The 288,358-nt window shown below is 44.8% G+C and overlaps 1 protein-coding gene across 6 annotated transcripts; it reads right to left on the minus strand.

Annotated features, from left to right (window-relative positions):
• Window positions 1-19,395: 19,395 nt before the first annotated feature.
• NCKAP5L (NCK associated protein 5 like) lies at window positions 19,396-138,130 on the minus strand. Of its 6 annotated transcripts, XM_077297444.1 has the most exons (14): window positions 138,022-138,089; window positions 129,227-129,291; window positions 59,457-59,518; window positions 57,297-57,398; window positions 49,504-49,572; window positions 46,075-46,113; window positions 44,014-44,133; window positions 40,443-40,538; window positions 37,496-39,972; window positions 27,768-27,933; window positions 27,605-27,671; window positions 26,615-26,917; window positions 26,044-26,159; window positions 19,397-21,154 (listed from the first exon to the last, which is right to left on the minus strand). In XM_077297444.1, the coding sequence occupies exons 4-14, from the start codon at window positions 57,393-57,395 to the stop codon at window positions 20,924-20,926; spliced, it is 3,783 nt and encodes a 1,260-aa protein (XP_077153559.1). In that variant the 5' UTR covers window positions 57,396-57,398; window positions 59,457-59,518; window positions 129,227-129,291; window positions 138,022-138,089; the 3' UTR covers window positions 19,397-20,923. The 6 variants fall into 6 exon arrangements, with proteins under 6 accessions (XP_077153556.1, XP_077153559.1, XP_077153557.1 ...); XM_077297441.1 differs by lacking the exons at window positions 129,227-129,291; window positions 138,022-138,089 and adding an exon at window positions 116,052-116,624 and having other exon boundaries at window positions 19,396-21,154; XM_077297442.1 differs by lacking the exon at window positions 129,227-129,291 and having other exon boundaries at window positions 138,022-138,130.
• Between the last annotated feature and the right edge of the window lie 150,228 nt (window positions 138,131-288,358).

Genomic DNA, 288,358 nt, shown 5'->3' on the forward strand with positions numbered 1-288,358 from the left:
GATTGGTTGACCGCGGCGCAACCAATCACAAGCCGGGACGTCACGGGAGGCTGGACACGCGCCCATTTTAAAAAGCGCGCGTGTCCAGCCTCCCGTGACGTCACGGCTTGTGATTGGTTAATGGCGGCCATGTTGCCGGGACGCGGACCAATCACAGCAAGCCGTGACGTAATTTCGTCACGGCTTGCTGTGATTGGTCCGCGTCCCGGCAACATGGCGCCGTGACCAATCATAAGCCGGGACGTCACTGGAGGCTGGACACGCGCGCTTTTTAAAAAGCGCGCGTGTCCAGCATCCCGTGACGTCACGTGTTGTGAATTTGGATTCTGGGCTCCCCCGGTGGCTACTGGTGGAATTGAACTTGTGACATCATCTTCCCTGTTCACCTGTTCTGATTAGATCTGGGTGTCGCTATATAACCTGGCTTCTCTGTTAGATGCTTGCCGGTCAACAATGTTATCAGAAGCCTCTCTGTGCTTGTTCCTGCTCCCAGACATCTACTAGATAAGTTGGACATTCGTCCATGTTTTGTTTTTGTATTTTGGTTCCAGTTCACAGCTGCAGTTTCGTTACTGTGTCTGGAAAGCTCTTGTTGATCAGGAATTGCCACTCTGGTATTATGAGTTAATGCCAGAGTCCTAAAGTAATTTCTGGATGTGTTTTGTTAGGGTTTTCTACTGACCATGAAAGTATGCTTTCTGTCTTCTGCTATCTAGAAAGCGGACCTCAAATTTGCTAAAACTATTTTCCTGCTGCGTTTGTTGTTTCATCTCATATCACCGCCAATATATGTGGGGGGCTTCTGTCTCCTTTTTGGGCATTTCTCTAGAGGTGAGTCAGGTCTTATATTTCCCTCTGCTAGCATTATTTAGTTCTCCGGCCGGCGCTGGGCATATAGGGATAAAAAGTAGGACATGCTACCTGGCTACTTCTAGATGATGCGGTAGGTTTAGTTCATGGTCAGTACAGTTACATCTTCCAAGAGCTTGTTCCTATTGAGGCTTATGCTAGTTCTCTGGCCATGGAGATCATGACAGTTTGACCGGCCCACTAAAGGGTTAAAATCCTTGGCTGAGAAAGGAGAGAAATAAGAAGTCTGCTGAAAATTTTTTTTTTTTTTTTTTTTTCTCTAGTAGTTAGTGTGCTCTTAATTGGATCACTTGCCAGTCTGTCTATGCTGCAGTCTTTCTTTTTTTTCTCTCTCCTTCTAATCTTTGAATGGCTCTATGTTCACCTGTCTATAATGGATCTACAGAGTGTAACTGCAGGTTTGAATAATCTCGCCACGAAAGTACAAAGTTTGCAAGATTTTGTGGTTCATGCTCCGGTATCAGAGCCGAGAATTCCTTTGCCGGAATTCTTCTCAGGGAATAGATCTAGCTTTCAGAATTTTAGAAATAATTGTAAGTTATTTTTGTCCCTGAAATCTCGTTCTGCTGGAGACCCTGCACAGCAGGTTGGGATTGTGATTTCCTTGCTCCGCGGCGACCCTCAAGATTGGGCTTTTGCATTGGCACCAGGGGATCCTGCGTTGCGCAATGTGGATGCGTTTTTTCTGGCCTTGGGCTTGCTTTATGAGGAACCTCATTTGGAACTTCAGGCAGAAAAAACTTTGATGTCCCTATCGCAGGGGCAAGATGAAGCTGAAATTTACTGCCAAAGATTCCGTAAATGGTCTGTGCTTACTCAGTGGAATGAGTGTGCCTTGGCGGCTACTTTCAGAGAGGGTCTTTCTGATGCCATTAAGGATGTTATGGTGGGGTTCCCTGTGCCTGCAAGTCTGAATGAGTCCATGACAATGGCCATTCAGATCGATAGGCGTCTGCGGGAGCGCAAACCAGTGCACCATCTGGCGGTGTCCACTGAGAAGACGCCAGAAAACATGCAGTGTGATAGAATTCTGTCCAGAAGCGAGCGGCAGAGTTTTAGACGGAAAAATGGGTTGTGTTTCTATTGTGGGGATTCTACTCATGTTATATCAGCATGCTCTAAGCGTACTAAAAAGCTTGATAAATCCGTTCCCATTGGCACTTTACAGTCTAAATTTATTTTGTCTGTGACCCTGATTTGCTCTTTGTCATCTATTACTACGGACGCCTATATCGACTCTGGCGCCGCTTTGAGTCTTATGGATTGGTCCTTTGCCAATCGTTGTGGGTATGATTTAGAGCCTTTGGAGACTCTTATTCCTCTGAAGGGGATTGACTCCACCCCATTGGCTAATAATAAACCACAATTCTGGACACAAGTGACTATGTGTATTAATCCGGATCACCAGGAGACTATTCGTTTTCTGGTGCTGTATAATCTACATGATGATTTGGTGCTAGGATTGCCATGGCTGCAGTCTCACAACCCAGTCCTTGACTGGAGAGCTATGTCTGTGTTGAGCTGGGGATGTAAGGGGACTCATGGGGACGTACCTTTGGTGTCCATTTCATCATCTATTCCCTCTGAAATCCCTGAGTTCCTGTCTGATTATCGTGACGTCTTTGAAGAACCCAAGCTGGGTTCGCTACCTCCGCACCGTGAGTGCGATTGTGCTATAGATTTAATTCCGGGTAGTAAATACCCAAAGGGTCGTTTATTTAATCTGTCTGTGCCTGAACATACTGCTATGCGAGAATATATAAAGGAGTCCTTGGAAAAGGGACATATTCGTCCATCGTCATCTCCCTTAGGAGCCGGTTTTTTCTTTGTGTCAAAAAAAGACGGCTCTTTGAGACCATGTATTGATTATCGGCTTTTGAATAAAATCACGGTTAAATATCAATACCCATTGCCGTTGCTGACTGATTTGTTTGCTCGCATAAAGGGGGCCAAGTGGTTCTCTAAGATTGATCTCCGTGGGGCGTATAATTTGGTGCGGATCAGGCAGGGGGATGAGTGGAAAACCGCATTTAATACGCCCGAGGGCCACTTTGAGTATTTGGTGATGCCTTTTGGTCTTTCTAATGCCCCTTCAGTCTTCCAGTCCTTTATGCATGATATTTTCCGCGATTTTTTGGATAAATTTATGATAGTGTATCTGGATGATATTCTGATTTTTTCGGATGATTGGGACTCTCATGTCCGGCAAGTTAAGAGGGTTTTTCAGGTTTTGCGGTCTAATTCTCTGTGTGTCAAGGGTTCTAAGTGCGTTTTTGGGGTTCAGAGAATTTCCTTTTTGGGATATATTTTTTCTCCCTCTTCCATTGAGATGGATCCTGTCAAGGTTCAAGCTATTTGTGATTGGACGCAGCCCTCTTCTCTTAAAAGTCTTCAGAAATTTTTGGGCTTTGCCAACTTTTATCGTCGATTTATTTCTGGTTTTTCGGATGTCGTTAAGCCATTGACCGATTTGACTAGACAGGGTGCTGATGTTGCTAATTGGTCCCCTGATGCTGTGGAGGCCTTTCAGGAGCTTAAGCGCCGTTTTTCTTCTGCCCCTGTGTTGCGTCAGCCTGATGTGACTCTTCCTTTTCAGGTTGAGGTCGACGCTTCTGAGATCGGGGCTGGGGCAGTGTTGTCGCAGAAAAGTTCTGACTGCGCCGTGATGAGGCCTTGTGCCTTCTTTTCCCGTAAATTTTCGCCCGCTGAGCGGAATTATGATGTTGGGAATCGGGAGCTTTTGGCCATGAAGTGGGCGTTTGAGGAGTGGCGCCATTGGCTCGAGGGGGCCAGACATCAGGTGGTGGTATTGACTGACCACAAAAATTTGATCTATCTTGAGACCGCCAGGCGCCTGAATCCTAGACAGGCGCGCTGGTCATTATTTTTCTCTCGGTTTAATTTTGTGGTATCGTACCTACCGGGTTCTAAGAATGTTAAGGCGGATGCCCTTTCTAGGAGTTTTGAGCCTGATTCACCCGGCAACTCTGACCCCACAGGTATTCTTAAGGAGGGAGTTATCTTGTCAGCCGTTTCTCCAGACCTGCGGCGGGCCTTGCAGGAGTTTCAGGCGGATAGACCGGATCGTTGTCCGCCTGATAGGTTGTTTGTTCCTGATGATTGGACCAGTAGAGTCATCTCTGAGGTACATTCTTCTGTATTGGCAGGTCATCCTGGAATTTTTGGTACCAGGGATTTGGTGGCAAGATCCTTCTGGTGGCCTTCCCTGTCACGAGATGTGCGAGGCTTTGTGCAGTCTTGTGACGTTTGTGCTCGGGCCAAGCCTTGTTGTTCTCGGGCTAGTGGATTATTGTTGCCCTTGCCTATTCCTAAGAGGCCTTGGACACACATCTCGATGGATTTTATTTCAGATCTGCCTGTTTCTCAGAAGATGTCTGTCATCTGGGTGGTGTGTGACCGTTTTTCTAAGATGGTCCATTTGGTTCCCCTGCCCAAATTGCCTTCTTCTTCCGAGTTGGTGCCCCTGTTTTTTCAAAATGTTGTTCGTTTGCATGGTATTCCTGAGAATATCGTTTCTGACAGAGGAACCCAATTTGTGTCTAGATTTTGGCGGGCATTCTGTGCTAGGATGGGCATAGATTTGTCTTTTTCGTCTGCTTTTCACCCTCAGACTAATGGCCAGACCGAGCGGACTAATCAGACCCTGGAGACATATCTGAGGTGTTTTGTGTCTGCTGACCAGGATGATTGGGTTGCTTTTTTGCCATTGGCGGAGTTCGCCCTCAATAATCGGGCCAGCTCTGCCACTTTGGTGTCCCCGTTTTTCTGTAATTCGGGGTTCCACCCTCGATTTTCCTCCGGTCAGATGGAATCCTCGGATTGTCCTGGAGTGGATGCGGTGGTGGAGAGATTGCATCATATCTGGGGGCAGGTGATGGACAATTTAAAGTTGTCCCAGGAGAAGACTCAGCTTTTTGCCAACCGTCACCGTCGTGTTGGTCCTCGGCTTTGTGTTGGAGATTTGGTGTGGTTGTCTTCTCGTTTTGTCCCTATGAGGGTCTCATCTCCTAAGTTTAAGCCTCGGTTCATCGGTCCGTATAAAATATTGGAGATTCTTAACCCTGTTTCCTTCCGTTTGGACCTCCCTGCATCCTTTTCTATTCATAACGTTTTTCATCGGTCGTTATTGCGCAGGTATGAGGCACCGGTTGTACCTTCCGTTGAGCCTCCTGCTCCGGTGTTGGTTGAGGGTGAGTTGGAGTACGTTGTGGAAAAAATCCTAGACTCCCGTGTTTCCAGACGGAGACTCCAGTATCTGGTCAAGTGGAAGGGATACGGCCAGGAGGATAATTCTTGGGTCACTGCATCTGATGTTCATGCCTCTGATCTGGTTCGTGCCTTTCATAGGGCCCATCCTGATCGCCCTGGTGGTTCTGGTGAGGGTTCGGTGCCCCCTCCTTGAGGGGGGGGTACTGTTGTGAATTTGGATTCTGGGCTCCCCCGGTGGCTACTGGTGGAATTGAACTTGTGACATCATCTTCCCTGTTCACCTGTTCTGATTAGATCTGGGTGTCGCTATATAACCTGGCTTCTCTGTTAGATGCTTGCCGGTCAACAATGTTATCAGAAGCCTCTCTGTGCTTGTTCCTGCTCCCAGACATCTACTAGATAAGTTGGACATTCGTCCATGTTTTGTTTTTGTATTTTGGTTCCAGTTCACAGCTGCAGTTTCGTTACTGTGTCTGGAAAGCTCTTGTTGATCAGGAATTGCCACTCTGGTATTATGAGTTAATGCCAGAGTCCTAAAGTAATTTCTGGATGTGTTTTGTTAGGGTTTTCTACTGACCATGAAAGTATGCTTTCTGTCTTCTGCTATCTAGAAAGCGGACCTCAAATTTGCTAAAACTATTTTCCTGCTGCGTTTGTTGTTTCATCTCATATCACCGCCAATATATGTGGGGGGCTTCTGTCTCCTTTTTGGGCATTTCTCTAGAGGTGAGTCAGGTCTTATATTTCCCTCTGCTAGCATTATTTAGTTCTCCGGCCGGCGCTGGGCATATAGGGATAAAAAGTAGGACATGCTACCTGGCTACTTCTAGATGATGCGGTAGGTTTAGTTCATGGTCAGTACAGTTACATCTTCCAAGAGCTTGTTCCTATTGAGGCTTATGCTAGTTCTCTGGCCATGGAGATCATGACAGTCACGGCTTGTGATTGGTTAATGGCGGCCATGTTGCCGGGACGCGGACCAATCACAGCAAGCCGTGACGTAATTTCGTCACGGCTTGCTGTGATTGGTCCGCGTCCCGGCAACATGGCCGCCCTGACCAATCACAAGCCGGGACTTCACGTAACCAAGTAAAAGCGCGAATTTTAAACAAACAACGCTGCCGGTTCCCTCGCTGAGGTCCAGGCTGCGTCGGACAGGTGAGTATAGCGATATTTTTTATTTTAATTCTTTCTTTTACACATTTATATGGATCCCAGGGCCTGAAGGAGAGTTTCCTCTCCTTCAGACCCTGGGAACCATCAGGAATACCGTCCGATACTTGAGTCCCATTGACTTGTATTGGTATCGGGTATCGGTATCGGATTGGATCCGATACTTTGCCGGTATCGGCCGATACTTTCCGATACCGATACTTTCAAGTATCGGACGGTATCGCTCAACACTAATTGTAATGCTTCAGTGCAGAATTAGTACATGAGAGGGAGGAGATAGGGGCCAATGATGACTGCAAGTTCTTCTTAAGTTTCTGAGTGTTAATGGCCCGTATGTTTCTGTAGGTGTGGAAAGTGGGGGTGACCTAAGCGGGATGGCAGTTCTTGATAGAGAATGAAAGAAGGTTGTGGTCAGAGAGCGGGAGAAGGGAGTTTGTGAAATCATCCACTGAGCAAAGCCGAGAGGAGACCAAGTTGAGGGAATTTCCATTTTCATGTGTTGTAGAGTTAGTATGCTGCAAGAGGCTGAAAGAGGAGGTTAGAAATAAAAGGTGAGAAGCAGATGGGGAGGGGAAAAGCAATGGGGACGTTGAAATCACTCATGATGAGGATGGGGATGTCACAGGAGAGACAATGTGGAAGCCAGGTGGCAAAGTGATACAGGAATTGATGGGAGGGGCCCGGAGGACGATACACCACCGCCACTCGCATGGAGAAGGGGATGTAGAGTCTGACAGCATGGACCTCAAAAGAAGAAAAGACAAGTGAGGATACTTGGTTGATAGGAGCAGACCAATGCCTCCACCTGCTCTGTTGTCCGATCTTGGGGTATGAGAAAAGTGTAGTTCACCATATGAAAAAGCAGCACCAGGGGTGGTGGTGTCTGACTGCTGGATCCAGGTTTCAGTAAGAGCTAGAAGGTTAAGAGAATTAGAAAGGAAGAAGTCATGGATGAAGGGGAGTTTATTACACACTGAGGGAGAATTCAAAAGGGCACAATTGAAAAACAGAAGGCATGCAGGGAATATTAATAAGGTTAGAGGGGCTTCTGAGTGTAGCAGTTGGGAGGTTCGACTTGCTATAACATGGGGGGGCCGGGGTTGGGAGAGATGTCTCCTGCGACTAGGAGAAGAAGGGTAGAAAGAGTGAGCAGATGGTTAAGTGATTTGTGAAAGCGTCTCTTGTGTTGGATGGTGGGTCTGAATGGATCTGCATGGTTTAGCAATGTGAACAGAGTGTGAGTGCTATACATAGGAGAAGAAAGGACAGAGGGGCCAATATGGTTGGAGTGTAAGGAGTTAATGCAATGGCAGTGAATGTGAGCCAATGCAGCAGCCAGGATATAGATTATACAAATGCATATTGTGAATATTTGTTGTGTTCCAAATGTACAGGGAATGGAATTATTTAATTGTCTTACCTGTCTCCTGCCCTGTCTAGTTGCCATGTTATCTGCCAGTACTTTGATAAAATGTACTTTGATTAAATGTGCACAAATGCCCCCTGCACAAATGCCTCCCCAGGCAGTGTCTTAACCCCTTCATGACCGTGGGATTTTTCATTTTTCCGTGTTCGTTTTTCACTCCCCTCCTTCCCAGAGCCATAACTTTTTAATTTTTCTGTCAATTTGGCCATGTGAGGGCTTATTTTTTGCGAGATGAGTTGTACTTTTGAACAACATCATTGGTTTTACCATGTCATGTACTAGAAAACGGAAAAAAAATTCCAAGTGCGGTGAAATTGCCAAAAAAGTGCAATCCCACACTTGTTTTTTGCTTGGCTTTTTTTCTAGGTTCACTAAATGCTAAAACTGACCTGCCATTATGATTCTCCAGGTCATTACGAGTTCATAGGCACCTAACATGACTAAGTTATTTTTTACCTAAGTGGTGAAAAAAAATTCCAAACTTTGCTAAAAAAATAAAAAATTTGCGCCATTTTCCGATACTCGTAGCGTCTCCATTTTTCATGATCTGGGGTCGGTTGAGGGCTTATTTTTTGTGTGCCGATCTGTCGTTTTTAATGATTCCAATTTGGTGCAGATATGTTCTTTTGATCGCCTGTTATTGCATTTTAATGCAATGTCACGGCGACCAAAACAACATAATTCTGGCGTTTCGATTTTTTTTTCTCGTTACGCCGTTTAGCGATCAGGTTAATGCTTTTTTTTTATTGATAGATCGGGCGATTCTGAACGTGGCTATACCAAATATGTGTAGATTTGATTTTTTTTAATGGATTTATTTTGATTGGGGCAAAAGGGGGGTGATTTAAACTTTTATATTTTTTTTATTTTTTTCACATTTTTTTTAACTTTTTTTTTTTTTTTACTTTTGCCATGCTTCAATAGCCTCCATGGGAGGCTAGAAGCAGGCACAGCACGATCGCCTCTGCTACATAGCAGCGATCATCTGTTCGCTGCTATGTAGTAGAAAATCAGGTGTGCTGTGAGCGCCGTCCACTGGGTGGCGCTCACAGCTACCGGCGATCAGTAACCATAGAGGTCTCAAGGACCTCTATGGTTACAATGGAGAAGCATCGCCGACCTCCGATCATGTGACGGGGGTCGGCGATGCCGTCTTTTCCGGCCGCCCGGCCGAATGCGGTAGTTAAATGCCGCTGTCTGCGTTTGACAGCGGCATTTAACTAGTTAATAGCGGCGGGTGAATCGCGATTTCACCCGCAGCTATTGCGGGCACATGTCAGCTGTTCAAAACAGCTGACATGTCCCGGCTTTGACGCGGGCTCACCGCGGAGCCCTGCATCAAAGCAGGGGAGCTGACATCGGACGTACTATCCCGTCCGATGTCAGTAAGGGGTTAATATATAGGAGGCTAGCTCTTAGATCTTACTTCTTTTTTTATCTGGTTAGCAATCAATCAAACTAAATTGAGACAGCAGGACACAATAAATATAGTGAAAAGATTAACAAGTGTCCAGGCCTACATGGATCATATACCATTTTGAAAGGTTACTTAAACTCATAGCATAAGAGGACAAGCAGATTAAGTTGAAATTACTAAATACCATTATATATGCAGCTAAGATGAATAACATTTGCAGGACTCAAGCAGGATATCAGTGCAGTAGCTTGAATTAGTTAAATACCTGTATGAAGAGAATAGAGATGCGTGTTAGATTCATCCATGTTATAACTGCCAGTAGTTTGATAAAATGTACTTCGATTAAATGTGCACAAATGCCCCCTGCATGAACCTAATGATCCACCTGTACCCTAAGGGTATTGACTGATAATCCCAATTCTCGACCCTTCGGCAAGAACTCCATAATCGCCTGAATTGGAACCTGATCCAACAGGGGAGCTGAGTAGAACCTTAAAAACCTTTCCCAGGTTTTACAATAAATCTTTGTACTGACTTCCTTCCTACTCTTTAGCAAAGTAGCAATTAAGGGCTCTGAGAACCCAACACGCCTCAGCAGCTCCCTCTCAATTTCCACACCGTCAAGTTGAGACCCTCCATCTGATGATGACAGAATGGGCCCTGAGAGAGAACCTCCGGGCCAGCACCCACAGGTCAGTCACGGACATCGCCCTTAGCCAGGATAACCATGGCCTCCTGAGCCAGAAGAGGGCAATCAGTATTACCCTCGCCCCCTCCTCCCTGATCTTCCTGAGGAGCAACGGAATCAAACATCGGGGGAAACGCATATGCCAGAGTATAATCCCACCGGACCAGAAGGGAGTCTATAATCTCTGGCTGGTCCGATGCCCGTAGCGACACGAACCTCCTGACCTGCCTATTTCTTGTCGCAAAAAGGTCTATAAGCGGAAGACCCCATAGATGTACTATCTGCTTGAAAACCTGCTGATTCAGGGACCACTCCCCTTGGCACAGGGAGTGTCGGCTGAGATAATCCACCTGAAAATTGTGCTCCCCCCTTATGTGGAGTGCCGATTGGGAGAGAAGGTGATTTCTGGCTAAGGTGAGAATGTTACCTGCAGTGGACATCAGTGATTGTGACCTTGTCCCCCCTTGATGGTTTAAACAGGCCACTACGGTCTTGTTGTCAGTGTGTATCCGCACATGGGAACCCCGCAGAGATGGTAAAAACTGGAGAAGTGCATATTTTACCGCCATAAGCTACTTTAGATTTGAAGAACACTGAGCTTCCATGGTAGTCCACTTCCCCTGGGCTAGCCCGTCTCCCCTGTGAGCTCCCCATCCCAAGGAGCTGGCGTTGGTCATAACAATACTGTCCGGCTTTATCCCCCACAGTATCCCTCTGGATAAATGTAGCGGGTCTAGCCACCGAACTAGACTGTTGACCGTGGCGACCGACAACCGCAATTTTCCTCTCAGATGGCCCTGTAGGCTCCTTTCTGCTTCGAGCACCTCGTTCTGAAGTGTCCTGGTGTGGAACTGAGCCCACCGTACAGCTGGCATGCAAGATGTCATGGAACCCAGCAGGGACATTGCGTCTCAATGTCAGATCCGGATTGTCTCTTACTCCCCTGACCTTGCGGATGATGGCCAACTTTTTGTCCTCTGGTAGAAAACAATGTTGATCTACTGAGTCCAGATGAATGCCAAGGAATTTCTGACGGGTTGAGGGAACTAGCCGCAACTTCTCCAGATTGACTAGCCACACGAGACCAGGAAGGGATGATATTATATGGTTTAGCCGGGTACTGCACTGGACGTCCGACCCCCCTACTATTAGGAAATCGTCCACATATGTTAAGACCAGGGTATCCTGTTGTCTCAAATAGGCCATGACTTCCGCAATTACTTTAGTAAATACACGTGGTGCCATGGACAGACCGAATGGCATAGCGGTGAATTGAAAATGTGTAACCTAGTCACCTAGCTGTACCACCACTCAGATATTGCTGGTGATGCTGGTAAGTAGGCAGATGGTAGTAGGCATCCTTTAAATCCAGGACTGTCATGAAACATCTGGGAAACAGAAGTTTAGTTGCAGACTTGATGGATTCCATTTTAAAAGTATGACACTGCAGGAACCTATTTAGCTTCCACAAATTTATAATGGTTCTAAAAGAACCATCAGGTTTGGAAATTAGGAATAAGAAAAAATAAAACCCTTTGCATTCCTGGCCCCTAGGGACTTCCACCAGGACCCTCTTTTTCCTCAACTGTAAAATTTCCATTTCCAGGGCCCGCTGCCGATCGGGGGAATTTTTGAAAGTTGTTAACAGGAAGGAGTCCGGAGGAATACTCCGAAACCCCAATTTTAGCCCGGATGATATAATACCAAGGATCCAGGCGCTGGATGTTATATGGACTCACTGATTGTAAAAATATTTTAATCTACTGCAAATCAGGATATAAGGGCTAGCGATAGTTGCGCCTACGCTTGGATGATGAAGCCCCACCGAAGTAAGCACCTCTCCGCTTTGGTTCCACCTGCTCCCAGTCTCGGTCTGCATATTTCCTTTGGAAGTATGACTGCTTCTTAAAGGTGTTTCTGAAAGCAGGGGTAGACAATTTAGGGAACCCTTTCTCTCTGTCACTTGCTTTCGTGAGGATTTCATCCAGCACGGGGCCAAATATGTACTCACCCCGGCATGGAATGGCACATAATTTTGCATGCGCGTCCCCCTTCCAGCTATTCAGCCAGATCACTCAGCAGGCAGCGTTCGACAGGCCAGCAGATCTAGCACCCAACCGTAGAGAATCCACTGAAGCATCTGTAAGGTAAGCCACCCCCTCCACAGATTTGTGAGAGGAAGTCTAGCAACTTGTCTCTAGGGATCTTAGAACGTAACTGATTCTCCAGCTGGTCCAGCCAGACTATCATGGATCCGGCGGTGCAGGTACTTGCAATTGCCGGCTTAAAAGCCCCAGCTGATGACTCCGACACCCACTTCAGGAGCATGTCTGCTTTTCTGTCAGGCGAATCCTTCAGAAGACCTCCGTCTTCCAGCGATAGTGCAGATCTCTTTGATGAGGAGGCCACGGCCGCATCCACCTTAGGAATCTTAACCCATTCTGCCAGTACATCATTCTCAAATGGGTATCTCCGTTTTGTGGCAGATGGCAGGAATCTCTTATCCTGCTTATCCCATTCCCTCTTAATGAGGCTTTTAACTGCGTCAATTACCAGGAAGGACTTGCGAGTCTTCTGACACAAGCATGCAAACATGAGGTCCTGAGCCGATTTGGGCTCTCTACTGTCCTTGACCCCAATGGTGGCTCACACCGACCTCACCAATGAGTTCATATTTTCTATGGGGAAGCAAGGCCTCCCCTCCTCGTCCGAAGATGATGAAGATGAAGGGGATTCTGAGGATTCAAACTGCTGCCCCTCCATTCACGGACTAGATCCTGAGCTCACCCCAACGCTAGCTCTTTTATGGGCCTTTCCCTTAAGGGATCTTCTAATTTCTTCCCTGATGACAGCCCTTAGATCTGAAGTACGAACAGAAGCCTCCTCCTCCAGGGTCTGGCATATGCAGAACTGACAAAGCCTTTTAGCATAGCAGTCAGGCAGGGGTACTGTGCACAAAGCACATTGCTTGTGCTTAGTCTTTGCTGACTTCTTAACCTGGGAATAGAGCACAGAAGGGGGAAATTCAGCTTACCAGGTGATCATACACACACTCACCACCCGAAGCTGTGTCTCAGTGGAGTACCGGTTCCGGAGGAGGGGATCCAGTGCACTACGTACGGGTCCCAGAAGGCTGCTGGCCCCATTCACCATTCTTGCTAGCGGTCTTGCTCACCCTGGAACAACCGCTGCCCCTGCTCCTTTTGCGCTGCTCGAACACCTCAGCAGGCTGTGCCTCCATATCCCCCAGAGAGGACATTCTTGCTGCACACTGCTGCAGCCCCGGCGTCCCCCTAAGAAGGCCCGGCCATGCCTCCTCTCCTCCACTTCTGGGTCACAGGCACTTTACTGCTGCTGCCGGAAGACGATGCCGGACAGCTTTCTGTATGAACGCAAGGAGCCCCACTCCACCTGTGTTGCACCCGCGTGACCCAGGGTGGCCTCCCCCCGGACCCTGGGATCGCGACATCCATCTGCCAGATGAGGAGGGGGTCTGCGTGAAGAGCACCCCGACGCTGCTTCTGGCGTCCCAGGCTCTGCCGTTCCCTCAGATACCGCGCAGAAGCTGCTGGGACCCAGGTATGCTTGTCTTCCCGCAGGTTCCCACTTCAAGACAGGAACCCAACTGAGGAGACGAGGGGGACCGTGCCCATTTTTTACCTGTAGGTTCCCGTCCTGATGGTGGGCGGATCCCCTCTCTCGTTGGGTGCTGTCGAGGCGATTTGAAAAAAAATGTTGTGCACCCTTATGAAAAACTACAACACAAAAGGATAGTAAATTTAGGGCAAATGTGATGAGTTTCCAGCCTTATGATATTGATAACTTATCGGTAGGAACAGCAGCTCAACTCCTGTTCTACTGAATAAGACAACCCCTTTAAACTAATACAAACCATGCGATTACTACAAGACTAGGAATTAAAACAACAAAAAAAAGGACCTAAGTCAATTTTACATGAACAAATTTGCTACTTTATAAATCGCTCTCTACTGAACGTTCGTCAGGTAGATCACAACCAGTGCACATTTTCTATTTCCTTGGTTTTGTATGGAAAAGTACAAACTTGTTTACACTTTGGATAAACTAACATTTTTTTTTTTTTCTTGTAATGTATAAATTTGTGGAGATTTTCTTACCCCTATATTTGCCAGCCAAAGTTAATAAACATGCCCCATCTTAGGGACAATTTTTTATCTTCCTAGAAATTCCTTTAACTGCAAAAAGTATTTAATAAACGCAGCACAGTGCACTCGGACATTACCTGTTTCCTTCCCATGACGCATTGGTTTCACATAATCACAATGAACTGTGATTAATGAGCATTTGGATAGAACTGAAAAAGTTGGCCCCGCTTTTGTTATAACAATTGCACAGCAGCTGTTCAGATCTGCACATGCCAGGAGCTGGCAAAACAGAGGGTTTCCCCACAATGAGGATTTAATCTGCGTATGAAACAGTTATCACCGAGACCTACGCGGCAGAAAGAGAATCCGGGCAGAAGGTGCATAGAACCACTAAGGCTCTGTTCACATGTCCCGTAGTGATCAGACAGAATGGATCCAGCAGCAAAATAGTTGTGCAGACTACTTTTTAGTCCGTTTTCAAATAACTGATCAGTTATTTAAAACTTATAACTATAACAGTTGTTTAAAAACGGACTAAAGTTGTGTGTGCAACTTTTTTGCCAATGGATTGCTGCTGGATCCATTTTATCTGATCACTACTCGATTTGTGAATATAGCCTTACACCCAACACATAATTAAACCTCTACACACAGTAAATATTAATCAACATGTTCATGACATTGGTATTGTCGACCACCGTGAATAAGTGTTTCCCCAAGGGTCTCCGACCCCTTACCTTCCCAGCCTCCGAATAATGACATGAGTCTCAAGTTGGATATAAATGGCCACAGCGGCCTTTATTATAAACAAACACAACATTTAACCGTAACCTGATCTGGGGAGGGGGTCCTTGAAGCTAAAAATCTGGTGTTAACTATATTATAAGCAATTGGACAAAAGACCAACCGTAGATTACTCTCAGCCGTTACCCCACAGGCTCGAGAGCACCAAAATACCCCGAAGGGTTCCCGTTGTCCACTTGCAACTTAGGAATCTGGCCCACCGTTACCAAGATTCCCCCAAATCACCAGCCCCGCAACCAAAAGTTATACCAACTGGAGAATCCGTATCCCAACAGACCCCCCAGGCCAATTTAGCACCAACTCCAAGGACCCCTCCCCCCACCACCACGAGGATACTTGACCCCCTCAAGTACCCGACACCCCACCAACCTTAACCGCTATGGCCCTCTCAATGCCAGACTGCAGCCCAAGGGCCCACAAGTCAATACCCACCACGTTCAGATGAACGCCATCACCCAAAAGAAATTGGTCACCACCCCGCTCCAACTCAAAATGACGCACGGCAAAACCCCCATTCCGTGCGACAAAACCAGACATGGCCCGATTCATCTTGATGCGGGCCTTATTGATTTTATCCACCGAGCTAGCATGCCGCCAGGACCTCCTTGGAACGATCTCCGACCACACTAAAGACATGTCCTGAAAAGAAACCAATAAACATAGCAGGTCATGCTTAATGTCCCGGATTGACTCGCGACAAGGGCGAACTCCCAAGTCATTTCCTCCAACATGTAAAACCAGAATGTCGGGAGGCCTATCCAACCGAACCCCATTGTGTACTTCCTCCAGGACTCTGTTCCAACCTAAACCCCGAAACCCCAACCACCTGATGACGGCCACATCCCTGGAAAAACCGAGCTGTCTTCCATCCTGTTGGACGTCTGCACGCCTCGCACCCCAGTACACGTAAGAGTGGCTGACAATCCACACCAACAGCGAGGATGAACCTGAAAAACATAAACAACTTAAGCACACACCAACCATGAGTAGAGACCGACAGTCACCCGCCTCTCAGGGCCTCACGTAACTCTGATAACGACCAGACTCCCACCGCCCTATCCTCTGTACCACTGCAGGAGCCAAACCACTCTGCGCCGCCTCCGTAGCGGCCCCGATCCGAAAAGAGTGCGAGGCGAACCTGGAAGAATCCACGCTAATTGCCTCCAAAGACTGCCGGAAAACCGCTACGAACTGGTATCTTGACAGAAAAGACCCATCCTCATGACGTAACAAAGGCCCATCACCCTGCGGGTGAAGCCTATCAAAATCCTGCCAGCAATGAACAGGACACATCACGGACCCGGGAACGGCACCCAAAATCACCCTTTTACCCCGTCCCGTCTGATCCGTCTTAGACTTCCGAATCCAAAAGTGCAACGACCCCTCGGAAACAAAAAAGTCCCCCACCCGAAGGCCCCCTTGACGAACTGTAGTGGGAGACACCAACTCCCCCACCCTCAAGGCTCCGTAAAAAGCTAACGAGAAAGCTAGGCGAAATAGCACAGCCTCAAAACCGGAAACACAAATATCACCCAGATGTGCCCCCAACCGCTCCAACATCTCAAAAGACACCGGGCGCCTGCAATCACCACGGCTACCTGTCCTTCTCAACCCCTTCGCAGCTTGCTTTACCAAAAAAGACTTCGTCAAATCCTGCAGGCCCTGGAGCCTGAAACCAAAAGCCAACGCCGCTATCTTCCTATCGACTTTTGCTGCCGACCAACCCTGGTCCGCACCGTACCTCATCCACAACAACGCCCCAACTTGGTCATGACCAGTACCCGCCACACGACGCCAACCAGCTCTCCCACGCACTCCATACCGTCTGATAACATGACCACGTACTCGGAGCCAAGGACGCTTGAATTAAAGGTTCTGCAGCCCGGACACCACGCTCCAAAGCTCCGCCGGACATTCCAGTCCTGTCTCCTCGGCGTCCGGAGCCAGCGACCGAAAACGCTCCCACTGGAAACGAGACAAAGAATTGGCAATGCCGTTATTAACACCGGGCACATTGTTGTGAATTCTGCTCTTGGGCTCCCTCCGGTGGTTGTTGGTGGTAGTGCAGTTGTCTTGGGGTTGTAATCCAGGGCAGGTGTTTCTGCTGATTGCAGCTCTATTAGGTATTTAGGTGTGCAGGATTCATGAGTCCGTGCCAGTTGTCCATTGTACTTGGAGGGATTGCATCTCTCTCTGGCTCCTCATGCCCTGCTGCAAATAAGATAAGTGTCTGGTTATTGTCTCTGTGCACACATGCAGTGTGCTTGCAATTCAGTGCAATTTATTGTGTTTTTGTCCAGCTTAGACTTTGTTTGGATTTTTCAGTCATGCTGGATTCTCAGGAGATGCAGATATACTTTCTATGTCTTTAGTTAGATGTGGAATATTTGTATTATCTGCTCTGGATGTTTTTAGGATTTTAATACTGACCGCTTAGAATTCTGTCCTATCCTTTTCTATTTAGCTAGAAGTGCCTCTTTTGCTAAATCCTGTTTTTCTGCCTGCGTGTGTCTTTCCTCTTATACTCACAGTCAATATTTGTGGGGGGCTGCCTATCCTTTGGGGTTCTGCTCTGAGGCAAGATAGAATTCCCATTTCCATCTATAGGGGTATTTAGTCCTCTGGCTGTGTCGAGGTGTCTAGGACGTGTTAGGTACATCCCACGGCTACTTCTAGTTGCGGTGTTAGGTTAGAGTTTGCGGTCAGTACAGGTACCACCTACTCCTGAGAAAGTCTCTCATGCGGCTCCAAGGTCACCGGATCATAGCACATGAGATGCCGTGAAATAAGCATTCAAGGATAAACAAGCCAAAACCAACTGCCGAAGAACTCTGATCACAGGAGGAGACGATGTCGTCAGACTGTTAATGGCACACACGACCGCCATATTATCAGTTGAAGCGCACCCGCTTATTTCGAAAATCATCGCCCCAAAGCTGCACAGCCACCAAAATCGGAAAAATCTCCAACAAAGTAATATTTCGTACCAATCCGTTTTCGAACCAAGCTTCTGGCCATCATGAAGCACACCAACGGCCCCTGAAAAAGGCCCCAAATACAAAACCGCCCGACGCGTCGGTAAACAATTCCAAATCCGCATTACCCACTGCTTCATCCATCAACAATGAACGCCCGTTGTAACCGGACAAAAAACGGTCCCAGACCTCCAAGTCGGCCTTGTGTTCGGACAACAAACGAACAAAATGATGTGGGGCGGAAATCCCGTCCGTAGCGCTAGCCAATCTTCGTGAAAAAATCCTCCCCATTGGGATAATTCGGCATGCAAAATTCAGTTTCCCCAAAAGTGACTGCACCTCCCGCAGAGGCAATTTCTTCAAACGTCTAGCACGGGCCACCTCTTCTCTCAAACCCAACACCTTGTCAACCGGTAACCTAAACTCCCATTTCACGGAGTCAATAACGATACCCAAAAAGGACAGACTCGTGCACGGACCCTCCGTCTTACCCGGTGCCAGCGGGACCCCAAAACGCTCAGCAACCCAAACGACCGTCCTCAGCAGGACCTCACAACATTGCGACCGATCAGGACCTATGCATGAGAAGTCGTCCAGATAAGGCTGGAGGCTGAGACGCTGCCGCCGCCCGCAGCTGTGACAGGACTCCTTCTATGGACGCCATGGTGAGTTGCTGGTGCGTGGTGCTTCCTGCTCCCAGGTCCTCAGAGCGGGAAGTGACCGGCTCCTCCCCCCACTCACCCCATACCCTCCCCAGGCCAGCATTAACCCTCCCCTCAGAGCAAACTCCCCACCCCCTTTTTCCCTGCTCCAAACCCCCTGTCATGTCGGCTTCCACGTAAGCCGCCCGGGGGAGGGGTGGGGCGGCTCGCTCCAGCCTGGTCTTTCTTAATTACATCCAGGAAATGAATCGCATAGCTTAAGGAAGTTTCTATGAAAATTAATGCTTTCATGTTTTAATTATGTGGAAATAAGTTAATTATTTTTGGATTATTATATTTTGCATTGTTTTTATACCCATTTACCCCTTCTTAGGTATGTATGTCAGATTACAAACAATCCATTCCTGCCGATTGAAGCAAATACTCCCATTAGCATTCATAGGCACAAGGGAAAGGTTTTGTACCAAATGTCTTATAGGTACATAAAATTGCCCATTTAGTCCTACCATTACTTACCTTCCAGCTTAATTATTTAATGAAAGGTGACTGCAATATGCTGTTATGCTCTGCATATTTATCCGTCATTGATTCCTAAAGACCTTTTGCATTATACATTTCTTTGCTTTTTCAAATATTCACACCACTGTACACCTATTAAGTGTACATAACGATGGTTTGAAGGGATTGTCCAGCTTTAGGCTACAAAGTCACTGACTGCAGATTTGTGACTCCTCACATCACGTGCACTGTGTGCCGTGAGGATTTTAAGGACGAACAACCCCGTTAAATACACATAATATGAAGATTGACTTGAAAATATGAGAACTGATTGTCATTGCCCTCAGACTGGTGGGTGACGATGGGATAGATGGGATAGACAGAATTTTTTAATATAACCCCACCCTTGGCATATTGGCAATAACTTAAGTAGGGAAAAACCTGAGAAAAAAATTGAGCACAACTTGTAATCCCTTTACTTTTTTAATGAAGGATATAAAAGTGATACACAACTTTTTTTTTAGGTCTTTTTTATAGGGGCACTCTTGGTTGGTTGGTAACCACCTAAACCATAATCACTTTATTGTACTCTTTATACAAGAAGTTTTAGTATAAGGATTTTCCATAAACTACAAGAAAAATTATATTGTTTGTGTAAATGGAGTTCTAGTCATTTGCGCTGTATGCAAATAAGCTGCTACAAGTCATCTGGGTGCTGCCATTCTGAGTAATCATCATGTATTCAGAGAATACACTTTCACTAAACATGGCTGGAGACATGGCTTCAGTCTGCATTACCCCGGAACAGCAGCACCCAGATGACTTATGGCATTTTTATCTTTCTTACATAATGAAATTTCATACAGGTTAATAAAAAAACACAAAAGCCTTTAAAAAGCTAAAAATAATATGACTGTGTTATTTATGTGTACAAAGCTGCATTTCTGAATTCAGTCTAAGAAAAAAAAATACAATTAAAAATAAAATCAGGAGGTCTGCATAAATACATTAAATTCTATATACTAAAGAAATTCAGACTTTGTATTTTAGCTTTTTTTATTTTTAGCTTAAAAGAAAGTGAGGCAGAAAAAACAAACAGTCACAATAACTTATATAAATAAAAGAAAAACAAGAGACTGGTATAAAAGAATAAAAAAGGGGGAATGGGAGTAAGAGGAGAAACCTGCCGAAAGGATATTTTCCTGGTTAGCACCATCTTAAGAGAAACAGCAAAAAAAACACAAAAAAAATAACAAAACAACGCATTGGAAAATAAAATAAAAAACTAAACAATTTACAGAAATAAAAATATATATTTTATATAAAACAGCACAAATATAAACAAAGAAAAAAAAATAAAATAAAAAAGGGGCCACGGATGAAAAAGGTCACATCAAAGTCAAACTAGTCAATGCTCCCTAATAATCACAGAGACTTCCAGATATGCAGCTAAAATAAATGGACTGTGTCCACACTTACTCCCTGATATAAAAGCTAAAGATAGTAATGTTGGTATTCTGCTTCTGGATCAGTGCATTAATGCATTGCTGGAATATTGATCAGAGAGACACAGATGTGAGGTATGCTATTAACCCGTTGTTCCCCTTCACCTTCCTGCAGTGAATGACATAGCCGCTGGTGGTATAGATGCATAGTAAAGGGGTAGCCCATATAAGACAAAAAAAACACAAAAAAAAACACAAGAACAATGGTAATCTACAAAGAGGGGGAGGGTAGTAACTCAAGAGGAAGAGCAAGTTCGAAACCCTCCACAGTCTTGGAAAGAACGAGGCAGAAAATGAGGCAACAGTTCAGCGGTATTTCATGACCTTTACCTGTAAGGCCAGAGGCAGCAAGACATTTCTAATACTTGGGATTTTTGAGGCTCATGTGGGGAGCACAAGGTCATTCTAGAGGAGCAACCAACAAGGTCATGGAAAGGACAGACTCCACATGGAATAGCACCCACATATCAGCCGACAATGTCAATCTACTTTTGGAGAGCTTGTAAAGATGTCAGGCAGCATGACAATTCATGGGTTGAAGGAATGTTCTATCAGCCTTGGCTACCACAGGAAGACAGGCTGTCATATAATGAATCACTCAGAGATTCAGAGTTCTCCAGCCCAGTCTGACCCTGTTCGTTATCTCGGGATTTGGCTTCACTTGTACCCTCATCTCCAACTTCAGAAGTGCTAGGTGTACGACTGCTCACACTGCCCGGAAAACAAAGGGAGGAATGTGGGTAACCAGACATATCACAGTCTCTGTCACCCTCGGACGGGATCTGTAAAAGATTAAAAGTGGAAAATTATTAAAAATATATTCAAAGTAAGCACAGTAATTTCTTCTAATTATTTTCATAGATCCACTTATGAGATGTATAGTCCACTTCCCTACTATTCGCTTTAGAGTCCCTCCGAAAACTTGACATACAAATTAGACAAAAGTCGGGTTTCAGATATTGCAGAATGAGTAAACAATCCAATGTAAATAGGGTCAGATTGTTGGTCCTCTCGAAGGGCATAAAAATGAGGCAGGTTGGATTTAAAGACAATTTGTCATCATTTAAAAGTGACTAGTATTTGTTCTTATTTTATTCTTGCTGCTTGTCGAAGTAATCTTTTTGCAATTTATTTTTTAAATCCGAAGCTGAAGCGGACTGCAAGCTATTCGTGGCTGTGTGTGGCATCACAGAGGGGTCACCACTAGTGTGTGGCGTCACAGAGGGGACACCACTAGTGTGTGGCGTCACAGAGGGGACACCACTAGTGTGTGGCGTCACAGAGGGGACACCACTAGTGTGTGGCGTCACAGAGGGGACACCACTAGTGTGTGGCGTCACAGAGGGGACACCACTAGTGTGTGGCGTCACAAAAAGGAGGGTACTATTAATGGGCGGGCCAAACAACTACAATCAGAAACAACCAACTGTGAGTCACTGGATTTTTCAGTACAGTGCACCTATAGGTCTATATGGTCGTCTGCACAGCATTTGTGTGGAACTGGTATCTATCACTATTTGGTCACTGTATAGTGGTAATATAAGTCTTAGTACAGTGGTTTCTTTTTATTAATGATCAGCATGGTATTAGTATTATTTGCTCACTATTTCACTATGTGGTAGCAATATATGGTCATAGTTTGGCGGTCCGGTGTATAGAAGTACTATTCTTAACATTGATGTCTGTATACTAGATTTAGCTCAGTAGCAGCAAGTTTTGTAACTTGTATAGTAGTATTATTATCTTATGGCTACGACATTATCTTGTAGCTACATTGTCTTTGACATACACATATACAGGTCCTTCTCAAAAAATTAGCATATAGTGTTAAATTTCATTATTTACCATAATGTAATGATTACAATTAAACTTTCATATATTATAGATTCATTATCCACCAACTGAAATTTGTCAGGTCTTTTATTGTTTTAATACTGATGATTTTGGCATACAACTCCTGATAACCCAAAAAACCTGTCTCAATAAATTAGCATATCAAGAAAAGGTTCTCTAAATGACCTATTACCCTAATCTTCTGAATCAACTAATTAACTCTAAACACGTGCAAAAGATACCTGAGGCTTTTAAAAACTCCCTGCCTGGTTCATTACTCAAAACCCCCATCATGGGTAAGACTAGCGACCTGACAGATGTCAAGAAGGCCATCACTGACACCCTCAAGCAAGAGGGTAAGACCCAGAAAGAAATTTCTCAACAAATAGGCTGTTCCCAGAGTGCTGTATCAAGGCACCTCAATGGTAAGTCTGTTGGAAGGAAACAATGTGGCAGAAAACGCTGTACAACGAGAAGAGGTGACCGGACCCTGAGGAAGATTGTGGAGAAGGACCGATTCCAGACCTTGGGGAACCTGAGGAAGCAGTGGACTGAGTCTGGTGTGGAAACATCCAGAGCCACCGTGCACAGGCGTGTGCAGGAAATGGGCTACAGAGAAGCAGCACTGGACTGTTGCTAAGTGGTCCCAAGTACTTTTTTCTGATGAAAGCAAATTTTGCATGTCATTCGGAAATCAAGGTGCCAGAGTCTGGAGGAAGACTGGGGAGAAGGAAATGCCAAAATGCCTGAAGTCCAGTGTCAAGTACCCACAGTCAGTGATGGTGTGGGGTGCCATGTCAGCTGCTGGTGTTGGTCCACTGTGTTTCATCAAGGGCAGGGTCAATGCAGCTAGCTATCAGGAGATTTTGGAGCACTTCATGCTTCCATCGGCTGAAATGCTTTATGGAGATGAAGATTTCATTTTTCAGCACGACCTGGCACCTGCTCACAGTGCCAAAACCACTGGTAAATGGTTTACTGACCATGGTATTACTGTGCTCAATTGGCCTGCCAACTCTCCTGACCTGAACCCCATAGAGAATCTGTGGGATATTGTGAAGAGAAAGTTGAGAGACGCAAGACCCAACACTCTGGATGAGCTTAAGGCCGCTATTGAAGCATCCTGGGCCTCCATAACATCTCAGCAGTGTCACAGGCTGATTGCCTCCATGCCACGCCGCATTGAAGCAGTCATTTCTGCCAAAGGATTCCCGACCAAGTATTGAGTGCATAACTGAACATTATTATTTGATGGTTTTTTTGTTTGGTATTAAAAAACACTTTTATTTGATTGGTCGGGTGAAATATGCTAATTTATTGAGACAGGTTTTTTGGGTTATCAGGAGTTGTATGCCAAAATCATCAGTATTAAAACAATAAAAGACCTGACAAATTTCAGTTGGTGGATAATGAATCTATAATATATGAAAGTTTAATTGTAATCATTACATTATGGTAAATAATGAAATTTAACACTATATGCTAATTTTTTGAGAAGGACCTGTACACTGTATAACTAGAAGGATAGAGGTCTTCATAGATCCATAGCAATGCTCATTGTGCGTAAGCATTTACACAACATGCGGGTGCTGGGGCCTAGACCTAAATGTTGGCAGGGGGTCCCACACTCTGGTAACTCCCGTGAAGTTCATTCTAAACTCACCCACTCAGTCCTGATCTTTACCCCGTGCTCTGCACTAGTTATGCCATGCCTCAATTACTCCTTGTAGCAGGACACACCGGCATGGCCTATTAAATAAGTAGAAAGGAGGCCATCTTCTTTGGAATTGCAATTTGAGTACAGTAAATATTGATTTCCCTAAATATCGGGCAGGATCATTCTGCATTTGAGACACCCTCTCTCCACTTCTTGTTAAATATTGGGGGCAGCATGGGCCGCTATACCTTCTAATATTATAGATAAGGTCAGTGCCTGGCCCGCATTGGTGACCGTTTTACCGCAGTACAGCTGTGGCGATACTTTTGCCAGTGATTCTTGCCCTACACATTTAAAAATACTTGTCAACACAATTAAAACTTAATATCCCAAATTGACAGAATACGGATGTAGAAGAGATGTAAATGATCAGCCCACGGAATTTCAGTTTCCCAGAAAATGCTATATTAACAATTTATGGGTTGATCAGCAATCTGTGACTCATTTATGGTACTTCTATAATTCCTTTTCAGTTTATATACCCTCTGTAAAGTGAACTCTATGTGGTCTGGATAATTACATGCAAAATGGAGGGACTATGTAAAAAATGTCTAACTCCTAAATAGTTAATACAATATTTTTATAGAGCTCCTTGAATTACAGAGGAAAGTCCATATTCAATCGCATCTTGATTGCGGTGTTTCATATCTATTGTGTCAGTGGTATAGAGACTCCATTATGAAAATGCAGTCGCAATCTGATTACTTCTGGACCTGACTCCATGAGTGTCCGATTTCCTCAATGTTAATGCTGGGCGGCAGTGAAATACATAGGAAAGCCCTTTTAGTCTCAGAAATATCCTGAGCCGGCAACAGAAAATAAGAGCTAATTACTTTTCAATTAAGTGGTTCTCCCCACACACCACCGACAAGGGGCCCTGGGTTCTCCTCTCTGGTGACACTTCACTCCCTTATTTCCTGGAGGTAAAATATAGATGTGATTATCCCTGTCTGCGCTCTGACACAATCTTGCTCATTTGCTGCTTCTGCCATGATTGACTTGTGTAGATGGCGATAAAGTGGTTTGTTAAAAGACCTCTAATTAGTCACTAGAACACCGTGAGAATATCATTTCTGCCACCAAATGTTGCACAAATATAATACTGCACTGAAAAAACAATTGCACATAATGGCATGTGATATTCCTTCCCTTTAACTATATATATTTGCATGGCTTCTTCATATTTTAGACTCATGCACATAATTATATCACAACTCCATACAAGGGTCCAAGGGAGACGTAACAGCATCAGTATTGGGGGAAAAAATATCCCTACTGTACCACCGATATTATATGGCAGCATGTGGAGATTTCATTCATTCATTTAAAGGGCATATTCAGGATTAGGAAAAAAGGCTGTCCTCCGTCCCCTCCACCCGTTTACAGGGGTGCCCATTGCTCATGGTATTACATCTCCGCTCCAGTGACCTGCATAAGACTGCAATACCAAAGACCATGGACAATTGGGGCACAATTTTCACGATTATATCGGCTCTTGATCAGCATTTTGTTATTATGCACAGAATTGGTGTGGTTTAAGCTGCAGGATCCTATTCAAAGCAACATATTAAAGGGATTATCCAGGACTAATTTATTTTTTTTCACTAGGAGCCCAAGAACTAAGTGGCAGGTAGTTGCCAGCTACCTACTTATTGTGCCTGGCACCAAGTCAGAGCTGTCACAGACTGCCCCATCTGGCTATTCTGCTGCTTCACACCAACAGCGCAGCTCTTCCTCTTCTGGGCTCGATGGGGCATGAATGCTGACATTACAGCCGGCCTCCCGCAGTTAAGACTATGGGAAGCCAGCTGTCAATCAGAATGACATCAGCAGTGGCACCCCATTAACAGGGCAGATCGGGAGAGAAGAAGCAGCTTTGTTGATGTGATGTCAGCAGAATCGCCGGTAGGACCGGTCTGTGACCACTCTGAGCTGGCAGAGATCGGCGGTGGGCGGAACAGTCAGTTAGGTAGCAACTACCTGCGTGTTAGTTGTTAGGCCCATAAAAAAAATATATAGCCGGGATAAACCTTTTTAAGGCAGCCTTGATTTTAAAAAGGAAAAAAAAAGGCTTCAGTCAGACAATAAGCCAGATTTGGAGATTTGGTACTGTACCCTTACCTCCTCCAGCTCATGTACTCTAGTTCTAAAGTTCTCTGTAGAGCCTGCGTTGACCTTTGCATTGGGAAATGTCCAGTTCTTGCCTTGTTGTGGCAGACTACGATCTCTATTGGAATCTGTAAGATAAGAAAATAGAAATGCAGTGAACAAAGGCCATACACAATAAATAGCGGTCCCATCCCCAATACACATGCGCACTCATTTTGGACAAGCCTGCTCATATGTAAAATTAATAAGTTTCTGCTCAATCACGCCCTATCCTTTACTCAAAAATTATCTATCAGGGGAGGGCTGGGAGGATCCCATACACAAGATAATTTGTCTACACCAGCCTATTTTACTAATGTGTTTTTGGAGTGACCCCAACATTGACATGAATGGCTGATGCTTATGCTGTACATATTCACATCAGTAAGTATATTACTACTAGAAGAATTTTGCTTTATCCCTAAATATACACAAATGGTGAACTATGTAATCCTCAATGACATTCATCTCTAATTTACCTAATGGAAAGTACACTGCTACTACCACCGTTAACACATTGGTTTGAATGGTAGAAAACACAAACCTTCTCCGTACATCCTATGACTTATGGCCGGTTCTGGTTCTGTCAAAAGTGCATGGAACGCTGGGACACTCTGGTGTTGTCCACTTGGGAACATCTCCTCCACACCTCGCATGTCCCTTTCCAAGGTCCTAGCTCTTCGGGGTACCTTGGGGAAGGCAGAAAACCTTCCCACTGGAAGGACAGAAGGAGAGTCTAGCCTAGATTTTAACTTTGGGGTATTTTTGTTAGGAGTCCCTCCACAGTAATCCGGAGGAGGAAATGTCCCAATACCACTGTCCAGAGTCCGAGTGAGTGAATCACAAGCTATGGAGTGGGGGGAAATGAAAATTAGTTAAAACAATAGTAATGTTAGGAGTCAAAAAATAGATTTGAAAAGAAATGTGGTATGAAATGGAAATAATGAAGCAAAAAGGTAGGAGTATGGAAGGAATATTCATATACATATGGAAGGAGTGACCATTTTATACTTATAATAGTTGTAACCATTAAAATATCCCAAAAAGCTTAAACTAGTGCATACATCCTCAGAGGCATAAAATGTTGTGCGTGATGCGGTTCAAGCAGCCACCCGCAGTGCTAAAGTCAGTATGAAGGGCTGGTCGCGGAGGCTGCGGCACCTCACTGCCAGTCACATGACCTGTACAACACATCATTTCACTGTGGATGTAATGGAGACACTGACAGTCCTAACTATATGGATTTTAATACCGCTCCTTTCTCATTTTTTGTGGGGGCACGAAGCTTGCATGAGGTATGACAATTATTTCTGCATTAACGAGTTAATCTATTAATAAAACGCTTTACTTAAAAGATATGTTGCGTTACAAATAACTTATTTTTATGCCCAAAACCAAAGATTTAATTTAAAAAATAGTAAATGGAAATACTGGACAAGCAAGATATGGCTTAAAGGTTAGAGAGAGCAATAGGCCAATTCTTCAATTAAAAAAAGAAAAAGCAATGTGAAGGAAACCAATCAGAAAATTCTACCTGCAAAGTGCTGTGAAGTAATAGACTCTGAAATCCGCTCATCTGGAGGCAGAACCACCTCTCGGTTCTGTTAGAAACAAGAAATAAATAATAATTAGTAACATTTTCTGTTTTTACATCTGTCTTCTCCCCCAAAAAATGAACTTTAATTCCAGGCCTTTACCTGATCCATACTCTTCGGCTCACAACGCTGCACATGTGCCACCATCCCATTCCTTGGTGAACGGAATGGACGCACTTCCTTATTCTCTGGTGATAATCTAGGAAAGTCGCGAAGTGGTGTCTTCCCTTCCAGACGTCCTTCTGCAGGAACCTCTTTTCCATCCACCCTAAGTAGTAATTAATATTTTCTTGTTGAAGGTCATTTTATTTCTTTTTTTCTACGGACTGATGCACATTATTTATGGTATTAAGTTTCTCAAAGTATAATCTCAAGTGCAAGGTTTTTTTTAAGCGCTTTTATTTTTATGGTATATATATGTCGTAAGAATTTGTCTTTATATGTTCCATGTCATTACCGTATATTAACCCACTCCATATTGCCCATAGACTATAAACGTCCAGGAGGTCCACATGCTCTGAAGTGACATTCTAAAATGTCACTGCATAATTCCGATCAAAAACTTGCAGATTCGGGAACTGGCTGACTCCCCATAAAGAAGGCGGAGATAGTTTGTTATGGTCTCGAGTTTCCCGATCCCTATACACAATGCACTGAACAAGCGCTTCCTCCTCCAGACCCCGTGATCATGTGATTGCTGGTTGTAGGAAGGAGGTAGGAGATGATGTGTCATGGGAGACCTAATAAGCTCTATTACCTAGGAGGCTGAATTTAAAAACTAACTGGCTAATATACCAGCCCCAGTTACAGGGGAAATCGGATAAATAAAGCCACATAGAGGACCTGAAAATGAGCCTAGTCAGAAACAGTGGTAAATGGCCTTGCCTTGATCTGGTTAATGGAAATCTGTCACCACGTTTTTGGTATGTAATCTGAGAGCAGCATGATGCAGGGGCTGAGATTCTGAATCCAACAATGTGTTACAAGCCCCCCTTCAGACCTCCAACAGATTTTCCCCGTTATCCTTGGATGGAGCGGACTAAAGGCCCCGTCTCACATATCGAGATCGCTAGCGAGATCGCTGCTGAGTCACAACTTTTGTGACGCAACAGCGACCTCAGTAGCGATCTCGCTATGTGTGACACGTACCAGCGACCAGGCCCCTGCTGTGAGATCGCTGGTCGTGTCGGAATGGCCTGGGCCGTTTTTTGGTCGTTGAGGTCCCGCTGACATCGCTGAATCGGTGTGTGTGACACCGATCCAGCGATGTCTTCACTGGTAACCAGGGTAAACATCGGGTTACTAAGCGCAGGGCCGCGCTTAGTAACCCGATGTTTACCCTGGTTACCAGCGTAAATGTAAAAAAAACCAAACAGTACATACTCACCATCTGATGTCCGTCAGGTCCCTTGCCGTCTGCTTCCCACACTGACTGAGCGCCGCAAAGTGAAAGTGAAAGTACAGCACAGCGGTGACGTCACCCCTGCGCTCTGCTCTCACTGTACGGCGGCACTCAGTCAGAGCGGGAAGCAGACGGCAAGGGACCTGACGGACATCAGATGGTGAGAATGTACTGTTTGTTTTTTTTGGTAACCAGGGTAAACATCGGGTTACTAAGCGCGGCCCTGCACTTAGTAACCCGATGTTTACCCTGGTTACCCGGGTGCTGCAGGGGGACTTCGGCATCGTTGAAGACAGTTTCAACGATGCCGAAGTCGTTCCCCTGATCGTTGGTCGCTGGAGAGAGCTGTCTGTGTGACAGCTCCCCAGCGACCACACAGCGACTTACCAACGATCATGGCCAGGTCGTATCGCTGGTCGTGATCGTTGGTAAATCGCTATGTGTGACGGGGCCTTTAGATTCCGCTAATACGCGAGTTGATAAGTATCAACACACCACCAACAGATTTCACAACGGGTCACATCTACACAGCTAAGACCCATGGATAAAAATCCAGGGGGCCCACATACAGTATCTAGTGGCAGCAGTACCGGCAATCCATCTTCGGGACCTGGTAGGACCACCCTTAATAATGGACATAGAACCACCGTATTGAATAGAAACAAGGGTGCCAGTACGTCATCTAAGCACATAGCCAAATCCAAGGCCCGTTTACCGGTGAGCCAGGATATTTTCCGGGTAAGATCTACAAAACTAAAAGGGGTAGGAGGGGGGAGGAAACTCTCCAAAACTAAAACAAGTTCACTAGTTCAGAATCCACAAAAAATATTTAATTTAAGCTCGCGTGAGCTAACAAGTAGTGAAATCTCCCTTCTCCAAAAAGGGTTGAAGTATGCACCCACTTCCAGGGGCAAACCATTTAACCTTTATATAAGTATGAAGAAATACCTGAGAAATTTATCTTTAAAGAAATTCTTCCTTAAAAAGGTCCAAACATCTACAGGAGAGACTAATCCCAACCCTGATACTTATATTCACACTACACTAGCTAATCCCTCCACTTTTAATCCTATACATGAACAGTCGGAGGCATTCACAACCTTTGACCGACTGGTTACAAATGACATCAGGAAATTAAAAAGGACGAAGCCCAGGTTTACACCCTGTAATCTAAATAATCTAGAGAAAAAAGCAATTAAAGATATACAGAACAACAATAAAATCATTATTCGTCCAGCGGACAAGGGAGGGGGCATTGTTGTTCTTGACCAAGCTATGTATCAAAGAATCTGTTCGTCTGCTTAGTGATACCATTACATACAGAAAACTGAAAGGTGACCCTACACCCCAATTTTCTAAAAAAATTGAAAATTTTATGTCTCAAAGGCCAATCACTGGGTATATTGAATAAAAAAGAGTTTCAATTTGCATTTAATAGAGATCTGAGTCTAGCCATCTTTTACCATATCCCCAAGATACATAAAAGCACGACTTGTCCTCCGGGCAGGCCTATCATTTCGGGGATTAATAGCCTTACAGCAAATCTGTCACGGTATGTGGACATGCACCTACAGAAGTGCATGCAACTCATACCGGCCTACCTTAAGGACACGGGTCACATCCTACAAGTCCTAGAGAGGGTCAAATGAGAACCAAATTATTTTTTAGGCACCCTAGACACAAAATCACTGTATACGGTGATTGACCAAAAAATGGGGTGCCAAACTTTGGGGATATACCTGAACACACAGGTCACATTCATTGAAGAGTGCATACAATTCATTTTGCAACATAACTATTTTTGGTATGAAGGAGACTTCTTCTTAACAAACCTGTGGCACTGCTATGGGCACACGTTTTGCCCCCAGCTATGCTAACTTGTTTGTGGCCAAATGGGAGGAGTCCTGTATTTTCTCCTCAGGCAATCTACGCACAGGTTTGGTCCTGTGGCACCGCTTCATTGACGACGTGCTGTTTGTCTGGAATGGCTCCAAAAATGATTTGGATTCATTTATATCAAATTTAAATAATAACAGCTTTGGACTTGAATTTACACCCACAATCAGCATGACTAGGATCAATATCCTGGACCTTAGTATATACATAGAGGACAGACGGCTACTAACCAAGTGCTTTAGGAAAGAGGTGGATTCCAACAGTTTTTTTGGCATTTCTAGTTGTCATCTACCGGTCTGGCTGACAAACATCCCTAAGGGCCAGTACACAAGAATCAGATGGAATTGTACCACCTTGGAGGACTACAATAAGGATTCGGCCATTTTGACTCAACAGTTCCTGGACAAAGGTTACCCCAGTTCACTGTTGGAACAAGCAAAGAAGGATGTAATGGAAATACCCAGAGATTCTCTGATACATAGAGTGAAACCCACTAATCAGCCAAATACCATCCACGACCAAATCCGTCAGTTACCGTTTGTTACCCAATTTCATGTAGGGCACACCAAATTCAGGTCCATCATCCAGAAACACTGGTCTGTGCTCCAAAGTGACAAAACTATAGGGGAGCTTTTGCTGGACATACTCAGATTTGTGTTCAGGAAGGCCCAATCTCTGGGTAGCATCATAGCTCCCTCTACCAAACATGCCTCTAGTCGCAAGCACCTGGCTGGTGCCCCTGGTACTAGTAGGGCAGGTTTCACACCCTGTGGGTTTTGTTTTGGGTGTCGGCACACATCTTTTGAGAAAGGATGCCGTACTGTTATGGACCTGGTGGTTAGGAGCACCCGAAATGACCTGATGGTTAAAACAGAAAACCTGGGACAAGCTCTGAGGAGGTGGTAACTCTACTGACCGCAATCCCTAATCCTATCACACACACTAGAAATAGCCGTGGAGCGTGCCTAACTCTCCCTAGATGCCTCTTCACAGCCTAAGAGCTAACTACCCCTAAAGATAGAAATAGCAGTCTACCTTGCCTCAGAGAAATTTCCCAAAGTAAAGGTAGCCCCCCACAAATATTGACTGTGATTTAAGAGGGAAGTAACAAACACAGGAATGAAACAGATTTTAGCAAAGGAGGCCGAATCTTCTCTAGATAGACAGAGGATAGGAAAGGGAACTGTGTGGTCAGTATTAAAAACTACAAAAAACCACGCAGAGTGTGCAAAAAGACCTCCACACCGACTCACGGTGTGGAGGTGCAGCTCTGCACCCCCAGAGCTTCCAGCTAGCAAGGAAATATCATAATAGCAAGCTGGACTAGAAACATAGCATGTACTGAGAAATATATTCAAAAACCAATGAACAGCAAATGGACTAGCGAGGACTTAGCTTCTGCTGAAGTAGACAGGTCATCTGAGAAATCCAAGAGAGATCTGAACCAGTACTGAGACATTGACAGCTGGCATGAACTAACGACCTGGGCAGAGTTAAATAGGGAAGCCAGCAGAAGCAATAGGCGAGGGCAGCTGAGAAAGCCAACCTCAAAGATCAGCAGTTCCACTCAAAGCCACCAGAGGGTGTCCAAGGACAGAACTCACCAAAGTACCATTCACGACCACAGGAGGGAGCCTGAGAACGAAATTCACAACACCGCTCCACTTTTACCGACTCTGATGCCATGAATGAATTTAGCATCAGAGATACTATTACTTGTTCCACCACTAAAGTCATCTACCTAATCGAGTGTCCATGTAAGAAATTATATGTAGGCCGTACTAAGAGGCCCCTCATGGACGGGTTAAGGAACATTTCGCGAACATTCAGAAAGGTTTCATGGGTCACCCACTTTCGCGCCATTTTTGTGAAAGGCATAATAAATCCACTAAGGGTGTTATTTTTTGGGGAATCCAAAGGATCAGACAGAGCTTCAGAGGGGGCAATCTAATACAAGCTATGTCCAGGTCTGAATCCCAGTGGATTTTTACCCTGGATAGCCTTGCCCCCAAAGGCCTTAACCACGGGCTAGAAATATACGCTTTTTAACCGACATTTTCACTACTTCCATCAACGGTCTCTACCTATTATCTGGTCCATTTTAGCTAGAGACAGCATGGGGAGTATAGGTCATATAGGTTTAGGCACAGTTTTATATAAGCATGCAATGACTGGGGTAGCGCCCCCCCCCCCCCCCCCCTCTCTTTTTCGGTACTTTTTTAACATTTATTTTTCATTTTTTCCCTTTAGGCAGTATTTGTTACAGCTCACACTTGTCTTTCCCTTGCCCATTTTGCCTTTTTACCCACCTAATTTTTCTCTCTTTTCTCTGTCTATGTGCAAAGTAGTAGCATCTGGTCTCTGCAGAAATCATTCCTCAATTCCTGACCCAGCTGCTCCATCCCTACCCCCTGCCATTGACTTTTGCTGTGACTGATGAGTCATACGCAAGAATGGTGGAACTGATGGAGAGAAGCTAGCCCGACAGATGACCCGAGGCAAAGTGAGGCATTATGAGCGTGGGCAAGGCTTTGGCTTCATCATGACCATGAAGGCGGGGATCGGACACAGTGTGCTTAAATTCCTTTTCCCTTTGGAAGGTAACTAGCCTACTATGTAGACATAAGGGAGAGACCTGTTAATCGCCTGCAGTGGCGCTGGGAAGAGCCAGTCATGAGCAGCGAAGGACTTGACTATTCTAACCATATTCCATCTAACATGCCAAAAGCGTTTCAGAGAAGAATATACCGCGCTGCAATCATGCAGTCAGACTGATACCGACTGTTCATGGTTAGGGCAGCATAAATCAGATGACAGGTTTCCTTTATACATTTATTGGCAATAATGTAAACATTTAGAATAAAAGATTTGGAAACTAGAATCCTAAAGGGGCTGAGCTTACAGGGGTTCTTCGGGCATATACCGGTATCTATATATGAATAAGTAAATTTCAAATACTTTCAATTAGCAAATCACAATAGTTTGGTCTATATGAGTAATCACTATGGAATTAAAATGGCTGCAGTCTTAATACACTGACATAAACCATCCTAGGATGTTAATAGGACAGGTGCCAGTGTGTGTATGTCTAGTAGAAGTTCCCCCTCCCATCACATGTAGTAGAAACATGTGATCCAATAGTGGAGATACCAGGGGTGCTGAGATAAGAAGAGGCTGCTCACACTGCTGTCCACCCTGTCTATCTGATCTAATACTGGAGATACCAGGGGTGCTGAGGTAAGAAGACACTGCTCACACTGCTGTCCACACTGTCTATCTGATCTAATACTGGATATACCAGGGGTGCTGAGGCAAGAAGACACTGCTCACACTGCTGTCCACACTGTCTTTCTGATCTAATACTGGAAATACCAGGAGTGGTGAGGTAGAAGAGGCTGCTCACACGGTTGTTCCCAATATTTGATCTTACGTCAGCATTCCTGGTATCTACAGGAATAGAAGACACTGCTCATATTGCTGTTCTTCTTCGAGCTAATCCTGGAGATAATAAAGGGCGCTGAGGTAAGAAAAGGCTGTTCACACTGTGGTCCACACTCTTTCTGATCTAATACTGGAAATACCAGGAGTGGCGAGGTAGAAGAGGCTGCTCACATTCCTGCCCACTTAGTCATTCTCAGTGACTATACATGAAATATGCATCTCCAGGTCATTGCAGTGAAGCTTCCCACAGTGAGAACAACAATTATGTGGGCACCACCACAGTAATAAAGGATGTACACCGCATAGTCAAAAAGCATATACAATATTGGAAGAAAAAAAGACAAAACTATGCAAAAAGATACATCTCTATTAAAAATAGAAAAAAAAATTATAGAAAAATGAAAAAAAGTGTACATAAATAACAGAAAAAAACAAAACAAAACACAGACACAAATAAAAGTGCCACAATAACACAACAGTCCAAGCCTAAAAATAAAGATGGACCAACAGGGTAATATAATTGCTTACAAAAACCCAAGATCCCTGGCAAATACAAAGCTATATAACCTCTCAACAATATACTTGATTTGATTCCACAGACTATATAAGGTGCTGATCCTAAAGATCGAAATTATAGTGTACAATGAGGGTTGTAAAAAGATCAGAGGAACTGTATACGAAATTAGCAATGATTAGGTAAAACAGTACGGCAGCACCAAGTAAATACTGAATCCAAATTATAAGATAAAAGGAAACTGAGGGAAGAGATGGCCCCACATGTTTCACAAGAAACAAGCTCCCTCAGGGGGCATAAAGAGGCTGCGCACACTGCTGCCCACTCAGTCAATCTGAATGACTATACATGGCATTTGCGTCTCCAGGTTATGGCAGTAGAGCTTTCCACTGCATATGTTCACAGGCACATGTCGTAACATTCTTGGACAGGTTTCTGTCAGTGTAACAGGATGGAAGCCATTTGAATTCTATAGTGATTGCCTTGGGTATGAATACAGATAGAACTTCATACATGCATGAGGAGGGGGAAGTGTTTCATTTATATTATATTCTACCAGTTAACATCTAAAGTGTTTTTCATATTAAATGTATCTGTATACAGTCATATATGCTGCTCATATATTGAATATAAGCTAATCTGAAATACAGCATGTACAATTCCCCTCTTTCATGCACGAAAGCAGAATATTTATGAAGCCCGAAACTGCTTTAGACGTTTTTCATGTGAGAATGCGTCGTGTTGGCATAGCGAACCACTGTAGCCATTGATAGGTGTATGGTTATGTATTAGCATGCAATCTGTAAATGGAATAGATCATATAATGCTCTCATTTTTCATTTCAATTTCTGTCACCGCTAAATAATTATGTATGCTTTATCTTTCCTCAGTACACAACATTGTGGATTACAGTTATTTTAGTGATAAAATGTATAATTGGTGGAGAAAGGTTGAACTTAATGGACTTGGCTCATTTTCAACCTATGTAACAACATAATATCTTGTTTGCTGAGTAAGCTTTACTTTTTTCTAAAAAAGCACTGGAAACTGGAGTAGACTGTGATAGGCAAGTATATTAGCATACTCAAACTAGAGTGCATACAGATTTAGATAAGAATAAAACAATTCTTGGGAATGCTTCCTTAAAAGGAATCGATCAGGAAGATTTTGACCCTCAAACTAATTATATGCACACATAGCCCTTTCAAACACAAGTCTGGCAATACCTTTCCACGGCCAGTCCATTACTCCGTTAATGAGAAATCAGTGTTTGAATTGGTATGCAAGTGAGGCTGTGGATCTGAAGCCTCTGTCACTCCAGCTCTATTCCCCACCCAGCGCCATCTCCTCCTACTTGACTGACCGTTCCTTTGCATGAAATCACGCAGCATACAGTGTCAGTCAAGCAGGAGGAAGCGGTGATGGGTGGGGTACAGAGCTGTTAGATCTACAAATCGCTATTCAGAATCATTTGCACTTCAATATAAACACCGATTTCTCAGTATCGAAGGAAAGGAATGGAAATTTAAAGGTATTGCTAGACTTGTTTTTGAAAGAGCTACATGCTGACAGATTCCATTTAATGATAGCATATATCACAAGTAAGGCAGTGAACATGAGTATAACACATATAATGTGAATTTTGCCATGTGAACTGTACCTAGGATTTTAAAGCTGTTGAAATAAAGATTAAAATTATTTAATCACAATTGGCCCAAATCAGTACTTTTGGCCCAAATTTTGGGGGAAAATGGTGGTGCATCTTATAATGCGGATATACCCTACCAGCTGCGGTGGAGCAAGGTCCCAGGGTCGCTGCTGGAGAAGGCAGGAGTGGAGCGATGCTGCAGGCCGAGATGAGGGGGTGTTCGCGCCGCTGCGGGTGTTGGGTGCTGCGGGGGCTCTGCCGACACTTTTGGAAAGCCCAGAGCCCCCGCACTTGGTTTACTGTGCAGTGGACTCCAGGAAAATGGCTGCCGGGGGCAGCGCATGCACAGATGGAGATCTCAGGAGATGAGATCTCAGTGCTGAGATCTCATCTCCCGAGATCTTGGTGCCAAGTACTCCATCTGTGCATGCGCCGCCCCCGGCAGCCATTTTCCTGGAGTCCACCGCACAGTAAACCAAGTGTGGGGGCTCTGGGCTTTCCCAAAATGCCAGCAGAGTCCCCCGCAGCACCGAACACCCACCAACGGCGCGCCGCACATCCGAATACCCCCTCATCTCAACCTGCAGCATCGCCCCACTCCTGCCTACTCCAGCAGTGACCCTGAGACCCCGCTTCACCGCAGCCACCACCTCCGGTAAGCAATAAGACGCATGGATTATAAGAAGCACCACCATTTTATTAAAAACAAGGTTTTTTTTCCTATTTTTCCTCCTCAAAATTTGGGGTGCGTCTTATAATCCGCAAAATACGGTACACCCGCTTTGTAGATACTCTGGTCTCAATAAAGTTCATATCTTTGATATTATAAGCAAAACAATAATAATGTCATTAGGTTCCTTTGAACCATTTTTAGGATGCATTTAACATTTTTAAAGTCATATTATCAATTCTAAAGAGACCCCACTCACCGATTCAAGAGCTGTTGCATAAAGTTGTCAGCAGTCAAGGGTCTTGAAGTTTCCCGTGTCTGATCTACAGACACAGCTGTGCGATTCTTGTCAAGAGAGAGACCGTTGATGTAGGCTCTCTCCTCCTGAAGAGCTTTTCGGAGATCCTCAGCTTTCTCCATCAACATGGAAATATTCAGGCTCTCACCCTTTGCATCCCTAGTCCGAGGAGAGCCACTCGCAGATCTCTCCCTTTTCTCCTCCTTGACACGCGCTGTCTCAGGCCTACGACTTAGTGCAGGTAGTTTGCTTTTCTTTAAGCCAAACCAGCTTGCAATACCACTGGAATTACGTTGCTTAGGATCAGGGGCAGGTGCACGGTGCTGTTCCTGCAATCTCAACATGTTTTCTTTAATGCCCTTCATCACCTTTTCTTCAATGGCAGAATGCAAAGCACTCAATGGAAGATTTTCTGTGCCCTGTGATCCTGGACTACGTGGAGATGCATAATCTGGGCAAGTGCTACTTTTCTTGCCTGCACTAGTGGACTGCATCCTTTGTTTCTCATCACTTGGTAGAGTTGGTTGCCTGGGACTCGGTCTTAGCTCTTCACTTAGCGGTCGAGATACAAGAGGCTTTGCTGTTGCCTTACTTGGCGACTTGGCAGGTAGCTTTGTTGGACTTCCATGGGGACTACGTGGAGATTTGCTAGGTACAGGTGGCGCACGGGATGGATTACGTGGACCATGAGGTGAGCCGGGTGGGCAATTAGAAGTTGTCTGTCGAGTCCGTGCAGAATCAGATTTTTGTCCATGGTACCTTGGTGGGTAACTCTCAGTAGATCCAGGTTCAGGAGTCCTTAAACTGCTTACACCTACAGATCTTTTCATAGATGGACGATGATCAGGGCCATCCGGTAAAACCCTGCTTTCATCTGGTAATGCTACAGCAAGCTCTGTCTGTCTTAGCTTTCCAATTCTTTCTTTAAATAAGACAGGTGCAGCAGACTCAGTAGGTTTTCTGGAAGTTACATGCTTTTTCATAAATGGTGTGTTTATCTGACCATGTTCATTAGAAGAATTTACTTGGGAATGTACAAAAGGACCAGGGGAAAAATTTGAGGAGCATACTTCAACTAGTTTGGGAGACAATTCCAAATCCTCAGTTTGGCTTGCAGTGGGAAGCACAGAATTTTTAGCAGGAACGTTTTCATAGTCATGGGACTTTTTGGTGTAGCACTGTATACCAGGCCTATTTATTAAATTATTTGACCTTTCTGTTTGTCCTTGCCTACTAGTGTCAGGATTAATAAATTCAGATGGAGAAGGTGGATCAGTTTCTGAACCAGCTGATTCTTCTGTTGCCTTCCTACTAAGTCGTGGTGAAGGAAATACCTCATAATTATTGCTCCTACAAGGGATTTTAGAGGTTTGAGTAAGTTGAGGGCTAAGCCTCAAAGAGTTTGGACTTTGTAATTTATCCCCTGAGCCTGGCAGTTTTAAAAACTTGAGAAACTTAGCTGGAGAAGGAATATGAGGAGTCCGCGGCTCAGAGGAAGGAATAAGTGCATCCTGTGCATCAGGACAGGGAGGATTAGGAACTACCATCAATGACGGAGGACAATCATCTTGTTGCTCCTGGGCTCCATTTTTATGAGGAAAAATAGATGCGTCCCTTGGCAAACTGACAGATGCTCCAGGAGAAGGAGGACAAGATGAGGAAGGCCCATCAGAAGTATTCTCAGAACCAGATTGCTTTCCTGGTGAAGACGACAGGGAGTCACCCCTTTCTGTAACTACTGGTGGTGTCACTGGCACATGTTGATTTTCTACCATATCACGAAGGCCTCTGCTGTAACAGGTTAATGAATGAAGATGCCCAGTGTGACCCCTAGCAAAGCCAGTTCCATCTAAATGGCCCTCAATAGGGCCCCTTTTATCTACTGCTCCACGGGAGCACATACATGGGGCTAAACCTTTAGTCAAGTCTGTTAATGGCAACCGTTGCCTAATTTCACTTGGAGGAGGAGGATCTCCAATATCATCATCTGAAGAGGATGAGCTTCCCTCTGCTTGCCGTGAAGACTGTTGCCCATCGTCTCCTGAGGCCAAGCCAAGGTGTTCCCCTCCTCCTTCTCCAGGGCTACCTGCTGGTGGCTCCCTTTGTATGGGCTTCCACTTAAACAGCTCCTCCCAACCACTTTGAGCTAGAAGCAGACAAGAGGTCCAAGGCTCATCTCCACCATGTTCTGAAGGAGGTAAGCCTTCACCATTCATGTATTCCAAGCCTTGGTCGGGTCTTACACGTAACCCATTCCCACTAGCTGATGATATTCCCCCAAGATACATTGGAGGTGTAGTGCATGGTGATCCACTCTGAGATCCTGTGGCTTCTAGCCTTCGTAGGACTTCTAAGATCTGAGCCTTTTTCCTGAGGAATGGTGACATGGCATCTAGAGAGCGACATGATGATTGGGCCCGACCAGAACGCTGTTTTTCCTATTTGAGAAAAAAAAAATACTTCTAATTGTCGGAAAGAATTTAGCAGCTGTAATATGAAAAATTGTGCAATGTGCACCCATGACATTCACATAAACATAAAAACCCTCACTTTTCTCAAAAGTAAGAGAAACATTAACTTGACAAATGTTTTCTTAAAGGGTGTAGACTGAATACTCTTTAAAAATTAAAATTACTGAATTGGTTCTTTCTGCATATGGATTTAAACACAACATTTTGACAGCATAATTACATTTATAGGAAATATTTTTGTTTTACATTGCACTGGCAGCAGTCTTGTGCATAAGATGTTCCAGAACTATTTATATTAAAATGATTTCCAAGATTGCTAGCCAATGCCGCAGAAATTGATGGGTTCAACCCATTTTCATCCAAGAGTGTAGTCAAGTTTATATGATCTTCCGAATTCCCTTGAGTCAATTAAAAATTGTACATGACTGTTTATTTACCTCTCTCGGCATTCCACATTGTCCCAATGGAAGGGAGACTGATATCCTGTCAAGGTCCCCTCCTTGGGAGTCAGACAGGGCCTGCAACGGGTGCAACTATATTAGAAAACAAATACATATATCAGTAATGTCATCTATTAAAGGGCAAAGATGGAATACATTGAAAATTATGCAACAGGAAGAAAAACAAGATTAATTTTAAAATTTTAATAATCAACTTTACAGTTTACTTAAATTCCGTTTCAGGTGCACTGTGATAAGGGTATTTAAGGGTCCTTCTACATGTGAAGATAATTTTGTATTGATGTACAGATTGACAGGAGTGTAGTGAGTTGACATTTAATAGGCATTCATTTGTTTTTTTTATAATAAATAATAATAATAATAATAATAATTTTATTTATATAGCGCCAACATATTCCGCAGCGCTTTACAAATTATAGAGGGGACTTGTACAGACAATAGACATTACAGCATAACAGAAATCACAGTTCAAAATAGATACCAGGAGGAGTGAGGGCCCTGCTCGCAAGCTTACAATCTATGAGGAAAAGGGGAGACACGAGAGGTGGATGGTAACAATTGCTTTCGTTGTTTGGACCAGCCATAGTGTAAGGCTCGGGTGTTCATGTAAAGCTGCATGAACCAGTTAACTGCCTAAGTATGTAGCAGTACAGACACAGAGGGCTATTAACGGCATAAAGTGTATGAGAACATGATACGAGGAACCTGATTATGGTTTTTTTTTTATGATAGGCCACACAGGGATCGTTAGGTTAATGCGTTGAGGCGGTAGGCCAATCTGAACACATGATTTTTTAGGGCACGCTTAAAACTGTGGGGATTAATCGTATTAACCTAGGTAGTTCATTCCAAAGAATCGGCGCAGCACGTGTAAAGTCTTGGAGACGGGAATGGGAGGTTCTGATTATTGAGGATGCTAACCTGAGGTCATTAGCGGAGCGGAGGGCACGGGTAGGGTGGTAGACTGAGACCAGAGAGGAGATGTAGGGTGGTGCTGAGCCATGGAGTGCTTTGTGGATGAGGGTAGTAGTTTTGTACTGGATTCTGGAGTGGATGGGTAGCCAGTGTAATGACTGGCACAAGGTAGAGGCATCGGTGTAACGGTTGGTGAGGAATATGATCCTGGCTGCAGCATTTGGGACAGATTGGAGCGGGGAGAGTTTGGTAAGAGGGAGGCCGATTAGTAGAGAGTTACAATAGTCCAGACGAGAATGAATGAGTAAAACAGTGAGGCCGACGTCACACTGGCGTTTTAAACAGCCGAGTGCAATGCGATAAAAAAAAAAATCGCATTGCACTCGGACCAATGTTAACATATAGGGCAGCTCCCAGCAGCTGACTTTTTGTCGGCCGTTTTCTTCGGTCCGAGACAATCGCAGCATGCTGCGATTGTCTCGGACCGAGGAAAACTCTCGGCTCACTCGCACCCATATAAGCCTATGGGTGCGAGTGAGACAGAGCACACCACTCAGATATCATCCGAGTGATGTGTGTTATAAACGGACTCCGGCAATGGAGGAGATGGAGAAATTCATTTCTCCGCCTCCTCCGCAGCTGTGCTCCGATCCTCCCTGTGCGAGAGAATCGGAGCACAGACCATGACACTCGGCTCCTGCTCTGCTGCGAGCAAGAGCCGAGTGTCATTAGCATATCGCATCCGATGCTCTGGCATCGGATGCAATACGCCAGTGTGACGCCGGCCTGAGAGTTTTTGCAGAGTAGAAAGTAAGAAAAGGGCGAATTCTAGAAATGTTTTTGAGATGCAGATAAGAAGAGCGAGCCAGTGATCGGATGTGGGGGGTGAATGAAAGCTCGGAATCAAGGATGACCCCAAGGCAGTGGGCATGTTGCTTTGGAGTAATGGTGGAACCACACACGAAGATGGCAATGTCAGGCAAAGGTAGGTTAGTAGAGGGAGAAAACACGAGGAGTTCAGTTTTTGACAGGTTCAGTTTCAGATAGAGGGAGGTCATGATGTTAGAGACAGCGGTAAGACAATCACTGGTGTTTTCTAAAAAGGTCGGCGTGATAACAGGAGAAGAAGTGTATAATTGGGTGTCGTCAGCATAGAGATGGTACTAGAAACCAAATCTACTGATTGTTTGTCCAATAGGGGCAGTATACAAAGAGAAGAGGAGGGGGCCTAGGACTGATCCTTGAGGAACCCCAACAGTAAGGGGAAGGTGAGAGGAGGAGGAGCCAGCAAAACATACAGTGAAGGATCGGGTCAGAGATAGGAGGAGAACCAGGAGAGAACAGTGTCCTTGAGGCCGATGGAGCGGAGCATATTGAGGTGGAGCTGATGATCCACAGTATCGAATGCTGCAGAGAGATCCAAGAGAATTAGCATGGAGTAGTGACCATTAGATTTAGCTGTTAGTAGGTCATTAGAGACTTTAGTGAGGGCAGTTTCAGTATAATAATTTTAATGCTTATAAAATGGCCTCTATTCCCTTCTATTCCCACTGCCAATTACTGATTATAATAGGAAGTTTGATACCTACGAATGATCTTTTTCGGCCATCATAAAAGATTTCACCAATGACAAAAGCAATATCTCTCTTATGTCAGTCACTTTCAAGTTTACAATGTACAGTGATTGGGAAGGTTTGTTCAATCCAGTAATTTTATGAAAAAAAAAAAAAAAATCAAATCACCCCATGTAAAAGGCCATTTTTATTTTTTTTAGTGTTCCAGTAATTTTAATAAAAAAAGATGCAATTTGCTCACAATTTTATTTATAATTTAGTGATTAGAACTCATATGTGTTTTTATGTCTGCAGACTAAAATCCTGTATAGAGAGTTCTTACAAGGAGAAAATAGGTCTTTCATGGAAGTTTACTTACGACACATTGGCTCAATAAATATATTAACTGCAATAGTAGACACACTCCCTAACTTTAATAAAACTAGCCCCATTGTACATGAAAAATAAACAAAGCAGGTACTCACCCTCCCTGGAGCCAGGGTCGGATCTCAGCCGTCGCTATGGTGTTGTTTTTTGGGCTGCAGCGGTCACGTCACAACTACAGCTATCATCAAGACTGCAGTCAGTCACTGAGCTCAGCGGTATGTGCCATCTACATCAGAGCCACTGAGCTCAATGATTGGATGAAGCGGTGATGCGCGTTGTAGCGGTTATATCACCACCACAGCCAAGACAGAGGTGGGAAAAGTGGCTGTGGTTATTATTTTACATGCATAAGTGTTTGGGGTCCTTTTTTCATGCAAGGCGAAAACCCCTTTAAGAATGCATTTGTTGGCCATAATATAGCTTGCAGAGTAAAACATAACTAAACTAATGCATAATGTCCTACTCTGGAAAACATAAAAGCTCATGAATTCTTATGAAAGTGTATGGTCAACTAATCAGTGTATTTTCCAAAACCAAAATATATTCTGAAGAGATATGATAATATTTCAGTGCAACAGAACCAGACACTATAAATAAATGAAGGTGCTGCCGTAGCTGACACATATGTCGAATTAAATCAACTCAACCGTGTGCTTTGCACGCAACCTGTTATCCATGGTAACAGCTCTTACCTCCGGGGATGATCCCGAGGAGCGCTGTAACTTCTGGTGAAAGAGGTCACTCAGCGCTCTGTTCTGCCGCTCAAGGTCAAACACCCTTTTCTTCAGTTTAATACATTCTTCCCGAAGATCCTGAAGAGAGAGAGAAAAACAATTTTTACAATGTAGCAAAATAATGCAAAACTAACAATACAGAGGACAAATCAAGAAATTAAACTAAAGGATCTGGATGAAAAGTCTACAAGGTCGGTTTCACACGTCCTGATATTTCCAGTATCGGAAAAACCAGTACCGGAGATGTCCGTTTGACACATCCGTGTGTACCATCCGTGTGCTGTCCATGTGTCTGTGTATTGAAACAATTACATTTTAACCCTATGACTAGTGTTGAGCGATACGTTCCGATACTTGAAAGTATCGGTATCGGATAGTATCGGCCGATACCCGAAAAATATCGGATATCGCCGATACCCGATACCAATACAAGTCAATGGGACACAAGTATCGGAAGCTATCCTGGATGGTTCCCAGGGTCTGAAGGAGAGGAGACTCTCCTTCAGGCCCTGGGATCCATATTCATGTAAAAAATAAAGAATTAAAATAAAAAATATGGATATACTCACCGTCCGGCGGCCCCTGGACCTTACCGATTGTAACCGGCAGCCTCCGTTCCTAAGAATGAGGAGTTTAGGACCCTCGATGACGTCGTGGCTTGTGATTGGTCGCGTGAGCGGTCACAAGCCGCGACATCATCGAGGGTCCTAAACTCCTCATTCTTAGGAACGGAGGCTGCCGGTTACAATCGGTAAGGTCCAGGGGCCGCCGGACGGGTGAGTATATCCATATTTTTTATTTTAATTCTTTATTTTTTACATGAATATGGATCCCAGGGCCTGAAGGAGTCTCCTCTCCTCCAGACCCTGGGAACCATACACTGGGAACTTCCGATTCCGATTTCTGATACCACAAAAATATCGGAACTCGGTATCGGAATTCCGATACCGCAAGTATCGGCCAATACCAGATACTTGCGGTATCGGAATGCTCAACACTACCTATGACTTTAAAAAAGCAGACGGACGGCATCCATGTGCGGTACGTGTTTAGACGGACCCATTGACTTGTATGGGTCCCTGTGATCCATGCAGCTGGACAAAAACGGACATATCTGTGTGTTTTGCACACGGACACACAGTCCGTCAAAACACGCTGACCTGTGCACAGACCCATTCATTTGAATGGGTCTAAGTGTGTCAGTGTCCTCGGTACGTGAGAAAACAGTCACTACACGTACCAGAGGCACTGACGTGTGAAACTGGCCTAAAACAAATTTAATGAATGTTTATGCAATTTTAAAACAAAAACTTATGACAACGTACACCACATTTTATACAAGTCGGAAATCCTTTTCGGGGACCATTAAATCAGTTTGTTTTGCTTACCTTTTTAACAGCAAATAGCTTTACAAATATCCTCCAGGAACTTTTAAACGATATACATCTATACTATATCCATTATATTTATATTACATCGTAGGAAGAAAATGGTATGAGACTGTAAATCCTTAAAGGGGTATCTCCAAGATCCTATACCAATGTGTAGTAGGTGTAATAATAATAATAATATTAGCAAATACCTCCCGTTAGAAGTGTAGCATAGTGCTTCTGATTCGCCATGTCGCTTACCATGTGCAGGGCGTAACTATGATTACCTAAGCTACTTCAATGCCATATACATGGAGTTATGGAGGTATGAGTGACATTGTGAATCAGAAGAACTATGCTACATTTCCAATTGGAGGTGTTTGCTAAAATTATTATTGCATCTATTACATATTGGGATAGGATCTTTGAGATGGGAATACCCCTTTAAATCAAAAGGAGCTTACAAATTGAAAAAGGTTAAAAAAAAACCTTTGCCCTATCCATGTTTTATACATCTACCCCTGACTATTCCAAAATACAAAGAGAACCAGACAATGTATAATACAATTTGCAAAATAAGTCTTTAAGCACTACAAAGCCAAACATAGACAAAACTCATAAATAACACACAGAACACGGAATTACTTACCTTTTGATTTAAAAGTGCCTGAACAACATGGTTTGCAACCTATAATAAGAAACATTTAAATAATAATTGAAATTAAAGAAAAAAATTGCCAAAGTGTAGATATAACAGTAGTCTCAAAATTAAAGGGAACCTATCACCCCGTTTTTTTAAAGATTAGATAAAAATAGTGTGAAATAGGGGCAGAGCTGGGCTTTACATTAGTGCCTTATTGTTGCCTTTATTCCCCCGTTAGGCTGCCGAAATACCTTTGTGAAATGTCCGTTTTGTCCTGTCACTCAAGTTGGTCAGGTCGGATGGGCGTGGTTAAATAGCGGTTCCTCCCCCCTGCTTCTCGGCGTGTCTTTCGTAAACGCGATCTGTGAATGGCACAGATCGCGCTTTTTCTTAGCAGTTGCGCAGTGAATAGCATATTTTATATCATTGCGCATGCGCGGGTCGTAACTTTAGCCTTGGTGCCCCGGAAGTGATCATATGGGCATAGTGTTTATCTGGATGCCGGTAAAAAACGATAGATAGAACGATAGGCAGGCGAGCGATTTTGGCACCAAACTTACGCTCGCAGTTCGGGCTGAGAAAAAATTACCGGCATCCAGATAAACACTATGCCCATATGATCACTTCCGGGGCACCAAGGCTAAAGTTACGACCCGCGCATGCGCAATGATATAAAATATGCTATTCACTGCGCAACTGCTAAGAAAAAGCGCGATCTGTGCCATTCACAGATCGCGTTTACGAAAGACACGCCGAGAAGCAGGGGGGAGGAACCGCTATTTAACCACGCCCATCCGACCTGACCAACTTGAGTGACAGGACAAAACGGACACTTCACAAAGGTATTTCGGCAGCCTAACGGGGGAATAAAGGCAACAAAAAGGCACTAATGTAAAGCCCAGCTCTGCCCCTATTTCACACTATTTTTATCTAATCTTTAAAAAACGGGGTGATAGGTTCCCTTTAAATGGTTTAGAGTAACAGTTGTTTGTGTTCTTAGTCCACTATCCTGTTCAATACAGACTTTTCAGCAGTCTCACTAATCACTGACGGGACAGGCAACACCTCTTTACAGAATATATTACACAGGATCCACCATTCGTTATACGCGATGGCACAGCTCACCTCGTAACCCTCCATACACAACGAGATTTGTCCAAATTAGAGCACACTCAAAAAATGCTTCTATATAAACAGAGTCTGACTTAAGTCAATTGCTGCTAATGTCATGTGGCTGCTGAAAGGAAAAGTACGCAGGAGTCTAATATTGGGCCAGTATAGGCTATTGAGAAAATGTCAAGATTTTAGTTTATGTAGAGTTTATTAAAAAAAAAAAAATAAAAAAAAATCCAAACTTTAACAAAATACATTTAAAAATAGAAACTTCATTTAAACAATAGGTTGTTTCTCATGGCATATTTCGTTTATAAGTGTCTATTAGGAATTCTAGCCAAAATGATCATCAAATATTTACATTTTATAGTTACAACCTCTCCTGGTTCCTCTCCTGGTTCAAGGGCCTAACTTCCTTCTACTTTGGCCAGGATCTTGTTTTTGAAAATCCACACCAGTTTACTGTAACCCAGCAAATACTTCTAACCCAGCAAATACTTCTAGTCTGCTCACACAAGGCCTTTTAAGGCCAGCTCAGGCAGCCATGTGCTGTCTGAGTATTCAGGAAGCATAGTTTTCAGCTATCACTGTTTAAAAGCTCTTTGCCTAATCCTCTACTTCACTCAGCTATCTAATCCTCTCTCCAGAAAACTTCTGCCTGCTATTACTGCAAATACTTTTAAGCTCAGTCCTGTGAATCCTGGTGGTACTGAACTCAAACTATACTTCTAGAGGTACCCATGACTGTACTAGTCATCTAATATTGCTTCTGTTCACACCAATATCTTTGTAATTATTATTAATATCTACTATTCCTGTGTGTAATCTCATCACTGCAAAGAAGTAACCAGTATGGTTAACCATTTGCCTGCTCCAACTTCCTGATTGCACCGATCTCAGCCATCATTTATCAGCTGCAGGTCCCGGATTGTCTAGGCATCTACTTTTCCTCCGTATATCCACACATCTGGCTTTATGTGGTGTATCCTGCTCTGCTTGTCTGTCTGCCCTCCTGCTGTCCTTGTCAAGCCACTTGCGGACCCTCAAATCTTACTCCACTGCACCATCACCTTTAGTCTGTGCTGCTCATCCTGACCTACAGCTTACATCATCCACCTCACCGTGTAAGTCCATAACAGGTAATTTGGTTAAACAAATGTATCAATTATCTACTGGAAGACTGATAAATGCTTGGTTACTTCCTTCATTTACACAAAGTTTAAATGGGGCTTGCCTTGTGGATGCTTGAACATGGGTTCTACAAACTGGTTATAAAGCTGCAAAGTACCAATTGGTAAGTGTTAGATCAATAGTGTCCAACTGTATGGACCTCCATCAATATAACCCTATCAAGTGGAGAAGCGGTAAGTGCGTGGCCGGTGTACCACTCAAAGTGCGTACAGTGCAAGTGAGGCTCACACTTCTACAATAACATCACTGCACATCAGCTCATGACAATACTTTTCGGTGACTTATTTAATTGGTTAATTTTTTTTTTCTTTGTGCATTGTGTAATAAAAAAACCCATTTCAAATATACAACTACATAATGGATTCAATTATAATTATAGGCGGGGGTTGTGCATTGTCCAACGTTTACTATCCTAGTAGAGTGCTATGATTCATACAAAATTAGGATACTCTGAATAGAATTCAAAAGAAATAAAACTAAAAAACACAATTGTGTCTACAGCTTCAGTTGGCTTAGTACTAATTCTGTGAACGTTTCTGTCTAAACTGCCAGCTTTATGCCTCTTACACAATAGATTTACACCATTGCCATCAGTTTCGACGTTGAAAATTGTTTGGTTTCACCTGTTCTTTAGAATTCGGTCATCAGACAACTAAGAGATTGTAGAGTTGTGCTCGTGGTTATATATATTAACTCTTATCTCAAGGATTTGAATGCCGGACAAGATTTCTGACATTCCACATGGGTGACACAATAATTGAAGCCAGCCGTGGGCTGTAAAATATTTGCATTCCCGCAGCTGTTTGCAACATACAGCTATCTAAGTATCTAACCATGACATGGAAAAGCAGCCCCTCACGTTTCATAAGCACTGAATTGTACGCCTTGTCCTCTGGCTGCACTCACTGCTCAACTTCACTTTTATACAATGTCTTTACATTATAGATGGATACATGACATAAACCAAATCGACAGAACTCATCAGATCTGTTCAGGTGTGCAAGATACGATTATAGCACATGGATGGCTGCCACATTACAGGGCTTTTTATTGAATTAAGCATTGATTTCGGTTTTCTGTTGACCCAGTAATAAGAAATTATTGTGCTATACTTGAATGAACAGAACTCACCTCATCGAGGCAACGTTCATAAGTTTCCCGTTGGGTTTCATTGGCTTGCGCGAGAGCGGAGTTTTCAGCCTGCAACAGACAATAAGAGAATTTACACACCAGGTAAAAAGAAACAGACGAGTTCATCACCAGCCCATATGGCCCTTATTTAATCAGTGCACATTTCCGCAAGTGCGACCAAAAGGCATAAACCTGAAGTCATATTAGAGCCAAGCAATAAAACCCTGCTAGCATCTGTCAAGTGAAACCTGGAAAAGTTGAGACGTGAGATACAAGAGCTCTGTTTCTTTTCACTTCTCATGCAATGGTCGTACAGAAGCAGCTTCGGGGGTGGGGGGGCGGCGGGTGCAGACGGGACAGTTTACAGAGAAGCAGTCGGCACCCACCCCCAAGTTATTGGCAATAGCACACGGATGTATCTGTGTGCTGTCCATTACGTCACAGACCATTTGTCACATTCATTGACATGCTTACAATTGATCAACAACTGGTAAACTCTGTTAGAAAAAATAAATCAGGGGAGTGGGCCATTTTCTCGCTTATATAGAGTCATCATATTCCGCAGCGCTTTACAGGCATCACTGTCCCCATTGGGGCTCACAATCTAGACTCCATATCAGGATGTCCTTGGAGTTTGTGAGGGTTTTCTCCCATACATGTGGAGAACACGCAAACTCGTTGCAGATGATGTCATTGGTGGGATTCGAACCCAGGACCCCAGCACTGCAAAGCAACAGTGCTAACCACTGAGTCACTACACTGCCAATCAGATATATTAGGTATGTATTCTATACGCAGAAAACAAATTAAAGATGTACACAAAACTAGGATGTTTGATTGGTAGGAGAAATCATTATATCTGTAGGGCCACATGGACCCTAATGCTTTAAATGGATTGGTTAATATTCAAGTTTCAGGAGTACACCTTCTCTGCCTCCCGAATTCCTGCTTGCCATAGGCCAGTGATTTTCAACCAGTGTTCCGCGGCACACTAGTGTGCCGCGACACATGGTCGGGTGTGCCGCGGGGAAAGTTCCCCAAACTATGGTGCCCCCTTTGTTTTGTTCCCCGGCAATGCGCAGCGATGTGCAGTCACGGAATAACACATGCGCGAGCTTTGAACGCTCGCGCGACTTAATGACGTCACCGAGGCCGGCGCGTCATCCTGAGAGCGGAGAGACTCTCGCATTTGCCCGCCGCCAAGGTAATGCCCGCCAATAATGCTGTGTATAATCATTAAGTCAGCAACAGCTCATTAACAGTTAATCAGCTGTTGCTGACTATATGAGCTTTTGCCTGAGTATATGAACTGTTGGCAGAATACTCAGCATATGAGCTGGTACTTTTAGTACCTGGCAGAGGTCCTTTAAGTGTGGCAGATGTCCTTTAAGTGTAGCAGATAATGTAATACTCTTCTATTTTAGTGTGTGGCTGCGCACACTATCTCAGCAGTGATGGAGAAGTATTTGAGAATGGAAAAGGCAAATGCCAAACAGGACCCTGGACACAATTCTAACCCAGATGAATGCCCTAGTATGAGAGGTCAACAAAAGAAAAAAGACAAGACGGTGAGCTCAAGGCAATACAGTGAAAGCTATCTTTCATTTGGATTTACTTTCACTGTGGATGCGACAGCACCAACACCACTGTGCTTGGTGTGTGGTGAGAAGCTATCCAATAGCGCCATGGTGCCAAGCAAGCTTAAACGCCATCTCCAAACGAAACACCCTTCCGTTCAAAAGAAACCGATGGAGTATTTTGTACGCTTACATACAAACAATGAGAAAGGGGCAACTTTTTTGAGAAAAAGCACAAAGGTAAATGAGAGAGCCCTCAAAGCTAGCTATATTGTTGCTGAACTCATAGCGAAATCAAAAAAGTCACACACTGTGGCAGAAACATTAATGCTGCCAGCTTGTAAAGCTATTGTAAATGAGATGCTTGGCCCTGACGCAGCCAAAGAGATAGCTAAAGTGCCTCTCTCTGATAACACAATTGCCAGACGGATTGATGACATGTCTGCGGACATTGAAACAGTTGTTTTGGAAAAGGTGCGGATCAGTAAGAAATTTGCCTTGCAACTTGATGAGTCGACGGATATCAGTGGACATTGTCAGCTGTTGGCCAATGTGCGTTTTGTGGATGGAGAAGCCATTAGAGAAAACTTCCTATTTTGCAAGGCACTGCCAGAAAAATCAACAGGAGAGGTAATATTCCAGGTCACATCGGAATATCTTGATAAAAGTGGGCTTACATGGGAAAACTGCACAGGTGTCTGCACTGATGGAGCCGCAGCCATGGTCGGGCGCATCAAAGGCTTTGTAAGTAGGGTTAAAGAAAGAAACCCAGATGTTCTTGTTACCCACTATTTCTTGCACCGTGAGGCCCTCGTTGCAAAGACCTTACCAGCAGATCTAGCTCCCGTGTTGGGTGATGTTGTGCGCATAGTGAACTTTGTGAAGACGCGACCTTTGAGATGTCGCTTATTTGCGTCTTTGTGTACAGAAATGGGAGCGGAACATAAAATCTTATTGCTCCACACGGAGGTCAGGTGGCTGTCACGCGGCAAAGTGCTGGCCCGTGTGTATGAGTTGCGAGAGGAACTTAAAATATTTCTGACAAACAAGAGGTCCGATTATTCAAAGCTGCTTGCAAGTGATGAGTGGTGTGCAAAGCTGGCATACCTGGCTGATATATTTCAATATCTGAATGAACTAAACACACGGATGCAAGGCCGAAATGAAAACCTGCTTACAAGCACTGATAAAATGAACGGATTCCGTTTAAAGTTGCAGCTCTGGCAGCAACATGTGCAGGGTGGCAACCTTCAGATGTTCCCGCTCACCGAGAAACTGCATGATGACAACACTGCTGCAATGTGCGAGGTGATTGGCAGACATTTGAAAACTCTTGAGGAGAAGTTATCGTTTTATTTCTCTTCAACCTTCACAGAATGCCTTGACTGGGTTAGGGACCCATACAGCTCATTATCCGTTGCTGGAAAGGACATGACTTTAAAGGAGCAAGAGGAACTCATTGAACTGAAGCAAGATCGCGGTTTAAAGCTAAAGTTTGCTGATCTTCCTTTGGACAGTTTTTGGTTATCTGTTGCCAAGGAGTTCCCCATTCTGGCCAACAAAGCTATTTTGACATTGCTCCCATTTTCGACCACATATCTATGTGAGCTGGGCTTCTCAAGCTTGACTGCGATAAAAACTAAAAACAGGGAGAGACTGAGAACTGTTGAGAAAGAGCTTCGTGTGTGTCTTTCCACCATTCCTGCCAGGATATCCCTTTTGTGTTTATCGAAACAGGCCCAGGTTTCACACTGAGTGAGTATAAATACATTTAGAATCTATATTATTAACTATATGTAGAATATGTACTGTTTTAGTGTCATTTTGTGCCATTTTGGTTGGTGGTGTGCCCCGGGATTTTTTAAGTATAAAAAGTGTGCCGCGGCTCAAAAAAGGTTGAAAATCACTGCCATAGGCAGTGCAATCCCAATGAGTGAGAGTTCAGACCAGCAGCAGAATTGTGCAGATCTCCCAAACTGTGCAGTTTTTGAAGATGCTAGAAGGGGCAGCTTTACCTCTGCAGCATCGTAAGAATGCACAGGCATTGAAGTTGGCCAGATCCAACCATCTGGTTATCTTCACGGCATCGCATTCATGCTTGTAATCTCAATGCACCTTGCTTAGGAGACCGGCCACCTCTGACAGGCCACATTGGTGGCCTGTAACTTCGACGACATGCAGTAAATATAATTAAAAATCCATTCTTAAGGATGGAGCGGATATTTAATAAGGGGTAATAAGCTAGGCCAGGCTCTGATTCATGCTGTTATTTGTTCCCTTTAAGAAGGTGAGACAATCCCTTTAAAAAGGTATTGTATATAATAAATGGAGAAGGTTTATTGAGCGCAAATGCTCTCAGGATGAGATTAAGCGAATAATGACTCCGTTCTTGCAGGTAGACTGATACCTGATGGACGATCTACAGGGTTCTTTAGGGAAACTGAAGGTCCAAACTTCGTGATTGTTATGACCATACGTCGAGCAGGGGGGTGCTATTCGGTTCAGTGGTTCAGGATTGAGTTGAATGGGGTGGGAATGAGGGATGTTTCGAAGATTGTTATTCTGTATGGGGATACAACTGTGTTATCCTTTTGCGCAAATGTTTTGAGTTCTGGAAACTAGGAAATTCAATAAAAAAAGATTTGTAAAAAAAAAAAAAAAAAAAAAAAGGTATTGTGTCAGGTTTGTTATGCTGTCCTGTCTGATTTAAGTGATCTGTCACATTCAATGGGGAAAAAAATAAGTATTTGATACACTGCTGATTTTGCAAGTTTTCCCACCTACAAAGAATTGAGAGGTCTGTAATTTTTATCGTAGGCACACTTCACCTGTGAGAGAATCTAAAAATACAATCCAGAAAATCACATTGTATGATTTTTACATAATTTGCATTTTATTGTGTGAAATAAAGGTTTGCTACAATAGAAAAACAGAACTTAATATTTGGTACAAAAACCTTTGTTTGTAATTACAGAGGTCAGACGTTTCCTGTAGTTCCTGATCAAGTTTGCACACACTGCAGCAGGGGTTTTGGCCCACTCCTCCATACAGATCTTCTCCAGATCTTTCAGGTTTTGGTGCTGTCGCTGGACAACATTGAGCTTCAGCTCCCTCCAAAGATTTTCTATTGGGTTCAGGACTGGAGACCACTCCAGGACCTTGAAATGATTCTCACAAAGCCACTCCTTAGTTGCCCTGGCTGTGTGTTTTAGGTCATTGTCATTATGGAAGACCCAGCCACGACCCATCTTCCATGCTCTTACCGAGGGAAGAAGGATGTTGGCCAAAATCTCACGATACATGACCATCCTGTCCCCTTTGCAGAAAAACACACCCAAAGTATAATGTTTCCCCAACCATGCTTCACGGTTAGGACGATGTTCTTGGGGTTTCACTCCTCCTTCTTCCTCCAAACACTGAGTGGATATAAAAAAGTTCTCCTTTGACCACATGATCTACTCCCATGCTTCCTTTGACTCATCCAGATGGTCATTGGTGAACTTCAAACGGGCCTTGACATGTGCTGGCGTGAGCAGGGGGACCTCGTTTGAGACTGTGTTCCCAGCTCTTTTCAGGTCATTGACCAGGTCCTCCCTTGTAGATCTGGGCTAATTCCTGACCTTTCTGAGAATCATCCTTACCCCATGAGGCGAGATCTTGCATGGAGCCCCACAGCAAGGAAGATTGAAAGTCATCTTGTGTTTTTTCCATTTTCTAATAATTGTACCAACACTTGTTGCCTTCTCACCAAGCTGCTTTCCTACTGTCCTGTAGCCCATCCCAGTCTTGTGCAGGTCTATAATTTTGTCCCTGGTGTCCTTAGACAGCTCTTTGGTTTTGGCCATGGTGGAGGGGTTGGAGTGTGATTGATTGAGTGTGTGGACAGGTGTGTTTTATACATGAGTTCAAACATGCGCAATTAATACAGGTAATGAGTGCAGAGTAGGATGGCTTCTTAAAGAAAAACTAACTGGTGTGTGAGAACCAGAATTCTTGCTGGTTGATCCAATACTTATTTCACGCAATAACATGCAATTTAATTGTGTAAAAATCATGAAATGTGATTTTCTGGGCTTTATTTTTAGATTCTATCTCTCACTGTTGAAGTGTACCTACGATAAAAATTACAGACCACTCTATTGTTTGTAAGTGGGAAAACTTGCAAAATCGTCAGTGTATCAAATACTTATTTTCCCCACTGTATGTGTTAAGGTGAATCAGTTTTTGAGAACTTGCATAATAATCTGTGCAGTGCAAACAATCTGGAGTCTGATTTATATCACGATATACAGGCTCTTCCCATGCTCCAGCCAATGATTGACAGATTTCTCCTTATTACAGGGCGCAGGAAGAATTCTGTCAATCTATATATAAAGCACGGATAATTGAGCCTAGATATCCTCGATGTACAACAGACTCCTTGTTGCCAGCAGCTGCTGCCCACTGCAAAGATTGCACAGCAAGTTCTCAAAAACTGATTCATATTCACACAAGAGGCCGAGCACTGAAATCTGTGTGTATTATTACCTTATACTGCCTTGGGAGAAGATGGCATAACAGTCCTGACATGTTCACTACCAATCTTTCTTTTTTCTCTTCTCCCAGAAGTTATTTTTCCATCAATATGGTTCACTCCAGCTTCAATAATGCAATATTATGTAATGTTTGTGCATTATTTCAAGCCATTCATTATGGTTAGATAGACTTGCTTTCTGCTCTCTTTTGTGCCCTTAGCTAACATTTTTATTCATTCAATTTTGGGTAGATATAAAGTTTTGATTACCCTTTATTGCATTTTATTGTTTACCAATCGGATTAATTTATCTTATGTTTTGATAGATCTGATATTTGGGAAAGTAGCGATAACAAATGTGTATTTTGTATTTAAGGCCAGGGTCATACTTGTTAGTGTGATGCATCAGTACCCGACACTGCCGACACTCGGGACTGGAGAATTCAGCTGCATAAAAATACATGCAGCCGCACACTCCGGTCCCGAGTGCCAGCGGCAATGCCAGGTATTGATACGATCACTTGTGCTACACATAACAGGGCTTCAGCAAATCATGATCTCTGTCAAGCATTCACAAGAGATTTACGGCTGTTATTACAACCCATCGGCTCCCCGTGATCACATCTCAGGGGCACCGATGGGCGAGTCTTGTGACGCGCTTCTGCCTAGCGCATGTTAAATGCTGCTGTCGGAGATGTGCAGGGAAAAATGTGGACTCCGCAACGGAGCACACATCAAATGGAGGGACACGACCTCGGAAGTACCAATACGTCCAAGGTTGAGAAGGGGTTAAAGCCCCAATACATAGTGATGACAAAACCTATTGATCATGTTGAGTTCGCACCTATAAGCTTACATTATATAAAGTCTTTGCCATTTGTTCAGCCCAAGTGTACTGTACTAAAAAGTAAGTTTACCAAAATTTTTGCAATATATATATATATATATATATATATATATATATATATATATATATATATATATATATATATATATATATATATATATATATATATATATATATATATATATACACTCACCGGCCACTTTATTAGGTACACCATGCTAGTAACGGGTTGGACCCCCTTTTGCCTTCAGAACTGCCTCAATTCTTCGTGGCATAGATTCAACAAGGTGCTGGAAGCATTGTGCGTGAAAATCCCAGTAGATCAGCAGTTTCTGAAATACTCAGACCAGCCCTTCTGGCACCAACAACCATGCCACGTTCAAAGGCACTCAAATCACCTTTCTTCCCCATACTGATGCTCGGTTTGAACTGCAGGAGATTGTCTTGCCCATGTCTACATGCCTAAATGCACTGAGTTGCCGCCATGTGATTGGCTGATTAGAAATTAAGTGTTAACAAGAAGTTGGACAGGTGTACCTAATAAAGTGGCCAGTGAGTATGTACGGTATATATATATATATATATATATATATATATATATATATATATATATATATATATATATATATACACATATACATACACACATATATACATACATACTGCAGCTAGCATAGAGGGAATGTCACTGGCAATTGCTACCTGAAGCAGAAAATAAAATCTACGATTAAGCTAAACAAAATGAACACAAACCCTATAGTAAGTAATTACATAGGGAGTGCACGTAAATAACATGGAGGTACTTCGTTTGCACTATTTTGATTAAAAAAACAAGCATTCCCAGAACACCCCTCACCTCAAGTTCCCGCAATCTCTCCAGAAGCTCCTGAATGACCAGTGGTTCAGACACCCCTCCACCAAGGAGCCGGATCTCTTCCTCCACCTCAGACGTCATTCTCTGAAAACAGAGGATACACCCAAGTTAAGTAGTGATTGACATTGGGTGTGTAGGCAAAACAATACCCAACAATAGACATTCAAAACAATGGGAACAGAAAACATGTCATTTGATACAGTCAGGAATAGAAATCCTGGGTAACATATCCATTAAGACAGAGACTTGGATCTGAAAATACCAAATGTCACATGTAAACCCGAGATATATGTGTTAAAGAATTTCCTGCCATCTGTAACCTTTAGCATAGCTAAACAAAGGAAAATACATTCAGAGAAACTATACAACTGTGTTCTTTTCTGGCTAATAGTAAGTGGCAAGTCTAGTCACCCACGTGGCCCACTGTGGGCGAAATTACCCAGTTTGCAGTGTTACACCCACTTTTCTTGTACTGATGCCATTCTGGGTGACAAGGATCATGTGGACGAAGTCAACGGTCATACTGGCTTTTACTCATCCTTCTCAAAAACAGATTTAACTTAGAATGGAATTTTTTTTTTCAAACTTGACAGAAGAAAACAAGGACTTCTGTTTACTGATCATCCTTCAATTTTAGGTGGAAACTAACAAATTCTATCTTTCATTCCCTATGCCAGAGTACATGGCAGTTTTGCAGGGTCCCTTTAATTTTACTGCCAAAACCTAAAGAGCATACCTCTGGTTAGCATTTAACAGTAATAAGAACGACAAAGTAAAGCTTTAATCCAGTGCACACCATTACCACAAGTTAAATTTGGCAGGAGGGGGGTGCTAAGAGTTAGGACAGGTGCTCAATTTTGGCCAGATCTCTGTATATGTGTAAAAGACATCCTACCGATGAAGTGAGAAGAGCCGGATTATTCCTTTAAGTGCTCTTGGCTCAGCTCTCTATATGAAGGAATTCACCATCCATTCCCTGAGCGCAAGAGATCATTAAGGGTATGTTCCCGTGGCCAGGAAATGCTGCGGGTTGGACGCTGCATACATTCGCAGTGGCCAGATATTACAGCATAGTGGATGGCATTTCAAGAAATCTCATCTCCAGTATGCGTGCAGGGACACCTCCGGCTTCTCTGCGGAGACAGACATGCAGGGCGTCTTTCGAGACGCTCAGTCTCCTCAAGATAAATTTCCCGTCCAATGTATAGGACACGGTGATTCCACATGGTTCAGTGAACACATGTGGAATCACCTGGGTTCAAAATTCGGCAGCGCTTTGGATGGAGCAGACATGTGCTGCATCCAAAGCGCTGCCGGTTCCTGACTGTGGGAACATACCCTAGATCAAGCTCCTGGTCGTAGATCTGGGCATGACAACCACAAGTCATCCTCCAACGCACTTATGGTACTTGCCTTTCTCATTTTTTGCTGCTATGAAACCATACATAAAGGCATATTGTGACATTTCTCGTCCTCTTATCTAGAGTGGTTCGAAGTCAGGGTCAAAACTGCTGAAAAACTCCCCTTAAAATGCAAAGAATTTATAGAAATAACGTAAAACATAAATACAATGTATAACATGATATAATGTATAACGTGTCCTTTATAATTAACAGCTGCCAATGAATTCTACACAAATCTTCAAGGAAAAATAGAAGTTGCGTGCCATTGCCTGCTAGAGTTTCAGATTTATAATGTTCCAAGTCATATGATCTCATCCAATATTCCTGTAAGAATTATCTATGTTCTGCCTCCAGTGCTGAGAAGGCCATGTGAATCTTGTTAGAGAAGCAGATGTATAGGACAGTCTGAATATAAATTCTGTACGGAAAGAAAGACATGGACGAGAAGGCCTCTATATATTCCCTTTCACATCATAAATGATTGCTTAGTCTCTACCCCGGATAAATCAATGAGTTAACAGCCCTGCAAAATATGGTCCTGACAAGAAGAGGTTACCTGACAAATAAGTGACTAGACATTGCCCATCTGGTTGGGAGGATTAGAGAGATTAGGTCCTTCCCGGCCGCCGGTACAGCATGGACATGTGGGGCGGCTTTATCTGGGGCCTCAGATCATCCGCTGGGTTATCATTGTACCGACATCTGGGGATACACAGGCAAAACACAATGTTGTTCTCACCTCATATGTGAAGTCATACCCGGAAACTGGACGAGCGTGGGGTCTGCCGCATGTCACCACACCTGCACAGAAAACAGACTAGCGTTACTTTTAAGCATCTATTATGCACACTCTTGGTGCAAGGTAAATATCAATTACTTATCAGCCAGAGTGAACATACTGGGAGCCATACCATACTGCAGGAGCCAGGGGTCTAACCCTAGATCATTACTCCCTGGGGACCTTAATCACATCTGTTTGTGACCTCTTTAATGATGTGTGTCCTTGAAGCCATCTGCACGGTACAATGCACAGCATTACTGCTCCGGCCTTCTGGGCCATGCTGTAATTAAGTGCTTGCCTCTGTATAATGTAGAAGAACCTGATGAGCACAGCCATAACACCAGTTACCTTACATTACCCTTGTGCTTAGAAAGGACGCTGCAGCGATCGACTGGCGCAAACGAAGCGGCACTGAGAAAATATAGCACAGGAGGGATACAGGCTGCTGCTGTGTGCACCAATATTATATATGCAATCATCTACAGAATTGTTCTATTTTGGGTCCAAAAGAGTTTGGGTCTGTGCACATATCCTAAGCAAGTGAATGCAATATAGATACAACTGTGCGTGCTATATACATGCAGCACTCACTACACAGGCAATCCCTTATGTTGGCGATATAGATCCCTAGATCATCAGCCAATGATCACTTCATTTTGCCTCGTACTAAATAGAACTACCGTATATAGCTCCCATTAGTGGATTTATCTGTCAGCAAGAACCTAAGCAAACACTGTATTTATTATTCTGGATCACACTTTTATATTGGAATTTATGAGAGTCACTCAATAGTTAAATATAAAAGAGGCCAGAAGCATTTTATTAACAAAGGTGATGAAAAAATATGTTAATTTTAAAGGGGCTGATCAACTGAAAAAATAAATCCTTTAATATAGTTAATTTTTATTTCTATAGCACCAACATATTCAACAGCAGTTTACATTACAGAGGGGACTTGTACAGACAATGAACACAACAGAGTAAATACATAACTCATCTGCTACCAAGTGGAGTGAGGGCCCTGCTCACAATCTACAATCTATGGGAAAATGGGGGAGACATGACAGGTGAATGGTAAAAAGTGCTTGTGTTGCAAGATCCATCCATCAACATAATAAATCAGGTATTCACATAGCACTGAATGTACCAGTCATCAGCCAGTATCTGAATAAGTACAAAAGTGCTGCTAAGTGATTGGAGGGTGTCTAAACAGATGATATGAAGGATCAGATTTGGAAAATTTTGGAAGGGCAGAACTGAAATAGTTACATAAGTGAGGTGAGCCAATAGGCCAGTCTAAAGAAGTGCATTTTTAGGGCACGCGTAAAACTGTGGAAACTGGGAATTAATTGAGTTGAATTGTCCTGGGTAATGCATTCCAGAGAAGTGGCGCAGCTCGAGAGAAGTCTTGAAGACAAGAGTGGGAGGTTCGGATTATTGAGAATGTTAGGCTGGAGTCACATTAACATATTACATCTGATGCAAGAGGATTGGATGCAATATATTTATGACACTCGGCTCCTTCTTGCATGAGAGGATGGCAGCACAGCTGATAAACTAATAAACTGATAAATTAATTTCTATATGGCCTCAACTGTCGGCATTCGAGGGAAATCACACTGCCGGGTGACAGAGTGCAGTGTAATGTTTCACACGCATCCATAGACTTATATGGGTGCGTGCGATCCGATTGACTGATGCAATCGCAGAATGCTGAAATTATTTTCTCATGCCGAATTGATTCCAATCGAAGTGACGTGAAGCGGAGGGAATGGTTAGGGTGATAGACAGAAATGAGGGAGGATATGTAGGGTGGGGCAGAACCGTGGAGAGCTTTGTGGGCGAGAGAAGTTTATATTGGACTCCGTAGTGGATGGGCAACCAGTGCAACCACTGGCACAGGGTAGAGGTATCGGTGTAGTGGTTGGACAGGAAAATCATTCTGACTGCTGCATTCAGGACAGATTACAGATGGGAAAGTTTAGTAAAGGAGACAGATTAGTAACTAGTTGCACTAGTCCAGATGATAATGAATAAGAGCAACAATAATAGTTTTTGCAGAGTCAAGAAAAGGTCAAAGACTAGAGACATTTTTGAGGTGTGAAGTGAAGTAAACGAGCGAGTGATTGGATATGGGGAGTGAAGGAAAGATCAGAGTTAAATATAAACCCAAAACAGCGAGTGTGCTGACGGGAGTAATGGTAGGATAGTTAATATATGTACATTACTAAGTTGAAATTTTAAAGAAATTTTACATTTTGAATTGAGTAACTCGGGAGAGTTTTGGGTATCGGCACGTGACAAGTATTGTGAGAGAAGGGGACTAGTTGACTTATTCACATAGCTAACTAGTTAAAGAGAACCCATCAGCTGCTCAAATGGTGGCCAGCACAATTTCAGCCAGGTATATTACGCTCCAGCATTTCAGAGAAAATATACTATCAAGATCCTGCTGGGGTCTAAACTCCGGTTTTGCCTCTGGCCAACTCTTCCTAGAGATGCTAAAAGTGATTGACAGGTCTCTCCCTTGTGTGTACAGTGGACAGAGCCAGACTAGTCTCCTCTTTAGCTATGGACATATGGTCACTGACCAGATTTTCAAAGTATTTGCTCTATGAAACTCCAAAATGTTTCAAAGAAAAACATATCTGGCTGCAATTGTACCGCCAGGCTACGATTCATGCTGACTGTGGTTTCATTCGCACAAATCACCTGACACGTTCTCTAAAAGCAAGCCCCCTTTTCTGTCTATGCATGAAAGGGGCTGTCTAGCTAATTAACTGAGGCAAACATACAGCCTCTGACACATCACACTGGAGCACAGAACACATGCTGTGCTGAACACAAGCAGAAAGTGGAGCTGCCAGGATCAGCACAAATATCCAGAGATGGGGAGACATTTATTATAGGGTTATTTGGTTAGTCCCATCTTCATAGATGGATATCGTTGGATAGTGCTTGAACTTTTGCAATCTACTATTTATAAAAAAAAAATTCAGCTGTTCTTGGCATATTAACACTTTTCTTTTGCCTACAGGTTTTCAACCACCTCTGCTGCCTAGCTTGTAAATGCTGCACAGATGGGATTAGGTGGTAATATGTGCTCCAGCAATCCCAGTAGTTACAAGCTCAATAGAAAAGAGCTTGAAAGCACCGTGCATGTTCGGCCATAGCTGCTAGACAGGAATAGTGGTCAGTTATATAGACAACAAGCTACAAAAGAAAAAAAAAGGATTAAAATTATTAGTTGTTCTTGAGATATTAACAAACAGTAAATTGCAAACAAGCACAACCCAACAATACCCATCTATGGAGATGGAGATAACCTAGGGATTAAGTCAAGCCTGCAAAGGCAATGTCATGACCCAAGCAATGTTCTGCAGAAAATCCTTGGGTCCTGACATTCTTGCGGGTGGAACCAGATACTTAAACATTGTTGCAGATAAAGTGCTACAGCTCTTCATACACTATTCACTAATCTGCAGCCTTCTTCAGCAGATAATGTGTCCTGCTGCTGTGTAAACATTTTTCAGCAATGGCTTTGCCGAACTCAACAATGTAGCTGTGGACTTGGCCTCCAAGTTTCCCAGAGAACAATTCAATGGAGCATCTGTATATATGGTATGATGGAAGAACGTCTGTCCTTGGAGGATCTACTTCACAAAACTACAGGTCTTGGTGCATGGAGCCTATACTTCGACACATCAAAGCGGTTTTAAATGTATTACAAAGCAGTGTATATCATGCATTGCGATTATTCTTGACATTCATGGTTTATTATTTGGTAATAGATCAGGGGACCGAACAATAATGGGCAACGCATGACAGAATCTGGAAATTAAGAGCTATACACGTATGTAAAATGGATAAAATAATCCAAAGCTAAAAAATTAAAGTTTTAATTTAAAGGTTGAAATAAAATATTGATCAGAAAATAAGGGAAGCAACGAGCCTTCTGGCAGCTCCGAGCAGGGCTGTCACTTGATGACCATGATCACGTATTCAGCCCCTGTCCTTCCTTCAGTTTGGTGCTGTTAGGAATGCCAGTGAAGTGATATCTCGGAACGCTGCATTGCAGACACCCCTAGCACATCCAGCACCACTCCTCCACCCCATGTAAGTACACATCAGAGGCCAGCTCCAGGGAGTTTTTGCCCTGTATACTGGAGTAATGCAGCGTGCCGGTGACATGAGGACATTCTAAAAAGAATGTGAGAGCTTTCTATCTGACCTGAAAACTGCACGCAGGAAGGGACAGGATCACAGCCCAATCCGAGCAGCGAAGATATGTGCCAATGGATAGGAGAATAGCACAGAACTCTGTGGCAACACCATTACATTACGGTCATTAATGTGATTGACAAAGTACTTCAATAAAAACCATAATATGCAACATCTACAGCAAATTGCTATCCAATGGGTTCTTAAGCTGCTGGTACCCGGTTATGCATTAATGCAGTGTCACTGGAAGACTCTACAAAAAACTATAACGGGATAAATCAAAATTTACTTTCCTAGTTATGCACAAAACTAAAAGACCAAGTAATTCACCTGCAGCATTCTAGGTAGAGTATCAAATGCTCGACTGTGAAAAAACGAACAAAGTCAATAAATGGTATGTCAAACAACTACTCAAAGAGCGTGTTAGTATTTTTTCCTCATATCTAACTACTGAAAAGTGATCACCATGACTGCAACCATCAAAGTTGAAGCAGTGGCATCACTTATTTCTGCAAAGCAGATTACATACACTAAGTTCAACTGAGAGATAGAGAAAGGAAAGGAAAGGGGTAAGCTTAAGAAATGTGTCCCCCTTATTGTTGATTTAGAGGAAGGCAAAAGAAAGAAAAACAAATCTGTCCAATATGGAAATTGTCATGTTCTCAACCTCAATGTATATTATATGTTCAACTGTAGGTCATCTTTTGCTCGATACTACACAAAACTATGGAGAACCTGAAGTCCACCAACCTTTACGTATCCTGCAACATCCAAAATGATGATGAGGGACGAGTCTGCGCAGGGAATGTATAGACAGAAAAAAAAATCCTTACAGGATGGGAAGGTAGTTTGTTAATTAAATGTAAATGACAACATTCATGCAATAATGCAATAATGCTATAAAGGGGAGAACAACATCAATCAAGGGAATTACCAGACCGGGTCCATGGAAAAAATATTTGTGAGATTGTGAGTTGGGGGCATTATGAAAAGTGATGACTTTGCTTACTGCAGTGTCCTCAGGGGACCGACTAAACTTCTCAGACACCGCAAGACATCACACTCGCATACCACAAGTTCCAACCTGTCAGAAAGACACTAAACCAAGTGTCCTTTAGCTACAAAATATAATGAGCCCATACTGTGTGCAATGCACTAAGCCTTATATATACACCTTTCAAGCATTACCATTAAAAAAGCCTTTTCTGCAATGTTAGCCATTAACAGCACTGTGTCTATTAAGCACTGCACAGAGCCGAAGCTCCAGACCATTACAGTTACGTTTAATGTGAAAAAAGGAATGCTATGGATGTGACCCTATGTATCTGCAAGGCAGGAGACAGAATTAATGGCTGGAAGTCTTCGGAATTAGAGTGACACCATTATTGCTAGTATAATCATAATCACTGTATTGCTTAGGCACGTAAACATTAAATCAGTGCCACAGAATTGCAAAGCACTGCAACAGATGTGCCACTCATCCACAACATGTCTGACCTTAACCCACTGCAGCCCGGCATAACTAGTGAGGGCCAACTTTACACGTTCAGAACCGCAGGGCAGAGATTGGCAAAAAAGGGGTAGAAGGACAAGCAATTTTGTTCTAAATTCTGCAGATATGAAGGGCACTGGCTTAAGGGTTAAAAAAATAATCCAATTTATATGGAAGACTCTGCAGTGCAAAAGGCAGAGTGCCAATAAACCAGGAATGTGTTCTTCACACAGAAACTGGTGGCACCGGGAGGGGGGACGACAAATGTAAGGTAGAGGAATAAGTGACCTTGTGAGCCGCAGTTATCCTGAAGGCTAAAAGAAAAATGTATTTTATTAATACAGAAAAGTTGATACTGTGTATGCTGCCTGAATAGTATACAGGAAGCCTGAAAGATACATATATGTATGTACACACACACACACACGACATAACAGGTCACATGGGGGAAAGTCTGAAAAGAGGTAGAGATCAAAGATTAGAGGGGCATTAGCACCACCGTGCTCACATCTAGGAACCCTAAAATTGTAATTGCACATGGTTTATTACACATCAAACAGGATAACCAACCCCAAACGTGGCATAGTCACTGCGGTGTAGGAACACATGGTTATGACAATTAGAAACAGACAGGCAGTATTTTTCCCCCTTTCCTTATCCTGTCAGGATAATTGGGAAAAGATCTAAAGATAAAAGGAAAGGGTCACAAACATGTATGTCTTCATTGTCAGGCTAAAAAGGTACTGTGGGAAGACGCACAACCTACGGGGGTCTTCAGGCTTGTCCGCCACACAACCTGCCTCGTCCGCCACACAACCTGCCTCGTCCGCCACACAACCTGCCTCGTCCGCCACACAACCTGCCTCGTCCGCCACACAACCTGCCTCGTCCGCCACACAACCTGCCTCGTCCGCCACACAACCTGCCTCGTCCGCCACACAACCTGCCTCGTCCGCCACACAACCTGCCTCGTCCGCCACACAACCTGCCTCGTCCGCCACACAACCTGCCTCGTCCACCACACAACCTGCCTCGTCCACCACACAACCTGCCTCGTCCACCACACAACCTGCCTCGTCCACCACACAACCTGCCTCGTCCACCACACAACCTGCCTCGTCCACCACACAACCTGCCTCGTCCACCACACAACCTGCCTCGTCCACCACACAACCTGCCTCGTCCACCACACAACCTGCCTCGTCCACCACACAACCTGCCTCGTCCACCACACAACCTGCCTCGTCCGCCACACAACATACCTCGTCCACCACACAACCTGCCTCGTCCGCCACACAACATACCTCGTCCACTGCATGCTTACATCCCATTGTATATCCAGAGGGCCATGACAATACCCTGCAGAAAGTTTATTACGCATTATAGAGCCTCATTGGTGAAATATTCCGATACCAATCTGTAGGCCATTGTTCGCATCCAAGGAAAAATGCATAGAAGTTGACAGTGCCACCATCTGTATACAAGCAGACTTTGAGGGGGTCTATAATGCTGGGGGGCCTGCAGGGACGAAACAGTGATGGTCATCTAAATCCAAAAACATAAGTAATTCGGGAAGGGAATGAGTGGAAATACCAGTGCCAACTCACCCCTGCTTGGATGCCTTCTTTGCTCTTACTTCATGGAAGCTCTTCGAGAGCCGGCCGCCTTGGTTATTGTGCTGCATTGTTAGCTAGCACAGGCGCAGCAGGGAAGATGGGAGGGGGATGAGGATGTGGTGACGGGAGGGGGGCAATGCTGATTCCCTGCCAGTATCAGCGTGTGCTCATCCCGGCCTGTAGCTCCTGTCCCTCGCTCTCCTCATCTATGATGTAAAGAGGCCCACGTCACATACCCACAGCACTGCGGCCTGAACTCCCCCTGAGGGAAAATCCTTATCCTACCCTCATAATAGCAAGTGCTTTCTCTTCAGCCACACAACAAAGGATTGGGGGGGTCTTGACCACATTAGTAACAGTTTCTCTGGTCAAGGTCAAACGTTTAACATGGTTCTCCAACATAATCCTCCAAATCTCTAATACTATCTGCTATATTATTATAGGAATGGTTGTGCATAATCACCGCTTATCAGGCAATGGGAGCAAATGCCCCCCAGCACCATTACTCTAGGCCTACTAGCAGAAATTAACCATTTCACTATTAATAGTGCTGGATGGAGATTAGGCGCTTATTTTCACATATTATTCAATAAACACACAAAGGGACAATATCCAAACTCCTATGTAAATATCTGTAAGGCCGAGGTCATTAGCGTATAGCACCCAGTGCGACAGAATCAGATGCAATGTGCTAATGACACTCTGCTCAAATTCTGCTGCGAGCGTCAGCTAAGTGTCAGGCGACTGATCAGCTCAAATGCGAGAATCAAGTCACAAGTGAGGAAGAGAAGCAGAGATTAATCTCTTCATCTTCTCCACTGCCTGTCTCGGCGTATATTGGACTGCACTCTAATGACATCCAAGTGCAGTCCAATGGTTTGCACACACGCATTGACTTGAATGGATGCACACCATACGAGGGACGCTGCCAATCGCAGTAAGCTTTTGTTTTTTTCTTCATGCTAATTTTTACAGATCTGCTCTGCCTCACAGAATAACACTGGTCTGAGTGCAATGCAAGACGTCCAGTGTGAGCGAGCCCTAGAGGTTCTTCAACCTGGAGATGTGCAATGTAAAGCAATTTTCCATACTTGTCAATTTGATTTCTAAAGAGAACTAAGGTGCTGTTTTTATGATTTATGGAGTTTTTGAAGACTAAACTAAGGAGGCCTTTATTTTCCCTATACAATTTTTGTCCTTTCATTACCAACTCCTTCCTTTGGCTTCAGAAACTGCATCTATACAGCACACTGTGAACTTTAGGCCAAGTTCACACGTTTTGCTGTTTTTTTTTTTCCTTCAGGCAAAACCTGATCGAAACGGCAAAAAAAAAAAAAAAAAACAACAACCAGGTTTTGTTGAATTTTTTTGCTGCATTTTTGTTGTCACTTGTGCATCCCGATAAAGTATAATGCCCCAAAAAGAATGATTATGCGATTTCCTTCATGTTTTTGCACCAACACAGCAAACCTGATATCTGCGTTTTACAGTTACTTTCTGCAGCAGAGCAGGGAGAATCAATCTCCCTGCTCTGCCGCTATGGGGCCCCAGAGCAGGCGGGGGGGGGGGGGGGGGGGGGGGGGGGGGCAGTGCCAGCAGTGGGCTCCCCCGCCCTCATCGGAAGATGAGCTATACCGGCATTTAGCCGATACAGCTGACCGCAATGATGAGGGGTGCCTTAGAATTTAGAGGGCACAGAGAATCACACAGCAGGTGCAGTAATAGGGACACATACGGCAGCAGCGGCTCAGTATTGGGGTATCAGGTGCAGTTATAGGGACACATACGGCAGCAGCGGCTCAGTATTGGGGTATCAGGTGCAGTAATAGGGACACGTACTGCAGCAGCGGCTCAGTATTGGGGTATCAGGTGCAGTTATAGGGACACATACCGCAGCAGCGGCTCAGTATTGGGGTATCAGGGGCAGTAATAGGGACACATACGGCAGCAGCGGCTCAGTATTGGGGTATCAGGGGCAGTAATAGGGACACATACGGCAGCAGCGGCTCAGTATTGGGGTATCAGGGGCAGTAATAGGGACACATACGGCAGCAGCGGCTCAGTATTGGGATATCAGGTGCAGTTATAGGGACACATACAGCAGCAGCGGCTCAGTATTGGGGTATCAGGTGCAGTAATAGGGACACGTACTGCAGCAGCGGCTCAGTATTGGGGTATCAGGTGCAGTAATAGGGACACATACGGCAGCAGCGGCTCAGTATTGGGATATCAGGTGCAGTTATAGGGACACATACGGCAGCAGCGGCTCAGTATTGGGGTATCAGGTGCAGTAATAGGGACACATACGGCAGCAGCGGCTCAGTATTGGGATATCAGGTGCAGTTATAGGGACACATACGGCAGCAGCGGCTCAGTATTGGGGTATCAGCAGGATGAGGAGTTTGTGCAGGTTGGGAATAGATGGTGATGGGGCTGGAATGTGAGAAGTGAAACGTGTCTTTGCTGTATTCTCTGCAGATGAGTCGTTGCTGGAAGAAGTTGTCATGTCGGTCTGGGCCAGATGGAAAAGACGGGAAAAGTGACGACTCCATCATAAAGAACATCAGCGGTAAGTCATTATCTGTAACTGTACTGTGATCTATGTTCTGTAGGGCTGGTATCTACCACTGACCATATGGCGGTAATATCCATATTGGTCTTTATATAGAGATTATCTTCAGTAATAGCGCGGTCATCTGCTGAGGTTCTCCTCCACTATTAGGACGCATCACCCAGTTGTAATCAAGGTTACCTCGTTAGGGGCCCACTCAGAAGCTTTGTCCCCCTGACCCAAAACCCTAGCTACGCCTCTGATCAGTGCTCTATACCAAGGCATCCAAACCAATATGACCAAGAACACAGACAGAGGATGCGCAATAACTCACATTTTCTTTATGGTACTTTGTGTACCTGCTCTTAATTTAGCATAGTCTGCGTCTATTCAGTACTGTGAAATTGACATTTTATATAGAATACATTGTGCCTATGCCGTCACACATGCTCTGTCCTTCTTTGAAATTGGGTATTGTGGAATAAGTAATTGTCTGCATTTGCAGCGCATGTACTAAAGAAAAAAAAGTGTAGGTCAGCTTAGAAAACCCCCTTAGTATATTTTGAGGTGAGAGCAGTTCTCTGTTTTGGACCCACATTTATTAGCCAAAAAGCGGAATGATTACGAAGTGTCTCAGTCTGCGGAGGACCTGTCCTGTCGTGCATTATTTCATAGACAGATCACTGATTTGAATGGGCATTGTGTAATACTTCATTTTGCCTCTGGAGGTGCTGCAGAGAAACTGAACACTAAAGGCCCCGTCTCACTCGCGGCCCTGCGCTTAGTAACCCGATGTTTACCCTGGTTACCAGTGAAGACATCGCTGGATCGGTGTCACACACACCGATTCAGCGATGTCAGCGGGACCTCAACGACCAAAAAAAGGTCCAGGCCATTCCGACACGACCAGCGATCTCACAGCAGGGGCCTGATCGCTGGTACGTGTCACACATAGCGAGATCGCTATGGAGGTCGCTGTTGCGTCACAAAACTTGTGACTCAGCAGCGATCTCGCTAGCGATCTCGCTATGTGAGACGGGGCCTTTACTGCCAGGATTCCCCAGAGATTAGCTCTTTTGGTGTCCTTAAAGGGAACCTCGGGCAGCATGAATCACAGCCTGGCTGCATAATCGCTCTGGCGCTGCTCTCGAATGTATCTTAAAGGTACCTTCACACGAAGCGACGCTGCAGCGATAGCGACAACGATGTCGATCGCTGCAGCGTCGCTGTTTGGTCGCTGGAGAGCTGTCACACAGACCGCTCTCCAGCGATCAACTATGCCGAGGTCCCCTGGTAACCAGGGTAAACATCGGGTAACTAAGCGCAGGGCCGCGCTTAGTAACCCGATGTTTACCCTGGTTACCAGCGTAAAATCTAAAAAAAACAAACAGCACATACTTACATTCACGTCCCCCTGCGTCCACTTCCTGACTGACTGAGCGCCGTACAGTGAGAGCAGAGCGGTGACGTCACCGCTGTGCTGCTTTCACTTTCACTTTGCGGCGCTGAGTCAGAGGAGGAAGCAGACTGCAGGGGACGCAATGTGAGTATGTGCTGTTTGTTTTTTTTACATTTTACGCTAGTAACCAGGGTAAACATCGGGTAACTAAGCGCGGCCCTGCGCTTAGTAACCCGATGTTTACCCTGGTTACCAGTGTAAAATATCGCTGGTATCGTTGCTTTTGCTTTCAAACACAACGATACACAGCGATCGGACGACCAAATAAAGTTCTGGACTTTATTCAGCGACCAGCGACATCACAGCAGGATCCTGATCGCTGCTGCGTGTCAAACGAAACGATATCGCTAGCGAGGACGCTGCAACGTCACGGATTGCTAGCGATATCGTTATAATGTCGTTTCGTGTGAAGGTACCTTTACAGTAAATTCTCTTTGAAAGACTGGAGCGATCGTGCCGCCAGGCTCGGATTCATGCTGCCCGAGGTTCTCTTTAAGGAGGCCTATAGAAGTGAGAAGGTAATAATTTTCAACCAAATATTTTTCTTTTGCTTTCAGACAAAAAAAAAGTGATACGTTTCTGTAGAAATATATTGAAATCATATTAAAATATTGATCTTTTTAGTTCGCAACTGAACAAAATATAGAAATTTACAGTGAGGTCGTGTAAGTGCAACAGGTGCTTTTTTTGAGTATCGGTTGAAACCAGAAAAGACAATATGCAGATCGATTTTCTTTTCTTTGCTGACAGCAAGTAATTAATACGGACAGATGTAATGAAGTCCAGAAAGGGGTTTGTTCCATCTCTCATTATATGCTAGGAGATCCCAGATCTAGGACGGGACTCCAGTTACAGCCCAGGGACATCACCGCCCCATGGCCATGGAGCACAATAATACACGCACTCCCTTATTACATACAACCCAACGCTTGTCAGGAATAAGTACAGAGATAAAAGGTACAGTCAGGCAGGATAACCTATAACGCAATGATGGGGTTAACTGTAGAAAACAGCTGGCTGTCATGTTTAATAAGATGTCAGTAGGCATCCAGGCACCCTAGCAAAAATGCTGCCCTCTCTGAAGGTAACAAACCTGTACCTGTCAGAACCAAGTAGCCTTTGCCAACACAAGAGGTCAAAACAATGTCCATCTCACACTTAAAGTGAAGGGCAGAGCCTTCACCCCACGCATTTCACCCGCGGCCAGGCTCGTACGGGTGACTGTACTCTTGGCAGCAGCTGTGCATGGGTGATGTACGGCAGTATACCCCTCCTCTACCTCCAACAGAGCCTAAAGGCTTCATTATTACATACAGACATGTGGGGTCTCAGCTGTACATCTGGAGACTACCAATCCCACTGCACCTTGCCTCGGTGTCCATGTGCTTCACAGTTAGACCTCATATTAGGCAGATACACGTGAACAGTCACACAGGCGTCATTATTTCTGCTCACATGGAGATGAAAAATATTTGCACATAATATAGATCACCTTATGTCTAAGAACAAGATAAACAAGATGTTGGCGTCCTTGGTTGTACGACTGCAATCTTCATAATCCAGTTTTCTGTCCGTGTGCTGCATCTTATGCCACTGACCACCATGTTAGAACATTGCTCTGTCTATTCATTCCAACAGGGAAAGCTTCATCAGGGTTTTATTGCCCAAACCATGAGCAACATGAATCAAAGACTGCACAAATGAAGCCAGACATCTCTGAAATGCTGTGGCATTTAAGAGAAAACTAATTTTTATGAAATGCCATCTGGGGATTATAGGTTAATACCCTACTAATATGGCCCCATCCCTGGCTGCTCCCCGCCATGCTCCTGTTGATGGGGAGATACCGGTCAATCAGTTGAAGAGGCATGGAGAAGCTGGTTGGGGACCTCAGCAGACTAGTCAGGTCTCGGCCTACAGTGCCTGGCTGGCTTCTCCAACTATGCTTTTTCTGAAACGACACGGCATTTCAAAGCAAAACAAACCTGGATGAAGTCTCAAAACCACACTCCAATTAATGCTGCATGTGGCTCACTGAAGAACTGAAATAATTTTACTTTTTGATGATATTCTAATTTTGTGAGAAGCACCTGTATATAGACAGACACAGACAGATATAGACAGACAGAGACATATATAGACAGACATATACACAGAGATATAGAGAGCCAGACAGACATATACAGACAGAGATACAGTATATAGACAGACAGATATATAGAGATACAGACAGATATATAGACAGACAAATGTAGAGAGACAGACAGATATAGAGACAGACAGACATATACAGACAGATATAGAGAGAGACAGGCATATACAGAGATATATAGACAGACAGATATATATATATATATATATATATATATATATATAAATAAATAAATAAATGAGAGAGAGAGACATACTGACAGATATATAGGCTGACAGATGTAGAGAGGCAGACAGAGACAGACATATACATAGAAAGACAGATATATTGAGGCAGACAGATATATAGCGAGAGATAGACAGATATATAGAGACAGACATATACAGAAAGAGATATATAGACAGACAGATATAGAGACAGACAGATACCGGTATATAGACAGAGATATATAGACAGACGTAGAGAGACAGATAGACAGACAGATGTAGAGAGACAGATATATAGACAGACAGATGTATAGAGACACAGATATATAGAGACAGAGACATACATAGACAGAGCGATATATAGACAGACAGACCGAGATATAGAGAGACAGACATATACAGACAGATATATAGAGCGACAGATATATAGAGAGACAGACAGAGATATATAGAGACACACAGACCTATACAAACAGACAGATATAGAGAGACAGACATATTCAGACAGACAAAGATATATAGAGAGACAGACAGATATAGAGACAGAGTTTAGTATCTAGTTTTAATTGCCACAAAACTTTATATAGGTGACTTTTTTTTGGGAAGCAGTGATAATGACAATCTTTAACAATAAGATAGAAAGACTCCAATCACTAGATTTGGGTTAATAGAAACAGAAAATTGATTTCACTGGTCATAAAAAAACAACATTGTGAAATATATCGATATTAACGCTGTACATTAGTGATGAGCGAGTGTATTAGTTGCTGGGGTTTTCCCCAGCACGCTCGGGTGACCTCTGAGTATTTTTAACTGCTCGGAGATGTAGTTTTCATCGCTGCAGCTGAATGATTAAGGCTATGTGCACACGTTCAGGATTTTTAGCGTTTTTTTTTTTTCACGTTTTTCGGCCGTTTTCTTCGGAAAACCGCTAAAAAAAAAGCACGCATAAGCATCCCATCATTTTTTTAATGTATTCCGCAATTTTTGTGCACATGCTGCGTTTTTTTTCCCGCGAAAAAAATGCATCGCGGGAAAAAAACGCAGCATGCTCATTAATTTTGAGGATTTTTTGCGTTTTTGCCGCTATTTATTGCATTGGGAAGCTACGGGAAAAAAACAACCGGCATGCGGATTTCCTGCAGAAATAGTCCGGTTTTGTTCAGGAAAATTCTGCACACTTTCCTGAACGTGTGCACATAGCCTTACAGCTACTACCCAGGCTGAGTACATGTGGGGGTTGCCTGGTTGCTAGGGAAGCCCCACATGTACTCAGCCTGGCTATTAGCTGTAAATCATTCAGCTGCAGTGATGAAAACTAAATCTCCGAACACTAACAAATACTCGGAGGACACCCGAGCGTGCTCAGGAATACCCGAGCAATGAGTATATTCGCTCATCACTGCTGTACATGGCAAATTTAGGGAAGTAGAGCTGTAACTTGCATCTTTTCCTCTTACACATTGACACTACTGTCAGTTTTACAGAGGTCAACAGCCAACATGTCCAATTCAATAGATTTAAACGTTTTGATTTTTTTTATTGCATTGCAACACAAGGAATTGGCGGCACTCACCGAGTGTGATAAGACGCCTTTATACTCAAATAATAAAAGTAGCACAACAGGCAAAGGAAGACAGGTTACAGGCAATTGCCCTTTCGGGTGTATTGATGCTTCTACGGGCCAGATTCAGGATTTGTGAAAGGTTTTCACAAATGTCAGTTTATTTTGGCTCTGAGGGATGCATCATCTCCAGATTCCAAAACCTACTGAGCGGATTTCAACTGGATCGTTTGTTTTTTTTTGTTTTGTTTTTAACATTGAAGTCTAAGGAAAACTGATCCACTGGTAATTAGCCATGCGTTTTTCTTTCGTTTGAAAAGAATCCGTTTTTGCTAACGGAATCCATTTCAAATGTAAGAAAACAGATGGCTAATTAATGGATCCGTTTTTCATAGACTTGAGGGTTAAAAAAACAACAACAAAAAACAAACAAAAACAGAAACCAGACCCAGGTTAAATCAATTTTTTTTCAGCAGGGCAAAAAAGTGGCGTCTTCACAACTTTTTTGTCAATGGATTGCTGCTTGATCAGTTCTAAGGTTGATTACTGGACATATGAACATATCCTTGTAAGCAGAGATTCAGGTCATAACTACTGTAAAAAATGTCCATTTTTTTAAGGGACAAGATAACACATTCAACTATTCAAAATGACGCAATTATTTTGTAACACAAAAGCAAGACTCTATAATAAGAATGGAAGCATGTGATGCCAATCATGAACACCCAGAATGTAAAGTGCAGGATGCAAGTATGGGGTTCTTTATTTTTACTTTGAACGGAAGTTAAAAGCAAAATAGGGATATCATTGTCTGCCGACATCCGCTCCATGAAGAAGACATTCTTTGTGTTACACTGTAGCAGCAGTGATGGCTGCAGAAGAAAAAGTGACATTTTATTTTACAACTTCCATTCAAGCATTACCAGACTTGAAACTTTGATTATTATTATTTATTATTATAGCGCCATTTATTCCATAGCGCTTTACATGTGAGGAGGGGTATACATAATAAAAACAGGTACAGTAATCTTACACAATACAAGTCACGCCTGGTACAGGAGCGGAGAGGACCAATTATCACGCATATTGCGGATTGTCTCCCAAATACAAATCGGATTACAAAAATATTTCAGAATTATATGTGATGCAACAGCACTAAATAGTCTAAGCTTGGTAAGTGAAGAGAGAAAAGTATAGGCACTAAATAAATGTATTGGATCAAATAACTTAAAATGGGTATGTGCACATATATTCACCCCTTTTACTATGAAGCCCCTAAAAATTTCTGGTGCAATTAATTTTCTTCATAAAAGTCACATGCTTACTGACATGAAGCCCAACTGTGTGCAATCTAAGTGTCACATGGTCTGTCAATATATATACACTTTTTCTGAAAGGCCACAGAGGCTGGAACACCATTAGGCAAGATGCACCACTAACCAAACACCATGAAAACCAAGGAGATCTCCAAACAAGTCAAAGACAAAGTTGTTGAGAAGTACAAGTCAGGGTTGGTTTATACAAAAAAATCCCAATCTGTGATGATCCCCGAAGCACCATCAAATCCATTACCAATTGGAAAGAAAATGTTACCATAAACTCTCAGCCAGGGCAAGGAGGGCATTAATCAGAGAGGAAGTTTAGACCAAAGGAAACTTTGCATTAGCTGCAGAGATCCTGAGCAGAGACTGGAGTATCTGCGCATACGATCACAATAAGCTGTACACTCCATAGAGGTGGCCTTTATGAAAGGGTGGGCAGAAAAAGCCTTTACTTACACACAAAATCGTAAAGCTCATTTTGAGTTTGCCAAAATACATGTGGGAGACTCCCCAAATGTATGGAGGAAGATGCTGCGGTCAGAAAACCAATAATTGACATTATTGGCAATCAAGGTAAATGCAATGTCTGGCAACAAACCAACACAGCTCATCACCCCAAAAACACCATCCCCACAGTGAAACATGGTGGTGGCAGTATCATGCTGTAGGGATGTTTTTTTGCAGCAGTGACAGGGAAAATGGTCCTAGTCAAGGGGAAGATGGATGGTGCAAAATACAGGCATATTCTTGAGCAAAACCAGTTTCAGTCTCTCAGTGATTTGAGACTGGGACAGAGGTTTACCTTCCAACAAGACAATTACCCAAAGCATACTGCTAAAGCAACACTTGAGATGTTTCAGGGGAAATATGTAAATATTTTGGAATGGCCTAGTCAAAGCCCAGACCTTAATCCAATTGAGAATCTGTGGTCAGACTTGAAGTTTGCTGTTCCCCGAGGAAACCATCTAACCTGAAGGTGCTGGAGCAGTTTTGCCTTGAGGAATGGGGAAAAATCCCAGTGTCAAAATGTGGAAAGCTCATAGAGCGTTTATCCAAAGTGACTTGCAGCTGTAATTGCCACAAAAGGAGGTTCTACAAGGTACTGACTTTAGGGGGGTGAATAGTGATGCACTCTGATGTTTTCAATTATTTTGTACCAACTATTGTTTGCTTCACAATAAAAAGAAAACCAAATGTTCACAGTTGTAGGCATGTTCTTTACATGAACTGATGAAAGCCGTAAACAAAAAAAAAAAAACAAAAAGTGAAATTCCAGATTGTAAGGTAGTAAAACACCAAAAATGCAAGGGGGAGGGGTGAATACTTTTGCAAGCCACTGTATGTGGGGGGGGGGGGGGGAGCACAAGTACGGGATTCTTTTACCCATTAGGGTACGTGTCCACGGTCAGGAAACGCTGCGTGTTTGACGCTGCGTGGGGCCGCAGCGTCAAACACGCAGCGTCCAGATGTTCCAGCATAGTGGAGGGAATTTTTTGAAATCCCAAGTCCACTATGCGTGGAAACCCGCACGCGGCGGCCCTGCGACTCCGGACATGCTGCGCGTCTTTTCAGATCGCAGCATGTCCGTGTTCCTTGGAATAACACAGGGCCCTATGCGAGGGGTGCGATGATCCCGGATGTGTACAATGAACACATCCGGCATCATCGCGTCCCAGAAGGGGGCGGGGCTTAGCGCCGAGCGGCTTTGCCGCTCCGACGATACCGCCGGCCATCCTGATCGTGGACACGTACCCTTAGAATGTAGAAAAGAAACAGCACTTTCATAACACTCAGATAGCACCCTTGAGATATATTCACACCTTGCGTTTTTGCTGTATTTTTTTTCCACAGGCAAAACCTGCTCTCTTGGCAGTAAAGAAGCAGCCTAAAAAAAAAACAGGTTTTGCAGATTTTTTACTGCATTTGTGTTGTCTTGTGCATGTTGATAAAGTTTAGTGGCCCCCCCCCAAAAAAAAAGCATGATTTAACTTCATCAATATCTGCGTTTTTTGATGCATTTTTGCAACTACCTATTGTTTCCTATTGGTGAAAAAACGCTGCAATTATGCAGAAAAAATGCTGAAAGAAGAGACATGCTGCAGTTTTCAAAAATGCCGCAGTTTTCCCAAATCAGTCAAGAAAATAAAACCAATGAGTGTGCATGAGATTTCTGAAGTCTCAGACTTGCAGCAAAAAAAAAAAAAAAAAAAAAGGAGCAAAAATGCAACGTGTGAACATACCCTTGCATTGTTTATCCCCCTCCAAGAATGCTGTGCTAATGGTGCGGAAAAATCTGCATGGAAAACACAGCAGATTCAAAAGAGGACCATGTCACTTCTTTTTGCAGATCTGCTGCGTTTCTGCACCCATTCCATAATAGAAATCTGCAGGGGTAAAAAAAGGAAGAAATCCAAACCAAAATCTGCAACGTGTGCACATACCAAAAATAGGTGCAGATTCTGACCTGCGTTTTCTGCCAAGAAATGCAGAATCTGCACAGAAAATTCCACAGTCCAATCTGCAACGTGTGCACACAGCCCTATATTGGGACTATATATGTAGATGGATACGTTTTTTGGAGACAAAAACAGTCATTGGATTGAGTTCCTTTAGTGTCTACTACGCCTTGAAAAAAAAAAAAAAATGTGAGCTAGAATCTTGGCAGCTTTCCCCCCCCTTTCCTATTTACATTAGTGTTGATCGAAAATATTTGCAGGAGCTTGGTCGAGTGGACACCTACTACCTAATAAAAATTAACAACATATATACATATATATATATATATATATATATATATACATATATATATATATATATATATATATATATATATTTATTTCTGTAGCGCCAACATATCCTGCAGCACTCTACAATTCAGAGCAGCGTCATTGCATCACGGTAGACTACAAATCAGGAGTGACGTGAGGTCACAGGTGGTAGGAGGTTACAGGGCTCTAGTTTTGCATGGGGCTTGGGTCCCATTCTCACAAAATAACGTTTTCATCTGACTGCTAAAACTATATAAAATAAGAAAAGAAAAACAAAAAAACAAAACACTTCATAATGGTTCCTCACCTTTCCAGATATCATTGTCACACACGCCAGGATTATTTTACATAAAGTAATTACCTTGCAATCATTAGCTAAACACTACAGGTATAACAAGTACTTGATAAGATGTATCTAGAGCCCTGTGTAAAATTAATTTGCAGTAGAAATATGCCGGCTTGCTGATCGTTCACGAATACCAATTATGCAGATTACAATGTTTTTCGCTAATCACAGGGGATGAATTAAGTTTAAAATCACCGTCCCTGCGGAGCTGGCACCTCTGTAATAAGCAGCGATGGAAACATTTAGACAAGGATATTCCTACTGATAGATCGGATTGCGGTCTTTATCTCGGAGGAAGTTTACCCACAGCCTCTCAAGACAAGGCCAAATCCACAACAATCCATAACAATAAGTACTAACCATCCTTGGCTCCAGTGCCTGCTCTCAATCGATGCTTCTTTCTCTGCGTTTTGGCGTCACTTCAACAGAGCACATCACCACTGCAGCCAATCACTAAACTTAGCAGTTTGTGTTGTCCGCATCAGCATGTCTGCTTCCTGCACGTTCACGACCACGCCCCCAGTGCACATCTAGCCTGATTTGCATCTGCCTTCTATGCTAAATTTGCCATGACTGGCACATTGTAGCTCTGTAGAAAAGGTATCACTTTTAGGCCGGTTTCACACGTCAGTGATTCCGGTACGTGAGGTGACAGTTTCCTCACGTACCGGAGACACTGACACACGTAGACCCATAAAAATCAATGCATCTGTGCAGATGTCATTGATTTTTTGCGGACCGTGTCTCCGTGTGCCAAACACGGAGACATGTCAGTGTTCGTGGGAGCGCACGTTTTACACGGACCCAATAGAGTCAATGGGTCCGCGTAAAACACGGACCTCACACGGACATTCTTCGTCTGGGGTCCGTGTGCGTGCAGGAGACAGCGCTACAGTAAGCGCTGTCCCCCCCCACATGGTGCTGAAGCCGGTATTCATATCTTCCCTGTAGCAGCGTTTGCTATAGAGAAAATATGAAGAATAGTGTTAAAAATAAAGATTTAGGTGTCCGCCGCCCCCCCACCCCCTGTGCGCCCCCCCGCTGGTCAGAAAATACTTACCCGCTCCCTCGCTCCTTCCTGGTCTGGCCGCGCCTCCTACTGTATGCGGTCACGTGGGGCCGATCATTTACAATCATGAATAGTCGGCTCCGCCCCTATGGGAGGTGGAGCCACATATTCATGACTGTAAATGATCGGCCCCACGTGACCGCATGCAGGAGAAGCCGCGGCCAGACCAGGAAGCAGCGAGGGAGGCGGGTAAGTATTTTCTGACCAGCGGGGGGGCGCACAGGGGGTGGGGGGCGGCGGACACATAGATCTTTATTTTAAACACTATTCTTCATATTTTCTCTACAGCAAACGTTGCTGCAGGGAAGATATGAATCGCAGCTTCAGCACCATGCAGAGTGGGTACCACACGCTCCGTGTGGTACCCACTCGCCATACGGGCGGCACACGTGTGCCGCACGTATGGCCTCCGTGAGTTCCCAGGCACACGGACACGGATAACTCCGGTACCGATTTATTCCGGTACCGGAATTATCTGGACGTGTGGGACAGCCCTCATAGGAGCAATACCAGTATATGTGTGTGTGTGTGTGTATATATATATATAATATATATATATATATATATATATATATATATATATATATATATATATATATATATATATATATATATATATATATATATATAATCTAATATATAAAGCTGAATGTGTGTGTGTGTGTATGTATGTATGTATGTATGTATGTCCGGGATTGGCATCTGAACCGTAGCAGCTACAGCCACAAAATTTTGCACAGTCACACGTCTGGACCCCGAGAGCGTCATAGGCTATGTTGTGAGGTGAAATTTTAACCCCGCGCTTTCCAATTCACCAAACAATTTTGCCCCTATCTACATAATGGGGAAAAAGTGAAAGGAAAAGTGTTGGAGGCGTCGCAGCTACAGGCACAAAATTTTGCACAGTCACACGTCTGGACCCTGAGAGCGTCAAAGCTATATTGTGAGGTGAAATTTTAACCCCGCGCTTTCCAAGTCACCAAACAATTTTGCCCCTATCTACATAATGGGGAAAAAATGAAAGGAAAAGTGTTGGAGGCAAATTAACAGCTGCCAGATGTGAACAAGGGGGACTTAAAGAATGACAGCGATGGCACCAAAGAGTATATACTGTACAGTTGCTAAGGTGGGGCCCCAACATGGGATAATCACACCACCACGGGGATATGAACACACACACAAAATGCGCCACACACTACCACGTGCTCGAACACATATACCACCCTCAGTGCACATTTCACCACACATACACCAACCTCGCCACATAAAAGTAGAAACACAAAAGTCGCCGCTCAAAACTCGCCACGCGCAAAACTCTCCACATGCAAAACTCGCCACACGTGCAAAACTCGCCACACGCAAAACTTGCACACGCAGAAAAATTGCCACACGCAGAAAAATTGCCACATGCACAAAAGTTGCAACACATGCAAAAGTTGCCTCACACAAAACTTGCACATACTCAAAAGGCACCACACATAAAACTCGCCACGCGCAAAACTCGCCATGCGCAAAACTTGCTGCACACAACTTGCTACACTAACCTGTCACATGCAACTCGACACACAAAAAGTTGCTACACGCATGTCGCCACACAAAACTCATCTCACAAAAGTCCCTACATGCATGTCGCCACACGCAACTCAACACACACAACTTGACACACGAAACTCGCCCTAAAACACACACAAGTCTGGTATCCTTCAAAAATAAAAATCTGATTAATAAGCAGACAAACTACAAGAGCAACAAATGTACCATATAGGAATCCGGCAGCTGTCAGTCACATGACCAGTCTATTATGTGTATGTGTGAGCTAATATATACTGCCAGGGGGTGGGCTTACTGTTGGCTGGGGATTTATCAGGCTGCCATTTTAGCTTACAAATACTGAGGTAAAAATACTGACCAAATAACGTGTGAACGAGGGCTAATACAGGAGGAGATGGCATACAGCTATATACTATATACAGGAGATGACACACAGGTATATACTATTTACAGGGGAGATGACACACAGGTATATACTATATACAGGAGGAGATGACACACAGATATATACTATATACAGGAGAGATGACACACAGGTATATACTATATAGAGGAGGAGATGACATACAGGTACATACTACATACAGGAGGAGATGACATACAGGTATATACTATATACAGGAGGAGATGACACACAGGTATATACTATATACAGGAGCAGATTACCTACAGGTATATAGTATATACAGGAGGAGATGACACAGGTATATGCTATGTATAGGAGGAGATGACATACAGGTATATACTATATACAGGAGATGACACACAGATATATACTATATATAGGTGAGATGACACACAGGTATATACTATATACAGGAGATTACATACAGGTATATCTAATATATAAAGCTGAATGTGTGTATGTATGTATGTGTGTATGTCCGGGATTGGCATCTGTACCGTCGCAGCTACAGCCACAAAATTTTGCACAGTCACACGTCTGGACCCCGAGAGCGTCATAGGCTATGTTGTGAGGTGAAATTTTAACCCCGCGCGTTCCAATTCACCAAACAATTTTGCTCCTATCTACATAATGGGGAAAAAGTGAAGGGAAAAGTGTTGGAGGAAAATTGACAGCTGCCAGATGTGAACAATGAGGACTTAAAGAATGAGAGCGATGGCGACAAAGAGTATATACCGTACAGTTGCTAAGGTGGGGCCCCGACATGGGATACTCACCACACACGGGGATATGAACACAAACACAAAATGCGCCACACACTACCACGTGCTTGAACACATATACCACCCTCAGCACACATTTCACCACACACACACACCAACCTCGCCACATAAAAGTCGAAACACAAAAGTCACCACTCAAAACTCGCTACATGCAAAACTCGCCATATGCAAAACTAGGCTCACGCAAAACTCGCCACACGTGCAAAACTCACCTCATGGAAAACTCACCTCATGCAAAACTTGCACACACAGAAAAATTGCCACATGTACAAAAGTTGCACCACATGCAAAAGTTGCCTCACACAAAACTTGCACATACTCAAAATGCACCACACATAAAACTCGCCACGCGCAAAACTCGCCATGCACAAATCTTGCTGCACACAACTTGCTACACTAACCTGTCACATGCAACTCAACACACAAAATGTTGCTACACGCATGTCGCCACACAAAACTCATCTCACAAAAGTCGCTACATGCATGTCGCCACACGCAACTCAACACACACAACTTGACACATAAAACTCGCCCTAAAACACACACAAGTCTGGTATTGTCCTTCAAAAATAAAAATCTGATTAATAAGCAAACTACAAGAGCAACAAATGTACCATATAGGAAATACGGCAGCTGTCAGTCACATGACCTGTCTATTATGTGTATGTGTGAGCTAATATATACTGCCAGGGGGGAGGGCTTCCTGTTGGCTGGGGATTTATCAGGCTGCCAATAGCAACCAATCACAGCTCAGCTTCTATTTTGCTACAGTTAATTAACCTGAGCTCTGATTGGTTAATATAGGCAACAAAGACATTCTCAGTATAACAAAGCTAATATATGTTGTGAAATGCTTCTATTTGCTTAGTTTTTGCCTTTTAATAATTACATTTCTATCTATTTGTTTTGTGGTTTTTGTGTGCAGAATAAATTTTTGTTAACACATTCTATTTTGCTAACAGCAGTCATTAACCCGGGCGAAGCCGGGTAGTACAGCTAGTATATATATATATATATATATATATGTCTCCAAATGACATTACTCATGTGACTAACAAAGTCAGATTGTACTGCTGCTCTGGTCTGTTCTTTAGCTCTATTGGTGACATTACATCAATAATGCACATTACCACTGCAGCCAATCGCTGAGCTAAGTGACTCTGCTAGTACATTGACACGCCCCCGATGCACTTCCAGACTGATTTGCATATGTACGCTACACCTGAATTTCTCATGACTTCCACAGATATCGCTTTTTTTCGGGGGACAAGCACCTATACAGCCATACAACTACTTCCAAATGTAAAAATGTGCTGACAGGTTCTTTTTAACTGTGTCACTGAAAAAAACTATTCTGAACTTCCATATATGGCAAAGGCATAATCACACTTAGGGCTCATTTCCACTGGCGAGAGACAAATCGGTCCATAATCTGGACCGAAAAAACGGATGTAACGTATGCGAGTGTCATGCGAGTGCAATGCGATTTTTAATCGCCTCATCCGTATGACATCCTATTACTGTCCGATTTGTACGCACCGGTGTCCTTTGAAAAGCCGGCAAATCAGTGCTGTGTACAGTAAAATCACACTGACAGGTTAGAATAGAGTAGATATATACACATAGACTAGGTATATATACATATATATATGTCAGTGAGACACCTATATATGTATATTTATATTTAATGCAGCGCAAGATAGCATTAAAGCCGCTAATTCAATTACCGGCTTTTCATTTCTCCTTCCCAAACCCGACAGGATATGAGACATGGTTTACATACAGTAAACCATCTCATATCCCCCTTTTTTTTGCATATTCCACACTACTAATGTTAGTAGTGTGTATGTGCAAAATTTGGCCGCTGTGGCTGCTAAAATAAAGGGTTAAATGGCGGAAAAAATTGGCGTGGGCTCCCGCGCAATTTTCTCTGCCAGAATGGTAAAGCCAGTGACTGACGGCAGATATTAATAGCCAGGAGAGGGTCCATGGTTATTGGCCCCCCCGTGGCTAAAAACATCTGCCCCCAGCCACCCCAGAAAAGGCACATCTGGAAGATGCGCCTATTCTGGCACTTGGCCACTCTCTTCCCACTCCCTGTAGCGGTGGGATATGGGGTAATGAAGGGTTAATGTCACCTTGCTATTGTAAGGTGACATTAAGCCAGATTAATAATGGAGAGGCGTCAATTATGACACCTATCCATTACTAATCCAATAGTACGAAATGGTTAATAAAACACACATATATGTATATATACACATTCTATGTGTATATATCTAGTCTATTCTAACCTGTCAGTGTGATTTTACTGTACACCGCGCTGAATTGCCGGCTTTTCAAAGGACACCGGTGCGTAAAAATCGGACAGAACTCGCATGCTGTGTGATTTTTTTCTCGCACCCATTGACTTGCATTGGCGAGTCTCGTCCGAGACTCGCAGCAAATCGCAGCATGCTGCGATTTTTTTCTCAGTCCGATTTCGGCTGAGAAAAAAAATCGCAAATGAAAAGACACCTATTGAATAACATTAGTCCGAGTGCAATCCGATTTTTTATCGGATTGCACTCATCCGTTTTCCTCGCCAGTGGAAATGAGCCCTCATAGGAATGTCACCCAGCTTTCCAAGACCCCTGAATGTCAACTCTGCCTAGTGAGAGTGATATAAGTGATAGACACAAGCATGGATGATTTGGGGGAAAGGGTTGGAGGGATTTCTATAAGGCCGGCGTCACACTGGCGTATTGCATCCGATGCGAGATCATCGGATGCGATATGCTAATGACCCTCGGCTCCTGCTCGCAGCACAGCAGGAGCCGAGTGTCATGCGTCTGTGCTCTGATTTTCTCGCACAGGGAGGATCGGAGCACAGCGGCGGAGGAGGCGGAGAAATGAATTTCTCCATCTCCTCCATTGCTGGGGTCCGCTTATAACACACAGCACTCGGATGATATTGGAGTGATGTGCGCTGTCTCACTCGCACCCATAAGCTCAAGCCGAGAGTTTTCCTCGGTCCGAGACAATCGCAGCTGCTGGGAGCTGCCCCATATGTCAACATTGGTCCGAGTGCAATGCGATTTTTGTATCGCATTGCATTCGTCCGTTTAAAACGCCAGTGTGACGCCGGCCTCATAAGGTTGTGTGCACACGTTGCGGATTTGACTGTGGAATTTTCTGTGCAGATTCTGCATTTCTTGGCAGAAAACGCAGGTCAGAATCTGCTCTTTTTTTGGTATGTGCACACGTTGCAGATTTTTGTGCAGATTTCTTCCTTTTTTTTTACCCCTGCAGATTCCTATTATGGAATGGGTGCAGAAACGCAGCAGATCTGCACAAAGAATTGACATGGTCCTTTTATGAATCTGCTGCGTTTTCCGTGCGGATTTTTCCGCACCATTAGCACAGCATTTTTTTTTGCCATTGATTTACATTGTACTGTAAATCACTTGCGGATCTGCAGCGTTTCTGCGCGGAAAAAAAAGCTGCAGGTCAGCAGTAAATCTGCAACGTGCGCACATACCCTAAATCATTTATTGACTGTCCCTCCTGTGTTTATTCATACAATAAAAGGAGGCTATGCTAAGTATCTGCAGTGAAATCTCGGAATATTCGGCATATGCCGCTGCACGTGAGAGATTTAGCAATGCACAGCTCCCAGACCTGCAATGGACTGCAGGCAGCACGAGCTCCGCTGCATTGCGTGCCTTCCCTCACTGTATTGTTCTCTGCACTCAGGCATTTACAATGAATAGGGACTTCCCATAGCCAGGGAGAGGCATAGACAGGGGTAGGAGACCAGAGCGCTGCCAACATCTGATATTTTTAGCAGCATTGTACGCTTTTATTTTTTCAAGAAACTCCGCTGGTAATCCATATAAATAAACAATCCGCGCTAATTAAACTTTACAGTGCGCGTTTGCTCTTTGTTCACATCCTAGTTAACGTGCGCTCCATTTCTTCATTATACTGCAATGTGGGGCTTTGATGTGAACATTAAAAGGATCCAGTATTTGTTTTGTATTTTAGATTTTAATCCTCTCGGTTCATGTATATTGTGTGAATTACATTTTACAAAATGCCATTCACACAACAACAATGTAACATCTGGATGCTGCTGTAAAATGCCGCAGGGGTAAAAATGCTGAAAAGAATCATGAATGTGCGCGAGTATTATATTGGCCCCAATATCCCAATACACAGGACCCGCTGATTTCAGCAGAACATTGCAACCATCTACTGGTGTGTTTAGGCTATGTGCACACGCTGCGGATTTTGCTGCGGGTCCGCAGCGGTTTCCCATGACTTTACAGTACAATGTAAACCTATGGGAAACTAAATCCGCAGTGCACATGCTGCGGAAAAGAACGCGCGGAAACGCAGCGGTTTATATTCCGCAGCATGTCAATTCTTTGTGCGGATTCCGCTGCGGGTTTACACCTGCTCCAATAGAAATCTGCAGGTGAAAACCCGCACAGGAAACCGCAATAGAATCCGCGATAAATCCGCAGTAAAAACCGCAGCGGTTTTATACTGCGGATTTATCAAATCCGCTGCGGAAAATTCCGCAATGGAATCCGCAGCGTGTGCACATACCCTTACACTGCACCATTCACTTCTTGGCCATTTATACAAGCAGACCCCAATCCGATGCAGACTGAATAATCTGTGATAGATTGTTCTCGGCAGCACAGGAGTTTACATAGGGTGACATGCAGCCGAGAATGGTGATCTTATGGGAAAACGAGCGTTCTGCCCAATAGTCGGGTGATCGTCGGCATATTTAAACTGCAAGATAATGGTGAAAGGCTCGTTCACCATAATTGTGCAGTATAAATGAACCCTAGGGTGTATAGGGGCCCAATCCTTTTGTTGTCCCAGAAGATAAGTCAGTACCAGAGGTGTTTGGCAGTAACTAATGGCGCATTTGGACTGGCCAACAATCTGGGAACAAGTATTTGTATGCCCCGTCTATGCAGGTTTGCAAACACTGAGCAAATTGGCAAAACTGCTTAAATTAAAAAAAATAATAATTCTGGCAGCACATCTCCCATGTGAACAGGTGTTGTAAGGCTATTCTATAGGCAAGGAATGGCGGTAGTAGGCACTGGCCCATTACACCACTATCCCCACTGAAAACGCCCAGTCATGCAATGGGAGAGACCGCCATCAGCCAAAGAAGTACAAATTAAATACCCCCTTTTTTTTTGCATATTCCACACTACTAACATTAGTAGTGTGGAATATGCAAAAAAAAAGGGGATATGAGATGGTTTACTGTATGTAAACCATGTCTCATATCCTGTCGGGTTTGTGCAGGAGAAATGAAAAGCCGGCAATTGAATTACCGGCTTTACTATAGAACACCGCTGCATATTTCTCGCAAGTCACGCTGCTGGTCCGTGTGTAATCTGTATTTTTCTCGCCCCCATAGACTTTCATTGGCGATTGTTTTTGCGCAATACGGTGACAAACGCAGCATGCTGCAAGTTTCTACGGCCATACAAGACCGTATAATACGGATCAGTAAAATACGGCTGATAGGAGCTGGGCCATAGAGAATCATTGGGCCGTGTGTTATGCGTATTTTACGGATGTATTTTCTGTGCTCACACGTCCGTAAAACTCGCCAGTGTGACGCCGGCCTAAGGCATCAGAACACATAGTAGTCTTTACTAGTGATGAGCGAGTATACTCGGTGCTTGGGTTTTCCCGAGCATACTCGGGTGGTCTCCGAGTATTTGTAAGTGCTCGGAGATTTAGGCCATGTTCACACTTTGCGATCCGCGATTTTGATGATTTTGTCCGCAGCAGTTTCCATTGCGTTTACAGTTACATGTAAACCCTATGGAAACAGCAAACCGCTGTGCACATGCTGCGGGAAAAACAGCGCAGAAACGCAGCGGTTTACAACCCGCAGCATGTCACTTCTTTGTGCAGAATCGCTGCGATTCTGCACACATAGGAATGCATTGATCCGCTAACTAAGAAGTAAGCGGATAATGTGCAGATGGTACCCGGGGTGGAGGAGAGGAGACTCTCCTAAAGGCCCTGGGAACCATATTTGTGTGTAAAAAAAAGAATTAAAATAAAAAATAATGATATACTCACCTCTCAGCGCTGCACGCGGCCGTCCGGTATCAGGGTTGGTGTGCGAGCAGGGCCAGAGATGACGTCGCGGTCACATGACCGTGACGTCACGAAGGTCCTTCTCGCACAGCATCTTTGGAACCGGACCGCCGCGTGCAGCGCCGAGGAGATCGGGACATCAGAGGGTGAGTATATAACCAATTTTTATTATTTTTAACATTACTATTAATGCTGCATATTGCTGCATATGCAGCATCAATAGTATATGGGTAAACCCGCAGTGGAAACCGCAAAACAAACCGCGATAAATCTGCAGGGATAACTGCAGCGGTTTTGCCCTGCAGATTTATCAAATCTGCTGCGGGAGAACCCGCAGAGGACGCCGCAAAGTGTGCACATGTTGCGGATTTGCGTCTGGAATTTTTTGTGCGGATTCTGCATCTCTTGGCAGAAAACGCAGGTGCGGATTTGATGCGTTTTTTATGCGGATTTACTGCGGATTTTGTGCGGATTTCATGCGTTTTTACCCCTGCGGATTTCTATGATGGAATGGGTACAAAAACGCTGCAGATCCGCACAAAAGAAGTGACATGCTCTTTCTTTTAATCCGCAGCTTTTCCGTGTGGAATTTTCCGCACCATTAGCACAGCATTTTTTTTTTTCATTGATTTACATTGTACTGTAAATCACTTGCGGATCTGCAGTGTTTCTGCATGGAAAAAAACGCTGTGGATCAGCAGTAAATCTGCAACGTGTGCACATACCCTTAGTTTTTGTCGACGCAGCTGCATGACTACGGCTGTTAGCCAGCCTGAGTACATGTGGGGGTTGCCTGGTAGATTTTTCTATGAGGAAAACATGAGCAACAAGTATACTCACTCATCACTAGTCTTTACTCTTTGCGTCACCTTTAATTGTGATCGTCTATTAAAGGACACCTGTCACTCCCAAAATCGAAGATGAGCTAAGCCCACCAGCATCAGGGGCTTATCTACAGCATTCTGTAATGCTGTAGATAAGCCCCCGATGTATCATGAAAGATGAGAAAAAGACGTTAGATTATACTCTCCGGGGGGGCAGTCCGGTCTGATGGGCATCGCGGTCCGGTCCGGGGCCTCCCATCTTCATAGGATGACGTCCTCTTGTCTTCACGCTGCGGCTCCGGCGCAGGCGTACTTTGTCTGCCCTGTTGAGGGCAGAGCAAAGAACTGCAGTGCGCAGGCGCCGGGCCTCTCTGACCTTTCCTCAACAGGGCAGACAAAGTACGCCTGCACCGGAGCCGCAGCGTGAAGACAAGAAGAGGACGTCATCGTAAGAAGATGGGAGGCCCCGGACCGGACCGCAACACCCATCGGACCCGGACCGCAGCGGGTCTGCCCCTGGGTGAGTATAATATAACCTCTTTTTCTCATCTTTCAGGTTACATCGGGGGCTTATCTACAGCATTACAGAATGCATTTTTTTTTCATTGATTTACATTGTACTGTAAATCACTTGCGGATCTGCAGCGTTTCTGCATGGAAAAAAACCCTGCGGATCAGCAGTAAATCTGCAACATGTGCACATACCCTTAGTTTTTGACCTCAGGTAGGTCATCAACATCAGATCGGAGAGGGTATGACAACCGGCACCCCTACGATCAGCATCTACAGGCTTGGGTGACCACTTGAACAGAGCCGAGCTGCGTACTACATTCAATGAATAATGGCCACTATGGGTTATTGCAGAGCAGCGGCATTTAATGTTCACATCTGACCCCAACAGAAGCTAAAAACTGCTGATTGTGAGTGTGTCGGGTGTCAGCCATTCACCAATCCAATATTGATGACTTTTCTGAGGACAGGTCATCGATATTATTTGACTGGACGACCACTTTAAATAACATATGTGCAAGGAAATTCAATACTTAAATTCAAAATGTGAGGTCTGCTTAGAAAATAGAAGAGTCTCTTGACTCACAAATACAGTTCAAGGGGTTTGTCTGTGACTTACATATTGAATAGGACGTACAGCGCAGTACCTGGCATGTGTCATTAAAGCTACAGGGCTGCTGTGCTCCACCAGGTACATTACTAATGGCCAGCGACTGCTGAAGTGCATAACAACCTTGGGTTTGTTGGATGTAGGACGAAGATGATCACATAACATATATCAAATATGTAAGTCCTGAATAGTGATGGGTGAGTGTGCTCGTTACTCGAGTTCTCCGAACATGCTCTGCTGTTCTCCGAGTATTTTGATCGTGCTCGGAAATTATGTTTGAATCCCGGCAGCTGTATGATTTGCGGCTGCTAGACAGCCTGAATACATGTGGGGATTCCCTAACAGGCAATTCCCGCATGTGTTCAGGTTGTCTAACAGCAGCAAATCATGCAGCGTCAGAGACTTGAACACAATCTCCGAGCATGCCCAAAATACTTGGAGAACACCTGAGCATGCTTGGAAAACTCGAGTAACGAGCACACTCACTCATCACTAGTCCTGAACAATCGATTGGACACAAATTAGGCATTCAGGCAATAAGATAATCCCCTTTGGCACACCGTCTAGATTACAGGTATGAAAACAATACATAACGCCTCTGGGCCCACGTACTTAACATTGATTCTTCTCAACACAAAAAAAAACTCCCCATTATCGCTGGGTTGATAATTTACCTGAAAATCTACTATCGAAGCAGCAGATGTCAGCTCCTGCAGAAGAGGTGTTACAAAAACCTGTCACGTCAATAATATTATAAAAGAATGTCTGAACTACACAGACCACCCCATTTAAAGAGACAGGAAATGGGTAAGAAAGACCACCCCATCAGTAGCTGTAATCAGACAGGAAGTGAGGTGCAGTCTACTGAGGAAATGGGGGCCAGAAGCACCAGCAAATTCTTCCTCAATTAGGAATGCCATAGCAAACAGGCACGGGGCTCGTAATCCATTGCCTAAGGCTAGAATTGACAAGCCATGTAAAAGATCAAAGACTGACTCTGCCATGGTTTAGACAGCCTTCCCTACATTGCACAGGGTATTTTTAGATGAATATTAACAACAGAGGCGAATGTTCCTTTCAGAACAGAGAGAGCCTGGCATCATAGATAATTTTACTTCTTTCATTGATTTCATTTCTACAATTAAGAAATATTGCTCCCAGCTAACTGCATCAGATTAGAGCATCTCCTTCCTTTATGATAGAAATTAGGCATGCACGTCTCATCCCCCATGCCCCCAATCAAATATGTGTACACCAATTTTTATCCAATTGCAAGATTTAGTTTTTTTTCCCCCAATTCTGTTCCGACTGAGAAATTTACACTTAAGATTATTGAACTGTAAGTCACAATATTTTCAATTCATTACATACCAATATAAATACTATAGTTATATAGTGAAGACATTTATCATAATCACAGGACACAAATTTAGATTTTAAAATGCAAAAGAATGAATAAGCACAGACATAGAATATATATTATATATACACATACTGTATACATTTTGTAGGGATTCAGTCTCAGGAAGGCATTAGGTAGCGTTCACACAGGCAAAGCGGTTTGGTCCAAACCAGTGCAGTTTTATGGATTTCATAAAACTCCAAGGAATACAAAACCAAAAACAGCTTCTTCTGGGCACAAAGGTAATAGCAAATAAACAGTTCATTTAGCAGGGCACATATGTCAGTGCGGGCTCACCTGGACAGATTACATTCCTTACTCCAAAGGAAATTTTAAAACACTGAAGAGGTATAGTCCTACAATATCTCGGTATCCCCTTCAGCTTGAGCTCCAGCAGCTTCCAGCACCAAATACAAGTGTTTAGCTACAGGCACAGTTCACACTGAAGAGCTTTTAGCTTCCACACATTTCTTTGCAACTCCAACACACAGACTGCTCAGCTTTCCTAGCTGACCCATGTAGTCTTCATTCATAGAGATACCCCAATACATCTCTCTAAGCTACAGCTCACATTTTGTCTTGTCACTCACCAGCTCCAGCACACTCGACTTGGCTTCATCCAGCAGCTGACACCTCTAGCGAACACAGGACTGGGTTCTAGTTAAAACTAGGCAGGTGCATCTAAGCAAATCCGCAGCTAGACTTAACCCTGTCCTACCTGGCTCTGCTACAATACATACACATATACACACATTCATACATACATAAAGTGACATTCAAAAGTTTGGACACCCCTGGTCAGAATTACTGTTAGGCCGGCCTCACACTAGCGAGTTTTACGGACGTATGAGCGCATAAACTACGTCCGTAAAACTCGCAAAATAAACTGCACAATTATTCTCAATGGGGCTGCTCCTATTAGCCGTATATTACGGTTCAGTATTATACGGCTTTCTACGGCCGTACAAAATCGCAGCATGCTGCGTTTGTCACCGTATTGCGCAAAAAAATCGCCAATGAAAGTCTATGGGGGCGAGAAAAATACGGATTCCACACTGACCAGCAGTGTGACTTGCGAGAAATACGCAGCGGTGTTTGTTGTGAATTTGGATTCTGGGCTCCCCCGGTGGCTACTGGTGGAATTGAACTGGTGTCTTCATCTTCTCTGTTCACCTGTTCCCATCAAGATGTGGGAGTCGCTATATAACCTTGCTGCTCTGTTAGTTTCTTGCCGGTCAACAATGTTATCAGAAGCCTCTCTGTGCTTGTTCCTGCTCCTAGACAACTACTAGATAAGTTGGACTCTTGTCCATGTTTGTTTTTGCATTTTTGTTCCAGTTCACAGCTGTAGTTTCGTTACTGTGTCTGGAAAGCTCTTGTGAACAGGAATTGCCACTCTGGTGTTATGAGTTAATGCCAGAGTTTTAAAGTAATTTCTGGATGGTGTTTTTGGATAGGGTTTTCAGCTGACCATGAAAGTGTCCTTTCTGTCTTCTGCTATGTAGTAAGTGGACCTCAAATTTGCTAAACCTATTTTCATACTACGTTTGTTATTTCATCTCAACTCACCGCCAATACATGTGGGGGGCCTCTGTCTCCTTTCGGGGTATTTCTCTAGAGGTGAGCTAGGACTAATATTTTCCTCTGCTAGCATTATTTAGTCCTCCGGCTGGTGCTGGGCATCTAGAATCAACGTAGGCATGCTACCCGGCCACTGCTAGTTGTGCGTTAGGTTTAGTTCATGGTCAGCTCAGTTCCCATCTTCCAAGAGCTAGTTCCTATATATGCTTATGCTATGTTCTCTTGCCATTGAGATCATGACAGTTTGACCGGCCCTCAAAGTGTTAATTGTTTGGGCTGAAGCAGGAGAAAAAGAAGTGTTGAAGGGAAATTTTTTTTTTTTTTTTTTTTCCCCTCAGAGTTTTGCTGCCTAGCCCTTAATTGCTGTCTAGCTGCTTCTTACCTCCTCTTAACCCTTGAATGGCTCTGTGTCCACCTGTTTGTAATGGATCTTCAGAGTGTAACTGCAGGTTTGAATAATCTTGCCACGAAGGTACAAAATTTGCAAGATTTTGTTTGTCATGCACCTATATCTGAGCCGAGAATTCCTTTGCCGGAATTTTTCTCGGGGAATAGATCCGGGTTTCAGAATTTTCGAAATAATTGCAAATTATTTTTGTCCCTGAAATCTCGCTCTGCCGGAGACCCTGCACAGCAGGTCAGGATTGTGATTTCCTTGCTCCGGGGCGACCCTCAAGACTGGGCTTTTTCATTGACACCAGGGGATCCTGCGTTGCTCAATGTGGATGCGTTTTTTCTGGCCTTGGGGTTGCTTTATGACGAACCTCATTTGGAGCTTCAGGCAGAAAAAACTTTGATGTCCCTATCTCAGGGGCAAGATGAAGCGGAAATTTACTGCCAAAGATTCCGTAAATGGTCTGTGCTTACTCAGTGGAATGAGTGCGCCCTGGCGGCGACTTTCAGAGAGGGTCTCTCTGATGCCATTAAGGATGTTATGGTGGGGTTCCCTGTGCCTGCGGGTCTGAATGAGTCCATGACAATGGCTATTCAGATCGATAGGCGTTTGCGGGAGCACAAACCAGTGCACCATCTGGCGGTGTCCACTGAGAAGTCGCCAGAGAGTATGCAATGTGATAGAATTCTGTCCCGAAGCGAGCGGCAGAATTTTAGACGGAAAAATGGGTTGTGTTTCTATTGTGGTGATTCTACTCATGTTATATCAGCATGCTCTAAGCGCACTAAAAAGCTTGGTAAATCTGTTTCCATTTGCACCTTACCGTCTAAATTTATTCTATCTGTGACCCTGATTTGCTCTTTGTCATCTATTACCACGGACGCCTATGTCGACTCTGGCGCCGCTTTGAGTCTTATGGATTGGTCCTTTGCCAAACACTGTGGGTATGATTTAGAGCCTTTGGAGACTCCTATTCCTCTGAAGGGGATTGACTCCACCCCATTGGCTAATAATAAACCACAATACTGGACACAAGTAACTATGCGTATTAATCCGGATCACCAGGAGATTATTCGCTTTCTGGTGCTGTATAATCTACATGATGATTTGGTGCTAGGATTGCCTTGGCTGCAATCTCACAACCCAGTCCTCGACTGGAGAGCTATGTCTGTGTTGAGCTGGGGATGTAAGGGGGCTCATGGGGATGTACCTGTGGTTTCCATTTCATCATCCATTCCCTCTGAAATTCCTGAGTTCCTGTCTGACTATCGTGACGTCTTTGAAGAATCCAAGCTTGGTTCGTTACCTCCGCACCGAGAGTGCGATTGTGCCATAGATTTAATCCCGGGTAGTAAATACCCAAAGGGTCGTTTATTTAATCTGTCTGTGCCTGAACATGCTGCTATGCGAGAATATATAAAGGAGTCCTTGGAAAAGGGACATATTCGTCCATCGTCATCTCCCTTAGGAGCCGGTTTTTTCTTTGTGTCAAAAAAAGACGGCTCTTTGAGACCATGTATTGATTATCGGCTTTTGAATAAAATCACTGTTAAATATCAATACCCATTGCCGTTGCGGACTGATTTGTTTGCTCGCATAAAGGGGGCCAAGTGGTTCTCTAAGATTGACCTTCGTGGGGCGTATAATTTGGTGCGAATCAGGCAGGGGGATGAGTGGAAAACCGCATTTAATACGCCCGAGGGCCACTTTGAGTATTTAGTGATGCCTTTTGGTCTTTCTAATGCTCCGTCAGTTTTCCAGTCCTTTATGCATGATATTTTTCGCGATTATTTGGATAAATTTATGATTGTGTATCTGGATGATATTCTGATTTTTTCGGATGACTGGGACTCTCATGTTCAGCAAGTCAGGAGGGTTTTTCAGGTTTTGCGGTCTAATTCTTTGTGTGTGAAGGGTTCTAAGTGTGTTTTTGGGGTACAGAGGATTTCCTTTTTGGGATATATTTTTTCCCCCTCTTCCATTGAAATGGATCCTGTCAAGGTTCAAGCTATTTGTGATTGGACGCAGCCCTCTTCTCTTAAGAGTCTTCAGAAATTTTTGGGCTTTGCTAACTTTTATCGTCGATTTATTGCTGGTTTTTCGGATATTGCTAAACCATTGACCGATTTGACTAAGAAGGGTGCTGATGTTGCTGATTGGTCCCCTGATGCTGTGGAGGCCTTTCGGGAGCTTAAGCGCCGTTTTTCCTCTGCCCCTGTGTTGCGTCAGCCTGATGTTGCTCTACCTTTTCAGGTTGAGGTCGACGCTTCTGAGATCGGAGCTGGGGCAGTGTTGTCGCAGAAAAGTTCTGACTGCTCCGTGATGAGGCCTTGTGCCTTCTTTTCCCGTAAATTTTCGCCCGCTGAGCGGAATTATGATGTTGGGAATCGGGAGCTTTTGGCCATGAAGTGGGCTTTTGAGGAGTGGCGCCATTGGCTTGAGGGGGCCAGACATCAGGTGGTGGTATTGACTGACCACAAAAATTTGATTTATCTTGAGACCGCCAGGCGCCTGAATCCTAGACAGGCGCGCTGGTCATTATTTTTCTCTCGGTTTAATTTTGTGGTGTCATACCTACCGGGTTCTAAGAATGTTAAGGCGGATGCCCTTTCTAGGAGTTTTGAGCCTGACTCGCCTGGTAACTCTGAGCCCACAGGTATCCTTAAGGATGGAGTGGTATTGTCAGCCGTTTCTCCAGACCTGCGGCGGGCCTTGCAGGAGTTTCAGGCGGATAGACCTGATCGTTGCCCACCTGATAAACTGTTTGTTCCTGATGATTGGACCAGTAGAGTCATCTCTGAGGTTCATTCTTCTGCGTTGGCAGGTCATCCTGGCATTTTTGGTACCAGGGATTTGGTGGCAAGGTCCTTCTGGTGGCCTTCCCTGTCACGAGATGTGCGAGGCTTTGTGCAGTCTTGTGACGTTTGTGCTCGGGCCAAGCCTTGTTGTTCTCGGGCTAGTGGATTATTGTTGCCCTTGCCTATTCCTAAGAGGCCTTGGACGCACATCTCGATGGATTTTATTTCAGATCTGCCGGTTTCTCAGAAGATGTCTGTCATCTGGGTGGTGTGTGACCGTTTTTCTAAGATGGTCCATTTGGTTCCCCTGCCCAAGTTACCTTCTTCTTCCGAGTTGGTTCCTCTGTTTTTTCAAAATGTTGTTCGTTTGCATGGTATTCCTGAGAATATCGTTTCTGACAGAGGGACCCAATTCGTGTCTAGATTTTGGCGGGCATTCTGTGCTAGGATGGGCATAGATTTATCTTTTTCGTCCGCTTTCCATCCTCAGACGAATGGCCAGACCGAGCGGATTAATCAGACCCTGGAGACATATCTGAGGTGTTTTGTGTCTGCTGACCAGGATGATTGGGTTGCTTTTTTGCCATTGGCGGAGTTCGCTCTCAATAATCGGGCCAGCTCTGCCACTTTGGTGTCCCCGTTTTTCTGTAATTCGGGGTTTCATCCTCGATTTTCCTCTGGTCAGGTGGAATCTTCGGATTGTCCTGGAGTGGATGCTGTGGTGGAGAGATTGCATCAGATCTGGGGGCAGGTGGTGGACAATTTGAGGTTGTCCCAGGAGAAGACTCAGCTTTTTGCCAACCGCCACCGTCGTGTTGGTCCTCGGCTTTCTGTTGGGGATTTGGTGTGGTTGTCTTCTCGTTTTGTCCCTATGAGGGTCTCTTCTCCTAAGTTTAAGCCTCGGTTTATCGGCCCGTATAAGATATTGGAGATTCTTAACCCTGTTTCCTTCCGTTTGGACCTCCCTGCATCCTTTTCTATTCATAACGTTTTTCATCGGTCATTATTGCGCAGGTATGAGGTACCGGTTGTGCCTTCCGTTGAGCCTCCTGCTCCGGTGTTGGTTGAGGGTGAGTTGGAGTACGTTGTGGAGAAAATCTTAGATTCTCGTGTTTCCAGACGAAGACTCCAGTATCTGGTCAAGTGGAAGGGATACGGCCAGGAGGATAATTCTTGGGTGAATGCATCTGATGTTCATGCCTCCGATTTGGTCCGTGCCTTTCATAGGGCCCATCCTGATCGCCCTGGTGGTTCTGGTGAGGGTTCGGTGCCCCCTCCTTGAGGGGGGGGTACTGTTGTGAATTTGGATTCTGGGCTCCCCCGGTGGCTACTGGTGGAATTGAACTGGTGTCTTCATCTTCTCTGTTCACCTGTTCCCATCAAGATGTGGGAGTCGCTATATAACCTTGCTGCTCTGTTAGTTTCTTGCCGGTCAACAATGTTATCAGAAGCCTCTCTGTGCTTGTTCCTGCTCCTAGACAACTACTAGATAAGTTGGACTCTTGTCCATGTTTGTTTTTGCATTTTTGTTCCAGTTCACAGCTGTAGTTTCGTTACTGTGTCTGGAAAGCTCTTGTGAACAGGAATTGCCACTCTGGTGTTATGAGTTAATGCCAGAGTTTTAAAGTAATTTCTGGATGGTGTTTTTGGATAGGGTTTTCAGCTGACCATGAAAGTGTCCTTTCTGTCTTCTGCTATGTAGTAAGTGGACCTCAAATTTGCTAAACCTATTTTCATACTACGTTTGTTATTTCATCTCAACTCACCGCCAATACATGTGGGGGGCCTCTGTCTCCTTTCGGGGTATTTCTCTAGAGGTGAGCTAGGACTAATATTTTCCTCTGCTAGCATTATTTAGTCCTCCGGCTGGTGCTGGGCATCTAGAATCAACGTAGGCATGCTACCCGGCCACTGCTAGTTGTGCGTTAGGTTTAGTTCATGGTCAGCTCAGTTCCCATCTTCCAAGAGCTAGTTCCTATATATGCTTATGCTATGTTCTCTTGCCATTGAGATCATGACAGGTGTTAGTGAAAAGTCGGTAATTCAATTGCCGGCTTTTCATTTCTCCTGCACAAACCCGACATGATATGAGACATGGTTTTCATACAGTAAACCATCTCATATCCCCTTTTTTTTTGCATATTCCACACTACTAATGTTAGTAGTGTGTATGTGCAAAATTTCAGCGCTGTAGCTGCTGAAATAAAGGGTTAAATGGCGGAAAAAATTGGCGTGGGCTCCCGAGCAATTTTCTCCGCCAGAATGGTAAAGCCAGTGACCGAGGGCAGATATTAATAGCCAGGAGAGGGTCCATGGTTATTGGCCCCCCCCGTGGCTACAAACATCTGCCCCCAGCCACCCCAGAAAAGGCACATCTGGAAGATGCGCCTATTCTGGCACTTGGACACTCTCTTCCCACTCCCTGTAGCGGTGGGATATGGGGTAATGAAGGGTTAATGCCACCTTGCTATTGGAAGGTGACATTAAGCCAGATTAATAATGGAGAGGCGTCAATTATGACACCTATCCATTATTAATCCAATTGTTTGAAAGGGTTAAAAAAACACACACACATGATTTAAAAGTATTTTAATGAAATAAACACAGCGGTTGTTGTAATAATTTATTGTTCTCTCAATCCATCAGGAACACCCTCGCTTGGAAAAATAAGAAACGCACAAGATACATACCTTCTGGTGAACCGTCTCGTCCCACGAAGTAATCCATCTGAAGGGGTTAACTAATATTACAGGCACGAGCCCTGCTAAATGCAGCTGTGCTCCGTGCCTGTAATCCCCGGCGAATGAATGAAATGTAGGTCATTGACCTACATTTCCTTCAGTCGCGGTGATGCGCCCCCTGGTGGATGTCCTCATATGACCTGGAGCGTGGGAAAAAGTTCCCAGGCTGCAGTTCATGAGAACATCCACCAGAGGGCGCCTCACCGCGACTGAAGGAAATGTAGGTCAATGACCTACATTTCATTCATTCGCCGGGGATTACAGGCACGGAGCACAGCTGCATTTAGCAGGGCTCGTGCCTGTAATATTAGTTAACCCCTTCAGATGGATTACTTCGTGGGACGAGACGGTTCACCAGAAGGTATGTATCTTGTGCGTTTCTTATTTTTCCAAGCGAGGGTGTTCCTGATGGATTGAGAGAACAATAAATTATTACAACAACCGCTGTGTTTATTTCATTAAAATACTTTTAAATCATGTGTGTGTGTTTTTTTAACCCTTTCAAACAATTGGATTAATAATGGATAGGTGTCATAATTGACGCCTCTCCATTATTAATCTGGCTTAATGTCACCTTCCAATAGCAAGGTGGCATTAACCCTTCATTACCCCATATCCCACCGCTACAGGGAGTGGGAAGAGAGTGGCCAAGTGCCAGAATAGGCGCATCTTCCAGATGTGCCTTTTCTGGGGTGGCTGGGGGCAGATGTTTGTAGCCACGGGGGGGCCAATAACCATGGACCCTCTCCTGGCTATTAATATCTGCCCTCGGTCACTGGCTTTACCATTCTGGCGGAGAAAATTGCGCGGGAGCCCACGCCAATTTTTTCCGCCATTTAACCCTTTATTTCAGCAGCTACAGCGCTGAAATTTTGCACATACACACTACTAACATTAGTAGTGTGGAATATGCAAAAAAAAAGGGGATATGAGATGGTTTACTGTATGAAAACCATGTCTCATATCATGTCGGGTTTGTGCAGGAGAAATGAAAAGCCGGCAATTGAATTACCGACTTTTCACAGCTATCGCGCTGAATGAAATCTAAATACAGAATATATATATATGTGTCTCAATGACATATATATATATATATATATATATACTGTATATATGTTTTAATGAACATTTGAGCACATAAATCCATTAGATGTCGGTTTTGCAAGCCTGCGCGAAAATCTCGCAGTACGGATGCCATACGGATTACATACGGAGGATGCCATGCGCAAAATACGCTGACACACCCTGACTACGGATCACTATTTTGGGAACATTTCTCCGTATTACGGCCGTAGTACGGACGTATAATACGTGGCGTATTGTCTTACGCCCAGTGTGAGGCCGGCCTCATTGTGAACAGCTACTGAAGATGAAACGATCTCTAAAAGGCCTAAAGATGACACATTTTCTTTGTATTTTAGGTAAAATGTATTTTTTCATCTTTTACATATTAAAACATTACAAAAAAGGAAAACGGGTTGAAGTATAAGTTTGGGCACCCTTCATGGTTAGCACCTAGTATCAACACCCCCTTTTGAAAGTATCACAGCTTTCAATAACTGGTTTGAGGGATTTCCATCCATTCTTCCTTGGGAAATTCTGCCAGTTCTGTGAGATTCCTGGGTCATCTTGCATGCACTGGCATTTTAAGGTCTAGCCACAGATATTCAATGATGTGCAGATCAGGGGATTGTGAGGGCCATTGTAAAACATTCAGCTTGTGCGTTTTGAGGTAGTCTAGTGTGGATTTTGATGTGCATTTAGGATCATTATCCATTTGTAGATGTCATTCTATTTTCAACTTCAGCTTGTTTACAGATGGTGGTATGTTTGCATCAAGAATTTGTTGAAATTTCATAGAATTCATTCTTCCCCTCTATCCGTAAAATGTTTCCTGTGCCATTGGCTGCAACACAACCCCAAAGCATGATTGATCCACCACCATGCTTAATGGTTGGCGAGATGTTCTTTTCCTGAAATTCTGTGCTCTTTTTTCCGCACATATACTTTTGATAATTGTGGCCAAAGAGCATTTTAATCTCATCAGTCCACAGGACTTGCTCCCAAAATGCATTAGGCTTGTTCTGATGACTCTTCCATGAAGGCCATATTTGTGCAGGAATCTCTGAACAGTAGAACAATGTACCACAACTCCAGAGTCTGCTTAATCTTTCTGAAGGTCTTTTGCAGTCAAGCAAGACTTTTGACTTGCCCTTCTAGCAATCCTACCAGCAGCTCTCATTGAAATTTTGCTTGGTCTTCGAGATCTTATCTTGACTTCCACTGTCCTTGTTAACAGCCATTTCTTAATTACATTTCAAACTAGGGAAAGGGCAACTTGAAAACACTTTGCTATCTTCTTATAGCATTCTCCTGCTTTGTGGGCCTCCACCATTTTCATTTTCAGAGTGTTTGGCAGCTGCCTAGAAGAACACATTGCTGGGTTTTTATAAAGCTGGGAAATTTCTATCACCTGGCCTTTCCTAGAAAACAAGCCATAACCCTAACAGGCTAATTAAGGTCTGAAACCTTGGTCAAAGCTATCTGAGCACACAAATCACAAAGGGTGTCCAAACTTTTGCATCGGACCATTTTTCCTTTTGTAATTTTTAAAATGAAAGAAATTACATTTTTTTGCCTAAAATGCAAAGGAAATGTGTTACTTGAGGCCTTTTAGCGATCATTTCATCTTCAACTTGCTTAACTGTTCACAAAAACAGTTATTTTGACCAGGGGTACTCAAATTTTTACATGCCACTCTATACACACACAGTCTCTTGTATTAAGGGTGCAAAATGGATTGACATAGGATACAGTCCCTAGGGTTGACATGTTTGTGCCACTAAATATACAATTGCTAGATAGTGCCATATTTTAGTGATGTCCACGCAGTCTAAAGTATACATTACACACTAGACTAATGTTGGCAGAACCAGCTGATAACAGCAGGATGAGATGACAGTCTAATGTGTATAGGGCTTCCCATCTCTCCCTTGACAGATAATGTCGGGGAGAGAAGAATATGGCATGTCCGATTTTGGACTGGCAGCGGCTTTCTCAGAGGACTCCGCGCCTGTGTGGGGGAAAGCTGGGAGATCGTCTGCTCATCTATGGGATGCTTAAGGCATAAAATACAGAGGGTATTTAAAACAAACGCACTAATTTGCTCCAATATATCACAATGCACAGCTCAGCCTAAATGAGCAGTGACCCTGACCGCAGCACTTTGATGCAACCATATGAATACAACAAAAAGTTACAGGACTGAAAAACACAATTTCATGGAGAATTGTTACTTCAAAGGATGAGCTGTCTTTGATGTTTATGAGAGTTAATGGCATGAGACAAGGAGACAGTTTTTCCGCTGTCTATGACAACTTTATTCACGTTGGGTTTGATTAAGCTTCCTTGTTTTCTGATATGTAATGGACACAAGCTATGTAAATAGCTTCTAAGATCTTGTAGTGTCTAGAGGTACAGGACTTCTGGTTCCTGACCATCCGAACCTTACATACTAACTAGGGCTGCCATCAGGGCATTACTGCCCTTACTGGCGTATGGGACCCGGTGAGCTGAGGGAGCCCGGACCGAGCCTCCTCTCTTCTCACCGGGCCCCAGGTTCACAATTATGCCGGTTCAGATAAAATCTAAATTGCTGAGCGGGAAGGCTTCAAGCACAGCAATAGTTTACAGCTACCAGCCAGTCACAGGTTGGCAGCACGCACGTCACCGGCATATGAGGTCACTGCCAAATGCCAGCGTCCGCGGCTCAGATGAATCGGGGAGCGGAAGCCTCCAGATCTCGACCAGGTAAGGAGAAACTTTTTTTTTAAGCTACACTATGGGGGCAGAATGGAGAAACGTGGGGCCAGGAATGGGAGACCATATGGGGCAAGGAATGAGACACATGGGATCCAGAATAGAGTACATATGGGAGCAGGATGCGGGACATTATTATTATATAGGGGCTAATTAAGGGATATTATTACTGCTGTCATGCATTTTATTTTTGTGGATACTGTTTTCGGGGGGGGGGGGGGGTCCTGCAACTGTTCAGGGTGACAGTCGCTTTTTTTCCTTCATTTGGCATACTGGAGAAGTTGAAAAAAAATTGAGGAATGTAATCGAGATAACGTATTTTCTGTAGAGATAAGTACTGGCTAGAAGAAGTGGTGGCAGCCTAAAGATGTCACCGATGAGTCAGTGTTACCTGTACACCAACACTATACACTGTATACCAGAGATGTCAAACTGCATTCCTCGAGGGCCGCCAACAGGTCATGTTTTCAGGATTTCCTTAGCATTCCACAAGGTGCTGGAATCATTCTGTGCAGGTGATTAAATTATCACCTGTGCAATACAAGGAAATCCTGAAAACATGACCTGTTGGCGGCCCTCGAGGAATGCAGTTTGACACCTCTGCTGTATACTATATACAGAGCTCCTGTGTATAATGACACTGGTAAATCAGTGTTACCTGTACACTGAAACTATACAGTTGTGCTCAAAAGTTTACATACCCCGCCAGAATTTTTGCTTTCTTTGCCTTTTTTCAGAGACAACCCAAAACATCCATAAGACCCTGATGAAAAGTTCACATACCCTGGTGATTTTGGTCTGATAACATGCACAGAAATTTACACAAATGGGTTTGAATAGCTAGTAAAAGAAATATCATCACCTGTGACGTGTTTGCTTGTAATCAGTATGTGCGCATAAAAGCTGAGTGAGTTTCTGGGATCCAGACAGACTCTTGCATCTTTCATCCAGCCACTGACGTTTCTGGATTGTGAGTCATGGGGAAAGTAAAAGACTTGTCAACGGATCTATGGGCAAAGGTAGTTGAACTGTATTAAACAGGAAAGGGATATAAAAAGATATCCAAGAAATTGATAATGCCAGTCAGCAGCATTCAAACTGTGATTAACAATGGAAAATTAGGCGCTCTGTAAAAACAAAACCACGGTCAGGTAGACAAACCAAAATGTTGTCCACAACTGCCAGGAAAATTGTTCGGGATGCAAAGAAAATCCCACAAATAACATTAGCTGAAATACAGGATTCTCTAAAAACTAGCGGTGTGGCTGTTTCAAGATGCACAATAAGGAGGCACTTGAAGAAAAATCAGCTGCATGGTCGAGTTGCAAGAAGAAAGCCATTACTGTGCAAATGCCACAAAGTATCTCGCCTACAATACACAAAATAGCACAAGCCTCCAAAATTCTGGAATAAGGTAATGTGGAGTCATGAGACCAAAGTTGAACTTTTTGGCACAACCATAAACTTTACATTTAGAGAAAGGCAACAAAGCCCATGATGAAAGGAACACCATTCCAGCCTGGAAGCTGCACATGGGACGTATATGGACGTTCCAACATGACAACGATCCATAATACAAGGCCAAGTTGACCTGTCATTGGCTACAGCAGAACAAAGTGAAGGTTCTGGAGTGGCCATCTCAGTCTCCTGACCTCAATATCATTGAGCCACTCTGGGGAGATCTCAAGCATGAGGTTCATGCTAGACAGCCCAGGAATTTACAGGAACTGGAGGCTTTTTCCCAAGAAGAGTGGGCAGCTTTACCATTTGAGAAAATAAAGAACCTCACCCACAACTACCACAAAAGACTTCAAGCTGTCATTGATGTTAGAGGGGGCAATACACGGTATAGGGCATGTGAACTTTTGATCAGGGTCATTTGGATGTTTTGTTTTTTTGGTTTGTCATTACAATTTACAAAGAGAAAACACAGTAGTTTAACAATAAATGGCTTCACCCAACCACTAACCATGAGTGGAGAAAAAGTTTTGGTGTTATTCATATTCTCTGAAAAAAGGCCATGAAAGCAAAAATGCTCCCAGGGTATGTAAACTTCTGAGCACAACTGTACACTGTATACTATGTACAGAGCTCCTGTGCATAATGGCACTTACGGTAATATTAGTATTTTTTTTTTATTAATGATCAGTATTGTAGTATTCGGTCACTATGTGGTGATATGTGGTGTGCTCATGGTGTGACCATGGTTTTTGCCCCGTGTATGTGGTATTATTTGGTCACTATGTGGTGGCAATATGTGGTCCGTAAATGGTGTGGCTGTATTTGTCTCTTGTATATGGTGTTATTCATTCACTATGTGGTGGTCATAAGTGGTCTGGTCATTGTGGGACGATATTTGTCCCCTGTATGTGGTATTATTTGGTCACTGTGTGGTGGCAACATGCAGTCCAGCCATGGTGCGATTGTGTTTGTCCCGTGTATGAGGTATTATTGTACATTTAAAAAAAATGTATGTGACACATTCCCTTTAAGAAAAATACAAAATATACCTAAAAAGAGTGCAAGATATTTTAACAAATGTTTATAGGTTAGAGTAAAGCCCTGACAAAAGAGTCTACCTTGTTGTGGTGGCAGGCTTAAAAAAATCTTTTGGCAAAAACAAAAGCTGCTGGGTATGAATGTGATCTGGTGTTAAATTGCAGCTATTAATGTGTGATTGGTGAGGATGTGGTGCAGAAGTGAAATTTTTCCTAGAGTGGGCGGTGGGCCTGTGGAATATTTGAGGGGTGGAGGCGGAGCTGGGGTGGAGTCTGGGCGGTGTCTCAAGGAGGCCCGAAAAGTTTGCGAGTATGGGGCTCTGAAATTCCTGGTGACAGCTCTTATACAAACTGCCTAGAGTAAATGAAGTCCATTGTTGACAAATGTAATATCAGGGTGCTGTCCTGAAGGAGAGAAGATTTTTCAAGATCATTTTACAAGTATTGCTGCACATGTATATTTTCTGGAGAAATTTACAATTTGTTCTATACAATCTCCCACCAGCAACAATTGAGTTGTAGGTTCATTTACAAGCATATTTCAATAAGTTAATTTAATTGGTCTGTTACATTTTTGAAACCTATTTTAGCATAATTAAATGGAGCATTTGGTGGGCTATCTTTCACTTTTCAGTACAGTATGATTTTGTTTATTTTAGTCTTTTATGTGGACAGCATGTTTTAGATCAATAGGTAAAGCAGAGAAAAAAAATACAGTTTTGGGGTAAAATACTTTGCATAGCTTGTAAGTTGCTGATTTAACCCCTTAAGGACCAGGGGTATTTCAGTTTTTGAATTTCCGTTATTTGCTCCCCTTCTTCCCAGAGCCATAACTTAATTTTCAGTCAAAATGGCCATGTGAGGGCTTTTTTTTTGCAGGACAAGTTGTACTTTTGAAGGACACCATTGGTTTTAACATATTGTGTATTGGAAAACGGGGAAAAAATTCCAAGTGCGGTGAAATTGCAAAAAAAGTGCATTTCCACAGGTTTGGGTTTTTTTTTACCATGTTCATTGAATGCTAAAACTGACTTACCATTATGATTCTCCAGGTCATTACGAGTTCACAGACATCAAACATGTCTTGGTTCTTTTTTTATTTAACCCCTTAACGACCGCCGATACGCCTTTTAACGGCGGCCGCTAAGGGTACTTAATCCACAGCGCCGTTAATTAACGGCGCTGTGGAAAAAGTGAATAGCGCCCCCCAGAGTCGGATTTTCTCTGGGGTCTCGGTTGCCGAGGGTAGCCGAGACCCCAGAGAACATGATTCGGGGGGTTTTTACCGACCCCCGAGTTGCGATCGCCGGTAATTAACCGTTTACCGGCGGTCGCAACAAAAAAAAAAAAAAACGCGATTTGCCGTTTAATTTCTCTGTCCTCCGATGTGATCGCACATCGGAGGACAGAGAAATGTGGTCCCCGATGGCCCCCAATAGCCCCCCAATACTTACCTACCTCCCCCGGTGCTCCTCAAGTCTCCCCATGGGTGCCGCCATCTTTCTTCCGGGAAAAAATGGCGGGCGCACGCGCAGTGCGCCCGCCGCCCGGCACCCGGCACCCGGATGTTCTTTGGGGTCTCGGCTGCCGGGGGTAGCCGAGACCCCAAAGAACATGATCGGGGTCGGTTTGCACCGACCCCTGCTTTGCGATCGCCGGTAATTAACAGTTTACCGGCGACCGCAAAAAAAAAAAAAAAAAAAAAGCGATCAGTTATTTCTCTGTCCTCTGATGTGATCGCACATCAGAGGACAGAGAAATAGGGGGATTCGGGGACCCTATCATACTCACCCGGGGTCCCTGGGTCCTCTTCTGTCTTCTCCTGCCAGCCGGCTTTTTCATCATGGCGGGCGCATGCGCAGTGCGCCCGCCATCTGCTGCCATCTGCCGGCCGGCAGGAGAAGACAAGTTGGGGCTAAAATTAGGGTTAGGGTTAGGGTTAGGGTTAGAGTTAGAGTTAGGGTTAGGGTTAGGGTTAGGGTTAGAGTTAGGGTTAGAGTTAGGGTTAGAGTTAGGGTTAGAGTTAGGGTTAGAGTTAGGGTTAGAGTTAGGGTTAGAGTTAGGGTTAGAGTTAGGGTTAGAGTTAGGGTTAGAGTTAGGGTTAGAGTTAGGGTTAGAGTTAGGGTTAGAGTTAGGGTTAGAGTTAGGGTTAGAGTTAGGGTTAGAGTTAGGGTTAGAGTTAGGGTTAGAGTTAGGGTTAGAGTTAGGGTTAGAGTTAGGGTTAGAGTTAGGGTTAGAGTTAGGGTTAGAGTTAGGGTTAGAGTTAGGGTTAGAGTTAGGGTTAGAGTTAGGGTTAGAGTTAGGGTTAGAGTTAGGGTTAGAGTTAGGGTTAGGGTTGGGGCTAAATTTAGGGTTAGGGCTAGGGTTAGGGTTAGGCTACTTTCACACTAGCGTTTTTTGGCTTCCGTCGCAATGCGTCGTTGGAGAAAAAACGCATCCTGCAAAAGTGCTTGCAGGATGCGTTTTTTCTCCATTGGCTTGCATTAGCGACGCATTGCGACGGATTGCCACATGTTGCATCCGTCGTGCGACGGATGCGTCGTGCTTCGGCGGACCGTCGACACAAAAAAAACTACATGTAACTTTTTTGTGCGACGTGTCCGCCATTTCCGACCGCGCATGCGTGGCCGGAACTCCGCCCCCGCCTCCCCGCACCTCACAATGGGGCAGCGGATGCGTTGAAAAAACAGCATCCGCTGCACCCGTTGTGCGGCGCTTACAACGCTAGCGTCGGTACGTCGGCCCGACACACTGCGATGGGCCGAGTACGACGCTAGTGTGAAAGTAGCCTTAGGCTTCTTTCACACTTGCATCGGTACGGGGAGGTCGCAATGCGTCGGCCCGATGTACCGACGCACGTTGTGAAAATTGTGCACAACGTGGGCAGCGGATGCAGTTTTTCAACGCATCCGCTGCCCAGTCTATGTCCTGGGGAGGAGGGGGCAGAGTTACGGCCACGCATCCGCGGAAATGGCGGACGCGACGTACAAAAAAAAGGTTACATTGAACTTTTTTTGTGACGACGGGGGCTAAAGTTATGGTTAGGGTTGGGGCTAAAGTTAGGGTTGGGGCTAAAGTTAGGGTTAGAGTTGGGATTAGGGTTAGGGTTTGGATTAGGGTTGGGATTAGTGTTACGTTTGGGATTAGGGTTGGGATTAGGGTTAGGGTTGGGATTAGGGTTAGGGGTGTGTTGGATTTAGGGTTTTGATTAGGGTTATGGTTAGGGTTGAGATTAGGGCTGTTTTGGGGTTAGGGTTGTGATTATCGTTAGGGTTGTGATTAGGATTATGGATCGGGTTGAGATTAGGGTTAGGGTTGGAGTTAGAATTGGGGGGTTTCCACTGTTTAGGTACATCAGGGGGTCTCCAAACACGACAGCCAATTTTGCGCTAAAAAAGTCAAATGGTACTCCCTCCCTTCTGAGCTCTGCCGTGCGCCCAAACAGTGGTTTACCCCCACATATGGGGCATCAGCGTACTCGGGATAAATTGGACAACAACTTTTGGGGTCCAATTTCTCCTGTTACCCTTGTGAAAATAAAAACTTGGGGGCTAAAAATCTTTTTTGTTGGAAAAAAATATATTTTTTTATTTTCACTACTCTGCATTATAAATTTCTGTGAAGCACTTGAGCTTTCAAAGTTCTCACCACATATCTAGATAAGTTCCTTAGGGGGTCTAGTTTCCAAAATTTGGTCACTTGTGGGGGTTTCTACTGTTTAGGTACATTAGGGGTCTGCAAACGCAACATAACGCCCGCAGACAATTCTATCAAAGTCTGCATTCCAAAATGGCGCTCCTTCCCTTCCGAGCTCTGCCGTGCGCCCAAACAGTGGTTTACCCCCACATATGGGGTACCAGCATACTCAGGACAAATTGGACAACAACTTTTGGGGTCCAATTTCTCTTGTTACCCTTGTGAAAATAAAAATTTGGGGGCTAAAAAAATCTTTTTTGTGGGAAAAAAAATATTTTTTATTTTCACTACTCTGCATTATAAACTTCTGTGAAGCACTTGGGCATTCAAAGTTCTCACCACATATCTAGATAAGTTCCTTGGGGGGTCTATTTTCCAAAATGGGGTCACTTGTTGGGGGTTTCTACTGTTTAGGTACATTAGGGGTCTGCAAAGGCAACATAACGCCCGCAGACAATTCTATCAAAGTCTGCATTCCAAAATGGCACTCCTTCCCTTCCGAGCTCTGCCGTGCGCCCAAACAGTGGTTTACCCCCACATATGGGGTACCAGCATACTCAGGACAAATTGGACAACAACTTTTGGGGTCCAATTTCTCTTGTTACCCTTGTGAAAATAAAAACTTGGGGGCTAAAAAATCTTTATTGTTAAAAAATATATATTTTTTATTTTCACGACTCTGCATTATAAACTTCTGTGATGCACTTGGGCATTCAAAGTTCTCACTACACATCTAGATAAGTTCCATGGGGGGTCTAGTTTCCAAAATGGGGTCACTTTTGGGGGGTTTCTGCTGTTTAGGCACATCAGGGGCTCTCCAAACGCGACATGGCGTCCGATCTCAATTCCAGTCAATTTTGCATTGAAAAGTCAAATGGCGCTCCTTTGCTTCCGAGCTCAGCCATGCGCCCAAACAGTGGTTTACCCCCACATATGGGGTGTCGGCGTACTCAAGACAAATTGTACAACAGCTTCTGGGGTCCATTTTCTCCTGTTACCCTTGGTAAAATAAAAATTTGGAGGCAAAAAGATCATTTTTGTAGAAAAAATGCGATTTTTTTATTTTCACGGCTCTACGTTATAAACTTCTGTGAAGCACCTGGGGGTTTAAAGTGCTCACCACACATCTAGATAAGTTCCTTAAGGGGTCTAGTTTCCAAAATGGTGTCATATGTGGGGGGTCTCTACTGTTTAGGCACATCAGCGGCTCTCCAAACGTGACATGGCGTCCGATCTCAATTCCAGCCAATTCTACATTGAAAAAGTAAAACGACACTCCTTCTCTTCCAAGCTCTGCGGTGCGCCCAAACAGTGGTTTACCCCCATATATGGGGTATCGACGTACTCAGGAGAAATTGCACAACAACTTTTGTGGTCTAATTTCTCCTGTTACCCTTGTGAAAATAAGAATTTGTGGGCGAAAAAATCATTTTTGTGAAAACAAATGCGATTTTTTATTTTCACGGCTCTACGTTATAAACTTCTGTGAAGCACCTGGGGGTTTAAAGTGCTCACCACACATCTAGATAAGTTCCTTAAGGGGTCTAGTTTCCAAAATGGTGTCATATGTGGGGGGTCTCTACTGTTTAGGCACATCAGCGGCTCTCCAAACGTGACATGGCGTCCGATCTCAATTCCAGCCAATTCTACATTGAAAAAGTAAAACGACACTCCTTCTCTTCCAAGCTCTGCGGTGCGCCCAAACAGTGGTTTACCCCCATATATGGGGTATCGACGTACTCAGGAGAAATTGCACAACAACTTTTGTGGTCTAATTTCTCCTGTTACCCTTGTGAAAATAAGAATTTGTGGGCGAAAAAATCATTTTTGTGAAAACAAATGCGATTTTTTATTTTCACGGCTCTACGTTATAAACTTCTGTGAAGCACTTGGGGGTTCAAAGTGCTCACCACACATCTAGATAAGTTCCTTGGGGGGTCTAGTTTCCAAAATGGTGTCACTTGTGGGGGGTTTCCACTGTTTAGGCACATTAGGGGCTCTCCAAACGCGACATGGCGTCCGATCTCAATTCCAGCCAATTCTGCATTGAAACAGTCAAACGGTGCTCCTTCACTTCCAAGCTCTGCGGTGCGCCCAAACAGTGGTTTACCTCCACATATGGGGTATCGGTGTACTCAGGAAAAATTGCACAACAAAATTTGTGGTTAAATTTCTGTTTTTACACTTGTGAAAATTAAAAAAAATGGTTCTGAAGTAAAATGTTTGCAAAAAAAAGTAAAATGTTCATTTTTTTCTTCCACATTGTTTTAGTTCCTGTGAAGTACGTAAAGGGTTAATAAACTTCTTGAATGTGGTTTTGAGCAGCTTGAGGGGTGCAGTTTTTAGAATGGTGTCACACTTGGTTATTTTCTATCATATAGACCCCTCAAAATCACTTCAAAGGTGATGTGGTCCCTAAAAAAAACATGGTGTTGTAAAAATGAGAAATTGCTGGTCAACTTTTAACCCTTATAACTCCCTAACAAAAAAAAAAATTGTTTCCAAAATTGTGCTGATGTAAAGTAGACATGTGAGAAATGTTATTTATTAACTATTTTTTGTGACATATCTCTCTGATTTAAGGGCATAAAAATACAAAGTTTGAAAATTGCAAAATTTTAAAAATTTTCGCCATATTTCCATTTTTTTCATAAATAATCGCAAGTAATATTGAAGAAATGTTACCACTAACTTGAAGTACAACATGTCACGAAAAAACAATCTCAGAATCAGCGGGATCCGATAAAGCGTTCCAGAGTTATAACCTCATAAAGTGACACTGGTCAGAATTGTAAAAATTGGCTCGGTCATTAAGTACCAAATTGGCTCTGTCACTAAGGGGTTAAGTGAAATTTGTTTTTGTTTTTTTTTTTTAAAAAAGGGCAATTTTTCCGAAACCTGTAGCGTCTCCACTTTTCATGTCTGGGGCTGGGTGAGAGCTTGTTTTTTTGCGCACCAAGCTGACATTTGTATTAATACCATATTGGTGTAGATACGATCTTTTGATCGCCTGTTGTTGCATTTTATTGCAATGTAGTGGCGACCAAAAAAAGTCTGGCATTTTTAATTTTTTTCTCGTTGCGCGGTTTAGAGATCGAGTTAATTTTTTTTTTTTTATATTGATAGATTGGGCGATTCTGAATGCAGCGATGCCAAATATGTGTATATTTTATTTATATTGTTTTATTTTGAATGGGCCCCCCCAGTGATTTGAACTTTTATAGTTTCTTAATATATTTTAGACAACACTTTAAGGATGTGTGATCTACAACTTGTATGTTGAATGTTGGTCCTCCGAACCACTTAGTGACGCCTATATGAATCCTGAATATAGCAGTAGCCTTACGAGGCGGGTAGGGGAAACTACGTTCTGCACATTGGTGCGTATTCCACAGGTGAGGCATTCAAGACATTTATGGCATATCCTGCAAATATCAAAGTGTTTATGTTGGGAATAATCCTTTAAAGAGATTGTGTGCCTTAAACCGTTCCTTCTTGTAAAAAATGTCCCATGATAAGTAGAGGGGAAGATATGGCATGTAAGGGTTTATTTCCTCTGTGGAACTACTAGGAGGTTCTCTTGCCTTGTCCATGTATGGTTTGTTCCAGTAGCCCATTTATGGAGAATGAAAGTGGAGGAGAATGAAAGAGCTAAAATCCTGTGGTACTTCTAGATCCAGACAGACAAGCTAACCAACCAGACATTGTGATAGTAGATAGGGATGATAATAGATGTGGCAGATGTGACATCAACATCATAGAAGGAATATGAGAAGCTGGAGAAATACCAGGGCCTCAAAGGAGAACTGAAGAAGATATGGAAGGGAAAGGAAACAGTAATTCCAGTGGTGATAGGAACACTTGGAGCAGTGACCCTTAAGTTGGAAAAATGGCTACAACAGATCCCAGGTGCAACATGTGAGCCGTCCGCCCAGAAAAGCACAATTCTGGGAACAACTAAGATCCTGCACAGAACCCTCAAACTCCCAGGCCTCTGGTAGAGGAGCTGAGAATGAGAATGGACAAAAAAGACCACCCCCATTGGGAAGTTTTTGGTTTTAACTACTTTTGCCTGAGCAGTGTAGATTGCATTCTCCATTTGGTTTTTGATATATTAGTGGGCAAGTATGATAGGTCACTTTACGTACTTCAATGGAGAATATAAACTAAGAATTACTGAGGGGATGGATGTGGAGGACAGACGCCTGTGGTTTTAAAGAACTGTTACTTGATCAGAAAAACTCCAAAAAGTACAATTGCTAAACATACAGTTTATTTGCAGATCGGTTATTTAGAAAATTGAGGTTATTTCCCTGGGATTCCTTGCTGTCATATTCCCTGCTATGGCGGAGACTGGCATCTGTTATTTAGGAATAGAAAAACAGACTTAAAAAGTAAGACTTTGACAGTAACACTTGCTGGCTTGAAATGAGTCGCCGGTGTTATGATGGTACGCACAAGTCATGGCTACCAAAATGCAATATCTGATCAGTGCAGTGTCATCGTGCATGTTTGCTGGCAAATTGCTTCCTGCAATTACTTTGGAAAAGCAACATAGCCATCATGTATGTAAGGTTTTATTGCTAAAACACTCAACCTGAGTCTTAAAACTTCATTATTATTTGATAGGGTTCAGTAGAGCACCCAAATTCTTTAGAATCTTCAACATACTGATTCTTTGAAATTAATGGATTTCCTGGGCACCAAGTAGTGTCCTATTGAAATAAATGAAATCCAGTTCCCCCATTAGTGTATATTCACATGTGACAGATTAGTTGAAGAAATTCCAACATCTTTCCCCTATATCAATTCAACCATAATTGTGTGGGTTTACTAGATAAGCACACCAAGTCCTGTGTCTCCATAGAATTGTAAAGTTAATATGTTTCAATAGTATTGGTATTGATTAATTACGTTTTAAGAAAGGGAGTTGTCCAACAATTACAACCTACAAGGATATGTGCCTAATCATTAGAGGTCACACTAATGGGACACCCACATATCCGGAGAACAGGCGTCATGTCATGTGCCCCTAATTTGTATGGAGAATTTATTGTGCATATATGCTACTGCTCCAGTCAAAATTCGTGGCTCTGACGAAGATGATCAATATCAGGCGACAGATCACTTAACAGCCAACTCTTCGTTCCAACAAACCCTCTTGGCTGAGCGTACATGTTTTCAATAGGGAGAGGAGAGTAAGCCGATGCCAGACACTACCGGTGGCTGCTTATAATTCTCAAAACCAAATCCTTCATGCCCTGATATTTGCCATCACGGGAGAGACACCACCTTACACATTAGATGGGATACTACCGCTGAAATGGGCAGGTACAGCTAGAATTTATCTGGTACAGAATGGGTCATATTTTTGAAGCATCAAATTCTAGGCGCCCTATGGACAGAGTTGCCCACCGTCTATAAGTTCCTGGACAGTCAATAAAAATAGGGCAAAAAACTGCCGTAAAAAAAATTTAAGGCGTCTGATTTTTTTTTAAGCCGAAAAAAGCTTCTACAGATTATTTTGACCATAATTATTTTAAGATTTTACAGTGAATGCATCTAATGTCTACATATTAAAAGTATGGGCTGTAGACATGTATCACTAATAATCATAATGAATTTTGGTTTCCCAAATGTGTCTGTAAAATATATTGTCTGTCCATCATTTTTTGATTACCGTAGCTGTCCAGAAAGAAAATAGAGTCAAGTTGGCAACCCTGCCTATGGAGACCTCAGCCAGTATTTGTTAATAGAGAATAATGTCATCTTCTCATATACATCTCTCATATATCATTTTGCTGGATTTTCCCCTTTAAGCAGTGTGCATGCTAACATTAAAAACAAATACAACTGTAATAAAAAAATAAAATGAATTGCATCTTTCTAACATCTGCCGTTCCCTTGGCTCCTTTATAAATGAGATCATCCCCCTAGGTTTTCTTAAAGCAAATACTTTCCAGCCATTCCTAAACTGACCAAATATCAACACATCGTGCACGACCCCTCCAACACAAACTGGGGCTTATTTCCGCTAGAAATACCTTACCTCCGCACCCTGCATGTAACAAAAATGCTAAATGAGCAGCGGTAGAGAACATAGAATCCAGGGACATGAGTGTTCTCTAACGCCTAGGTTTCATTCTCCTACCAAGGCGCTCTGTAGATGACCGCACAAAGCTAAGCTCAGCAGAACCACAGTGAATGACAAAAATGAGGGTAATGAGTTTCCTTTTCATGGTTCCGGTAACTGGCTACTTTTTGGGGAAGTTACACAGTAAAATCGTGTGGCATTTCTGCTACTGCTCAAACCACAGAGTACTTCCACATCCAACATACATAGATACTGAGTCAACTACTAATTCCAGACTGCTAGATTAAGGCCAACACAGTACTGCACATTGCTCAGTAACTTATTATTTTTCATTTGTGCAAGTCAACATGGTGACAAGGGTTTAGAAGGAGTATACATTTATAACTGCTTATTGCCCAGTGTGGAAAAGGCATTCTTGTCATCTTATCAATTACATATATGCAACCAATTGCTCGTACATCAGGATTGCAGCAAAGTTCAGATTTTAAGTAGGTCAAACTACCTGATAAATCGGTATAACCATGTCCATCCTGCAGATCGAGGAAAGACCACTACCAAGACCCCAATGGAGTCACACTGCAGTCCTAATTGGAACAAAGTCCAGCCTTATGCTACTTTGCTAAAGTACTGCCAGGAAGGGCTGAAGAGTGCCAAATACCACATTAGCAGACCTGTCAACTCCCATTGATGATCATAGAATCATCCACTTCTGAAATTTCCGCAAATAGCTAGTGGACACGGACTGACTGATTATGAAAGTTTCTCATTCGTGCCCTGTTTTATGGTCATGCCACAAAGCATTTTCTCTCTTTGCACCCCTGCCAGTCTCCTACACATGAATACCCTCATGCCCAGTGAGAGGTACGCTTGTCTGTAGCACGGATGGATGAGCTAGATGAAAGTCCAGCACAGGTTTTTACAAATAGCGACAAGTCTGTACTCACATTGCTCATTATTGTATAGAAACCAAGGTTTTCCTTAAGTAGATTTTGAAGCCGATCCACAAAATTTAGAGTATTAATTGTGCATCTTCTTCAAAATCCACATCAAAACCAAGTATGAACATATCATAAAAGCTGACCAAACGACCACTTGGATGTCCGCTATCTTTCCCATAGACATGAAATTTTGGTTCAGCTGAGAATTCATGGGTTGTCAAAAGGAACAGCAAAGAAAGCTTGACGCACACATACCAGACAACTGCAATGATGTCTTTAGGCCTCTTATCACATTCACAATATTATTTTGTTTTCTTCTACACATTCACAGTCGCCACATTTCCCACAGAATGTTTTTAATCACAGAGACCATCACAGACAATTCACTTCTGCATTCCTAAGCTTCCTTGCCACAGATCACCATTCATAGTCAGCTCCTTAGGTTTTATTTGGAATTTAACTTAGTGATTGCTGAAACAAAAACCATGAGTAAAAAGAACAATAATATTTGGCACCGACAAATGTATTGAAGTTTAAAAAAACAAAACAAAAACAAAGGAGCACCAAAATTACACCTTAACTAAATAAATCCCTTGAGTATCAAAGGGTAAACTGAAATTATTTAACACATTAAACATAAGAAAATCTCATGACAGTTGGTATACGTGAATCCCCATGAGTTTCTCTACCCACCTTTTTTACTCCTCATTTTTACCCTTCAACCAAACGGCCCGACCGCTTTATCTAAAATAAAAAACTGACCACAATGGTATTTGGATAAGTTGGCCACAGCAGCCGTTTATTAACACATAATAACAAATAGTTTATTTATTAAACATTAACCACGGGGAGGGTGGTCCTCGAAGCCCCAAAATGTAATAAACTTGGCCTCCAGACCATAAAAACTTGTCTTCCATAACCGTAAAACTTGGCCTCCAGGTCACGTCTTGCCTCTAGCCGCTACGCTCCAGCTCAGAGACGCCCATAGACTCACCCGGCCAATTTCCTCCAAAATTACCCATATATCCTAATTATCACCTCCATGTGATCTTTTTGTTCCATTCCAAATTTGTTCACCCACGGGGGAGTCCAGGACCTTAGAGATCCCCCCCCCTCCGATCCACCATTTCCATCACCACCAACCTCGAGGACCTCCCCCCCCCACGCCTTGCTGCCGCGACAAAACAACAGAAAACATAACGCAATAATTCGAGCAATACAACGATAATAACCCCTTTTTCTTAACGACCTTGACATCACCTATGAACGTTTCCAAAGCAACCAACAAAAAAGGGAGGGTGGGTGGGAGCTTGTTTCTAGTACGGTGGGGGACCTAAAATGGTTGCCCCACTGAGATGGCCGTTGCCCCTTATACTGCCCGCCCTTACTCCGCCTCTTCTCCCCATTCCCCCTCCCCCTAGCCATACATCATTCCCCTGATTCAAATTTATTAACCCTTCCCCACCCAAAATTCCCTCAACCCAATGCTTTCTCATGTATTATCACTTAACCCTGTCATGGCGTCCTCCCTTTGAAGGCCTGCGGCCCAGTACGGCCTTACTTGACAGTTGGTATACGTGAATCCCCATGAGTTTCTCTACCCACCTTTTTTACTCCTCATTTTTACCCTTCAACCAAACGGCCCGACCGCTTTATCTAAAATAAAAAACTGACCACAATGGTATTTGGATAAGTTGGCCACAGCAGCTGTTTATTAACACATAATAACAAACAGTTTATTTATTAAACATTAACCACGGGGAGGGTGGTCCTCGAAGCCCCAAAATGTAATAAACTTGGCCTCCAGACCATAAAAACTTGTCTTCCATAACCGTAAAACTTGGCCTCCAGGTCACGTCTTGCCTCTAGCCGCTACGCTCCAGCTCAGAGACGCCCATAGACTCACCCGGCCAATTTCCTCCAAAATTACCCATATATCCTAATTATCACCTCCATGTGATCTTTTTGTTCCATTCCAAATTTGTTCACCCACGGGGGAGTCCAGGACCTTAGAGATCCCCCCCCCCTCCGATCCACCATTTCCATCACCACCAACCTCGAGGACCTCCCCCCCCACGCCACCAGCATAAATGTTCTGACCCCTCAAACATTTATGTCACGCCATACCAAAATACCTTTCTCAATGCCCTCTTGAATCGCCAGACACCACAAATCTAGACCTATCGCATTTAAATGGACCCCATCTTTCCTCCAGTATTCCCCTTGCCCAGACTCCAGATCCTTATGCCGAACCACAAGTGCCCCATTTCTCACCATAAAACGTGAAATCGCTCTGTTTAACTTAATCCTCGCCTTGTTCACACCATGAACAGATCTTGCCTCGCGCCAAACCTTCCTGGGCACAATGTCCGACCAAACAACCAACAAACATGGAAACATAGACCAAAGCCGTAACATGTCAAACTTGATATCCTTAATTAGTTCCCTACAGGGACGTTTGCCCAAGTCATTGCCCCCCAAATGAACCACCAACAAGTCTGGCACCCGATCCAATCGAACAAATCTGTGGAATTCCGACAGCAATTGCTTCCACATCATACCCCTTTTTCCGATCCACCTCAGGGTTCCACGCGATCGGGGCACTCCCAGTTGTCTCCCGTCCGGCCGAACGTCGGCCCTCAATGCCACCCAGAATACAAATGAATGACCCATGATCCAAATAAGCAATTGCCTCGGCTCTGAAAATAGAAAAGGAAACATCAACACCGTATAACTGAAAAGGAAAACTGCGGTCAATTAGATCAATCCGTTACAACAAAGACGGGCGAATGTAAGAACGAAATCTTACTGATTCCCACCGACCGATCCTCTGAACCATTTCATCTCCTAGACCCCTCCTGGCAGCCTCCGTTGCCGCCCCAATCCGGAATGAATGCCCACTAAAATTCTTCGCTGAAATGCCCCCTTTTTCCAAACAACGTCTAAATACAGTCAAAAATTGAAAACGGGAGAGAAATGACCCATCCTTATGCACTAACAATGGGCAATCCCCCGAACCTGGACCAGACAGGAACTCCCTAAAACATTTTACCGGGCAAACTGGAGAGCCGTTTACCTCAAAAAGAACCACTCGACAACCTTTACCTGCAGTATCCGTTTTGGAAGAACGCAAAATTATCACTAGCCTGTCCCCAAACATGTCCACATCCTGCCTCAGTATACCACCTTTCTTACACTTGGAAGGACTAACCAATTCACCTAACCGAAACGCACCAAAAAATGCTAGAGAAAATGCTAATCTAAACAAAATTACTTCCCCCATATCCGAACACACAGCCTCTAACTGATTTTCCAGATTTAATAAAACTTCATATGACACCGGCCGCCTACCGTCTGACACCTTCCAGCCTTTACGACAGCCTTTTACCACCTGCCGGACCAGAAACGATTTTGTCAAATCCTGCAACCCTCTAAGTTTAAAGCCAAAAGCCAAGCCTGATAACGAATTATTGATTTTTGACACTGACCAACCTGACTCCCAGATATGACCGATAAATAAAATCAATTTGCTTTCGTCCTCTAAATCCGCACTCATCTGATTTTTCCACCGGACCCAAGAATCCCAGGCCCTCGTATAGTGCGACCAAGTTCCAGCCGACAGCGATCTGGCCAACAAGTCTCTCACTGCCCCAGCGGAAGATTCCAAAGCTCCTCTGAACAAACCTTCCCCGTGGGTTCCACTTGAGGTGCCAACTCCCGAACACGATCCCACTGCGAAGAAGAAAGAGCTTCAAGAATTTTGTTATATTTCAAAACCCCAAGTTCCGCCGTGACCCACAAATTAAAATTCAAACCAGCCCAAACCAATTGTTGTAAAACTCGCAGAAGAGAGTGTTTTGATGATGACAACGAATTAATAGCCTCCATGGCCCCAACTGAGCCGCAACAAAAACATATTTTCTTGTCTCGAACATTGCCTCCCCATAGTGTCAAAGCTACCACGATAGGAAAAAACTTCGCGTAGTGTAATATCAGCCACTAAACCGTTCTCTTTCCACGTTTTTGGCCACTCGGCCACTAACCATTCGTTCCGAAAAAAACAAAGAAAAACCCGATTCGTCCGCTGAACCGACCAAAATGCCGAGAAACTCCGCCGACACCACCGGCGCAATCCAGAGTGACTTTCCACTGTATGAATCCAGAAAAAATTCCCAAACTTTCAAATCATCCTTCAGATCCCTTCTAAGCCGTATGAAATGATTTGGCGCCCTAATCCCAACCGTGGCCAATGAAAGTCTACGACAAAAGGCTCTTCCCATTGGCATGATCCGACATGCGAAGTTCAGTTTACCAAGCAACGACTGGACCTCACGAAGTGTTACCTTCTTCAAGCTACCCACACGCTTCACCTCCAATCTCATGTTCACCAGTTTGTCCTCAGGCAATCTACACTCCATTGCCACCGTGTCGATTTCAATACCCAGAAAACTCAAAGATGTAACAGGCCCAACCGTTTTTTCCGCTGCCAACGGAACGCCAAATTTTTTTAGCCACCCCTTCCATCGAGTGAAGTAAAACCGAACAATCCGAAGAAAAGGCCGACCCAACAAACAAGAAATCATCCAGATAATGAACACAAGAACCGAGTCCTGTCACGTCCTTAACTACCCATTCTAAAAACGTACTAAATGCTTCGAAATAGGCGCATGACAATGAACACCCCATCGGTAAACAACGATCCACAAAAAATCCCCCGTCCCAAAAACAACAAAGCAAATGCATACTGTCCGGATGAACTGGTAGCAGTCTAAACGCTGCCTCAATGTCCGTCTTTGCCAACATGGCCCCTTGTCCACATTTTCTAACCCATGACACTGCCGAATCAAAAGAAGTATATAACACAGAACACAATTGGGGGTCAATTCCATCGTTTACCGAAGAGCCCTTCGGAAATGAGAGGTGATGAATCAACCTGAACTTGTTAGGCTCCTTTTTTGGTACAACCCCCAATGGCGACACTCTCAGGTTAACCATGGGGGCTGTGTCAAACGGCCCAGCCATTCTACCTAAAGCCAATTCTTTTGGGAATTTTTCAGTGACCACTTCTGGGAATTCCCTGGCTGATTTCAAATTCCTGGTTGATAACCTCACCTCCATGTCAACAAAAGGGATCTTGAATCCCTCCCGAAAACCATCACGCAACAATTTTGCAGCCTCTTTGTCAGGGTATTTATTTAGGAAGTGCTCCATCTCTTCCAGCCGAACCGGTGTCACCCCTTTTTTCAAAACCCTCAGATCCCTTCTGTTTTCCTCCCTTGAAGCACTTCGACACCCCATGATTACCTCCGCAGGCGGAACACTCGTGTTTGAATTTGCACTTGGCGCCGAACCTGCATGCGCCGTCATTGTATGAGAAGCACAGTCCTTTCTGTACTGCCACCGAGTGCCCTGACTGCCCTGAACCCCCGGTGCCCCCAAGAAACGATTGTGAACCCGAACCCCCTTTTCCAGGGGCTGTCACTCTCATCCATAGAGCTATGTCTTTATGTTCCCATCTAATGTTTGGACGAACTGCTTTCCTCTGGCGGAATTGTTCATCATATCTCAACCATCCTTGTCCCCCGTATACTCTATATGCCTCCCCTATGGTATCCATATAGCAGAATAGGGGCGAACAATTTTCTGGCGCTTTTTCCCCAATCACACTAGCCAATATAGCGAAAGCCTGTAACCAATTATTGAATGTGCGGGGTATCAAACGAAAACGTCTCCTCTCCTCGTCTTCCTTTTTATACTCATCCCGTCTGACCCTGTCTAAATTAAAACGTTCGAGTGGGAGAAGTGAGAATATCTCCACGTATTCCCCCTTCCAAATCCTATCCCTTACTTCCTGCTTTAAATGTGTTCCCAGAGGCCCCTCAAAACAGACATACACTTCACATTTTGCAGCATCCCCTAAACGCACTGCTTCATCTTTATCTTTGCCCCCGTTATCAACCGCCGTGGATACCTGACCCGTTATTGCGTTGCCCGAAGCCGCCTCGTCCCCAGCCGCCGCAGTAACTCCCGTTACCTCGCTCTGTACCACAGGACGTGACTCCAGACTTCTTTCTCCATCCCCTATACCCCTTCTATTACCTAACCAAGCCGCCGAGGGAGATAACGTACCCTGCGCACTCCCCGCCTCCCATAACCGCACTAAATCTTTAAGACTTTGTAATAAAACACCAGAGCCGCCACTAGCCCCCCCAACAGATAATTCCTCCCCCCTTGCATTCACATTTGAGGCTAGTGCAGGTAAGTAAAAAGAAGTGCAGTCTCGCTCACCTGGCTGCCTGGGTGCTGTGTTCCCAGCAGCCGCCAATCCGGTGTCCTGACGCGATCTCTCTGGGCGCGTGCTTCCTCCATCCTCGTGCTGTCCCATGGAAGTTGATGCAGTGTGCAGCCAGCCTGACTCGACCGCTGCGTCCCCAGTGTCCATACGTCCCACATGTCCTGGTTCAAATCCATCTGATGATCCTCTTCTTCTAAATGAATGGCCTAATCCATGCTCCCCCCTCCTCTCCCCCTCCCCAGTGGCCAGAGATTCCCTCCCTCCTACTACACAGCGATCTCCTCCATGCCTGCGGTCAGCTTCGCCCCCCCTCCCCTTCCCCCTCCCAGCTGCAGCACAGGGACGTCCAGCTCTGCTCTCTGTAGCAGCAGCAGCAGCCGATGAGCAGGAGGAGACTCCCCACTGCCACTCACCAGCCGCCCTGCGTGCTGATGCTCGCCCCGCCGACTCCTCACTGCTGCTGGATGAATGCCGAGCCTGGGGCCGAACCGAAGGGGCCCCAGCCGTTCCTGACCCCGGATCCCTGGCTCCTTCTGCTGCTGGTGAGTGCTCGCGTTGCCGGCTTCCCCCCTGCGCTGAAGGCACCTGACTAGCAGGCCCTCGTGTGCTCTTCAGTACCTCTCTGCCCCGCCGAGCCGAGCCCGTTCCTGGTTGGGCAGCGGCCGCTCCTGCTCCTGGATCCACGCTTCCTCCAGACGCCATCGCTGCAGGGGAGGCCGACACCTCCCCCTGTTGCAGGCCCCGCCGGTGTTGCGGATTCCTCCCAGCCGCAGGTTTACGCGCCGGCTGCCGACGCTTCGTGCCTGCGGCCGGAGGCCCTGGGGGTAGCCTCAGGGCTGAGGCGCTCCGGAGGCCTAGACCTCCGAGTCCGTCGCCCTGCACTTAAACCTTGGGGTTGGTCGGCTCCCTCATCAGGCAGCAGGCCCTGAATGGATGCCTGCAGCCATCCCGCACCTCTGGTTCCCGCAGCCGCTCTCAATTGCTGCAAAATCGCCTCAATCTCCATAACTAAAATCAGCTCTGAGCTTGTTTCTAGTACGGTGGGGGACCTAAAATGGTTGCCCCACTGAGATGGCCGTTGCCCCTTATACTGCCCGCCCTTATTCCGCCTCTTCTCCCCATTCCCCCTCCCCCTAGCCATACATCATTCCCCTGATTCAAATTTATTAACCCTTCCCCACCCAAAATTCCCTCAACCCAATGCTTTCTCATGTATTATCACTTAACCCTGTCATGGCGTCCTCCCTTTGAAGGCCTGCGGCCCAGTACGGCCTTACTCATCATTCAAATAAAATCAATAAAAACAAACAAGTCATAACATTACCTGTCAAATCAATGAGTCATCCATGAGAAGAGGTTTCCCCAAATAAGGCTACTTTCACATTATCGTCACAATGCGTCGTTATGTAGAAAAAACGCATCCTGCAAAGTTGTCCGCAGGATGCGTTTTTTCTCCATAGACTTTCATTAGCGACGCATTGCGACGGAGTGCCACACGTCGCAACCGTCGTGCGACGGTTGCGTCGTGTTTTGGCGGACCATCGGCACAAAAAAAGTTACATGTAACTTTTTTGCGCATCGTGTCCACCATTTTCAACCGCGCATGCGCGGCCAAAACTCCGCCCCCTCCTCCCCGGACATTACAATGGGGCAGCGGAAGCGTTGTAAGACTGCTTCCGCTGCCCACGTCGGGCATTACTTTCACAACGTGCGTCGGGCCGACGCATAGCGACGGCCCCGTGCTGACGCTACTGTGAAAGAAGCCGGAGGCTACTTTCACACTTGCGTCAGTAATGAGTCGCTAATGCAAGTCTATGGAGAAAAAATGCATCCTGCGGGCAACTTTGCAGGATGCGTTTTGTCTCCAAAACGACGCATTGTGACAGACGTTACCCAACGCTAATGTGAAAATAGCCTAAAGAAGGAATACATAATAAATAGTGGCAAGACAAAGAAAACAATACCCAAAAAGTGAAAATCATACATTTTGGAGGAACTGAGTACTCCTATACAATTTTTCATTCCCTATACCTATGTTTGTAGTGTAATATAATTATGTTAATATACTTCTCAATTGCTGTCTTCCCCAGTTTCCAGTACCACAACAGTCTTCTCCTTGCTCATGTGATGGCTATTCTGGATTGCCAGATCACACTGGAGTCCGTGTGTAAGTCGGAAGTTGCTGTTACAATGCAAGTCTATGGATGGCGGGTCAGAAGGCGTGATTCAGGAAGCTGGAGCAAATTCGCTCATCTCTAGGACTCAGAACGAGGCCGAGGCTTCATGGGTTTGCATTGTAAAAATGACTTCCAGCTTATATAGACCCCAGTGTGAGAAGAAGACTGAGTGGAACTGGAAACCAGGGAGACCTCAATCGTTGAGTGTGTTAATGCAAATACACTAAATTACGTAACATTTACACAGCTTTAGGGCATAAAAAGTTTAATGTGTGCTTCTTTCAGAATTATCAAATGTCCATGCAAACCATTGCAATCATGAATTAGCCATGGGCCGATATTCAACATAACCTGGTTAACTGACTAAATTCTCCCTTTCCTTTGTACTTTTACGTCTGGCACTTAAAAAGGTTTAATCAAAAGTAAAATGTTGTTGATTCATTGATCTCCTGCATGATGTTATACAGTATTAGAAGCACATGGAGAGGATGTGACATCAACCTCCCAGAGGAAGAGGTTAGTTAAAGGAGGCAATGTAGGGCACATCCTCATGGTCTTTATTTAGAAGTAATGTGTGAACATTTATGGAGGTCAGGATGATGTCACCTGTGCTTTTCCACCACAGGAACGAGTCCGTAAAGTTGATGGCTCAACATATGGTATAAGACTGTCACCGCACTATAACCCATTCTTTTTCAAGCAAGAAGTGGTTTATCTTTAGCCTTAATATGTCAGACTTTCCATGTAAGCATTACATTGTACACATGATTTTGCCAAATTTAAGAAAAAAAAAAAACTCTTTGCAATTTACTGAGACGGAGACTGTCCATGTAAGAATGTGAACATTAAATCTCCTTCCATAAATCTGCTTTTCCTCAAGTTTAATCACTATGGTAACTAATTAACTCCATACACAACTACGTGCTCCAGCTACCCTGCCGAGATGAAAGGCCTGTAACTGACTGAGCACCCTGTGCCAAACTATGACTCTTCACTGTGAGCACGAGATTACACTGGACTATGTCTCCAGTGCCCCAAGAGATCACCGATCCCTGCTAGTCCTTGTACAATGGGAACATATCAGCTGCAGCCCGGACCATGCATACACTGATGAGCACTACTAAAGAGCTCCCCGTAATAACTGTCGCAACTGTGGTGCAATAATTGTGGCTTCGGTGTGAACAGGACTATTGATCCAGCAGCCTACAGTATATATAGTACACATAGTATAGTGCTGGTCTGAACAGATGGTTTATGAGCTATATAGGGTGATTTTTCCACTAGAGGCTCCATTGTTTTTTTTCCCTATTGTCATTGGCTAATCTCTATAATCAAGCAAACATCTATTTTACCATTAAAGAATAATAAGTCTGAAAGAGTTTCCATTGTAAGAATATCCATTCACAAAAAGATACCCCACAGAGTATACAAAGACGGCGCAGGAAGATCAAATGATAGCATGCCGACAAGCTATTCCATTGTTTTTCTAAACCTAGTTGTAGCATTTAATGCTCGTAGGAAGACATTTATTTTGCCATTGTTTATTTTAAGAAAATCCATTTGTTATTTTAAGCCGGAAACATGAAAAAAGCTCATACACTTAAAAATGTCTATGTGAAAGTAGTTCTGTACAAAGTTTACACCACTATGTCATACTGATATAACATACAACAGTAATAATGCTGTTTATCCTGTGTATACCCAAGTATTTATTATAATGTTGTTCCAGTCCCTGTGCACAGATTATATATTTAATTCACCCCAGGTCCAGTGCAGTGTCTTCATCGCTGGTCCTAGTGTCTGTTATTGGATGCAGTCCACCACTGCCCATCTAGACTGTTCGCCCTACTCAACAGCCGCTAGCATCACCAATTTTCTGCCACACAGACACTGGGAGGAGCAACAGAGACACAGCTGTGGAACCAGGGATGGTGAGGACAGGAAAGGTATGGGTGTTTTTTTCCCCAAAAAAACAAACTGCACCCAAAGACCAAAATTTCTTGTAGGTAACAACTTCTCCAAATTCAAACTTTGATAAGGATTTGGATCATTAATCCTAATCCTAGGTGGAATAACCTTTATCAATGTTACTAGGAAAAAAGAAAAAGACACATTGATCAGGTCATCCTAATCTCCTGCAACGTTGATCCAAAGAAAGGTCCAAATCTCCAAGAGGCAGGAGTCATTTTATGGAAAAGGAAAATCATTCCTGTGACATTCCAAATACCGTAAGTCAATTTGAATAAATTGATTCCTTAGCTCCAAAAAGCTAGTAACCTTAACCACATTACAAATAAAGCACATTCTAATCAATCTAGTTCATGGTGCTACAGCAGAGTTCGCATCTCGGCTTCAGGAAAATGGCCGCCGCTATCTCCATCTGCGCACGCGCGGCATCCCGCGGCCATTTTCCTGAAGCCGCGGCCAGCAGAGCGCCGCTTCTGCGCACGCGCGGCCAAGGGAAGATGGCCGCCCCCACGATCACCAATGAAATAGTGCACATCGCGCTCTTTTAACTCCCCTGTGCAGTGGATTCGGCACTTGGGCATGCGCAAACCACTACGCCACCAACGGAAAACTAAGCAAGATCTGGGGGAAGACATCATGCCCTTTTGACCAGACCAGCCTGATTGACAGGCGAAAACGGCTACTTTGGTAACGTATTTTGGCAGCATAGGTGGGGAATCGGGGTCCACAAAATACACTGTTGTAATGCACAGCTCAGGCCCTATTTAACAGTATTTTTATCTCATACTGAAAAAACGAGGTGACAGGTGCCTTTAAGAAGACCATGAGAAGGACATCTGTGTTGACCACAGATATAAAAGTTATAAAGTTGACTTATCTAAACTTCAGCTAACTTATCTAAACTAAACAGCCTCAATCTTTTCTAGGTACTGTAATACATCAATTGATCACTGTAGAACCAGCTCAAGTTCTATTACATCTTTTGTGCACTGGTGCCCAAAACAAAACTGCACACAATATTACATAAGTGCATCTATGCCCGTTTAGACGCACCCTATAATTTATTTGCCTTGGCAGCAGCTGCCTGACACTGGCTGTTGTATGTACTTTCCACTATAAGTCCCCTTACATCTTGGTTGTACCTACCATATTCTCATTTAGCAACCATATAATCCTACACAGGAAACAGAGCAGCATTTTTTATAGGCTACACGGGTGACGATTCTGTAAAGGAATGGACATATTGCCCACGTTCCTCCTTGAAGACACGCGTATTGCTGTATTTTGGGTGACAGTAGGTTACCCAAAATACAGCTAAGCTAAGGATAATGTTTGGGACTAGCTAAGGAGAAGGGACAGACAGAGACATTTTCCTGTCAGGAAGACAGATCAGGGCCAGCATGAAACAGAAGCAGCCCAAAGGTATGGCTAGTCGGCAGAGCCATGTGATGTGCGTATCCCTGGCGTGAAAGGAGACAGAGGTAGTGGATAGGGAGATTCTGAGTGTAGAAAGGAAAAGTGATATAATGACAGGGTGATTCACCGGAGACACCTAGCAGTATGTCCCGAGTTTGCCAGGCAGAAAGGCAACAATCAGGTCAGGACAAACCTGGGAATTTGAGACGAAGAGAGTGACCCAGGTGGTAGTTCCAAGGGGTCAGCAAGCAAAGAAGTTAAGTATAGTGGCAAACTAGTTCCTCTAAGAGAAAGGAGGACGTGGAACCGCGGTTTGAAGACTGGACTCTCACTTACTGGACTGTAGTACTGTGCTGGGTTGTGGTGAAGGCAGAAGAACTTAGGGGCAGAAACAAGTAAGCCTGGAAGAAGAAGAGAGAGACCGTGTGTGAGGAATAGGATGCTCCATGTTACAAAGGAAATGTTCGTGAAATTATGCACCCGCTATCTATTGTACTTAATCCCCACCAAGTTGATTTTCAGTAAAAGACTGTTTATATTTGGTTAGAGGTCTCCCTCATTGAACTTTACACCATCTTGTCCTGGCCAGCCAAAGTCACCTGCATCATACGTCCTGGCCTGCAAGGGTGTAATGCTCCTCTAGACAAAGCCCACACACCCAGCCAGGACCCCAACCTTTATGTAGCTTGTCGGGGCATGGAAGACTGGTACCTTGCCAATGGCTATCCCCTGCACTGCACTACCTTAAATTTCAACTTGGAAAAAAAGCTGACAAAGAAGCAGATTCATCAAGACCGGTGTGAAAAACGACGGTCTTGATGAAGTTGCATGTTGGGAGTCAGATGCTAAGAGGTGCACACATCTTAAAGGGCCACTGTCACCCCCCTCCAGCCGTTATAAACTAAAAGAGCCACCTTGTGCAGCAGTAATGCTGCATTCTAACAAGGTGGCTCTTTTAGTTTTTGGTTCAAGTATTCCCAAAATAAAGCGTTTTGAAACTTATCCAAAATACCTGTCGTTAGCCAGGGAGGCGGGTCCTCACTCCCCAGCTTGAACCGCTACTCTGCCGTCACTCCAATCTTCAGTGGCTTTCGGCGCCGCCCCCTCAGCGCTGTTTACGCTTCAAAACCGGCGCTTGCACTGTGTACTACTGTGCTGCGCAGGCGCAGTAAGCTCTGGCCGTCTGACGTCCCAGCCAGGCTTGCAGACTGCGCCTGTGCGGGCAGTGCGGTCACCCACCTTTGGAATCCCATCCCCGCACTGTGTGTTATGCATTTAGTTTATAACGGCTGGAGGGGGTGACAGTGGCCCTTTAAATGAATAAGAAGCATCTGACAAGTGGCGGTGCTTCGGCAAAATCTTACTCCAGCCATAAACACTTTTACATATGTGTGTGCCCGAGTTAGGGGAAGAAAAAAAAAAAAAAAAACTTAAAGGGAACCTGTCACCCCCAAAATTGATGGTGAGCTAAGCCCACCGACATCAGGGGCTTATCTACAGCATTCTATAATGCTGTAGATAAGCCGCCGATGTTACCTGAAAGAGGAGAAAAAGAGGTTAGATTATACTCACCCAGGGGCGGTCCCGCTGTGGTCTGGTCAAATGGGTGTCTCAGGTCCGCTCCGGTGCCTCCCATCTTCATTCCATGATGTCCTCTTCTGGTCTTTACGCCGCTGCTCCGGCGCAGGCATATTTTGTCTGCCCTGTTGAGGGCAGAGCAAAGTACTGCAGTGCGCAGGCGCCGGAAAGGTCAGAGAGGCCATAGTCAGACTTGTAGGAAGTATTTTATGTGCTGGAACCCATCTGGAAGACAATTTGTGTGCACATAACCCACAAATCGCATTTCTAATACGTTTATGATCAGTTACGTCTACCTTATGCGGCCTACGTGGCCTTATTTTACTAAGGGAATAAGGCCACCACATCACTGTACAACTCCCAAAGTTATCAAAAGCAGAAAACATGCAGATTATATATCTTATTTACATTATGGTGTAAAAATAATTGGTCTCCATTAGTCGTGTTAGAATGGATGAAGGTGCCACCTTACATCTGAAACTAATAAGGGTTTATACAGCTGGGTAACAATGCAGCTGCTTACTTCTGTGTGAAGTATGGAAGGGTTATTCTTTTCTTAGCTTCAGTAAAGATTCAAGCACAGTGAAATGGTTTTCTTGTCAAGAGTGGAGGTTACATTTTACCTTAATGAGTGGCGGGATTCTTGTCTAGCTTCATCAACAGAAATATAAAACTGTAATTGGCAATTCAGCCATCCATCTCTACCAGGAGGCCTGAGCCACATCTATTACAGTCTGTAAATTAAGAGGAATACGCGGATACTAATATGTACTTTAGTAAGAAGAAGCAAACCATTAATGCCCAAGAAGGAAAGGGTGCAGACTCAGGACAAGGGATGGACTCACATTCCAAATGACTTGCATCATAAACAAACCAGCGGCTCCAGGTCAGTGTAAGAGGGTGGGAAAGTTAGATTCATTACATAAATTCCGGCCCTAGGATTCTTTACAAGGCTCTAGATGCCAAAATATTGCCTCTAAACATACTTTATATTAGTAGTATTATGCTGGATTCACCCTGCTGTAATAGCACCTGTATTACCCAAAAATCTCAGACCTAAAGGGGTCGAATGAATGAAACTTCAGAGGACCTATGGTAATCTAATTACAGAGGCGGTGCTGAACAATTTGTTGTGTTCATGTTATTTTATGAACACATTTGGCGCATGCGCTATATGGAATTGATACGGCCGCCTGCACCCAGCATATGCCAAGAGTGTTCTTTGGGTATACACGGCTTATAGAAGAGGGTGACTGGCACCTCCCTTTACGGACGGACAGCAAGGTACATTTATATTACATTGGGGATCCAAGGACGACATAGGCTGCTTCTTAATTACAAACTTATGTGGGTGGTATACATTGGCGAACAAGATAACTGAACTAAGTGTTCCAATACTAACAGTGGGGCTTTGTTAAAGCATTATGGATCTATCAATACAGGATATAAGGCACAGTATAAGAGAATCTCACAGCATAATGGCAGTACAATTTATTATTTTTTATTCGTCACTCGTTTACAATAGCTCCCGACAAAGCATTACAAGCAAATTGGCTCTTGTCACTGTAACAACGAAGAAATAAAGGGACGCTCATTTAACATCATGATTTAATGTCTAAATTGTACCCAATGTTATCCCACAAGTAAATGTAATGTAAAGGGTTGTCTAGGAGTTTAGCACATAGGAGTAAGATGAATATGTTATCAAAAGGACAACTTTGCATTGGGAGAGAGAGGAACATATTGACCCTGTATCAACAACTGGTCGGTAGACCCAGTGTCGGACTAGGGTGCCAAGGGCCCACCAGTAACACTGATTTTTGGGGGCCCACTTTTCACCTGCATACAAATATTACACTCCCCGCATTTACAAATTTACCTATATATCTATAGAATAATACTAAACTAGGTAGCTTGGTTAATGAATGACGAGATGCTATTTTTTTCTGTACAGAGTAAATCAAGTGAATTATGCCAAGTACTATGCATAAAGTGGGGTTGTGGGCCCAGATCTGCACTGGGGCCCACCAGGGGATTTCAGTTTCCCTATGGGCCAGTCCGAGCCTGGGTAGACCCCACGGTTTATGCTTCTTAAAGAAGTTGTACACTACTTGGACAACCTCTTCTCATACTCCCACGCTTGGCCCCATAAAATAATAAAGTTTATACTCCCGTCCCGTGCTGGTGCTGTTGCCGCGTTGTTGGCACTCGCTCTCCCGGGGCCCCCATGCTGTTGTGACACGTGACCCCGGCGCCCAATCAGCGCTGGCATCACTGTCCCCGCATCTTGTCAAATTGAACAAGAAGAGGAAGTGAGAGCAACTGCTGCCAGGACTTCCTCTTCATGTTCGATCTGTCCGAAGGCGGGGACAGTGACGCCAGCGCTGATTGAGCACCGGCGTCACAACAGCACGGGAGCCCCGGGAGAGCGAGTGTCGGCACCGCAGGAACAGCCCTGGCACAGGAGGGGAGTATAGGCTTTATTATTTTAAAGTGGATAAACATTTTGATCAAGAAGGGGTTGTCCTAGTAATGGACAACCCCTTTAAAGCCCGCATACACATTAGACTAATGTTGGGAAAACTTGCCGACACCAACAGTTGTGGTTAACAGTCAAGTGTGTATGGGGGACCCACCTGACTCTTCCCCAACAGAACGATGAGGACGTCCAGGAAAAAAGCCTCCACCAGAAATGTCTGTCAGAAGCTCCTTAAGCGGACATGGGAACAACTGGAGAGCCGAGCGCCGCTGTGTATGTTGGGAAAGTTAGCTGCCAGCCAACCATTCATCTGACATATCTAAAGACTATGGGGGTCTTTACACAGGACTATAGTTAATGATAATATATCTCTCAGCTGATGCGTCTCGTTCTATAAAGAGTCCTGCTACTCAAGATTACTGAGAAAAGCCATCGTTACATAAAAGCCCCCCGTACACATTAGATTAACATGGTGCCGCTGCATATGGGTGCTTCCGGAATCTCTCCTGAAGGTTGAATTTGGGGGAGAGAAGTATCGGGCGATTGGAATTTCAATAGCCTATCCTGAGCCACTGGCAAAGATATCTGGCAGCAGCTTTCTCTTATATTGAAAACAAAAGAATGCTCAGCTGAGCAGAACATTCACATATATGGATCACTTGGAAAAGAAAGCAGTTTGATGAACAAAGGGTTAGCCAAGATCTATCTAGTGTATGGCCAGCTTTATGATCGCCATCTATAATGTATTGGGATGGAGAATCCGCAGCTATTAATGGGGCTGTGGACAGCAGATGGCCGGAGATCCTGAACTCAGCTGTGCTGTAGCTGGGTGCAGGCTCTGAGCTTAGCAGCTTGCTGGGCCCAGTGCTGATGCCAGGCTGGTGTACCTCGTGCAGGCTGGGATGTGACCAGGTGATGGCCTAGTGACAGCAGGCTGGCTACCTGCACCCTACAGCTGGACACACAATGGGCACAGTGTGCAGGGTCCATCCCCACTAACCACTCCCCCTCACATCCTCTGCCCGTGCCTGGCATTGTGTCTGTGCCCCCTAATCCCAGCACTCCCCCCTTACACTGCCTCTCCCGCACAATGTGAGGGCGCCCGGCATCACTGCCCCCCGCCAGTCATTAGATTAACCTGGTGCCGCTGCATATGGGTGCTTCTGGAATCTCTCCTGAAGGTTGAATTTGGGGGAGAGAAGTATCGGGCAATTGGAATTTCAATAGCCTATCCTGAGCCACTGGCAAAGATATCTGGCAGCAGCTTTCTCTTATATTGAAAACAAAAGAATGCTCAGCTGAGCAGAACATTCACATGTATGGAGCAGTTGGAAAAGAAAGCAGTTTGATGAACAAAGGGTTAGCCAAGATCTATCTAGTGTATGGCCAGCTTTATGATCGCCATCTATAATGTATTCAAAAGACTTTTCAGGTTTTTGTTTGTTTTTTCCCCTCGACAGCTCTGCTTATCCAGATGTTTCAAACAAATTCATGAAGTGTAATTTTTTATTTTTAACCTCATTTTTTTGCCGAATTTCATTCCAATCCCAGGCTAGAGTAAAGATTCTGGTTGATTTTTATTTCGGCACAGTTGATTACGAATGTGCAACATTTTAAAGGATGTGACTTTTCACTAATAGAGAGACAAAATGCAAAGGACAGAAAAAAGTAAGAGAAATTGACATGCTGCAGTCTGGAAAGCCGCGCTGCATGTCGTCTCCATTGGTGAGCCGCGAGCGTCTGTGGAAGCATAGTGAACATTGACTTTCTTGAAATCTCATCCACTATGCGGTGACATGTACTGTATGCAGTGTCCAACCCACAGCACTTACCGATTGTCTGCACATACCCTAAAACTTTTTTTATTTTGGGCAAAATTCAACACCTCGAGCTATTTTGAAGAATTTGGCGCTAAAAATGACAACAAATGCCACAAGAGAAGAAAAGTCACTTAAAAAATAAAATGATGAATCTGGGTCAATGTTATTATTGTTCTTGAAAGAGATCATTTATCCAAAAGCATTTTGCAGAAGGCACTTCTGGTAAATGATGAATTATAGTGGAATGTAAAAATTCTATGCAAAACAGGATCAACTGCAGTTGGCAAATGTTTCTCCCGATAAAAGACCACAGTTGTCATCACCTGACGCAGTGGGAGCCATGCATGTCCTTATGCGGTAGATTAGCGTGTTCTGCACCGGAACTAAAAGTCTCATCTAGCCCGTTATTAGTCGGGGGGGTGTCCATACAGTCTGACACTATCCAATTACAGCTGGCAGAGTCAGACTTGTAGGAACACACCCCTTTGACCTGTCAGGTAGTAACACCCAGTTGTTAATTTATTCATTGTTTTCAAGGAAGAGTAAAAAAAGAACAGCGTTGTAAGAAAAGATGCTCCAGAATAGTTACTTCATAGGGAATACAAATATTTTTCTAAAACAGATGTCTGTAATGCTGGCCGCTCCTCTTTAACAATTTACTTTTAGTAGAAAACGTGCATAAAAATGGCAATCTCCCAGTGCACAGAATGCATTACTTATTCAGTACCCTGCATTGTAATATAATGCTCTGCATACGAAACAAGACATCAATGTTTTATACCGCACATATTACTCAGGGCTCTTTGATCCCCAAGGTCCTAGTATTCCATTTTAATAATGACACGGAGCAAATTCCTCCAATACCTCTGCATGGGTCAGCGTCGTTCCACTAAACATGCAGGGATTCCATTTGCTGCAGCCATTGATGGTGCCCAATGAAATTCCCCCGTTCGGAAAATAAGCCTTCCATCATGTCCCAGCTGTTCCCCCCACAGCCAGCCAACAATACGGCACTGTTAACAATGACAACATCTGCTTTTGGGGTAACTTTCCGCCTAGTGCAACCTAAACCATTTATTGTGCAACTTCCCTATATCTGTCACAAGAGCTTGGCCTGCGGCATTGGGGGAAACCGAGATTGCAGAAATACCTCGGGAATTCCTACATCATATCATAACACCAACAGATATTTGTTCTTTAATAAAAGCAACAGGAACACTTCTAATAAGTGGGAATAATTAAACATGGCTTACAGGTCGACTAAAGAGCACGTCCCTCTAAAATCAGTCACCAGTACATACATGTCTTTGTGCTCAAGGCGCCTATACACTGTAGACAGCTGTCCGCCAAGCACTGTTCCCACCACCGCACCTTACACCTGCATGTTGGGATCTTTCTAAGTAACATAGGAGGGAGTTATCACCTAGTTAAAGGAGCCAGTAATCAGAAAACAAGAACGCTCGTCCCCAACTACTGACCAGTAAACATGCCGGCAATCATCTCACCAATAAGCAGAAACCATGCATAAAAATTATAGGCAGCACATCGACCATGTACTCTGCTGATGTGCTGTCCATAACTTGACCCTTTAAGTACCGAGAAGGACTGTATTAATGATTGCTCTGTGCGGCTTGTCGACACAGTAAATGATCGGTCTGGATCAGCTTATATAAAAGGGCCATTAGTCTTTACCAGACATCACCAGCAGCAGCTTATCTGCCCTGAAAATGTAAGGATTAAGCATGTGGCCCCATCCCTTCATCTCTGAGATCTACCATCTGGAAACACTAGACATTAGATAGGTGACTGCTCCAGACGGAATCTGTGGCCTAAGACATCTAATGTTTATGGCCACATTCAGGATGGGTGGTCCTGGGTAGCACCTTTTATTTATGCCCCCATCTCTTATGATGGACGTGCAAGGCTAAAATAATACCACTGCCCCCTCAATCAGCTTTGTATATACAGTAATGGGGGGAGCGAATTACATGTGCTCAGCCGATTAGGGCCAGTCTCACCGGCTTCAGCAATAGCAAATGATGTGCCCCAATGGCTACACAGGACACACAGCACTAATTAGGCTACGTTCACATTTGCGTTGTGCGCCGCAGCGTCGGCGCCGCAGCGCACAACGCAAACAAAAACGCGGCAAAACGCACGCTAAAACGCTGCGTTTTGCGCCGCATGCGTCCTTTTTGGCCGAAAGTTGGACGCAAAAAAAATGCAACTTGATGCGTTTCTTGCGTCCAACGCTTGCGGCCATGCGGCGCAAAACGCAGCACAACGCATGTCCATGCGCCCCCATGTTAAATATAGGGGCGCATGACGCATGCGGCGCCGCTGCGGCGCCCGACGCTGCGGCGCTGACCGCAAATGTGAACGTAAGACCAGCTCAGCTGTCTATTCAGATCTATGAAGACGGGGGTCAACCAATTTCGTCTCTGATCGGTAACCCCTTAACACCCTGAAAAGAAAAGTTGCCTGATGTAAAATTATGAGAATCGAATATTGCATTGGAAATCTTGATCACGAGCACCGGACGTCAAACAGATCGTTTGGTCCCATTCTCATCAGTGGGTTACATTGGAGAACACATGGATCCACATCATGGACCAATTCATGGACATGGGTGAGCTTGGTGTCCAAATTGGATCAAACCAGACAGATCCCTGTTCTTAAAGATACCATCTGAACGCACCCATAGAATGGCCCTGAAACGTGTGACTGGGGCCTCACACAGATATTCCTAACTCCTGAAAGGCATTGCTGCCCAGTGTGCTAGTAGGTGCAGAAGATAGAACACGTTCTATAGGCAGATTTAGCATCCTCTGAACATGTAGTGACGCGCTCCGAGCCACCGCTTTATCCCAGGTCATGGGATGGAGAATCCGCAGCTATTAATGGGGCTGTGGACAGCAGATGGCCGGAGATCCCGAGCTCAGCTGTGCTGTAGCTGGGTGCAGGCTCGGAGCTTAGCAGCTTGCTGGGCCCAGTGCTGATGCCAGGCTGGTGTACCCCGTGCAGGCTGGGCTGTGACCAGGTGATGGCCTAGTGACAGCCTACCTGCACCCTACAGCTGGACACACAATGGGCACAGTGTGCAGGGTCCATCCTCACTAACCACTCCCCCTCACATCCTCTGCCCGTGCCTGGCATTGTGTCTGTGCCCCCTAATCCCAGCACTCCCCCCTTACACGGCCTCTCCCGCACAATGTGACGGCGCCCGGCATCACTGCCCCCCGCCAGTCTCTCACCTCCGTCCGATCACCGCCGTCCCCGCCGCCCTGCGCTCGCTGCAGTTTGGAATCCCCTCCAGGTCCCCGGAGCAGCCGCGGCCTGTGACGTCACAGGTTTAAAGCTCCGGCCCCGGCCCCCTGCGCTCAGCCAATGAGAGGCGGCCCCGGCCAGCGCTCCCCAGATGTTTCCCATCCCGGAGGTGTGGAGCCTGGGGGAGGGGCGGGGGTCTGCACAAATAAAGTTCTGGCGCGGGGACCAGTACAGAACACACATGTATTATGTCACCACACAGGTACCGGCCTCTGTGCGGCAATCATGGGGGAGGGGCTCATCGGAAGGATGTGGCAGGCTCCACAAGTATCTGCATGGCAGTCCGAGGTCGGAGGGGCCAAGCGATGGTTCACTGCAGAGAGATGGATGCACCCACGGCAGTGCTCTGCCTCCTGGCCTCTCATGGCACATCCCCCGGGTACACGGCTAGGGAGCATTCATGCGTGGTCACACATCCATGTCAATTGTTACATTCCAGAGAAACAAGCCGTTTTTCATCCGTGTTACATCTGTTTTTCTCATCCATTTTTTTCCACTGGAGAAAGGTCATTGATCCCAAGTCAATAAAAAAAAAAAAACCCTTGGAAGGTCACGTGATTACTCAAACTTATCAGTCAATAGAACCGCGAGGCTCGGAAGAACTACAAATGTCAACATTTTTGCACAGCTAAGGCTACTTTCACACTAGCGTTGTTTGCTGTACATCGCAATGCGTCGTTTAGTTGAAAAAACGCATCCTGCAAAGTTGTCTGCACGATGCGTTTTTTCCCCATAGATTTACATTAGCAACGCATTGCGACGTATGGCCACATGTTGCAAACGTCGTGCGACGGTTGCGTCGTGTTTTGGCGGACCGTCGGCACAAAAAAAGTTACATGTAACTTTTTTTGCGCGTCGTGTCCGCCATTTTCGACCGCACATGCATGGCCAAAAATCCGCCCCCTCCTCCCCGGACCTTACAAAGGGGCATCGTAAGACTGCTTCCGCTGCCCACGTCGGGCATTACTTTCAGAACGCGCGTCGGCACGTCGGGCCGACACATAGCGACGGCCCCGTGCTGACGCTGCTGTGAAAGCAGCCTAAGTTTCACAAAAATGTTGCCACATTTCAATCCTTTTTCTGGCAAAAAAGGGTCAAAACCTGCTTGATGAAACCGTACCTACGTGTTTACACCTATCTAGCATAAAAGAGTGTGAAAAGTCGCAAAATTTTGCACAAAAATTTGTGACTTGAAGGCACCGTTCCCATGATGAGTTTTTGATGTTGCAGATATTCTACGACCATTAAGTAAAATAGATAACTTGGATTTTCTTTTCAAATGGGCAGGTAAAAAAAACTCCCCAAAAACTCATTGTGGAAACATAGCCTTAACATCACTAGTTTTGGGTAGCTTCATCAGGGAGCAGCTGTGGTGAGCAGGAGCCTGGTTATGACCGCCCTTCAGATTCTTCAAATGTGGCAGCGTTTCTTACCCAGAAATGTTCCTCCAGTCCCACATTGGGGTGCATGACCCGGATTACATGTGGCGATCTCGTAAAGTGGCATCTGCCTATTAAAGTTAACTTGTCTTATTCATGAACACCCTTTCATCACCACTGGCGTACAAAGCTCTTTCATGAATGGGCCTCTGTGATGTCTCTTTGTGCATTAGTCCTGTACTATACGATCTTGTGTATCATTCTTCTACCTCAGTATCACCATTTGTGTGACCCAAGTGCGGCACCATCACTGTCTTTGTACTGTCACATCCCAGGGTGAACTACTTTATGCTGTGACATCAATTAAATACTTTCCCACTTGCATTTTAGGCTTCGTTCCCACAATGAACTTCTGTTTACTGGGTGGTGAAGAATTTTTGCCTATTATTTAAATGAGGGTACTTGTGGTTTTTCACTGCAATTTTGTCTGTTTTTTTAACATGCGTTTATATCGCGTTTTTGACCCTGCAGTTTTTCACTCTGGTTTGTCATTCTTTAAATAAAGCTGCTTTGTTTTTGATACTTCTTGGTATTTTGATTTAATTAAACTTTATTGCTATACTTAAGAGAGGATTACATGCGTTTTTGATTTATTTCTGTCATGAACCGGGGGTGTTTGGTTGCTCCGGATCTTTCTTCAGGGATTTGTTTATATCCCACTTCCGGTTTGGAACTTGCAGCTCTCTGGTGCCCCCTTACCCTCAGGTCAGTCAGGGAACAACACCTAGGATAATTAGTCGCCAGAATGGCTGCCCGGTCGTGTACTTGCTATTGGGCACGCTGCAGTGAGGGCGATATAACTATTCCCAGCTGCAGCCGGGCAATCTATATATATAATTGTCCAAGGGTTTTTCTGTCTGTCCTGGAAATCCTGCGTCTCTGATTGGTCGAGGCCGCCTGGACCTTGACCAATCAGCGACGGGCACAGTATCGATGTAGATGTCATAATGGTTGCCATGGCGATGATGATGTCATAAAGGTTGCCTCGACCAATCAGCGACGGGCACAGTCTGCCGCGAATTCTGGAAACATCATTGTCCATATACTACGGGGACATCTGTCTGTCCTGGAAATCCCGCGTCTTTGATTGGTCGAGGCCGCCTGGGCCTCGACCAGTCAGCAATGGGCACAGTCTCTGATTGGTCGAGGCCAGCCGGCCTCGACCAATCAGCGACGGGCATTGTCCTCCACTGCTGTCAAGTGCCGCCATTGTGTTGTCTAAGGGTCTAATTGTCTGTCTGTCTCGGAAATCCCGCCTTGCTGATTGGTCAAGGCCAGCCGGCCTCGACCAATCAGCGACGGGCACAGTCTGCCGCGAATTCTGGAATCATCATTGTCCTCCACTGCCTTCAAGTGCCGCCATTGTGTAGGGTGTGTGCCTGCGTCTCCCTGTATGGGCGGCATCTCCCTGTGTTTCTATCTTAGAATGGGTCGTAAACGAAAATACGCCAATGAGGATGACAGAAAAGCAGCAGCAGCAGCAAGAAAACGACAACATCGGGAACAGGAGACACCACAACAAACTGCCGCCAGACAAGCCCAGGATGTGGAATCTCACAGACACCGTCGCCAACCGGAGACACCACAACAAACTGTTGTACGACAGGAACACACACTACACAATACAGGCCACGCACTATATATAACACAGCCCACTTACTATATAACACAGCCCACACAGTATATAGCAGCCACGCAGTATATAACACAGGCCACGCAGTATATAACACAGGGCACATAGTATATAGCACAGCCCACGCAGTATATAACTGCGCCGCAATCTGCCTGAACAGTCAGTGCGGAGAGACGGGACGCTGAGGAGCAGCGACGAGAGGTGAGTATGTGATATTTTGTTTTTATTGCCTCAGCAGCAGCATTACATGTGGCACAATGCTGTATGGAGCGTCTATGGGGCCATAAAGAACTGCATGGAGCATTACATGGGGCATCTATGGGGCCATAACTGCATGGAGCATTATATGGGACATCTATGGGGCCATAACTGCATGGAGCATTATATGGGCCATCTATGGGGCCATAACTGCATGGAGCATTATATAGAGCATCTATGGGGCCATAACTGCATGGAGCAATATATGGGGCATTATATGGGGCATCTATGGGGCCATAAAGAACTGCATGGAGCATTATATGGGGCATCTATGGGGCCATAACTGCATGAAGCATTATACTATGTGACTGGGCAAAATACTACGTGACTGGGCAATATACTACGTGGACATGCAATGTACTGCGTGGGCTGCGCAATGTACTGCGTGGGCTGCACAATGTACTGCGTGGGCTGCGCAATGTACTGCGTGGGCTGCGCAATGTACTGCATGGCTGCGCAATGTACTGCGTGGCTGCGCAATGTACTACGTGGGCTCCCCAATGTACTGCGTGGCTGTGCAATATACTGCGTGGGCTGTGCAATATACTACGCATACATATTCTAGAATACCCGATGCGTTAGAATCGGGCCACCATCTAGTACACTTATAAAACCCTTTCCGTCACTGTCAGCTTTACCCAACAAGCTCAGTACGCTCCGCTGCCAGCAGCTCCTATTACTATGATTAAAAGCGCACCAGAAGGCAACCCAATCAGTAGCAATGGCTTAGGTCAGAGGACTTAGGGTATGTTTAGAGCAAGTAAAACAACACTAGTAAATATTATAGCTTTTACTCCAAAAAGATTAGTCAGTGTTTACAAAAAGTATAAAAAGTATGTACACAACGATTACAAAATAAAAGGGATTAACAACATAATAATAATAATTTTTATTTTTATATAGCGCTAACATATTCCACAGCGCTTTACAGTTTGCACACATTATCATTGCTGTCCCCAATGGGGCTCACAATCTAAATTCCCTATCAGTATGTCTTTGGAATGTGGGAAGAAACCAGAGTACCCAGAGGAAACCCACGCAAACACGGGAGAACATACAAACTCCTTGCAGATGTTGTCCTTGGTGGGATTTGAACCCAGGACTCCAGCGCTGCAAGACTGTAGTGCTAACCACTGAGCCACTTACAGTCATCTCATATCATGGCTGCCATGTGGTGTGGGGGGAAGGGAGTGACATCCCAATGCATCAGGCTGGTTGCAGAGCCTCCTGTAGCAGGCTTCCTGGGCAAAGACTACTCCTAAAATGAGGTTCCATATTTTTATACCCTCTGCTCATGACAACACTGAGTGGACTGAGTTTTGAAATGCACTCCTCTTTTCTCAGAGGGACTCAACTTGCTGAAAACTCATAACCGTAGTAGCTCTGGGATGGAGCCTCGTATAGTGACGACGGAACTACCATTCTTCCCAGCATGAACTTGGCGTTAATTTGAGCCCAAACATGAAGTATCTGTACGACCTGGTTGAGTTGAAATCTATTTCTCGAATTCTGCTGGTGTTGGAGCTTAGAAAAGGCACTGTGTGATAGTTCTACCATTGCACATCCCAAATATGTAACTTTCACACCTATATCCCTACTTGGGATCAAGTTATTTCATCTTGTATAACTCTATCATACACAAAGAAGCACATGTTTCAGACAAAGGACTGGTTACTGACAACCAACTCATTCTTGAGGGAGGGGGAAGGAGTATTGGATTACACAAGCCGGCAGGGAGAGAGAGAGGAGGGGTGAGGGGGGGTCACAGCTGCAGCTTGGGTGCATGTCATTTGCAAACCCAAGAGATGTAGCAGAGCTCTGTATGAGTCATGGCACAATGAGGCTTACTGTTGTGAATTTGCTTTTTGGCTCCCTCTAGTGGTTACTAGTGATTTGACTCTGGATATGTCAGTCATCCCTTGTATGCTCACCTGGGCCGTTAGTTCAGGGGTGTTGCTATATAAGCTCCCTGGACCTTCAGTTCAATGCCTGGCAACGTTGTAATCAGAGCTAATCTGTTGTGCTCTTGTCTACTGATCCTGGTTCCTGCTAGATTAAGCTAAGTCTGCTTTCTTGCTTTTTGTTATTTGTTTTTGTTTGCATTTTTGTCCAGCTTGTACTTAATCTGTATCCTGTCCTTGCTGGAAGCTCTAGGGAGCTGGTGTTCTCCCCCCGGGCCGTTAGACGGTTCGGGGGTTCTTGAATTTCCAGCGTGGATGTTTGATAGGGTTTTTGTTGACCATATAAGTTATCTTACTACATTCTGCTATTAGTAAGCGGGCCTCTCTTTGCTAAACCTAGTTCATTTCTATGTTTGTCATTTCCTCTTACCTCACCGTTATTATTTGTGGGGGGCTTGTATCCTACTTTTGGGGTCCTTTCTCTGGAGGCAAGAGAGGTCTTTGTTTTCCTCTTCTAGGGGTAGTTAGTTCTCCGGCTGGCGCGAGACATCTAGCGACCAACGTAGGCATGTTCCCCGGCTACTTCTAGTGTTGGCGTTAGGAGTAGATATATGGTCAACCCAGTTACCACTGCCCTATGAGCTGGATTTTTGTACTTCGCAGACTTACCTATTTCTCTGAGACCCTCGCCATTGGGGTCATAACAGTTTGCCAGGCCAGTATTAAATGTTAAATGCATTGCAGAAGCGGGATTATAAGAAAGAAAATTCTGAGTTTTTTTTTTTTTTTTTTCTCTCTCATTTTTTTTTCTTTTCCCCTTTACCTCTGAGTGGCTCAAGCTTGCTGCAGACATGAATGTCCAGACCTTGATTACAAGTGTGGACCAGCTTGCTGCTCGTGTGCAGGGCATACAAGATTATGTTACCAGAAATCCTATGTCAGAACCTAAGATACCGATTCCTGAATTGTTTTTCGGAGACCGATTTAAGTTTAGAAATTTCAGGAATAATTGTAAATTATTTTTGTCCCTGAGACCCTGTTCATCTGGAGACTCCGCTCAGCAAGTGAAAATTGTTATGTCTTTTTTACGGGGCGACCCTCAGGATTGGGCCTTCTCGCTGGCGCCAGGAGATCCGGCATTGGCGGATATTGATGCGTTTTTTCTGGCGCTCGGTTTACTTTATGAGGAACCCAATCTTGAGATTCAGGCAGAAAAAGCCTTGCTGGCTATGTCTCAGGGCCAGGACGAGGCTGAAGTGTATTGCCAAAAATTTCGGAAATGGTCCGTGCTGACTCAGTGGAACGAGTGTGCACTGGCTGCAAATTTTAGAAATGGCCTTTCTGAAGCCATTAAGAATGTGATGGTGGGTTTCCCTATTCCCACAGGTCTAAATGATTCCATGGCCCTGGCTATTCAAATTGACCGGCGGTTGCGGGTGTTGTCTGAACAGGCACCTGATTTAAGGCAATGTGATAGAAAAACCGCAAATTCAACTATGGTGCTGTCTGAACAAACACCTGATTTAATGCAATGTGATAGAATCCTGACTAGAAATGAGCGGAAAATTCATAGACGCCAGAATGGCTTGTGTTACTACTGTGGTGATTCTACACATGTTATCTCAGCATGCTCTAAACGTCTAACTAAGGTTGTTAGTCCTGTCACCGTTGGTAATTTGCAACCTAAATTTATTCTATCTGTAACTTTGATTTGTTCACTGTCATCTTATCCTGCCATGGCGTTTGTAGATTCAGGTGCTGCCCTGAGTCTTATGGATCTGTCATTTGCCAAGCGCTGTGGTTTTGTTCTTGAGCCATTAGAAAATCCAATCCCTCTTAGGGGTATTGATGCTACGCCGTTGGCAGAAAATAAACCGCAGTTTTGGACACAGGTTACCATGTGTATGACTCCTGAACATCGGGAGGTTATACGTTTTCTTGTTTTGCATAAAATGCATGATTTGGTTGTTTTGGGGTTGCCATGGTTGCAGACCCATAATCCAGTCTTGGATTGGAAGGCCATGTCAGTGTCAAGTTGGGGATGCCGTGGAAATCATGGGGATTCCCTGCCCGTGTCTATTGCTTCTTCTACGCCTTCGGAAGTTCCGGAGTATTTGTCTGATTATCAGGATGTTTTCAGCGAGTCCAGGTCCAGTGCACTGCCTCCTCATAGGGAGTGTGACTGCGCAATAGAGTTGATTCCAGGCAGTAAGTTTCCTAAGGGAAGATTATTTAACCTGTCGGTACCTGAACATACCGCTATGCGTTCATATATTAGAGAGTCTCTGGAGAAGGGGCATATCCGTCCTTCTTCTTCCCCTCTTGGTGCGGGATTCTTTTTTGTGGCCAAAAAGGACGGATCTTTGAGGCCTTGTATTGACTATCGGCTCTTAAATAAGATCACTGTCAAATTTCAGTATCCTTTGCCGCTGTTGTCAGACTTGTTTGCCCGGATTAAAGGTGCCAAGTGGTTCACCAAGATAGAGCTTCGTGGTGCGTACAACCTTGTGCGCATTAAGCAAGGAGATGAATGGAAAACCGCATTCAATACGCCCGAAGGTCATTTTGAGTACTTGGTGATGCCTTTTGGGCTCTTTAATGCGCCTTCAGTTTTTCAGTCCTTTATGCATGACATTTTCCGGAAGTATCTGGATAAATTTTTGATCGTTTATCTGGACGATATTCTGTTTTTTTCTGATGATTGGGACTCGCATGTAGAACAGGTCAGGATGGTTTTCAAGATTTTGCGTGAAAATTCTTTGTTTGTTAAAGGCTCAAAGTGTCTCTTTGGTGTACAGAAGGTTCCCTTTTTAGGGTTCATTTTTTCCCCTTCTGCTGTGGAGATAGACCCAGTCAAGGTCCGAGCTATTCATGATTGGACTCAGCCCTCGTCAGTTAAGAGTCTTCAGAAGTTCTTGGGTTTTGCTAACTTTTACCGTCGTTTTATCGCTAATTTTTCTAGCGTTGTTAAACCTTTGACGGATATGACCAAGAAAGGCTCTGATGTAGCTAACTGGGCTCCTGCTGCCGTGGAGGCTTTCCAGGAGTTGAAACGCTGGTTTACTTCGGCGCCTGTTTTGTGCCAGCCTGATGTCTCACTGCCCTTTCAGGTTGAGGTGGATGCTTCGGAGATTGGGGCAGGGGCCGTTTTGTCTCAGAGAGGTCCTGGTTGCTCTACTATGAGACCTTGTGCCTTTTTCTCTAGGAAGTTTTCGCCTGCAGAGCGAAATTATGATGTGGGCAATCGGGAGTTGTTGGCCATGAAGTGGGCATTTGAGGAGTGGCGTCATTGGCTCGAGGGTGCTAAGCATCGTGTGGTGGTTTTGACTGATCACAAAAATCTGATGTATCTCGAGTCTGCTAAACGCCTGAATCCTAGACAGGCCCGCTGGTCATTGTTTTTCTCCCGTTTTGACTTTGTGGTCTCGTATTTACCAGGTTCGAAGAATGTGAAGGCCGATGCTCTGTCTAGGAGCTTTGTGCCTGATGCTCCTGGAGTCGCTGAACCTGTGGGTATTCTTAAGGAAGGAGTTATCTTGTCAGCTATTTCTCCGGATCTGCGACGTGTGTTGCAGAGATTTCAGGCTGGTAGGCCTGACTCTTGTCCACCTGACAGATTGTTTGTGCCTGCTAGGTGGACCAGTAGAGTCATTTCCGAGGTTCATTCCTCGGTGTTGGCAGGGCACCCGGGAATTTTTGGCACCAGGGATCTGGTGGCCAGGTCCTTTTGGTGGCCGTCCTTGTCTAGGGATGTGCGGTCTTTTGTGCAGTCCTGTGGGACTTGTGCTCGAGCTAAGCCTTGCTGTTCTCGTGCCAGCGGGTTGCTCTTGCCCTTGCCTGTCCCGAAGAGACCTTGGACACACATCTCTATGGATTTCATTTCTGATCTTCCGGTGTCTCGGGGCATGTCTGTCATCTGGGTGATATGTGATCGTTTCTCCAAGATGGTCCATTTGGTTCCTTTGCCTAAGCTGCCTTCCTCTTCCAATCTGGTTCCTGTGTTCTTCCAGAACGTGGTCCGTTTGCACGGCATTCCTGAGAATATTGTGTCGGACAGAGGATCCCAGTTTGTTTCCAGGTTCTGGCGATCCTTTTGTGGCAGGATGGGCATTGATTTGTCGTTTTCGTCCGCTTTTCATCCACAGACTAATGGACAAACGGAGCGAACTAATCAGACTCTGGAGGCTTATTTGAGGTGTTTTGTCTCTTCTGATCAGGATGATTGGGTGACCTTCTTGCCGTTGGCTGAATTTGCCCTTAATAATCGGGCTAGTTCCGCCACCTTGGTTTCGCCATTTTTCTGCAACTCTGGTTTCCATCCTCGTTTTTCCTCGGTACATGTGGAGCCTTCTGACTGTCCTGGGGTGGATTCTGTGGTAGATAGGTTGCAGCAGATCTGGAATCATGTGGTGGACAACTTGAAGTTGTCACAGGAGAAGGCTCAGCGTTTTGCCAACCGCCGCCGCGGTGTGGGTCCCCGACTTCGTGTTGGGGATTTGGTGTGGCTGTCTTCTCGATTTGTTCCTATGAAGGTCTCCTCTCCCAAATTTAAGCCTCGCTTCATTGGTCCGTACAAGATGTTGGAAATCCTTAATCCTGTGTCCTTTCGCCTGGATCTTCCGGTGTCGTTTGCCATTCACAACGTATTTCATAGGTCCTTGTTGCGGCGGTACGTTGTGCCTGTGGTTCCTTCTGCTGAGCCTCCTGCTCCGGTGTTGGTTGAGGGCGAGTTGGAGTACGTGGTGGAGAAGATCTTAGATTCTCGTCTCTCCAGGCGGAGGCTTCAGTACCTGGTCAAGGGGAAGGGCTATGGTCAGGAGGATAATTCCTGGGTGGTCGCCTCTGATGTGCATGCGGCCGATTTAGTTTGGGCCTTTCACGCCGCTCATCCTGATCGCCCTGGTGGTCTTGGTGAGGGTTCGGTGACCCCTCACTAAGGAGGGGGTACTGTTGTGAATTTGCTTTTTGGCTCCCTCTAGTGGTTACTAGTGATTTGACTCTGGATATGTCAGTCATCCCTTGTATGCTCACCTGGGCCGTTAGTTCAGGGGTGTTGCTATATAAGCTCCCTGGACCTTCAGTTCAATGCCTGGCAACGTTGTAATCAGAGCTAATCTGTTGTGCTCTTGTCTACTGATCCTGGTTCCTGCTAGATTAAGCTAAGTCTGCTTTCTTGCTTTTTGTTATTTGTTTTTGTTTGCATTTTTGTCCAGCTTGTACTTAATCTGTATCCTGTCCTTGCTGGAAGCTCTAGGGAGCTGGTGTTCTCCCCCCGGGCCGTTAGACGGTTCGGGGGTTCTTGAATTTCCAGCGTGGATGTTTGATAGGGTTTTTGTTGACCATATAAGTTATCTTACTACATTCTGCTATTAGTAAGCGGGCCTCTCTTTGCTAAACCTAGTTCATTTCTATGTTTGTCATTTCCTCTTACCTCACCGTTATTATTTGTGGGGGGCTTGTATCCTACTTTTGGGGTCCTTTCTCTGGAGGCAAGAGAGGTCTTTGTTTTCCTCTTCTAGGGGTAGTTAGTTCTCCGGCTGGCGCGAGACATCTAGCGACCAACGTAGGCATGTTCCCCGGCTACTTCTAGTGTTGGCGTTAGGAGTAGATATATGGTCAACCCAGTTACCACTGCCCTATGAGCTGGATTTTTGTACTTCGCAGACTTACCTATTTCTCTGAGACCCTCGCCATTGGGGTCATAACAGCTTACGTCATGTTTCATGACATCTCCCCTTTTGGACTGCGCTACAGAGGCCGGACCTCTCGGTATTCCTCCATGTGCACCTCAGCAGGTTCGCCCCAGTGGGACAACCCATCTGCATTGCCATGCTCACTGCCCTTTTTGTGTTTCACGGTAAAGTCGTACTGCTGGAGGGCAAGGCTCCAGCGTAGCAACCTTCCGTCGGTAATGGACACAGTATGCAGCCAGCTCAGGGGGTTGTGGTTTGTCACCACGGTGAAGGTGCATCCATACAACTTATGCTGCAAACGTTGCAGGGCCCAGACCATGGCCAGGCACTCCTTCTTGATAGTGAAATAGGCCACTTTCCTCGGCAGAAGCTTCTGGCTCAGGTACAACACGGGGTGCTCTTGGTTCCCCGAGTCCACCTGGCTGAGCACAGCACCGAGGCCAAACTCGTTGGCATCGGTTTGTACCAGGAATGGCCGACTGCTGTCCACGGCTTTTAAAACAGGGGAACTGCTCAAGGCTGCTTTCAAGCCCGGAAAGCCACCTCACAGCTGTCTGTCCAGTCGACTGTTTGGGGTAGCTTCTTCTGAGTGAGGTCCATCAAGGGTTTTGCCAGGCTACTATAGTTCTGTTCGAAGCACTTATAGTACCATGCAGTGCCCAGGAAGGACATCACCTGCTTCTTGGTCCTGGGGGTGGGCCAGGACGCAATTGCGTCCACTTTCCCAGGCTCTGGCCTCATGGAGCCCCTGCCTACCTAGTGCCCCAGATAGTGGACCTCGCTCATGCCCATCTGGCACTTTCCCGGATTGATGGTCAAACCTGCTTGGTGAATTCGCCTGAGCACCTCCCGCAGATGCTGCAGGTGTTCCTCCCAGGAGAGACTGAAGATGGCAATGTCATCCAGGTATGCGTACTTCTCCAGTCTCTGAAGCAGGTGGTTGACCATCCGCTGGAAAGTGGCGGGGGCATTCTTCATGCCAAATGGCATGACCGTGGACTCATACAGTCCGAAGGGGGTGATAAAGGCGGATTTTTCCTGCGCCTCGGAGCTCAGGGGAATCTGCCAGTATCCCCGACTCAGATCCATTATGGACAAATATTTTGCACCAGTTAACCGCTCAAGCAGCTCCTCGATGCGCAGCATTGGGTGCGCGTCTGAGGCTGTGATGGCGTTGATCCCCCTGTAGTCCATGCAGAACCGATGTGGTCCGAACCCCTTTTGACACGAGGACTACAGGTGAGGCCCATGCGCTTTTGGACCGTTGAATCCCCCCCAGCTGTAACATCTCATCAATCTCCTGGTGCATAACATGCTGCACCTCATCGAAGATCCGATAGGGTGTTCGCTGTAGTGGGGCATGGTTCCCAGTGTCCACCTCATGGACTGCTAACTCTGTCCTTCCGTTTCTGTTGGTAAACACGGCCCTGAACGGTTCCAGCGTGGTCCGCAACTGCGACCGCTGGGGTTACGATAGCAAGGCGCTTACCTCTACGTCCTCGATGAACCCACTGGCCTTGGCTTGGGCCAGCATGTCCAGGAGGGGCTCTTCCTCCCCATCCTCGGGCAGGTCACAGACCGATAGGACGCGGGCTTCCCGTTCATGATGTGCCTTCATCATGTTGAAGTGAAAGGTTTTGCGCCTACCCCAAGCGTGGTCAAAAGTGACCACGAAGGTGACTGGGTTGAGCTGTTGGTGGACGACGTACAGGCCTTCCCAGGCTGCCTGAAGCTTATCTTTTGGCACGGGAACCAGCACCCACACCTTCTGACCCACCTGGTAAGTCCGCTCCCAGGCTTTCTGGTCATACCAGTGTTTTTGATTGGCATGGGCCTGCGCCATGTTGTCATGCACCAACTGCGTCAAGATCTGCATTTTATCACGGAAGCGCATGACATACTCCACGATGGACACTTCTGAAGCGTTTGGCTCTTCTTCCCAGGATTCTCTTACCAATCCAAGGGGACCCCAGACTCGCCTGCCATACAGGAGCTCGAAGGGGGAGAACCCCGTTGACGCCTGCGGAATTTCCCGGTAAGTGAATAGCAGATGTGGGAGGTACTGCTCCCAGTCGCGTCCTTGGGTCTCAACCAGCATGCGTAGCATCTGTTTGAGGGTACCGTTGAAGCGCTCACACAAACCATTGGTCTGGAGGTGATACGTGCAGCACAGTGTAAGTTTGGAGCAGCGTGCTAGTTCAAGCAAGAGTGCTCCAGTTGCTGGGGCAGTCATATCCTCGCCAGGTGTTTTAAGTAGTTAAAGGGAAAGTCAGATGAGGGTCATGGCAATGCTTACATTTTAAGTAGGCACACAGATTCAGAGGCAGCTGCACTACTTTGGTTTGGTTTTCATGAAGGGTTCGGAATCCTGTTTGATCTTTGTGCTCCTATTTTTTGGACAGGTCATTTGAAGTCCACAAGAGAACATCCGGGGGTAGGCTAAGTCAGGAGATGGACCTGGGGCGCCTGCCGGGTCTATTCAGGGAGTCTCAGTGGCCTAATTAAAGAATTTCCCCTTTTGGAGTTGTTCTTAAATGGGAACCTAATAAGTTTAGGCTTATCCATCACTTATCCTAATCGGCTGGGACTCAGTTAATGACAACATGTTTCCAGAATTACCGTCAGTCAGTAGCGTAGCCACCGGGGGGGCAGAGGGTGCGGACGCCCCAGGCCCGGTGCTCTCAGGGGGCCCACCCGGAGCTACGATACAGTTACATTCTGCGGCAGAGCAGGGTGAATCAATCTCCCTGCTCTGCCGCTATGGGGCCCCTGAGCAGGGCAAGAGTGGGAGCAGGGAGCACCACTGGAACAAGGAGGAAGAGAGGTGAGTATTGTGTTTTGCTTTTATTTATGGGGGCTGCCTTATACACTACAGGATCTGCCTATGGGGGGCTGCTGCCTAATACACTACAGGATCTGACTATAGGGGGCTGCTGCCTAATACACTATAGGATCTGACTATGGGGGGGCTGCCTAATACACTACAGGATCTGATTATGGGGGGCTGCTGCCTAGTACACTACATGATCTGACTATGGGGGGGGTGCTGCCTAATACACTATAGGACCTGACTATGGGGGGGGGGGCTGCTGCCTAATACACTACAGGATCTGACTATAGGGGGCTGCTGCCTAATACACTATAGGATCTGACTATGGGGGGCTGCTGCCTACCTAATACACTACAGGATCTGACTATGGGGGGAGGCTGCTGCCTAATACACTACAGGATCTGACTATGGAGGGGGCTGCTGCCTAATACACTATAGGATCTGACTATGGGGGGCTGCTGCCTAATACACTATAGGATCTGACTATGGGGGGGCTGCTGCCTAATACACTATAGGATCTGACTATGGGGGGGGGCTGCTGCCTAATGCACTACAGGATCTGACTATGGAGGGGGCTGCTGCCTAATACACAATAGGATCTGCCTATGGGGGGGCTGCTGCCTAATACACTACAGGATCTACCTATGGGGGGGCTGCTGCCTAATACACTACAGGATCTGCCTATGGGGGGTGCTGCCTAAAACACTACAGGATCTACCTATGGGGGGGTGCTGCCTAATACTACAAGATCTGACACATAAGGCAGCAGCGGCTCAGTATTGGGATATCAGGTGCAGTAATAGGGACACATACAGCAGCAGCGGCTCAGTATTGGGGTATCAGGTGCAGTAATAGGGACACATACGGCAGCAGCGGCTCAATATTGGGATATCGTCAGGATGAGGAGTTTGTGCAGGTTGGGAATAGATGATGATGGGGCTGAAATGTGAGAAGTGAAATGTGTCTTTCTTCTATTCTATGCAGACGAATCCTGGCTGGAAGAAGTTGTGATGTCGGTCTGGGCCAGATGGAAAAGACGGGAAAAGTGAACAATTCCATCAGAAAGGACGTCAGTGGTAAGACATTCTCTGTAACTGTGCTGTGATCTCTTATACAGGTCCTTCTCAAAAAATTAGCATATAGTGTTAAATTTCATTATTTACCATAATGTAATGATTACAATTAAACTTTCATATATTATAGATTCATTATCCACCAACTGAAATTTGTCAGGTCTTTTATTGTTTTAATACTGATGATTTTGGCATACAACTCCTGATAACCCAAAAAACCTGTCTCAATAAATTAGCATATTTCACCTGACCAATCAAATAAAAGTGTTTTTTAATAACAAACAAAAAAACCATCAAATAATAATGTTCAGTTATGCACTCAATACTTTGTCGGGAATCCTTTGGCAGAAATGACTGCTTCAATGCGGCGTGGCATGGAGGCAATCAGCCTGTGACACTGCTGAGATGTTATGGAGGCCCAGGATGCTTCAATAGCGGCCTTAAGCTCATCCAGAGTGTTGGGTCTTGCGTCTCTCAACTTTCTCTTCACAATATCCCACAGATTCTCTATGGGGTTCAGGTCAGGAGAGTTGGCAGGCCAATTGAGCACAGTAATACCATGGTCAGTAAACCATTTACCAGTGGTTTTGGCACTGTGAGCAGGTGCCAGGTCGTGCTGAAAAATGAAATCTTCATCTCCATAAAGCATTTCAGCCGATGGAAGCATGAAGTGCTCCAAAATCTCCTGATAGCTAGCTGCATTGACCCTGCCCTTGATGAAACACAGTGGACCAACACCAGCAGCTGACATGGCACCCCACACCATCACTGACTGTGGGTACTTGACACTGGACTTCAGGCATTTTGGCATTTCCTTCTCCCCAGTCTTCCTCCAGACTCTGGCACCTTGATTTCCGAATGACATGCAAAATTTGCTTTCATCAGAAAAAAGTACTTGGGACCACTTAGCAACAGTCCAGTGCTGCTTCTCTGTAGCCCAGGTCAGGCGCTTCTGCCGCTGTTTATGGTTCAAAAGTGGCTTTACCTGGGGAATGCGGCACCTGTAGCCCATTTCCTGCACACGCCTGTGCACGGTGGCTCTGGATGTTTCCACACCAGACTCAGTCCACTGCTTCCTCAGGTTCCGGTCACCTCTTCTCGTTGTACAACGTTTTCTGCCACATTGTTTCCTTCCAACAGACTTACCATTGAGGTGCCTTGATACAGCACTCTGGGAACAGCCTATTTGTTGAGAAATTTCTTTCTGGGTGTTACCCTCTTGCTTGAGGGTGTCAATGATGGCCTTCTTGACATCTGTCAGGTCGCTAGTCTTACCCATGATGGGGGTTTTGAGTAATGAACCAGGCAGGGAGTTTTTAAAAGCCTCAGGTATCTTTTGCACGTGTTTAGAGTTAATTAGTTGATTCAGAAGATTAGGGTAATAGGTCATTTAGAGAACCTTTTCTTGATATGCTAATTTATTGAGACAGGTTTTTTGGGTTATCAGGAGTTGTATGCCAAAATCATCAGTATTAAAACAATAAAAGACCTGACAAATTTCAGTTGGTGGATAATGAATCTATAGTATATGAAAGTTTAATTGTAATCATTACATTATGGTAAATAATGAAATTTAACACTATATGCTAATTTTTTGAGAAGGACCTGTATGTTCTGTAGGACTGTATTTACCACTGACCGTATGGTGGTACTATCTATGTTGGTTCTCCTCCACTATTAGGGCGCGTCACCGAATTGTAATGAAGGTTACCTGGTCAGGGGCCCACTCAGAAGCTTCGCCCCCCCTGAACCAAAACCCTAGCTACGCCTCTGCCGTCAGTGTTGTATGTGTCGTTTGATAAGGCATTGGATTTGGTAAGAAAAATAGGGTCGGGAGCCCTGATGGCGAAATCCGACATTAAAGCAGCTTCCAGTGCACCCTGACAATCTTCATCTGTCGTGGTTTATGTGGAATGGAGAATTTTATGTTTATTGTTGTGTTTACCCATGGGATGTTCTATCTCGAGCTCTTATTTCGAGACTTTTAGCTCATTTGTTGAGTGGGTAATACGAGACATATCAGGCATCCGCTTGATAATTCACTATTTGGACGACATCTTTTGTGTTGGTTCCTCGGGTTCATCGGTTTGCTTATTTCTACTGTTCACGTTAAAAAAGGTCCCTTTAGTATTTAGTATGCCATTGGCCCCAGATAAGACAGAAGGTCAAGCTATGATTATGCATTTTCTTGTTAATTTTAAAGAAATTCTCAAAAATACACACAAATACAATACATGGATGTGTAAGACAATATCACCATATATCAGTTATTGTATGTATATCATGGATGGGGTATATCGGAAACGATAAATCATAAACGAAGAGAACACTGACTAAGAAACCCAGATATAATTAAAATGTATTTTTATTAGTTATTGTTAATAAATCAATTTAAAATTTGAAGCAGGTGAGAAACAACACATGACAAAGGGACGCATACGACTTAAGGACCAGCAGAATGTAAATAAATCATATAGGAAAATATATATATATATGTCTATATATCTCTATGCACGTGTGTGTCAGTGATACTACAACAAGGAATAATAAATATATATGCTTAGTATAATATAGTAAATTTACGACACATGCATAAAATATATTGCATACAGTATAATATAAACCCCATAACAGCAGGTAAAGATTAACAGAATTATATATTAATAATATGAAAAAATATGTATGAAAAAATATAGTGCCAAAAGACAACACAAAAGTTGATGGTATAAATATATTCAAGTAAAGTGACAGTGCATTAGCATAGGTGTTCACATAATGTGTGCACACGATCTCATGATAAGAGTGATAACATATCGCAAAGTGTTGTCATCAACTATAAGTGATAAATACCTGTGGAGTGGGTAACTAGATGACAAGCTGTCCAGAGGATGCGTCCACCCCGACGCACGTTTCGGCAATAGCCTTCTTCATGGGGCCACTCCACAGGTATTAATCACTTATTAAAACCGTAAAATCAGCCTCGGCTCACTTTGTTTGCATTAAAAAGAACATGAGAGCCGATCTGGAGGATTGGGATTCATTTTTGGAGATTTAAAATTGATGTACTGTCATGCATTTGGGTTTGAACCCTTGAGCCTGTGCTTTGTGTTCGGCTTCTCTGTCCACCGAGCCAAAGTAGATACACCTTTTCTTTTGGTGTAACAGGTGTTTTCATTTACTGCTTTGTCTGCCTTATCACCTTTCGGGGCCAGCTTTATAGACTTTCCCCCTACTAGTATTTCCTGCTGATGATAGGATGTTCAGCTACACTGCTGTAATTTAAGCCAGGCAGTGAAAGACCAGCTGTGGAGACACGAGGTCTGTAGGTGCTCTCGTCCACTGGCCCGAGACTGCATGGACTAGTGCTCATCCCACTGAATGCCCGCTCTCCTTTCCCATGGAATTATACTACTCAGACAATACAGAATGAGGGTAAAACAGTGTGGCAATACTTTATTGAAACACAACAGACAATAATATATAGAAAAGTCCCAGGGAATACCCAAGATGGTGCAAATTACAGAGTCTCACCCTTGCGCAGACTTGCCGGAATTAGACAGCTGCCACTTCGGGGCTTCCAAAGCCAACTACCGCTCACCAGTGGCACCCCGCTTTTGGTGGCTACCCACAGAGAGGAGGTAACGACAAGCTTAGGAAGATGACAGTCCATGAGGCATATGGTCAGGTGACGAGAGAGTCCCAACCTGGCTTTTCTGAACATTACCATGGGGCCAGGTGACCGGACTATTTCATGAGTTCTATTTTGTTTTAAATTCTGTGGAAGCATGGTTGAAAAGCAATGTCTGACTTTCATTTGTTCATTTTCAGAGATCTTTTATTTATTATTACTTTTGTCAGATTCAAGTTATTTATGTGATCATTATTGGTTTTTCTGTCATTAAACGAGGGGTACCTACAATTTTGACCACGTGTGTATGTTGAGGATGAAGTAGGTGGTGTCTATTAGTTATTTACAACTTTACACGGATACTGCAGGTTTTTTTGGTGACTTCTTTCAAGGACGTTGGTGTTCTGGGCGGTGGCCTGAGTCATGGCAAGGAGAAGGATTAGTGAGGAACTTGTCTTTGCTGAAAATATTTCCAATTCTTGTGGCTCTTGAGCTTTGCGTGTCAAAATTTGCGGGCAAAAAGTTGTGTTTTCATTGTGACAATTTGTCGGTGGTTCATGCGATAAATATGCTCTCAGGTATGATGCCTGCCTTATAACGGTGGTAAAATGTTTTATGAATGTTCAGTGTGGTTATCCGGGTTCATTCTTGAGGCATATAAATGGTTCTTCCGTTTCAAAATATCAGTTTATTCCATTTTGAAGGACTATTTGTCGTATTTGAGTGAGAAGCCTCAAGAGTATGGGTTGCATTACTTTCGCATTGGGGCAGCGACAATCTTCATGCCGGGGTTTGGAGGAAGAGATTGTTCACCGTATTGGGCATTGGAAATCATCACGTTTTCATTCTTACGTTCGACCTCATCTAGTGGCTTTATAATGGTTTCTAAAGATGGTTTGGTTAATACGTGACAATGTGAGTATTACTTTTATGACTGTTTTGTTTCACTATAGGTGCTTCCTTAATTTGGATCTTTTGGGCACTCTTACGTGATCTGGGGGGGTACTGGAGGCAAATCTTTGTCTTGATGGCTGGCAACTTGGGCAGGCTAGGTCTACGGCATTGATCAAATAGGTCGGAATTTGCGGTATGACTTGAGGGGAGGGTTTTGCCTGAATTCTCCTACTATTGCAGAGTGGACCGACCATCGAACATGGTAGTATTACATGTAGGAGGCAATGACATTGGTGTTAGATATTCTCATAGTTGATTCAAGGCATAAAGGTCCACCTGTTGAGGTTGTGGTATTCTTATCCGGGGATTACCATTATTTGGTCGGACATCGTGGCTCGTCTTACATGGAGATATGTGAGATCAGTAGAGCAGATTAATAAAACCAGAATTAATATTAATATAGCTATAGCCCATTTTGTTACTAGGAATAGCGGTGAGGAATAAGTAGTTGGAGATACCGTCGAGGGAACATTTGAGATTTGATTGTGTTCATCTCAATGCATTCGGCACTGATATATGTATATTGGGTATGGAGGATGGTATCAAACAAGCCTTGGGGTTTTGGCGGGACCAGGCCACAAAAGATGTCACGTGGTCAGGTCTGAGGTATAGGTCTAGGTTAGAGGCTGGTTAAATGGGGATGTCCTTTGGGTGGAAAGACACTAGTGGGGAATTGTGGCTTCTGTTACAGGCCGAGGTAACTTGCAGGGGTAAGTTCTGCAAGTGTAGGGGTATTAATTATGAGATAAAATCCTCCTTTAAGTTGTCAAGAAAAGCTGGGGAGCCCTACAGGGCATACAGGCCTCATGACAATTTAGAGGATGGGAGCCAAGAGGTTAAAGAGTTTGAAGTAAAGTGCAGTGCATATGCGCAAGGAACCTGATTGGGGGAAAGGAGTACGAGTAGGGTTCTCAGGGTAATTAAAGGGGTGGAGCGTGACTGTTACTGCCTCTTGCTTCTGGACCCAGCTGCCCACCAACCTGCCATTTTTTGTGTATTAAAAAAGGGGATTGTTTATGTCACAGCTGTTGGGGACTGGTCTGGTTTAGTAGCTGGTTAATTGGTGATGCCCTTTGGGTGGGAAGCCACTGGTGTGGCTTCTGTTACAGGCCAAGGTAACTTGCGGGAGTAGGTTCTGCAAGGATAGGGGTATTAATTAATACCTCACTCCCTGGGGTGTTACAACGTTGTGAATTCCATTCTTGGGCTCCATCCTGTGGTTGCGAATGGTATTTTTGGGAGTTCTGCTCTTGGGCTCCCTCTGGTGGTTTCAAGTGGAACTTAGCAGCTGCGTTCACTAATCGGTTTCCTGGCCTTGTTATTTAACTGGGCTTTTGGCTTTAGTGGATGCCAGCTGTCAATGTATTTCCTGTGGATTCAGTCCTTTCCTGGAAGTTCTCTGTTGGCCAGTCCATTTTCAGCTTAAGATAAGTCTGCTACTTTTTGGGTGTTTCCCTGCTTATGACCTTCTGTTCAGTTCAACTTATGTCTCTTTTGTCCAGCTTGTCATTATGAAATATTCCGGCTAGTTGGAAGCTCTGGGGTCGCAGATTTGCCCCTCCACACCGTGAGTCGGTGTGGTGGTTATTTTTGTAAACTCTGCGTGGACTTTTAGTTTTTATACTGACCGCACAGCAACCTATCCTATCTCTGTCTATTTAGATAGTATTGGCCTCCTTTGCTAAAAGATCTAGTTTCATTTCTGAGTTTGTCATTTCCCTCTCCACTCACCGTCAATATTTGTGGGGGGCTATCTTCCTTTGGGGGTTTCTCTGAGGCGAGATAGCTTTCAGTTTCCATCTTTAGGGGTAGCTAGTTCTTAGGCTGTGCAGAGGCGTCTAGGCAGAGTTAGGTACGCTCCACGGCTATTTCTAGTGTTGGTGTTAGGAGTAGGGATTGCGGTCAGTAAAGTTACCACCTCCTCAGAGCTAGTCCTATTTTTGTTTTACCCACCAGGTAATTTCAGTGCTGCTCCGTAGTGAGTCCATGATTGGTTTTGCCCACCAGGTCATCTCAGTACCGCTCCGTACCCACCAGGTCATAACAGTACAGCTGGCCCACAATGTGTTAAATGAATCTCAAAAGAGGGAAGAGAAAGTTCTGAGTCATTTTTTTTTTTTGTGTTGCTTGTTTTGTCCTTTTTTTCCCCCTTGATTTTTGGATGGTGCAGGAGCTTGGTGCTGATATGGAGGTTCAGGGTCTGTCTGCGCGTGTTGATCATCTCGCTGCAAGGGTGCAGAGTATCCAAGACTATGTTGTTCAAACTCCTGTTTCTGAGCCTAGAATTCCTATTCCTGATTTGTTTTCTGGGGATAGCTCTTGAGACCCCGTTCCTCTGGTGACCCCATTCAGCAGGTGAAGATTGTTATTTCTCTGTTGCGTGGCGACCCGCAGGACTGGGCATTCTCCCTTGAGCCAGGGAATCTGGCATTGCTCAATATAGATTCGTTTTTTCAAGCACTTGGACTGCTTTATGATGAACCCAATTCTGTGGATCAGGCAGAAAAAATTTTGCTGGCTCTGTGTCAGGGTCAGGAAGCAGTAGAGATATATTGTCAGAAATTTAGAAAGTGGTCTGTGCTTACAAAATGGAATGAGGATGCCCTGGTGGCTATTTTCAGAAAGGGTCTTTTTGAAGCTCTTAAAGATGTTATGGTGGGGTTTCCCACACCTGCTGGTTTGAACGAATCAATGTCTCTGGCCATTCAGATTGATCGGCGCTTACGTGAACGTAAGGAGGTGCACCATATGGCGGTGTCCTCTGGGCAGAGTTCTGAGCCTATGCAATGCGATAGAGTTTTGATGAGAGCAGAACGGCAGGAGTTCAGACGTCAGAATGGGCTGTGTTTTTACTGTGGTGACGCTACTCATGCTATCTCTGACTGCCCGAAGCGAACTAAGAGGGTTGCTAGGTCGGTTACCATCAGTACTTTACAGCCTAAATTTCTCTTGTCTGTTACCCTGATTTGCTCATTGTCGTCCTTTTCTGTAATGGCATTTGTGGATTCTGGCGCTGCCCTGAACTTAATGGACCTGGAATTTGCCAAGCGCTGTGGTTTTTCCTTGGAGCCGTTGCAGAGTCCTATTCCCTTGAGGGGGATTGATGCTACGCCATTGGCCAAGAATAAACCTCAGTACTGGACACAGTTAGCCATGAACATGGCTCCAGCACATCAGGAAAATATTCGCTTTTTGGTGTTGCATAATTTGCATGATGTGGTTGTGCTGGGGTTTCCATGGTTACAGGTACATAATCCAGTGCTGGATTGGAAATCCATGTCCGTGACTAGTTGGGGTTGTCAGAGGATACATAGTGACATTCCTCTGATGTCAATTTCCTCGACCCCTTCTTCTGAGGTTCCTGAGTTTTTGACAGATTTCCAGGATATATTTGAGGAGCCTAAATCCAGTCCTCTTCCTCCTCATAGGGACTGTGATTGCGCTATTAATTTGATTCCTGGCTGTAAGTTCCCTAAGGGTGGACTTTTCAATCTGTCTGTGCCAGAGCATACCGCTATGCGGACTTATATAAAAGAGTCCTTGGAGAAGGGGCATATTCGCCTGTCTTCATCACCGTTGGGAGCGGGGTTCTTTTTTGTTGCCAAGAAGGATGGCTCCTTGAGGCCCTGTATAGATTATCGCCTTCTCAATAAGATCACGGTCAAATTCCAGTACCCTTTGCCTTTGCTTTCTGATTTGTTTGCTCGGATTAAAGGGGCTAGCTGGTTTACCAAGATTGACCTTCGAGGGGCATATAATCTGGTTCGCATCAAACAGGGTGATGAATGGAAAACAGCATTTAATACGCCCGAAGGCCATTTTGAATATCTTGTGATGCCTTTCGGGCTCTCTAATGCTCCATCTGTGTTTCAGTCCTTTATGCATGATATTTTCCGGGAGTATTTTGATAAATTTATGATTGTATATTTGGATGATATTTTGTTTTTTTCCGATGATTGGGAGACTCATTTGAAGCAGGTCAGGATGGTATTTCAGATTCTTCGTGCTAATACACTGTTTGTGAAGGGGTCTAAGTGCCTTTTTGGAGTTCAGAAGGTTTCTTTTCTGGGGTTCATTTTTTCTCCCTCGGCTATTGAAATGGACCCTGTTAAGGTCCAGGCTATTTATGATTGGACTCAGCCCACATCTGTGAAGAGCCTTCAGAAATTTTTGGGCTTTGCTAATTTTTATCGCCGCTTCATTGCTAATTTTTCTACTGTGGTTAAACCTCTGACCGATTTGACCAAGAAAGGTGCAGATGTGGTGAATTGGTCCTCTGCGGCTGTGGAGGCCTTTCAGGAGCTTAAGCGTCGTTTTACTTCTGCCCCTGTGTTGCGTCAGCCAGATGTTTCTCTCCCTTTTCAGGTTGAGGTTGACGCTTCTGAGATTGGGGCAGGAGCTGTTCTGTCTCAGAGAAGCTCTGATGGCTCTGTGTTGAAGCCGTGTGCTTTCTTCTCCAGAAAGTTTTCGCCTGCTGAGCGTAATTATGATGTCGGCAATTGGGAGTTGTTGGCTATGAAGTGGGCATTCGAGGAGTGGCGACATTGGCTTGAGGGAGCCAAGCATCGTGTTGTGGTCTTGACCGACCATAAGAATCTGATTTACCTTGAGTCGGCCAAGCGCTTGAATCCTAGACAGGCTCGGTGGTCTTTGTTTTTCTCCCGTTTTGATTTTGTGGTTTCGTATCTTCCGGGATCTAAGAATGTGAAAGCTGATGCCTTGTCTAGGAGTTTTTTGCCTGATTCTCCTGGAGTCCGTGAGCCGGCTGGTATTCTCAAAGAGGGGGTGATTCTTTCTGCTATCTCCCCTGATTTGCGGCGGGTGCTTCAGGAGTTTCAGGCTGATAGACCCGACCGCTGTCCTGTGGGGAAATTGTTTGTTCCTGATAGATGGACTAATAAGGTGATTTCTGAGATCCATTGTTCGGTGTTGGCTGGTCATCCTGGGATCTTTGGAACCAGAGATTTGGTTGCCAGGTCCTTTTGGTGGCCTTTTTTGTCACGGGATGTGCGTTCCTTCGTGCAGTCCTGTGGAATTTGTGCTCGGGCTAAGCCCTGCTGTTCTCGTGCTAGTGGGTTGCTTTTGCCCTTGCCTATCCCTGAGAGGCCTTGGATGCATATTTCCATGGATTTTATTTACGATCTTCCTGTGTCTCAGAAGATGTCTGTCATCTGGGTGGTTTGTGACCGGTTTTCTAAAATGGTCCATTTGGTACCTTTGCCTAAGTTGCCTTCCTCCTCTGATTTGGTTCCTTTGTTTTTCCAGCATGTGGTTCGTTTGCATGGTATTCCAGAGAATATTGTGTCTGACAGAGGTACCCAGTTTGTTTCTAGGTTTTGGCGGTCCTTTTGTGGTAGAATGGGCATTAATTTGTCTTTTTCTTCGGCATTTCAACCCTCAGACAAATGGACAGACGGAGCGAACCAATCAGACCTTGGAAACCTACTTGAGATGCTTTGTGTCTGCTGATCAGGATGATTGGGTTACCTTCTTGCCATTGGCCGAGTTTGCCCTTAATAATCGGGCTAGTTCGGCTACTTTGGTTTCGCCTTTTTTTTGCAATTTTGGTTTTCATCCTCGTTTTTCTTCAGGGCAGGTTGAGTCTTCGGACTGTCCTGGGGTGGATTCTGTGGTGGACAGGTTGCAGCGGATTTGGACTCATGTGGTGGACAATTTAACAATGTCTCAGGAAAAGGCTCAACGTTTTGCTAACCGCCGTCGGTGCGTTGGTCCCCGGCTTCGGGTTGGGGATTTGGTCTGGTTGTCTTCTCGTCATGTTCCTATGTGTGATGCTGTAAGAATCAGGCTGCACTCAGATGTCATCCGAGTGCAGTCCCATTTGAGAGAGTAGATTCTAACAGGGACAACGGAGAGTGGACCCACTGGACCGTGACGACGAACCCCTCTCGGACGAGCTGACCAGGTGGACCGCCCCCTATACAGGGAGCGTTAGGGGCAGGCCCGTGAGGGACTATCGCCACGGAAGCTGGAGGGTCGACTGAGATAAGAAGGGTACACTGCAGGAACACAGGGACCGAAGGAAAACAGCGGAGGAAACAGAGGGAATGGCAAGGAACTACTGAGACGGGGGAGAAGATGGGAATACTACAGAGACACGGAGGCTGACGAGACAATATGGAGACACAAAGGCTGACCGGAGCAAGGTGTGGTAAAGGAGCCGGGCAGGTACCGCAGAGAAACAGGAACTGAAGGAACAAAGCAGGAACACAGGAAAATCAGGCAGGTACTGCAGAGGAAGGAGGAGTCCCAAGGTCAGAAAGCTAGGAACGCACAGAGACCACAGGTGACCAGAAGCACTTGTAAACACAAATGATCATCAGGCACAGAGGAGCAGCAGGAAGCAGCTTATATACCAGCGTGAGAGCTACTTCCGGGTTACAGTCCTCCAGGATGACGGAGAGGACAGGAAGGAGTGCCAACAGAGGAATCAGATGTGCGCACGCGCAGAGCTGAATGCGCCGCGCGCGCGCACCCGGCGAGCTGCAGAAGCCGGGGGCGAGCGCTGCATGACAGTATGAAGGTCTCTTCCCCTAAGTTCAAACCTCGTTTTATTGGTCCTTATAGGATTTCGGAAATTATCAATCCGGTGTCTTTTCGTTTGGCCCTTCCAGCTTCGTTTTCCATTCATAATGTGTTCCATAGATCTTTGTTGCGGAGATATGTGGTGCCCATGGTTCCCTCCGTTGACCCTCCTGCTCCGGTGTTGGTTGAGGGGGAGCTAGAATATGTGGTGGAGAAGATTTTGGATTCTCGTCTTTCAAGGCGGAAACTTCAGTATTTGGTCAAGTGGAAGGGTTATGGCCAGGAGGATAACTCTTGGGTGTTTGCCTCCGATGTCCATGCTGCCGATTTGGTACGTGCTTTTCACTTGGCTCGTCCCGATCGGCCTGGGGGCTCTGGTGAGGGTTCGGTGACCCCTCCTCAAGGGGGGGGTACTGTTGTGAATTCCGTTCTTGGGCTCCATCCTGTGGTTGCGAATGGTATTTTTGGGAGTTCTGCTCTTGGGCTCCCTCTGGTGGTTTCAAGTGGAACTTAGCAGCTGCGTTCACTAATCGGTTTCCTGGCCTTGTTATTTAACTGGGCTTTTGGCTTTAGTGGATGCCAGCTGTCAATGTATTTCCTGTGGATTCAGTCCTTTCCTGGAAGTTCTCTGTTGGCCAGTCCATTTTCAGCTTAAGATAAGTCTGCTACTTTTTGGGTGTTTCCCTGCTTATGACCTTCTGTTCAGTTCAATTTATGTCTCTTTTGTCCAGCTTGTCATTATGAAATATTCCGGCTAGTTGGAAGCTCTGGGGTCGCAGATTTGCCCCTCCACACCGTGAGTCGGTGTGGTGGTTATTTTTGTAAACTCTGCGTGGACTTTTAGTTTTTATACTGACCGCACAGCAACCTATCCTATCTCTGTCTATTTAGATAGTATTGGCCTCCTTTGCTAAAAAATCTAGTTTCATTTCTGAGTTTGTCATTTCCCTCTCCACTCACCGTCAATATTTGTGGGGGGCTATCTTCCTTTGGGGGTTTCTCTGAGGCGAGATAGCTTTCAGTTTCCATCTTTAGGGGTAGCTAGTTCTTAGGCTGTGCAGAGGCGTCTAGGCAGAGTTAGGTACGCTCCACGGCTATTTCTAGTGTTGGTGTTAGGAGTAGGGATTGCGGTCAGTAAAGTTACCACCTCCTCAGAGCTAGTCCTATTTTTGTTTTACCCACCAGGTCATTTCAGTGCTGCTCCGTAGTGAGTCCATGATTGGTTTTGCCCACCAGGTTATCTCAGTACCGCTCCGTACCCACCAGGTCATAACAAACATGGTCAGATAAATTTGTAAGGTTGTGGGGTTTGCCTCTGGACCAGATCTATTAGAGCTTTATTTTAATGTAATGTTTAGAGTGTTTATAATGTTTTGGGGCGCAATTGTTGTGGCTGCACTTGGTTTGTGGCTAATATTTAATAAAAGGCTGCTATGGACATTTAACCCAAGTCGCAGGCAGTCATGTGTTTATTTTATGTACCTCAGGTCTGGTGGGGGAGCTTGTGTAGTGTAGTAGTTAAACAACCAAATCCCTCTTTAAGTTGTGAAGACCAGAAGGCTTAACAAGTGTAGCACAGCAGATAATGACAACCCAAACAGCATGGACTGTTTCTTGGCCTCAAACACTCTGGCCCAACTTCAGAACTCAAGGTCTAAAATGGTGCCAGTTGAGCAGCCAGACATCAAGCAACCCTCATTGCACACTGCTTGATAAATCTAGCGATGACAACGAGGACGCACTACCTACCAAGAATGACCAAGAAGATTTTTAATGTCACTTGGAAGACAAATACAAGCGTGAACCTCAAACGCTCAAATCGGAGCCAGGACCCCCATTTTCATTTAACATGTCGGGGCATGGAAGACGACTACCTAACCCACGGCTACCACCCCGCATTACATTACACTCATGGAGCGGCCCCCAGATGCAGGACGACGGGGTACTCGGTACCGGGTCTCTCTCTCTCGGTTCTGGGGATGTCACGGTGCGGTGGCCCGACCCGGTCCGTGGTCCTGCTAAGGGGCGCCCAATAAAAGGTGTAGGTGGTGGTGTAGGTCGCAGTAAATAACGAGGACACAGGGTTGCAGTCTCTGTACCTCTTTACTGAAGGCTTCGGCATCCACAATCCAGAGCACTGTTAACAGGGCTGGCTGAGACCGGCGGGTCCGAAGGCACATCCAGAGTTCCCTTTGCAGGTGGAAATCAGTGCCTACCTACTAGCGCCTGGGTGTTGTAGTACTTCCCTGCTGAGCACCACGGGATAGTCCTCACAACTGTCGTGTATGTTTCTGTTCTTTCTCTCCGTCCCCCAGATGATATGGATAGGACGCACCCGTATGACGGGGTAGGCCTGGAGTTATTTTATAGGGACCCTAGAGACGCCCCTCTCCCACAATTGCCTTCGTTGTCTTCATTAGGTGATTTAGGTGAGACAGCCAACCTAAAATTAACTGCCCTGCCGTTGGTTTGAAGTAATGCGTAGAGCCCAATACTTCCTCGGCATTCCGGCCACCGGCTACGCGCCTCAGAAGGATGTTGCCGATCTCGGGGCACGACTCCTACTGGTTCTATCGCCTTTGTGCTGTGATCTCGTTTCTCACTTCTCCACAATATACTTCGCTTCGTGTCCTTTCTTAAGATACCGCCGCAATGAAGTGCAGGCACGGCCCCATAACGATCTGTCCTTTGCTAGGCCTCTGCCACGATCCCACCCCTGACAGGGACCCCCCTGGATCTTCCCAGGCAACGCTCTTCTCTCACTAGATGTCACCTGGGCAAAACCCAGTCAGCTTCTCTCTAACTTCCTATCCAACCCCCAGTTTTACCAGAGTGTGAGGAGTGGCCTAATACATAGAACCCTTTGCTCCCCCTGGTGGCCGGAGTGTGAAGTGTAATGTGTGACTGTGATACCTGGTCAGGTGAACTCCTTTAGTGCCATCAGACGTACCATCACTCCCCTTAGTGGCGGAGCGTCAGTACTGCAACGACCAGGACTCTGGGGCGCTGCACTCATGCATAAGCTCCCTCCCTTGCGAACTGAGGTTCTGACGGGTCTCGAAAAAAGATTTCTACTTAGAGAAGGTGACTGCAGTCATTGGAGAGCTGAAATCTGGAAAAAGCCCAGGCCTAGATGGTTATAGATTTGAAACACAATCCTAATATTATTTGAGCAAAAATATATATATACTTCCAAATATACATCGTATCAAATCACGTCCCCACATGAATAAATAATGGGGAAAAGAGGATCCATTGCACAAGAATGAAATTAAAATTAAATCATTTTATTAAATCCATTTCAAAATAATTATTAGCAATTTCAAGATAAACTGAACTTTAGTTGTCTAGTTGACTCCCTTACCTATCTAGGTATTAAAATAACCACGGATCCCTCCCATCTATATAGCACCAACATTCTTTCCGCTTTAAGCAAAGTTAAGCCATATCTTGAAAAATGGAATAAACTCTAGTTTATGGTTTGGAAGAATCACACAATTAAAATGGATCTCATACCCCGACTATTATACTAAAAATCACAATAACTAGATTTATCTGGGCTTACAAATGTCCCCAGTTGTCATATCATTTATTGAGCAAAAGTAAATAAATGGGTGGGGTGGCCCTCCCAGATTTTCTTCTTTACAGCGGCGCTTCCCTAGGCACATGCATCTTAGATCTATTTCATCATACTATTACCAATAAATGGGATGAAGTAGCAACTTTGCAATCTAAATTTAACCCCCATACCGCAATATGGACAACAATCAATAATAAGCATACATCAATACCCTCCCAGTTCCTCACTACAAACCTATCACTTTTCCTTAAATGAGGCAGCACACTATTCTATCTTTCCTTTACTCTAGGTCCACTAACTCCCCTTTATAATTCCTCATTCCTTCCCGCATGGCCTCAACATCATATCTTACATGATTTCCTGTCATACCCCTGTACTAGACCCTTACATACTTTTCTTTCCTAATACTTATATTCCCCCAGACACATGCTTTTTTAAGGAACTTTATAAAATCTATATCCGACCAAGCTGACATTTTTAGGCCATTCACTCCCTTTGAAGGTTTCTGCCTATTGAAGGATTCTTCCCACCACACCATCTCGCAACTTTTTGGGATTTTGCAGGACAACAAGACATCTAATGCAGATTCCCCCCCACCCCACCCTCCTTCTTTGCAAAATGGGTGGAAGAGCTGGGAAGACCCCTTTCATTAGGGGAACATTCCAAAACAATTCTCCTACTCACTCTGTTCATTGTCACAGGAGAGGAAAACTACACCTTGTCTGGGTATACAAAACTTACAAGAAACAAAAGGAGCAAAAACCCTGCTGTAACTAAATAAGTAAAAAGCAAAAGTGCATTTAAATAACTCAGGGTTCTTAGTAATACTGTTTTTGATCAAAAATAGCATATAAGCCATCCTACTGTCGTCCCCCTGATTGGGACCGTCCTACACTGTCTAATGTTAAAAACCTTACCATGTGTCAGAGTTGACCTCAGTGTGTGAATAAGGGCAGACAATCTGGGCACAATCTGTGGACACCAGTCTGGGGGAGCTTTTAAATGTAATTACCAGGTCAGTACTTTTCCTCCACATATGGGGTATTGGCATACTCAGGAAAAACTGCACAACAATTTTTGGGGTCCATTTTTTTCTGTTACCTTTGTGAAAATAAAAAAATCGGGGTTAAAAGAACATTGTAACGGATCGTACAGGGGAAGGGGTGTGTCAACTTCACTCACCTCTTGGGAGGAGAGAGAATGACCCAGCAGGGATTGACTCTCTGGTGTCACCACTTACCCCAGGTCAGTCAGGGAACTGCACCGGGGCAAATGGTTGCTGGAGAGGCCTCCCTTATAGGTACGAGTTATTGAGGAGCTCTCTGTGAGAGGGGATGTATATCACCTATCCAGGCTGGGGATATATATGTAAACCTCCCAGCCATCACTGTCAGAGTTCCTCACTAACACAGTACGGTATGCTGCCACCAGTTCCTCATTAGCTATAAGCCCTGTCCGACAACAGGGGTAGCTTATAATAACCAGCTGAGCGTATGGACGTGGGGGATTCGTGAATCGAGATAAAAGAGCAGCCCAAGATAAATTTTATATTTAATCCCTGAAAGGCGCACTAGAAAGATACAGGTATATAATACAAGTATACAGTCAGAAGTGTAGACTACAATTACTGTTTTATGTAGCATGTGACCACAGGGAGACACTGATGAATCACAGGTCCAAATCTTTGTTATGTAATTCTCTGGCTGCGTCAGCTAACGGGACTCCTGCCAGTAGAAAAACAGTCCAAAATGAGGAGCTGTCTATTATCCCCTAGGTTGCACCCTCCCACACACTGTGCCCACCCCTGGGCTTGTGCAGCCTCTCTCTTTCCATATCTGAGAGTATGGTTTTCTGTCCAGAACCATGGATGCCCATAACTTTCCGCCTAAAGCTCTAAATAAGATGGCCACTGGGTTCTGCTTGATTTTATCTGTGCAGTGAGACCAAATATGGCTACCATATTTAATTCCTGGTAGCTATGCTTTATAACTCAATGACGCAGAGTTCTATAGGTGGCTGCATAGTATGGGCTTGTGGGTGGAAAGAATGCAAATTCTGATTATGTGCTCAGCTAGGTTCAGAGATATTGCGTTCTTTTATTATAGGTCATTTTCCAGATTCAATATCTCAGAGCCTTGTGCTGGGATCTGTGGTGTCACAATGTCTGCATGGCACCCTGAGTCAAACAAAGGAAGCCAGTTGGCTGGTAACTGCACAAGAGTTCACACCCCTTTATTAATTGCTGGGGACACAAGATCTATGCCTTTTGGCCCCCCTGGAGAGAGCTTCAAAGGCCTATTTGCTCCAGCTAATTAAACAAAAACGTTGGTCTGGTGGAATGCCAAAGGTGGGGACTGAGTTTGAAGTAAGTATTCCTGGGCCAAACTGCATTTGATAGAGAATTCCATCAGATATCCAAATGATATTAATTAGATACCATTTTCCCATATCTCACAAACATTTTTGTGGAATTTTTTTGTTTTTGTTTTCATGGCACATAAATTTCTGTGAAGCACCAGGGGCTTCAAGGTGCTCAACACACATCCAGATACATTATTTGAGGGGTCTAGTTTCGAAAATTGGGTCACTTGTGAGGGGTTTCCACTGTTTAGACACTTCAAGGGCTCTCCAAACAGGACATGGCGCTCACTTTTGGTTTCAGCAATTTTGCGTTCAAAAAGTCAAACAGTGCTCCTTCCCTTCCGAGCCCTGCCATGCGCCAAAACAGTACTTTTGTCTCAGATATGCGTGCTGAGGAGAAATTGCACAACATATTTTGGGGTCCATTTTCTCCTGTTTCCCTTGTGAAAATAAAGAAATTGGAGTTTAAGTAAGGCTAAGTTCACACTTGCGTATTGGGGCTTGTTGCGCCCTTGTGCGATTGGTGGGCATGTCAAAACGACGCATCCGCATGTCCTGCATACCCAATGTTAAAGATAGGTACGCAGGACGCATGCAGAAGTAGGCAGACCTAAACGGAAGAAGTGCGGAAGTGGGCAGAGCTTCAGGGAGGAAGTACGCAGCCGTCCGCAAAGCCTCGGTATGCAAATGTGAACCCGGCCTTACAGAGCCAATTTTGTACTTAATGACCAAGCCAATTTTTACAATTCTGACCACTGTCACTTTATTAAGTTATAGCTCTGGAACGCTTCAATGGATCCCACTGATTCTGCTAATGTTTTTTTTCTAACATATTGTACTTCATGTTAGTGGTAAAATTTATTTCATATGACTTGTGTTTATTTATGAAAAAAAATATATAAATTTGGCAAAAATTTAGAAAATTTTGCAATTTTCAAAATTTTAATTTTTGTGCCCTTAAATGAGAGAGTTTTTTGTGCCCTTAAATGAGAGAGTGATATTGCACAAAATAGTTAATAAATAACATTTCCCACATGTCTACTTTACATCAGGACAATTTTGGAAACATAATTTTTTTTTTATTAGGACTTTATAAGGGTTAAAAGTTGACCAGCGATTTCTCATTTTTCCAACAAAAATTATAAAACCATTTTTGTTAGGGACCACGGCATGCTTAGTTATATTAAAGTTTGGGGGGTCAATATACCAGAAAATACCCAAAAATGACACCATTCTAAAAACTGCATCCCTCAGGATGTGCAAAACCACATTCAAGAAGTTTATTAACCCTTCAGGTGCTTCACAAGAACTAAATCAATGTGGAAGGAAAAAATGAACATTTTACTTTTTTCACAAAATATTTACATGGAACCAAACTTTTTTTATTTTCACAAGGGTATCAGGAGAAAATGGACCACAAAATTTGTTGTGCAATTTCTCCTGAGTACGCCGATACCGCATATGTGGGTGAAATCCACTGTTTGGGTGCATGGCAGAGCTCAGAAGAGAGAGAGCACCATTTGACTTTTTGAGGGTAAAATTGGATGGAATGAATGGCGGGTGCCATTTCGCGTATGGAGACCCCCTGATGTATCTAAACAGTGGATACCCCCCAATTCTAACTCCAACCCTAACACAGCCCTAACACCAACCCTAACCTCAATACACCCCTAACCCTAATTCCAACCTTAACCATAATGCTAACCCCAACTTGTGTACTTCTTCCCCTGCATGAGGTTAACTAATAAATAGTCATCAACACACAGGGGAACGAAGAACACACCGTCCTCTCTTCACTGATCTCTGCAGCTACTGGGTAGAAATACAGCAGAGCTGAGTTATGAATCTTTAGAAACCCTTCCAGATCTCTTCTCACAGTAGTCAGTGTGTGACAGTACTGGGAGATGAAGTCTGGAAGGGTTTGTAATGTGTCTATACTCAGTAGCTGCAGAGACCAATGGAGAGGGGGGCATGTTCTTTTCTCCCCTGCATGAGGCAGCTCCAGGCATGAATAAAGTGGCGGCCCTACAGTATTAGAATGCTATTAACTTCTAGATTAACTCTATATGTTATAGTGTTGGGCATGTGACAGGTTCCTTTTAACATAAATTAAAACCTAAACTTTGCAAGCTGTTGTAGCGCCCCCACTGCCGCAGGGCCGAGGGGTACCCGGTACCGGGCCTCTGGGTCTCTGCTCTGGGATTGTCACGGTGGCTAGACCCAGTCCGTGACCCTGCTGAGGGGCGCCCAATGAAAGGTGTGGATGGTGGTGGTAGTGCGGTGCAGTGCTGGTCACAGTAAATAACGAGGACACCAGGTTGCAGTCTCTTTACCTCTTTACTGAAGGTCTCTAGGTGTCCACTCCAGGGCACTGTTAACCGGGCTGTCTGAGACCGGCTGGTCCGAAGGCACATCAGGAGTCCCCTTAACAGGTGGGAATCAGCGTCTACCTTCTAGCGCCTGTGTGTTGTAGTCCTTCTCTGCTGAGCACCCCGGGATAGTCCTCACAACTGATTCTGTCTGTCTCTGATGCTCGTTCTCTCCGTCCCCCAGATGATATGGTTGGGACGCACCCGTATGACGGGGTAGGCCTGGAGTTCTTCCGGGACCCTAGAGTCGCCCCTCTCCCACAGCTGCCTCCGTTGTCTGCTTAGGTGTTTTGGGTGAGACAGCCAACCTATAATTGGCTATCCTGCCGTGGTTTGTAGTAATGCTTGGAGTCTCTTACTTGCTCGGCGTTCCGGCCACCGACTGTTTGCGCCTCAGTAGGATGTTGCCTCGATCTTACAGCACGACTCCTTCTGGTCCTATCGCCTCTTTGCTGTATTCCCATTTTCTCACTCAGCACAATAAACCTCGCTTCTTGTCCTTTCTTAGGAATCTGTCAGGATCCCATCCCTGACAGGTCCTCTCTCTAGCTCTTCCCAGCTACTTCTCCCTGTCTTCCTGTCCAACCCCCAGTTTTACCAGAGTGTGAGGAGTGGCCTACTAGATAGAACCACTCCCCCTGGTGGCCGGAGTGTGAAGTGTAGTGTGAGTGTTACCTGGTCAGGTGAACTCCTTTAGTGCAGTCAGACGTAACATCACTCCCCTTAGTGGCAGAGCGACATTACTGCAACGACCAGGACTCTGGGGCGCTGCACTCCCCCCGGTTAAATCCAGTACTCCCGGACTGGGAAAACAAGAACAACAATACATGTTAACAGGAAACACACAACAATTTGAAATATCATACACAATTAAACATAACAGTGCTTCCCTTTATGGGAGGTGAGGACTTCTTGAACGTTGCAAAAGTTAGGTCATGCACAGTTTATGACTCTCAGTTCAGTGGTTGAAACAGCGGGGACCCCGGGTAAACAAAGGGGTCCCCTTTTAGAAGTTTTTGGAGCAATTCACTGTCCATTACTCCGTTGTCCATTTTTAAAACCTGTAACAGAAGATATGCACACAAACATTTTCAACTAAAGAGCAGCCCTCATTAATACCTCCAAGTTTTGTAGCGGAGGGGAGTTTGATTCTGAGTGCTGCGTGTGGACCTTCGCAGGGCAGTGGTCGCTATTGACCTACCAGGGCCCGCTATGCTTGCTACCGCCGGTGTAGTGCACTGTCTTCTGGCTACACTTCTAGTGAGTCTGGGTAGCACTGGCAGGTATCCCAATCGGCATCTGGCGAGGTGTCTTCGGGGGTTAGGACCCCCATGTCCAGATCAACGGGTAACTTGCTAGACCTTCCTCGCATTAGGTATGCTGGAGTGCAGTTGGTGGAATTTACTGGAATGTGATTATATATGTCCACCAAGTCAGGCAACTTCGTTGGCCACAGGCTCCGTTCCTCTACGGGCAAGGTCTTTAGTAAGTCGATCACCACCTGGTTCATCTTTTCACACATCCCATTGGTTTGGGGATGGTATGGTGTGGTTCTGATTTTCTTACACCCGTACAGTTGGCAGAACTCTTGGAACACCTCCGCTTCGAATGCTGGTCCCTGATCGGTCAGTACCTTCTCCGGGTAGCCATGGGGCCTACAAAAGTACTGCTGGAAAGCCTTGGCAGCCGTCCTGGCCGTTAGATCTTTGACAGGCACAACCACCAAAAATCTGGAGTAGTGATCCACAATGGTAAGAGCGTAGACATAGCCTGACCGGCTAGGTGTCAGCTTCACATGGTCCAGCGCGACCAGTTAGAGCGGCCGCCTGGTGATTATAGGCTGCAAGGGAGCCCGTTGGCTGCCACGGTCCCTCCTGCGTAGGCTACATGGACCGCACTCTCGACACCACTTCTCAATGGCTCTCTTCATGCCAATCCAATAGAACCTCCCTCGGAGTAGCCTCTCCAGCTTCTTCCACCCGAAGTGTCCGGCTCCATCGTGGTAGGCTCCTAGAACCATGGGCGCATCTCGCCTTGGCACTACTATCTGCCATACCAATTCGTGAGTACGTGGGTCGATGCTTCTCAGGCACAGCTTGCCATCATGGATAAACAGTTTGCTTCTCCCCTTCCACAGCTGTTGGGTCTCCTGTAGATCATCTGGGCCGGGATGCAATCCTGCCTGCGTCAAGAGCTCTTTCACCCGACGGACCGCGGGGTCACCATCCTGGGTTTCCGCCCATCCGTGATGGGGCAGGGGATTCAACGTGGCATCCGGTTGATTCTTGTGCCTATTCTTCACATGATGGGAGTTTTATGTGGCTTTGGGGCGATGGAATGCAGGCAGCTCCACCTCTTCAAATGCCTCTGGGTCTTCCCCCGTTTCTGTCAAATTGGGCATTCGAGACAAGGCATCGGCATTTGCATTCTTGCGTCCTGCCCGGTACTTGATGGGGCAGTCGTAGTTGGACAGCCGGGCCATCCACCGCTGCTCCAAGGCCCCGAGTTTGGCGGTATCCAGATGCGTTAGCGGATTGTTATCCGTGAAGACGGTGAATTTCGCTGAGGCCAGGTAGTGTTTGAACCTCTCTGTCACTGCCCAGACGATGGCAAGGAATTCCAGCTTAAAGGAACTGTAGTTGTCAGGGTTCCTTTCCGTGGGACGAAGTTTCCTGCTGGCGTAAGCGATTACCCTCTCCTTGCCTTTCTGGACCTGGGACAGCACGGCTCCCAATCCTACATTGCTGGCATCCGTGTACAGCACAAACGGTTGGTCGTATTCGGGGTAGGCCAGTACCTCTTCTCCCTTCAGTGCCGACTTTAAGCAAGTGAAGGATTCCTCCAGCCCCTCGTTCCAATCAAATGGGGTGTTCCTCCCCTTGGTCTTCTTTGATTGGCCCACCAACAGGTTTTGCAAGGGCGCGGCTTTTTTGGTGAAGTCCTTAATGAACCTCCGGTAATAGCCTACCAGCCCGAGGAACTGCCGGACTTCATGGAGGTTGCTGGGCTTTGGCCAGTCCTGGGTCACCGTGACCTTGTCGGGGTCTGGGGCCACTCCTACGGCGCTCACCACATGGCCCAAGTACTGCACTTTTGGTTTCAGCAGATGACATTTGGACGGTTTCACCTTTAAGCCAAAGTTGGACAGGGCTTCAAACACCTCACCCAGGTGCTTCAGATGGTCTTCGTAGGTCTTAGAGAAGACAATGACGTCATCCAAATACAGCAGTACGGTTTCAAAGTTCTTGTGCCCCAGACAGCACTCCATCATCCTCTGGAACGTCCCCGGGGCATTGCACAATCCGAAGGGCATGTAGTTAAATTCGCAGAGACCCATCGGTGTCATGAAGGCCGTCTTCTCTTTGTCCGCCTCTGCTACGGGAACCTGCCAGCACCCACTGGTGAGATCTAAGGTAGAGAAGTAGTTAGCAGATTTTAAGGCAGCCAGAGACTCCTCTATCCTGGGCAGTGGGTATGCATCCTTATGTGTAATGCGATTCAACTGCCTGTAATCAACGCACATCCTCATTGTGCCATCTTTCTTTTTAACAAGGACTAATGGAGCTGCCCAGGGGCTACAACTGTCTCTCACCACCCCAGCCTCCTTCATTTCTCGCAACATGTCCTTGGCACACTGGTAATGAGCTGGGGGTACAGGGCGGTATCTCTCTTTTATGGGCCGGTGATCTCCCGTGGGGATGTGATGTTGGATCCCTTTCACCTGTCCGAAATCTAAGGGGTCCAAACAAAAGATAATATACTCGCACTGCTGTCCCATGCGATCACCTATTAGCGTGCTACAATACGCTGTACCAGCTCCTATACCCCCTACTCAGTGCATGGGCGTATGGGGTGCTCAACCAAAAAGAGGTAATAATATAAAAAAGAGAAAAAAGTGATCAGCACTCACCATTCCTGATGCTATAAAAAGTCTTTATTAGGACATGGACACGGACAGGGAGAGCATGGTGTCCAGGGATGACAGCTGTTTCGCGCTACATGATCGGGATCTGTGGAAGCGCATGTAGCGCGAAACAGCTGTCATCCCTGGACACCATGCTCTCCCTGTCCGTGTCCATGTCCTAATAAAGACTTTTTATAGCATCAGGAATGGTGAGTGCTGATCACTTTTTTCTCTTTTTTATATCGAAATCTAAGGGGTGTTTGCTGAATGCCTGCTCGTACTCGTGAACCACCCGAAGGTCCCCTGTTTCTGATGGGCTGGGGTAGAGTCAGTGCCCACATGCAATTCCTGACACCAATCTTTCGAGTGCCCTGCAGAACCATTGTCCTCCGCCACGTTTGACGGGACCAAGGGTTCAGGTGTCTGTATCACACTATTATTGACAATGAACAGTTTGGCGAGCGTGGCATACCTGGGGAGGTGAACCTCTTCCTCCCCACAATTGAGGACACGTACAGGCACCCTCCCTTGGCGGACGTCGACCACCCCCCGGGCGGTCAGGATAGTAGGCCTATTGTCTGAGTACACGGGTTCTACCAAGGCCTGGTAGTCCTTACCCCTGAGGCCTATGGCTGCCCGACACCATATTAACATCTCACTCCTGGGGGGTATCGCGATGGGGTTTGAATCACTCACAGTGACACGACCAATCTCACCACCAGTCAGCTCTACCTGCTGTCTCTGCATCAGAGCTCTGATTTCTTTTTGCAGGGCGCATTGTTCACTATGGCCAGCGGTTTCTGCTACCTGTTGCAACAAAACAATAACTTCTGCAAGACAATTTTCTATAACATTAGTACCGATGGTCATCATGGGATTACATTCACGGCGGTCAATATCAACAATTACAATCCCTTGGGACTTCAGTTCCACCCGCCCCACCTTGATGGTGACCTCTTTATATCCCACTTGTGGCAACGGCTGACCATTACTGGCTATGATGGTGAAATCGTCAACGGGGCCACGAGTAATATCGGTGTCCTCCCAATACCGTTTATAAAGCACGTAAGGCATAGTCGTCACCTGAGAACCGGTGTCCAGCAGAGCGTTCATGGGGATACCGTCGACCACGACAGGAAGAACTGGTCGCCCTCCAACGTATTTGGCTCTCCAATGCTGCGGGCCTGATCGTCCTACTCCTGGGGGTTGGCCCTTTGCCCCAGGGGTTGCTCGTTTAAAGGACAGTACCTTGCAAGGTGGCCCACTTGGTGACAGCGGCGGCAGATGGGTCGTCCGTCCGGATGGAAGCGATCGCTGTCCCGGCCTCTGGTCGGTGGAGTCCTCCTCTGTCGCATCCAGGGTACATCTTCTGGTCTGGAGGCCAGCTGGATCTTCTCCTTGGGGGCCTCCTGTAGGGACTGCACCGTCCGGGCCAGGGCAGCAACGCTCTTGGTCAGCTCCTGCATCTGGAGGCGGAGTCCTGCAGGGGAGTCGTCCTCTAGGCTCTGGGCGTCGGCCTCGGCGGCAACTGGGGCATCCGACGCCACCTCCTGGTGGTATGTGAGAGCGGGACGCCTGGGTGGTATTGTGCGGCTGGGTTGTCGCTCCTGCAGCGCCTGGATAGCTTTATCCTTGAATTGCGCAAAAGTCAAGTCTGGATTCTGCATGGCCAGGAAGTGTAATTGGCCCCTTTGGTGACTGCACAGGAGCCCCTCAATGAACCGCTCTTTCAGGAGTTTATCCTCATCTTGCATGCTGCCGGGGTCACTCTGCTTAATGGCCCGCAGCGCCTCCTGGAGATTTAGGGCATAGTCCCGTAAGCTATCCTGCGGTCTCTGTTTGCATCCATAGAAAGTCAGTTTAATTTCTGTAGCAGTGCGGGTATCAAAGGTGGCTTTGAGCTTTGCAAAAACCTGCTGTGCAGTTCCCTTATCCGAGGTGGGCCAGGACTTCACTTCCCTCAAAGCCGCCCCGAAGAGTTGGCCGATTATCATATGAACCTTCTGTGGCTCCGTCAGGGGATAGAACTCGAGCAGGCTGCAGAGCCCTTCCTTAAAGTCAGTGAATGTATGCGACTCCCCAGAGTATCGTGGGAGCCAGGCTGCTCCGGGCAGGTATGTGGTAGCGACAGTGTCCGACTGGTTGATGGGGGCAGCGGGCTCTGCGGCCACCGGTGGCGATATTAGGGCCGCGGCTACATCCGCCAAGGGGACCGGAGCTGCCTCTGCGTTCACGGCTGCGACCGCCGCCTCCGCTTCCCCTGACTCGGACATGGCTGTCCCTTCCTCCCACTAACCTGCTGGAGGTTGGAGTTTCTCTTCCGGGGTTGGCACTTTACCGCGCTTTCTCGTTCCACGCTTCTTTTGACCGGTTCCGCCCACGAAGCTAAGGCTCCTCCCTCCGTGCGCGGCAATGGCGAATTGTGGCGGGAACCCTTGGCAGCAATTGGCAATGCACAGTCTTTGCAATCAGTCACAGTCCAAGCACAACAAATCACAGTTCCAAGGCACACATGACCTGATTCTTCAGGCTTAAGTAGATCCTGTTCGTGACGCCAAGTTGTAGCGCCCCCACTGCCGCAGGGCCGAGGGGTACCCAGTACCGGGCCTCTGGGTCTCTGCTCTGGGGTTGTCACGGTGGCTAGACCCAGTCCGTGACCCTGCTGAGCGGCGCCCAATGAAAGGTGTGGATGGTGGTGGTAGTGCGGTGCAGTGCTGGTCACAGTAAATAACGAGGACACCAGGTTGCAGTCTCTTTACCTCTTTACTGAAGGTCTCTAGGTGTCCACTCCAGGGCACTGTTAACCGGGCTGTCTGAGACCGGCCGGTCCGAAGGCACATCAGGAGTCCCCTTAACAGGTGGGAATCAGCGTCTACCTTCTAGCGCCTGTGTGTTGTAGTCCTTCCCTGCTGAGCACCCCGGGATAGTCCTCACAACTGATTCTGTCTGTCTCTGATGCTCGTTCTCTCCGTCCCCCAGATGATATGGTTGGGACGCACCCGTATGACGGGGTAGGCCTGGAGTTCTTCCGGGACCCTAGAGTCGCCCCTCTCCCACAGCTGCCTCCGTTGTCTGCTTAGGTGTTTTGGGTGAGACAGCCAACCTATAATTGGCTATCCTGCCGTGGTTTGTAGTAATGCTTGGAGTCTCTTACTTGCTCGGCGTTCCGGCCACCGACTGTTTGCGCCTCAGTAGGATGTTGCCTCGATCTTACAGCACGACTCCTTCTGGTCCTATCGCCTCTTTGCTGTATTCCCGTTTTCTCACTCAGCACAATAAACCTCGCTTCTTGTCCTTTCTTAGGAATCTGTCAGGATCCCATCCCTGACAGGTCCTCTCTCTAGCTCTTCCCAGCTACTTCTCCCTGTCTTCCTGTCCAACCCCCAGTTTTACCAGAGTGTGAGGAGTGGCCTACTAGATAGAACCACTCCCCCTGGTGGCCGGAGTGTGAAGTGTAGTGTGAGTGTTACCTGGTCAGGTGAACTCCTTTAATGCAGTCAGACGTAACATCACTCCCCTTAGTGGCAGAGCGACATTACTGCAACGACCAGGACTCTGGGGCGCTGCACTATTATCTCCACAACCAAGAGAAATTAAAACATAAAAACTACATTTTACCCAGCTCTGCAGCCATTATTCACCAATGTGACCAGTTTAGCATGTTCAAACTGGTGAAAGGTTCTCCTTACATAAGGCTTTTATGTTAAATGTTTTTTTTCTTTTTCTAATTTAGGTCACTTTTTATAGACATATCATTTTCTGCATTAAGCAAAATATAAATAAATAAATGTTCAATGACATAAATCTTGCAATCTTAAACCCATACTTCCTGATCTGTACAGATCTTGTTTCAGTAGCCACATATCAATAGATTGATACTGACACCTTGACTTCTACATGAGATTTTCTATGCATGCCATAATCTTGGCAAAGGCCATTATGAAGAGTGGACGAGGTAAGATATGGCATCATCCATTGTGAATGGTGGATCCTGAATTATCTAATATATATATAGAGAGAGAGAGAGAGAGAGAGAGAGGTGTTATCTGTCATTGCAATCCTGCCTGTAATGATAAGACTCCTGAAAAGTCTTCTGTATTGGACAGGAAGTATGAATCTAGATTAAAGGAGTTGTTCAGTGAAAATAATTTATAACGTATTCATAATATAGGTGTGGAGCGCCCCCACACCGCCGCAGGGCCGAGGGGTACCCGGAGCCGGGCCTCTGGGATCTCAGTCCTGGGGTTGTCACGGTGGCTAGACCCGGTCCGTGGCCCTGTCTGTCAGTGGGGGACGTCCGTTGCAAATAGGTGCTGTTAACGGTGGTATAGCGGTGCAGTTGTGGGGTGCAGGTCGCGGTAAATAACGAGGACACCAGGTTGCAGTCTCTTTACCTCTTTACTGGAGATCTCTCGGTCCTCAGTCCAGAATCCGGTCCACCAGGCTGCGCAAGTCCGGCCGGTTCAATGGCACTTCCAGAGTTCTCCTCACAGGTGGAAATCAGTGCCTTCCTTCTTAGCGCTTTGTGTTGTAGTCCTTCCCTGCTGTGCTTACGGAAAGTACCCCACAACTGTTGTGTCTGTTTCTTAAGTTCCCTCACAACTCGATTAACTGATCTTCTGCTAATCTTCCGTCCCTTCCTGATGTTACAGTAAGAACGGCACCCGTTTGTCAGGTAGGCCTGGAGTTCTTCCGGGACCCTAGAGACGCCCCTCTCCCGCAATTGCCCCCCAAGACTTCATAGGTGATATGTGGTAGACAGCCCGCCTGAGACTGACTGTCCTGCCGCTGTTTGGAGTATGGCTTAAAGCTGTATATTATTCCACTCCCTCGGCGTTCCGGCCACCGGTAATGCGCCTCAGCAAGGTGCTGCCTCTTTCAACAAAACCCCTGCTGGTATTCTCCTTCTGCTCGATTTCGTTTCTCACTCAGCACAATCTATCTCGCTTCTAATCCTTTCTTAGGGCACCGCCGCTATTCTGAGCAGGCACGGTCCCGTTACGTTCTTTCAATGCCAAGCCTCTGCCAGGATCCCACCCCTGGCAGAGACCCTACTGTCTCTTCCTCCACAACACCCTCTCTCACTAGGTGTTGCTTCGTTCGATCCAGTCAGCTTTCTCTACTAACTTCCTGCCTGACCCCCAGTTTACCCACTATGGTGGGGAGTGGCCTAATGAATAGCACCCTTAGCTCCCCCCGGAGGCCCAGCTGTGAAACATATTGGTGTCTGTGATACCTGATTGGAGGAACTCCTTCAGTGCCATCGAACGCACCGTGGCTCCCCTTAGTGGCGGAGCCACAGTACTGCAACGACCAGGACTCTGGGGCGCTGCACTCCCCCCTGGTTAAACACAGTACTCCGGGACTGGGAAGAAAACAACAATACAGGTTAGCAAAAAGACATACAAATTTGTTGAGTGCAAAACAATAAGCATACTTGAACAGGCTTCCCTTTATGGGAGGTGAGGACACTTTAACGTTACAAAACATAATCAAATATCATAGCAACAGGCTACAATTAACTCTCATTACCCAACCGGGTATTCTACTAAGTGCAAATGCTGGAACAATAAATTAACATTGCCTTTAGGAAACATACACTCTTAGTTTACCAAAGGCCTTCCTATAATCACATTACAGGGCAAGGTAACTTCACATTCTCCTACTTTGAACCTGCAGGACCGCCTGTCCCTATGGCACCAGACCTACTGCCTCTCCTTTCTTTTACAGGACCGCCCCGTTCAGCCAGGGCCTACTGCCTTTCTCTACTATACATAGTATAGACATAACATTCCTTTCAATTTGAGAGCATGGAGCCCACTCTGCTTGGCTCCTATAAGGACTCACTCACTAACCCCTACGGGTCTACTTTCTGTCCTTAGTAACGAACTAACTTTCTATGGGGACGCAGGGTTTACCTTCTATCCTCACCTTCGTTATTACTTCTTTACTTTTAGTTAAACGGAACTCTACATCTACCCCTACGGGCTTTCTACATCTTTCTCTTCAAAGAACATTATCTAGGTTTCACATTTTAAACAAATTAAACACACATAACTTTTCCATGAAAAACAGTTACATTTCCTTCAAAGCATTATCTTGACATTACTGTTCTAAAACAGTATCACTTTCAAGTTCAATTCTAACCTCCCCTTTAAGAGGAGATCAAGTCTTTCTGAGGTAGCTCTTCTTCTCAGCCTACCAGTCCATGTAAAGGCTCCGGAATGGTATCTTCGCAAAATGTCTTTAAACAAAACCAGTAGGAAGCACCTTTAAGAAGGTGCAAACTATTTACAAGAAAGTTTGGATCATGCACTGTTCATGATTCAGCAGTTTTTATAACATTGTGGAACAAAAAGCAAAAATGAAAGTGAAAGCAAAAAATAAAAAGCAATAGGGATCCCGGGTAAACAAAGGGATCCCTTTAAGAGTTAACCCAGGACGGGTTTTAGCAGCAAAACAGCAAGGAAATAAACAGTTAACTATTTACAGTTTCAGGTTTCCGAGGTTTAGTTGGACGGCTTCCAGGGCTGCACCTGGCACTTAACCCTTCTTGGCCTGGGCAAAGTGAGGTCCAGGGTTACACCCAGTGCTGGACAAACGCCGTTAATCCGTCCTTCATGTATGGTTAAATCATGCGCAGCGATGGAGGTCTGCGCAGCTTGAGTATGGGCATTTGCTGCAGCAGAGGTAGCGGCCGCTGCAAGATCAGTCACTGGAACGGAGTCAGCAGCTGTGGCACTAGTAGTCACTGGAGGGGTGTCGGTCGTCAGGACAGGGTCGTCTTTCATACCTGCTTCAGATGCGGTCCCTCCGGTGCCGGTCTGCTCTGCCTCCGCTGGGGTCTGGAACGCTGGTTGCAGGGCCTTGTGCTGCGACATTGTCATCTCTGCTTGCAGCATACCCCTTTCCGGCAGGGCCTTGCTTTCCAGCTTCGGAGCGCTGGGACTTCTTCCCTGCTCCGGACCAGACGAGGCTGCCGACAGATGTCTGGTGAGGCTCCTGATGATGGCCTTCTTCCACCCGGCCTCAGTGCTCAGCTGCGTCCGCCGGGGTCGGTCGCTGAGCTCGTCCACTCCGGCCTGTAGGAATTCAGCATCAGCGGTGGAGGCCTGGTTGCGGTGCCCCTCCGGGTGGCTGGGGGAGTCCTCTGCTCCGACCCCACGCTCCGGCTCCGGGCGGCTCGCCATGGCGTCCTCCATGTCGCTCGCTCCTTCTTCCTGGTCCTTTTCCCGCTCTCTTCTTCGTGGGCGGTTTCGTTTTCGTTGTCTCTGCCCACCATTAAGGATCAGGAGGCGGATCTCGGCTGCTGACGGACACGTCCTCAAGGGGCCGAGATATTTAGACTGGGCGGCCATTGTCTTTCGCGCTCTTCAGCTTGTTCACGCCCACTTCCACGCCCTTCTTCTTCTCCTGCGCTCTCCTCAGCGCTGTAATGGCGGCGGTTTTGGCGGGAACTTTTGGCGGTAAATGGCGCAGCACAGTCTTTGCAATAAAGTACAGTCCAAGCACAATAAATCACAGTTCCAAGGCACACATGACCTGATTCTTCAGGCTTAAGTAGATCCTGTTCGTGACGCCAAGATTTGGAGCGCCCCCACACCGCCGCAGGGCCGAGGGGTACCCGGAGCCGGGCCTCTGGGATCTCAGTCCTGGGGTTGTCACGGTGGCTAGACCCGGTCCGTGGCCCTGTCTGTCAGTGGGGGACGTCCGTTGCAAATAGGTGCTGTTAACGGTGGTATAGCGGTGCAGTTGTGGGGTGCAGGTCGCGGTAAATAACGAGGACACCAGGTTGCAGTCTCTTTACCTCTTTACTGGAGATCTCTCGGTCCTCAGTCCAGAATCCGGTCCACCAGGCTGCGCAAGTCCGGCCGGTTCAATGGCACTTCCAGAGTTCTCCTCACAGGTGGAAATCAGTGCCTTCCTTCTTAGCGCTTTGTGTTGTAGTCCTTCCCTGCTGTGCTTACGGAAAGTACCCCACAACTGTTGTGTCTGTTTCTTAAGTTCCCTCACAACTCGATTAACTGATCTTCTGCTAATCTTCCGTCCCTTCCTGATGTTACAGTAAGAACGGCACCCGTTTGTCAGGTAGGCCTGGAGTTCTTCCGGGACCCTAGAGACGCCCCTCTCCCGCAATTGCCCCCCAAGACTTCATAGGTGATATGTGGTAGACAGCCCGCCTGAGACTGACTGTCCTGCCGCTGTTTGGAGTATGGCTTAAAGCTGTATATTATTCCACTCCCTCGGCGTTCCAGCCACCGGTAATGCGCCTCAGCAAGGTGCTGCCTCTTTCAACAAAACCCCTGCTGGTATTCTCCTTCTGCTCGATTTCGTTTCTCACTCAGCACAATCTATCTCGCTTCTAATCCTTTCTTAGGGCACCGCCGCTATTCTGAGCAGGCACGGTCCCGTTACGTTCTTTCAATGCCAAGCCTCTGCCAGGATCCCACCCCTGGCAGAGACCCTACTGTCTCTTCCTCCACAACACCCTCTCTCACTAGGTGTTGCTTCGTTCGATCCAGTCAGCTTTCTCTACTAACTTCCTGCCTGACCCCCAGTTTACCCACTATGGTGGGGAGTGGCCTAATGAATAGCACCCTTAGCTCCCCCCGGAGGCCCAGCTGTGAAACATATTGGTGTCTGTGATACCTGATTGGAGGAACTCCTTCAGTGCCATCGAACGCACCGTGGCTCCCCTTAGTGGCGGAGCCACAGTACTGCAACGACCAGGACTCTGGGGCGCTGCAGGTGCTTTTAGCCTGCTGATCTGTGGATGTCCCAATGCAGGTATCCACTTCAGTCGGCATATTGGAAAATCTATATCCCAAATGGGAACTTTTATCCCCATTACAAAATAGTGCTTCCAATCGGATGCCTGACTGCCGCTACTTTCATTCCCTATGGATCTGCCAGGAAAAGTCAAGCACAGCGCTTGGCAATGCCATAAAGAATAAATGGAGTGCAGGTCCAGCATGAATACTGTCACTTTATTCTAATGGGGATAAAAGTGGCCCATTCTATCAGCAATCGGACCTATACCAGTCGGACCCTCCCAGCGGTCAGACCCCCACCAATCAACAAGTTCTCACCTAAACTGTGGATCGATGATAACTTGTTTTCACTGGACAACCCCTTTATAGGGAATCTGTCAGCAGGATTTCACACCCCTAACTATTTATACAGTGCTTCAAACATAAAGGTACAAAATGTAAATTTTTGGTGAAGAATCAACAAGTGGAACACAATTGTGAATTTGAATGAAATTTATGGGTTATTTTAAATTTTTGTGGAAATTCAAAAAGTGAAAAGTGGGGTGTGCAATATTATTTAGCCTCTTTAACTTAATACTTTGTTGCCCCACCTTTGTGATTACAGCTGCAAGTCGCTTGGGGTATGTCTCTATCAGTTTTGTACATTGAAAGACTGAAATTCTTGCCCATTCTTCCTCTTGCCCATTCTTCCTTGGCAAACAGCTCGAGCTCAGTGAGGTTTGATGGAGATCGTTTGTGAACAGCAGTTTTCAGCTCTTTCCACAGATTCTCGATTGGATTGAGGTCTGGACTTTGTCTTGGCCATTCTAACACCTGGATACGTTTATTTGTGAACCATTTAATTGTAGATTTTGCTTTATGTTTGGGATCATTGTCTTGTTGGAAGACAAATCTCCATCCCAGTCTCAGGTCTTTTGCAGACTCCAACAGGTTTTCTTCAAGAATGGTCTGTATTTGGCTCCATCCATCTTCCCATCAATTTTAACCATCTTCCCTGTCTCTGCTGAAGAAAAGCAGGCCCAAACCATGATGCTGTCACCACCATGTTTGACAGTGGGGATGTGTGTTCAGGGTGATGAGCTGTGTTGCCTTTACACGAAACATATCATTTGGCATTGTTGCCAAAAAGTTTGATTTTAGTTTCATCTGACCAGAGCACCTTCTTCCACATGTTTGGTGTGTCTCCCAGGTGGCTTGTTGCAAACATTAAACAACACTTTTTATGGATATCTTTGAGAAATGGTTTTCTTCTTGCCACTCTTCCATAAAGGTCAGATTTGTGCAGTGTACGACTGATTGTTGTCCTATGGAGCTGTAGATCTCTGCAGTTCATCCAGAGTGATCATGGGCCTCTTGGCTGCATCTCTGATCAGTCTTCTCCTTGTTTGAGATGAAAGTTTAGAGGGACGGCGGGGTCTTGGTAGATTTGCAGTGGTATGATACTCCTTCCATTTCAATATGATCGCTTGCACAGTGCTCCTTGGGATGTTTAAAGTTTTGGAAATCATTTTATATTCAAATACGGCTTTAAACTATTCCACAACAGTATCACGGACCTGCCTGTTGTGGTCATTGGTCTTCATGATGCTCTCTGTGCTTCAAACAGAACCCTGAGACTATCACAGAGCAGGTGCATTTATACGGAGACTTGATTACACACAGGTGGATTATATTTATCATCATTAGGCATTTAGGACAACATTGGATCATTCAGAGATCCACAATGAACTTCTGGAGTGAGTTTGCTGCACTGAAAGTAAAGGGTCCGAATAATATTACACGCCTCACTTTTCAGTTTTTGAATTTCCACAAAAATTTTAAATAACCAATACATTTCGTTCAACTTCACAATTGTGTTCCACTTGTTGTTGATTCTTCACCAAAAGTTTACATTTGGTATCTTTATGTTTGAAGCATGATATGTGGGAAAAGGTTGAAAAGTTCCAGGGGGCCGAATACTTTCTCAAGGCACTGTATGTGCATGTAGCTTTTTCAAAGACAAGTCCAGCAATACTTTTACATGGCCAGTGCTGTCTCCTCCTCAATCGACCGACTCTTTGCTCTATGACTTCAGGCAAAGGAACCATCAGTCAAGCAGGAGGAGACGGTGCTAGGAGGGCAATAGAGCTGGAGTGACAGAAGCTTCAGATACACAAATGGTTCTTCAGCTTAATTTGCAAATCATTTCAAACTATGATTTCTCAGTAATTAAGGAACAAACTTGTCTTTGAATTATTTACGTACGCATATAGTAATTTGAGATATTAAATACAGTAGGTAATAAGTTCAATATTAGGCCTAGTGGCTAGTTTGAAAATTGCTAAATTTCTATATCACTATTATTTAATGTTAGGTGTGACCTATTATGATCTGGTGGCCTAGGAGCGGCATGAGACGTACTCTGGAGAATGTGGTAACTGTACTGACCGCAGACCCTGGACTTAACACCGCAACTAGAAGTAGCCGTGGGATGTACCTACCAATCCTAGACACCTCGACACAGCCGGAGGACTAATTAACCCTATAGATAGAAAAGGGAAAGCTATCTTGCCTCAGAGAAAATTCCCAAAGGATAGGCAGCCCCCCACAAATATTGACTGTGAGAGGAGAGGAAAAAACATACACAGGCTGAAAACAGAATTTAGCAAAGGAGGCCAATCTAGCTAGATAGAAAAGATAGGACAGAGAACTATGCGGTCAGTATTAAAATACTAAGAAATGTCCACCACAGATAATACAAAAAACTCCACATCAAACCAAGGACATGGAGGGTAAATCTGCCTCTCCAGAGATTCCAGCTAGGCTGCATAAATCTTTACACAGATTAAGCTGGACAAGAAAAAACATGCAATGCACTGAACAATGAGGCCCACAACATGTGGGCAGAAAAACAAGCAGAACTTATCTTGAAGAAATGAACTGCAAGCAGGAGCGACCAGGAAGGGATGTGAATCCTCCAGAAACAATGAACAACTGGCACTCACTAAAGGGTGAAGCCAGACTAAATAGCCCCGTCCGAAGTGGACGCACCTGATGACTACTACTGTGAAGGACAAACAGCAGCACTACCACTTATAACCACCGGAGGGAGCCCAAGAGCAGAACCCACAACAGAATTCACAACAGTACCCCCCCCCCCTTGAGGAGGGGTCACCAAACCCTCACCAGAGCCCCCAGGCCGATCAGGACGAGCCAAATGGAAGGCACGAACCAAATCGTCAGCATGAACATCGGAGGCAACAACCCAAAAATTATCCTCCTGGCCATAACCCTTCCACTTGACAAGATACAGAAGCCTCTGTCTTGAAAAACGAGAATCCAAGATCTTCTCCACAACATACTCCAACTCCCCATCAATCAACACCGGGGCAGGAGGATCAACAGAGGGAACCACGGGCACCACATATTTCCGCAACAAAGATCTATGAAAAACATTATGGATGGAAAAAGAGGCTGGAAGGGCCAAACGAAAAGACACAGGATTGATAATCTCAGAAATCCTATAAGGATCAATAAACCGAGGCTTGAACTTCGGGGAAGAAACTTTCATAGGAACATGACGGGAAGACAACCAGACCAAATCCCCAACCCGAAGCCGGGAACCCACACGCCGACGACGGTTGGCAAAACGCTGAGCCTCCTCCTGAGACAACACCAAATTGTCCACAACATGAGCCCAAATTTGCTGCAACCTGTCAACCACAGAGTCCACCCCAGGACAATCAGAAGACTCAACCTGCCCTGAAGAAAAACTAGGATGAAACCCAGAATTACAAAAGAAGGGTGAAACCAAGGTAGCAGAACTAGCCCGATTATTAAGGGCAAACTCGGCCAATGGCAAGAAAGCCACCCAATCATCCTGATCGGCAGACACAAAGCATCTCAAATAAGTTTCCAAAGTCTGGTTAGTTCGCTCGGTTTGGCCGTTTGTCTGAGGATGAAATGCGGAAGAAAAAGACAAATCAATGCCCAGCTTAGCACAAAAGGACCGCCAAAACCTAGAAACAAACTGGGAACCTCTATCGGACACAATATTCTCCGGAATGCCATGCAAACGAACCACATGCTGAAAAAACAACGGAACCAACTCAGAAGAGGAAGGCAATTTAGGCAAAGGCACCAAATGAACCATCTTAGAAAACCGGTCACAGACCACCCAGACAACCGACATCCTCTGGGAAACAGGAAGATCCGAAATAAAATCCATAGAAATATGCGTCCAAGGCCTCTCAGGGACCGGCAAAGGCAAAAGCAACCCACTGGCGTGGGAGCAGCAAGGTTTGGCCCGCGCACAAGTCCCACAGGACTGCACAAAAGAACGCACATCCCGTGACAAAGAAGGCCACCAAAAGGACCTACTAACCAAATCTCTGGTACCAAAAATCCCAGGATGGCCAGACAACACAGAACAGTGAACCTCAGAAATCACTTTACTAGTCCATCTGTCAGGAACAAACAGTTTCCCCACTGGACAGCGATCAGGTTTATCAGCCTGAAACTCCTGAAGAACCCGTCGCAAATCAGGGGAGATGGCAGAAAGAATCACCCCCTCCTTCAGAATACCAACCGGCACAAGAACCCCAGGGGAATCAGGCAAAAAACTCCTAGAGAGGGCATCAGCCTTAACATTCTTAGAACCCGGAAGATACGAGACAACAAAATCAAAACGGGAGAAAAACAGGGACCATCGAGCCTGTCTAGGATTCAGCCGTTTGGCAGACTCGAGGTAAATCAGATTCTTATGATCGGTCAAGACCACAATACGGTGCTTGGCCCCCTCAAGCCAATGTCGCCACTCCTCAAATGCCCACTTCATAGCCAACAACTCATGATTGCCGACATCATAATTGCGTTCCACAGGCGAAAACTTTCGAGAAAAGAAGGCACACGGTTTCATCAAGGAACCATCAGAATTCCTCTGAGACAAAACAGCCCCTGCCCCAATCTCAGAAGCGTCAACCTCAACCTGAAAAGGAAGAGAAACATCCGGCTGACGCAACACAGGGGCAGAAGTAAATCGGCGCTTAAGCTCCTGAAAGGCAGAAACAGCCTCAGAGGACCAATTCGTTACATCAGCGCCCTTCCTCGTCAAATCGGTCAGGGGTTTAACCACACTGGAGAAGTTGACAATGAAACGGCGATAAAAATTAGCAAAGCCCAAACATTTCTGAAGGCTCTTCATGGATGTGGGCTGGATCCAATCATAAATGGCCTGAACCTTAACCGGATCCATTTCTATAGATGATGGAGAAAAAATGAAGCCCAAAAAAGAAACCTTCTGTACTCCAAAGAGGCACTTAGACCCCTTCACAAACAAGGCATTATCACGAAGGACCTGAAATACCATCCTGACTTGTTTCACATGAGACTCCCAATCATCTGAACAAATCAAAATATCATCCAAATATACAATCATGAATTTATCAAGATAATTCCGAAAAATATCATGCATGAAGGACTGAAACACAGATGGGGCATTAGAGAGTCCGAATGGCATCACAAGATATTCAAAATGGCCCTCGGGCGTATTAAACGCAGTTTTCCATTCGTCACCCTGCTTAATACAAACAAGATTATATGCCCCTCGAAGGTCAATCTTAGTAAACCAACTAGCCCCCTTAATCCTGGCAAACACATCAGAAAGCAAAGGCAAAGGGTATTGGAATTTGACCGTGATCTTATTCAAGAGGCGATAATCAATACAGGGTCTCAAGGAGCCATCCTTCTTGGCAACAAAAAAAAAAACCTGCTCCCAATGGAGAAGAAGATGGCCGAATATGCCCCTTCTCCAACGACTCCTTAACATAACTCCGCATGGCGGCATGTTCAGGCACAGACAGGTTGAAAAGTCGGCCCTTAGGGAACTTACAGCCTGGAATCAAGTCAATAGCACAATCACAGTCCCTATGCGGTGGAAGGGAACTGGACTTGGGCTCATCGAAAACATCCTGGAAATCTGACAGAAACTTAGGAATTTCAGAAGAGGGGGAGGAGGAAATTGACATCAGAGGAACGTCATCATGAACCCCCTGACAACCCCAACTAGTCACAGACATAGATTTCCAATCCAACACCGGATTATGTATCTGTAACCATGGAAACCTCAGCACAATAGCATCATGCAAATTATGCAACACCAGGAAACGACAATCTTCCTGATGGGCTGGCGCCATGCACATGGTTAACTGTGTCCAAAACTGAGGTTTATTTTTAGCCAATGGTGTAGCATCAATGCCCCTCAAAGGGATAGGACTCTGCAAAGGCTGTAAGGGAAAACCACAACATCTGGCAAATTCTAAGTCCATTAAATTTAAAGCGGCGCCTGAATCCACAAATGCCACGACAGAAAATGACGATAATGAGCAGATCAGGGTCACAGATAACAGAAATTTAGGTTGTACAGTACTGATGGTAACGGAATTAGCGATTCTCTTGGCACGCTTAGGGCAATCAGAAATAACATGAGCAGAATCGCCGCAGTAAAAGCACAACCTATTCTGACGTCTGAATCCTTGGCGTTCCGCTCTAGACACAATCCTATCACACTGCATAGGCTCAGGACTCCGCTCGGAAGACAACGCCATAGTGTGCACATCTCTGCGCTCACGCAACCGCTGATCAATTTGAATGGCCAGAGACATAGAATCACTCAGACCTGCAGGCGTGGGGAACCCCACCATAACATCTTTAACAGATTCAGAAAGACCCTTTCTGAAAATTGCCGCCAAAGCATCCTCATTCCATTTAGTAAGCACAGACCATTTTCTAAATTTCTGGCAATACGATTCTGCCGCTTCTTGACCCTGACACAGGGCCAACAAGGTTTTCTCAGCATGATCCACAGAATTAGGTTCATCATACAATAAACCAAGCGCCTGAAAAAAGGTGTCTACATTAAGCAAGGCCGGATTCCCAGATTCCAGGGAAAATGCCCAATCCTGAGGGTCACCACGCAACAGAGATATGACAATTCTTACCTGCTGGATGGGATCACCAGAGGAACGGGGCTTCAGAGCAAAAAACAGTTTACAATTATTTTTAAAGCTCAAAAATTTGGACCTGTCCCCAAAAAACAGATCAGGGGTAGGAATTCTAGGCTCTAAAACAGGAGTCTGCACGATATAATCAGTAATACCCTGTACTCTAGCAGCAAGTTGATCCACACGAGAAGCAAGTCCCTGAACATCCATGTCAGCGCCTAACTCCTGAGCCACCCAGAGGTAAAGAGGGAAAAAAACACAACAGAGTACAGAAAAAAAAATGGCTCAGCACTTTCTTTCCCTTCTTTTGAGATGCGGTTAACTCATTGTTGGCCAGTTGTACTGTTATGATCTGGTGGCCTAGGAGCGGCATGAGACGTACTCTGGAGAATGTGGTAACTGTACTGACCGCAGACCCTGGACTTAACACCGCAACTAGAAGTAGCCGTGGGATGTACCTACCAATCCTAGACACCTCGACACAGCCGGAGGACTAATTAACCCTATAGATAGAAAAGGGAAAGCTATCTTGCCTCAGAGAAAATTCCCAAAGGATAGGCAGCCCCCCAGAAATATTGACTGTGAGAGGAGAGGAAAAAACATACACAGGCTGAAAACAGAATTTAGCAAAGGAGGCCAATCTAGCTAGATAGAAAAGATAGGACAGAGAACTATGCGGTCAGTATTAAAATACTAAGAAATGTCCACCACAGATAATACAAAAAACTCCACATCAAACCAAGGACATGGAGGGTAAATCTGCCTCTCCAGAGATTCCAGCTAGGCTGCATAAATCCTTACATAGATTAAGCTGGACAAGAAAAAACATGCAATGCACTGAACAATGAGGCCCACAACATGTGGGCAAAAAAACAAGCAGAACTTATCTTGAAGAAATGAACTGCAAGCAGGAGCGACCAGGAAGAGATGTGAATCCTCCAGAAACAATGAACAACTGGCACTCACTAAAGGGTGAAGCCAGACTAAATAGCCCCGTCCGAAGTAGACGCACCTGATGACTACTGTGAAGGACAAACAGCAGCACTACCACTTATAACCACCGGAGGGAGCCCAAGAGCAGAACCCACAACAGAATTCACAACAGTGACCTACCTGATGTGTGAAATCTACGACACTAGACATCCTCTGCTTACAAGCTCTACATACTTACTAGATGCAGGAGTTATTATTATTTATTATTATTAGTATACATTTTTTATAGCGCCATTTATTCCATGGCGCTTTACATGTGAAAAGGGGGCAAATATAGACAAACACAATAAACATGAGCAAAAATCAAGGCACTAACAGGTACAGAAGGAGAGAAGACCCTGCCCGCGAGGGCTCAAAGTCTACAGAGGATAGGTGAGGATACACTAGGAGAGGGTAGATCTGGTTGTGCGGCGGTTCAGTAGGTTGAGGATCACTGCAGGCTGTAGGCTTGTCGGGAGAGGTGAGTTGGTGCATTTCTCATCTGTATTTATTGTCCCTTTGTGAACTGTAACCTAACACTATAAAACCACGGAGAACAAGAAAGTTGATAACATAATGCCATGCCGTCTTCCAGTCCTCATGTATGTAGAGATTTACTTAGCTGAGCTGATAATCCAGTTTGATATAAAGATTAAGGTTTCTGATTCAGATCATCCATGTATATCCAGACCACATAAATCACATGCACAGCACTGTATACAGCATCCAGGTCAGCATAAGACATTATTGATCTCGCTGTGTAGCCAGGCATGCATGCATATGACCTAGTTGCTCGTCGTCATCTGTGCAGCATATGTAATTCATGTGTCCAGACTTACATGAGCATCTGGAATTCCCTGTTGTTCGGGCGGCTGATTTACAGACTGAGATCCAGAGTATGAATCCAGCCATCCCTGTATGGATTTCCTGCAGGTACTGCAACTCCCGTCACAATCCAAAATATACCTATAGATCAATTTAGTGTCCTTTGAAATGTGTCCTAGTTTGGGACAGGGATATTATATTGTAGGCCCTATTGGGTGAAAGATCTAGGTATATAAATGCATTATGTGTAGAAAACTTCAGAATCCATAGATTGTTTTATTCACTGCTCCAGTGATTCTGGTCCATGGATCCAGTCATTTTCTGTTTGTATCAATCATTTGCTGTACAGATATGTGACTACTGAAGTCACTCGCCGGCCATATTGGTAATGTGCCATACATCCACAGATGGACACTGACAGGTCGGGTCCTTGTGCAGGATGGATTCCTTATTCATCCATACACCATATGCTATGTTTTAAGCTTGCAAAACTTTGCATTGAGCGGGGTTGCATTTTCTTCTCGGGGCTGCACTGCTACTTCTGGATCGCCTCACAGACATTGAACATTGAATATCCACCACCTGGACCAGCTGGACGCCTTGCGGTCCTAAGGTATTCCACAACAGGATCAGTGCTCCACGATACTTCTTCTCATCTCTCTCAAGGATCAGAGAGAGCGAACTCCACGCATCTCCCATGCAGTGACACAGCAGCAGGTAAAAGACCTTTTCCTCCAGCAGACCACTGATACGCCACGATATATTGATCTCACTCAGCAACGGACTGTACTTATTTGCTTTTCTCTTTTTTTCCCATTCTATGCTCGGGGACCACTTTGCAATAGAGGTCTCAAACCTCCCTTAACTGACAGCTACGTATCATATTGACCGCAATACCCCCTGGGCATAGTATTTAAATACATGTTGATACGGGATGTTTACAGCCAGGAGTGACCTTTACCCACTATTGTCTTGCTACGGTCATATTGTATTACACAACTTCTTATACTGTGCGTGATTGATACCTGATGCACTCACACACCAAGCAGTTTATATTATTGTATATATTTGGGACCTGATCCCACCACTGGTCCCACTTGTCTTATTGTGTATGTGCACACTCTCCTTTGCCCTTAACACCATTTGCACCTTCTAAACTTTATTATATGAATGCAGCACTAGATTTATTAGTACATGAATACATCAACAGACCCACCATCAGTAAATGAATACGTTACCAGAACCTCCATCAGTACATGAATACATGACCAGAACCAGGAGTACTTGAGTACAAGAAACAAGCTTAGTATAGCAATCAATTGTAATATCAAGTTAGCCTTATAAACAATTGTATCATTTAAACCTATAACCGTACAACTCCTAGTATGTCCTTTTCAATTTTAAGGAGATACTGGGAGTTGTTATTAACAGCCATCATTAGAATTTTTATATCCAGGTACCTTTAGATCACATCTTACAGTTGTCTCTTTCTTTTCATCTCCATCTTGTCTAGATGCTGTGATGCCTTTTCACACCACAGCTTTCACCTTATGAACTAAGGCCTATACCATGGCTGTCCCCTCTCTATTTTTACATTATACTTTCTATATCTCCGACCCAGTAGCATAGCTACCGGGGGGGGGGGCAGAGGGTGCTCTGGGGGGGCCCACCCGGAGCTACTGTACACTACTGTAACTGTATCGGCGTGCACAGCACGCTGATGCAGTTACATTCTGCGGCAGAGCAGGGAGAATCGATCTCCCTGCTCTGCCGCCCGGCCGCTACGGGCCCCTGAGAAGGCAGGAGGGCCCGCCCGTCATCACTGGTTCAGCTGTATTGGCTACATGCCGTTACAGCTGACCGCATTGATGGGTGAAGGAGCATTACGCTCCTTCTCCCATCATCCCCCTGTCAGTGTCGGCGTCTGATGTCGCCGACACTGACAGCGGGCACGATGACATCACTGCCCATCGCCCGCAGTCCGGAGATCAGCGGGAGCAGCACAGGAACCAGGAAGAAGAGAGGTGAGTATTTTTTTTTCATGGGGGCTGCCATCTTACAGGGTCTGCCGCCTTAATACAGGGTCTGCCTTTGGGGGTGCCGCCTTATTACAGGGTCTGCTGCCTTATTACAGGGTCTGCCTATGGGGGTGCCGCCTTATTACAGGGTCTGCCTATGGAGGTGCTGCATTATTACAGGGTCTGCCTATGGGGGTGCCGCCTTATTACAGGGTCTGGCTATGGTGGTGCTGCCTTATTACAGGGTCTGCCTATGGGGGTGCCGCCTTATTACAGGGTCTGCCTATGGAGGTGCTGCATTATTACAGGGTCTGCCTATGGGGGTGCCGCCTTATTACAGGGTCTGGCTATGGTGGTGCTGCCTTATTACAGGGTCTGCCTATGGGGGTGCCGCCTTATTACAGGGTCTGCTGCCTTATCACAGGGTCTGCCTATGGGGGTGCCGCCTTAATACAGGGTCTGCCTTTGGGGGTGCCGCCTTATTACAGGGTCTGCTGCCTTATTACAGGGTCTGCCTATGGGGGTGCCGCCTTATTACAGGGTCTGCCTATGGAGGTGCTGCATTATTACAGGGTCTGCCTATGGGGGTGCCGCCTTATTACAGGGTCTGGCTATGGTGGTGCTGCCTTATTACAGGGTCTGCCTATGGGGGTGCCGCCTTATTACAGGGTCTGCCTATGGAGGTGCTGCATTATTACAGGGTCTGCCTATGGGGGTGCCGCCTTATTACAGGGTCTGGCTATGGGGGTGCCGCCTTATTACAGGGTCTGCTGCCTTATCACAGGGTCTGCCTATGGGGGTGCCGCCTTATTACAGGGTCTGCCACCTTATTACAGGGTCTGACTATGGGGCTGCTGCCTTATTACAGGGTCTGACTATAGGGGTGCTGCCTTATCACAGGGTCTGACTATGGGGGCTGCCTTACTACAGAGTCTGACTATGGGGGCTGCCTTATTATAGAGTCTGACTATGGGGGTGCCGCCTTATTACAGGGTCTGACTATGGGGGCTGCCTTATTACATGGTCTGACTATGGGGGCTGCCTAATTACAGGGTCTGACTATGGGGGTGCTGCCTTATTACAGTGTCTGACTATGAGGGCTGCCTTATTACAGGGTCTGACTATGGGGGCTGCCTTATTACAGGGTCTGCCTATGGGGGTGCTGCCTTATTACAGGGTCTGACTATGGGGGCTGCCTTATTACAGGGTCTGACTATGGGGGCTGCGTTATTACAGGGTCTGACTAGGAGCTGCCTTATTACAGGGTCTGACTATGGGGGCAGCCTTATTACAGTGTCTGACTATGGTTGTTTCCTTATTACAGAGTGCATTATGCTACTGTATATGGAGGCTATCTAGGGGGCCATCATACAGTATGGAGATTACAGTGTGGGGGTCATTATACATTGTTGGAGCAATCAAACAGTTTGGGGGCTACTAAGGAGTCAGTATAGTGTGTGGGTGGTACTATACAGTGAGGGGGCATTATACTGTGTATAAGGGAGCTGTTCAGGGGAAGACTCGGGCATTATTAAATGTAAAGTGGGCACTTATTGTTATAGGGGAACTCAGGTTACTGTGACTATCAAAGGGGCACACAGGGCATTATTACTTTCTAGGGGGCAAAATATGGGAACTGTTTTCTAGGGCACTTGCACCTGGCATTACTATATTATAGAGGGGTGCTTTAGAATTTAGAGGGCACAGAGAACCGCACAGCAGGTGCAGTAATAGGGTCACATACAGCAGCAGCGGTTCAGTATTGGGGTATCAGGTGCAGTAATAGGGACAAATACGGCAGCAGCAGCTCAGTATTGGGGTATCAGGGGCAGTAATAGGGACATACGGCAGCAGCGGCTCAGTATTGGGGTATCAGGTGCAGTAATAAGTAATTTATATAAGCGGTGCACCCCTGCTAATCTCATGAAAATGGGGTGCAAAACCTGGTCAGTAAAATGAATACTAGAAATACCAGAGAAAAAAGACTAGGCCAATAACGGTATGCACACCCATAATGTAATAAACATTTTTGAGATTTTTTGTATACTTTATGGGTGTGCATACCGTTATTGGCCTAGTCTTTTTTCTCTGGTATTTCAGGTGCAGTAATAGGGACACATATGGCAGCAGCGGCTCAGTATTGGGGTATCAGGGGCAGTGATTGGGACATACAGCAGCAGCAGTTCAGTATTGGGGTATCAGGTGTAGTAATACGGACACATACGGCAGCAGCGGCTCAGTATTGGGGTATCAGGGGCAATAATAGGGACACATAGGGCAGCAGAGGCTTAGTATTGGGGTATCAGGGGCATTAATAGTAACATATACGGCAGCAGCAGCTCAGTATTGGGGTATCAGGGTCAGTAATAGGGACACATACGCAGCAGCGGCTCAGTATTGGGTATCAGGAGCAGTAATAGGGACACATACGGCAGCAGCGGCTCAGTATTGGGGTATCTGCAGTAATAGGGACACATACGGCAGCGGTAATTCGTTATCTGTAACTGTGCTATGATCTCTTATATGTTCTGCATAGCTGGTATCTACCACTTACCATATGGCGGTAATATCAATGCTGGTCTTTATATAGAAATTATCTTCAGTAACAGCGCGGTCATCTGCTGAGGTTCTCCTCCACTATTAGGGTGCGTCACCCAGTTGTAATCAAGATTACCTGGTTAGGGGCCCACTCAGAAACTTCGCCCCCCGAACCAAAACCCTAGCTACGCCTCTGCTCTGACCCTATCCCCCCACCATTCTAACCCCTCTCCATATTGTGCCTCTATTTCACGCTGTCCCCTCTCCATATTCTATCTGTGCCCTGTTTGACACTATTCCCTCATATTGCCCACTACACTGCTCTCTTCAAACTGTAACCACTCCACACACTGTCCCACTGCACAGTATGATGGTCACCACAGCCACCCATAATGTATGATATCCACAACAACCACCCAATATATAGTACTTGATGGTGGCCCGATTCTAATGCATTGGGTATTCTAGAATATGTATAGTAGTATATAGCACAGCCCACGTAGTATATAGCACAGCCCATGCAGTATATAACACAGCCCACGTAGTATATAACACAGCGCACGTAGTATGTTACACAGCCCACGTAGTAGATAACACAGCCCACGTAGTATATAGCACAGAGACGTATATAACACTGTAGGGGAGTATGGAGGGGGGTGGTGGTGGCAGCTTTCTGGAGACCGTCCCCGGCCCGTCGGTCCATGAGAGGAGCAGATGTACGGGCGGTGGTGAGAGCGGCAGAGGCGCCATCTTCGGCAGTGCAGGAGCAGCACACGGTCCGCGCATAGCAATAACAGGACACGTGTGTAGATGACGGAGAAGCCGAAGGCCCGGCCAGGAATGTGGCTCACACAGGGCGCCCTGCAGGACTTCACAGTTCCTGGCACATGGTTTGGCTCCTAAGAGCTGTTCACGTGCGGGGTGATAGTCTGCCCTTCTGGTAGTCCGGCACGGAGGCCGCTGCTGGGGGAGGACTTCGTGGCTGCTCCCGGGAGTGTGCGGAGCCCCGGGCACAGGTCAGATGATGGCGGCTGCTGTGATCTCCCAGTTGTATTTCCGTGTCCCGCATTGTGAGCGCTCGCTGCTTCCTCCCCATTATAACCTCGTGCACCGTGTGCGGGTCATGTGTCAGCAGTGACGCACGCAGGGGGCACTGACTGGAGGGGAGTAGGGAGGGGGCAATTCACGGCCGGACTGTGCCTGTCGCTGATTGGTCGCGGCCTGCCAGCCACGACCAATCAGCAACCCGGGATTTCCGTTACAGACAGACAGACAGACGGAAGTAACCCTTAGACGATTATATAGATAGATGGTCACCACCACAGTCCCCTATATATAGTGTGATTTCCACCACAGACCCCCATAAATAGTATGATTTACAAAACAACCCCCATGTATACTATGATCATCCCCGCAAAACCCCTAAAGTATTATGGCCCGCAAAGAACACCCCAAACAGTATGATATTCACCAAAGTCCCCCTATCTAGTATGGTCACCACAGCACTCAGTATAATGACCTCCACAGCCCCATATACAGTATGGTCACCACAACTCCTCATATACGTTGCTGTCCCCCTTCACAGCTCCTAATTACATGGTCCAAATGCATATCCCCTTATTTAATGGCCCCCACACAGCCATCATTTCATGGACCCCCCTGCACTGCCTCTCATTTCATGCACACCTGCACAGCCCCTCATTTTATTCCCCGTCCTCTGCAGAGCCCACTTTATGGCCCATCTGCACAGCCCCTCATTTTATTCCCCCATCTGCACAGCCCCTCATTTTACCCTCTCTGCTCCTGCCCCTCAACTTATTCCCCCATCTGCACAGCCAGTCAGTTTATTCCACCCATATGCACAGTCCATAGGTTTATTTCCTCTATCTGTACAGCCCCTTTGTTTATAAACCCTATCTGCACAGCCCTTGATTTTTTCCACCATCTGAGCAGCCCCTCATTTTATCCCCCTCTGCACAACCCTTCAGCTAATTCCGCCCATTCTGAACAGCCCCTTTGTATATTCACCCCCATCTGCACAGCCCCACATTTTATTACCCCATCTGCACAGCCCCTCATTTATTCTCCCCCACTGCACACACCCTAATTTTTTCCCCCATCTGCACAGTCCCTCATTTTATTACCCCTCCTCTGGACAGCCGCTCATTTTATTCCACCTCCTCTGCACATACTCTCATTTTATTCCTCCCAATCTGCACAGCCCCTCATTTTATTCTCCTCATCTGCATAGTCCCTCTGTTCATTCCCCCATCTGCACAGCCCCTCATTGTATTATGCCTCCTCTGCACAGCCCCTATTTTTATTCCCCCTTCAAAGCCCCTCAGTTTATTCCTCATCAGCACAGCCCTTCAGTTTATTTCCCCATCTGCACAGCCCCTATATATATTCACCCCATCTGCACAGCCCCTTTGTATATTCTCCCCCTCTGCACAGCCCCTCATTTTATTCCCCCATCTGCACATTCCCTCATTTTATTCCCCCTCCTTTGCATAGATCCTCATTTTATTCCCCCTCCTATGCACAGCCTCTCATTTTATAAGCCCCATCTGACCAGCCCTTCATTTTATTCCCCCTATTCTGCACAGCCTCTCATTTTATTCCCCCTAATCTACACAGCCTCTCATTTTAGTTATCCCATCCGCATGGTCCCTCTGTTTATTCCCCCATCTCCACAGCCCTTAATTTTATTACTCCTCCTCTGCACAGCCCATCATTTTATTCCCCCTTAAAGCCCATCAGTTTATTCTTCATCAGCACAGCCCCTCAGTTTATTCCCTCCATCTGCACAGCCCTTCACTTTATTCCCCCATCAGCTCAGCCCCTCCCCTCATTTTATCCCCCCATCCTCACAGAATCTCATGCCCCCCTTGCACAGTAATAAGTAAGGTTGCAGTCTCTTTACCTTTACTGAAGGCTTCAGTGTCCACAGTCCAGGGTACGGACCACAGGGTAGGCAGAGTCTGGCCAGTCTGAAGGCAAATCCAGAGTCCCCTTATCCAGGTGGAAATCAGTAGCCTTCCTCTAGCGCCTGTGTGTTGTAGTACCTTCCTGCTGAGCTTCTCGGTAAGGTCCTCACAACTGTGTAGATGTTCTAGATGTTATGTCTTCCTCTCTGTCCCCCAGATGGTATGGATAGGACAAACCCGTATGACTGGTGGCCTGAGGCTTTTTACAGGGACCCTAGAGACGCCCCAGCCCCCACAAGTTTCCACCGTGCCTCCTGGGTATATGGTCGGGCAGCCAACCTGGAATTAACTGTCCTGCCAGTCTCTGAAGCAAGACTTGGAGATGATTGCTCCCTCGGTATGCTGGCTACCGGATTACTGCGCCTCAGAGGGAAGCAGCTTGTTCTTGGCTGATCTCCCTCTGATATTCCTCTCCTGTGCTAAGGCTTTCCTGCACACTCTCTGCAATATGCTCACTTTTTAGTGTCTTTTCCCAGGAGTTGCAGCACTTCATGCCAGCAGAGCTCCTCTCCCTCTGTCCTCCTGACAGGAACTGAACTCTGAACCCCTTTTCTCTCCAGATCAGGATGTTATATAGGGGAGCTCACCTTAAACAGGCTTAGAGCTCCCCCTTCTGGTCTGGAGTGTGAACATGTTGCATGCACTGTATTTACCTGGTGAAGAGATCTTCCCCCTGGTGGAAGAACGACATTACTGCAACGACCAGAACTCTGGGGCGCTGCACACCCCCCTCAGGTAGGCAAAAGATGACGCCCTAGGTAGGTACCTACACTGTCTACCCCTCATCCTGGTCCTGCCACATACACACCAGTTCAGAGTTACACACTAAACATATCCTCTTACTTTCCAGCCACACACAGGACACATGCCACGTGCATCCCAGTCACTCACTAGATACATGCCACATACACACCAGTTACACACTAGAGACATGCCACATAAATGCCTTTCACGCACTAGATAAAAGCTAGTTACACACTAGACATATGCCATGTATACAGCAGTCACATTACATACATATCCCATACAGTAGGTGCCAGTCAGACACTGAATATATGCATCATAAATGCCAGTCATAAACTAGATAAAAGCAGAGTAGCCTCTAAACATTACACAGGTCAACAAAAAAAAATTTTTTTTCTGGTGTCCAAAATATTTTAATGAATTTGGGGTATTTTTGGGGTGATGATTCTGAATATGCTATCAGTTTTGCCAGATTGGCTCAAGTTTTTGACATTTTTGGTATCTTATTTATAGCACTTGTTGGTAAATGCGACGCATCATCTCATTAATTTCTTTGGATTAGTACTTGAACTGAGCAGTTCTCAATATAGTTTTGTGTTAATTAGTGTTCTAAAAGTTTGTTCATAGCTTGATTTTTGCACTAACTTTATGTTGTTGTCTGTTTTCCAGTGAAAAGCATGAACTCATCAAGAAGAAGTTGTCTTAACGATCCAGACTCATTCTGTTACATTTGTGGTGAATACACACTGCCAAAACATAGAAGAAACATAACAGACTTCGTAAAAAAAGTGTATTTTGCCTATTTTGGGGTTATGCTTGGGGACCAAGACAAGTTTTGGGCACCACACATAGTGTGCAAAGCATGTATCGAATTATTACGAAAATGGAGCAAAGGACAAAGAAAAAGCTTCAAATTTGGTGTTCCAATGGTGTGGAGAGAGCCAAAAAATCATCATGATGACTGTTATTTATGGTAAACACAGGTACAGGCACATCTTCACAATGAGGGACAGGCTTTCTTGCAGATTCCATGTTACTCCCATTTTCGTTTCTTATGCTTATTGAATCCTTGCACTTGCACTGCACAGAAATAACAGTCATCATGATGATTTTTTGGCTCTCTCCACACCATTGGAACACCAAATTTGAAGCTTTTTCTTTGTCCTTTGCTCCATTTTCGTAATAATTCGATACATGCTTTGCACACTATGTGTGGTGCCCAAAACTTGTCTTGGTCCCCAAGCATAACCCCAAAATAGGCAAAATACACTTTTTTTACGAAGTCTGTTATGTTTCTTCCATGTTTTGGCAGTGTGTATTCACCACAAATGTAACAGAATGAGTCTGGATCGTTAAGACAACTTCTTCTTGATGAGTTCATGCTTTTCACTGGAAAACAGACAACAACATAAAGTTAGTGCAAAAATCAAGCTATGAACAAACTTTTAGAACACTAATTAACACAAAACTATATTGAGAACTGCTCAGTTCAAATACTAATCCAAAGAAATTAATGAGATGATGCGTCGCATTTACCAACAAGTGCTATAAATAAGATACCAAAAATCTCAAAAACTTGAGCCAATCTGGCAAAACTGATGACATATTCAGAATCAGCACCCCAAAAATACCCTAAATTCGATGAAATATCTTTGGCACCAAAAATGCTGTTGACCAGTGTTATAGACACGGCATCCACAACAACCCATGACCACATCACAAATTACAAGCATCATAAACATCTAACAAACATTTCTCACAATATTAAGCTTTCTTCGTCAGGTAGACCACAGGAAACGTCACTACCTGCAAACTGTGTCTTCAGAGAGGAAGAGGACTGCGAATGTAGTGCCACCTATAGGAAGTAGCAATCCTAAAAGTCAATATTGACTCTCAAAGGAGCTTCATGACATTGACATGACTTAGGATAAAAGCCAGAACGAAAATCTCAATTTGCAGACACTGTGTTTTGGGTACTGCCCCTCGTCAGTGCAAAAAGATGTGGTTTGGCTGGGTGAGAGAGTTATGGTCCTCTTTCTCACTGAAGAGACAATTTGCATAATTCTCAGAGGAGCATTGTGGCCTAAAAGTCTCCTCACCTTGGCTTGTCATTCTTGAAATGTCACTCTCTGCATGAGAAACATTACCCCTTGGATCCAGGTCAGACGTCTCTCACCCAGCCAAGTCAGATCTCACAGTTTGCACTGAAGAAGTGCAGTACCCCAACACACAGTGTCTGCAAACTGAGATTTTGGTTTTGGCTTTTATCCTAAGTCATGTGACTAGACTTGTTAGGGTACATGTCCACTGTCCGGATTCACGGCGCTTTGGACAGAGCGGAAAACCCGCTCTGCCCAAAGCGCCGTCCCCTTTTGTACGAGTGGTGATTCCAGATGTGCTCATTGCAGACATCCGGAATCGCCGCACCCTATTCATAGGGCCCTGTTATTTACCTTGCGGTGATGGAGCGTCGCCGCAAGTTAAACAGACATGCTGCGTTCTAAAAAGACGAGTTGCATGTCCGTAAACGCAGGGCCGCCGGATGCGTGTTCGCACTCATAGTGGAGAAGGGATTTCATAAAATCCCTTCCACTATGCTGTAACATCTGGATGCTGAGGGTTGAACTCTGTGGTTGTACGCAGCATTCAATCCGCAGCTAATCCAGATGTAATCCGGCCTGTGGACACATACCCTTAGATAGTCGATTTTGACTTTTAGGATTGCTACTTCCTATAGGTGGTATAAGACTTCTAGTCCTCTTCCTCACTCTCAGCAAGGAGAAACGTTACTCTTTAGCATCTACCTTTCACACTCCACCAGGGGCGGATGCTGACAGCTTGGGGCACTTGTGCAAGAAATGTGTCTGGGCGCCCCTTCTTTTTTGACGAAAAAGCCACAGATATATATACAGTTGTGCTCGAAAGTTTACATACCCCAGCAGAATTTTTGTTTTCTTGACCTTTTTTCAGAGAATATGAATCATAACACCAACACTTTTTCTCCACTTATGGTTAGTGGTTGGGTGAAGCCATTTATTGTGAAACTACTGTGTTTTCTCTTTTTAAATCATAATGACAACCCAAAACATCTAAAAGACCCTGATGAAAAGTTCACATACCCTAGTGATTTGGGCCTGATAAAATGCACAGAAGTTGACACAAATGGGTTTGAATGACTACTAAAGGTAACATCCTCACCTGTGACTTGTTGGCTTGTAATCAGTGTGTGCGCATAAAAGCTGAGTGAGTTTCTGGGATCCAGACAGACTCTTGCATCTTTCATCCAGCCACTGACGTTTCTGGATTGTGAGTAATGGGGAACGCAAAAGACTTGTCAACAGATCTACGGGCAAAGGTAGTTGAACTGTATTAAACAGGAAAGGGATACAAATAGATATCCAAGAAATTGATAATGCCAGTCAGCAGCATTCAAACTGTGATTAACAATGGAAAATTAGGGGCTCTGTAAAAACAAAACCATGGTCAGGTAGACAAACAAAAATGTCGTCCACAACTGCCAGGAAATTTGTTCGGGATGCAAAGAAAAACCCACAAATAACATCAGCTGAAATACAGGACTCTCTGAAAACTAGCGGTTTGGCTGTTTCAAGATGCACAATAAGGAGGCACTTGAAGAAAAATGGGCTGCATGGTCGAGTTGCAAGAAGAAAGCCATTACTGTGCGAATGCCACAAAGTGTCTCACCTACAATATGCAAAATAGCACAGAGACAAGCCCCAAAACTTCTGGAATAAGGTAATTTGGAGTGATGAGACCAATATTGAACTTTTTGGCCACAACCATAAACTTTACATTTGGAGAGAGGGCAACAAGGCCTATGATGAAAGGAACACCATTCCTACTGTAAAGCACAGAGGTGGATCGCTGATGTTTTGGCACAGGAAACTTGGTCAAAGAGACAAATTTCCACTCATCAGCCTGGAAGCTGCACATGGGACGTATATGAACGTTCCAACATGACAACGATCCATAACAAGGCCAAGTTGACTTGTCATTGGCTACAGCAGGACAAAGTGAAGGTTCTGGAGTGGCCATCTCAGTGTCCTGACCTCAATATCATTGAGCCAATCTGGGAAGATCTCAAGCGCGTGGTTCATGCCAGAAAGCCCAGGAATTTACAGGAATTGGAGAATTTATGCCAAGAAGAGTAGGCAGCTTTACCATCTGAGTAAATAAAGAACCTCATCCACAACTACCACAAAAGACTTCAAGGTGTCATTGATGTTAGAGGGGGCAATACACGGTATTAAGAAATGGGGTACGTGAACTTTTGATCAGGGTCATTTGGATGTTTTGGATTGTCATTAGGATTTAAAAAGAGAAAACACAGTAGTTTGACAATAAATGGCTTCACCCAACCACTAACCATGAGTGGAGAAAAAGTTTTGGTGTTATCACTCATATTTTCTGAAAAAAAAGGCCAAAAAAGCAAAAATTCTGCCGGGATATGTAAACTTTTGAGCACAACTGTATAGCCACACACACATATACTGTATATCTTTCAGAGTCTCCTTTATTATGTACTGCATATAATCTCCCCTTATTACAAAGTGCCCTCTCTTGTTATGTACAGAAACATACCATATCAGATTATTTAGCTATATAGCGCCCCCTGTCTTTATTACATACCGTCTTCTCTTTTGGTATATGTATAATGCAATGATGGCTGATGGAGAATGGGAAAGCTTCTTTACTGATGGAGGAGCTGATGAACAGGTCGTCTGGTCACCGACTGTCTTATCAGCAGTCATTTTATATCTAACAAGAGAGGACTATGTAATAAAGAGAAGGTGCTGTGAATAACTAAAATAATGCTAATACACTATATAAGGGACAGCACTGTACCTAACAGCAGAAGAAGCTAAATAATAAGGAACGTCACCATATATAACTAGAGAGGATGGTACACAATTAGGGTCGGAAATTATGTAATGAAGGACAGTGTTAAACATAAGTGAGTACACTATATACTAAGAGACTGTGCTATACATAATAAGGCTACATTCCTTGTCACAATGATCGTTGCAGCCCTGAAAATAACAAGTACACATACACTATATACATACATGTGTCTCCCCCTGCACTGCGCCCCAAAAGTCATGCACCAATCAAAATATAAAGTGACTTGATGGAGGCCCGATGCTAATGTCATGATGAGGGCAGGCTTTGCAGCATTGAGAATCTCTCCCCCCCATGTGCTCACCCACCTATCCACTCTTTCCCCATGTGCTGACTTCTCCAGTCTGTGCTCTCTTCTTTGACCTGTCTACCCCATGTGCTATCCCGCTTGTCTGCTGTCTCTCTCCTTCCTGTGCTATGTTCTCCCCTCATGTGCTGTCCCATTTGAGCTGTCTCCCCCCTGTGCTCTGTCTCTCTCACCCCTGTGCGCTTTCTCTCTCCCCCATCCAATACTGACATTACAGCAGGAGATCGCAGATGATAAATTTTGTGAGGTAAAATATTGTTTAAAAACAGTCAGTGAAATATTTTACCTGAGAAAATGAATCCTCTGTGATCCCCTGCTGTAATGTAAGTTTTGTCTTTTGCTTCCTCCCCTGCCCCGGAGATGTATGCTCCGTACATGGCCAGACGCAGACAATTTTTAAAATGAACTTTCATTCGTGGGAAAACCCCTTTAATGTGACCGGCTTCCTCTGTCTGTAGACATGTCACGCATCTGCCGCTGGGAGCAGCTAAATGATTCACTGCGCCTGCGTGGAATTCACGCAGGCGTAGTAAATCAGACTGCTGCAATCTTTGTGCACACAGATAGCTGATTGTTACATTAAAACTGTGCATGCGCTCCTCCTGTACAAAGATGGCGGCAGTCAGTGAATCATTCAGCTGATCTCGGCGGCATTTTCGCGACGGTGTTCCGCTGGTGGTACCACGCAAGACGCTGCGTACGGCATATACACTGTGTGTGTGTGTGTGTGTGTGTGTGTGGTGCGTACGGCGTATACAGTGTGTGTGTGTGTTGTGTACGGCATATACAGTGTGTGTTTGTGTGTTTGTGGTGCGTACGTCATATACAGTGTGTGTGTGGTGCGAAGATGTTCCCCTGGTGGTACCGCGCAAGAGACTGGTACCACCAGCAGTTTCCATATTGCGACACCCATCACTTGGGTGTCCCAATATGGAGGTCAGTGAACTACCGCCACTTGGAATTCTGGGATCTGGACACATCTGGATGGAATAGGATGTGAAGACATTACAAGGTAAGTATATATTAAGATAAGCAGCACTGTGCCCCCCATTAACTATAATATCTGACTCCCAATAATATAAATTATTCAGTCTCTGTGACTCTCCCCATTTAACTTTAAGGATATGTGCACAAGAAAAAATATGCAAGATTTTGCAGTAGACGTGATGTGAATGAGATCTCTGAAGTCTCATACACACATTGCTTATTTTTTCCTTAGAGATTTGCAGCAGATTAAAATCTGCATAATGTCAATTCTTAAAGCGTATTTCACCCATACTGATGAGTGGGGGAAAATGCATAACAAAAGAGTGTAAAAAATATGGGAAAAAAATATATTTTATGCAACATTCTTCCTGTTAAAACATTAGGATATGCAGCTGAATTTTGTCGTGCAAATCCTGAACATGTGCACGTAGCCTTAGTCCCTGTCCTGTGTCCACCACTCTATTATAAGTGCTTGAGAGCATCATAATGAATTAGAGGGTGGCAGAAGACATAATCAGGTACTGAGCATCCTCCGGCACCTCCCAATTCATAACAAGTCCCTGACAGCATCTTCTTCCACCTTTCAATTCATTATAAAATGTACTATGCAGCTTACCCATCCTCTCTCACTCCTCAATAAATTTTAAGCCCCTGATAGTGTCATTGTGAATTATGAGATGGGGAGGACACTAATAAGGGACTTAGCACCCTCTCCACCACCCAATTTATTTCACATCCATATCTAACGCCTTCCTCTCCCTCCCCTGTTCATAAATCCATTATAAGCCCCCCTTACTCCCATCCCAATCCCACACACCCCCTTATTGTCCTCTCCCCCACATCACTCATTGTCATCTCTCCCACCCCCACATTGTCATCTACCCTACATCCCTCATTGTCATGTCTCCCACCCCCATCATTGTCCTCTCCCTACCCCATCATTGTCCTCTCACCCACATCCATTATTGTTCTCCCCACATCCCTCATTTTAATCTCCCCGCCTCCTCATTGTCATCTTCCCTCCATCCCTCATTGTCATTTCTTCCACTCCCTCATTGTCCTCTCCCCCACCCCCATCATAGTCCTCTCCCCCACCACCATCATTGTCCTCCTCTCCCCCACCTCCATCATTGTTCTCCCCACCCCATCATTGTTCTTCCCACCCCATTATTGTTCTCCCCCTCTTCCATCATTGTTCTCGCCCACCCCATCATTGTACTCCCCCACCCAATCATTGTTATCCCCCACCCCATCATTGTTTTCCCTCACTTCCATCATTGTTCTCCCCTACCTCCATCATTGTGCTCCCCCAACTCCTTCATTATGTTTTCCCCATCCCCATCTCTGTTTTACCCCAGTACCCAGCATTGTTCTCTCCCCACCTCCATAGTTGTTCTCTAGCCACCTTCATAATTGTTCTCCCCTACCTCCAACATTGTTCTCTCCCACCTCCATCATTGTTCTTCCCCACCTTCATCATTGTATTGGTAAAAAAAAACAAACAACAACACTCACCTCCCCATCTGTTCCCTTGCAGCATCTTTGTCACCGGCAACTTTCTCTCTGACATAGGCCTGTGCAGCATGCTGACGTCATCAAACCATGCGCAACTGTGTCAGATGTCAGAGAGAAAGCGCAGGGTAGGACGCAGAGGTTGCCTCCACTGCCATTTTTCCCCTGTATGCAGCAGTGCTGCAGGGATCGCTCCCTGCCTGCCGAACATGAGGGCAATCTGGCCCTTGAGCCTCAGGCTCCGAGAAACAGGCCAGATTAACCTCATTATTAGCTGCTCTGCAAGGGCCCCCTTCCACCTCCGGGCCCAGTGCAGCTGTATGTTCACCTCTGCACACCACCAAGGAGCCAGACGGCGCACAGCGAGACAGTTGGTAAGGTAAGCCCTGCCACTAGGGAAAGCTTAAAGAGGCACCCCTGAATCTTCCCTTGAGCAACTTTGAGCTCCCTCAGGTCCCTAGACGAGTTCTTTCACCCCATGCAGCAATCACGTTCCTATCCCTGTCTTGCCCTAATTACAGCCCTAGCTAGTGCATGGGGCTGCAGGAAAGCATGTCCTGCTCTATAATAGAGGCACAAAGGGAAGCAGACAAGGGTAAAAGAAAACAGCAATCACTTTCTGCGCACCCAGACTAAGGAATGGTATATTCTTATTATTCTTATTTATTTATATAGCACCATTGATTTCATGGTGCTGAACATGAGAAGGGGTTGCATACAAATTACAGATGTCACTTACAGTAAGCACACTAACAATGACAGACTGATACAGAGTGGAGAGGACCCTGCCCTTGCGGGTTTATATTCTACAGGATGGTGGGGAAGGAAACAGTAGGTTGGGGGGTTGCAGCAGCTCCAGTGTTGGTAAGGTGGTAGCTCCGGTAGTGGTGAGTAGTATATAGTGCCTTGCGAAAGTATTCGGCCCCCTGGAACTTTTCAACCTTTTCCCACATATCATGCTTCAAACATAAAGATACCAAATGTACATTTTTGGTGAAGAATCAACAACAAGTAGAACAATATTGTGAAGTTGAACAAAATTTATTGGTTATTTTCAATTTTTGTGGAAATTCAAAAACTGAAAAGTGGGGCGTGCAATATTATTCGGCCCCTTTACTTTCAGTGCAGCAAACTCACTCCAGAAGTTCATTGTGGAACTCTGAATGATCCAATGTTGTACTAAATGCCTAATGATGATAAATATAATGCACCTGCTCTGTGATAGTCTCAGGGTTCTATTTAAAGCACAGAGAGCATCATGAAGACCAAGGAACACAACAGGCAGGTCCGTGATACTGTTGTGGAGAAGTTTAAAGCCGGAATTGGATACAAAATGATTTCCAAAACTTAAAACATCCCAAGGAGCACTGTGCAAGCGATCATATTGAATTGGAAGGAGTATCATACCACTGCAAATCTACCAAGACCCGGCCGTCCCTCTAAACTTTCATCTCAAACTAGGGGAAGACTGATCAGAGATGCAGCCAAGAGGCCCATGATCACTCTGAATGAACTGCAGAGATCTACAGCTGAGGTGGGACAGTCTGTCCATAGGACAACAATCAGTCGTACACTGCACAAATCTGGCCTTTATGAAAGAGTGGCAAGAAGAAAGCCATTTCTCAAAGATATCCATAAAATGTGTTGTTTAAAGTTTGCAACAAGCCACCTGGGAGACACACCAAACATGTGGAAGAAGGTGCTCTGGTCAGATGAAACCAAAATCGAACTTTTTGGCAACAATGCCAAACAATATGTTTGGCGTAAAGGCAACACAGCTCATCACCCTGAACACACCATCCCTACTGTCAAACATGGTGGTGGCAGCATCATGGTTTGGGCCTGCTTTTCTTCAGCAGGGACAGGGAAGATGGTTGAAATTGATGTGAATATGGATGAAGCCAAATACAGGACCATTCTTGAAGAAAACCTGTTTGAGTCTGCAAAAGACCTGAGACTGGGACAGAGATTTGTCTTCCAACAAGACAATGATCCCAAACATAAAGCAAAATCTACAGTGGAATGGTTCACAAATAAACGTATCCAGGTGTTAGAATGGCCAAGTCAAAGTCCAAACCTCAATCCAAGAATCTGTGGAAAGAGTTGAAAGCTGCTGTTCACAAACGATCTTCATCAAACCTCACTGAGCTCGAGCTGTTTGCCAAGGAAGAATGGGCAAGAATTTCAGTCTCTCGATGTACAAAACTGATAGAGACATACCCCAAGCGACTTGCAGCTGTAATCACAGCAAAAGGTGGCGCAACAAAGTATTAAGTTAAAGGGGCTGAATAATATTGCACTCCACACTTTTCAGTTTTTAAATTTCCACAAAAATTTAAAATAACCAATACATTTCGTTCAACTTCACAATTGTGTTCCACTTGTTGTTGATTCTTCACCAAAAATGTACATTTGGTATCTTCATGTTTGAAGCATGTTATGTGAGAAAAGGTTGAAAAGTTCCAGGGGGCCGAATACTTTCGCAAGGCACTGAATAAAGGGAGAGGTAAACCAAAGGAGATAAAGAGAAGGAAGACACAAGACAGACTGCCAAACAAGAAACTCCTCAGGACCTTAACCCTTCCAATGCATCAAATACTGAAGTGACCGGCGTACAAAACTAGAATCAATAATCTTGGATTTATGAAACTCCAGATTCCCATTAACAACAACTGTGGTAGGGGGTCGGTAGAGCTGGTTCTGAGAATGCAGTATATTTTTTTAGAAGTGATCGATGAAATACATTACAGATTTTGAAAGTAGGTGCTAAGGCAAGGTGAACTGCTACTGAGTTGATTATGTTGTCTATCTAATAGGGGCCAATGAACCTGGGTCCCAGTTTCCAAGAAGGAACTTTCAATTTAATGTTCTTTGTAGACTACGACACCAAATAATCAACACGCAGGTTCGACCAGCCATATTCTTATATTTGGAACCCATCATTCTCAAATTATTAAGAACGCGCACACACACACACACACACACACACACACACACACACACACACACACACACACACACACACACACACACACACACACACACACGTAATAGACGAGGAAAACCACTCCTTCCCGGGAACTCCTGAAGAATGATTTTCATTAAAGGTGCAGAATTGAGGTTGAAAACCATATGCCCAAAAGAATGGGGGCTTGCCTGTATACTCATGACGACAGTTATTCACTGCAAACTCAGCAAAGGGTAAATAAGAAACCCAATCCTGATTTTTGGAAACAAAAAACACCTTTGATATGTGTCAAGATTCTGATTTACCGGTTCAGTCCAGCCATTGGACTGTGGATGAAAGGCTGACGACAATGAGAGATGAATCTGCAAACGAGCACAAAATATACTACAAAACTTTGATATAAATTGGGTCCCACGATGATAAACAATATTAGCGGGGAGCCCAGGAAGTCTCATAATGAAAACCTATTCCAAAGTTTCAGCATTCAGAAGTGCCAGTAAGGCAATAAAATTAGCCATTTTGCTAAATCGATCCACAGTATCTAATTTTACCATTTTACCTGCGGATATGGGCAGATTAGTGATAACATCAACCGACTGGTGAGTCCATGTCCTCCAAGGAATGACCAAAGATTGCAAAATCCCGGACGAACAAGTATGAGGGCCTTCAAACGTATGTAGGGGGGAGGTTGGGATGGTGAAAACATTGTGGCAGCAAAAAGGTTGTGCATCTTGTGTGAAGTTTTATATATTAATGTTAAGTGTGTGATAAAAGTTATGTTATGTATTATCCCCATGGCTGGTGTTCTGTGTTCAGTTCTCCTATGGGCTATGTCTAAGACCGTCCCTGGCAATGCAGGAGCTCTGTCCACTAGAGGAACAATACAGTAGATAGTGATACAGTTTGCACTACAGTAGGGATTAGATAGTTAATAGAGTTAGGATAAGCCCACAGTGTGGTAGGGGTTAGAACAGTATTATAAGAAAAAAAAATTCCATGTTAGGTTTGTACAGTCACAGTCAGTCAGAGGCCAGGACTCAGTGAAGTACAAGTTCAAGTTCAGGGTGGAGTGAAGAGTAAAAGCTGGACAAGAAAGCATTAGCAAGTGCAAGACAAGACAGATGCAGTAGCGCTGAATGGGTGCTGCCAGGCCAAGTTTCCACACAGCATGAGGAAACATTCTGAGGTTTGTCTGGATGTCAGGACAGTCTTGAGCTTCAGGTCCAGAATGGGTATTGAGAGCCATCCCCAGTCCCCTGTGTGAGGAAGATGTCAACTGTTATGAACTGGTGGTTTAGGAGCAACATGGGACGTGCTCTGGAGGAGGTGGTACCTGTACTGACCGCAGTTCCTGAGCTCAACACAACACTAGAAGTAGCCGTGGGATGTTCCTGTCACTCCCTAGACACCTCATCACAGCCGGAGGACTAACTACCCCTAAAGATAGAAACAGGAAAGCTATCTTGCCTCAGAGAAAATTCCCAAAGGACAGACAGCCCCCTGTTATGAACTGGTGGCCTAGGAGCAGCATGGACAAGCTCTGGAGTAGGTGGCCTCTATACTGACCGCAGACCCTGAACTTAACACATCAACTAGAAGTAGCCGTGGGATGTTCCTGTCACTCCCTAGACACCTCGTCACGGCCGGAGGACTAATTACACCTAAAGAAAGAAACAGGAATACTATCTTGCCTCAGAGAAAATACCCAAAGGAAAGGCAGCCCCCCACAAATATTGACTGTGAGAGGAGAGGGAAATTACAAACGCAGACTGAAAACAGAATTTAGCAAAGGAGGCCACGCTACCTAGAAAGAAATGACAGGAAAGAGTACTGTGCGGTCAGTATAAAAAATACTACAAAATCCACCACAGAGAATACAAAAATCTCCACACCTAACTAAAGGCATGGAGGGTAACTCTGTGACTCCAGAGCTTCCAACTTGGCTGACTAAATCTTAACACAGACAAAGCTGGACAAGAAAAAACATAGCAATTCACAGAACTATTAAGTCCACCGCATGTGGACTGCAAAAACAGAGCCAGGACTTATCTTTGATGATTTGGACAATCCAGAAGGAGAAACCAAGCAGAGATGTGGATCCCTAGAAAACAATGGACAACTGGCACTCACTAAAGGAAGAAGCCAGACTAAATAGCCCCGTCCAAAGTGGAAGAAGCTGATGACTGTTGTGAAGGATAAACAGCAGTACTACCACTTATAACCACCGGAGGGAGCCTAAGAGCAGAACCCACAACAGAATTCACAACAGTACCCCCCCCTTGAGGAGGGGTCACCGAACCCTCACCAGAGCCCCCAGGCCGATCCGAACGAGCCAAATGGAAGGCACAAACCAAATCGTCAGCGTGAACATCGGAGGCAACAACCCAAGAATTATCCTCCTGGCCATTACCCTTCCACTTGACAAGATACTGAAGCCTCCGTCTAGAAAAACGAGAATCCAAGATCTTCTCCACAACATACTCCAACTCCCCATCAATCAACACCGAGGCAGGAGGATCAACAGAGGGAACCACGGGCACCACATATTTCCACAACAAATATCTATGAAAAACATTATGGATGGAAAAAGAGGCTGGAAGGGCCAAACGAAAAGACACTGGATTGATAATCTCAGAAATCCTATAAGGACCAATAAACCGAGGCTTGAACTTCGGGGAAGAAACCTTCATAGGAACATGACGGGAAGACAACCAGACCAAATCCCCAACCCGAAGCCAGGAACCCACACGCCGACGACGGTTGGCAAAATGCTGAGCCTCCTCCTGAGACAACACCAAATTGTCCACAACATGAGCCCAAATCTGCTGCAACCTGTCAACTACAGAGTCCACCCCAGGACAATCAGAAGACTCAACCTGCCCTGAAGAAAAACGAGGATGAAACCCAGAATTACAAAAGAATGGTGACACCAAGGTAGCAGAACTAGCCCGATTATTAAGGGCAAACTCGGCCAATGGCAAGAAAGCCACCCAATCATCCTGATCGGCAGACACAAAGCATCTCAAATAAGTCTCCAAAGTCTGGTTAGTTCGCTCAGTTTGGCCGTTTGTCTGAGGATGAAATGCGGAAGAAAAAGACAAATCAATGCCCAGCGTAGCACAAAAGGACCGCCAAAACCTAGAAACAAACTGGGAACCTCTATCGGACACAATATTCTCCGGAATGCCATGCAAACGAACCACATGCTGAAAAAACAACGGAACCAACTCAGAAGAGGAAGGCAACTTAGGCAAAGGTACCAAATGAACCATCTTAGAAAACCGGTCACAGACCACCCAGATAACAGACATCCTCTGGGAAACAGGAAGATCCAAAATAAAATCCATAGAAATATGCGTCCAAAGCCTCTCAGGGACCGGCAAAGGCAAAAGCAACCCACTGGCGCGGGAGCAGTAAGGTTTGGCCCGCGCACAAGTCCCACAGGACTGCACAAAAGAACGCACATCCCGTGACAAAGAAGGCCACCAAAAGGACCTAATAACCAAATCTCTGGTACCAAAAATCCCAGGATGGCCAGCTAACACAGAACAGTGAACCTCAGAAATCACTTTACTAGTCCATCTGTCAGGAACAAACAGTTTCCACGCTGGACAGCGATCAGGTTTATCAGCCTGAAACTCCTGAAGAGCCCGTCGCAAATCAGGGGAGATGGCAGAAAGAATCACCCCCTCCTTAAGAATACCAACCGGCTCAAGAATCCCAGGGGAATCAGGCAAGAAACTCCTAGAGAGGGCATCAGCCTTAACATTCTTAGAACCTGGAAGATACGAGACAACAAAATCAAAACGGGAGAAAAACAGGGACCATCGGGCCTGTCTAGGATTCAGCCGTTTGGCAGACTCGAGGTAAATCAGATTCTTATGATCGGTCAAGACCACAATACGGTGCTTGGCCCCCTCAAGCCAATGTCGCCACTCCTCAAATGCCCACTTCATAGCCAACAACTCATGATTGCCGACATCATAATTGCGTTCCGCAGGCGAAAACTTTCGAGAAAAGAAGGCACACGGTTTCATCAAGGAACCATCAGAATTCCTCTGAGACAAAACGGCCCCTGCCCCAATCTCAGAAGCGTCAACCTCAACCTGAAAAGGAAGAGAAACATCCGGCTGACGCAACACAGGGGCAGAAGTAAATCGGTGCTTAAGCTCCTGAAAGGCAGAAACGGCCTTAGAGGACCAATTAGCTACATCAGCGCCCTTCCTCGTCAAATAGGTCAGGGGTTTAACCACACTGGAGAAGTTGGCAATGAAACGGCGATAAAAATTAGCAAAGCCCAAAAATTTCTGAAGGCTCTTCATGGATGTGGGCTGGATCCAATCATGAATGGCCTGAACCTTAGCCGGATCCATTTCTATAGATGATGGAGAAAAAATGAAGCCCAAAAAAGAAACCTTCTGTACTCCAAAGAGGCACTTAGACCCCTTCACAAACAAGGCATTGTCACGAAGGACCTGAAATACCATCCTAACTTGTTTCACATGAGACTCCCAATCATCTGAAAAAATCAAAATATCATCCAAATATACAATCATGAATTTATCAAGATAATTCCGAAAAATATCATGCATGAAGGACTGAAACACAGATGGGGCATTAGAGAGTCCGAATGGCATCACAAGATACTCAATTAAACGCAGTTTTCCATTCGTCACCCTGCTTAATACGAACCAGATTATATGCACCTCGAAGGTCAATCTTAGTAAACCAACTAGCCCCCTTAATTCTGTCAAACAAATCAGAAAGCAAAGGCAAAGGGTATTGGAATTTGACCGTGATCTTATTCAAGAGGCGATAATCAATACAGGGTCTCAAGGAGCCATCCTTCTTGGCAACAAAAAAAAAACCTGCTCCTAATGGAGAAGAAGATGGCCGAATATGCCCCTTCTCCAAAGACTCCCTTACATAGCTCCGCATGGCGGCATGTTCAGGCACAGACAGGTTGAAAAGTCGGCCCTTAGGAAACTTACAGCCTGGAATCAAATCAATAGCACAATCACAGTCCCTATGCGGTGGAAGGGAACTGGACTTGGGCTCATCGAAAACATCCTGGAAATCTGACAGAAACTCAGGAATTTCAGAAGAGGGGGAAGAGGAAATTGACATCAGAGGAACGTCATCGTGAACCCCCTGACAACCCCAACTAGTCACAGACATAGATTTCCAATCCAACACCGGATTATGTACCTGTAACCATGGAAATCCCAGTACAACAGCATCATGCAAATTATGTAACACCAGGAAGCGACAATCTTCCTGATGGGCTGGCGCCATGCACATGGTTAACTGTGTCCAAAACTGAGGTTTATTTTTAGCCAATGGTGTAGCATCAATCCCCTTCAAAGGGATAGGACTCCGCAAAGGCTGTAAAGAAAAACCACAACGTCTGGCAAATTCTAAGTCCATTAAATTTAAAGCGGCGCCTGAATCCACAAATGCCATGACAGAGAATGACGATAATGAGCAGATCAGGGTCACAGATAACAGAAATTTAGGTTGTACAGTACTGATAGTAACGGAATTAGCGATTCTCTTGGCACGCTTAGGGCAATCAGAAATAACATGAGCAGAATCGCCGCAGTAAAAGCACAACCTATTCTGACATCTGAATCCTTGGCGTTCCGCTCTAGACACAATCCTATCACACTGCATAGGCTCAGGACTCCGCTCGGAAGACAACGCCATAGTGTGCACAACTCTGCGCTCACGCAAGCGCCGATCAATTTGAATGGCCAGAGACATAGAATCACTCAGACCTGCAGGCGTGGGGAACCCCACCATAACATCTTTAACAGATTCAGAAAGACCCTTTCTGAAAATTGCTGCCAAAGCATCCTCATTCCACTTAGTAAGCACAGACCATTTTCTGAATTTCTGACAATATGACTCTGCCGCTTCTTGACCCTGACACAGGGCCAAAAGTGTTTTCTCAGCATGCTCTACAGAGTTAGGTTCATCATACAATAACCCAAGCGCCTGAAAAAAGGTGTCTACATTAAGCAAGGCCGGATTCCCAGATTCCAGGGAAAATGCCCAATCCTGCGGGTCACCACGCAACAGAGAAATGACAATTTTGACCTGCTGGATGGGATCACCAGAGGAACGGGGCTTAAGAGCAAAAAACAGTTTACAGTTATTTTTAAAGCTCAAAAATTTGGACCTGTCCCCGAAGAACAGATCGGGGGTAGGAATTCTAGGCTCTAAAACAGGAGTCTGCACGATATAATCAGAAATACCCTGTACTCTAGCAGCAAGTTGATCCACCCGAGAAGCAAGTCCCTGAACATCCATGTCAACGCCTAACTCCTGAGCCACCCAGAAGTGAAGAGGGAAAAAAAACACAACAGAGTACAGAAAAAAAAATGGCTCAGCACTTTCTTTCCCTTCTTTTGAGATGCGGTTAACTCATTGTTGGCCAGTTGTACTGTTATGAACTGGTGGCCTAGGAGCAGCATGGACGAGCTCTGGATTAGGTGGCCTCTATACTGACCGCAGACCCTGAACTTAACACATCAACTAGAAGTAGCCGTGGGATGTTCCTGTCACTCCCTAGACACCTCGTCACGGCCGGAGGACTAATTACCCCTAAAGAAAGAAACAGGAATACTATCTTGCCTCAGAGAAAATACCCAAAGGAAAGGCAGCCCCCCCCACAAATACTGACTGTGAGAGGAGAGGGAAATTACAAACGCAGACTGAAAACAGAATTTAGCAAAGGAGGCCACGCTACCTAGAAAGAAAAGACAGGAAAGAGTACTGTGCGGTCAGTATAAAAATACTACAAAATCCACCACAGAGAATACAAAAATCTCCACACCTAACTAAAGGCATGGAGGGTAACTCTGTGACTCCAGAGCTTCCAGCTTGGCTAAGTAAATCTTAACACAGACAAAGCTGGACAAGAAAAAACATAGCAATTCACAGAACTATTAAGTCCACCGCATGTGGACTGCAAAAACAGAGCCAGGACTTATCTTTGATGATTTGGACAATCCAGAAGGAGAAACCAAGCAGAGATGTGGATCCATAGAAAACAATGGACAACTGGCACTCACTAAAGGAAGAAGCCAGACTAAATAGCCCCGTCCAAAGTGGAAGCAGCTGATGACTGTTGTGAAGGACAAACAGCAGCACTACCACTTATAACCACCGGAGGGAGCCTAAGAGCAGAACCCACAACAGAATTCACAACAGCCCCCCACAAATATTGACCATGAGTAGAGAGGGAAATGACATACACAGAATGAAACTAGGATGTAGCAAAGGAGGCCAATCTAGCTAGATAGACAGAACAGGACAGAATACTGTGCGGTCAGTATTAAAAACTAGAAAAATCCACCACAGAGTTTACAAAAATCTCCACACCTGACTAAAGGTGCGGAGGGTAAATCTGCTTCCCAGAGCTTCCAGCTTAACTGAATAAATCCGTACTGACAAGCTGGACTAGAAAAAACATAGAATGTGCTGAACGATTAAGACCACAACAAGTGGAAAGCAAAAGAACAAAGCAAGGACTTATCTTTGCTGAACTGGTCAGAATATCAGGGAAATCCAAGAGAGATGTGAATCCAAGCAGGAACCATTGACAACTGGCACTAGCTGAAGGATAGAGCCAGAATAAATAGCCGAGCCAGAATAGACGATGTCATGGTTCCCAATGGCAAGGGAACGTCAGAGAACTTAAATAACAGACTAGCTCTTGGGTGATGGAATCTCGAGCTGACCGTGAGCTAATCCTACCACACAACTAACAGTGGCCGGGTGACGTGCCTACGTTTTATCCCTAGACGCCCAGCGCCAGCCGGAGAACTAACTAACCCTAATAGAGGAAAAAACAGACCTGGCTTACCTCTAGGGAAATTCCCCCAAAAAGGAGACAGAAGCCCCCCACATATATTGACGGTGAGTTCAGAGGAAAAGACATACGCAGTATGAAGGTAGGTTCAGCAAAGCGAGGTCCGCTTACTAGATAGTAAGAAGATACAAAAGGGAACTTCACGGTCAGCTGAAAACCCTATTAAAATACCATCCAGAAATTACTTTAAGACTCATGTGTCAACTCATGACACCGGAGTGGTAATTTCGGTCCACAAGAGCTTCCAGCTACAGAAACATAACATAACTGTGAACTGGAACAAAAATGCAAACAAACTTAGGACTAAGAGTCCAACTTAGCTGATAGTAGTCTAGAAGCAGGAACATGCAACAGAAAGGCTCTGGTTACATTGATGGCCGGCACTAGAATAACTGAGCAGCAAGGCTAAATAGGATACTCCCACATCCTGATGAAAACAGGTGAACAGAGAAAGTGAAGCACACAAGTCCAGTACCACCAGCGACCACCGGGGGAGCCCAAAAACCAAATTCACAACAGTACCCCCCCCTCAAGGAGGGGGCACCGAACCCTCACAAGAACCACCAGGGCGATCAGGATGAGCCCTATGAAAGGCACGGACCAAATCAGAGGCATGAACATCAGAGGCTGTCACCCAAGAATTATCCTCCTGACCGTAGCCCTTCCACTTGACCAGATACTGAAGTTTCCGTCTGGAAACACGGGAGTCCAAGATCTTCTCCACAACGTACTCCAATTCACCCTCAACCAACACCGGAGCGGGAGGCTCAACGGAAGGCACAACCGGTACCTCATACCTGCGCAATAATGACTGATGGAAAACATTATGGATAGAAAAAGATGCCGGGAGGTCCAATCGAAAGGACACAGGGTTAAGAATCTCCAAAATCTTATACGGGCCGATGAACCGAGGCTTAAACTTAGGAGAAGAAACCCTCATAGGGACAAAACGAGAAGACAACCACACCAAGTCCCCAACACGAAGACGAGGACCAACACGACGACGGCGGTTAGCAAAATGCCGAGTCTTCTCCTGGGACAACTCCAAATTGTCCACCACCTGTCCCCAAATCCGATGCAACCTATCCACCACAGTATCCACTCCAGGACAATCCGAAGACTCCACCTGACCAGAAGAAAAGCGAGGATGAAACCCCGAATTGCAAAAAAAAGGAGAAACCAAAGTGGCAGAACTAGCCCGATTATTGAGGGCAAACTCCGCCAACGGCAAAAAGGCAACCCAGTCATCCTGATCCGCAGACACAAAACACCTCAAATAAGTCTCCAAGGTCTGATTAGTTCGCTCAGTCTGGCCATTAGTCTGAGGATGGAACGCAGACGAAAAAGACAAATCAATGCCCATCCTAGCACAGAACGCCCGCCAAAATCTAGACACGAACTGGGTCCCCCTGTCAGAAACGATATTCTCCGGAATACCATGCAAGCGAACCACATTTTGAAAAAACAGAGGAACCAACTCGGAAGAGGACGGCAACTTAGGCAAGGGCACCAAATGAACCATCTTTGAAAAACGGTCACACACCACCCAGATGACAGACATTTTCTGAGAAACAGGGAGATCAGAAATAAAATCCATAGAGATGTGAGTCCAAGGCCTCTTTGGAATAGGCAAAGATAACAACAATCTGCTAGCCCGAGAACAACAAGGTTTGGCCCGAGCACAAACATCACAAGACTGCACAAAAACTCGTACATCTCGAGACAGAGAAGGCCACCAGAAGGACCTAGCCACCAAATCCCTGGTACCAAAGATTCCGGGATGACCTGCCAACGCAGAAGAATGAACCTCCGAGATGACTCTACTGGTCCAATCATCAGGAACAAACAGTCTACCAGGCGGGCAACGATCCGGTCTATCCGCCTGAAACTCCTGCAAAGCCCGTCGCAGGTCTGGGGAAACAGCAGATAATATCACCCCATCCTTAAGGATACCTGTAGGTTCAGAATCACCAGGGAAATCAGGCTCAAAACTCCTAGAAAGGGCATCCGCCTTCACATTTTTAGAACCTGGTAAGTACGAGACCACAAAATTAAACCGAGAGAAAAACAACGACCAGCGCGCCTGTCTAGGATTCAGGCGCCTGGCAGACTCAAGATAAATCAAATTCTTGTGATCGGTCAATACCACCACCTGATGTCTAGCCCCCTCAAGCCAATGACGCCACTCCTCAAAAGCCCACTTCATAGCCAAAAGCTCCCGATTACCAATATCATAATTTCGCTCGGCGGGCGAAAATTTTCGAGAAAAGAACGCACAAGGTCTCATCACGGAGCAATCGGAACTTTTCTGCGACAAGACCGCCCCAGCTCCGATCTCGGAAGCATCGACCTCAACCTGAAAAGGAAGAGTAACATCAGGCTGACGCAACACAGGGGCGGAAGAAAAGCGGCGCTTAAGCTCCCGAAAGGCCTCCACAGCAGCAGGGGACCAATCAGCAACATCAGCACCCTTTTTGGTCAAATCAGTCAAAGGTTTAGCAACATCAGAAAAACCAGTTATAAATCGACGATAAAAATTAGCAAAGCCCAAAAATTTCTGAAGGCTCTTAAGCGAAGAAGGTTGCGTCCAATCACAAATAGCCCGAACCTTGACAGGATCCCTCAATGGAAGAGGGGGAAAAAATGTACCCCAAAAAAGAAATCTTTTGAACCCCAAAAATACACTTAGAACCCTTCACACACAAGGAATTAGCCCGCAAAACCTGAAAAACCCTCCTGACCTGTTGGACATGAGAATCCCAGTCATCCGAAAAAATCAAAACATCATCCAGATACACGATCATGAATTTATCCAAATATTCCCGGAAAATGTCATGCATAAAGGACTGAAAGACTGAAGGGGCATTTGAAAGACCAAAAGGCATTACTAAATACTCAAAATGGCCCTCGGGCGTATTAAATGCGGTCTTCCACTCATCCCCCTGCTTAATTCGCACCAAATTATACGCCCCACGGAGATCAATCTTAGAGAACCACTTAGCCCCTTTTATTCGAGCAAACAAATCAGTCAGCAGTGGCAGAGGATACTGATATCTGACTGTAATTTTATTCAAGAGTCGATAATCAATACACGGCCTCAAAGAGCCATCTTTTTTAGATACAAAGAAAAAACCGGCTCCTAAGGGAGATGAAGAAGGACGAATATGTCCCTTTTCCAGGGACTCCTTAATATATTCTCGCATAGCAGCATGTTCAGGTACAGACAGATTAAATAAACGACCCTTTGGAAATTTACTGCCCGGAATCAGATCTATGGTACAATCGCAATCTCTGTGAGGAGGTAGTGAACCAAGCTTAGGCTCCTCAAAAACATCACGATAATCAGATAAAAATTCCGGAATCTCAGAGGGAATAGATGACGAAATGAAAACCAAAGGTACGTCCCCATGAGCCCCCTGACATCCCCAGCTTAACACAGACATTGCTTTCCAGTCAAGAACTGGGTTATGAGATTGTAACCATGGCAATCCGAGCACCAAAACATCATGTAGATTGTACAACACAAGGAAGCGAATCGTCTCCTGATGGTCTGGATTCATACGCATAGTCACTTGTGTCCAGTATTGTGGTTTATTACTAGCCAATGGTGTAGAGTCAATACCCTTCAGAGGTATAGGAACTTCCAAAGGCTCTAGATCAAACCCACAGCGCCTGGCAAAGGACCAATCCATGAGACTCAAAGCGGCGCCAGAGTCGACATAGGCATCCGCGGTAATTGACGATAATGAACAAATCAAGGTCACAGACAAAATAAACTTAGACTGTAAAGTGCCAATTGAAATAGACTTATCAACCCTTTTTGTACGTTTAGAGCATGCTGATATAACATGAGTTGAATCACCACAATAGAAGCACAACCCATTTTTTCGCCTAAAATTCTGCCGTTCGCTTCTGGACAGAATTCTATCACATTGCATATTTTCTGGAGCCTTCTCAGAAGACACCGCCAAATGGTGCACAGGTTTGCGCTCCCGCAAACGCCGATCAATCTGAATAGCCATTGTCATGGACTCATTCAGACCTGTAGGTGCAGGGAACCCCACCATAACATCTTTAATGGCATCAGAGAGACCCTCTCTGAAATTCGCCGCCAGGGCGCACTCATTCCACTGAGTAAGCACAGACCATTTACGAAATTTTTGGCAGTATATTTCAACTTCATCTTGCCCTTGAGATAGGGCCATCAAGGTCTTTTCAGCCTGAATCTCTAAATTAGGTTCCTCATAAAGCAACCCCAAAGCCAGAAAAAACGCATCCACATTGAGCAACGCAGGATCCCCGGGTGCCAATGCAAATGCCCAGTCTTGAGGGTCACCCCGCAGCAAGGAAATCACTATCCCAACCTGCTGTGCGGGATCTCCAGCGGAGCGAGATCTCAGGGAAAGAAATAATTTACAATTATATTTGAAATTCAGGAAACGAGATCTATCCCCGGAGAAAAATTCTGGTATAGGAATTCTAGGTTCAGATATAGGGGCATGAATAACAAAATCCTGTAAATTTTGAACCTTCGTAGCAAGATTATTCAAACCTGTAGCCAAACTCTGAGGATCCATTTTAATCAGGTGAGATCAGAGCCATTCAAGGATTAGAAGGAGAGAGAGAGGCAAAGGCTGCAATTAGAGCAGAAATGCAACTGAGTCAACAATAGAGCAAGCTCAGAAGAAAAAAAAAAAAAAAAAAATCTGCAGACTTCTTTTTCTCTCCTTTCTTCTGCCAACGGTTTTAACCCTTGGCCGGCCATACTGTCATGGTTCCCAATGGCAAGGGAACGTCAGAGAACTTAAATAACAGACTAGCTCTTGGGTGATGGAATCTCGAGCTGACCGTGAGCTAATCCTACCACACAACTAACAGTGGCCGGGTGACGTGCCTACGTTTTATCCCTAGACGCCCAGCGCCAGCCGGAGAACTAACTAACCCTAATAGAGGAAAAAACAGACCTGGCTTACCTCTAGGGAAATTCCCCCAAAAAGGAGACAGAAGCCCCCCACATATATTGACGGTGAGTTCAGAGGAAAAGACATACGCAGTATGAAGGTAGGTTCAGCAAAGCGAGGTCCGCTTACTAGATAGTAAGAAGATACAAAAGGGAACTTCACGGTCAGCTGAAAACCCTATTAAAATACCATCCAGAAATTACTTTAAGACTCATGTGTCAACTCATGACACCGGAGTGGTAATTTCGGTCCACAAGAGCTTCCAGCTACAGAAACATAACATAACTGTGAACTGGAACAAAAATGCAAACAAACTTAGGACTAAGAGTCCAACTTAGCTGATAGTAGTCTAGAAGCAGGAACATGCAACAGAAAGGCTCTGTGTCATGATCTCTGCAGGCAGAGATCATAGCAAGCCTATAGAGGGACAAGCTCTCGGAAGATGGAACTATACTGACCATGAACTAAGCCTGCCGCGCAACTAGAAATAGCCAGGTAGCATTTCCTATTTATCGCTAGATGCCCAGCTCTGGCCTAAGACCTAAATAGCTAGCAGAGGGAAATATAAGACCTGGCTCACCTCTAGAGAAATATTCCAAAGAAGACAGTAGCCCCCCACATATAATGACGGTGAGTTCAGATGAAACAACAAACGCAGCAGGAAAATAGTCTTAGCAAATTTGAGGTCCGCTTACTAGATAGCAGAAGACAGATAGTATACTTTCATGGTCAGCAGAAAAACACTAACAAAACACCATCCAGAGATTACCCTAAACTCTGGCATTAACTCATAACGCCAGAGTAGCAATCCCTGATCCACGAGAGCTTTCCAGACACAGTAACAAAACTCCAGCTGTGAACTGGAACAAATAGGCAAAACAAAACATGGACAAAAGTCCAACTTATCTAGTAGTTGTCAGAAGCAGGAACAAGCACTGAGAGGCATCAGATAACATTGTTGACCGGCAAGAAACCACCAGAGAAATGAGCTTAAATAGCGACACCCACTACTGATGGAATCAGGTGAAACAGGAAAGAGGATGACAAGTCCAATTCCACAAGCGGCCACCGGGGGAGCCCAGAATCCAAATTCACAACAGTACCCCCCCCTCAAGGAGGGGGCACCGAACCCTCACCAGATCCACCAGGGCGACCAGGATGAGCCCTATGGAAGGCACGAACAAGATCAGAAGCATGAACATCAGATGCATTGACCCAAGAATTATCCTCCTGGCCGTAACCCTTCCAGTTGACCAGATACTGGAGTTTCCGTCTGGAAACACGAGAGTCCAAAATTTTCTCCACAACGTACTCCAACTCACCCTCAACCAACACCGGAGCAGGAGGCTCAACTGAAGGTACAACAGGTACCTCATACCTGCGCAATAACGACCGATGAAAAACGTTATGAATGGAAAAGGACGCAGGGAGGTCCAAACGGAAAGAAACAGGATTAAGAATCTCCAATATTCTATAAGGGCCGATGAACCGAGGTTTAAACTTAGGAGAAGAGACCCTCATAGGGACAAAACGAGAAGACAACCACACTAAATCTCCAACACAAAGCCGAGAACCAACACGACGATGACGGTTGGCAAAACGCTGAGTCTTCTCCTGGGACAACTTCAAATTGTCCATAACCTGCCCCCAGATGTGATGCAATCTCTCCACCACCGCATCCACTCCAGGACAATCCGAGGATTCCACCTGACCGGAGGAAAATCGAGGGTGAAACCCCGAATTACAGAAAAACGGGGACACCAAGGTGGAAGAACTGGCCCGATTATTGAGGGCGAACTCTGCCAATGGCAAAAAAGCAACCCAATCATCCTGGTCAGCAGAGACAAAACACCTCAGATATGTCTCAAGGGTCTGATTAGTCCGCTCGGTCTGGCCATTAGTCTGAGGGTGAAAAGCAGATGAAAAAGACAAATCTATGCCCATCCTAGCACAGAATGCCCGCCAAAATCTAGACACAAATTGGGTACCTCTGTCAGAAACAATATTCTCAGGAATACCGTGCAATCGGACAACATTCTGAAAAAACAGAGGAACCAACTCAGAAGAAGAAGGCAACTTGGGCAGAGGAACCAAATGGACCATTTTAGAGAAACGGTCACAGACCACCCAGATGACAGACATCTTCTGGGAAACAGGCAGATCTGAAATAAAATCCATCGAGATGTGTGTCCAAGGCCTCTTAGGAATAGGCAAGGGCAACAGCAGTCCGCTAGCCCGAGAACTACAAGACTTGGCCCGAGCACAAACGTCACATGACTGCACAAAGACTCGCACATCTCGTGACAGAGAAGGCCACCAGAAGGATCTTGCCACCAAATCCCTGGTACCAAAAATTCCGGGATGACCTGCCAATGCAGAAGAATGTACCTCAGAGATGACTCTGCTGGTCCAATCATCCGGAACAAACAGTCTATCAGGCGGACAACGATCCGGTCTATCCGCCTGAAACTCTTGCAAGGACCGCCGCAGATCAGGAGAAACGGCCGACAAAATTACTCCCTCCCTAAGGATACCTGTGGGTTCAGAATTACCAGGAGAGTCCGGGTCAAAACTCCTAGAAAGGGCATCTGCCTTAACATTCTTAGAACCCGGTAGGTATGACACCACAAAATTAAAGCGAGAAAAAAATAAAGACCAGCGCGCCTGTCTAGGATTCAGGCGTCTGGCAGTCTCAAGATAAATCAAATTTTTGTGGTCAGTCAATACCACCACCTGATGCCTAGCCCCCTCGAGCCAATGGCGCCACTCCTCAAACGCCCACTTCATGGCCAAAAGCTCCCGATTCCCAACATCATAATTCCGCTCTGCGGGCGAAAATTTGCGAGAAAAGAAGGCACAAGGCCTAATGACGGAGCAGTCGGAACCTTTCTGCGACAACACTGCCCCAGCTCCGATCTCCGAAGCGTCAACCTCAACCTGAAAAGGCAGATTCACATCAGGCTGACGCAACATAGGGGCAGAGGCAAAACGGCGCTTAAGCTCCTGAAAGGCCTCTACAGCATGAGGGGACCAATTAGCAACATCAGCGCCTTGTCTGGTCAAATCAGTCAGTGGTTTAACGACATCAGAAAAACCAGCAATAAATCGGCGGTAAAAGTTGGCAAAGCCCAAAAATCTCTGAAGACCCTTAAGAGAGGAGGGCTGAGTCCAGTCACAAATAGCTTGCACCTTGACGGGATCCATCTCAATGGAAGAGGGAGAAAAAATATACCCCAAAAAGGAAATTTTCTGGACCCCAAAAACGCACTTAGACCCCTTCACACATAAAGAATTAGACCGCAGAACCTGAAAAACTCTCCTGACCTGCTGGACATGAGAGTCCCAGTCATCAGAAAAAATCAGAATATCATCCAGATATATTATCATAAATTTATCCAGAAAATCGCGGAAAATATCATGCATAAAAGACTGGAAAACTGAAGGGGCATTAGAAAGACCAAAAGGCATGACCAAATACTCAAAGTGGCCCTCGGGCGTATTAAATGCGGTCTTCCACTCATCCCCCTGCCTGATCCGCACCAAATTATACGCCCCACGAAGATCAATTTTAGAGAACCACTTAGCACCCTCTATACGAGCAAACAAATCAGTAAGCAATGGCAATGGGTATTGATACTTAACAGTGATCTTATTCAGAAGCCGATAATCAATACATGGTCTCAAAGAGCCGTCTTTTTTTGAGACAAAGAAAAACCCAGCTCCCAAGGGAGAAGAAGATGGACGAATATGTCCCTTTTCCAAAGACTCCTTTATATATTCCCGCATAGCAGCATGTTCCGGCACAGACAAATTAAACAAACGACCCTTTGGATATTTACAACCCGGTATCAAATCTATGGCACAATCGCACTCACGGTGCGGAGGTAACGACCCAAGCTTGGGTTCGTCAAAGACGTCTTGATAATCAGAGAGGAACTCAGGGACTTCAGAGGGAATGGACGACGAAATAGAAACCAAAGGTACGTCCCCATGAATACCCTTACATCCCCAGCTCAACACAGACATTGCTCTCCAGTCCAAGACTGGGTTGTGAGACTGCAACCATGGCAATCCCAGTACCACATCGTCATGTAAATTATACAGCACCAGGAAACGAATAATCTCCTGGTGATCCGGATTGATACGCATGGTTACTTGTGTCCAGTATTGTGGTTTATTATTAGCCAATGGGGTGGAGTCAATCCCCTTCAGAGGAATAAGAGTCTCCAAAGGCTCTAAATCAAAACCACAACGATTGGCAAAGGACCAATCCATAAGACTCAGAGCGGCGCCAGAGTCAACATAGGCGTCCGTGGCAATGGATGACAAAGAGCAAATCAGGGTTACAGACAAAATAAACTTAGACTGAATGGTGCCAATGGAAACAGACTTATCAAGCTTCTTTGTACGCCTAGAGCATGCCGATATAACATGAGTAGAATCCCCACAATAGAAACACAATCCATTCTTCCGTCTAAAATTCTGTCGCTCGCTCCTGGACAGAATTCTATCACACTGCATACTTTCTGGCGTCTTTTCCATAGACACCGCCAGATGGTGCACCGGTTTGCGCTCCCGCAGACGCCTATCAATCTGAATAGCCATTGTCATGGACTCATTCAGACCTGCAGGCAAAGGGAACCCCACCATAACATCCTTAACGGCATCAGAGAGACCTTCTCTGAAAGTTGCCGCCAAGGCGCACTCATTCCACTGAGTAAGCACAGACCATTTACGGAATTTTTGGCAGAAAACTTCAGCTTCGTCTTGCCCCTGAGATAGTGCCATCAAAGTTTTTTCTGCCTGAAGTTCCAAATGAGGTTCCTCATAAAGCAAGCCCAAGGCCAGAAAAAACGCATCCACATCGCGTAACGCAGGATCCCCTGCTGGCAATGAGAAGGCCCAATCTTGAGGGTCACCCCTGAGCAAGGAAATCACAATCCTAACCTGCTGAGCAGGGTCTCCAGCTAAACGAGACTTCAGGGACAAATAAAGCTTACAATTATTTCGGAAATTCTGGAAGCTAGCTCTATTCCCTGTGAAGAACTCCGGCAAAGGAATTCTCGGCTCAGATACCGGAGCATGTACCACAAAATCTTGTAAATTTTGTACTTTCGTGATGAGATTATTCAAACCCGCAGTTACACTCTGGAGATCCATTATTGTCAGGTGCACACAGAGCATACAGAGATTAGGAGGAGAGAGAGAAAAAAGACTGCAGCAAGGCAGACTGGAGGAAAAAAAAAAAAAAAAAAATTCCAGCAGACTTCTTATCACTCTCCTTTCTCAACCTGGGTCTTTAACACTTTATTGGCCGGTCAAACTGTCATGATCTCTGCAGGCAGAGATCATAGCAAGCCTATAGAGGGACAAGCTCTCGGAAGATGGAACTATACTGACCATGAACTAAGCCTGCCGCGCAACTAGAAATAGCCAGGTAGCATTTCCTATTTATCGCTAGATGCCCAGCTCTGGCCTAAGACCTAAATAGCTAGCAGAGGGAAATATAAGACCTGGCTCACCTCTAGAGAAATATTCCAAAGAAGACAGTAGCCCCCCACATATAATGACGGTGAGTTCAGATGAAACAACAAACGCAGCAGGAAAATAGTCTTAGCAAATTTGAGGTCCGCTTACTAGATAGCAGAAGACAGATAGTATACTTTCATGGTCAGCAGAAAAACACTAACAAAACACCATCCAGAGATTACCCTAAACTCTGGCATTAACTCATAACGCCAGAGTAGCAATCCCTGATCCACGAGAGCTTTCCAGACACAGTAACAAAACTCCAGCTGTGAACTGGAACAAATAGGCAAAACAAAACATGGACAAAAGTCCAACTTATCTAGTAGTTGTCAGAAGCAGGAACAAGCACTGAGAGGCATCAGATAACATTGTTGACCGGCAAGAAACCACCAGAGAAATGAGCTTAAATAGCGACACCCACTACTGATGGAATCAGGTGAAACAGGAAAGAGGATGACAAGTCCAATTCCACAAGCGGCCACCGGGGGAGCCCAGAATCCAAATTCACAACAGCTCTGGTTACATTGATGGCCGGCACTAGAATAACTGAGCAGCAAGGCTAAATAGGATACTCCCACATCCTGATGAAAACAGGTGAACAGAGAAAGTGAAGCACACAAGTCCAGTACCACCAGCGACCACCGGGGGAGCCCAAAAACCAAATTCACAACAAGACGATCAGTGGAAGCAGCTGCTGACAGCTAAATCCAAGGAGCATCAGTTCCACTTAAATCCACCGGAGGAAGCCCAAGAGCAGAACTCACAAAAGTGTCACTTACAACCACCGGAGGGAGCCCAAGAGCGGAATTCACAACAGTCAACCGGGCCTGTTGTGAATTCCGTTCTGGAGCTCCCTCCTGTGGTTGCTAATGGTATTTTTGCAAGTTCTGCCCTTGGGCTCCCTCTGGTGGTTTCGAGTGGAACTGCTGCTCCTTTAGGTAGCTGTAGCAGCTGCCTCCACTGATCGCCTTGCCTGGGTTTGTTATTTAAACCTGCTCTGGGCTTTAGTTCATGCCAGCTGTCAATGTTCTTGGTTGGATTTGGTTTTCTCCTTGGATTTCTCATATGGCCTGTCCTTGTCAGCAAAAGATAAGTTTTTGCTAGTTCTTGTTTGTCCATTTGTTTGGACTCTATTGCTCTGCAAATATGTCTCTTTTTGTCCAGCTTGTCACTATGTCATATTCAGGCTAGCTGGAAGCTCTGGGGAAGCAGATTTGCCCCTCCACACCGTGAGTCGGTGTGGAGTTCATTTTTGTAAACTCTGCATGGATTTTGTAGTTTTTAATACTGACCGCACAGTATCCTTTTCTCTCTGTCTATCAAGTTTAGTATTGGCCTCCTTTGCTGAAATCTGATTTCATTTCTGTGTACGTCATTTCCCTCTCCACTCACAGTCAATATTTGTGGGGGGCTGTCTTTCCTTTTGGGGTTTTCTCTGAGGCAAGATAGCTTTCTATTTCCTACTTTAGGGGTAGTTAGCTCTTAGGCTGTGACGAGGTGTCTAGGGAGAGTCAGGAACATCCCACGGCTATTACTAGTGTTGTTGTTAGGATTAGGAACTGCGGTCAGTAGAGATACCACCTCCTCAGAGCTCGTCCCATGTTGCGTTTTAGCCACCAGGTCATATCAGTGTGGCCTCTTAACCACCAGGTCATAACAGTACAGCTGGCCATCAATGTGTTAAATGCATCTCAAAAGAGGGAAAAGGAAGTTCTGAGTCATTTTTTTTTCCTTTGTAGCTTGTTTTGTCTTTTTTTTCCCCTTAATCTCTGGGTGGTTCAGGATTTTGGTGCTGACATGGAGGTTCAGGGTCTGTCCTTGCGTGTGGATCAACTCGCTGCAAGGGTACAGAGTATCCAAGATTATGTTGTCCAGACTCCGGTATTAGAGCCTAGAATTCCTATTCCTGATTTGTTTTCTGGGGATAGATCTAAATTTTTGAACTTCAAAAATAATTGCAGATTGTTTTTTACTCTGAGACCCCGTTCCTCTGGTGACCCCATTCAGCAGGTGAAGATTGTTATTTCTTTGCTGCGTGGCGACCCGCAGGACTGGGCATTCTACCTTGAGCCAGGAAATCCTGCATTGCTCAATATTGACGTATTTTTTCAAGCGCTCGGATTGCTGTATGACGAGCCTAATTCTGTGGATCAGGCAGAAAAGACTTTGCTGGCTCTGTGTCAGGGTCAGGAAGCAGCAGAAGTATACTGCCAGAAATTTAGAAATGTGCTCACAAAATGGAATGAGTATGCCCTGGCAGCGATTTTCAGAAAGGGTCTTTCTGAAGCCCTTAAAGATGTTATGGTGGGGTTTCCCATGCCTGCTGTTCTAAATGAGTCAATGTCTTTGGCCATTCAGATCGATCGGCATCTGCGCGAGCGCAAGGTCGTGCACCATATGGCAGTGTCCTCTGAGCAGAGTCCTGAGCCTATGCAATGTGATAGGATTTTGACTAAAGCAGAAAGGCAGAAATTCAGACGTCAGAATGGCCTGTGTTTTTACTGTGGTGATTCTGCTCATGCTATTTCTGATTGCCCTAAGCGTACTAAGAGGGTCCCTAGGTCTGTTACCATTAGTACTGTACAGCCTAAATTTCTCTTGTCTGTTACCCTGATTTGCTCATTGTCGTCCTTTTCTGTTATGGCATTTGTGGATTCTGGCGCTGCCCTGAACTTAATGGACTTAGAATTTGCCAAGCGCTGTGGTTTTTCGTTGGAGCCTTTGCAGAGCCCTATTCCCTTAAGGGGGATTGATGCTACGCCATTGGCCAAGAATAAACCTCAGTACTGGACACAGTTAACCATGTACATGGCTCCAGCACATCAGGAAAATATTCGCTTTTTGGTGTTGCATAATTTGCATGATGTTGTTGTGCTGGGTTTTCCATGGTTACAGGTACATAATCCAGTGCTGGATTGGAGATCTATGTCTGTAACTGGTTGGGGTTGTCAGGGGATACATAGTGATATTCCTTTGATGTCAATTTCCTCGCCCCCTTCTTCTGAAGTTCCTGAGTTTTTGTCGGATTTCCAGGATATATTTGATGAGCCCAAGTCCAGTTCCCTGCCTCCTCATAGGGACTGCGATTGTGCCATTAACTTGATTCCTGGCTGTAAGTTCCCTAAGGGCCGACTTTTCAATCTGTCTGTGCCAGAGCATGCCGCTATGCGGAGTTATGTAAAGGAGTCCTTGGAGAAGGGGCATATTCGCCCGTCTTCGTCACCGTTGGGGGCTGGATTCTTCTTTGTTGCCAAGAAGGATGGCTCCTTGAGACCCTGTATAGATTATCGCCTTCTCAATAAGATCACGGTCAAATTCCAGTACCCTTTGCCTTTACTTTCTGATTTGTTTGCTCGGATTAAGGGTGCCAGTTGGTTTACTAAAATCGACCTTCGAGGGGCGTATAATCTCGTGCGTATTAAACAAGGTGATGAATGGAAAACAGCATTTAATACGCCCGAAGGCCATTTTGAATATCTTGTGATGCCATTCGGGCTCTCTAATGCTCCATCGGTATTTCAGTCCTTTATGCATGATATCTTCCGGAATTATCTGGATAAATTCATGATTGTGTATTTGGATGATATTTTGTTTTTTTCCGATGATTGGGAGTCTCATGTGAAGCAGGTTAGGATGGTGTTTCAGGTCCTTCGTGCTAATGCGTTGTTTGTGAAGGGGTCTAAGTGCCTCTTTGGAGTTCAGAAGGTTTCTTTTTTGGGTTTCATTTTTTCTCCCTCGGCTATTGAAATGGACCCTGTTAAAGTCCAGGCCATTCATGATTGGACTCAACCCACATCTGTAAAGAGCCTTCAGAAGTTTTTGGGCTTTGCTAATTTTTATCGCCGCTTTATTGCTAATTTTTCTAGTGTGGTGAAGCCTCTGACCGATTTGACGAAGAAAGGCGCTGATGTGATGAATTGGTCCTCTGCGGCTGTTGAGGCCTTTCAGGAGCTTACACGTCGTTTTACTTCTGCCCCTGTGTTGCGTCAGCCAGATGTTTTGCTCCCTTTTCAGGTTGAGGTTGATGCTTCTGAGATTGGGGCAGGGGCCGTTTTGTCTCAGAGAAATTCTGATGGCTCTTTGATGAAACCATGTGCTTTCTTCCCCAGAAAGTTTTCGCCTGCTGAGCATAATTATGATGTCGGCAATCAGGAGTTGTTGGCTATGAAGTGGGCATTTGAGGAGTGGCGACATTGGCTTGAGGGAGCCAAGCATCGCGTGGTGGTCTTGACTGATCATAAGAATCTGATTTACCTTGAGTCTGCTAAGCGGTTGAATCCTAGACAAGCTCGGTGGTCTCTGTTTTTCTCCCGTTTTGATTTTGTGGTCTCGTATATTCCAGGATCTAAGAATGTGAAGGCTGATGCCCTTTCTAGGAGTTTTGTGCCTGACTCTCTGGGAATTCTTGAGCCGGCTGGGATCCTCAAGGAGGGGGTGATTCTTTCTGCCATCTCCCCTGATTTGCGGCGGGTACTTCAGGAGTTTCAGGCTGATAAACCTGACCGCTGTCCAGTGGGGAGACTGTTTGTTCCTGATAGATGGACTAGCAGGGTAATTTCTGAGGTTCATTGTTCGGTGTTGGCTGGTCACCCTGGGATTTTCGGTACCAGAGATTTGGTGGCTAGGTCCTTTTGGTGGCCTTCCTTGTCGCGGGATGTGCGTTCGTTTGTGCAGTCCTGTGGGACCTGTGCTCGGGCTAAGCCTTGCTGTTCCCGTGCCAGTGGGTTGCTTTTGCCTTTGCCTATTCCTGAGAGGCCCTGGATGCATATTTCCATGGATTTTATTTCTGATCTTCCTGTTTCTCAGAAGATGTCTGTCATCTGGGTGGTTTGTGACCGTTTTTCTAAGATGGTCCATTTGGTACCCTTGCCTAAGTTGCCTTCCTCCTCTGATTTGGTTCCATTATTTTTTCAGCATGTGGTTCGTTTACATGGTATTCCGGAGAATATTGTGTCTGACAGAGGTTCCCAGTTCATTTCTAGGTTTTGGCGGTCCTTTTGTGCTAGAATGGGCATTGATTTGTCTTTTTCTTCAGCATTCCATCCTCAGACAAATGGCCAAACGGAGCGAACCAATCAGACCTTGGAAACCTATTTGAGATGCTTCGTGTCTGCTGATCAGGATGATTGGGTGACCTTTTTGCCGTTGGCCGAGTTTGTCCTTAATTATCGGGCTAGTTCGGCTACCTTGGTTTCGCCTTTTTTTGTAACTTTGGTTTTCATCCTCGTTTTTCTTCGGGGCAGCTTGAGCCTTCTGACTGTCCTGGTGTGGATTCTGTGGTGGACAGGTTGCAGCAAATTTGGACTCATGTGGTGGACAATTTGACGTTGTCTCAGGAAAGGGCTCAACGTTTTGCTAACCGTCGTCGGTGTGTTGGTCCCCGGCTTCGTGTTGGGGATTTGGTCTGGTTGTCTTCTCGTCATGTTCCTATGAAGGTTTCTTCCCCTAAGTTCAAGCCTCGCTTTATTGGGCCTTATAAGATTTCTGAAATTATCAATCCGGTGTCTTTTCGTTTGGCCCTTCCAGCTTCTTTTTCCATTCATAATGTGTTCCATAGATCCTTGTTGCGGAGATATGTGGTACCTATGGTTCCCTCCATTGATCCTCCTGCTCCAGTGTTGGTTGAGGGGGAATTGGAATATGTGGTGGAGAAGATTTTGGATTCTCGTTTTTCGAGGCGGAAGCTCCAATATCTGGTCAAGTGGAAGGGTTATGGCCAGGAGGATAATTCTTGGGTTGTTGCCTCCGATGTTCATGCTGCCGATTTGGTTAGTGCTTTCCATTTGGCTCGTCCTGATCGGCCTGGGAGCTCTGGTGAGGGTTCGGTGACCCCTCTTCAAGGGGGGGGTACTGTTGTGAATTCCGTTCTGGAGCTCCCTCCTGTGGTTGCTAATGGTATTTTTGCAAGTTCTGCCCTTGGGCTCCCTCTGGTGGTTTCGAGTGGAACTGCTGCTCCTTTAGGTAGCTGTAGCAGCTGCCTCCACTGATCGCCTTGCCTGGGTTTGTTATTTAAACCTGCTCTGGGCTTTAGTTCATGCCAGCTGTCAATGTTCTTGGTTGGATTTGGTTCTCTCCTTGGATTTCTCATATTGCCTGTCCTTGTCAGCAAAAGATAAGTTTTAGCTAGTTCTTGTTTGTCCATTTGTTTGGACTCTATTGCTCTGCAAATATGTCTCTTTTTGTCCAGCTTGTCACTATGTCATATTCAGGCTAGCTGGAAGCTCTGGGGAAGCAGATTTGCCCCTCCACACCGTGAGTCGGTGTGGAGTTCATTTTTGTAAACTCTGCGTGGATTTTGTAGTTTTTAATACTGACCGCACAGTATCCTTTTCTCTCTGTCTATCAAGTTTAGTATTGGCCTCCTTTGCTGAAATCTGATTTCATTTCTGTGTACGTCATTTCCCTCTCCACTCACAGTCAATATTTGTGGGGGGCTGTCTTTCCTTTTGAGGTTTTCTCTGAGGCAAGATAGCTTTCTATTTCCTACTTTAGGGGTAGTTAGCTCTTAGGCTGTGACGAGGTGTCTAGGGAGAGTCAGGAACATCCCACGGCTATTACTAGTGTTGTTGTTAGGATTAGGAACTGCGGTCAGTAGAGATACCACCTCCTCAGAGCTCGTCCTATGTTGCGTTTTAGCCACCAGGTCATATCAGTGTGGCCTCTTAACCACTAGGTCATAACACGGGCCGCAGAGAAAGGAAAGGATGGTGATCCACAGGGAAGCTGTTATGCCAGGAGGAGATTCCTTAGGTCCTGATAGGATAGTTGAGCTAGGAACAAGTTGGGCAGAACAGAGACGAAGACTGACAGGCCAGGATACAAAGGAAACATAATTAAAATGGGACTATGTGTTATTTTGCATGCTGCAGCCGTGTGCAACCAAGTTGCACAGTAAAATTGAACCTGTTAACCCGGGCCCAAGGTCTTCTGTCTTGTCTGGAGCTACAGCCAGACCGATCCCATGGGCAGAGAGGTAGAAGGTATTGCCGAAGGAACAGTGAGTAAACAACCCACTCCACTGCACCACACACTCATGAGTCACTCCTGTTTAGAAGAGGGATTTCAGGGCAACCAAAACTCAGTTCCAGCCCAGAGCTAACCTGCCCTGTACCCCAATTCAAGTGCACAAGTATTGCAAGTCGAGACATAATTCCGAACAACCTGGTGCAACCTTGGCCACCAAAAAGGACGAGAGAATAGATCAGTGGTAATTTTACTACCAGGATTTCCAGCTATAAGCGAATCATGATGTTCACTTAAAGGGAACTGTCACCCCAAAAATCATATATGAGATAAGGCCACCGGCATCAGGGGATTATCTACAGCATTCTGTAATGCTGTAGATAAGCCCCCGATGTAACCTGAACATTCTAAGTTGTAAGTTCAGAGAAACAAACAGTTTGCCTGGAGGACTGTCATGATTCTCAATGGCGAGAGAACATAGCCCAGCATATATGAGAACTAGCTCTTGGAAGATGGAAACTATACTGACCATGAACTAAACCTGCCGCACAACTAGAAGTGGCCGGGTAGCATGCCTACGTTTTTTTATCCCTAGATGCCCAGCGCCAGCCGGAGAACTACCTAATCCTAGCAGAGGAAAAGACAGTCCTGGCTCACCTCTAGAGAAATTTTCCCAAAAGGCAGACAGAGGCCCCCACATATATTGGCGGTGATTTAAGATGAAATGACAAACGTAGTATGAAAATAGGTTTAGCAAAATCGAGGTCCGCTTACTAGATAGCATGAAGACAGAAAGGGCACTTTCATGGTCAGCAGAAAACCCTATCAAAACACCATCCAGAAATTACTTTAAGACTCTAGCATTAACTCATAACACCAGAGTGGCAATTTCCGCTCACAAGAGCTTTCCAGACACAGTAACGAAACAGCAGCTGTGAACAGGAACAAAATGCAAAGTCCAACTTAGCTGGAAGTTGTCTAGTAGCAGGAACATGCACAGAAAGGCTACTGATTACATTGTTGACCGGCATGAAACTGACAGAGGAGCAAGGTTATATAGCGACTCCCACATCCTGATAGGAGCAGGTGAACAGAGGGGATGATGCACACAAGTTAAATTCCACAAGTGGCCACCGGGGGAGCCCAGAATCCAATTTCACAACAGTACCCCCCCCTCAAGGAGGGGGCACCGAACCCTCACCAGAACCACCAGGGCGATCAGGATGAGCCCTATGAAAGGCACGGACAAGATCGGAGGCATGAACATCAGAGGCAGTGACACAAGAATTATCCTCCTGACCGTATCCCTTCCATTTGACCAGATACTGGAGTTTCCGTCTGGAAACACGAGAGTCCAAGATCTTTTCCACAACGTACTCCAACTCACCCTCAACCAACACCGGAGCAGGAGGCTCAACGGAAGGCACAGCTGGTACCTCATACCTGCGCAACAATGACCGATGAAAAACATTATGAATCGAAAAGGATGCAGGGAGGTCCAAACGGAAGGACACAGGGTTAAGAATCTCCAATATCTTGTACGGGCCGATGAACCGAGGCTTAAACTTAGGAGAAGAAACCCTCATAGGGACAAAACGAGAAGACAACCACACCAAGTCCCCAACACAAAGCCGAGGACCAACACGACGACGGCGGTTGGCAAAAAGCTGAGTCTTCTCCTGGGACAACTTCAAATTGTCCACCACCTGCCCCCAAATCTGATGCAACCTCTCCACCACAGCATCCACTCCAGGACAATCCGAAGATTCCACTTGACCGGAGGAAAATCGAGGATGAAACCCCGAATTACAGAAAAACGGGGACACCAAGGTGGCAGAGCTGGCCCGATTATTGAGGGCGAACTCCGCCAAAGGCAAAAAAGCAACCCAATCATCCTGATCCGCAGACACAAAACACCTCAAATATGTCTCCAAGGTCTGATTAGTCCGCTCGGTCTGGCCATTAGTCTGAGGATGGAAAGCAGACGAAAAAGACAAATCTATACCCATCCTAGCACAGAATGCCCGCCAAAATCTAGACACGAATTGGGTCCCTCTGTCAGAAACGATATTCTCCGGAATACCATGCAAACGAACAACATTTTGAAAAAACAGAGGAACCAACTCGGAAGAAGAAGGCAACTTAGGCAAGGGAACCAGATGGACCATCTTAGAGAAACGGTCACACACCACCCAGATGACAGACATCTTCTGAGAAACAGGCAGATCCGAAATAAAATCCATCGAGATGTGCGTCCAAGGCCTCTTCGGGATAGGCAAGGGTAACAACAATCCACTAGCCCGAGAACAACAAGGCTTGGCCCGAGCACAAACGTCACAAGACTGCACAAAGCCTCGCACATCTCGTGACAGGGAAGGCCACCAGAAGGACCTTGCCACCAAATCCCTGGTACCAAAGATTCCAGGATGACCTGCCAACGCAGAAGAATGAACCTCAGAGATGACTCTACTGGTCCAATCATCAGGAACAAACAGTCTACCAGGTGGGCAACGATCAGGTCTATCCGCCTGAAACTCCTGCAAGGCCCGCCGCAGGTCTGGAGAAACGGCAGACAATATCACTCCATCTTTAAGGATACCTGTGGGCTCAGAATTACCAGGGGAGTCAGGCTCAAAACTCCTAGAAAGGGCATCCGCCTTAACATTCTTAGAACCCGGTAGGTAAGACACCACAAAATTAAACCGAGAGAAAAACAACGACCAGCGCGCTTGTCTAGGATTCAGGCGCCTGGCAGACTCAAGGTAAATTAAATTTTTGTGGTCAGTCAATACCACCACCTGATGTCTGGCCCCCTCAAGCCAGTGACGCCACTCCTCAAAAGCCCACTTCATGGCCAAAAGCTCCCGATTCCCAATATCATAATTCCGCTCGGCGGGCGAAAATTTACGGGAAAAAAAAGCACAAGGTCTCATCACGGAGCAGTCGGAACTTCTCTGCGACAACACCGCCCCAGCTCCGATTTCAGAAGCGTCGACCTCAACCTGAAAAGGAAGAGCAACATCAGGCTGACGCAACACTGGGGCGGAAGAAAAGCGGCGCTTGAGCTCCTGAAAGGCCTCCACAGCATCAGGGGACCAATCAGCAACATCAGCACCCTTCTTAGTCAAATCAGTCAATGGTTTTACAACATCAGAAAAACCAGCAATAAATCGACGATAAAAGTTAGCAAAGCCCAAAAATTTCTGAAGACTCTTAAGAGAAGAGGGTTGCGTCCAATCACCAATAGCCTGAACCTTGACAGGATCCATCTCGATGGAAGAGGGGGAAAAAATGTATCCCAAGAAGGAAATCTTCTGAACCCCAAAAACACACTTAGAACCCTTCACACACAAGGAATTAGACCGCAAAACCTGAAAAACCCTCCTGACCTGCTGGACATGAGAGTCCCAGTCATCCGAAAAAATCAGAATATCATCCAGATACACAATCATAAATTTATCCAAATAATCGCGGAAAATGTCATGCATAAAGGACTGGAAGACTGAAGGGGCATTTGAAAGACCAAAAGGCATCACCAAATACTCAAAATGGCCCTCGGGCGTATTAAATGCAGTTTTCCACTCATCCCCCTGCTTGATTCGCACCAAATTATACGCCCCACGGAGATCAATCTTAGAGAACCACTTGGCCCCCTTTATACGAGCAAACAAATCAGTAAGCAGTGGTAACGGATATTGATATTTAACCGTGATTTTATTCAAAAGTCGATAATCAATACACGGCCTCAAAGAGCCGTCTTTCTTAGACACAAAGAAAAAACCGGCTCCTAAGGGAGATGACGAAGGACGAATATGTCCCTTTTCCAAGGACTCCTTTATATATTCTCGCATAGCAGCGTGTTCAGGCACAGACAGATTAAATAAACGACCCTTAGGGTATTTACTACCCGGGATCAAGTCTATGGCACAATCGCACTCCCGGTGCGGAGGTAGTGAACCAACCTTGGGTTCTTCAAAAACGTCACGAAAGTCAGACAAAAATTCAGGAATCTCAGAGGGAATAGATGATGAAATGGAAACCAAAGGTACGTCCCCATGAGTTCCTTTACATCCCCAGCTTAACACAGACATAGCTCTCCAGTCGAGGACTGGGTTATGAGATTGCAGCCATGGCAATCCCAGCACCAAAACATCATGTAGATTATACAGCACCAGAAAGCGAATAACCTCCTGGTGATCCGGATTAACACGCATAGTCACTTGTGTCCAGTATTGTGGTTTATTACTAGCCAATGGGGTGGAGTCAATCCCTTTCAGAGGTATCGGAGCCTCCAATGGCTCCAAATCATACCCACAGCGTTTGGCAAAGGACCAATCCATAAGACTCAAAGCAGCGCCAGAGTCGACATAGGCGTCCGCGGTAATAGATGACAAAGAACAAATCAGGGTCACAGATAGAATAAACTTAGACTGTAAAGTGCTAATTGAAACAGACTTGTCAGGCTTCTTAGTACGCTTAAAGCATGCTGATATAACATGAGTTGAATCACCACAATAGAAGCACAACCCATTTTTTCGTCTAAAATTCTGCCGCTCGCTTCTGGACAGAATTCTATCACATTGCATATTTTCTGGCGTTTTCTCAGTAGACACCGCCAAATGGTGCACAGGTTTGCGCTCCCGCAGACGCCTATCGATCTGAATAGCCATCGTCATGGACTCATTCAGACTCGCAGGCACAGGGAACCCCACCATAACATCCTTAATGGCATCAGAGAGACCTTCTCTGAAAATCGCCGCCAGGGCGCACTCATTCCACTGAGTAAGCACAGACCATTTGCGGAATTTTTGGCAGTATATTTCAGCTTCATCTTGCCCCTGAGACAAGGACATCAAGGCCTTTTCCGCCTGAAGCTCTAAATGAGGTTCCTCATAAAGCAACCCCAAGGCCAGAAAAAACGCATCCACATTGAGCAACGCAGGATCCCCTGGTGCCAATGCAAAAGCCCAGTCTTGAGGGTCGCCCCGGAGCAAGGAAATTACAATCCTGACCTGCTGTGCAGGGTCTCCGGCAGAGCGAGACTTCAGGGACAAAAACAATTTGCAATTATTTTTAAAATTTTGAAAGTGAGATCTATTCCCCGAGAAGAATTCAGGCAAAGGAATTCTAGGCTCAGACATAGGTGCATGAACAACAAAATCTTGCAAATTTTGTACCTTTGTGGCGAGATTATTCAAACCTGTAGCTACACTCTGAAGATCCATTTGAAACAGGTGAACACAGAGCCATTCAAGGATTAGAAGGAGAGGAAGAGAGGAAGGCTGCAGTATAGGCAGACTAGCAAGTGATTCAATTAAGAGCACACTCAGAACTAGAGGGAAAAAAAAAAAAAAATTGTAGCAGACTTCTTTTTTCTCTCCTTTCTCAGCCAGTAATTTAACCCTTTTTTAGGCCGGTCAAACTGTCATGATTCTCAATGGCGAGAGAACATAGCCCAGCATATATGAGAACTAGCTCTTGGAAGATGGAAACTATACTGACCATGAACTAAACCTGCCGCACAACTAGAAGTGGCCGGGTAGCATGCCTACGTTTTTTTATCCCTAGATGCCCAGCGCCAGCCGGAGAACTACCTAATCCTAGCAGAGGAAAAGACAGTCCTGGCTCACCTCTAGAGAAATTTTCCCAAAAGGCAGACAGAGGCCCCCACATATATTGGCGGTGATTTAAGATGAAATGACAAACGTAGTATGAAAATAGGTTTAGCAAAATCGAGGTCCGCTTACTAGATAGCATGAAGACAGAAAGGGCACTTTCATGGTCAGCAGAAAACCCTATCAAAACACCATCCAGAAATTACTTTAAGACTCTAGCATTAACTCATAACACCAGAGTGGCAATTTCCGCTCACAAGAGCTTTCCAGACACAGTAACGAAACAGCAGCTGTGAACAGGAACAAAATGCAAAAACACACAAGGACAAAAGTCCAACTTAGCTGGAAGTTGTCTAGTAGCAGGAACATGCACAGAAAGGCTACTGATTACATTGTTGACCGGCATGAAACTGACAGAGGAGCAAGGTTATATAGCGACTCCCACATCCTGATAGGAGCAGGTGAACAGAGGGGATGATGCACACAAGTTAAATTCCACAAGTGGCCACCGGGGGAGCCCAGAATCCAATTTCACAACAGAGGACAAACGGAGGGGCGTCCCCTTGGGTTTCTACTACCATTTTCTCCAAGTCCGAACATAGCAGAAATGATAGAGTAGAAGCAAAACTTTTCTTTAAAGCAGTAAACAATTCACAGACCGGCTTAGACCAACTTGAAAAGTCTGTCCCGTTCCTGGTCATATCCGTTAGTGGTTTAGTCACTACCCAAAAGTTCTTGATGAACCTGCGATAATAGTTAGCGAAAAGAAGAAATCATTGAAAAGACTTCAAATTTTCAAGAAGATCCCAATCCGAAAACGCCCGGACTTTCGCAGCATCCATACGAAAGCCGGTGGGGCAATTAGATACCCCAGAAATGAAATCTGCAGAACAACGAACAAACATTTCTCTGACTTGACATAGAGATTACTATCCTTAATTACACACGTGGTCAAAATTGTTGGTACCCCTCGTTTAATTACAGAAAAACCCACAATGCTCACAGAAATAACTTGAATCTGACAAAAGTTATAATAAATAAATAAAAGATCTATGAAAATGAACAAATGAAATTCAGACTTTTCAACCATGCTTCTACAGAATTAAAAAAAATAAATAAAACTCATGAAATAGGCCCGGACAGAAATTATAGTACCCTTAACTTCATATTTTGTTGCACAACCTTTTGAGGCAATCACTGCAATCAAACGATTCCTGTAACTGTCAATGAGACTTCTGCATCTCACGACAGGTATTTTGGCCCACTCCTCAAGAGCAAACTGCTCCAGTTGTCTCGTGTTTGAAGTTTGCTTTTTCCAGACAGCATATTTCAGCTCTTTCCATAGATGCTCAGTAGGATTTAAATCAGGGCTCATAGAAGGCCACTTCATAATAGTCCAATGTTTTCCTCTTAGCTATTCTTGGGTGTTTTAGCTGTGTTTTGGGTCATTATACTGTTGCAAGACCAACAACCTGTGACTGAAACCAAGCTTTCTGACACTGGGCAGCACATTTCTCTCTAGAATCCCTTGATAGTCTTGAGATTTGTACCCTGTACCATTGTACCCTGCACAGATTCTAGACACCCTGTGTCAGATGCAGCAAAGCAGCCCCAAAACATAACCTAGCTTCCTCCATGTTTCATAGTAGGGACAGTGTTCTTTTCTTGATATGCTTCATATTTCCATCTGTGAACATAGAGCTGATGTGCCTTGCCAAAAAGTTCCATTTTTGTCTCATCTGTCCAGAGGACATTCTCCCAGAAGCTTTGTGGCTTGTCAACATGTAGTTTGGCAAATTGCAGTCTGGCTTTTTCATGATTTTTTTTCAACAATGGTGTCCTCCTTGGTCATCTCCCCTGAAGTCCATTTTGGCTCATACAACGACGGAAGGTGTGATCTGACACTGATGTTCCTTGAGCTTGATGTTCACCTTTAATCTGTTTAGAAGTTTTTCTGGGCTCTTTTGTTACCATTCGTATTAGCCGTCTCTTTGATTTGTCAGCAATTTTCCTCCTGTGGCCACGTCCAGGGAGGTTTGCTACTGTCCCAGGGATCTTACATTTCTGAATAATATGTGCAACGGTAGTAAAAGGAACATCAAGCTGCTTGGAGGTAGTCTTATAACTTTTACCTTTAACATGTTTGTCTATAATTTCCTTTCTAGTCTCCTGAGACAACTCTTTCCTTCGCTTCCTCTGGTCCATGTTGAGTGTGTTGCACACCATGTCACCAACAGCACAGTGAGTATCTGTAGCCCTATATACAGGCCCACTCACTGATTCCAAGATTGTAGACACCTGTGATGCTAGGAATATAGAAAAACACTGGCGCTCACCCTAGAAAGCAATACTCCTCAGCTGCTGGAATCAAACAGAGTAGTGCCCACCCGTATATGTGTAACTTATAAAACCAAATAGAAACCGCGCTTGAGGAGAAGGAAGAAAAAACCTACAGAGTGACCCAAGGATAAAATGCCAAGCAAAGCAACAGTCCTACTCCAATTGGTAGAACAGTAGTAGCAATAGTTAAATGATAAAAATAAAACAACTCAACAAACTGCCCGCATAATAAGCCTGCAATCCTGTCACCAAAGAGAAACCTGTAGCTGTCAGCTTACCTATGTATGTAAGGTGCTGCGGCGTGCGGTGTGCTGCTGGAGGTTTACTTGCTGATTGCAGATAACCGGGGCTGCGGCACTGTCTGTGCCAGATGGTGGAGTGCAATGTGGGACCAGGGGCGCTCCGGCTAGTAGCACTCCCTGGAAACCACGAGGAGTGAAAAAGATGGCCGGTAGGCTCCTCCTACTAGTGACGTCACTTTCAGTATGGAGCGCTGAGGCGCTCAAAAAGGGGGAAAGGGAGACTAACCAACACGTTTCAAAGAGGCTGTGCTCTTCTTCATCAGGGTACCTGTGATGCTACTTAGTGGACACACCTTGATTTAACATGTCCCTTTTGACACATTTTTTTCAGGGGTACTGTCATTTCTGTCCAGGCCTATTTTATAAGTTTTAATTTTTTTTTTATTGTGTGGAAGCATGGTTGAAAAGCAATGTCTAACTTTCATTTATTCATTGTCATGGATCTTTTATGTATTATTACTTTTGCCAGATTCAATTTTTTTCTGTGTCATTGTGGGTTTTTCTGTCATTAAACGAGGGGTACCAACAATTTTGACCACATGTGTACCTGTAAAACGTGCCTCACATGTACCTGGTGTGAGTCTAGGTCAGGCTAATAGATTAGTATGTCATCAAAATAGACTACCACCAACTTACCCACCAGATGTTGGAAATTATCATTTTCAAAATGGTCAACCCAAATAGCATGACAGGGTTTTCATAATGCCCCTCTGATGTATTGAAGGCTATCTTTAACTCATCCTTCTTCCTAAGGCTGGTGTCACACTATCAGTATTTGGTCAGTATTTTACATCAGTATTTGTAACCCAAAACCAGGAGTGGACAATTAGAGGAAAAGTGTAATAGAAACCTATGCACCACTTCTGCATTTATCGCCCACTCCTGGTTTTGGCTTACAAATACTGATGTAAAATACTGACCAAATACTGCTAGTGTGACGTCAGCCTAATATGGATAAGATTTTAGGCCCCGCTAAGATCAGGTTTCTTAAACTACTTAGCCCAACAATCTGATCAAAGAGTTCTGGGATGAGAGGGAGAGTGTATGGATCCCGAACAGTGATCCAATTAAGTTCATTGGTTCCAAGCAGGGCCGCAGTGCCCCATCTTTTTTCTTAGCAAAGAAAAATCCTGCTGCAAAGGGAGATGAGGAAAGTCTGACATCTCCTTAAGCAAGGCTCTCTGTAATATAATCTTTCATGGCCTGCCTCTCAGGACTTGAAATGTTATTTAGCCTGTACTTTGGCAACTTGGCTCCTGGAATTAAAATAATTGAGCAATCATAAGGACAGTGAGGTGGCAACTCCTGACACCATTGCTCAATAAAAAACATCCTCAAAATCAGACAAATACTCCGGCAAGGACCTGGTAGAGACCATGGCTATACAGGAGCTCATGCAGTTATTTTCACAGTAATTGCAGAGAGCGGTCGAAGTCTAAAGTACTGTTTGCAGGTCTCCCTAAAATTTAGGTTCAGATGGTAATTGCCCTGGAGCAGCGGCTGCTAATATCCCAGGGTTTGTGGTGGCACTGCAATATCACAGAATGCAGGTCTGCCACCTCCTGACAGATTTTGCAGCTGCTGTGTCAGAGCAGCCAGAGGATCCATCATAGGCCTGAGTAAGGTGAAGCCAGTGATAATGTCATGCTTCATCAAGGAACTAGACATAGCCGCATGGTGAGATGGATGGGAAGGGAAGCACTGCAGCTAGGGAAAAAATAAAGGGACACCCCTGAATCTTGCCCTGCTCAACCGTGATCTCTCCCTAGATGGGTTCTTTCATTCCATGCAGTGATCACATTCCTATCCCTGTCTTGACCTACGCAAGGCCCTGACTAGTGTGTAGGGCAGCAGGTACGCTAGTTCTGCTCTATAATACAGACACAAAGGGAAACAGACAAGGGTAAAAGAAAACAGCAATCACTCTTAGCACACCCAGACTAAGCATTAGTATACAAATGGAGAGGAAGGGAGAGGCAAACCAAAAGGGAGAAAAGGAGAAGGAAGACACCAGACAAACTTCCAAACAGCAATCTCAGAAGACAACACCTAAACATTTTCTATTTCCATGGCACACAGCTCAAAACCAATTCCAAGGTATAGCAAGCTTGGAAGCAAAGCAGATTCAACCTGTGCAGGCGTGGCGCAAAACGCTGCAATCTTCTGACCCCTTAAATAGATAAACCCACTCTCTGTCTGGTATCCCCGTGACACTACCATGGTTAAACTAAGTCTTGCCCCTTCTCATTATGTCGAGACTACAAAGGATATTTCACACATTTCATTGCTTACATATTTGCACAATGGTTTGGTTGTACTGCCCTTCTGTACAGCTGGCATGGGAAGCCCTCACCTTCTGGATCCCTCTGTAATCAAACCGGTTGCACATGCAGTATGTCTGCCTTGCTGACATCACAACTGCACCCAGTGATTGGATGCAGTGCTCACATGTCAATACCTCTTAAAATCACTGTAATAATTTCATCAAGGGCGAGTCGGTGACTAGTGGACCACCTCCTGGTCCTGATGGGGTAGAGGATCGTAAATGTGAATGTTTGCTCATTTGTTATTTTTTTTTTACTTTCAAGCTCCCAGATTATTTTAAATCCAGAAGACCCCTTTAAAAAGTGATGCAAGACTGAAATTTCATACATTATTTTATGAAGTTTAAAGTCTTACTTTACGCAAAACATGTAGCACTGAAGTTGTCTCACCTACAACAGCCGCATCTGCAGTACTCTGCACAATCGGGATGGGGATACGCCTAGCTGCTGTTTTACATGATCAGCTTATCCTGGATAAAATACCAGTACATCTTTCTGGCCCTAGGAAATAAGAAAGAAAAACACATAGCAGTCTTGCAAGCTCACAGCATCTGGGTCTCATTTACCCTTCCACGGAGAAGCCAGGACTTGCATTCCCCTTATGTTTACATTACTGCTGTTTTCTCCAAATCCCACTGGCGGAAACAGCCGCCCTATCCAATGAGTTTTTTCTTTCCTGAGGCTGCAGCATACTGAGGGGCCCTTGTCCTAAAATAAAGACTCTCTGAGACCCCTCTGGAACATGTTCCTAAATTCCCCTTCAGTGTAAGATGTACGTGAACACAACCTCCAATCTTCCACATGTTGAACAAAACATTGATTTAAGCTATCAGCCGAAAGTAGCGGCTAATGACACTGACAGGGCGGACAGCTAGCTATTTTACGAAGACTTTAATATAAGATCCCAGCAGCAAGTCTTGTAGAAAGCCTGTGTGTGAACACTGCTGGAATATTTGCAAACAGTTTGAGTCATAAGTCCTTCTGTAACTTTACCATTTGGCATCCATGATGTTAGGGATGTGAACTGTGCACACAGTATTAAGGAATAAAAAAGGCATTAAAAGAACTTCTAGTTTTGAAAGGTTTTGGAAAAAGGGATTAAACAAAGTCTGATACTATGGTTTTGTGCACTCAATGTCTTTTTTTATGTAGATTCTGTCTGGAGTTTCACTGAAAAAATCTAAATAAACACAAAAATGAATGAACTTATGACATGTAAAAATGACTTGCTGTGCACATGTTCTGTCTTTTGTCATTTATTTTAATAGCTTCAGGCTTCAAAAGCGGTGAAGCGTCTTAAAGAAGTGACCGGTCCATTCTTATATGAAGTTTAAAAAAAGCTGTAGGCAAAGCATCAGCATATGACAATGTCCAAAAAAAACATCAAAAAAGTAGTTCCAGAAAAGCATGAGCAAAAGGTAGAGCTATTCTAAACATCTAGAAAAACGTCTGAAAAGACACTTTGGGATAAAACACCGCCAGTATTTCCCTATGGGCTCATACCCATTTGCGAGAAAAAAAATGGTCCGATTTGCAGACTAAAAAAACGGACAAGTGCTATGCGAGTGTCATGAGAGTGTCATGCGAGTGTATTGCGATTTCTGTATGATTTTTTCATGGAACATTCGTATGACATGCGTATGCAATCCGTATGCAATGCGATTTTAACATGAGGTTTTACATACAGCAGTTCTCTGTATGTAAAAGCTCGCTCCTGTTAAAATCGCATTGTAAAATACAAATGTACACATCGTTTTAAAACCAAATACTCTTCAAAACACACATATATATACACTCACCGGCCACTTTATTAGGTACACCATGCTAGTAACGGGTTGGACCCCCTTTTGCCTTCAGAACTGCCTCAATTCTTCGTGGCATAGATTCAACAAGGTGCTGGAAGCATTCCTCAGAGATTTTGGTCCATATTGACATGATGGCATCACACAGTTGCCGCAGATTTGTCGGCTGCACATCCCAAAGATGCTCCATACAAGGCAGGATGGATCCATGCTTTCATGTTGTTTACGCCAAATTCTGACCCTACCATCCGAATGTCGCAGCAGAAATCGAGACTCATCAGACCAAGCAACGTTTTTCCAATCTTCTACTGTCCAATTTCGATGAGCTTGTACAAATTGTAGCCTCAGTTTCCTGTTCTTAGCTGAAAGGAGTGGTACCCGGTGTGGTCTTCTGCTGCTGTAGCCCATCTGCCTCAAAGTTCGACGAACTGTGCGTTCAGAGATGCTCTTAGGCCTACCTTGGTTGTAACGGGTGGCGATTTGAGTCACTGTTTCCTTTCTATCAGCTCGAACCAGTCTGCCCATTCTCCTCTGACCTCTGGCATCAACAAGGCATTTCCGCCCACAGAACTGCCGCTCACTGGATTTTTTTTCTTTTTCGGACCATTCTCTGTAAACCCTAGAGATGGTTGTGCGTGAAAATCCCAGTAGATCAGCAGTTTCTGAAATACTCAGACCAGCCCTTCTGGCACCAACAACCATGCCACGTTCAAAGGCACTCAAATCACCTTTCTTCCCCATACTGATGCTCGGTTTGAACTGCAGGAGATTGGCTTGACCATGTCTACATGCCTAAATGCACTGAGTTGCCGCCATGTGATTGGCTGATTAGAAATTAAGTGTTAACAAGAAGTTGGACAGGTGTACCTAATAAAGTGGCCAGTGAGTGTATATGATAGATAGATAGATGGATAGATAGATAGATAGATAGATAGATAGATAGACAGACAGATTAAAAGCCGGCAGATGCCGCGTACAGTATAGAATAGAATAGGTTAGAATAGAAATTATAGACTAGAAATATACACATAATATAGGTGTACATATATATATATATATATATATATATATATATACATACAGTATATATATGTCAGTGACACACATATATGTATATGTATATATATATATATATATATATATATATATATATATCGTATTTTTCGCTTTATAAGACGCACCTGATTATAAGACGCACCTAGGTTTTAGAGGAGAAAAATAAGAAAAAAAATATTTTGAGCCAAATAGTGTGCAAAAAACTTTAATTAAATAGCAAAATATTATTTTAACATAGTAGACTCAACAGCAGTCAACAGCAGCATTGTGGGTAACATGTAAGAACAGTCCCATGTACCGTAAGTAACGACAAAAGCCATGTTCTGGCTAACAAGTGAGGAGAAACTTTAATCCTCAGGCACCATAATGTTCTAGTCAGTGAATCCCAGGAATTCCTCATCACTGCTGTCAGAGTTTAGGAAGCTCAGGTCCACAGAGTCATTAGTGTCACTTTCTTCACTGTCCTCATATAGCATACCATCTTCGGTGCCATCTAAGGCATTGCTAATCCCACATTTTTTGAATGAACGTATAACCGTTTCATCCTTTACTGATTGCCATGATGTCTTCACCCACTCACAAACTTGAGTGATAGTGGGCCTCTTCATGCGTCCAGTTGGTGTCAGGTCATGATTGCCAGCAGCCATCCATTTATTCCACTCTTCTCGCATGTAGACTTTAAACGGCTTGTTTATAGAAATATCGAGAGGTTGCAGCTGGCTGGTAAGCCCCCCTGGAATTACCGCAAGATGGGTTTTCTGTTCTTTAAACACTTTTTTTGTGTTTTCACTAATATGTGCCCTGAACTGGTCTAGCACTAACAGGGCTGTTTTTTTCAGAAGTCCTCCAGGACGTTTGGACCACACTTTATCAACCCACAATCTCATTCCATTCTCGTCCATCCATCCTTTCTCGTGAACGTGCACAACAACTCCTCGTGGGATAGCTTCTTTGGGCATGTTCTTTCTTTTAAAAATTAACATTGGTGGCAGTTTCGTGCCATCGGCACAGCAGGACAACACAACTGTGTAGTGGTTTTTTTCATGTCCTGCAGTTTTTACCGTTACGGTTTTTGAACCCTTTGCCTCAACAGTTCTGTTGGATGGCACGTCAAAGGTTAGAGGGACTTCATCCATATTCCCAATCTGGCCTAATTCATATCCATTTTTCTTTCTGCTGTCAATTACAAACTTGTGGAAAGACAGAATCTTAGCTTCATATTCTTGTGGCATTTTTTGCGCAATTCTTGTTTTGGTACGCATAGCAAGGCCACATCTCTTCATAAATCTGAAGCACCATGATGGTGATCCAGTGAATTCATTGATGCCTTTCTCAGCAGCAATCCGCTTGGCTTCGCATATGATCATTTTCGTTGAGACTGAAAGGCCATTATTTCTGTGGCCTATGATCCACTCTTTTACGTCCACATCTAGCTCTGGCCACTTTGCACCACGCCTACGAAGGCCAGATCTGCTTTTTCCCGCTTTTTGCAGCTCATCCTCCTGTTTCCTCCACTCTCTTATCATTTTTTCAGTTGGAGGCGGTCCGAAGTGTCTCTCTGCTGCTCTGTTCCCATGCTCTTCAGCGTATTTTATAACCTCCAGTTTAAAGGGAATTTTATATGCATGCCTTTTCTGCTTTGACATTCTTGAAAAATGTGCAATGTGCAGCAGCCAACTGTACGGTATTTTTCTGCAACAAAATACAGTAGTGAAACAGTGTCCTTCATAGTTATGGGGGCATTGCGATTGAGAGCATGAATGAATACGGTATTATTGCTGTATAAAAGACATGGGCTGCACATCCAAAAATCACAAGTTGATCTAGTGGTGTTAGGCAAAAATATACTGTATTCAGCTGAACAAGAAGTTTTTACTTTAACATTATGATCAGACTTATAAAGCCTACTGCCAAGTCACGGCAAATCTCAGTGTGCCAATAACGTTAAATACCGTACTGTAGTCTTAAATGTGTGGAGTAATGTGCCAACCACAGCGACAATGAACCAGCAGGGTGGGTACCTGGTGCCCCACCGCACCCATGCTGCAAGGCTGGAGACTGTAAGAGGGGTTCCGCATATTTTTGCTCACTAAGGTTTGCCGTCATGTGCTAGCAGCTTCATATAGTCTAATCAGATTGTTAAACTAAGAACCTCATGTTCAGTTTCATTTTGCCTAGATCAACTTATGATTTTAGATGTGTAGCCCATGTCTTTTTTCTACACCTATGATGAATGAAAAACATTGTTATGGGGGATCTGTGGTGATGCACTGTTATGGGGGATCTGCGGATGACACTATTATGGGGGATCTGTGGTGACGCACTGGTATGGGGAATCCGCAGGGTACATACTTATTGAGAGATCTGCGGATGACTCACTGTTATTGGGATCTGTGGATGACACATTGTTATGGGGATCTGTGGATGACGCACTGTTATGGGGATCTGCGGATGACACTATTATGGGGGATCTGTGGTGACGCACTGGTATGGGGAATCCGCAGGGTACACACTTATTGAGAGATCTACGGATGACTCACTGTTATGGGGATCTGTGGTGACACACTTATGGGAATCAGCGGATGATACTGTTATGGGGATCTGTGGTGACGCACTGTTATGGGGATCTGCGGATGACACACTGTTATGGGGGATCTGTGGTGACACACTTATGGGGATCTGCAGATGACACACTGTTATGGGGGATCTGCGGATGACACTTTTATGGGGATCTGGGGATGACGCATTGTTATGGGGATCTGTGGATGACGCACTGTTATGGGGATCTGCGGATGACACTATTATGGGGGATCTGTGGTGACGCACTGGTATGGGGAATCCGCAGGGTACACACTTATTGAGAGATCTGCGGATGACTCACTGTTATGGGGATCTGTGGTGACACACTTATGGGGATCTGCAGATGACACACTGTTATGGGGGATCTGCGGATGACACTTTTATGGGGATCTGTGGATGACGCACTGTTATGGGGGATCTGCAGATGACACACTATTATGGGGGATCTGTGGTGACACACTGTTATGGGGATCTGCGGATGACACTTATGGGGATCTGTGGATGACGCATTGTTATGGAGACCTGTGGATGACGCACTGTTATGGGGGATCTGTGGATGACACACTGTTATGGGGATCTGCGGATGACACTTATGGGGATCTGTGGTGATGCACTGTTATGGGGATCTGCGGATGACACACTTATGGGGGATCTGTGGATGACGCACTGTTATGGGGATCTGCGGATGACACACTTATGGGGGATCTGTGGTGACGCACTGTTATGGGAATCTGCTGATGATGCAGTTATGGGGGATCTGTTACACTACATATGGCTGCAACCCCCATCATCCATCAAAATACACCCATTGGTACAGTATATTCTGAAGGATGATGGGGGTTGTGCTTTATAAACTTCAATGTGTGGTCACCTCTCCCACGGATCTTGGACTTGTGTAAATAACAAGTGTTACACTATACATTGCAGGGATAAGATATCTGATTGGTGGAGACAGCCCAGCAACAGTTCCCTCCACCAATCAATATCTCTCCCTGCAAAGGAGGAGGAGAATCATGCTTCTCTCCCTCCTCTGCTTTAGGGCTCCGTGTGCAGTGGAGCCCAGAACTTTCCCTGCTGCCAGCTAGTATTTTCCTGTCTACTGCAGCGCATGCGCAGATCGAGAGATCAGTAACAGCGAGCTTTATCTGCGCATGCGCTGGTTCGGTGGCCATTTTCTTGAAGTCCTGTGTGGTAGACACAGGCAATGGCCCGCAATCTAGAAACCGGAAACTCCGGATTCAGAATTCCGGAAGTGCAATGGCGCCGGCCAGCATTATGCCGCCCGCGCACCACCGCACACCGGAGATGACAGCGCTGCCACCCGCAGCTCCAGGCCTGCTCCATTGCCCCACCGGTGACCCTGCTTACTACCAGCCACCGCCAGCCGCTCCGCAGCCTCCGCCAGCCCCTCAGTAAGAAATATTTTCGACTTTTCCCCTATTTTATTCACTATCCCGATTGTAAGACGCACCCCCATTTCCCCCCCAATTTGGGGGAAATAAAAGTGCATCTTACAAAGTGGAAAATACGGTATATATACAGAAGCCGACAGGATAGGAGACATGGTTTACATACAGTAAATCATTGCAGAACAGTTAGATTTTTATATACTGTATATATCAGTGACTAATAATGTTAGTAGTATGTGTGTGTAAAATTTGGGACCTGTATGTATTTAATAAAATAATGTTTTCACGGAAAAAACTGGCGTGGGCTGCAGCGCAAATTTCTGCGCCAGAGAGGGAAAGCCAGTGAGTGAGGGCAAATATTAATAGCCTAGAAAGGGACCATGGCTAAAACATTTGCCCCCAGCAACCCCACAAAAGGTGCATCTGTAAAATGCGCCAATTCCGGCACTTAGCCTCTCTCTTCCTACTGCCCTGTAGCTGTGGCATATGGGGTAATAAGGGGTTAATGTCATCTTTATATTGTAAGGTGACATGAAGCCGGCTTAGTAATGGAGAGGTGTCAATAAGACACCTATTCCTTACTAATCCTAAAGTTGGCAAAGGGTTAAATAGAGACACACACACATGCGGAATAAAGTCTTTTAATGAAATAAAACACTGTTTGACCATCTTATGGTATGTAATCCATGCAACGCCCTTGATCTCCTGTAAAAAATGTAAAAATAACAAACCAACAATATACCCATACCTGTCGTAATCCATATCCTGAGTATATAAAGTTTATAACCAGGAGCGGTGCTAATGCGACCGGGAGTCCCGGCTGTAAACTACTGGGAATGAATGAAATGCTGAGAGCAGAGCTTCAGTGACTAGCTGTGATGTCACTGAAGCGGCACATTGGTCCGAGTGCAATCGATTTTTTATCGGATTGCACTTGTCCGTATTTCTCGCAAGTGAGTATGAGCCCTAAAGAGTCTTCTACTTCGAAAATGATGCAGGTCTAAATGACACATTATGCACAAATCGATAGGCCTCATTCAGACATCTGTTTTTCTCTTGTTCTATCCATCCATTTAACGTATAGAACATGTTTCCATCATAGTCTATGGTCATGTTCACATGTACACAAAAAAAAGAAAAAAAACAGACATGTTTGTTTTTAATCCAACTTGAGGATTATAATTACATTAGAGTGATGCTTCATGAAAAAAATGTATAACACATTGATGTCATTCATGTTCTTCCAAATGTTGTCTAATTTACACTAAGCATTTGGCAGGAGAAGCTTTGAAAAACCTCTATAATTTCATATGAGAAAAATGGATTCATCACGGATTGTAATAGCTAGCATAGACTAAAAATGTATTCAGTGCACTGGAAAAAAAAACAGTTAATTTTTCACATATGAGAAATATGTATGAATGAGGCCAACTAATAAAAATCTAAAGTGCTTACCCATATGTACCAGTAATTCTACAACAACATATAAATGCACATTATTTTAGCTCACTTTTATTACAGGTAATGTAAACCCAAACTGTAAAAAATGACCATATAAAAGTAAATCTATAGATAGCTAACTTTTAGTGATTATGCTTGTTGTACTTTTATTTTGAGAAATGTTTCTACTTTTATTTTGTTTTAGGAACCAGTTTTGCAAAATGGGAATTTCAGCCATATTGGTAGTAATTTTTTATTTCTGGTTGTAGTGCAGCGGGGTTGGTGTAGTGTGACAGACAGGCAGTGACCACAGGAAAAGTTCAAAATCAAAGTCTCTTTAATATCCAACAAACAGAAAAACAAATGGTATCCTCCAGATCGCAGCCGGGAATCAAGACAGTCCGTATCCAAGACCAGTTGACGTGGGCGACTGCACCACCGTGCTACACTGAGTTGTGCCAGGCCTTTTGGCTTCGCTTAGCACCATGTTACTTCACACAGGCTGCGCTTTGCAGCGCCACATGCTCTGCAGTTTGCAAACCAAGACTGACACACCCAATCCTTTGCTGCAGGGTTTATAAAATGGAATCTGTTGTAATATTTAATTGTATATAAACCTTGATTAGGAAAGGAGAGTGGCAAGATTTATATAATATAGTATTTGTCCATGTACAGACTATTACCTGACGGGGAACTTCCTAATCCAGGCTGCAGACTGTAAGTAGAATATCGCAGGTGCTCGAGTGACATGTTCGAGTCTTTGCGGCTCTTAGACAGACACAAAACATATGGGGATTGCCTGACAAACATGTACAGTCCCCACATGTTTTGTGGCTGTCTAACAGCCGAAGACTCACACATCTCATTCGAGCACCCTCAGCAAAGTCAAGTAACGAGCACTTGCGCTCATCACTATTCAGAATCATGTGGCGGCTCGAGGTTAAAGAAAGGGAAGTAGCTGTATCCAATCCCCAGAGACTGGCAGAGGTGCAGAGACAAGCCATGTTGCTGAGATCAATTGCATTGCGTCCTTCAAAATTTGCCACTGAATAAAAATGTGATTGGGAAGAAGCACTCCGAATATTGGCCATTTTATCATTAAATCTTCCTCTCATTCTTTGTAAAGTGCGTATAATGTATTGTTTCTGTATAAGTAAGTATTAAAGTAAATATATAAAACATACATCCAACAATGGACAATAACGGGAACCATATATTTGCATCTGTCACTCAGAGGTTATAATGGCATCTATTAAATTTAAACATTTTTTGCCAAGACTTCACAGAATGGAGTGATGTAGACTACTATCTTAGTTGTTTTCTGGGGGGGTTTGCAGCATGCTGACAAAGACCAGCTAGACAGAGGACATTTCTCTTTACTTTGCCAATAGTTTATGCAAAGGGAAAAACCCACTTCATGTGTTCAAACAAAATGCAGAATAAAATGCTGTGGTGCATTGTCGCATGTTTGGAGAAATTAGATGTGATTACTTATTTTGTTTTGGTGACATTCTTATACATTGATTCTTCTATGACATTCAACTTGTTGACCAGAGAGACGCTATAGCTGATATAAGTGCATTGTATGAGGCCTCTGTATTTCGGTTACATTTCCTTTTTTTTCAAGAATTACAGTAACTTGGGAAAAGAATCACCTACAGGAGGGGGACCTTTGACTTTTTCTCCTGTTTATCATGTTATTTAAGTATTTGGTAGCAGATGTGGTAGGAATTTCTGGACTGACTTGTTTCATAGCCAGAATTCCTGCTGTTGGGTCAGGGTGAAGGTAATATATTAATCGGACAGTTAAGTAAATCTCCTGCTGTACTTAAACACATGACCTGAAGGCATTTATTTTGTTATACCTCTTAACTATGAAACTAATATGCTCATTTCTAAGAAAATTAGGTTTTTCAAGTTTGTACACTATAACCAGATCTATGACAAACCTATATATCTTAAGCAGATTAGGATTTTGATACTTAAGGTGAAAAGGTTGACTCCCTAGGAGCTTTAATATAGTATACACACTACTGTATGGAGACAATTGATTGCATTTGGGTCTGTGAAATAATTACCGTATATATATTATTTGCTTTATATGTTTGTCACTTTGAAACAGTCACCATGTAGTGTATATTTTAAGTCTTTTTCTCCAGAAGAGCTTGCAGTCTACATCCCCCATAGATATTATTTTAGACTATCATCTTCTGTACCCACTGGTATTGGCAGAATTGTCTGACAGTCTCATATGGATGGGGTTCTCCTGACTTTCCCACGAGAGACAATGTCAGAGGAGAAAAGGATGTGTCTTGTTAGATTTTCAATACAATTGTTTTCTGGTAGATAGGCCACTGCCAAAAAAGTCTGACATCGGCTCACGCAAAGAGAATACAAGAGCGCTTGGCTTATCATTCTGGTGTATAGGTGAGTCGGAGAAATGGCTGTCATCTGAAAGCTAGCTAATTTATGTAGGTGACCAAATACTTATTTTCCACCATAATTTGCAAAATAAATCTTGGCAAATCAGACAAGGTGATTTTCTGGATTTGTTTTCTCATTTTGACTCTCATAGTTGAGGTCTACCTATGATGTCAATTACAGGCCTCTCTCATCTTTTTAAGTGGGAGAACTTGCACAATTGGTGGCTGACTAAATATTTTTTTTCCCCACTGTAGATAGGATGAGAAACTCTCCCCAAAGTATTTCCCAGAAAGTTTAATAACAACCTTCATGCATGTCATAATGTGAAATATTGTACTGTTTGATACTGAAGAACAGATGAGTGACAAGGGCAAAGTGCGGCCCACGGGCCACACGTGGCCTTTTGGCTGTCTTCGTGCTCCCAAAGACTGGGGCAGCCAAGGGGTTTTATGAAATTCCTTTCTCACACCATGGGAAAACAAGAGGCACTGGATCAAGAACAGAGATGTTCATTGGACCGGACCTTGTCATCTGTGGGTATAATAAAAATAATTTTTTTGTGCTATGCAGAGGGTCTTGCGGACATGGACACAATGCTGTAAAAGTGTCCCTAAAGGTGGTGGCCATACTTTATATTGGGAAAACCTGGTGATATGTTCCGTTTAATTGATAAAAATAAGTTGAAAACAATAATGGTAAGTAGAACTAAGTTAGGCCTGTTGGTTCGGCCCCTCACAACAGTTACAGTCTCTTGTGTGGCCCCCTGGAAAAATTAATTGCCCACCCCTGCTGTAGAAGAATATTGCAGATATCTACAACTTATTACAACCTACAGTAGTAACTTGCAAAGCTTTAGTTCATCTTGCAGTGTTCAAGAAAATCCATGAAAACAGTAGATACTGGTTCAGGAAAAATATAATGTATCTGGCACAAAATATTGTATCATCTGCAGCACATCAACTTCACCCAGTGGTAAAATAATGTATCCAAATGGAGCTTTGATTTAGAATAATGTGTATAAATCAAGTTAATAGCTGGGTAAATGAAAATCTCTGTAGTTTCCTAATATGCTTTATTAATGGTTGATAGTACGAATCGTTTACGAGATACCTGATTGCAGATTAAGACTGAGAACACTGCTGTTCACATCCAAAGTCTGCAGTCCTGTACATCCTGTGACTAGTCCTGACCTCATCTATGAAGACACAATTGCTTCACACTAACAGCTTGGTCTCTAGCCTTGTACACTGTAGCAAATTATCACAGAGATTGGAGCAGCTGCTGCTGATGTATGTCGCGGATAGAAATTTGCCTAGAATACATACCTCTCAGTTTAGCTGGAAATGTGCAGATTTGCTTCTGAACATAAAAGGTGTTTTCATGCATTGAGATGGGAAACAAATATTTATTATGCTTTGCTTATATAACGCTGTATAGACATTATTGGCACTGTCCCCATTGGGGCTCACAATCTAAATTCTAAAATCAGCTTGTTTTTAGAATATGGAAGGAAACTGGGGAAAACCCATGCAAACACGGAGAGAACATACAGACTCTTTGCAGATGTTGTCCTTGGTGGGATTTAAAGCCAGGACTCCAGTGCTGCAGTGCTAACCACTGAGCCATCGTGTCGCCCATATCTTGAAATTAGTGAGTTATTGAAACACAAAGCATATTAGAATGTTACAGAATTTTTTAATTGTATAAAGTGAATGCACATTATCAATTTAAATCTTGGAAGACACACTACAAATTTCAGTTGGGCATTTTCTAAACACAGTCATCAATTGGAGGATCAGTCTCATCTCCCCTAACAAGAGACATGTCAATCATCTGGAGCAGTACTGGGAGTCAGTGGAGTATCTAGGGGGGGACAGCCGGGGCATGTGCCCCGGGCGCAGCCGGCAGGGGGGGCGCAGTCGGGCCGCCTAATGTGGCGGTCCGCAGTGTCTCCCCCGGCGGCTGTATTCTGCCGCCCCCGTCTGGGAGTCAGCTGTTCTCTGTGCCGACTGTCAAGCTGACAGCCGGCACAGAGAATCTGCAGAGCGCCGGCTCCCAACATGTGCGGAGGTGGAGGGGTGCCCCTGCAGGGTGGCTGCGGCGGGCAGGGAGAAATCCCTGCAGCTCCGCTGCCTACAAGAGTAAATAGCAGCGGAGCTGCAGCGATCTGTCTTCCTGCTTCCTGCCAGCGCTTCCTCTCACACAGACGCGCCGCTGGATGACGTCATCATTCAGCGGCCGGCTGTGTCAGAGGAAGGTGATGGAGATGCTGCGGCAGAGCGCGAGGAGAGGTGAGAGGGGTGTGTGTGCGTGTGTGTGTGTGTGGGGCGCACTGCAGGGGAATATGTAGAGAAGTAAATGGTGTGTGTGTGTGTGTGTAGGGGGAGGAGAGGGTAGTGATGGGGCTGACGGGGAGAGGGCAATGATGGGGATGGTGGGGGAGGAGAGGGAAATGATGGGGCTGACAGGGAGAGGGCAATGATGGGGATGGTGGGAGAGGAGAGGGCAATGATGGGGCTGACGGGGAGAGCAATGATGGGGATGGTGGTGGAGGAGGAAATGATGGAAGTGGAATGGGCAAGGATGTGGATGGTGGGGGAGGAGGAAATGATGGAAGTGGTGGAATGGGCAAGGATGGGGATGGTGGGGGAGAGGTAAACGATGGATGTGGTGGAAAGGGCAATGATGGGATTGGGGGGAGGAAATGCTGGAGGTGGTGAAATGGGCAATGATGGGGTGGGGTAGAGGACAATAATATGTGTGTGGACAATTTGAGTGGGGACAGGGGGATTTATTGTGTGGGGAGAATTTGGGGATGGGGGAATTTATTATGTGTGGAGTGAGATTTGGAGTGGGGATGGGGGATTTAATGTGTGTGGGGAGATTTGGAGTGGAGATGGGGGGATTTAATGTGTGGGGGAGATTTGAGGACTCAAAATGAAGAGCAAAAGGGGAGATGGGGGCATATATGAGGAAACAGTACAGGGGAATGGGGTTCATGTATGAGGGAACAATATGGGGGAATGGGGGCATGTATGAGGAAACAATATGGGAGAATGAGGGCACAGTATGAGGAGCGATATGAAAAATGTATGTGGACAGAGTACGGGGAGTGAGGGTGATGGGATGTGTGGAGACACAGTATGGGGAGTCAGGTGAGCAGGCAGTATAGAAAGTGAGGGGGTAAATATATGAGGAGACAGTATGGTGAACAGGGGGATGTGAGAGGAGACAGTATGAGGAGGGAGGGGAATAGTGTGAAGAGACAGTATGGGGGGACAAAAGTGAATGGGCACAGAATAGAAACTGAATAGTGGGGGTGTAGCATGGAGGGACAGTGTAAGGGCACAGCCAGGAGGGGACAGTATACCAAGGAGGGGGAGTGTGATGATAGAGTACAGTATGTGAGAGGACAGTGTGAAGAGGGGGCTGGTATGGAAAGGAGAGGTCAGTGTGAAGACCATTTACCATAAGAGGGACAGTGTGGGGGTCATATTTTGTGCAGACAATATAGTGAGGGTCAATTTTGTATTCAGGAGCATTATAATGACACTAGTATCTTTAAGGGAAAATTTTCTGCAAAACAGTGGAGAAGATGGAAGTCCGCAGAGACGGCTGTGCATGAGAAAAATCATGGGGTCTGGACAAGATGAAGAAAAGAAGGAGAACGACTCCAGAGATGATGTCATCTATAAGGTACCTGGATGTAAATGTTATGTGTGATGCTAACTAACTCTCAAGTTTTTATTTATGTTAGCAGCTTTAAAGGGGTTGTCCAGGTTTGTAATGAGTCTGCAGTTATTCTTTGTGACTGCAGACTTCTGAGTTCTCACAGTGTGCACTGCACACTGTCAGGATTCTCTCATGCTGGTTATTTACATACATGCAGTCACGTGCTGATTAGACATGTGTGGCCTCACTTAATGAAAATGAACTGAGCGAGGACGAGCACTTCTAGTCGGAATGTGGTAAGAAGTATATAAATCGCATGCTTGTGCTGACATGACCGTCCACCGGCAAGGGAGAATCCTAAAAGTGTGCAGTGCATTAGTTGTCAGAATTCAGAAGTCTGCAATGTCAGGATTCAGCTCTGCAGGTTCCAGTAGTTGTCACATGGACACTTCACTTATATGTGACTTTCATACTTGTGGTCCTGTGACATCGAGCTTCTCTTCCTGCTTCTCTCAGTTTTTCACTGATCATTGAGAGCATTTGGGAGAGGAGTTCATCGGTACATGACTAAGTGTGAAAATCGCATATGTGCTTGGTGGGGGGGGGGGGGGGGGCGCCAAGATGAATTCTTGCCCCGGGTGCCAGAAACCCTAGATACACCTCTGCTGGGAGTAGTTGACCAGGTGCAGCCAGCACCAGATAAGTCCCTGGCCAGATCATTTAAACATGTGTTCTCTCAAATGCCATAGCATTTCAGAAAAAAAATATACCTAGCTGCAATCATGCTGCCCGTGGTTTGAGAAGCATAAATTAGCTGACAGGATCCTTTAAAAGGGTTAATTCTGGCAGATAAGAAGCAGTATGGAATCAGTATGTTTGATAACGGTGAAGAAATTTTGTGTGGGATGATTGAAGTAAAAGCTAACAGTATTCTGTAAATGGATAAGGCTAATAATAATAATAATAATCTTTATTTATATAGCACCAATATATTCTGCAGCGCTTTACAGTTCAGCAGTTCAGCTAAGGCTATACTGTAGAACAAAAAAAATGGTTTAATTTCTAATCACATTCTCACAAGTCATACATTTAGTAACTATATTTTATGAGTTTTTTTAAATATATATATATATTTTTGCAGTTAAGTAAATTATATTATTATACATATAATGGAGGTAAAATTCCATGCAACAAATTGTAATTATTTAACTTCTTAGATATTATTCTTGCTGTGGAGGAAGTTCTCTTGTTCTCACGGTATATTATCGTAGCTTAAATCCTCAGTAGAAGATTAAAGTAACAATCTGACTTATTTACATCCTGTGGAGGAGAAATATTCCCTTTATCACAGGATCTGGTGAATTCATGCACATCAGCTATGTAGGTTTGATTACTTAACAGTTGGTATCTGGGGGCTAGAAAGATGGATTGACATAGAGATTAACAGTTGTGATACATAAGAGATCTGCCATCAGATGCTTAGGAAGCTTTCAATTTACTTTAGGATGTTTAAAATACTTTTATCTTGCTTCGGCTATTATGTGTAATGCTAATACACTGCCTATACTTTGGTCTGGAACACAATGTAGCTTAATTGTGTCATTATAAAGTCATCGTTTTCTCTTTTCCAATGAAAAAGAAGGGCTGATTATAACTCTTCTTGAAATTAGTTTTTTTGTATTCCATAATGTCATTAGCTGTCATATTATATATACTGTGAAGAAGCACATAAGACAAGTACATTCCCAATTGCAAAAAAAGTTGGGCGCTGTATGAAATGTAATGAAAACAAGAATGCAATGATTTGGAGATATCCTAGATCCATATTTTTTTCAGAGCAGATCATAGAACACAGATTTTGTCCACCCACACATGGCCACCCAAGACATGTGAATGGGCGATGTCCAATATCCTCCGTCTATAGGGTCCTGGTACCAACAACTGTTCCACTATTTCCTCCCCCACTTTTGTAACCCCGACAATAAATCTTCACTCAACATAAAATATGGAAACCTGGTGTCAGGCCCCGAGTCCTGTGCTATACCATTTATGACAGTAATATTGTTGAGTGCTTCCTTTAGAGCTAGGTCCTTATGTTGGCCAGACCCAAAATTTTCGCTGGTCAACCCTAGATCAGAAATGTTGGCCTCATAGAACACTGCCTCCTCATCTCCTACAATGCACAGATTGGAAACCCATCAGACTCTGGGTGCGGTGATACTTCTTTAGGGCCAACCCTTATATTATCTGAGCAACTGAGCCCTGTTCCCTTCCCCCATAGATCCCAAACTAAACAAAAGGCAAAAGTTTAAAATGAGGCTCTACATGCTCACATATTGCACATCACACTCAAACGTCTTGGTTGTATTTACATGCGCTGAGTTCAGATCGTTCAGTGAGCGCGATAGACAATATTGAAGTCGTTCAGCGCTTGTTTCCCGGCTGAGGAAAAATGATGGGGACAGAACAATAACTAATAGAAAATTTTATGCCCAAACATATCATGTTATCAGCAGCACTTCTGCAGTTTACACCGGCGATGTGCTGCTGAGAACAATAAATTTTGTTGTGCCATAAACAATCCAATCACTCCCTGAATGAGCAGTATTTTGCTCATTCGTTGGAAAATTGCCAACAAGTTTACACCTATAAACTCTTGTCTGCACTGCCGGAATTTATAAATATGAATGACGCACACACACAATACTGCCAGTGTGTCTATACCCGGCCATCTACATATACTATTAACATATATGCAAGTTAGAATAATGAAATAAAATATATTAAGATGAACAGTTATAAAGGCATATACAGTACACACTTATACACACATGTACATGGCACACACCTATATGCACACACATACATGGTATACACTTATAGACACACATACATGGCACATATTAAAACACACACACGTACATGGCACATACTTATACACACGTACATGGCAGATACTTATACACACATATAAGGCACGCACTTATATACACACGTACATGGCACACACATATAAGGCACGCACTTATATACACACGTACATAGGACATACTTAACCCCTTAATTCCATATAACGTACTATCCCGTCGAGGTGACCTGGGACTTAATTCCCAGTGATGGGATAGTACGTAATATGCGATCGGCCGCGCTCACGGAGGGAGCACGGCCGATCGCGGCCAGGTGTCAGCTGACTATCGCAGCTGACTTCCGGCACTATGTGCCAGGAGCAGTCACGGACCGCTCCTGGCACATTAACCCCCGGCACACTGCTTTCAAACATGATCTCAGTGTACCGGCGGTACAGGGAAGCATCGCGCAGGAAGGGGGCTCCCTGCGTGCTTCCCTGAGACGATCGGTACAAGGCGATGTACTCACCTTGTACTGAGCGTCTCCTCCCTGCAGTCCCCGGATCCAAAATGGCCGCGGGGCTGCATCCGGGTCCTGCAGGGAGTACTTCCGGGTCCACAGCAGGCGCTGGTAAGCCTGCACGACCGTATGTCAGATCGCTGATCTGACAGAGTGCTGTGAAAACTGTCAGATCAGCGATCTGTGATGTCCCCCCCTGGGACAAAGTAAAAAAGTAAAAAAAAAAAATTTCCACATGTGTAAAAAAAAATAAAAAAAAAAATTCCTAAATAAAGAAAAAAAAATATTATTCCCATAAATACATTTCTTTATCTAAAAAAAAAAAAAAACAATAAAAGTACACATATTTAGTATCGCCGCATCCGTAACGACCCAGCCTATAAAACTGTCCCACTAGTTAACCCCTTCAGTGAACACCGTAAGAAAAAAAGAAAAAAACGAGCCAGAAAACAACGCCTTATTATCATACTGCCGAACAAAAAGTGGAATAACACGCAATAAAAAAGACGGATATAAATAACCATGGTACCGCTGAAAACGTCATCTTGTCCCGCAAAAGTGAGCTGCCACACAGCATCATAAGCAAAAAAATAAAAAAGTTATAGTCCTCAGAATAAAGTGATGCCAAAATAATTATTTTTTCTATAAAATAGCTTTTATATAAATGAGATATCGCTGTAATCGTACTGACCCGAAGAATAAAACTGCTTTATCAATTTTACCAAACGTGGAACGGAATAAACGCCTCCCCCAAAAGAAATTCATGAATAGCTGGTTTTTGGTCATTCTGCCTCACAAAAATCGGAATAAAAAGTGATCAAAAACTGTCACGTGTCCGAAAATGTTACCAATAAAAACGTCAACTCGTCCCGCAAAAAACAAGACCTCACATGACTCTGTGGACCAAAATATGGAAAAATTATAGGTCTCAAAATGTGGAGATGCAAAAACTTTTTTGCTATAAAAAGGGTCTTTTAGTGTGTGACAGCTGCCAATCATAAAAATCCGATATAAAAAAACGCTATAAAAGTAAATCAAACCCCCCTTCATCACCCCCTTAGTTAGGGAAAAATTATAAAATAAATATTTTTTTATTTATTTCCATTTTCCCATTAGGGCTAGGGCTAGGGTTAGGGTTAGGACTAGGGTTAGGGCTAGGGTTAGGGCTAGGGTTAGGGCTAGGGTTAGAGTTAGGGTTAGGGTTAGGGCTAGGGTTAGGGCTAGGGTTAGGGCTAGGGTTAGGGTTAGGGCTAGGGTTAGGGTTGGGGCTAGGGTTGGAGCTAAAATTAGGGTTAGGGTTGAGGCTAAAGTTAGGGTTAGGGTTGGGGCTAAAGTTAGGGTTAGGGTTGGGGCTAAAGTTAGGGTTAGGGTTGGGGCTAAAGTTAGGGTTAGGGTTTGGATTACATTTACGTTTGGGATTAGGGTTGGGATTAGAGTTAGGGGTGTGTCAGGGTTAGGGGTGTGGTTAGGGTTACCATTGGGATTAGGGTTAGGGGTGTGTTTGGATTAGGGTTTCAGGTAGAATTGGGGAGTTTCCACTGTTCAGGCACATCAGGGGCTCTCCAAACGCGACATGGCGTCCGATCTCAATTCCAGCCAATTCTGCGTTGAAAAAGTAAAACAGTGCTCCTTCCCTTCCGAGCTCTCCCGTGCGCCCAAACAGGGGTTTACCCTAACATATGGGGTATCAGCGTACTCGGCACAAATTGGTCAACAACTTTTAGGGTCCAATTTATCCTGTTACCCTTGTTAAAATACAAAACTGGGGGCTAAAAAATCATTTTTCTGAAAAAAAAGAGAATTTTTATTTTCACGGCTCTGCGTTATAAACTGTAGTGAAACACTTAGGGGTTCAAAGTTCTCACAACACATCTAGATAAGTTCCTTGGGAGGTCTAGTTTCCAATATAGGGTCACTTGTGTGGGGTTTGTACTGTTTGGGCACATCAGGGGCTCTGCAAATGCAACGTGACACACACAATAATCAATAAGCATCTATAACTGGCCGAGAGCATATTAAATAGTTAAATAACTCTCCCAATATCAAGATAAATCTAAAGGAGCATCACTCCCACGAAGACATATCACATACTAGCGAAAAAGAAAGGAGCATGGATACTCAAATTTATAGGAAAGTATTAAACTTTATTTAGAGATACTCAAAATATCATACAAATAAAATCAAATAGCATGACAGAATAAATAACACAATTCCAGCATGCGGACAGGAGGAAAAACAACCAGTACACTAAGAGATAGGACACACTACCAAATACGACCTGGGCAAGTCTCAAATGGTATAAAGCTGCATGCTTGCCGTGAGAAAAAGTCACAGAGGGAAACAACGCCCTCTACACATAATGCCTATTCATGTCCCAGTATAGCTAGTATCGTGTGACCAGTAAGAACTTACCCATAGTGGATCGCGGTTTGTGTGTTGCCTTCCCACTACCCCTGACGCGCGTTTCGCACGATGGCTTTTTCAAAGGGGAGGTGACAAAGGTGTCTTGCTACAACTGCACCTTTTATAGGAAGTCGGATATCAGATTTGGTCGGCGCATGCGCATCTAAGTCCCGCACATAAAATAGTGCAATCACAATTGGCGTCATTGTGTGGCGTGTGTGTGGGCGAAAAATCGCCTATGGTACCAGTATACATCCGCGCCGCACAACACATAGACACCATGGAGATTGGATGATGTTGGGCAGATAGAATAGCGCATGCGCACTGCTTGTACCCGGAAGTCCATACTGCCTGGCCCGGAAATGTATGTATCCCAGTGCGTATAGTGTGAAGAGCACCTAGTATCCAACGGTCCGCGGCTACGTTGCCATGGAAATCCGGGTAAGTATGCGCATGCGCACACCGGGAATGCACCCACCGGGATATAAAGAATAAATCATAATCATGATCCCGTAACTCTATCTCACCAGGGCTTCATATACCTAAGTTAAATTATAAAGTATATCCGTATGCCAGGATATAAATCCTAGAAGTACCCACCCGGGGATCTCTGATAATACCAAATATACAGGTCCTTCTCAAAAAATTAGCATATAGTGTTAAATTTCATTATTTACCATAATGTAATGATTACAATTAAACTTTCATATATTATAGATTCATTATCCACCAACTGAAATTTGTCAGGTCTTTTATTGTTTTAATACTGATGATTTTGGCATACAACTCCTGATAATCCAAAAAACCTGTCTCAATAAATTAGCAGATTTCACCCGTCCAATCAAATAAAAGTGTTTTTTAATAACAAACAAAAAAAACATCAAATAATAATGTTCAGTTATGCACTCAATACTTGGTCGGGAATCCTTTGGCAGAAATGACTGCTTCAATGCGGCGTGGCATGGAGGCAATCAGCCTGTGACACTGCTGAGATGTTATGGAGGCCCAGGATGCTTCAATAGTGGCCTTAAGCTCATCCAGAGTGTTGGGTCTTGCGTCTCTCAACTTTCTCTTCACAATATCCCACAGATTCTCTATGGGGTTCAGGTCAGGAGAGTTGGCAGGCCAATTGAGCACAGTAATACCATGGTCAGTAAACCATTTACCAGTGGTTTTGGCACTGTGAGCAGGTGCCAGGTCGTGCTGAAAAATGAAATCTTCATCTCCATAAAGCATTTCAGCCGATGGAAGCATGAAGTGCTCCAAAATCTCCTGATAGCTAGCTGCATTGACCCTGCCCTTGATGAAACACAGTGGACCAACACCAGCAGCTGACATGGCACCCCACACCATCACTGACTGTGGGTACTTGACACTGGACTTCAGGCATTTTGGCATTTCCTTCTCCCCAGTCTTCCTCCAGACTCTGGCACCTTGATTTCCGAATGACATGCAAAATTTGCTTTCATCAGAAAAAAGTACTTGGGACCACTTAGCAACAGTCCAGTGCTGCTTCTCTGTAGCCCAGGTCAGGCGCTTCTGCCACTGTTTATGGTTCAAAAGTGGCTTTACCTGGGGAATGCGGCACCTGTAGCCCATTTCCTGCACACGCCTGTGCACGGTGGCTCTGGATGTTTCCACACCAGACTCAGTCCACTGCTTCCTCAGGTTCCCCAAGGTCTGGAATCGGTCCTTCTCCACAATCTTCCTCAGGGTCCGGTCACCTCTTCTCGTTGTACAGCGTTTTCTGCCACATTGTTTCCTTCCAACAGACTTACCATTGAGGTGCCTTGATACAGCACTCTGGGAACAGCCTATTTGTTGAGAAATTTCTTTCTGGGTCTTACCCTCTTGCTTGAGGGTGTCAATGATGGCCTTCTTGACATCTGTCAGGTCGCTAGTCTTACCCATGATGGGGGTTTTGAGTAATGAACCAGGCAGGGAGTTTTTAAAAGCCTCAGGTATCTTTTGCATGTGTTTAGAGTTAATTAGTTGATTCAGAAGATTAGGGTAATAGGTCGTTTAGAGAACCTTTTCTTGATATGCTAATTTATTGAGACAGGTTTTTTGGGTTATCAGGAGTTGTATGCCAAAATCATCAGTATTAAAACAATAAAAGACCTGACAAATTTCAGTTGGTGGATAATGAATCTATAATATATGAAAGTTTAATTGTAATCATTACATTATGGTAAATAATGAAATTTAACACTATATGCTAATTTTTTGAGAAGGACCTGTATATATCTAGGCCACCATATATACAAAAGAACAAACAAGAATCAAACCACAAACAATCAATATATGTGAAATCTAGAATACCCGATCACACCAGGAATTACTATAGATAATAATAATGTAAAACCTAGTGTAAAATAAAACGGGTGTTCAGATATAAATTGTCAAATAAATTTATACGTGCCCAAAAATTTTGTGTACAGCCACAATCATTATGATTATCATTATAGCAAAGAAAATGTGTATACAAAAGTAAATACATATGTGTTCAGAATGCATAAACCAGTGCATTCGACACATACGTACACATATAGTTAAAGTGCATAAAGTGACTATATATAAAACCATGTGCAAACGAATCATATGTCCAGATATCAAATCTGGAGAATAATAATACATACAAAAATATTCAGTGGATACTATATATCAATAAAATATGTGAACGAAGACCGTATATATATAAAAAAACAAAAAGACAAACAGCCAAATAGACACAATATAAATAATAAAAGTATAAAATGTATATATGGAGAACGTCCCCCCAAAAAGGTTCCTCCTTCATCCGATTTTCATCCCAACAGAATGCTCAGTGCAGTTGTCAATAGATTATATTCTTCTGTATCACGGAACAATCCTGATATCCAATTCCAAAGGACTGATGCAGCAGATTGCATATCACATGTGGAAGAATGTACTACAAAGAATACACATAAATAAAACATAATTAAAATAGCAAAAGACACACATAGTTAAAATACATGCAGGGCTCCAAGGTATATAAATATCAAGACTATATTTAATTCAAATGTACATAGAGCAAACCATAGGAACAGGACCCCCCGGGGGAAGGGGGGGGGGAAGAGAGAGGGGGGGGGAGGGGCCAAAAGATAGTACCCAAAATGAAATGGTGGATCATAAAAAGGGAACAAATGTAATCTTCTCATTTAAACCCTTTGGTGATATTGTGTCAAGAATAGTGATCCACCTACATTCGCGTTGGGCGAGAATTTTTTTCAAATTACCACCCCTGATACCTCCATGGACGCAATCAATACCCCTTACTTCCAACCCCCTAGGATCACATCCATGGTGTTCCCTAAAATGCCTAGGCAAGGTCTTCAAAATTGAAGTATCGGACACTTCTTTGGCCGCTTTAATTTCGCGGACATGTTCTCGGGTCCTCACCCTGAGTTCTCTTGAGGTGAGACCCACGTATATTAGGGAGCAGGGACAGGTGGCATAATATATCACGTAAGATGTTTTACAGGAAATGTATTCCTTAATTTTATACTCCCTACTCCCATCGGAGGTTTTAAAGGTCCCGCACCTCTTTATGTTGGGACATGCCACGCACGATCCACACGGGAAGCATCCCAACCTCTTACTTCCCTGATTAAAAATGGTCGGTTGTTTTGCCACGTAGTGGCTGCTCACTAAATGGTCTCTCAGATTTTTACTCCTTCTCTGTGTCATCTGTGGAGACTCTGATAGATGAGCAGCCAACACATTGTCGCTACGTAGTATCGACCAATGCTTTTGCAGAATCTCTCGCATCGTGTTCCATCGACAGTTCGAAGTAGAAATGTAGCTTAATTTATAATCCTTCTTCTGTTTAATCCTCTTTATTGAGGGTTTAAGTAAAGCACTCCTTTCCAGAGATCGTGCATGTCTATATCCTGATTTGATGCACCGGTTGCTGTATCCCCTGGCCTTAAACCTATCTCTAAGGGTAGTAGATTGTTGTTCAAAGCGGACCTCAGTGGAGCAGACTCTCCTATTCCTGAGGAATTGGCCAACTGGGATGGCTTTAATGGTGGAATAGTTGTGGGCCGAAGAAGCATGGAGGAGAGAATTCACGGAGGTGTCTTTCCTATATAAATCAGTTTCTATTCGTCCATCACTTCCGACCCACAAACTAATATCTAAAAAGTCCACATGTTTTTTGTGCCATTGAAAAGTAAATTTTAAATTAAACAAGTAGTCATTCAATTGCTGCATAAAATTTAATAGGCTGGCTTCGCTACCCTCCCAAAACATCAACACATCATCAATGTAGCGAAACCAGCCCATCACTGGGTCCGCGGCCTGTGCCCCGTCGCCCTGAAAAACCTGTCTCTCCCAAAAACCGAAAAACAGGTTTGCATACGACGGCGCACAGGCCGCGCCCATCGCAGTGCCCTGCGTTTGCAAAAAGAAACGGTCCTTAAATACAAAAAAATTATGTGTCAGAGCAAATTCTAACAAATCCAAAATAAATTCAGAAAAATGGCCATCCCAGTTGGCCATCTCCAGGAAAAAGCGAGCCGCCCTCAGGCCGTCAACATGTTTAATCGACGTGTACAGTGATTCTATGTCAATGGTGACTAATAGCATCCCCTCATCAACTGTAACACCGTCAATTTTGGTTAATATATCTGTAGTGTCTCTGACATAGGAGGGGAGCGTTTCCACTAAAGGTTTTAAATGAAAATCAATAAATTTACAAATATTTTCGCTCAACCCCCCTATGCCAGAGACGATAGGTCGGCCAGGAGGATTACACACATCCTTGTGCACCTTTGGTAAAAGGTAGAATGTAGCCACCTTTGGACATTCTCACTTACCGGGATTTCCATGGCAACGTAGCCGCGGACCGTTGGATACTAGGTGCTCTTCACACTATACGCACTGGGATACATACATTTCCGGGCCAGGCAGTATGGACTTCCGGGTACAAGCAGTGCGCATGCGCTATTCTATCTGCCCAACATCATCCAATCTCCATGGTGTCTATGTGTTGTGCGGCGCGGATGTATACTGGTACCATAGGCGATTTTTCGCCCACACACACGCCACACAATGACGCCAATTGTGATTGCACTATTTTATGTGCGGGACTTAGATGCGCATGCGCCGACCAAATCTGATATCCGACTTCCTATAAAAGGTGCAGTTGTAGCAAGACACCTTTGTCACCTCCCCTTTGAAAAAGCCATCGTGCGAAACGCGCGTCAGGGGTAGTGGGAAGGCAACACACAAACCGCGATCCACTATGGGTAAGTTCTTACTGGTCACACGATACTAGCTATACTGGGACATGAATAGGCATTATGTGTAGAGGGCGTTGTTTCCCTCTGTGACTTTTTCTCACGGCAAGCATGCAGCTTTATACCATTTGAGACTTGCCCAGGTCGTATTTGGTAGTGTGTCCTATCTCTTAGTGTACTGGTTGTTTTTCCTCCTGTCCGCATGCTGGAATTGTGTTATTTATTCTGTCATGCTATTTGATTTTATTTGTATGATATTTTGAGTATCTCTAAATGCAACGTGACGCCTGCAGACCAATCCATCTAAGTCTGCATTCCAAATGGCGCTCCTTCCCTTCCGAGCTCTGCCATGCGCCCAAACAGTGGTTCCCCCCCACATATGGGGTATCAGCGTACTCAGGACAAATTGGACAACAACTTTTAGGGTCCAATTTATCCTGTTAAAATACAAAACTGGGGGCTAAAAAATCATTTTTGTGAAAAAAAAAAGAATTTTTATTTTCACGGCTCTGCGTTATAAACTGTAGTGAAACACTTGGGGGTTCAAAGCTCTCAAAACAGCTCTCCTTAGGGGGTCTACTTTCCAAAATGGTGTCACTTGTGGGGGTTTTAATGTTTAGGCACATCAGGGGCTCTCCAAACGTGACATGGTGTCCCATCTCAATTCCAGTCAATTTTGCATTGAGAAGTCAAATGGCGCTCCTTCCCTTCCGAGCTCTGCCATGTGCCCAAACAATGGTTTGCACCCACATATGGGGTATCAGTGTACTCAGGACAAATTGCACAACAATTTTTGGTGTACAATTTCTTCTCTTACCCTTGGGAAAATAAAAAATTGGGGGCGAAAATATCATTTTTGTGAAAAAATATGATTTTTTATTTTTACGGCTCTGCATTATAAACTTCTGTGAAGCACTTGGTGGGTCAAAGTGCTCACCACACATCTAGATAAGTTCCTTAGGGGGTCTACTTTCCAAAATGGTGTCACTTGCGGGGGGTTTCAATGTTTAGGCACATCAGGGGCTCTCCAAACGCAACATGGCGTCCCATCTCAATTCCAGTCAATTTTGCATTGAAAAGTCAAATGGCGCTCCTTCCCTTCCGAGCTCTGCCATGCGCCCAAACAATGGTTCGCGCCCACATATGGGGTATCAGCGTACTCAGGACAAATTGCACAACAATTTTTGGGGTCCAATTTCTTCTGTTACCCTTGAGAAAATAAAACAAATTGGAGCTGAAATAAATTTTGTGTGAAAAAAAGTAAAATGTTCATTTTTATTTAAACATTCCAAAAATTCCTGTGAAACACCTGAAGCGTTAATAAATTTCTTGAATGTGGTTTTGAGCACCTTGAGGGGTGCAGTTTTTAGAATGGTGTCACACTTGGGTATTTTCTATCATATAGACCCCTCAAAATGACTTCAAATGAGATGTGGTCCCTAAAAAAAAAATGGTGTTGTAAAAATGAGAAATTGCTGGTCAATTGTTAACCCTTATAACTCCCTAACAAAAAAAAATTTTGGTTACAAAATTGTGCTGATGTAAAGTAGACATGTGGGAAATATTACTTATTAAGTATTTTGCGTAACATATCTCTGTGATTTAAGGGCATAAAAATTCAAAGTTGGAAAATTGCAAAATTTTAAAAATTTTCGCCAAATTTCCATTTTTTTCACAAATAAACGCAAGTTATATCGAATAAATTTTACCACTATCATGAAGTACAATATGTCACGAGAAAACAATGACAGAATCGCCAAGATCCGTTGAAGCGTTCCAGAGTTATAACCTCATAAAGGGACAGTGGTCAGAATTGTAAAAATTGGCCCGGTCATTAACGTGCAAACAACCCTCGGGGCTTAAGGGGTTAAACACACTCACACACATATAAATGGCATACACATACACATACACACATGTACAAGGCACACACTTGCTGCACAACAAATGCTCAGTAGATACACAAATTACATACAGCACATGTATGCAGGACAACAAACATTCATGTAAACACATACAAATATCTCAGAGACAGCACACACTACACATACCTGAGATACACACTGCACACACCTCAGATACACACACTACACATACCTGAGATACACACACCTTAGAAACACACACTAAACATACCTCAGATAGACACACTGCACACACTACACATACCTCAGATACACACACTGCACATACCTCAGATACCCACACTGCACATACTTCAGATACACACACAGTACACACTACACATACCTCAGATACATACACTGAACACACTACACATACCTCAGATACTCACACTGCACACACTACACATACCTCAGATACACACTACACATACCTCAGATACACACACTACACATACCGTATTTTGCGGCGTATAAGACGACTTTTTAACCCCTGAAAATCTTCTTAAAAGTCGGGGGTCGTCTTATACGCCGGGTATCGTATTGTACGCCGGGTGTATATGGTGGGTGGGGGGGGGAAGTGGTCCTGATGACGACGAGGGGGCATCCCACAGGAAAGTGCGTGGAGTATCCCCCATTACCTCATTGTAGCGCTGCAGCGTTGGGTCTCTGTGCTGGGAGCGGCGGCTGCTGCTCCTTTGTGCTGTGGGGCGGCGGCTCCTCTTATGCAGTGTGGGGCCTCTGTGCTATGGGGCGGCGGCGGCGTATTTTCATGCAGTCAGTCGGGGCTCCTCCGGCATCTCCTTAAAGCCCGGAAGCCCCGCTGGCAGCTCCATTGCTATGATGCGGTGGCCTCCGGGCAAATGGCCGCTGCTCAGATTCAGATCTCTTCTCCCGAGATCTGAATCTGAGCATGCGCCGCCCCCAGCGGCCATTTTCCCGGAGGCCACCGCATCGCAGCAATGGAGCTGCCTCCGGGAAAATGGCCGCTGCTCAAATTTAGATCTCGTCTCCCGAGATCTTGGGATGAGATCTGAATCTGAGCATGCGCCGCCCCTAGCGGCCATTTTCCCGGAGGCCACCGCATCGTAGCAATGGAGCTGCCGGCGGGGCCTCCGGGCTTTAAGAAGATGCCGGAGGAGCCCCAACTGACCGCATGAAAATACGCCGCCGCCGCCCCACAGCACAGAGGCCCCACACTGCAGAAGAGGAGCCGCCGCCCCACAGCACCCACGTGGCACAAAGAGGAGCCGCCGCCGCCGCTCCCAGCAGAGACCCCACGCTTCAGCGCTACGATGAGGTAATGGGGGATAGTCCACTCACACTTTCCTGTGAGACGCCCCCTCGTCGTCATCGGGACCACTCCCACCCAAAAGGCACATTAGTCACCGGCCCTATAAGACGACATACGGCGTATAAGAAGACCCCCGACTTTTAAGAAGATTTTATATTTTAACTGGAAAAGTTGGGGGGTCGTCTTATACGCCCAGTCGTCTTATATGCCGGAAAATACGGTACCTCAGATACACACACTACACATACCTCATCTACACACACTGCACATACCTCAGATACCCACACTGCACATACTTCAGATACATACACTGCACACACTACACATACCTCAGATACACACCCTGTACATACCTCAGATACACACACTACACATACCTCGGATACACACCCTGTACATACCTCAGATACACACACTACACATACATCGGATACACACCCTGTACATACCTCAGATACACACATTGCACATACCTCATATACACACACTACACATACCTCAGATACACACATTGCACATACCTCATATACACACACTACACATACCTCAGATACACACCCTGTACATACCTCAGATACACACATTGCACATACCTCATATACACACACTACACATACCTCAGATACACACATTGCACATACCTCATAGATGTTGGCATATGCAACAGATTAGGACTTTTTATAAGTGAAAGGAGGACTTTATACTAACCAGACAGCAGATGGCGATAGTGTGTAAAGTTATATAGTTGCTGTAATGTGGGGAGGGAAGCTCTCAGTTGTTGGTTGTTTTCTTACTTCCTGATTATTCTTTCTTCTTCTTGAATGTGTTATGTGTCAGTGCACGGATTGTGTGACACTGAATTGTATCTCATGTTTATCCAGTATGAAGTAAATACTGTTTACTCAAGATATCTTGCTTATTGAAGCTCTCTGTAACTACAGCGGTGACTGCAAGAAGACGCACTCTGCAACAGGTTATGGGCCCAGGCACCCCAGACACTACAGGTCTGTACTACAAGCCCTGGCAGAAGGATTCTGGTTTATAACCCCAGATAACGGAGCACACAGATAAGCTCTGTAAACAGAAGGAAATAAATACAGAGTGAGGGTATGTGCACACGTTGCGGATTTCTTGCAGAAATTTCCTGAAGAAAACCGGAAATTTTCTGCAAGAAATCCGCTTTTTTTTTTTTGCGTTTTTTTTCCGTTTTTTTCGCGTTTTTTTAGCATTCTGCAAGCGTAATTAGCTTGCAGAATGCTAAAGTTTTCCAAGCGATCTGTAGCATCGCTTGGAAAACTGACTGACAGGTTGGTCACACTTGTCAAACATACTGTTTGACAAGTGTGACCAACTTTTTACTATATATGCAGCCTGTGCAGCATCTATAGTAAAAGATAGAATGTTTAAAAATAATAAAAAAAATAAAAAAATGCTTATACTCACCCAGACATCTCCTCAGCGGCGTCCGTTCCTCTTTCTATAGCTGGTGTGTGCGCACAGGACCTTCCGTGACGTCACGGTCACGTGAGCGGTCACATGACCGCTCACGACCAATCAGAGGACAGTGACGTCATCGGCAAGGTCCTTCACCGCACATCAGCTACAGGAACCGAAGCGACAGCATGCAGTGGAGGCGGGAAGACTTCGAGGGTGAGTATAGGACTATTTTTTATTTTAATTCTTATTTTTTGACCAATTATATGGTGCCCAGTGCGTGGAGGAGAGTCTCCTCTCCTCCACCCTGGGTACCAACCGCACATAATCTGCTTACTTCCCGCATGGTGGGCACAGCCCCGTGCGGGAAGTAAGCAGATCAATGGACCCCTGTTGTGAATTTGCTTTTTGCTCCCTCTAGTGGTTACTAGTTTTTTGACTCTGGTTTTTCTGTCATTCCTTTTATCCGCACCTGGGTCGTTAGCTAGGGGTGTTGCTATATAAGCTCCCTGGACCTTCAGTTCAATGCCTGGCAACGTAGTTATCAGAGCTAGTCTTCTGTGCTCTTGTCTACTGATCCTGGTTCCAGTTATATCAGCTAAGTCTGCCTTTTGCTTTTTGCTATTTGTTTTGGTTTTGTATTTTTGTCCAGCTTGTTCCATATCTATATCCTGATCTTTGCTGGAAGCTCTAGGGGGCTGGTGTTCTCCCCCCGGACCGTTAGACGGTTCGGGGGTTCTTGAATTTCCAGTGTGGATTTTGATAGGGTTTTTGTTGACCATATAAGTTACCTTTCTTTATTCTGCTATCAGTAAGCGGGCCTCTCTGTGCTAAACCTGGTTCATTTCTGTGTTTGTCATTTCCTCTTACCTCACCGTCATTATTTGTGGGGGGCTTCTATCCAGCTTTGGGGTCCCCTTCTCTGGAGGCAAGAAAGGTCTTTGTTTTCCTCTACTAGGGGTAGCTAGATTCTCCGGCTGGCGCGTGTCATCTAGAATCAACGTAGGAATGATCCCCGGCTACTTCTAGTGTTGGCGTTAGGAGTAGATATATGGTCAACCCAGTTACCACTGCCCTATGAGCTGGATTTTTGTATTCTGCAGACTTCCACGTTCCTCTGAGACCCTCGCCATTGGGGTCATAACAGTTTGCCAGGCCAGTATTAAATGTTTAATGCATTGCAGAAGAGGGATTATAAGAAAGAAGATTCTGAGTTTTTTTTTTTTTTTTCTTCTTCCCCTTTACCTCAGAGTGGCTATGCTTGCTGCAGACATGAATGTCCAGACCTTGATTACAAGTGTGGACCAGCTGGCTACTCGTGTGCAGGGCATACAAGACTATGTTATCAGAAATCCTAGGTCAGAACCTAAAATACCGATTCCTGAACTGTTTTCCGGAGACAGGTTTAAGTTTAGGAATTTCGTGAATAATTGTAAATTGTTTTTGTCCCTGAGACCCTGTTCATCTGGAGATTCTGCTCAGCAAGTAAAAATTGTTATTTCGTTCTTACGGGGCGACCCTCAGGATTGGGCTTTTTCGCTGGCGCCAGGAGATCCGGCATTGGCTGATCTTGATGCGTTTTTTCTGGCGCTCGGTTTACCTTATGAGGAACCCAATCTTGAGATTCAGGCAGAAAAGGCCTTGCTGGCTATGTCTCAGGGGCAGGACGAGGCTGAAGTGTATTGCCAAAAATTTCGGAAATGGTCCGTGCTGACACACTGGAACGAGTGTGCACTGGCCGCTAATTTTAGAAATGGCCTTTCTGAAGCCATTAAGAATGTTATGGTGGGTTTTCCCATTCCCACAGGTCTGAATGATACTATGGCACTGGCTATTCAAATTGACCGGCGGTTGCGGGAGCGCAAAACCGCAAATTCCCTCATGGTGTTGTCTGAACAGACACCTAATTCGGTGCAATGTGATAGAAAAACCGCAAATTCCCTCATGGTGTTGTCTGAACAGACACCTGATTTAATGCAATGTGATAGAATCCTGACTAGAAATGAGCGGAAAATTCATAGACGCCGGAATGGCTTGTGCTACTACTGTGGTGATTCTACACATGTTATCTCAGCATGCTCTAAACGTATAGCTAAGGTTGTTAGTCCTGTCACCGTTGGTAATTTGCAACCTAAATTTATTCTGTCTGTAACTTTGATTTGCTCACTGTCATCTTATCCTGTCATGGCGTTTGTAGATTCAGGTGCTGCCCTGAGTCTCATGGATCTCTCATTTGCTAAGCGCTGTGGTTTTACTCTTGAACCATTAGAAAATCCTATTCCTCTTATGGGTATTGATGCTACACCATTGGCAGCAAATAAACCGCAGTATTGGACACAGGTTACCATGTGCATGACTCCTGAACACCGCGAGGTGATACGTTTCCTGGTTTTACATAAAATGCATGATTTGGTTGTTTTAGGGCTGCCATGGTTACAGACCCATAATCCAGTCCTGGACTGGAAGGCTATGTCAGTCTCAAGTTGGGGCTGTCGTGGTATTCATGGGGATTCCCTGCCTGTGTCTATTGCTTCTTCTACGCCTTCGGAAGTTCCGGAGTATTTGTCTGATTATCAGGATGTCTTCAGTGAGTCTGAGTCCAGTGCACTGCCTCCTCATAGGGACTGTGACTGTGCTATAGATTTGATCCCAGGCAGTAAATTTCCTAAGGGAAGACTGTTTAATCTGTCGGTACCTGAACATACCGCTATGCGTTCATATATCAAGGAGTCTCTGGAGAAAGGACATATTCGTCCGTCTTCTTCCCCTCTTGGTGCGGGATTCTTTTTTGTGGCAAAAAAGGACGGATCTTTGAGACCTTGTATTGATTATCGGCTTTTAAATAAGATCACTGTCAAATTTCAGTATCCTTTACCGCTGTTGTCTGACTTGTTTGCCCGGATTAAGGGTGCCAAGTGGTTCACCAAGATAGACCTTCGTGGTGCGTACAACCTTGTGCGCATTAAGCAAGGTGATGAATGGAAAACCGCATTCAATACGCCCGAAGGTCATTTTGAGTACTTGGTGATGCCTTTTGGGCTCTCCAATGCGCCTTCAGTTTTTCAGTCCTTTATGCATGACATTTTCCGGAAGTATCTGGATAAATTTTTGATTGTTTATCTGGATGATATTTTGGTTTTTTCTGATAATTGGGATTCGCATGTGGAGCAGGTCAGGTTGGTCTTTAAAATTTTGCGTGAAAATTCTTTGTTTGTCAAGGGCTCAAAGTGTCTCTTTGGTGTACAGAAGGTTCCCTTTTTGGGGTTCATTTTTTCCCCTTCTGCTGTGGAGATGGACCCAGTCAAGGTCCGAGCTATTCTTGATTGGACTCAGCCCTCGTCAGTTAAGAGTCTTCAGAAGTTCTTGGGCTTCGCTAACTTCTACCGTCGTTTTATCGCTAATTTTTCTAGCATTGTGAAACCTTTGACGGATATGACCAAGAAGGGCTCCGATGTAGCTAACTGGGCTCCTGCTGCCGTGGAGGCTTTCCAGGAGTTGAAACGCCGGTTTACTTCGGCGCCTGTTTTGTGCCAGCCTGACGTCTCACTTCCCTTTCAGGTTGAGGTGGATGCTTCGGAGATTGGGGCAGGGGCCGTTTTGTCGCAGAGAGGCCCTGGTTGCTCTGTTATGAAACCTTGTGCCTTTTTCTCTAGGAAGTTTTCGCCTGCCGAGCGAAATTATGATGTGGGCAATCGGGAGTTGTTGGCCATGAAATGGGCATTTGAGGAGTGGCGTCATTGGCTCGAGGGTGCTAAGCATCGTGTGGTGGTCTTGACTGATCACAAAAATCTGATGTATCTCGAGTCTGCTAAACGCCTTAATCCGAGACAGGCCCGCTGGTCATTGTTTTTCTCCCGCTTTGATTTTGTTGTCTCGTATTTACCAGGTTCAAAGAATGTGAAGGCCGATGCTCTTTCTAGGAGCTTTGTGCCTGATGCTCCTGGAGTCGCTGATCCTGTTGGTATTCTTAAAGATGGAGTTATATTGTCAGCTATTTCTCCGGATCTGCGACGTGTGTTGCAGAGATTTCAGGCTGATAGGCCTGAGTCTTGTCCACCTGACAGACTGTTTGTCCCGGATAAGTGGACCAGCAGAGTCATTTCCGAGGTTCATTCCTCGGTGTTGGCAGGTCACCCGGGAATTTTTGGCACCAGAGATCTGGTGGCCAGGTCCTTTTGGTGGCCTTCCTTGTCAAGGGATGTGCGGTCATTTGTGCAGTCCTGTGGGACTTGTGCTCGAGCTAAGCCTTGCTGTTCTCGTGCCAGCGGTTTGCTCTTGCCCTTGCCTGTCCCGAAGAGACCTTGGACACATATCTCCATGGATTTCATTTCTGATCTTCCGCTATCTCAGGGCATGTCCGTTATCTGGGTGATATGTGATCGCTTCTCCAAGATGGTCCATTTGGTTCCTTTGCCTAAGCTGCCTTCCTCTTCCGATCTGGTTCCTGTGTTTTTCCAGAACGTGGTTCGTTTGCACGGCATCCCTGAGAATATTGTGTCAGACAGAGGATCCCAGTTCGTTTCCAGGTTCTGGCGATCCTTTTGTAGTAGGATGGGCATTGATTTGTCATTTTCGTCTGCTTTCCATCCTCAGACTAATGGACAGACGGAGCGAACCAATCAGACTTTGGAGGCGTATTTGAGGTGTTTTGTCTCTGCTGATCAGGACGATTGGGTGACATTCTTGCCGTTGGCTGAGTTTGCCCTTAATAATCGGGCTAGTTCCGCCACCTTGGTTTCGCCTTTTTTCTGCAACTCTGGTTTCCATCCTCGCTTTTCTTCGGGTCATGTGGAGCCTTCTGACTGTCCTGGGGTGGATTCTGTGGTGGATAGGTTGCAGCAGATCTGGAATCATGTGGTGGACAACTTGAAGTTGTCACAGGAGAAGGCTCAGCGCTTTGCCAACCGCCGCCGCGGTGTGGGTCCCCGACTACGCGTTGGGGATTTGGTATGGCTTTCTTCCCGCTTTGTTCCTATGAAGGTCTCCTCTCCCAAATTTAAACCTCGTTTTATTGGGCCTTACAAGATATTGGAAATCCTTAATCCTGTATCTTTTCGTCTGGATCTTCCTGTGTCGTTTGCTATTCACAATGTATTTCACAGGTCCTTGTTGCGGCGGTACATTGTGCCTGTAGTTCCTTCTGCTGAGCCTCCTGCTCCGGTGTTGGTTGAGGGCGAGTTGGAGTACGTGGTGGAGAAGATCTTGGATTCTCGCCTCTCCAGGCGGAGGCTTCAGTACCTGGTCAAGTGGAAGGGCTATGGTCAGGAGGATAATTCCTGGGTGGTCGCCTCTGATGTTCATGCAGCCGATTTAGTTCGTGCCTTTCATGCCGCTCATCCTGATCGCCCTGGTGGTCGTGGTGAGGGTTCGGTGACCCCTCACTAAGGGGGGGGTACTGTTGTGAATTTGCTTTTTGCTCCCTCTAGTGGTTACTAGTTTTTTGACTCTGGTTTTTCTGTCATTCCTTTTATCCGCACCTGGGTCGTTAGCTAGGGGTGTTGCTATATAAGCTCCCTGGACCTTCAGTTCAATGCCTGGCAACGTAGTTATCAGAGCTAGTCTTCTGTGCTCTTGTCTACTGATCCTGGTTCCAGTTATATCAGCTAAGTCTGCCTTTTGCTTTTTGCTATTTGTTTTGGTTTTGTATTTTTGTCCAGCTTGTTCCATATCTATATCCTGATCTTTGCTGGAAGCTCTAGGGGGCTGGTGTTCTCCCCCCGGACCGTTAGACGGTTCGGGGGTTCTTGAATTTCCAGTGTGGATTTTGATAGGGTTTTTGTTGACCATATAAGTTACCTTTCTTTATTCTGCTATCAGTAAGCGGGCCTCTCTGTGCTAAACCTGGTTCATTTCTGTGTTTGTCATTTCCTCTTACCTCACCGTCATTATTTGTGGGGGGCTTCTATCCAGCTTTGGGGTCCCCTTCTCTGGAGGCAAGAAAGGTCTTTGTTTTCCTCTACTAGGGGTAGCTAGATTCTCCGGCTGGCGCGTGTCATCTAGAATCAACGTAGGAATGATCCCCGGCTACTTCTAGTGTTGGCGTTAGGAGTAGATATATGGTCAACCCAGTTACCACTGCCCTATGAGCTGGATTTTTGTATTCTGCAGACTTCCACGTTCCTCTGAGACCCTCGCCATTGGGGTCATAACAGACCCCTAGGTGTGCGGAATCCCCTGCAATTCCGCATTTTAATGAACATGTTGCTTTTTTTTCCGCGATGCGATTTTTTCGCGGAAAAAAAGGCTACATTTGCACAAAAAATGCGGAATACACTTAAAATAATAGGAGGCATATGTTAGCGGTTTTTTCGCGTTTTTATCACGTTTTTATAGCGAAAAAACGCGAAAAAAACGCGAAAAATACTTAACGTGTGCACATGGCCTGACAGAGGAATTCATCATCCCAGGAGCTGGACATACAGGAGAATATCTTCAGTACAACTCTCTAAACAAGTAAGACTATATAAAGATGATGAGTAACACAGAACTGAAATTTACAGTAGCAAAACTGAATAGTGAAAATTATCAGTTATGGAAATTCAAAGTAGAGATGTTGTTATCTAAGGATGATCTATGGGAAGTAATTGTTACAGCAAGACCAGATCAAGATAATCAGACATGGGATAATAAGAATAGACAAGCTAAAGCCACCATTAGCTTATTAGTGGATGATGCTCAATTAATACATATAAGAAATGAAGGAACAGCTAAGGGAATGTGGGAAGCATTAAGAAAACTGTATGAAAGACCTAGCTTGAATCACGTTATTTTTATTAAGAAAGCTTTACAGTATGAGATTGAGTGCAAATGACGATATGCAGAAGCACATATTCTCAATGATGGAAGTGATATCACAGCTAAGATCTATTGGTGAAGATGTTAAAGAAAGTCATGTAGCAGCTATATTGTTGTGCAGTTTACCAGATTCGTATACAGCCTTGATAAATGCCCTTGAGACGAGACCAGAAACTGACATTACATTAGATTTTGTGAAAACAAGACTAATAGATGAATGTCAGAGAAGAATAGAACAAAGAAATGATTCTTCTACTGAAAAGGATAGTAAAAATGCTCTTAAAGCTACAGAATTAAAAAAAACCCTATAATAAAGAGACAAGAGAATGTTTCAGATGTAAGAAAAAAGGTCATTTAAAGAAAGACTGTACCATATGGAAAGCAGAACAACAAAAATTACAACATAAAAAGCATACACAGAAAGTAAAAAACACAATTTCCGATTCATGTGAGAATAATTGGAATGGCACATTTAAAGTAACAGACAAGAAATCATCACTTGGTTGGTTTATTGATTCAGGAGCAATGAGTCATATGACAAGTGACAAGAATTTCTTTACTGATCTTGATTTAGATAAGAAAGAAGCCATTTATCTTGCAGATGGAAGCAAAATAACCGCAGAAGGTATCGGACAAGGTATGCTAAATTGTTCAAACAAGTTCAGACAAGATTCAAAGATACTTGTACTAGATGTGTTGTATGTTCCAAAATTGGAAGGTGGATTATTATCTGTGAAACGTTTAACAGCAAAAGGACTTACAGTGAAATTCAAAGACAATGAGTGTGCAATTATTGCAGGAAACAAGGTGATAACCAAAGTCAAGGCAGATGAACAATTATATCATTTTGACACACCAAAGGAACAGATGAAGGTATGTACACATGATCACAAAAACTGTATTCACATGTGGCATAGACGTCTAGGACATAGACACCCTGACAGTATAAGGGAACTACAGAGAAAAGAATTGATAAAAGATTTAAAGATATCAGATTGCTCAATTACTATAAGATGTGAATGTTGTATAAAATCCAAAGCCACAAGGATATTTATTCCAAAAGAAAGTGAGATGAAAAGCGAAAGACCACTTGATTTGGTGCATACGGACGTATGTGGACCCATGAAAGTGACCACATCAGGAGGCAATAGATACATGTTGACTTTTATAGACGATTACTCAAGATACACAGTCACATACTTAATTAAAAACAAAAGTGAAGTTTTTGATAAACTTGTAGACTATGTAACAAGATCAAGCAACAAATTTCAAAGGAAACCAATTGTCATCAGAAGTGATAATGGAGGTGAATTTACAGGTCACAGAATAGAAGACTACTTAAGACAAAATGGAATAGAACACCAGAAAACGGTTCCATACACACCTGAACAAAATGGAGTAGCAGAAAGAAAAAACAGAACTCTAACAGAAATGATAAGATGTATGCTGATGGATTCCAAACTACCAGAGAAATATTGGGGTGAGGCAGCAATGACAGCTACATATCTACAGAACCGACTTTTTTCAAGAAAACTGACAAAAACTCCATATGAACTGTGGCAAGGTATGAAACCAAGTGTCAATCATTTAAAAGTTTTTGGATGTAAAGTTTTTATATTAATTCCAACAGAAAAACGTTCCAAACTTCAAAAGATCCATGGAAGGAATATTTGTTGGATATAGTGAAAATTGCAAAGGATACAGAATCCTAGATCCCAAAACAGACAGAGTTACGGTGAGTAACAGTGTGACATTCATTGAAGATTTAAATGAAGACATTATGATTTCAGTTGAAACAAAAAATGAGAAAACCAATAGTGACACAACTGAAGAAATATCTGATGAGAAAGAAGCAGAAATTAACGAAGAACAAAATACTGAAAGTGAAGAATCACAACTACAAACAAACACAGAACCAAGACGTTCAATGAGAGAGAACAAAGGAAAACCACCAAAACGTCTCTCATACAAGACAAGCACAAGAAAAATCTATGAGCCTACCTCTTGGGAAGACATACCTAACATTCCTGTAGAAGAAGCTAATAAATGGATAGAAGCAACAGAAACAGAAATTAAATCCATGCAAGACTCAAATACATGGACACTAACAGATTTTCCAGAAGGAAGAAAAACCATAGGATGTAAATGGATTTTTAAAGTTAAATACCAAACAGATGGCACAGCTGAAAGATACCGAGCAAGACTCGTAGCTAAAGGGTATTCTAAAAAATATGGAGAAGACTATGATGAGACATTTGCTCCAGTTGTCAAACACACTACAATAAGAACTTTACTTACAGTTGCAGCAATGAAACAGATGCAACTGAGACATCTGGATGTAAAGACAGCTTTTCTGAATGGAGATTTAACAGAAGACATTTATATGGAACAACCTCCAGGATTCAAAGATGAAAGAAATCCAAACAAAGTTTGTAAACTACAGAAAAGCATATATGGTTTAAAGCAAGCAGCTAAAGCGTGGAATGACAAAATCACGGAAGTACTTACAAATGAAAAATTTCAAAGAAGCAAAGCTGATCCATGCTTATACACAAAAAGGCTGATTAATAGATGGATTTATATACTCACATATGTAGACGACATTTTGATTTGTTTTGAACAAGAAAGGGATAACGAAAACATTCTAAAAATCCTGAAGCAACATTTCGAAATCAAAGACTTGGGAAATGTAAAGCAATATCTAGGAATACAGGTAGAAAGAGAAGAAGACGGAAGTTTCCTACTGAATCAAAATCACATGATTCAAGACATAACAGAAAAATTTGGATTAAAGGATGCAAAAACAGTAAAGTCTC

Source organism: Ranitomeya variabilis, chromosome 3, assembly GCF_051348905.1.
Source record: "Ranitomeya variabilis isolate aRanVar5 chromosome 3, aRanVar5.hap1, whole genome shotgun sequence".
Taxonomy (NCBI): Eukaryota; Metazoa; Chordata; class Amphibia; order Anura; family Dendrobatidae; genus Ranitomeya; species Ranitomeya variabilis.

Bases quoted from the DNA above. Each gene is read 5' to 3' on its own strand.
- NCKAP5L (XM_077297441.1), bottom strand. From the start codon at position 116,118: ATGTCCCTGGATTCTATGTTCTCTACCGCTGCTCATTTAGCATTTTTG. The intron at 57,399-59,456 runs GTGAGAACAACA...CTCTGTTTTCAG, and splicing joins GGTATGACTTCACATATGAG to AGAATGACGTCTGAGGTGGA. The intron at 39,973-40,442 runs GTAAATAAACAG...TTTCTCAAATAG, and splicing joins AATGTGGAATGCCGAGAGAG to GAAAAACAGCGTTCTGGTCG.